Raw genomic sequence first — 254,935 nt, forward strand, 5'->3', positions numbered from 1 at the left:
GCTCCAAGAGATGAAGTGAGCTCCCCACAGCCACCCCACTCTCAGGAGGGGAGCACATTCACACCAACTCTGTCTGGCTCCACGGCTGTGCCTTTCCAGCACGCCCACGGCCTCTTCATCGCTGCGGATCTTCTCTGGTCTCCGGCAGAGGAAGAGAAGCCCTAGGCCTCATCCCAGGATCCAGAACCGGAAGAGAGCGGGAGCGCTGCTCCACCACGTTGTTCCTGTAAGCCAGGAGCCCCACTTCCTTTAAAAGTGTGTTTACGGTTGAACAATGGCTACATTTTGTCTTGGCTCTTTTTCTGGCTCTTGGAGTGGAAACTCTGCCCTTTGTGTTGAGCACAAAGAAACAACATTCATTGCAGAGCACTGTCTCAAACGCCCGTGCGCTTCTGGTCCTCAGGAAGGGCTCTCTCCTGCCAGCGTTGAAGGTTAGCGTAGGAAAACCACTGGAAGGTCACAGAATTGTTCATTTATTAAACTGGGGTTTCTTATAATACACTAGTGTTTCTTAAGTTTATAAGATATATATTATTGCTATATTACATATTATCATATATTGATATGATATAATTATATATATTATTGATTTATAATATATTGTTATATTAAACCAGTATTATTTAAATGGGTATTTCTCCCTTAGCTATCAAATGCTTATCGAGAGTGGACAAAATATTTTTTAAAATTTTTTATGCATGGAAAAAAATTTTTTTTTTTTTGTGAGGAAGATTGGCTCTGAGCTAACATCCGTGCCCATCTTCCTCCATTTTGTATGTGGGATGCTGCCAAGCACCGCTTGATGAGTGGTGGGTCGGTCCACACCCGGAACTTGAACGTGCGACCCCCAGGCTGCCGAAGCAGAGCTCAAGAACTTAACCAGTAGGCCACCGGGCCGGCCTTGGAAAAAAATTTTTTTATTGAAATGTATTTGACATACAACATTGTGCAAATTTAAGGTGCACAACATGTGAATTTGATACATTATATATTGTAATATGAGTGCCGTGGTAGCAGTAATTAGCACCTCTATCATGTTACATAATTATCACTTCTTTTTAGGGGTTGGAATAATTAAGTTCTAGTCTCTTAGCAAGTTTGGTGATTATAATAGAATACTGTTGTCTGTACGTGGACAAAATATTTTAAGGAAAGATGAGGCTAGCAGAATGACATCTATTGCATTTTCTTCTTTTATGTAACCTGAAATCCTAAACATGTGCCTTTTTAGAGATTCAAATAATAATCTTAAGGACTTTGAGAGCTATAATGGTCTTCACTGGTGGTCTGGTCCAAGCACCTTGACCAAATGAGGAAACTGAGGCCCAGAGTGGTCAGGCGGCGCGCCCAAGGTCGTGACGTGGAGTGCACCCAGCACGGCCGCCGGAGAGCAAATCAAAGAGGCACCCAGAGCCCCAGGGAAGTAAACATGCTCGGTGCAGGCCCATGCCACAACTTCTGTGGAACACACGTGCGATAAGGATCAGGCTTCCATTTCCCTTTCTATTTTTCCAACAACAGCTCATGATACAATTTGTACACCTCCTGGTAACTTTTACTGGGGAAAATTTTGGGAATTAAAAAAAGGACCATGTTTGAAAGGAAGCAGATCTGATAAGGGGGCAGAAATATTTACTCCATTATTTCAAGAGGCAGGTTCTTTGTTTCTCAGACGCTTCCTGTTTTAAAAATAGCTTTCCACAACTGTCCAGGACTCGAACGTCCTCTGCAAGGAAATAGGCTTTGAAGATGCGATTTTATTTACTTGGAGCAAGTTGTAGATAATCAGTCATCCTTTTACAAAATGTTGCCCGGATCAGGCAACCTGGGCCCATGGGTTCTGGTCCAAGTGCATCGGAAGCTGAGTCTCTCGACGTCAAGAGAGTGGGGAACCAGCTGCCACGGGTGGGAGCCAGAGGTTGTCACCTCCTAAGGGGACAAAGGCTTCCAACCATCAGGATGGTAAATCAACCATGTTGCAAAATCCTCAGCTGCTGCTCACCTGAGAGACGTGCCCGAGAGGAGGAGGTGTCACTCTCCTCGTCGTTAGGTGTGGTCGTAGCACGGCGGGGATGCGGGAAGGGGCCCACACTTCTTAGCGACGTGGGCTTGAACGTGGAAGGCTGAAACGACGGCACGACTGCACTGCTTCAAAGCACATTTGCGAAGAGAAGGGAAAGACAAGCGTCGGAGGAGTGACGGCGGCAAGAGCCGGTCGGGAGCCGCCGCTGGGCGGTGGGGTGTGTGGGAGTTTGCCGCACGGTTCTCGCTGCTGTTATGTTTGGAGATTTTCATAATAAAGTTTTTCAAACTGGATCGTCTGTTCTTCAGGAAACGGTGTGTGTGTTCTCTGCCGAGGAAGAGGGAGAAAGAGCCTGTGGGAGTGGCACAGATGGGTGGATTTGAGGCTGATTATTTACACAGCAGGGCTGTGTGTGCATGTCTGTGTGAGTGTCTCCAGGCGTGTGTGAGCCTGGAGTAGAAAGAAACAGGGTTTAAAACAGGCGCGTAATCTTTTTCTGAGGGGTCTGCGAACCTCTGAGAAACAGATGAAGAAGTCACAGACAGCCTCCACCAGACCGAACGAGGAAAACACACAAATGCACATTCACGGGTGTGTGGATTCCTACAGCGCCCACCCCACCCCCTGGGTCAGCACACCTAAGTCAACGCAGGGTCTTCCGTTTCTAAGACATGAAGAGACCTTTTCTGTACCTTTTCTAGGTACAGTGATATGTAAAGAGGCAGCAGCCAGCAAGAAATACACCTTTTTTAAGGCCAGCAAAATGCTGAGCCACCAGCACTGGCTGGCTTTGGGGCTCTGGGCAAACGAGTGCACACATGGAGCCTCAGTTTTCCCATCAGGAAAATGGGCAAACACTCCACCCTCCTCACCTACAAGGTGGCTCTGAGGTTAAAACAAAATGGTGGAAGTTGAATCATTCTGGAAACTGTGAGGGTTTCACCAAATAGAGAGTGTGGGTCTTGTGTTCCAGTGGGGGGCTGGGACCACCTCACAGGGGAGGTGACATGGCGCCTCCCCAAAGGGAGTGACGGTTGGGGCATGCAGCATGGGGCTTTTGGATTTATTCTGATGGTTCCTCCACAGGAGGAGGAAGCCTTAGGACTCACCTCCGGCCACGTTCCAGAAGCTGCTCACTCTTCCAGAGTGGAGTAGGGGTCATCTCAGGATTAAGATTTCCACAAGCCTTCCTACACCAGGCCCCAGGCTCCAGACCAACGGCGATGCTGACCACAGAAAAGCGCGGCCGTCTCTCGGGCACCAGGAAATTCCAGCCCGTCCGGGACCTCAGGGCGCCTCTTCCATCACCTGGAAAAGGGAGATTCCAAGCCCAGCTGGTCTCCACACTCCCCTCAATCTGCCATAAACCTCAACTCGTGGCTTACTCTCAGCCCGATGGATTATCACCCGGAGACGAATGTATATAACAAAATATCTGGGTCTGAAAAGCTGTCTTTCAAAAATAAATTTATCTCCAGGTGATCAGGGTCAACATCACAGTGAAGTCGCGTGGATGGCATGTGCCCTGGACACTGTGTGACGAGAAGGGCGCTTCCCCTCTGTGCTCCTCCTCCCCAAACCCGCCACCCCAGTCCAACCACGAGGAAAACACCAGACAGATTCCAACTGGGGGCATCCTATAAAACACTTGCCCAGCTCTGCTCAAAACTGTCAAGCTCATCAAAACCAAGAACGTCCAAGAAACCATCTCAGCCCAGAGGAGCCTACGGAGACGCGGTAACTAAATGTCGCGTGGGATCCTGGGACAGAAAAAGGACACTAGGGGAAACTGAGGAGATCTGAATAATGTAGGGGCTTTAGTTAATAAAATGTCTCAATACTGCTTCACTAATCATAATAAATGTACCATACTACTTTAAGATGTTAAAAAATAGGGGAAATTGTGTTGAGGGGCTTACGTATGGCAACTCTTTGTATTGTCTTTGTGATTTTTCTGCAAATCTAAAACTGGTTTAAAAAATAGTTTATTAAAATGCAAAAACAAGCAAATAAATAAATGTATGTCTCAGAACTATCCCCTGGCTGGCATAAAGTACCTGGAGTCGGGCAGCTGGGAGCCAGCGTGCAGGTTGGGGCTGGTCGACAGCCCTGCCCTCGAGGCAGGCGGGGGTAAGGCAAAGACCTTGACCAGAGACACAGAACCTGCACGTCTCGGAGGTCAGATGTCGTCTACTTCGCTTCTCTGGACAAAGGCTGTGCCCAGGCCGCTCAGGTGCTAGCCAGAAACACCTCACAAGTTTTTATCAACTGTACCTCAGGGAAGTCGGCCTGGGATGTCCCGTCTACCTGGGGACAGTGAGAAGCAAAGGGGGGGGGACATCTGCAATGTTTTCCACAACTCCTGAGGCCGTCCCACAGTTATGTCCAAGCTTCTGGAATATTCTAGGGGAATTCAGCTGTGTCCCAGTGGATAGCTCTCCCCACCGCCTGATTCCGAGTACGGATTCATGGTGTGAAGAGCGCCCCACGGCCTCGCCCCTCATGCAGACGAGGCCTCAGTGAACCGTATGCAGGGATCTCTCCAAACTGCAAAGCGGTGACAAAGGGCCGCCTCCTCTGGTTACGAGGCCACAGACAACCACTGCAGAAACTCAGCGTGTCCTGGAGGGACACGGTGACCCCTGAAAACTTCCAAAACTGGCCTTCTTTGTGGCCCGAGTCTACTCAAACACTCAGGATTGAAACAGGAATGCTCCCCCTCGTCCTCCCCTTGCTGGGGGGCTGGTCTGGCTCTGTGACACCATGTGTGAATGTCAGTGCAAGGAAAACAGTGTTTAAATGAAAGGGAAAACAAGATTCTTGTGTTTTGTATTAAAATATTTTATATTAATCATTCAAACTTAATTTTTATACAACGAATGCATACATCGCGGGGTGTCTGTCTCAGAAGGGAGGGTGTGGGGAGGTGCCGGAGTGGGTGCGCGCTGGGTGCTGGCACACGCTGGGCTATGAGCAGGGATGGAGGGCAGAGACACCGTGCTCCCTCTGCTGACCCAGGCGGGAGGAAGAGCTGCTGCTGCCCTTGCACAGGAATGTCACAGCAGAGGCGGATCCGCGGCGGCGGCGGTAGCCTGCACCTCTTGGGCCCCTCCGCCAGGTGAGCTGCGTTCACTAGCCCCAGGCGAGCCCCCCAGAGCCTGAGGCCCTGTGGGCAGCGAGTTCTTGACATAACACGGCTGTGACGTGTCACGACATGGAACAGGGACCGCGCGAGTGAGTGTGTGTGTGTACAGACTTCTGAGTTTTCTCCCATGGCACCGCCCTGCCGTCCCGCCTGCGCCTAGGCGGCGGGCATGTCGGCCTTGCTGAGCGCGATGGCCAGCTCCAGGTCCTCCTGCTCCTGCCGTCGCAGCCGCGCCAGCCTCTCCTGCTCGGCCTTCTCGCTCTCCCGCTTGGCCCACGCCAGCTGCTGCTCCTCATTGCCAAACTGCAAAGGAAAAACAGAGTTGGGGTTACACGGCCCCAGGGCCACAACCTGCCAGCTTGGGTGGGGCGCAGGGGACACGGGGAGGCCCATCACAGGTGGGTGGGGGTGTGGGGAAATGCTGTGCGAGGATGCATGGGGGGAGACGCCTGCTGTGCATGTGAAAACCAGAAAAAGCCGGAAGCCTGCGTCTTGGTTGGGGGTCGGGAGGGGACATGCACGCCATGGCCCTGACTCCTGGTCTGGAAGGGGCCACATGCACCTGAGAAGCAGGGTCTGATCTTAAACGCCACCTCGGACCTCAGAGAAACTAGCCACTCTGGCCCCTGTAGGGAACCGAAGCAAGCGACGGACACATCAGTTTGGGGGCACAGAACGAGTTCCGGCGACTCCCCAGGACTGAGTCTGTGAGGCTCCATGGGGGGTGAGGGAGAAGCGACCACTTGGCCTCCTCTTGGGGACGGTGGGGGCGTCTCTGAAAGCAGCCAGGGAGCAGAGATCAGCCGAACCCCGAGGAGCGAGGACGGCAAACCTGCAAGGCCCGGGCCTCAATGACCGGCAGATGACAGGCCAATGACGCTGGTGGATGAGAAGCGCTGGGCCTGGAAAGTTCTGGCACGAACACGGCTCTGAGTTTCAACTGTGCCGACGCCATGACCTTGAAACTCGAATCTCCACACCAGCCCTGCTCCGGGGAGCCGGGGCCCACTGCAGCCACCTTGTACTTGGACTTGGACAGGAGCCCAGGCATTCACGCTGGCCATTTGATCCAGGAGTTTTTAATTCTTGGGATTCTTTTCCGAAAGGTTAAATTTTTTAAAAAATAATTTTTTCAAATAAGGGAGATAACCATTTTGATCCCGAGAGAGGTGATTTCAAACTATTCGATGTACCTTAGCTCTATGGGAAGAAAAGAGCCAGACCTCATGTGCTTATCCCCTGGCGGGGGTCCCCGATTCCAGCGAGGTTCCCCGGCGGGCCCCAGTCACTCCGTCTCCCAGCAGACAGCCCAGGCACAGCTTTGGCCTGTTCTGACGTGGCATCCCTTAATCCGCATCTCTCCTCTCGGCACCCGCTCTAGCCGGCACTCTGCCAAACACCGGACGACACCAAAGATCAAGAGGCAGGCCGGCCCTCTGAAAGGCGCCCTTGGGAGCAGACGGACAATCTCAATCTGACACGGGCTCTCACGAGGCCCATGCCTACCCCACCGGAAGCACCGACCAGGGAAGGAAGCTCGCACAACAGGAACTCACGGCTACTTCTTCACATGTGCACTGAAGCCAGGGACAACCCTGGAGGCGGACCCCTCCAACAGCTGGGGACACCGAGGCTGGGGAGTGGGGGAGGGGGCTGCAGAGCCAGGACCCCAGAATACCGGGCTTTATCCCCAGGTCTGGTGTTGGAGGTGGCTGTCAGCTGCAGCTAGAGTTGGGGGTACAGGACGGAGACAGGCCCTGGAGGCCCGGGCACCACCCTGAGTACAGTTTCAGGTGTGGGGGGGCTGAGCACCCCACCTTGGCACTGCCAGAACAGAGCATGGGGTGGGAGGGGCCGCACTGAGGGGGCAGGTGGGCCCCAGGAAGGAGCTGAGGGCTCCCCTCAGAGGCTCCCTGGACCAGCGAGTGGGGTGATCGGATTGGCAGTTGCTGGATGTTTCAGGGCTTGACAGCCAGTGTGAGGGTGAGGTGGGGATGAGATGGGGCCAGAGGGCAGGAGGTGGGGGCAGGGGATAGAAGAGGGTTGGATGGCGGGAGCCTGGTCTAGAGCCAGATGTGGCCTGGAGGAGGAGGTGGGCTGGCCTCAGGAGTCAGGCAGGGACAGGTCGGGGTCAGCATGAAGAAGAGCCATCATGGGGGGGAAGGCTGAGTCTCAGGTTCTTAGAGAAACTGTCCAGAAAAATGCTCAGATGGGCCTCCAGGTTGGACTCCCTGAAAATCGGTCCCTGCCCCTCGTGTTTCCATCATGGGACACAGATAATTGCGTGCGTGTCCCCCTCCCCTGGACTCTTTGGGGAATTTTCCAACACCTCATCAGGAGAAAAACAAGGAAAAAACAACAAATGCTGATGGAAATGACTCCACAGTGCCACTGACAGCAGCAGGAGGGGACAGCTCAGCTGACAGGGACCTCACCCTCCGCCAGCCCAGAGGAGGGGGCAGGTGGGGGCTGGCAAGTAATGACCGGGGGACCCAGACCAAAGTCTGGAACCGAGGCCTGGAGGGGTCAAGCGATCGGCTGAGGCCACGTACCGGCAGGCTGGGCCCACACCACAGTGACTGCTCAGGCTGTGTGTCCTGGGATGTCACTGCAGAGCCTCCTGTTCAAGGGGTCACTGTTTTCAAATTAAACAGGCTGACAGGAATGTTCCAGATGCCTCTGGAGTGGGCTGGTCCAAGGCCAGCTTAGGGTCCAGGCTCAGGATGGTGCATGCCCTGGAGAAGCACGTGGGACTGTGATGTCCGAGAGGACTGGAGGATGGGGCTGTTCTCTGTGGCTCCCTATGTGTCTTGAATCAGCAGACAATCCTGTTCTGGCCCTAGTGGAGACACCTGGACTGGGCCACACTCTAATCCTCTGAGCTGGAAGCGTCCCACGCGGGCTGGCATCTGGACCACCATGGTGTGGCAGCTGTCCAGGGGAGAGCAGCTCTGACCTCTGCTTCCCTCTCGTACCATCCGGAACTGAGACCCCACAGGGCACAGGCTGCTGCCCTGCCAGGGCATCTCCCGTGCCGAGGCCGGCCTGCTCAGGGTGCACGCTAGGCAGTTTTATTTCAGCAACTCGCAGCAGAAATCCGAGCTTCATCCACCCCGCACACGAGGCCCCGGGCGCCTTTCCTCACTGTGGTGACACTGCGCCCCGAGGCGTCCAATACACCTCCACCGCGTCACTCGTGGGCAGACTCCTATCTACTGCCTGTTAACTCACTTATTCTGAGGTGGAAATCGCATCCAACTCATTCAGCAACACAAAGCTCGGCTTATCCCATCTGATTCTGCTCTGCTGTTAATGCAGACTTCCGAAAAAGAGAGCTGTTTGCTGACCTACAAACGCTACTTCCTAATAAATGCATTTGCCAAAGACAGAAAGGCTTGTTTTTAAAGAAATACCTGAGAGGTTTCATGTGAACAGCTCTAAGTACAAGTAACCAATTGATGGAAACTCAGGGCTCGTAAATTAGAAGGTTCCAGAGCGGGGGAGCCGGGGTGCCGATGGGGGGACCACATGCAGCATGCACGTGTGACCTCGATTTCCCAGAACAACACGGACCAAGCTGCTTTGCATGGCTAACAACAGGTCTTGGTGGCCCTGTCGGAACATCCGATCTGAGAGGGCCACGCTGCCATCCGCGGCAGTAAGGGACGTCTCAGCGGTTCCTGGGGACGCCAAAATCCAGAGACCCAGGAACCGACTTGGCCTGCTTTGAGTTAGCACAAATCTTCGAGGTCCAGTGAACCCAGAAACCACCGGCTGGTGGGCTGATTTTCCCGGACGCCACGAAAATGCAAAGTCATCCTGAGTCCCTGGAGGTGGGACGGCTTTGAACCTATGCTTTTTTTTTCGGACTGTGGTATGACCAAGGGGGACAAACCAAACCAGTAGGTATTCTGCCTCTCCCACACCCCATCTCATCAGAGTGGGCTGAACCTCACTGTCAGGCGATTTCCTCAGGAAAAACTGGGGCATCCGAGGTGGGAAAGGTGATCTGAAACAGAAACCAGCAGGGCTGCAAACTCGAGTGGGCAGAATCCAATTCCCCGCCTGGAAGTGGGGTGATTAAATACCAGGGGTGTTTTAAAATCAAAGTTAACAACTGTTCTGGAACAACCAAAAATGCTGGGCCAAACGATAGCTTGAAACTTTGGGTGTTTTTATAAAAAAAAAAAAAAAAAGGTTTTCCAAAACCCAGCTGTCGGAAGGAGGAGGAGCGGAGGGGGGTGTGACAGGAAATAGAACTATGCATTTCAGAAATAGAACAGTCATTTCTTCAGATTGCCGTTTAAATCCACTTACCCCTCTTCTCTACCCAAAACAGAGTCCCTGAGTCATGCGTGAATAGCTCTATTTTTTCATCAGCACTTAATATTTTTTCCCACCAAAAGATAAATGCAGTGCTTTTCAACCACTTGTAGATAAAGTGGGTATTGTTCCTGGCTTTTATTAACAATGTTGCCATTTGTACACATCCACTGGGTGCACTGGCTGTCAACGAACACACTAACTGCGGTCATAAAACATTTACAGGACGCCACAAGCCGGGTCCGCCTCAGCGTCCGGGGCGATTTCAGTAAGCCCCAGGATCGCGGTGATGGGGTGCATCTGAAATGAACCGGGCGTTCGCTGGGCACTGAGACGGCAGAGCCTGTTTCAAGAAGGATATTCTAGGCATCAAAATATCTATAAACAATGAATCTCACACCTAACCAGGAAACAAGGAACTTTGCAAATTTGAATGAAGAAAACCTTTTTCAAAACACGCATGCACCACAAACAGTGACACCAGTTCTGGGAAGACAGCATCTGAGGCTCTCTGAGAACAAGATTTTTGGGTACTGACAAGGGGACTGAAAACACCCTAAAGTGGCAGCGTTTACAATCTGGGATCTGTTTTCACACCAAGAAACAAAGCCAGACTTTCAAACAGGCACTTAACTTTGCTAACTGGCTTTTAAAGGTTGTTGTGTTTTTTTTTTTTTTTTTGCAAAAGGAAAGGGTTTCAGAGCACTTGTTCTAGGTTGGATTTCTCTTTTCATCATAGCTGGTAATTGAAATAAAAGTTTTAAAAAATCAAATTGCTCCTTCTTTGAGCACCCCTCCCGGGTCCTTCGATTTGTATTTGCTTGCACAAAATGCACTGGGGTGGCGCCATCAGAAAGAACTCTTGCACAGAGACATTTTTAGAGACAGCAAAACCCTGATGTAGCTTTTGCGATCTCGTTTTCTTACTTCAGAAGCGTTTGACATCTTGGCTTCCAAAAATCAACAAACACAACAGCCTCTGGACAACAGAGATAATACAGAGTCCACCGTGCAGGACAGAACAGCGTGCAGGGCACCTGCTGGAGGAACGCGCCCTGATCACAGAGGATCCAAACCAGAGCTCTTGGTTATGGAGAAACTGTTTTTCTTACAGAAAGCAGTAGTACAGAATAAATAACACGAGTGATGGCGTGAGGTGCGGGGGACAGAAGCCAGGAGGAGGTGTGTCGTTTGAAAGAGACAAAATAAATAACCCCAGAGGAGCTGCAAGCAGAGGGGGCGGCGCGGAGGCGGAGAACTCAACTTACAGAGGCGAAGTCTGCAAAGCCCAGGGAAGAGGCTTTAGAAGGTTTAGCTGAAGAGGAGGGAGCAAATGGATCTTTTCCACTAAACGGGTCCCCAAACCCCTTTTTATTTTGGAACGGGTCACTGCTGTCAGCCCCGAGTGGCTGGAATGGGTCGGGGGGCTCGGGGAAGTCTGCAGAACCAAGCTGGCTTATAGGTGTACTTTTTCCTAGAAAGTTTAGGAGAAAAAAAAAGGAGAAAAAAAAGAAATGCAAGTTACTGACCACGGACAGAACAGAGTCCTGAGTAAGGAGGCTGGGGCGCGCTCACGGGTAAACCCTCTCCCCTCTCGGGAAAGAGCCGGAAAGCCACTTGTGGGAGGGACCCGGGGAATTAGGATGGACCTAGGCTTCCCTCTTGCTCTACCCCAGAGGCTTCACGGTGTGTGAGCGATACCAGACAACCACTTCAGAGGGCCCTCCCCTCCGCACCCCACACGCTGGAACATCGAACTGTAAAAAGTTCACACACAGGGGTTCAAGTGAGTCCCGTTAGCATGGCAATGTTTACTGTTACACCGAGCGAAAAAATAATCATGGCTGAGCAGAAAAATACACTGCAAGCTTCCAACAATCAAAGAGGGGGGTTAGTGTCACACCGTGGGGTGCTGTTAGCCATGTTAGTCATCAGGGTCTGGAGGCAGCTCACCAGACAAGCCCCCTCGCCGTCCTGGGGATGAAATTCATTTCCAGCTCCCGCTCTGTCCCTTTGGTGCTGGCGGCTCCAAGGGGCAGGGTTTGGGCCTTTCTGGGTCTCGCTGAGGGTGGCTCTCGGATGCCCAGCGAGGCAGATCTCGACAGGGACGTGAAGAGAGGTGTTTAAAATCAGAGGGAACCGCTGCACGTGAGACTGTGCTTGGGGGTGTGGCCTGAGGGCAGATGGCTTATCCCAACAAGTCCTGCCAACGTGCCAGAATATTCCACTAAGAACCAGAGGCTCACCAAGCCTGCTTAGCAATGGCAGCCCCACTTGATGAGCCTCCAGGATCTGCCAGTTTTGCAAGCCAGGCTCCTGCCTGATGCCACTCATTTGCCCAACGCCTGGCAGGGGTGTACCCAGGGGCCAGATGTGCATTTTGGCCCAAGCAGCGCTGTGTCCTGGCCCCAGACCATAGTCTTGAGGAGACAACACGATTCCAGTTTGCTAACCGAGCTGCCCACATTTACTTGCACAATATCAAAGCTAATGTGGGAAAAGAACCCAAAAGCCGAGGGCCACCTTCCATGGATGACCTTGCACATCTAGCTGCATGTCCAGAGAATGCCCCCGCCCCCGAGCCACACTTGCCCCCCTGCAGCCCTTGAGCTCAGACACCTTCCTTCCTCCCCAACCGGCCTCTGCCATGCCACCTGCAGTGGGAGACCTGCCCACCCGCCCGTCAGTCCACCCCGATGCCCAGCTACAGAACCATCCTCTCTCATGCCACTTCCCAGGCCACACTGCTGAGGGCCCCAAGGGGTCTCTAAGGGCTCTGGGGCCACAGCCTGCCTATGCCACTTTCAGCTCTGGGACCTTGACAAGGACCAGCGCCTTGGCCCCAGCTCGCCTCGGTTTCCTATCTGTGAAGTGAGGAAGAGGAGAAGGTCAGACGAGGTGACCGATGCACGACAGTGCACCTTGGGAGGACAACACAGGTCTGCCCCACTCTGAGGCCACCCCAGTGTCCTGCACCACAGCGTCCATGCACAGTGGGTGCTCAGCGCACGTGCAGGCCGGTGGGAACCTGGCCTGCAGCCCCTCGCCTGGATGTGCAGGTTTATTTACTTGTCACTGGACCCAGCAGCCGGACGGCCATAAGGTACAAATGCTGCTGCAGCTCCGTCTCAGCATCCCCCATGGTGGGAGGCCGCAGGGCAGTGGCCTGAGGAACGCAAGTCACTGGTGACATGGTCCCGGAGTGGGAGAGTGGACAGAGAAGAGACCAGGTCGGGGCCCACCAGGAGCATGGTGAAATCCCCACGCCCATCCCCACTGAATCAGAACGTCTGGGGCGGCCAGGTGCTGCCAGTGCGCGCCCCACCCATCGCTGGAACCTAGAGGACCCAACCTGCCCCTGCCCTCATAACTACTGCCGGTTTCCTTCTGCGTGTTCAAGGAAACACAGACCCTGGCTCCCTGCGGTTTGCACAGAAGGACTCGGAGACACAAGCAGCCTGGTGCCTGGCTTTTTCATCCTCCCATGGTCAGAGGCGAGTGCCCTTGGCCTCGGCTTCACTGGACTCTCGCGCCGCCCCACGGCCATGGCAAGGGAGTCCAGGCTGTCACTGTCACAAGCAACACCCCTGTGCACGTGTGTGCGTCAATCTGTGAGACGTTTCTGGAGATGGAACTGCAGGCTGGAGGGCATGCCCACTTCGGCCTGTCTCGGTCACACTGCCCGCCCCAGGAACCGATGCGACTCACAGCGACCAAGAAGGGTGGAGGGAGGCGGGCACAAGCTGGGGCATCTGTCGGCCTCTCCTTGTGGCCTCGAACCAATGCACAGTCAGCCACGAGGCCCAGTGAGCAAGGGGCCTGTGAGATGGAAGGGGCCCCCACGGAAAACCTCTGCCAAAGCCCCAGGGTGTGCCACATCGGCTCGGGACAGAAGGGCAGCGCTGAGTCCACTGCACAGCAGGAATGAGGGCCTCTCTCCCCCACAGCAACTGACTTCTCAAAGTGAAGGACTGGGGTGGTCCCCACACCCCATCTTCTGTACTGGAAGAGCCTTACCTTTGGTCCCTCCTCTCCTATTCACGACAGAGCCCAGATCCTCAGGTTGCCCCTCTAGCACCAAATGCTCCCTGAGCTGTCCTCCCTGCCAGCAGCTCTCTCTCCTCTTCCCGGACCTCCCCTGGGCTGGGGAGAGCGGGGGTGTGGGTGCGGGCCACAGCTTCGCTGGCTTGTTCTGCTGGCCTTGAAGAACTGCCTCCCCAAGGCCCCCTCGTCCAGCTGGCCTCCTCCCTGGTCTGAGGATGAGGCAAGGGGGCAGCCAAGGCCTCCCTGGCTCCCAGAACTGTGGCCCCACCTCTGGTCTCTTCACTGAGAGGCAGGCAGTGCTGGTGGGAGGTGTGAGGCGAGGCCTGCCCAGCAGCTTGTCGAGTCCAGGCTGTCCACCTGGGAGCAGTGGGGGCCAGGCGTGCCTCAGGGACACCTCAGGGAGGAGGGGGAGGGGGTGTGGGGCCAGTGTGCTCCAGTCCATGTGCCCGCATCACCATGAGTCACTCTCTCTCTCTGCAGCCCCTGCCCCAGGCAAGTGTCCCTCATCTCTCCTGGGGCCCCGGGAACCCCTTTCCCTGCTGGCCGCTGACATGCAGCTTCCCGCCCCATGGGCTGTCCCCACCCAGCAAAGTGGCCTTCTAACACAGCTGATTCCGACATTGCTGAGATCTCCCGACAGCGCCCCACTGCCCTAGAAACACCCTCAGCCTCCATCCTGCCCCTGCCCCACTTGGGCCTTCGCGCCTCCTGGCCCTGTCTGGATTGCCCTTCCTCCTGTGGGCACCACGCACTCAGAGGCCGCCCCCCACTTCTGGCTCAGACGCCTGTCTACCATCTCTGCAGCCCTGGTCACACTCTGTCATTCTGTCACTTACTTTCTCAACAGAATGTGAGCTCCACGAGGCTGTGTCCCCCTGCCTACAGCAGGGCCCCGGCGTAAGCTCTCTGTTGAATGAAGCCTTCTAACAGGCACACTCCACCATGCCCCAGCCCTGCCTGGGGCCCACACATCTCTCCTGGTGAATCCAGAAGGCCCCTACAGCCCACGCCAAACTCTTCCCTCACCTCCAACAGCCCTCCTTCCCTGGAACCCCCAAACTCAGGGCTTCTTCCTGGCTGGTCCCTCTGCCCAGAATGCACTCCCAACTCAAACGCGGCCACCTTCTCAAGGAAAGCCCTCGTGACACTCCCGTCCCCTAGTGCCTGTGTTCAGCTCTTCCAGCCCAGCTGTGGGGCAGGATGTGGGAGGGGGGCAGGCCAGGCATACCCCTGGAAGGCGGTAAGGAACACAGCAACCACCCTGCTCAGCCTTGTTCTCTCCGCCTCGTTTCCTAATCCATAAAAAGGGGTTGTTATGGGCTGCAGTGTGTCCCCCCAAAATTTATCACATTGGGGTCCTCACCCCCAGCACCTCAGAATGTGGCTGTATTACAAAGTAAAAATGAGGTCCTATAGGTGGGCCCAAGATCCAATAGGACGGGGGATCTTATAAGAAAAGGGGAGTAGGACACAGACGTGCAGAGGGAAGACCATGTGAAGACAGCCAGCTACAAGCCACGGAGAGAGACCTCAGGAGATACCAACCCTGCCAGCACCTTGATCTGGGACTTCCAGCCTCCAGAACCATAAGGAAACAAGTTTCTGCTGTTCAAGCCACCCAGTCTGCAGTACTTTGTTATGGCAGCCCCAGCAAACCCCCACAGGGGTAGCAGGGGCCCCACCCTCCGTGGCCGCCAGGGCAGTGACCAAGAACAGGGCTGCCTGCTTTGGTAAATCAAGCTTTACTGGTACGCCAGTGCCAGTGAGCTGTGCCAACTCGTTCCTGTGTCTGCTATGGCTGCTTTCCCGCCACGACAGCAGAGAGAGCAGCTGAGCGAATGGAAGGCCTACAGGGTGGGAAATATTAACTACTACCTTTTAGGGCAAAACTGTGCATACCCCCGGTGTGGAGAGGGGCTTAGCTCAGATGCCTGGCAGGTGGTAAGAAGACCACCCGATCAAGCCCCTCTGAGAGACTGAGGGATGCTCCAGGCCTCAGGGAGAAGGAGCCAGGCCAGCACAGCTCCAGTGCCAGGAGGTCAGGCCAGCTCGCCCGCCGTTGTGGACCCTGCAAGGAAACCGAGGACTCACATCGCAGCTCTCTGCTGACAGGGTCACTCAGATGCCCCCTCCACAGCATGGTGGACATGCACAGCCCACAGGCGAGAGCACCTTCCTCTGGAACCGCTCCATAGGCACCTGCCGAGCATCTGCTGAGTTCCCTGCACCGGCTCCCATCTATCCCCCCTTTTCAAACCCTCCATGGGCCTCCTTCCCCACCAAACAACAGCGCCACATGCCCCAAGAGAAGACACCACCTCCAAGAGAAGACGCACAGCCCCAGAAGAGTCCCCCTGCAGAGAGCGCCAAGCCTTGCCTTGCTTTCCAAACCCCAGGCAGCCGGCATCATCTGAGGCTTGATGGCGGATAGACACACGTGTTCCCAGGTGAACCATGCCCTGGGGGCTCCTGGAACACCTGCAGCCTTTTCCAGGCCCAGGGAGACCGGCCCTCATGTGTGCACCCAGCTGGTGTGTGCGAGGGCCCCCAAGGGCACGGGCAGGGGCGCCCTGGGGGCCAGTGTCCTGAGGGATGGGGATGCAGGCTCAGGTTGCACAGGGAAGGAACACTGGGCTCAGCGTGCATGGTCCTCACAGCCTGGCCATCCCCTGGTCTCCTTTCCATAGCCACTTCCCTCATGCTGACCGTCCTGTGCTGACCAACCTGGCCAGTCTCTCCCTGCATTGGCACAGCCTCGCCCTCCCCTGGAAGACACTCCCCCAGGGCTTACTCCACCCTTGCTGGCTGCCCCCTGCCTCGTCCACCTCCCACGGCACCCAACTGTCCTGGTCTAGCTTGCAGCACACCTGAGGGTCAGCTGCATGTGGGCAGGGCTCAGCACCCACAGGGGTCCTCGTGGGTCAGCGCAGCCATACAGGCCCTTTAGGGGAGCCCCTCTAGTGAGGTAGGAAGAATTAAAGGCAAATGGCTTCCCTCTTTTGCAAGAAAGAGTGAATATTTTCACTGGTGCGCTCTCGGGCTGATTTTTCATCAAAAACTAAAACGACGATGGACCAAACAGCAAAATCCTAATACAGGGAAAAGAGCTGCGGGGACAGGCTGAAAAGCCCAGGGCACGGCGCAGCCCCTGGCTCTGGTGGCAAGTGCAGGGTAGTCCTGCTTGATTTCTTGGGGCATTTCTTGCAGGGTCTGGTCACAAAGGGCAGACACCTGAGCAGGGATGAAGGGGTCGGCCGACCCCAGCCAGGCCCTGAGAGCAAGCACGATGGTCCAAACGTTCAAACAGATCACCCACTTCTGGGATCTTTCTCTTATTCTCAATTAAGAACACCATCCTCTCCTGGTTTGCGGGATTTTAAAAAAATTGCTTTGTGGGGGGCAGTTAAGAATCCAGCTGGCTAGAATTTCCAGCTGAGGTTTCTGACAAGCAAAGAGATGATGGGGAAGATGGAAAGCATCGTTCACATCAAGAATTGCCAGGGCCCGGTTTTGCTCTGTTGCCGAAACCGTTGTTATTTAGAAATCATGACTGTGTTAATACGAAACCAGGGCACGTCAACTGCTCTTGTTTTCAGAGGGGAAAAAAAAAAAACGGTTATTTCTCGGTTGTCTGTTTTTGTGCTTGGGCATAGAGGCTGAATTATTGGACCTGACACGTGCAAATTCGGCGGTGTTCCCAGTCCGGCTCGACACCATGCTCACGACCAGGCGGTTCTCCGCAGAGACACACACCATGACCGCCCTCCGTCCAAACTTCCCACTCCGTGCCCTCATTTATTTTTAGCAGCTACACTTTTAAAACATTCTGGGTGTAGTTCCTGCTTTTATGTAACCACTTCTGCTAACTCCTTAATCGCTTTTTCCGATTTTCTGAGGTGTAGCTTATCTTAAACGTGACAAAGTAACTTTAACCTGCCTCCATGCCTCTGAGGAAATTCAGCGCAGTTTTATGCTTTTTCACGGCACTGTAAGGAAAGGTCCGGAGGTGTGTTTCAGAGAAGGGAACACAAACCATTAAAAAAATAAAAAGAACTGGTATAAAAGCTAACCAGGATGCTACCTGGCACACGGCTCCGTATCGTCATTCCTAGATGTCTGTGTGGGGCCCACCAGACGCCCCAGCACAGCGGAAGGTGGTGACTGAGGACAGACTATATGAAGACCCCGGGGGGCTGGCGGCCCGTGATTCCCCAGCACTCAGAGGCTCTTCATTAATGGGGGAGAGGAATGCAAGATTGAAGAAAAGGCAAAATAGGGCTGATTTCAAACCGCAGCAGTTTCAACAGTTACCCAAGCGGTGCACCGAAACCGCACACAGGGCTGCCTTTAGCAAAAACAATATGAACCCGATGGTTTACCACAGTGTGTGCTGTTAAAAAAAAGACTCGGTGGCCGGCTCCACCCTGGTAGAAATTTCTTTAATGCTCCTATTTGTGCACTTGTCGAGGCCGTGCGCCCCCCATGCCCTGCACTGGGATGGGGACGTGGCCGGGACCAGGGCCGTGTAGCACACCTGCACAAGCGGCTGGCAGCACAGCTCCACATCTGTCTCTCCCAACACACTCTTCAGGAAACTCCTCTGGGCGAGGGTCCCTGAGAGCCGAGACTGGAAGGAATAATGGAATGCAGACACACCCCCAAACCACAAAAAATGTGCACACTGAAAACTCAGCAGGGAGGTAGATTCTCTTGTTTGAAATTCTTTTCTCAGGAGGAGAGTAAGAGCTCTGGGGTGATTTAGGGTCTCAAAAATCTGATGCATAAAAATATCAGAAATACACATGAGTATGAGTGTGTGTTCACCCCAACCGGACACTGGGTGGGTTCTACTTACAAAATTCAGGGCTAGAGTTGGAAGATGCAGGGCTGGAAATGAGAGAGAAATACAAAAACAACAAAACAAAACAATAAAAAACAAAGGTTTGTGGTCAGGATAGCTGCCCCACCTCAGCCATTACCCTACACAATACAGGACGTCCACACAACTGCCATTTACCCTAACACAGGACACCCACACAGCTGTCACTCACATCACACAACACGGGACACCCACACAACTGTCACATCCCACACGACACGGGACCCTCACACAACTGTCACTCATCCCACACGACACGGGACACCCACACAACTGTCACTCATCCCACACGACACGGGACACCCACACAACTGTCACTCATCCCACACGACACGGGACGCTCACACAACTCTCACTCAACCCACACGACACGGGACTCCTACACAACTGTCACTCATCCCACACGACACGGGACACCCACACAACTGTCACTCATCCCACACGACACGGGACGCTCACACAACTCTCACTCAACCCACACGACACGGGACTCCTACACAACTGTCACTCATCCCACACGACACGGGACACCCACACAATTGTCACTCATCCCACACAACACGGGACACCCACACAACTGTCACTCATCCCACACGACACGGGACACCCACAGAACTGTCAGGCTTCTGAGAGTCACGGCACATGGCAGAGCTGTGGCTGGGGAGGGGGCATTCCTTGCTACCTTGGCTCCTCCCTTCCCACCCCACAACCCCAGCAAAAAAGGTTAATTGGAGGAGTGGGGAGAAAGGGAGAAAACAGGCTATCCAGAGCACAATCTTTCAAATTCACAATCACTTGGGAACTTTTTACCCACACACATCAATGTTTTCCTCTGGCTCCCACCTACAGTGGGACAGTGAAGACGAGTGAGGAAGGCTAATTTCCCAAACTGTGACCCACAGGACGATCTCCTCGGCTTGCAGGTGAGGAGTCCTGCAGACAGCAGCCCTGCTTGCCTCGCTGATGCACACGGGAGAAGGCAAACCCGGCAGATCAAAGCGCGCCAAGCAGCACAGCCCTGGCAGATAAAATCTGAGGTCCCACCATCACAGCGTTGAGATTTTCCACTAAAAATATTTACCGAATTTTAAGAAAATCTGCTTAATGTATTGAAGGGAACAGGATGAGGTTTGTTTCTGAATTGTTGAGAAAAGCTGAACAAATATTTACTATTATCCACCAAGCACCCCCACAACTGATGTGTTTTTCATCCCCTGAGAGGTGTCTGGGGTGGTCAAAGGTCATGGAAATCGCACTGGGTGACGAGTCTCATGGATGTGGGGTCATCCCACCGTCAGAAGAAAAAGGAGAAAAGTAGTCACACTTTTCGGGTCCTCAAAAGACAAACATCTTTTGGAGTGAGAAATACAATTTTCAAGAGGTTTCCACAAAAGTCTCCTATGACATGTATAAGAAACCTGACGGGGCTACGTTAGCTCTGGAGCAAAAAAGGGGCGCGGGTACGTGGCTCACAAATCAATCTGCAATCACGAATCAGTCTTCACAACAAAAATGAAGCAGACTGTAGGTCTCATCATTCTGCTTTTTGACAAATCACATTTGTTCTTTGATCTGCGCCTTTGACAGTTGGAGCAGCCTGTGTACTAGTCTGCCCCAGCCCCTCCGAGGGGCTCGGTGCCTTGGGGGACAGGGAGATGCTGGTTATGCAGCAGCCAGGTGGGGGGAGCCCTGTGTCTGCACCACAAAGTGGCAGTGGCCCAGCCTTTGTTCCTCCCTCCAGAGGAGCGCCAATGCTGCCACACCACCACCTCTGCGAGGGCAGAGAGGCACTGTGCCCACAGGTAACAAAGTCACCAGGATACCACACGGCGGGTGCACTGGAGCGGAAGGTGCAGAGCCCACCAGGCGCTCCCTCCTGTGGTGGGGTCAGCTGGGAAGGAGTCAGGAGAGCCTGCAGCAGCGCGGGGACCCCCCTACTCTCACTCTCCTCATGGTCAGACCCCCATCAATCACACTGTGCTGTTTTTCAGTTGACAATGGTGGAGGGAGTGGGTGACTCAGTGCTTCGAATGTGAGAAATGAGGAGATGAGGGACCGTACTCATCCTGTCGGAAAAGCAGGGACCTCCCAGGGAGCATCTGCCTGGGCCCCCTCACCCTGCTGTAGTGGGACTAAGGGGCTGAGGAAGGCCTGTCCGGCAGGGAGGGGCTGGGGTCAGGTGATGGCTCCTGTCTGTTAACACCCACGCTGAGATGCAGGAGAGGGGATTCTGGGCTCTCTGGGTCTGCATCCCACCCCAAGGCCCCATGGGCCCCCAGGACTCCAGCTGGCTGAGTGCTGACTCCTCTACTCCAGGACCCCAATCCTGGGCATTTGCACCCCACTGAACAGGTGACAACCGTGTCACTCACCTCCCACTCAATCCGCCCTTCTGGGCGCAGGAGGGTGGGTGTGTGCTGAGATAGGCAAATGCTTCTATTTTCAAACTCAGCCGACTTTGCAGAACAGAAATTCACCAAAGAACAATCCGTCTCCAGGCATTTTACATGTAAGGGGTTGAGAAGAAAATCTCATTTCTCCCTCTGCCGGGGACAGGGCCTGCTGGCTCTCAAGCACTCGTCGTTAGGGGTCACGCCCAGCCCTGGCTGGGCTGGAGGACAGGAAAGGAGGCTCCCCCAGGCTGGGCATCAGAGGCTCCCCTGGAGCACCCCGACCCTGGCTGGCCGGCAAGTGCCGCAATTTTCCAGGCTTCTCAAGCTGGCAGTGAACCACTTTTGTCCCATTCTAGAACTTCACATGTACCCACTGAATTATCTCTTTGAAATCATCGTGGGAACGGAATTAAAGTAGTTAAGTTCAAGGCTAAGGTGCTAACCACACGGCTCGACTGGAGAAGCCATTTTAAAAGTGGATCTTGTGCAATAAACAAGAGGTCAGGACCCACGCGGGCCCAGGACAACCACCCTGGTGTCACCCTTGGCCTGGCATTTCAGAGCACGCGGAGAGCCAAGAGCACGTGGGCTGACGCCGGTTAGGAAGGTGCAGCTTCCTCTCTGACCGTGCTCATGTGGCAGCACCCCAGGAGGGTCAAGGTGACCGCCGAGCAAGCGGTCTGGCCCCGGGTGGGCAGCAAGCAGAAAACCGCCCAAAAGAAAGAATCCCAGCCAGTCAGCCCACAAGGAGCCCGCACACAGGTGTGGGAGGGGACTCGTGTTCTAGGGGAGAAACATTTTTCTTTTTTTTGAGAATCATTTGAATGGAACAGGACAGGTAAAATGGTATCTCGTTGTCCTGTGTTCACTGGAAGAATCGTGGGAGGGGAAAGAGGATCAAAAAGACACAGTAAGTGTGTGCGTGGCTTTATTCTGGAGGTGAAGAGGTCGTTAGCAATAATAAAAGGGTAATTAAATTGGGGAGAGGTTAAAGGTGAGTGGCTGGTTAGCGGTGAAGGCGCGCTAGCTGGTGTCACCCGGGGCTGCAGGAACCGCAACGCAGGGCTGCACCGGCAGGAAGTGGCAAGGGCGGGGCCGGGCGCAGGATCCCGCTATCTGTCGCCGCGGGGCGCAAGGCCCAATCACTGACACCCACACAGCCATTTCCTGTACTTAAAAAAAATCTGTTTCTCTCTTTGCAAATCAACAACTTTTACCTAGAAACTCTACAGCGGTGAGCCTGACTGATCCAGATCTCCGTCCGTTGCAGAAAATACACCATTGTTTACCTGGGGGAGGTGTGCGCTAACTTTAACTGACAGGTTTCAGCGGCTGCTGGCAGGCTCTGTTTTGCATCTGCCTGGAAGAAACCAGTTCTCTCTACCCCAAACAGACACCTGCTGGTTATTGAATACCTTGACAGACCTTTCTAGAAAAGACCTCCAGGCACAAAGAACTCAGTGCCGAAGCCCTGTGCGTGCTCCAGAGGGTGACTACTGCCGGTCCCTGAGGGCACGCTTCCTGGCTTGGGGTGAGAGAGAATGGAGTTGTGGCCTTGAGAGCAGGTGGCCAGCCGTGGGCTGCTCCTGTCACACCCATGCGACACCAGAACTCTTGCAGGGGAACCTCGGCGAGGCTCTCAGGTGGAGGGGTCCCCACTGTGACCGCATAGGCTGACGCTTAAATACATGTGTTTATTGCATGTCAATTAAAACTCAGTCAAGCTTTTAAAAACAAACAGCTCCCACAGAATGTGAAAACAGTAGCCTCTCATGCACGAGAGACGGCACCCAGAAAACTACGTGTGCCTCAGACCTGAACGTGCGCTTGGTCCCACACAAGCAACAATGGCTGCATTTTGCTGAGAGGACCCTGGAGCCCTCTTTGAAGTTCCACTACCCACACTCTGACTTCTCTCAACTGCAAAGATTTCTGTAACTTGCAGTCTCGTGGGGAACAAGTCTCCCTTGGTAACTCCCTGCACGCACAGGGCTGCCCCCGGCCCAGCCTCTGTCTGTCCCCAGGAAAGGACCTACAGAAGGAGGACCTGCGTCCTGGTCCCATACTCCGGGGGCAGGCTGGGGGTTCACCACACGCACGTCACATCACAGGTAATCGCTGCGTGAGGGACTTGACCCACATGGCCATCTGCTAGGCCAGAGCTGGTCCCATGCTCAGGCGGGGAAACTGAGGCTTGGTGAGGGTAAGACACTTGCCCTGAACCCCTCAGGGAGACAGCGGCAGGGCCAGAATGTGAACTCAGGCCCTTGTCCAACGTCTAGAAACCAGCCTGATCCAGCAGCCTCCTTGGACTCTAGCAGGATGGGCGTCCCAGCAGCCAGAGGGAATCAGCATCAGATTCACCTGTCTCAGCCTCACAGGTCAGAGCCAACTCCAGGCGTGGAGGCCTGGCAGCATTCTAGAAACCTCAGGGTCCCCTTGGACAGACAAGCCCCAGCTGAGAGTGTGGTGACGTCAGACCCATTTCACACGCAGAGCAGCAAGTTTATGGAAGAGCTCATCCTTCATCTCGGTTTCTGCGAGTGCAGGTGTGAAGCTGTGTGTTTGGTCTGGGAGAAAAACCGTTATCACCGGATGGTCTGCATCGTCCACTCTGCCTATCTCCATGGGATCACAGCTGGACTGCCAGAGCCACAGGGCCCTGGAAGCAGGGTCCCCACCTCACCTCCACCCATCAGCCACGCCAGGATCGCAGCTGCCCCCACGTGTCAGGGAGGTCCTGGAGTGCGATCACACGGCATTCCCAGGAAAAGGCAGCCACCGCTGTGCACTGGCCACGTGGCATCTCCAAGCGGGAAAAGGCGGGTCAGCGAGAAGAACAGAAAAGCACATTCCATTCCCTCATTTTCAAACTGTTGGACTTTACGTTTTCTTAAAAAAAACAAAAACAAAAAAAAACACTTGGACATCCTCCCGGCTGCCTCCCATCTTAAGCAGCCAAGAAAACGAGAGGGCTGCCTTACACTCTAGTAACCAGCGTTCTGAGCAGGACTTCCTCCAGCACACATCTGCTGACCTGTCTTGCTAATAACCAGCTAACTACTGGGCTGCTCCTGGTTTAAGCGGCCTCATTCCATGCAGTGTGGACAGGCAGTGCACACAGCTGGGCTTCAATACCCTCAATCAGAGAAGCAGAGGGGGGCAGACACCTTCCCCTGCACCCCTCAGAGAGCTGAACGCCTCCCCCCAAAAGCGACTCATTCAAACGTCACCCGCTAGGTCAGACGTCGCGCGTGGGTGTGTCGGCACAGCTAGCGGTTTCAGGTTGTTAGAGGTTAGTATGAAACCACAGCAGAAACGCCGCTGGAAGCGCTCACATGGCGACCGCCACACGGTGTGTACCTACCGCCCAGCAGCGTGTACAGCGCCAGGTTTTTCTGTTCAGCCATGGCTTCTGGGTGAGAGAACCAGATGAGAGACATTTAGGCCTCCACGCGGATGTGTCGTGGCCACTTACAGATTAGATACTGCACACGTGTCCACCACATTCTAGAGCACCCCGAACCTCACGGCTTGATTCTCATTACAGCTGCCTATGGGGGGTGGGAGGCCCTCACGGAGGCAGGTCACTGGGTCACCTCGCTGATGACCTGAGGTGGCCCACATGACTTCTCTCACTTCCCTTTCCTCTTCTGCTGAAAGGGCATCACGCTGCCTGTCCGTCTACCTTGCGGATCTTACCAGGATCTGGTGAGATAACAGGCAGGCAAGTGCTTCCTAAGGGCCCTGGCCGTGAACAGGGTATTAGGAGCACCTCGCTAACCATGGCAGAGCAAGGGTGCAGCAACCCAAACCCAGCAGTAGAGGCAGCCAGAGACCTCCGAGCTACAGGCCCAAACCTCCCAAAACGTGGACAGCTCTCTAAGAAGCCTAAGCTCCGACGCCAGCTCCAAGGAGGTCCCCAAGGCCCTGGGGGCTTACGTCTGCGCTACACTAAAAGCAGAAGCCAAAATGGGGTGGGTAGCCTGGCAGAGGGAGACACAAAGGGAAGAGGCAGCAGAGAGCAAGTTCAAAAGCAGACCCAGCACTGATTCAGGTAAGGGGAATAGGCCGAGATGCGAGTTTCCAAGAAACCCTGAGAATGAAGCTGTGCACCTGCCAGCAGGCGAGTGGAGCCTCTCCTCCTCGAAGACCATGTGTGTGCACATGCACTAACATGAGAACGTGTGCACAGGTGCGTGTATCTGCAGGCATACATGTGCAGTGTGCATGCAGGCACTGTGTGAGAACGTGTGTGTGCATACATGTGAACATGTGCATGTGTGTGCACACGTGTCTGTGCATGCAACTGTGAGTGTGCATGCATGTCTGCATGTGCAAGTGTGAATGTGCAGTACGTGAACGTGTGCAAACATGTATTGTGCAAGTGTGTGCGTGCAGGCGCGTGCGTGCACACGAAGTGCATGCATGTGCGTGTACATATGTGTGCATGCATGCTTTGGCTCCCATCTTTCAGGTGGAGGAAGCCCAATGCCATTTGATCAGGAGACCATCAAGGTCCCCTAAGAGCCACTGTCTCTAGCTAAGGCCCCAGCAGCCTCCACAGATGGAAGGGAATTCCTTTGTTGGTTCTGCTTCCCTTCCTCCACCCCCATTTCATTGTAAATGCCTTTGATGTGTGGCTGACAGAAGTGATCACTTCATGCATCTGTCTCTGCTCACAGTTCACAGAAAATCTGTTAGAAATCCACTCGGCCCATTGGTCACACTTTCTTTCATGACTCATCCGCAAGGAGGCCAAACTGGGCATGGCAGGCAGGTTCCCGTCCTCCAGAGAGAAAGCGCTGGCAGGCCCAGGTGACAGGAGGGGAGAGGTGGCGTTTTTAAAATACCTTCCCCTCTGTTCATCTCTACTGACAGGTAGACCTCATGTAGGAAGACGAGTGGCCGGCCTTGGACCAACAACCACTGGTAACTAGACAGTCGAGGGCCTGCAATGACCATGGGCCTCCCGGGCAGAGAGAAGGGGAAAGGCACTTCCTACTCAGGCAGGAAGGAGAGTGCCGCCCTCTGAAAGGGAAGGCCGCGCATAGACGGCAGGACCGAGGGAGCGTGTCGTTCTCCTGTGGCCACCCACAGTCTAGGGACAGCGTAGGTGAGACTTTGCCTGTAGACTAGTGAATGAAAGAGACGTCCTGGCCAGGGCACCAAGAAAAGACGGAGGGGGATAGATAAACGGATTGGGAAATTGCAGTGAATCCCTCTGCCGCCTGAAGCAACAGCCTTCTGCTTTCGAGTCTGGTAACCTGGCCTGTTGGCCTATCACCATCACCTAAGAGAGATCCCACGCACGAGTTCCAAGTCCTCAGAATCCTCAGGGGGACATGCTAGGCCCTCGCCTGAGAGCAGGGCCCAAGACCAAGGCTGAGAGAAATCAGCAGCCTGGCCAGACTGGATCAAGAGGGCAGCCTCAGCCACCCCTGCTGCCGTCCCCACCCCTGGGCCCTCCCTGAGCCAAGCTGGGAGAGAGCTCAGGTGGGATGGGGAGGCCAGAGGGGCTGCAGGGCCCTGACTACATGCTCAGCCAGGACTGTATGGCAGCTCTGGGGGCCTTCCGGAGACCACCCTGGAGCCCCACAGAGCCCGGAGCCAAGGAACCCCACAGGACAGGGCGAGGGGCCCGCACCACACACACAGACCCAGACGACTGGGTGGAGGGCAGACCCTCTTGCTCTGAGTGTGGGCCCTGCCACATCTGCTCTATTCTGGGCTGGTGAACGGAAGGGCCCTCAGTTCCCACGCCATCCTGTGACGGTGGGCGGGTGGCTGTGAGAGAAGAAAGTGTACTGACCACTGGGTGGTTTAGGCCGTGGAGGAGCAGGTTTCTTCGGAGGCAGAGCGGGAGTGTCCTGTTTACTTTTAAAGGGGTCATCTGAGAATCCTGCCCCTCCAAAGGAGGAGGTGAAAGGGCCAGAAGTTGGGGGCTGAAAGAGAGGACACGAAAGAGAGGCAAAAATAATTGTTAACACGGAGGCAACGGACGCCCATCAAGCCAACGCTCACGTACAGAGAGCCTCAGCGAGGCTCCCAACCCTCCGGGCTGTGCAGCATGGCCCCTGCTCGGTCCCGGGGTCTCTCACAAGCCCCTTGTTTTCCTCCATCCGCAACAGCCGGAGTCCTCTGGCCTGTGAGGGGCAAGCCAGCAAACACACAGAGCAGGTGAGAGCAGCCCCATGAAGGTGACCCTTCCACACAGGCCATTCCACCCGCACAGGGATATCGTGTCTTTCTGACCCCAGGGTCCCCGGGCCTCTGGCGCATGCTTCAGAGGTGCGCCCCACCCTCACCCTGTGCACCTCTGGGCTGAGTGCTGGCTTGTGGAGCCGCTGCCTTCCATCAGTGACAGGCAGCTCCACACACCTGGTCAGAATGGCACCAGACCCTCTCGTGCTCCTGGGCTGCCTACAGGTGCCCCCCAAGTGAGTCAGGTCGGAGCCCACCCTTGACTACCCGAACCAGCCCAACCCTGTCAGCACAGCCACGGCTGCCTCTGTTGGGTGCTTATCACCTCTGGCTTGGACCCCCTACACCTGCTCCCACCCACCCCTATGTCCACTGTCTCCAATCCAAATCAAACCACATCACCCCGGCAACAGACAGGTACGTGGCTAGAGGGATGAGTGGGTGGGTGGGAGACGGGTAGAGATGACAGATAGGTGGGTAGGTAGAGAGCACTGAATGGTCCCAATGCCAACAGGTAACTTCTAAGCACTCTTCACGGCATGGAGGGCCTTCATCACAGCCCCCCAGCACCTGATTCTTCAGCCTCATCCCTGCAGTCATCCCCATCCCTTCCCGATGACTCCTGGGTCCCCAGAACCCCTTACAGCCCCATCTCCAGGCCCTTGCACACACGAGGTCCTCGGCTGGGGGCTCGTGCATGCCCCCCTCCCCTCTGTGTCTGCTGCACGTCAGCACAGATGAGGGGGCAGCACTCCTGCCGGCCAAACCTGGGTGGGCAGGGTCTTGTCTCTGTGTGCGCCCCCAGCTCTAGCGCTAGCACAGCAGAAGGGCCAGCTCCTCTCAGGTGATGGGGCCTTGGGTACCCCAAAGGGAGAAGACTGCTTTCCATGGAGTTGGGGTGGGGGTGGGGAATCGCTTTTACTAAAATGGAAAATAAGCAGGAAAAAGTACAGCATGAACCACAGAGCTACTAGAAACAAAGGGATTGGCAGAAATAGGGGTAAAAATGCTAATACGGTCCTCAAAGGGCAAAGGAAAGGAGACGCGAGACGTGTGGCGGGGCAGGAGTTGGAGGGAGCACATGTTCTCTCCCCAGCGGGGCAGCCTAAGGACAGAAACAAAGCAGGGACACAAAGGTGCACACGTGGGACTTGCTTAGACAAGCCCGACCAACCAATTGCTGGAGAAGTGAGGAGAAGGGCCAACTCACTCCAGTCATGGGATACAGCTCCCCCTCCTCCAGGATCCAGTCACGGGACACGGCTCCCCCTCCTCCAGGATCCAGTCACGGGACACGGCTCCCCCTCCTCCAGGATCCAGTCACGGGACACGGCTCCCCCTCCTCCAGGATCCAGTCACAGGGACACAGCTCCCCCTCCTCCAGGATCCAGTAACAGGGACACGGCTCCTCCTCCTCCTCCAGGATCCAGTCACAGGGACATGACTCCCCCTCCTCCAGGATCCAGTCACGGGGACATGGCTCCCCCTCCTCCAGGATCCAGTCACAGGGTCCTCCTCCTCCAGGATCCAGTCACAGGGACATGACTCCCCCTCCTCCAGGATCCAGTCACAGGGTCCTCCTCCTCCAGGATCCAGTCACAGGGACATGACTCCCCCTCCTCCAGGATCCAGTCACGGGGACATGGCTCCCCCTCCTCCAGGATCCAGTCACAGGGTCCTCCTCCTCCAGGATCCAGTCACAGGGACATGACTCCCCCTCCTCCAGGATCCAGTCACGGGGACATGGCTCCCCCTCCTCCAGGATCCAGTCACAGGGTCCTCCTCCTCCAGGATCCACTCACAGGGACATGGCTCCCCCTCCTCCAGAATCCAGTCACGGGGACATGGCTCCTCCTCCTCCTCCAGAATCCAGTCACAGGGACATGGCTCCTTCTCCTTCTCCAGGATCCAGTCACGGGGACACAGCTCCCCATCCTCCAGGATCCAGTAACAGGGACACGGCTCCTCCTCCTCCTCCAGGATCCAGTCACAGGACCCATTCCATCACCTCCAAGATATAGTCATGGGACGGGCTTCCCCTCTTCCAGGATTCAGTCACGAGACTGGCTCCTCCTCTAGGATCTAATCAGGGGGACGGCACATGGCAGCCTCCACCTCCAGTATCTGGTTACAGATACTAGTCTCGGGTGAGGAGAGGTGCCCAGCCCACAAGGAGGAGGAGGGGTCTGGAGAGGCTTCTGCACACTCAGCCGACTCCAGTGGGCACCCCGGTTCCCCCTCATCAGCCCTCTGGGGCCTCCTGGGTAGGAGATGCTGGCTCTGTGCTGATCTTTGCACCTCATCTTCCCAACAGCCTTGGGAGGGAGTCCTACTGTCACCACCTCCGTTCTACACACGGGGAAACTGAGGCACAGAGAAGGACTGCAGCCTGCCAGTCACAGCCCCTCAGTGGTGGAGTCAGGGCAGGAACCCACGTTGCCTACCTCCTGGGCCTTGCCTTTGGCTGCTGGCAGCCTGCCCCCGCAGCAGGTTTGGGGCCATGTTCTGGGCAGACTGTCCCTGTCCTTAGGCCTGTGGAAAAGACACGCACGGATGCAGGTAAGAGGCAGAGCAAGGCAGGAGAAGGCCCAGAGGAAGATGCGGGTCAAATGAGGACAACTCATTTCCCTGCCAAGACCACCGCAGCACACCAGGAAGCTCTGATGGAGAAGGCCTGCCAGGGCTGTGGCTAGAGGGCTGTGGCTGGGCAAGGAGGTGCCTCCCTCCATGCGGCTGCTCTCCTCTCCCGGGCTCTGTGACACTTGTCCTTTTCAGTACAAAAGTCCGGGAGTCTCTTTGTAAAACCTGCTGTTTGAGTTTCCGGAACATCTGCCTGGTCAGGCCGCAGAGCACGATGGTCAGGGGTGGGGTCTGGATGTCCCACCACCTACTAACAGCTCCGTGCCTTGGTTTCCTCATCTGTAAAATGACAGTAATGACAGGCCCTAGCTCACAGGGCTGTGGCAAGAATGCAAGAAGGGAATGCACAAATCGCTCCCCCAGCTCCCGGAAGACATCAGCACGAAGACAGCACCATCGTCACCACGCCAAAGGCCGTGGCTGTGATCAGCTCTTGTACAGGCCTCGAGAACCTGTGGGCGCCCCATCAGCTCCAGACGCTTTACTTCTGCTGCCTCTCGTCGTCCGCAGTGCCGTTGCTGAGGAAGGCAGCCCGAGAGCCCAGGGGAGGCATCAACCCCAGCTGAGCTTTAAAACGGTGCTTCAGGGTCTGTTGTTTGGGAAGGAAGAGCGAGGCGGGAGCAGAGGAGCCGGAGAGGGAGGGAACACTGGTTCTTCTGCTTCAGCCTCTGCCATTCACAGAGCACGCCCCAGGCCCAGGGCTCACGCGATTCCCCACAACCTGAGAGGAGCAGGCAGGAATCCGAACCACTTTCCTAGTAGAGAGGTGGTGTGACCAGCCCCCAAGGCCTCGTGTGGACCCCAGTCCTTGTCCTGAGAGCACACCAGCTCTGGGGAAGGGGGGCAGATGGGCACCCGGAGCCCTCTGGATGCACCCCCAGTCTCGGGGTACACGGTGCCCTTGTCCCCCCAGGCCACGCACTGCCTCCTGGACTGCGTCACCCAACTGGAGCGAGTGCTCGGCTGGGAGCAGAGGCAGGGTCCACCCTAATGAGCCGCTCCATCCCTGGCTTGGGCAACAAGTGGGGAGAAGGCGGGACCCTAAAGGGGCCACTCAGCTCAGAGTTCCTAACATGTAAGAGCCAGCGACACACTAAAACCACAGCTGCAATGATCCTGGCTGGCTGGGGACCCTGTGGACCAAGCAGACTCTCCACCCTGTTCTGTGTAAACCCACCAAGCCAGGCAGCTCACTGCAACATTCCAACTCAACGCCCGGTTCCCCGGCAACAGGGAATTACTTCACTTCCAAAACCAAAAAGCCTGTGTCATTTCCGAATCCCAATTTTCACGACTTCAAGTTTCCCAAGAAGCCTCCTTTGGGACCCGATTCGTTCCTTCTTGGGCTGGGTCTTCAGGGAAAGTCACTATTTTTAGAAGAGTTTCAGTAAAGCCAGTCGGGGCTCTCTGGGCTTGCCCAGAGTGAAGCGTGCTCAGAAAAAAAAAAAGAGCAGACAGAAAAGCTACTGTGAAAAGCAGCTCTAAGAGAAACACACTTGGGGTTCACAGTTTGAAGAACTGGTTTAAAGCAAACGACTCTCAACTCTTCAAAAACAGCCCCAAATACGAATGCAGGGCTTCAAATGACTGACAACCACCAAGTATTTCAGAGATGGCTTTTTTCCAGGGGGAGGGGCGACATAATCAAGTTCGAGTCTTGTTTTTATTCTCAGACACTCCCTGAGATCTATTTTGGGGGATGTGCTTTCAAAGCGAGGAAATGGAGTTTAGGATCGACACAGTCTAGAACAATCTCTGTGAGTGTGGAGGGACCTCAGCTAAGAACGAGAGCCAAACAGCCTCCCAGAGGAACCTCCTGGGATCAGAGCGCTGGCTGTCACCTTCCCTTAGCACTGCCCCACAGAGGGCGACACTTCAATTTAGGGTGAAGTTGAGAAGGGGCGCCCACAGGCCTCGCCTCACCACCCCGCTCAGAAGGGGAAAAGCTGGAGATGTGAAAAACAAAAAAAACAAAAAAAACCAAGAAGCCAAAAAAAAAAACCTTCTTGCCACTTTACTTTCATTTCCTTCAGTATTTTATTTATACTCACGATGTTGTTCTTGAAAGACAGAAAGGGAACCAAAAAGGAAAAACAGAGTGACAAGGTCAGGGCTCAGGGTTCAGCTGGGGAGGCATACAAGAGCGGGAGCTGACAGGACTGTGGACGCAGAACAACGGAGTGCTGGGGACGAACTGCCCTGGCCCCGTCCAGCTCTAGCCCGCCCAGCGCCTCGAACAGGAAGGGGCACTGGCTCAGAAGTCACAGTGCATGTGTGTGTGTGGCCTGACTGGGGACACGGGGACAAGGAGAGGGGAATTGGAATTGGAAGAGGGAAAACGCACTGTTAGGTTAGAACAGGCAGAAAGAAGGGGTCCCAGGCTCCGGGAAGTCTCTGCAGCTATGGGGAACAGAGACTGCCTGGTGTGGGGGTGCCTTCCTGCTGTGCAGGCGCCTCCAGGCTGGCCACCCTGCAGGGACCTCTGCAAGCCCACGCAGCCTCCACTCGGACACTTCTTGAGACAAGAGGCCTCACTCGTGCCCTCGTCCTTGTCCTCACTCAGGCCACTGCTAGCTCTCCCTCTGCCTGCAGGGCCAACCTCCCACAAGGAGAGAGCCCACTGGTGACAGCTTGAGAACACAAGGCAAACCGCTTCCCTGGAGATTGCTGCCACCGTGTGGCAGAAGTTTTCTGATTTCAGAAGATTGTTTCCGCTCACTAAGCAGGGACAGAAGCAGAGGACACACAGCTCCACACAAGGCACACAAATGTGTGTAACAGCCACTAAGCAACAGACAAGCGTGAGGGCAATCTCATATCCTCTGGTGCCTTCTGTCAACCCCAGTGCCCCAAGTCAGGGTCACTGTTTCTGGACAAGGGATGGAGGCTCGTTCTCCTCCAGGCACTGGAAGGAGAGGCTGCACCACCAGACCCTCTGGGCTCCCTCCTGCAGTGGCCGACAGGCAAACAGATGCTCTGCCTCTGGCCAGAGCTGGATGTGCTACCTCAACAGTTTACGCTCGCACACTTATTTGAAAACCTAAACAGAATCTCAAATGTTTCTCAGAAGCTGTGGCCACAGTCACACACTGCTAACCACAAGCACTCAGCGTCCAGACAATCGTGTGCTCCTTGGGCCGAGTGAACATGGAGCGTGCAGGCAGAGCGCCCCGAGGAGCGGGCTTGGCGGGGGAGACCAGGGTGCAGGAGGCACGGGACTTCTCGCTTCAGGTGCTTGGCTCCCATATCCGGGGGCTCCCTCCCCAGCCCCCTCACCACCATCTGGCTGTGAGCCTTCCCTAACTAAGAGGCAAGATCGGGGACGGGGACTGTTTTCTGCTTGTGGCTGATGGTACCTGGGCTGGAGCAAGCGGCTGGTCAAGATGGGCGGAATGAATGAAGAAAACAGGGCCCTGTGGCTCTGAGGCTCTCTATCTGTGAGGGATCCCACCTTCACCTGCCTGGGGGGCTACAGAGAAGGAGTGGAGCGCACGCAGGTGCAGGGGACGGGGACTTGAGGCTGAGGCGAGGCACATCTGGCACTGCTTTCCTAATTCTTATCAAAGAAACACCTGCCTAGAGTTAAAACCAGGAGACACTAAAAGTTACACTGAAGAACAGCAGACCCTCAGCCCGCTGCTCTTCCCACACGCCAACATTTTCAATTTCTTAGCTGCAGCTTCTGGAATTTACCTCAGTAATTATGGACTTCCACTGTTATTTCTTCATCTGTCCATTTTGGACACGATCTCCTGACTGACCCCTTGCTACACTGAAGATTTAGCTCTCTCACCACACCAGCCCCCATCCCCTCTCGACAGCGCTCGAACACCATCCGGGGCTATTCCACAGTCAGTTAACATAACTGCGGCCACACGGATACGGCGTCCAGCCCAACAACAGCATGAATGTTGTCCGCCGTGGAGAGCTCACTCTTCACCTGCATGTTTACTTGCTGAGGCTGCCCTCACTTTCCACACCCCTAGAGGGTTCTGTTCACAGGCGGCTCCAGACGCTCGGCCCACTTTCTCCAGATGCCTCCCTCCTGCCAGCCTGCGGCCCACAGTTCCTGCCTCAGCTGGCTGCACACCAGGCCTGCCTCCCGCAACCCTCCCGGGCCCTCTGTGGCTGCACACCAGGCCTGCCTCCCGCAACCCTCCCGGGCCCTCTGTGGCTGCACACCAGGCCTGCCTCCCGCAACCCTCCCGGGCCCTCTGTGCCTAACACCTTCCTGAGTTTGTGCAGCACAGTGATGACCTCATCACCTGAGATCTGTTGGCCAGCAGACACCAGTGGCAGCAGGAAGGAGAGCGTGGCGCTTGTGCTTCTGCGAGGGATTCAGGGCTCTGGCAGTTTTGCTCAGAGGAGGGGGGGGAAACGGGCCTGATCACAGGCACGGGTGCTTTCTAGACCCTGTCTGCTGACTCACGATCTCTTGTGAGGATGCATTTCAGTTTGACAGGTACGAAGGAAATATATACGTGGTGTTAACAATTACGCCTGGCAGGCCACAACAAGACCATAACAAGAGGAACAAGGACTGGCAGAGGCACAGGGGTTCCATGGGAGGGACTTTACCTTGGACATCTGGCTGAAGTCAGCAAAGCCCTCAGCACTGTTGAAGGACCCAGTTCCAAAGGGGTCTAGGGTTCCAAAGGGACCTGCAAGCAGCACCAACAGAGGCTGTTACGGGGCTTCCACGCACCTCCTGGTGCCCAGTGGAAGTGTCACCTCTTGGCACTCAACGGCCCCCAAAGCAGGAGATCTGGGGAGGTTGCATTTGTTTGCTGGGTCGCGCACCTGTGTGCAGGCCCTCAACAACGCCTTCTGCCCCCACCTGCTCTGCCTCGTGGTTAGTGCAGCTCAACCAGATGGTTTCTTGCCATGACAGCCAGCTTGGGGAGAACCAGAGGAACTCTGCCCCACGTCTGTGCTTCAAGCCAGCACTTCTCATGGTCAGCAAAGGAGCAACAGGTGCCCTGTGGAGGCACAGCCCGCTGCCCCAATGAGTCAGGAGGGGAGAGTGTGAGGGAGGGGACCCACTACCCACACAATTGATGTGGGGAGGTCGTCAGCAGGTAGAGATTTTTGCTGAGCTTTCTCCTTTGGTTTTTTTCCTGAAGTAACCCACATGCCCACCTGTGATATCCACCTCCGTAACCAACAAGCAGGAGTGGCTAGGCAAGGCAGCAGGACCAAGTAGGGCCTGTCTCCAAAAGCAAGGGGGAGTCTGCAAATGCTCCTCTCCCCTAATGCACAAGCCAGTACCCTCGGTCAAACTTGGGATTCTTTTAGGAAAAAAATCCAAAGGTACAAACCAAAGATTTATACAGAGGAATGGGTAAAGAATCACAAATAACATTGGTGTTATTACTGAATTAATTCCTACTGCCAAGCTTCCTTTCTGGAAACATGATAGCTCTTGCTCAGGAAGATGAGCAGCCAGGGGGCACTGGCTTTGGCCAAACTGCCTCAGGCGAGGATCTGGGTGCCAATGACTAATGACATAAACACTGAAGACACACCAGTTTTGGAAATGAAAGCATTAACTGGGTGGGCTCCTTCCTCTGCCCAAGGAAGAGTCAGAAGGAAAATAAGCCATCAGTCTCACCTGATCCTCTTGAAGAGACGCTGGAGGATGAAAAAGGATCACTGGATTCAAAGGGGTCAAGCTGAGTGAAAGGAAAGAGGAAAGAGTAAAAAGTAGTTCATTTGTTCCACCATCCATTCATTCAACCACAAACTATCTTGATATCTATGTATACCATATCTGGTGTTGGGCTGTGGGCAGGATAAAATGATTTAAACTAAACTCCAGCAGAGTAAAATCCCAACAGACCAACCCCTCCTGCAGATAACACCTATAAACTCTGGACAAAATGCAAAAATAAAATTAAAAAGCAACCGCCTGAAGGCTCAGAAAGCAGGAATACTTTGGAGGAGACTTGAAACTTGGCAGAAGAAAACAGTACAAGGTTGAGTTTTCCATTTTAACAGCTACAGTCTGAGGGTATCAGGTGGCTAAGACTCCAACAGAAAACTTGTATCTTTCTGCCGAGAGGATGGAGGCCCGGGACAATCACAGCCATGGGAAAGGGACAGGGGATCCAGAAAGGAGAAGCAGAGAATGGGATTCACAGCTCCCGTGATAAGCTCTTCCCAAGTCAAGGGCTGACTCCTGCACTGTGCATGGGTGGGCAGACTGAGAGCAGCCTACAGATAAAGCCACAAGTATAAAACCACAGGTGTGAGAGAGAGGGTTTGCAGTCTGAGTCTCACAAGTTAACTGCCTGCTGAAACAAAACCATCCACACTCTTTGGAGGAATGTAACAGAATCCAGTCTCCACAACAGAGCACTCACAATGTATAGGATACATTTCTAAATTATTCAATATACAGAGAACCAGAAAAATGTGGCCAATTCTCAAGGGAAAAGACAATCAATGGAGCCAATTTCAAGACAACCTAGATGCTGGAATTCTCAGAGGAGGATAACGTTAAAGCAGCAATAACTGCACTAAATGAGATAAAGGAAAGTACACTTAAAATGAATGAGAAGATAGGAGATCTTAGCAGAGACACAGAAATTATACAAAAGAAACATGGAAATTCTAAAACTGAAAGCACAGCTAGAAAAAAATTCACTAGGTTAGCTAAATAACAGACGACAGAGAGACAAGTAAGTGAAGTTGAAGACAGATCAGTAGAAATTACTCAATCTGAAAAAAATAAGAAAAGAGAATGAAAAGAAAACAGACCATCAGGGACCTGTGGGGACAACAGCAAAAGGTTTAACATATGTGTAACTGGAATCTCAGAAAGAGAGGAGAGAGAGAATATGGTAGAAAAAGAAAATACCTGAAATAATAGTTGAAAACTTACCAAATTTGGTGAAAGACATAATTCACAGAGTTAAGAAGCTCAGCAACCCCTAACCAGCATAAACACAAAGAAAACCACATCCAGACATTTCACAGTCAAATTATTGAAAATCTAAGATGAAGAGAGGCTCTTTAAAGCAGCCAGAGAAAATAGCACATTACATATAGGGGAACAACTATTTGAAAGACTGATGACTTCTTGTCAAGGACAATTGAGGCCAGAAGGCAGTGGAACAATATCCTACAAGTGCGGAAAGTAAAAAAGAGTACTAGGTTGGGCACAAATATCCTTCACGAATGAGGCAAAATAGACCTGCATTACAAGAAGTGCTAAAGGAAGTTCTTCAGGCTGAAGGAAAATGATAAGGAAGGGGAAATCAGATCTTGAGAAAGGAATAAAGAGCATTAGAAATGGTAAGTATGTGGGTAAAAATAAAAGTATTTTTTTCCTCTTAATTTCTTTAAAATACATACAAGGGCACGAAGCAAAAATAATAAGACTGATCTTGGAGTTTATAATATATTTAGATGCATCACATTCATAGGACAGCTATAACATAAAATACTACTGGTTGGGGGGAGGCGGATAAACGGACCTATATGGTTGCAGGTTTTCTACATTTTACATTAAGTGGTTTAATATTAGCTCCAAGTAGCCTATGAAACGTTAAGAGTGTAAATGGTAATCCCTAAAGCAACCTCTAAAATATAACGAAGAGGTATAGTTAAAAGAAGCCAACAGATACAAGTAAATGGAATTCTAGAAAACATTCAAATAACCCAAAAGAAGGCAGAAAAAGGGGAAGAGAACAAGAAAACACAAGGCATAAAAAGCAAGCAAATAATAAAATAGTAGACTTAAATCCAACCATATCAATAATTGCATTAAATGTTAATAGACTAGACATTGTGCTTATAAGGCAGAGGCTTCCAGACTAGATGGAAAAGCAAACTCTAAATGCTCGATACCAACAAATCTTCACATGTAAACCCAAAAGGCTGAAAATACATGGATGAAAAACGATATCATGCAAAGAGTAAGCATAAGGAGGATGAACTGGCTATTTTAATATGTGACAAAACAGATTTCAAGACAAAGAATAACACCAGAGGAAAACAGGAAACTTTTATAATGATAAAAAGGTCACTGTATCAGGATGATACAACAATCATAAATATGTAGGCACCTGACAGAGCTTCAAAATACATGAAGCAGAACTTGACAGAATTAAGGGGGGATAGAGATGATTCCACAATCATAGGAGAAGATTTTAACATCCCTCTCGCAGCAACTGGTAGAGCTAAAAACAAACACACACACAGTAAAGACGAAGAGAAGCTGAACAGTACCATCCAGCACCCTGACCTAATGGGCATGGACAGAACACGACACCAAGAACTGCAGACAGATACTCTCCTCAATGCACACAGTACGTGCACCACAGAGACCATAAAGTGAGTCTCAACAGATTTAAAAGGTTTGAAAACATACAAAATATGTTCTTGAGTAACAACAGATTTTTTTTTTAGAAATCTATATTATAAGGTACCTAGGTAAAAAAACAAATATCTGGAAACAAAACGATACACCTTAAAGAATCCATGGTTCAACAGATAAATCACTAGGGAAACTGGAAAATATCTCAAACTGAATGACAATGAAGATACAACATATCAAAATGTGTGGAATGCAACCAAGGCACTGCTTAGAGGGAGATGTGTAGCTTTAAACATTTATATTAGAAAAGATACTCTAGGGCCGGCCCCGTGGCTTAGTGGTTAAGTGTGCGCGCTCCGCTGCTGGCGGCCCGGGTTCGGATCCCAGGCACGCACTGATGCATCACTTCTCCGGCCACGCTGAGGCCGCGTCCCACATACAGCAACTAGAAGGATGTGCAACTATGACGTACAACGATCTACTGGTGCTTTGGGGGAAAAATAAATAAATAAATAAAATAAAACAAAAAGAAGAGATACTCTAAAATCAATGACCTAATAAGGTTGGATCTTAAGATGTTAGAAATAGAAGAGCAAAGTACTAACCAAAAATAAGTAAGAGGAAGGAAATAATAGCAGAAACCAGTGAAATAGAAAACAAATAGAAGAGAAAATTATCAGAGCCAAAAGTTGCTTCGTGGAAAAGATAACAAAACTGATCAAGACTGAGAACACAGATTGCCAATACCAAGAATGAAAGTGGAATCCTATGACAGGTCTTATAGACAGGAATGTTACAAATTAATCCTTGCCTTCAAGGAGCTCTGGGTCTAGTGTTGCAGACCAAGAGGTCCACGGAGAAGAGAAAAACCAGGGAATGTGTAAAGTGGGGACAGAGATGCAGCGTAGAACCTGAGGGGATATAAAGCACCCTCACTTACACATAAAAATTCTCTGTTCAATCACAAAATCTCTTTTTTGCTTTTTTTTTTTTTTTTTTTTTTACTTTATTTTTGTGTGAGGAAGATTAGCTGTGAGCTAACATCCGTTGCCAATCCTCCTCTTTCTGCTGAGGAAAATTTGCCCTGGGTTAACATCCATGCCCTTCTTTCCCTACTTTATACGGGATGCTGCCACAGCATGGCTTGACAAGCAGCTCGTCGGGGCATGCCCGGGATCCGAACCTGCAAACCTCGGGCCACTGAAGCAGAGCACACGCACTTAACCGCTATGCCACCGGGCCGGCCCCACTTTTTTGCTTTTTAAATCCTAGATGACACCAATTTATCCCAGTCCGTTGGGCCTAACACTGTGCAAAACACATGGTTTACTACAATGTTGGGGGGGGCTGGAGGGCACACATGGGCCTCGCACACTAAGTGCTGCCAGTTTGCGGATATGGACTTCCTCCTGCTATGACCGGGACGCACCTCGGCACTCGACTCCAACGTCACCCTCAGCACTGTGCACTAGGAAGATGGCGGGGCAGTCATGTGGAGGCCGGGGCGGTCTGCAGGAGCGTGTGGTCCTTTGTTTTGTTTTGTCTTTGTTGGGAGACAGAGCAGCAGTGGGGGCAGGCGACAGAGCAGAGAACCCAGCAGGTGGGCCCGAGCTGAAGTAATGGGCACAGAAAGAGACAGAGGAATGAGCGGTTCAGGGCACAGCCCGCCTGAGTTGGGCTCCCTGGACTGCTGGATGTGACACCCTACTTCACAGAATGAGCCTCGCAGGGACCAGCACGGATGGTCACCTGCCATCCAGTAATGTGACCTGGCCCATGACCCTGCTCCTGGGGAACTGCCCGGCCTCACATGGCACACAGTGCCTGCATTTGTCAGGCTCAGTGAACATAGTTCAAATGATAGAGCCCCTGACTCAGCCCACAGGGGAGGACAAGGAAGGGCTCCCTTCATATAGGCAGCACCTATGCCTTCCCGGGGTCACTCACCTTTGAGGGTAAGGAAGCATTTTTCGTGAATGGGTCTGAGGTAAACGGGTCGTTCTTTGTCTGTTTCTTAAAGAAGTCGTCGGGGGCAGAGCCACGGAATGGGTCACTTTCTTTGAAAGGATCCCCTCCAAATGGATCTAGATGATGTTTTGGAAAGCAAAAAAAGAAAAAAAAAAAGCCCCCTGAATAAACAACATTATGCTTAGTGAAAAAACCCAAACATTAAAAAAAAACACCTAACTGACTGATGCCATTTATATGAAATTCTAGAAAAAGTAAAAACCATCGCGACAGAAAGCAGGTCAGTGGTTGCCAGGGGCCTAGGGACCGGGGTGGGGATTTGGGGGCACAAAGAAACCTTTCGGGATGATGGAAATATTCTCCATCTCACGTGACTGTACACCTTCTCAAAACTCATCTAATTATACACTTATCATTGGTGAATTTTGTTGTGTATAAATTATACCTCTCAATAAAGCCAATTTTAAAAATAAGCAACGTGGGTAAATCCATAGAGAAAGAAAGCAGATTAGTGGGTGCCAGGGGCTGGAGGAGGGGGTGGGGAGTGACTGCTCATGGGGATGGGGTCTCCTTTTGGGGAGACGGAAATGTTCTGGAATTAGATAGAGGTGATGGTTGCACAACATTGTGGATGTGCTAAATGCCACTGAATCGTTTACTTTAAAAAGGTGAATTTTGTGTTATACGAATTTCACCTCAGTAAAAAAATTCATAGATAAATAGGCAGCATGACGCTAACGTGATGCCTACAGTGTACTCACTCCCCTCGAATGTGGGGTGTGGGCATGGTGACTGGAGGAGGGGGAGAGCCACTGTCACCAGGAGGGAACAAGACACCAGGCTTCCGTGCAACACAGACGGCCGTGCTTCTCAGTTTACCCCGCCTCCACCCCTGGTGTGTGCTGACAGAGACCCTGCTGTGTGCAGGTGCTACAGGGACCCCCGACGCCACCACAGGTGACAGAGCGGGCACAGGTGACACAGCAGGCACAGGTGACACAGCTGCCATGGGTGTGTCTGAACACTCGCCTGGCTATCAGGAGCCTCTTTTCTAGTTCTGTTCCTCATCATGCTGCGAGATTGGCAAGAAGGGGCTCCAGATTGTGAAAGGGAGGGACAAGGTCATTACCAGGTCCCTTCAGCAACTAACCTCCCCTGCTGCCACGTTGTAGGAGACCTGGCCAAGGAGGCTGGAAGGGGGTTTTTCCATTTCCCTCAACTTGAACTACAAATGGAAATATTGTGAGGACTAGTCCACGAAATAGTTCTTTTAATGAAGGCTTTTTTTTTTTTTACCTATTGAAGCTGTCTGCTGTTCTGCAAAGGGGTCATTCTGGAATGGATCACCTAGATTAGAGGAGAGAGAAAAGAATGTTTAGTTCTATGGTAGAAATGACCTTGGCATATCAAAATGGGAGAGCAGGGCAGCCACTGGCTGAGATGGTCTTTCATGGCTAGGACCTTTAAGATGACATGACATTGTTGGCTGCTCAACATGGGCCGGAGTCAGAGAAAGGTAGAATGAGCCAGAATTCACTCTTCTCTTTCTACGCCATGCTATACTCTCATTAACTCATCTCCCTCTCACCTCGCTCGGCTACGAGGACACAGGACCCTTAGGCTGCCGCAGTCCCCAACCACACGGCTGGCCCCAGAGCAATGATGAGAACAGTACGTCGGAGTCTCAGGAGCTGCCTGAGTCACCTCTCGGCCCTAAGGTGCTCCAAGCCGAAATCTGAAACTGGAAAGGCACTCCCGTTGCCCTCTCCCTGCCTGGGCATTTTTCTCAGAAATGTACAGATAGCCTTCCTGGAAATACCGTTTTGCTCTGAGAAAAAAGGAGAAACTTACGAAATCTTGTTTCTAGGAATTCTTCTTAGTTGCCCTAGACTTGTGTGTGGCTCTAGGTAAACTCACCATGTTAAGACCTTAGATTTACGTGGGGATCTGCCATTTTCTACGTGGTTTCACAATCATGCCTCCATCTGATCATCTCATCAGCCTCTCGAGGTGAGCAAGGAAGAATTTACCACCCACTGGTGGATGGGAACTGAAGCGTGCAGAGGCTAAGGGCCGTCCACAGTGCCCTTGGCCGTGGGCGTCTTGCTGTGAGCTTGGAGCTCCTCTCACCAGGCCTCAACACCTCAGCTCTTTAGCTAACCAGATGAGGGGAAAACTCAAGAGGCCCACCAGGCTCAAAGAATCCCTCTCCTCCTCCAGTTCAGAGGGTGGTATCTCCTCACCAGTCTACTCATCGGACAACCCCAAACGACAGAAAATAAAAGGCCTTTCCATGAGAAAGTAGGCGCCGAGTGAGATACCTTTGAAGGGATCAGCTCCTTTAAATGGGTCGGATTTGAAGGGGTCTTCTGTCTGGAAAGGATCCGGATGCAATTCTTGCGTGTTGTTGCTAAATAACAAGGCTTTATTTTTGAAAGGATCGTCCTATAATTTTGTGAAGAGACAGGACAGGGATTTTATTATTTCAGATTTAAAGCAAAGTACAAAATTCATACCCAACTCACATATTTCCCCTTTAAGTGGTGAGACCCTAAAGAGAATGATTAAAAGAAAAAAAAAAATCATTGAAGGAATATGGACTTTAGTTAATAATAATGTGTCGACACTGGCTCACTAGTTGTGAAAAATGTACCATACAAGATATTAATAATAGGGGAAACTGGGTGTGAGGTATATGGCAACTCTCTGAATTATCCTTGCAATTTTTCTCTAAGTTCAACACTCTCCTAAAATCAAAGTTTGAAGTCATTGAGTGGAAGCAACTCAAACGTCCATTGACCGATGAATTGATTAACAAAACGTGGTGTATACACACAATGGAATGTTATTCAATTTTAAAAAGGAAGGAAATTCTGACACATGCTACAACATGGATGAACCTTGAGGACATTATACTAAGTGAAGTAAGTCACACACCAAAGGACAAATACTGTGTGATTCCACTTATTATGAGGGCCCTAGAGGAGTCAGATTCACAGAGACAGAAAGTAGAAAGGTGGGCGCCAGGGGCTGGGGGAGGGGAGGGGAGTGAGTGTTTAATGGGGACAGAGTTTCAGTTTGGGATGATGAAAAAGTTCTGGAGATGGATGGTGGGGATGGCTGCACAACAATATGAATGTACTCAATACCACTGAAGTGTACAGTTAAAAATGGTGTAGATGGTAAATTGTATGTGTATTTTACCAGAATAAGATTTTTTTTAAAAAAATCACTAAGTCAGAAAAAAGTCCTATTTTTGGCAACGTCAGAAAGAAAACGCAATGAGCCACCCGACAACTGCAGCACGGGCCTCATCCAAAGGTGTGATCTCCCTCAACCATCTTTTTCTCAGAGCATGTACCTATGCGGGCATTTCAAAAAATGCCGTTTCCACACCAAGAAACATGCTGGCTATTTACATCCTGGGAGGAAGTGAGTGCTTATGCAGTTAGAACTACTAGAGCATATACAACGCTTTGCATTTTTTAAAAATGTGCTTATTTCTAGAAACAAACAAGCGTATTTAAATCAGGAGAAAAAAATATTTGCTTTTGAAGAGCACCTTTTTATAGTGGAAAATGTGCCTAAATGGGGAGGCCCCACAAAGTATGTGGGAACAATGTGTTTGGTTAGAAACACTGAGCATATTTTGGTTAAAAAAGACACACCATCAGTGAAAACATGAAGGTTTCACTGTGATATTAAAAAGCACAACATCCTCACTGAATCTGGTAAATGTCAGCATCCGTGGCCTGCAAACTCATCCATTATTCCAACCGACCACATAACTGAAGAGCTGGGCTTCCACAGAAATAGAGACAATGGTTACAGGGCAATGACGTCAGAGCACCCAAGGAAGATTCCTGACAAGGCTCCTCCCAGCCTGGGCTGGTTGACTTCGGGGAGCAGGACGGTTCTCAGAGGTGCTGGGTTGGGCTAACAAGAAGCCACGGGCTTCGGAAGGATGAAGCAACACCTCTGCCCTCTGATGAATACAGCGGAATGATTCTTCTTACCTGGGAAAGATTATCTGCAGCCTCCAACCACAGGGCTTCCCAAGGTGGGGAAATCAAGCCAGGTTCTCGGGCAAGTAAGTACACACAGATGTTCGCAAGCACTCCGTCTGGCGGCAGTGTGCGGTTCCGGAAGGACGTCGTGGTGCTGATGACCACAAGATGCACACACCCAACAAGCATCTGATGGGGCTGTCAGACAGATAAATATGACGGGGAAGTCCTCATCTAAGGAAGCCCGGAGGCCAGGGTGGAAAATGAACCTCTGCACTGCACCATGGGGGAAGGAATGTATCTGCTCCAGAAGAAGCACAGAGAGGGCTGACGACCCAGATAAAGTAGTGACTTAAGAATGACAGCTTGGCCTCAGAATGGAAGCTTCTATTTAGTTTTTAATTGGCATTGATTTACAAGTTGGTTGTTTCTTGTTTTATAATGTTTTCAATTGTTGCGTGGAAGACTGCCAAGTAACAGTGGACACTGGCAGAGAACAGACTGCTATTCTAGGGGCTCCGGCCACAAGCCCCCTGCACTGAAAGTCGGGTCTGCAATCACTCCCTCAGGAGCAATTGTTTGCCTAAGGCAGCAGTCGCTTTCTCCCCTTCAAAGGAGAAACTTGAGAAGATTCCAGCAGGAGTCATGTGGTTAGGGTAACCACTGGTGGTTTGGATTCCATTTCACAGATTCACAGCAGACAACGAGATTTACCCCTGGTACAGAGATGCCATAAACTCCACCATCCACTGACCACCTACCAATGAGAGCGGAGCCATCTGCCAACCTGGGAGAGGCAAGCGCGGCAGACAAGCATGAGGACGAATGACGCACTACCTCGCAGAGGTAAAACACCTTGAACGACGAGTTCAGGACCCAGTTAAGTCTGCACATCTTATGAAATGGACATGACAACCCTGAAAGGGCACCAAAGGGGTTTCTGCGACATTCCTTCCCAGTGGTGAGCTGGTGACCCAGCTCTCTGAAAAAATAGCCCTGATTGGTAGCTTCTGCCAATTCCCATGGTGTAAATACTCCCACTGTGGCTGATTTCCAGTTACCAAAGGTTGACCAACCAGCTTACAAAATTCCTATTTAATAATCAGCTCTGGAGAGTCAATAAAACTGGCTCCCGTGTGCCACTGGGGCTGGATGCGACAGACGACCCAATCTTTCATGATGAGTTCTCAGCAGGGCTTAAGTCTGGGACGATTGATTACCTTCTCTCTACTAGACAGGTTGGTTGGGTGCTGTCTTCAAGGGCAAGAGGCCAATATTCTCATCATCCGATGAGAGACAAGAAATAAATACGGCTTTAAGAATCCTGTGTCTCCTGGACAAAGTAACATGGTGTAAGCTTACCACTAAACTTAGTAACTTTAGTAGGATTGCCCAGATTTAGAAAGTTCTACATGTGCCTCTTTGGTTACACTATTCTCAGGGGATTAAACCCCTCACTTTGTACCCCCCTCGAAGAGAACTAAGAGCTCTTTCCTCTGGGGCAGTTTTAAAATGTTCAGGAGTAAACAAAAAGCCCTCTTCAAAATGTTTATTAAGAAATAGAAACAAACGAAAAAATGCTTTAAAAACTGTATTTGTACAACAAGATAAATGTAGTTTTTCTTTGAGACACGGGTTGAGAGTTTCTATGTAACATATCTGACATCAACATTCCAAGATGAATTGACTACCATGTAAACTTTGCCCCGCTTAAAAGGTGAGTAAAAGTAAAGGAAGTTAAAAAAAATCTGTGCGTGCGGGGGTATCACTGGCCACTTGCAAACCACCACTTCACTGCTAACTTTTATCCAAGGAACCAACCTCATCAAAACCTGCAAGAGGGTGTACGAGTGAGCTGTTCCATGAACTCAGATGGAACGAGGCAAGCTGAAAGCCACGCAAAGCTACCAAAGCTGCGTGGGAGCAGAGCAGGGCTGTGAAACTGAAACGCACACCCCGAGGGGGCCAGACAACCAGGTGGGAAATCCTGCCCCACGCAGTTCATGAAGAATGAATGTTCACAGTCTAAATGTAGACAACAAAGCTGACGATGGGCCCAAGAGCAATACGGAATTCACCAGTTTACAATTCCACAAGAATGGGGAATCTCTGAATGGCAGAAGGAGGCAGCAACAGCCAGAGATGGCAGACAGATGAGAACACCAACAGCATCTTCTAAGTGATGCAGGGAAGGAGGCGTAAGCCTCCCTGTAAATTCTTGGGCCTGAGTACTTGGCTACCGAGAAAAGAAAACTGTCAAGAAATGAACATAAAGAGCCAAGTCTCACACTGACAGAGAGAGAGGCTGTATTATTACAGGGACGAGAAGGAATCCATGAAGCCCACAGGGCCGGGAGCAGAAGCAGGGCTCAGAGGAGGAGCCCTGACAGAGAGAGGCAGCAGGGCAGGCTGAGCTGTTTGGGGGCAGAACACAATGGAACCATTGAGCCCAACTGCGTCCCATCAGCAACTTCATCACCACAGAGATGCTCTCATCAGCCAGACTAAACTGGACATGGCACAAGGGGGGCTCAGGGCTACAACGGCAGACTCTGGTGGGAACAGGGGGATGTGACAATCTGAGGAAAAAGTAACACCTACTGGATGTCACTGGCTTGAGAGCTCATAGAAACCCAAAAGGCCAATAGCCCCTCAGGCCTTGATCAGGGTGCCCAAGGTCACCTGAGGTTTGAACCAAAGTGCTGAGGTTTTAAATGTAACCAAAATTTCAGGAGAGAGGCCAATTCATAGATGAAATAGCAAGGCCCCAGAAGGGGACCAACTAATTTTTCTTGATCTTTATCAATATGTTTCATTTTCAAGGTGCTCCTTATAGAAACACAGACACACGCACACATTCCCATGTCCTCCCCCAATTAGTAGGATGTGGGGTTTCACAACGTGTGACAGACTGATCCAATTTTGGTTAAGTTCGGGAAGCCCTCCAAATTTCGGTGATTGGTCGAGGGACAAAGAGATCTTTAAAAACTGGTGTTACAAAGGATTCAGGCCTATCCATGGCTTTGTCCTGGATGCCAGCATGGAGCGCGGCCGTGGACGCTGGGGTGCAGGGCTGGTGGGGGCACGCAAAACAGTAGCAAAAGAAGAAACACCCTGTACGTGGATGGAATCAGCTGGGAGGGCCAGCTTCAGCAGGAGAGCATTCTCTGATCCCAATGTGGACCTAATCCCAGGACTGGAATACATTTATTCAACCTTTACCATGGCTCCAAAACCGCCCCTCTCTGTCAGGGAGGCGCTCTCGCTCAGCTCGGCTAGGCTGGTCAGGCTGGCACCACGGGCCCCATCGAGCGCCTCGTTGCCCTGCTCCAGGCTCCTGTGGGCATCCTGGTAGCTTTCGTGCAGCTGGGAAAGTTTGCTTCTTGCCTGTCCAACAAAGACATCACCAGCATCAAGTGGGGTTTGAGGAAAATGTGTCAGGCGAGACGTTTTTTCTCCTAACATCCAACTCTGAGCAATTCACGTGGGTAACTAAATTACCCATCTACAGAGCAGACGATCCCTGTTGCCACGTTTACAAGAAGTGAGACGGCTTGTAAATCAAGACAGGGCCCTTCTCACTGCCCTGTGAGGCTTCTTTGTATCCCCAGCCCCTGAGAGAGGTACACATTCAAACAAACATTTGTTGATTCTGAATAAACTGAAATCAGACAAAATCCAGATTCACAATCTTGTTCAAAGTCATATTCAACAGCCATTTTCTTCTATAGAGTTTTTATTACCCCATCTGCTTCTCCTTGTTCCTGGAGAAGGAATGTGAGGCCAGGAAAAGGAAGACAATCTGTGAAGTCAGACAGACCCAGGCATGCATCTTAACTGTCTCGTACACGCTCTGTGACCTCAGGCTGGTGAGCTAATCCTCTGGTTTCCTTGTCTTCAAAATGAAGCATTAGAAATTATGAGCAAAACACCTTCTGCAGTGTTGGCAGGGTTGGGCATTAATAAGGAGCAGCTATTACTATTATTATCCATATTATTATTACTAACATACACTACGTCTTGGCTCTTTTGTACATTTTACAAACTCTAAGGGCTGGAAGGGAAAGATTTAAGATAATCCTACAGATATTAACAACAAAGCACAATATAGAGTACAAAATCCCTGCTATGTGTCTGTGATCAACTTTTGTCTGTAAACTGGCAAAAACAGCAAAGAGAACAAATCAGTCAAGAAAGGCAGCACGACCAGCCATTTCGATATCACCCAGGGCAAACATGACCCCACTCTGTAGATGGGACATGGAGGGCCAGTGAGGAGGCCTTGAGTCATTACATAACAGGGAGCAGGAAACGAGCCCTCCCTCTGCTGGCAAGCAGTGGCTGCAGGCCTCAAGGCCTTCACATCAGGCAGGACGAGGAGGGAGCCCAGGCAGCCTGATGAACCGGAAGAGGGCCCTGCATGGGGCGATGCGCATGACAGGGCGGGGCCTCCGAGATGCGCAGGCATTCAAATTGTGTGGGGACAGAGGTGCTGGGACCTCTCTCTAACTCTGTCCCTCTTACTTGTGTGAGGACCAGGCTGGTGAGGACACTTACCAAACCCAAGGCTCTCCCCAAGTGAGCAGTTAATGCCCTCGCCCAGCTCCCGCCCACTCCCCAAAAATGACGTGCATTCAGGCAGGGAAGTGGAAAGAGGCAAAGCAAACCACTGTGGGGCCACTCAGCATGATGCTAGAACCCACACTGGGGGCTCTCAGCACCTAAGCTCCAGGCCGGTACGACAGCTTCTAAGAAGAGAACCTAACGTAAATGAGGTGGGTGCGAGCAAAGGAACGAGCGGCCACGGCAGACACTTGGGCCCACTGGTAACACACACCAACGTGACAGCTCACAACAGCTACTCCACTTGGCAGAAGACTCCAGAAGACCCTGGGCAGCAGCCAGCCACGGTGGGGCCCACCCCGGGGGGAGACAGATACCTGGTTGATTTCGTCTTGGGTGGATTTCAGGGACTTGATGATAGTTTCCAGCTGCACTTTCCCAGCCTGAATGCTCTGCTCCAGCTGGGTCTCTTCCTGCTGCAGCCGGTTCAGCTCAGATTTGGCCCGGTTCAGGTCGTCTTCCTGGGACTTAAGGTCGGATTCCTGAGACTGGATCTGGGTCTTCAATGATGAAATCTGAAATGGGATGAAATATGACTCTGATGAAGAATTGTGGTTTACATCCTTGGAACAAGCTAACCCAGGGAGGTGGACACCAGCCCAGATGCCTGGCTTCCTTACAGGGCCCTAGCTCCATGCCCAAAGCAAAGACAGAAACGACACGGCAGACATGCTCACCCCCATGTGACCAACAAGAGGGTCGCTTTTGGGATAAGGAGGAACGCAACCTGGGATAAGCACAGGTAATCTGTCTGTCCTCCAGGGGCTGAACGTCCCCATACAAGGCCTCAGAGGGGGACGTAAGGGCTTTACAATCTGCTGAGGCTGCAGCCTCCCTATAATGAGCAGTGAAGACACCAGAGGAGGGGAGAGAGGCACGTTAGCACCCCCGTCTGTGGGGAACAGGCCAGGGTGGGGCATCCATACACACATGTTCATGGGGACCGAGGCCATTCACTTACACAACTCAGTGGGTGAAACTGAGGTCAGGCCACAAATGCTTAGACACTTTTCCAAACAATACGTTCAACTACTTGATTAAACTGGCAGGACATCTCAGCCTTGTGTTTCAAGGTCACCATGAGCTCAGAGAAGCCTGCAGGAAGCCCCTTACCAATGCTGGGCAGGGATGGGACTCACCATCTGAGTCTCGTCCTGGCACTTCTGCCTGACGTCACTTAGCATGTCCCGGAGCTTGGCCTTCTGCTGGTCCATTTCATCCAGGCGATCTTGGGCATCCTGCTTCTGAGCTTCTAGCTCTTGCAAACTGCTTGTTTCCCGGTCTAAATCATTTTGTAATTCCTAGGGAAGGGTTGCATAAATTTACTTGAGACTGCTGAGACAGGGCACATCTGAGATAACATGGTCAGAGCCTGGGCTGGAGCCCCCAGGATGTCCTACTAAACCACCCCCTGATCCGGCCTCCTGCACACACCTGCTTCACACACGCATGCATCTCAGCTTGGCAGCCCCGGCTCAGTCTCTCACTAGTCCCTCAGCAAATACACACTGATGGCCTAAGAGAAGCCAGGGGCCAGGAGAGGGGCTGGCTTCCCAGCAAGAAGGGCTCCTCAGTGATGTGTGGTTGGGGATGGGGAGGAGAGAGGGGCACCCAAACACAAATGAACTGGGACAAAAGGCACAAAGAGACAGTAGGGGTGCTGTCAGCTGGAGTCACGGGGGGCACGGGGAGAGAGAGTGACACTACACGGGCAGAGAAGACCCCCACAGAAGTACCACTTAGGAAGGACCTGAAGGACAAGCAGGTGGCAGTCAGGAAACGAGTGAGGACGGAGGCCTGGTGGAAGGGGCCACAGGCGCCCTGACGAGGGGAAGGGGGTGGCCCGCTCCAGCTAGAGCAAAGGGCAGCAGAGGCCACGCCAAAGAGACTGCCTCGCTTCTGCAGCGGGAAGCCCTGCAGGACACTCCAGCATGGGAGTCAGACATGACGATTCTCCATTGCTAAGCTCCCGCCAAGCAGGCAGTCTCTATCAAGAGGGCCAGTGCAGGCAACCCGGCCCCAACCAGATTGTAGGAAAAGTATCCTAGAGGTGTGTGGGCATGTCACACACGCAGCATCTGTGAGGCAACATCTGCAAACAATGCAAATCTCTACCCGGAGGGGCTGGCCGAGAATGTGTGGTACAGCCCACCTCAAGGGACGCCGCCTCTCGTGCTCCCGAGTTACAATGTGACTGGCTGTGTACACTGTACAAACAGGAAGGGGAGCATATGTGTAGACGTCTCTCCTTAAACACGCACATGACCTTGCTGGAAAGCCTTGCAGGACCAAATCAATTGCCGTTCTCAGGGGCCGAAGGGGAGGGTGGGAGCCTTCTCGTCTTTGATTGTCAACCAAATGTCTTACCAAACGTCTCGTAACTAAATCTGAAATAACGGATGGGCATGGCAGAGGAGGGCTGACAGAGGGAGCAGGGACGGCAGGGAGGGGACCTGGGCCTGGGTGAAGTGGTGGCCACGGGACTCAAAGGAAGGGGTGCATTTCAGGGGACCCTTGGGAGTAAGGGAGGATGGGGCTGGTGAGGTCGATCCCCAGGGCTGGCCTGGGCTAGGGTGGCTGTTGCCATTTCAGGAGTAAACCCAAAGCAGGCACAGGGTCTCTCTCTCTCTGCTACAAGACAAAAATGTCATGGCTTTCTCCTCTCTCAACAGCTAAAATACAACTCTGAGTTATTTTGGGGAGCTGGATTCTCTGCTCCCCAGTGTCTTCTGCCTTTAACTCAACAAGTGGGTCTTGAGTCTGACAAGTTGGGGATGATAACACAGACTGTTTGGAAGGGGGTTGGTGGTGGAGAGTCCAGGACATCGGTTTGACTCATCTGAGGGAAGGACAAGTGATGGGGGAGGGGGACATGAAGGAGGGAGGAGGGTCAGGCCTAGTGGGGTAGCCTGGGACACCAGGTGGCCAACAGCCTGGGACATCAAGGAATCTGGGCCTCATCCTGTAACAGAGAAGAGAGCATCAAAGAGCCCCACAAGGACAAAGACCCACCAGCTCGTGGTTAGGAACATGCTGGGGTCAGAGTGGGGGAGGTACCTGAGCAAAGAGAAGACAGAAATAACCCAGACAACCTACTCATTGCAATCCCCACCGGAATCCCAGCCAGCTTCTGTGCAAAAACTGACAAGCTGATGCTAAAATCCATAAGGAAATGTAAGGGATCCAGAATAGACAAAACAATCTTGAAAAAAGAAGAGCAAAATTGGAAGACTCACACTTTTTGATTTCAAAACTCACTACAAAGCTAGTCATCAAGGCAGTGTGCTGCTGGCACAGGGAGAGCCATAAGGATCAGTGGATGGAACTGAGAGTCCAGACAGAAACCCACCCATCCAGGGCCGACTGATTTTCTACAATGTGGCCAAGACCATTCAATGGGGACAGAACAGTCTCTTCAACAGACAGTGCTGGGACAACTGGATCTCCACACGCAAAAGAGTGAAGCTGAACCCCTACCTCACAGCATATGCAAAAATTAACTCAAGAGTGAAGCTGGACCCCTACCTCACACCATATGCAAAAATTAACTCAAAACGGATCACAGACCTGAATGTAAAAGCTAAAACTATAAAACTCTTTAAAAAAAAATGTGGGGTAAATCCCTCTGACCTTAGATTTGGCAATGGGTGCTTCAAAGGACACCATTGGGCCAGCCCCGTGGCTTAGTGGTTGAGTGCGCACGCTCCGCTATTAGAGGCCTGGGTTCTGGTCCCGGGCGCGCACCGACGCACTGCTTCTCCAGCCATGCTGAGGCCGCATCCCACATACAGTGACTGGAAGGATGTGCACTTGTGACATGCGGCTATCTACTGGGGCTTTTGGGGGAAAGAAAAAGGAGGAGGACTGGCAATAGATGTTAGCTCAGAGCTGGTCTTCCTCAGCAACAAGAGGAGGATTAGCATGGATGTTAGTTTAGGGCTGATCTTCCTCACAAAAAAAAAAAAAAAAGGACACCATCAAGAAAGTGAAAAGACAACCCACAGATGGGACACAATATTTGCAAATCATATTATCTGACAAGGGACTTGTATCTAGAAAATATAAGGAACTCTTACAACTCAGCTATAAAATGACAACCCAATTAAAAATGGGCAAAGAATCTGAATTGATTTTTCTCCAAAGAAGTTACACAAATGGCCAATAAGCACATAAAAAGATGTTCAACATCATTAGGGAAAGCATGATGGGCAATGAGATACCACTTCACACTCACTAGCCAGACTATAATAAAAAATGGGAAATAACAAGTGCTGCTGAGGATGTGGAGAAACTGGAACCCTCATGCATTGCTGGTGGGAATGTAAAATGGGGAAGCCACTTTGGAAAACAGTCTGGCAGTTTCTCAAAAGGTTAAACGGAGAGTTATCATATGACCCAGCAATTTTACTCTCAAGAGAAGTGAAATCATCTGTCCACATAAAAACTTGCACATTAATGTTCATAGTGGCATTATTCACAACAGCCAAAAATTGGAAAAACCCAAATATCCGTCCACTGAGGAACAGATGAATAAAACGTGGTCCAGCCAGACAATGAAGTATTATTCAGCCATAAAAAGGACTGAAGCCCTGACACACGCTACAACATGGATGAACCTTGAAAACCTCACACTGAGTGAAATAAGCCAGACACAAAAGGCCACACAGTGTGTGATTCCATTCATACCAAACGTCCAGAACGGGCAAATCCACAGAGACAAAAAGCAGATTAGTGATTGCCAGAGGCTGGGTAGCGGGAATGGGGAGTGACTGCTGATGGGGATGGGGTTTCTTTTTGGGGTGATGGGAATGTTCTATAATTGATCATGGTGATGGTTGTACAACTCTGTGCACATACTAAAAACCACTGGATTATACACTTTAAATGGATGAATCGTATGGATTGTGAATTATATCTCAATAAAGCTGTTGTTACAAAAACAACACAAAACAAACAATCAGACACAGCGGTCGAAGGCCCTGATCAGGATGGTAGTGACAGAGAGACGAGAGATCCCCAGGCCGGGATGGAGAATGGGGACCATGTGAACAAGAGGACTGGGGGGGCTGAGGCTTCCGCTGCTTAAAACTCAACGCCAACTGACGTGAGGACCAAGGCCTCCTACTCCATGCTGGGCCCTGACTGCAGCCTCTGCTAGCGGGGATGGTGTGTGAGCTCCTGGCCTGACTCACCTGGGAAAAAACCAAAGTCACATCTGGTTTTCATAGAGGAACTTTAAAAACACAGTCTCTGTCTCTGACCAAGGAGCTGCCACCAACCCTACAGCAGAGACCTGTCCTGGCCTGCTGACAGATGAGGCCCCCAAGGAATGGGGGCTGGCCTGGCTGGTGCTGGGTCCCCTCCCAGCTCTGTAGGGCTGTCGGGGTGCACACAGACCCCACTGTCTCAAAGGCTGTAGGTGTGTGCTGTCAGAGCCCACCAGCCAGGGCTCCAAGTGGCCTCACCAAGCCTGCCACAGATGATAGGACAGCACCCCCAGACGTCAGAGCGAGTCTCTGCAAAGACCCAACGGCTTGCTCAGAATCACCCAGCGGGGCTGGCCCAGTGGTATAGTGGTTAGGTTTGGCATGCTCCGCTGCGGCAGCCCAGGGCTCGTGGGTTCGGATCCCAGGCTCGTACCTATGCACCGCTCATCAAGCCATGCTGAGGCGACATCCTACATACAAAATAGAGGAGGACTGGGATAGATGTTAGCTCAGGGCGAATCTTCCTCAAGCAAAAAGAGGAAGATTGGCAACAGATGTTAGCTCTGAGCCAATCTTCCTCACCAAAAAAAAAAAAAGAAGAAGAAGAAGAAAAAAAAATTAAATTAATAAAATTAAAAAAAAAAAAAGGAATCACCCAGGAGCAGGCGCCAGAGACCTGGTGACTGGTTTCCCTAGTAGTTAAAGGACATCACAGTACCCAGATCCTCGGGGACCAGAATGCAAATCGAAGCTCGTTCAGGATGACCCAGACACAATGGGAAGGGAGAACCGCCCAGGCATCCATATGGCCGGGCCAAGGCCGAGGCACGAGGGAAGATGAGGCTGGCTCCGCCTCACCAAAGGACTGAAAAGATGGAGGATGAGTGGTGTGGGTGATAAGGGCTCTGTGTCTGAGGGGTCAGTTCTAGGACACGAGTGGAAATCAAAGGGCTGAGGTGAGAATAAAATGACAGGATTCAGAAAAATATAGTCGCTTCACCTGCAAGGTGGTCTTATAACTGAAGCAGCTCACTCAAGCAAAAAGCACTTAATACTAGAGGCAGGCCAGTCTCTGCCTTCCAATCCAGAACATTCCAGGAGACCATCTAAGGACCAATCCTCACCTGCCAACATGCACAGAGAGTGAGACACCAGGAAAGAAGAGTGTGGACCCTGCACAGCATGAACGGATGTCAGTCCCGAAGAGGGGTGGGCACACCCACCCCACCTCACCTACAGCCCACAACTATGACAGAGGCCATTTCCCACAGGCTGGCGGACAGACATCACGTGCCATCTACTCTGTGTCTCACCGAGTCCTCTAGCCCCTTGTAGGGAGGTGCAGCGGAGCAAGGAGGGCTGCCCAGCAGCCCATGAGCCCGACTGAGTTGGGCACAGCTTCCCCTGGCCTGGCTTGGGTCCACGGCCCAAGAAGTAGCCCCAAAAGAACCAGCCACTCAGGCAGCACGCACTGCAGCCAGACGCTGCTCTTGGCTCTGGCAGAGTAGCCCAAGCACTGATCCTTGCTGCGCCTCCAGCTGGGGAGATGGAAGCTGGCCCAGCCATACAGGTCACCCAGGGGGCACTGGAGTCCTGACTGTTTGGCTGTGCTCCTCCTTCCCCCCGGCCCAAGCTTGGGAGCACTCAAAGCCCCCAAGCAGAGACCACCAGTCCCAGATCAGTCTCACTATCAGGGCCACCAGGCCAACTGGAGTCCCCTCATGGTGGCAGCGCCTTCTCTATCCATTCAGACCCGAGACATCACAGGAACCTATGTCTCTTCAAGGGCTTGGCTCCCAGGCGCTGACTGCTTTGCTCCCGGCACAGCCTCCCCTCTGCTCAGACGACCAGAAAACAGGCATGGCCGCCAAGTGAGCACTGAGCGCATGCCAGAACCTGTGCTCCAGCCCCACAACCCAGGGAAGCAGACACTCATTACCAACGTCACAGGAGGCCCAGAGATGTGAAAGAAACTTGCCCAGGGTCACACAGCTGCTAAGGAGCGCTGGGTTTGAGCCAGGCAGTCTGACCACCACAGTTTCTGCTGTCACCACCACCCACAAGGAGACACTCCAAGCAGGACTGTCCTAAGAATAGGTTAGAGGCCACTGCCTGAAACTCAAAACCTCATGCTGAGTGAGAGAAGCCAGACACAAAGGCATCATGCTGTAAGACTCCATCTATGTGAAACGTCCAGAACAGGCAAATCCAGAGAGACAGAAGCAGATCAGTGTGGCCACGGGCTGGGGAGGGGGATGGGGAGTCACTGCTCAGGGGATGAGGGTTTCCTTTCGGGGTGTTGGGAATGCTCTGGAACTAGACAGAGGTGACGATTAAGCAACATAATGAATAGGCTAAAAACCACTAAATGGTATGCTTTAAAATAGTGAATTTTACGTTATGTGAATTATATATCTTAATCAAAAAGAAAAAAGCCCCTGGCTATGGTTATAAGAAACTTAAAAACTTCACTTGGAAGCTCCCACGAGCTCGAGTTTCCAACGAGCGCAGAGCCACCTCCCCTTGCCCCGTCCACACCACTGACGGGGCTCCCTACACTGTAGTTGACACAAGGTCCACCTGACCAAACGTGCAGCGTGCTTACCTGTACCTCGTTGGTTTTCTGTCTGATGGCCTCTTCCTTTTCTCTAATGTCTTGTTCCAGTGAGTATTTCTCCCTAAGGGTTTAAAAAGATTTCACGAAACACAGATAAGAGTGAATAACTCGATTTCACGAAACACAGATAAAAATGAATAAGTCAACCGTCACCACGGTGCATACTCTCCACCCTGACTTCTCAAGCCCAATTCATCCATTCCACAAAGCCCCACCTCAGCTGACTCCTCTGACCCTTCTTGGTGGGGACGGAAGTCTAGGAACGACCCCCAGTGACCTTCGCCCTATGTAATCCCCTCCCCTCCAAGTGTGAGTGGAAACTGTGGGGACCAGGAGGCATTGCTCCCAGCATGGCCACGCAGCCCTTTAAAGCAGAACGTTTTCAAAGAGGAAGCCAGAGCGATGCTCAGGGTGAGAGGACTCGATGCACCCCCGCTGACACTGAAGACGGGGGGGCCGTGAGAGGGGGAGCACAGGTGGCCTCTCCAAGCAGAACGAGCCCCTGCCACACCCAGCATGGAAAGGAGACCCCGGACCCAGAGCTGCAAGGAACTGGGTTAGGATTCGGATTCTCGCCCTGGCTGGGTTGACACCTTGACCTTGGCCCTGTAAGACCCTGAGCAGGGAGCCCAGTGGAGCCTGCCTAGACTTCTGGTCTACAGAGCTGTGCGCTAATCATCTGCAGTGTTTTAAGCCACTACATTTGTGGCAATTTGTGACATGGCAAGAGAAAACTAAGACAGTCTCCCAATCCTCTATGCACTGGCCCACTGAATGGCAAGGGTCCCCGGCTCTGAAGCAGCAGGCACACACCACGAGAGGCACCTGCCTTCACGGCGCTCACAGGCCAGTGGGGGAGACAGGTGACAAGTCAACGCACAGATGAATGTAACGTGAGTGACACAAAGGGAAACCCAACGAGATAAGGAAAGGGGGTGGGTGCTGTCTCACAGAGCACAGCCAGGGAAGGGTTCTCTGAGGAAGCAGTCTGTGAATGGAAACCTGGTGGGAAAACGTTCTAGTCAAGAGAAAGGCAAAGCCCAGCTGGGAGAGCCACATGGAGAAGTTTGAATGCAAAGCAGGGTGGGGAGTCCAGAGGCCTAGCAGCAAGAAGTGGCAGTGAGGGTCTCTCTGCCAGCTCTGGCAGCTATCCCCTCCAAGGACGCTGTGGCTGGCGTTATGCATATCAGGTGCTGGGGGGGGGGGGGGGCGGGTCGCGGGGGGGGGGCCCTGCCTGTCTCCTCAGCTGCACACAGCTCCCCAGGCAGCAACCAGCCTTGCTTTCCTCCTTCCGGAACATTTGTGTCCCTCCACTTTTCATACACTGAAACCCTAACCTCCAATGTGATGGTATCAGAAGTGGGGCCCTTGGGAGGTGATTAGGTCATGAGGGTCCCATTAATGGGATTAGTGCCCTTATAAAAGAGACCCCAGAGAGCTCCTGGCCCCTTCTGCCATGTGAGGACACAGCAAAAGGGTGTCCGAGTAGACACCATCTGTGAACCAGAAGTGGGCCCCAGCAGACAGCAGATCTCCCCATGCCTCGATCTGGACTTCTAGCCTCCGGGGCTCTGAGAAGTAAATGTCGGTTGTGTGAGCCCCCCAGGCTGTGACAGTTTGTTACAGCAGCTGGAACACACTAAGACACTCCTCTTGTGCCTAAAGGTACTGTCTCAGTGGCAGGAACCTCAAGGCGCCAACAAACTCTGCCTCCCCTACGGGGAACTCTGCACTTGCATGACAATAGGTCTTTGAGACATTCAGCCAGACACAAACTAGCTGTGAGCATCTGAATATTCATTTCCACAAGCCTAAGAACTACCTAACAATATAACATTCCCTTCAAACCCACCGTTGTGACTGGACCTAGTAGCAAGGGGAGAGGCACGTTTCCCCATGCCCCCACAATCCACAGCCTGCTGGGGGCCGCTCCAGGCCTGGCCTCCGCAGTTGTGCACACACCTGCTTCTTTGCCTTCACCGGGAAACACTCCCAGCTCCGGAGGCCAGCTCTGGCCTGATTCAGACACCACCATCCCTTCCAAGACCCCGACCCTTGCATTATAGTGCACCCTCCCCCTTCATCTGCGGTCCTGATTAACGGGCCTGCCTGGGCTCTAGGACACTGGCCCTCGGTCCTCACAGACCCTCTTAGTCTTGCTAGGCTGCACATGCTGATCTCTGCTTTGGAAATATGGCCCTTGTGAGCTGGCAACAGAACAGGAGCCATCCTCTGGGCTGAGCACAAAGCAGGGAATCTGGCTTCAGCAGGCAGCCGAGGCTGAGGCTTTGTGAACAGCCACCCACCTAAAGGGTCCCACTCAATGTCTGACCTGCCTTTGCTTCTCAGGGCTCTGTTCTGCTAGGGGCACAAACCACGCCCGAGGGGCCTCCAGCTGTGAGCAGGATCCAGCCCGCTATTGCCATTTTCATTTTCAATCAAGCAAGCACTCCCTTTCCCATGGAGGGCAAAGCACCTTTAAGCTCTTCTGCTCGGTGCCTGCCCCCATCTCCGTCCAAGCAGGAGGAGTGTGCCCTCCCCCAGAACTAACTGGAAAGAGGACACTGCTCTGAAGAGGATCACAGGGGTGTACGGGAAGCGGATGTACTGCTTTCTGCTGGACTCCAAGAGTATAGACACTGCATCCAAAGCCCTCGTTTACAGGTGGGGAAACCGAGGCAGGGGCGCAGGGAGTGGAGCCGGAGACCTTGACATGAGGCCCCTCGCACAGTTTAGCTGTTGATCCTAAGCCACTAACTTGCCATCTGAGACTTGGTCGCTTTATGTCTCGAGGGATAACAAGGCCTTCCTGGTTGAGGAGTGGGCTGAGGCTGCCTAGCAACACTTTGCCGGAGACCCCTCAGCCCACAGTGGCTCCAACCAAGGACGTCCTTACTCGAGCTCGTTAAGTCAATTCAGGAACTTGGGAATCTTGTGTCCCTCCTTTCTGCTGAACAAACTTGTCACGGTCAACTTTCCACACGTTTCATAAGGCCCTGATATTTCCAGTAACAACCTGGGATAGGGTTTGTGTGAGGTTCGGAATCTGAGGGGTAGGAGCCGCTTTAACATACCTCTGTAACTGGGCAATCTCTTGACTGATGTCATCAAGTTCCTTCACACCAGTAAACTCCCCTGATGCAAGAGAACTTGAACTGTCCTAGAACCAAGTTCAGACACAGAATTACTAATGAGCAAGCTGACCTCACTGCACAGTAAGAACTAGTAGGTCTCAGAATGGGGGTAAAATCTTTTCTTTCCAGCCCCCAGCTTGGGAACTATCTGGGCGGCCCAGTCACACCCCCAGGGCCCCTGGTGAAGTCTGGGCCACCCAGGCGCTCCCTGCTCACATGGGCCACCAGCGCCACCTGGTGGCAAGCTGCAAGAAGCGACGCAAACACGACAGGGGTGCCGCCAGTGCTACTCACCGGGATGGGGGTGCCTCTCTCTGAGGGCGGGACCATGTCCGGTGAGAGGACTTGAGGAGGGTCGATGCCTTTACTGACCTTCTGCTGAATGAAATACATAGCTAACGCGAATTGGTCTTTGCTTAACTTCCCCGTTTGCCTCGTATCGGCCAGGGCCCTGAGAGAAACGTGGGGATGCTAATTACACATCACAGGCATTCAATTCAGCCTGCGCCACGTGTAGTACAAGTCACGGAACCCAGGCTTTTAAAAAATGGATGATGAAGACAATGACAATAAAAACAACAGGGCACAGCGGCAACTCCTTTTCTACTGAACATCCCACTCCTGGGAAGCAGTCCTGGCACCCCCACCAAGCATCCTGCCCAAAGGCTGGTCAAGGAGGGGCTGTCGGGGCAGGAGGAGGCTCCTGGCCCAGCTGGAGAACCGCCAAGCCCTACCCGGCAGGCCAAGTAGCCTGTCCCTTGGGAAGACCTCGCTGGCAGCAAGCAGAAACGCAACCGGCTCTTTACGGTGTGCACGCAGTGGACTGCGACGGTCCAGTACAGAATAGCCATTCCTACAGAAATGGAGGCTGGGGCTGAGTGTGCACGCTGGGACCCTGCCGCCCCCAGTTATCTGAACGGCGCAAGCCACTGGTTTTCCATGGGGCTGATAATAGCAGCATTTTGGGCTGTCATCATGAGGGGCCGGGACCTAGAAAGCGAGGCATGACTGTGCTACACTGTACAATCCCTCGATGCTCAAGTGTCCCTGCCCACGTGGCCTTCTGGCGTCCTGGCAGACAGGCAAGGGAGCATGCCTCACGCAGTAAGAATGAGGCCTCCACATCTGCGAAACACGCCTGCCCTTCGCTCACTCTGTCCACTCCACACGCACCCTCGCGTCCCGCTGCACACGGTCACTGCGGAAGCAGCGAGGCCACTTCCTAATGCAGAGCAGAAGAGGGCGGAGCGCTTCAGCAGACTCGGGCCCAACACTGTGGGGAACAGGGCCGAGGGGCAGGGAGATGTGCTGAGCATAGATGATAAAGGCCGGGTGAAGAACTGCCTCGTTCTTGTCATGGCTCGAGGGCAGGCTGTGACAACTTCACACTGTGACCATTTCTCCTCAGTCTGCCTTTGGGGGCCAGTCCTGCCATACGCTCAGCCCACAGCCGCTCTGGGCTGCTCCCCATCTCAGAAGGAGCGTGGGCGCTGAGGCCACATGCCGGGAGCCCTGTCTCTGTCCGTGTCCGTCCGTGGTGGCCACCACGCTGCTGAGCAAGGCGCCAGGCGCTCGTTGTCTCCCTGCGCTCCCCCTTGGCATGCTCTCTCCACCTCAGTCACGTCCCCTCCCCTGGCCACCGGCAGACCATCGAGACTTTTACTTCCCAAGAGGTTAACCTAGAGCTCGCTCGTTGGTCCTTTCCATCTGCTCCCTGCAGGCAATGCCTCTGATTACCTTCCTTCAATCCAAGCACGTTCGTGACTTCACTGTCTCATCTACGTGTCATTACACCACTTACAGGTTGAGGTGTATGTTATTAATTTCTTTCGCTGCATTGTCCCTTTACGTTATGATCGGGACAGTGTGTCGACACTTTTGAATTCCATGCACATCCATTTCAGCGTCATAAAGGTGCCACTGTGTTTTATCAGTTTCTAAAAAGGGGCACTGGATGTGAGGGGGCTGCTCCAGGCCTCCCCAGCCGTTCTGGTGACTGGCTCTGGGAGTCATGAGCTCCTTCAGAAGGAACGGCCCAATTTCTCTGGTGGCGGCCTCATCTCACAACGTGGAATTCTATGCATTATTGCTAAGGATGGTCATTTCCCCAAGTCACTCAGTAATGTGCTAAATGTCACAACTCCACTAGGAGGGATCCACCTCTTCAGAATTATGTGGAAATTCTCTCCTCATAACCCCAAGTGAAGCCCTCTAAGGCCACGGCTCTGGAGAGAAAGCTAGAAAGTGACTTCACCACTGGCCAGTTACAACAGGAGCCACCCCAGCGCTGTGAGGATTGCTCTGCCCAGCCCTGGAGGAAAGTAGGGGTGAGGCTGGCTCCTCCACTGGGCCCTGAGGTGCAGACCAGAATGTCGCCCCCAGCTCGCCCTCTCCCGGGAGCCAAGTCGCTGACCTGCGCAGGGTAGGGCCCCTAGAGGAGGCAGCCACAGCCCTGACAGCCTGGAGCAGCCCTGCTGGAGCCTTCAGGGCCCTTTCTGCACACTCCCTCAGATGGGGCAGGGCCGAGCGCCTGCACCCCAACTGGCTATGGGGAAGGCTGGTTCTCCCACTAGAACCAGTATAACCACCAGCAAGAACTGGTCCCGGCCATTCAAGTATATCGCCGGAGAGCTCTCTAGAGGGACGAAACAGGCGACCCTTTGTAGGAGGAGAGTGAACTGACATGCACAGAACACAGGGTATGGGCCTTTCCACTCGTGCCTCTCTCAGCGCCCCCTTAGCCTGGTGAGAATAAAGTAATAGGCAGACACGGAGGCCTGTACAGGGCCGGGGACACACCCTGACTGACAGGTCCCTGACCACCACCCCCTCCAGTCCATCACACAGGACAAGTCTCACTTCCACAGGGCTCCTCTGAGCCACCCACAGCCCTTACTTCCACACAGCGAGGGCCCAAATACTGCGGAGCAGATGTCCATCCATCTGTCCTTACCATATGTGTGCTAGAAGGTTCTGGGTGAGGCCCGAGTGCATGAAGATCTCCTTCACCTCCTGGCCACTCACATAGCCGTCCAGGTCCAGGTCGGTTTTCAGGAATATCTCGTCAAATCGCATCTTGTCTGCTACCGGCACCACCCAGTTCACTATTGGCTGAAAGAGTTTTTTAAAAGTTACTCCTCAAGCTTTTCGTCACTTACAAATACACACTATTAAAGTGCTTTCAGGCACATTTTAGCAGAAAACCCTCCTCACAACTCCATGAGCTGAAAGGGCAGACGGGATCCCCACTCTGTAAGTGGGGAAACTGAGGCTGAGAGAGGTTACTGCCAAGTCAGTCAATCTCGCATAGCGGCCAGTCTGTGCCTCCCTCCACCCCATCACAGCACCCCAATCTCCTTGTGCTAGGAGGGAGATAAAGACCCAGCAGGTCCGTCCACCAAAACCCTTCCATCCCCACCACCTGGGGCATGAAGGGAAGCCAGTGATCTCCTTCCAGGAGGGGCTTCAAGTGGACCGGACAAGACCCTCCTGACCGCCCATTTTGGAAGGACTGTGTCCTGAGAACCAGCCCGGCTCCCATGCCAGCCAGCCTGCCTTCCTGGTCTTTCGTCTTCTGCCTGCAAACACTTCTCTGCAGCTGCCAGCAGTGTTCTCGATGCCCACAGTTCCAGGATTCTGATTCTGTACTCCACCTTTCTTTGTCCTGGCCCCACTCTGTGACACAGCAGCCCCACTGTGAGGTCTCTGCGCACACACGACACTGACAGGCAGTGAATGAGACTGATGTGAAAACGGCATCTGCAGGATGGGCAGGCGCTCAGGGCCCCCTCATGCTGATGGGGAGCCCAGGCCTCTGATGAGCACGCCCACCACTCATGAGGGGCCCACCACCCACAAAAGTGCTGCTCTGGCAGACTGAGCTGAGATCCCAGCACAGTGCGACTCCGGCACCTGCTGCTCATGTGACCTCACACCACTTGCTCAAGTTGACTTCAGAAAGGCAGATGCCCTCAGGGGTCCACCCACCAGGACCTGCACACCTCCTAATTCAGAGGCATCGAGGCCCCTCGGGCACTTGGGGGCAGGCCCCTTTGACTGCTAATTCTGGATGCGTCACCTCTGACCTTTGGCACTTTCACTGAACCAAGTTCCACGGCATCTCTGCTCCTTATTCTAGAGACATTTTTCCTCATTTGCTTCTTCTGAACAGGTCTCCCTCATTATCCAAGTCCAGCAGGATCCTGAGGGGAGCACCAGGAAGCCAGAGAGTGAGTCTGGGAAGCAGGGACACCACATTACCCAGATCTTGCCAGGTCCAGGGTTTCAGATAGGGAGTAGAATGATTTAGTACAGCAAGGAATTTATCACAAAATTTACCAAAATCTATGGACCAAATTCAAACAGCAGGGGCTCAGGCAGCAAGAGTTCAGATAGTGAGAGAGACCTGTGTTTTACTTGTTGTGTTATGGGAACTTTGTAGGGAGACATAGAGACGCCCATAAATGAATCTAATGAAGAAGAGGCTGGCTGTCTTTACATCAAGTGACCAGAGCAGGGGCTGGCCCCATGGCTTAGCGGTTAAGTGCGCGTGCTCCACTGCTGGTGGCCTGGGTTCGGATCCTGGGCGCGCACCAACACACCGCTTCTCCAGCCATGCTGAGGCCACGTCCCACATACAGCAACTAGAAGGATGCGTAGCTATGACATACAACTATCTACTGGGGCTTTGGGGGGAAAAAAAAAACATAAAAATTAAAAAAAAAAAAAGTGACCAGAGCAAACTGAGCCTCAGATGCCAAGAATCCCACGGAAGTGGCAGCAGTGGGTCAGGCAGGCTAGGCTGACAGGGAGACGGGTTTTTGCATCCCACTGGTCCAAAAAAATCACAACTCTGGGACAAGAGTCCTAACATTCACTGCATGAACAGAATGAACTTGCTGCCTGATTTCTGAGGTCTCAGGCTATGCTGGCAGCAAGACCCCATCACCTACGTGGCTACAAATCCAATACAGGACAGCCTTCTCCTCAAAGCTGGGTCTCCCGGAAAGGGCTGGCTTTAAGGGCAGCTCAGCAACCATAGACCCCGAGTGAATGGGAACAGACCGAGGATGGTAAGGGGCTCCACCCCACAGCTGGCCGGGAGGGCAGGACCAGGGGCCCCAGGCAGGGCATCACTGGCCTGGAGATGACGAAAGTGGGGGAGGGGAAAGCATGGTGACTGTGGGTCTCGGAAATGCCTGTTCTCAGGTCTGTGATCCCACCAGCTGCCCCTACTCCTGGGGAAGGGGATGCACCCTCCACTCCCTCCCTCCGCACTTCTGACTCCCACAGCAACCAGGGTAAAGTTGGTCTAGTCAGGAGTGCTCCAGGATCTGGGGAGAGCCAGCAGATTACCAGAGAGGGGTTATCAGGCTAGTCAACCTTCAGCCGTCAGCAACTTCAGCCCCACATGCTTCCTCGTCGGTAAAGCAGACCACCACTAACCTGACCTGTGGTACTTAATAAGAACCCTTGGCAAGAAGTTTGCAGATTCAAGGTGCTGGGTTGCCTTGGACAACAACAGCTCGTGCAGGTCTAAGTGACGAGCCTCGGCCCACTCTCTGACCCCACCCCACTATCCCCTGGCTCACCCTTGCCCCCACCTTAGAACACATCGAGTGCTCCCACTTGAGAGTCTTGGCACAGACTAGTCCTCTGATGCCTTCTTGTCATTCAGGTCTCAGCTCAGAAGGCCTTCTAGCGGGCACTGTCTGCAGACGCACGGCCCCTCCTCACCCCAGCTCTTCCAGGCCAAGCCCTGCTCCTGTTCCGCTTTCCCGTGGCTATCTGACCTTCCTTGGTTTATCGATGTGCTTATCATCTGTCTCCCCAGAGCAGGCAGGGGCCTGTCTCAGGTCACTGCAGCACCCCCAGGAGGGACTGGGCATGGCTGGTGAGCTGGTGAAGATGCCCGGGCTGGGCCATCTGGACGCTGGGCTTCTTTACACACAGCCACGTAAAACTCACCAACCAGAGGTTAACTCCCGTCAGCCATGCCTCTCCACCTGGCAGGGGCAGTGACGGGAGCTGCCTATGCACCTGTGACCAAGCTGCCTCGACACTCTCTGAGCTCTTTTTCACTCTAGGGTCTGATGCCGTGTTCTACGAGCTCCTTAAAAATGAGCCCCCCAAGTCGAATGCTTAACTTTACAAATACATCAATGAGCAAGAGAAATCATCATCTGATCATGCCTTTCTCATTTTCATCATTCATATTCTGACGGTGAGTGGTGGTGCTGGCTGGCCTTCTTCTTGTCACAATTCATTGCTTTGCCTTTGAAACCACACATGAGGCAGATGGCGAAGCATGATTCCAGTTGTAACTCACGTTCATGTTCTTGCATGTTTCTAACAATCTCAGAGGTGCCCTTTTATAAAGAACCCACTGTGATGCTGCATTTGCCAGACAAGAAACGTCTTTTTCGATATATAAGATGCTGCCACGTGGAGAGTTGGAGCCCCCATGAGTCTTCCTGACATGAGATGGATGCCTCCCTCACTCACTTGATCTTTCAACACATATTTAATGAGCATCAAAGTACCAGAGATTGTTCTAGACTCTGAGATTATAACCAACAACTAACTCTGCTCTCATGAAGCTGACAGGAGGGGTGGGGGGTGGGGCAGCGAGAGACGATACATAATTAACCATGTAACAGGCCAGGCATGGGAAATCTAGAAGAATACAGGGCAGAGGGAGAACGGCTGGGTAGGCAGGGCCCGCGGTGTGCTGGGTGTTGAGTACAGTCATACCAGGCTCCCCTGATGAGGTGCCCTGCAAGCAGAGGCCTCATAAAATTAGGTGCTACGGTGCCATCTAGGGATGCGCCCTCCCAGCAGAGGGACTGTCTGAGGCAGGAGAGGCAGAGAAATGAGGAGAGAGCCCAGAGGCAGGAAGGTGCTGGGTGTGTTTGAGGAGGGGTGGTATTTACAGGCAAGTGAATGAGAAAGTTAATTCTGAATCCCTGTTGCTACAGAATGAAAATTTGTGTCCCCCCAAATTCATACGATGAAATCCTAACCCCCAACGTGACAGTATTAGGAGGTGGGACCTTTGGGAGATAATTAGGTCATGAAGGCAGAGACCTCATAAATGAGATTAGTGCCCTTATAAAAGGGACCCCAGAGAGCTTCCTTGCCCCTTCCACCCTGTGAGGACAGAGTGAGCACATGCCATCTGTGAACCAGGAGGAGAGCTCTCCCCAGACACCAAACCTGCTGGTGCCTTGATCTTAGACTTCCAGCCTCCAGAACTGTGAGAAATAAATGTCTGTTGTTTATAAGCCACCCAGTCTATGGTATTCTGTTATAGCAGCTCGAACAGACTAAGATACTTGCTATAAAATTTTTAATTTAATCACAAACTTTACCTTTTTTGGGTCACAAATTACTTTCTCCCAAGAAACATGCTGCTGGGACTCTACACGTGGAAACAGCTGCTCTGAGAGGTGGCCACACACAGATGGGCCTGTACCTGTGTTTGCTTGACACCGTGCTTGGGGGACAAGCTTCCCGTGCTGTTCAGGCTGCTGACACTGCCGTGGGACGGCGTGGAGCGGAGGCTGTCTTTCGGCGGAGGGCTGGCGGGCAGGACGGGCACGGCACCCGGGAACACTGTCTTCTTTCTCTTGGAGGGGGGGATGAGGGACGGGGGCAAGGTAGAGGGCACGGGCTCCTTCTCAAGAGCTCGGTACACCAAATGCATCGCCTGTGGGTGAAAAGAGAATCACATTCAGGCGGCAAGGCCCCGGCGGAGGGCAGGCAGAGGGCAGCCTTTTCAGGGCTCGCACTGATGTGACAAACACTGCTCTTTTTGAGGTTGCTTCCAAGTGGCTTTTCTGATGAGCCACGCTTCCAATGCATAATTTTCCCAGATATTTATTTACTCACACGAGACTGAAAGGAGTACAAAAGGAATTCTACTATGCCAGACTCCACACATGTGCCCTCCCCACACAGGAGGGCCACTAGCTCCAGGGCTGACGACTTAGAAAGCACTGGAACTTGGAAGTCTAAAGACACCACCAGAGCTGCAGGTACTTCAGGATATTCCGGAGACACAGAAAACTATGAGAACGGGCGTGCCTCTCCTAGGACGGGCAGCACTCCTCTCCAAAGCAGGCAGGGAAGAGAAACCTTGTCTAAAACAAGGATTTAAAAGTCTGTTTTAGGGCCGGCCCCGTGGCTTAGTGGTTAAGTGCGCGCGCTCCGCTCCTGGCGGCCCAGGTTCAGATCCCGGGCGCGCACCAACGCACCGCTTCTCCGGCCATGCTGAGGCTGCGTCCCACATACAGCAACTAGAAGGATGTGCAGCTATGACATACAGCTATCTACTGGGGCTTTGGGGGGGGAAATAAATAAATAAAATCTTTAAAAAATAAAATAAAAAAATAAAAGCCTGTTTTAAAATGTAACAAAAGCAAACCAAAATTACAAACCTTTCCACTTCAAAATATTCCTTAAATTGCTGTTTGCAGAGAGAACAGATGGTTAACATAGGTAAAATTTACGGGCTCTTAAAAACTCTACAAAATATTAGACACAGCTAGTGATGAAAAGAAACAGAAAATGACACAATTCTAAGAGCCATTTATAGAAGAATACAAATCTTGGCTGAAATGATGAGAAATGATAAAAACAAAACAAAAACAGAAACTTGGGGCTCGTAAGGCTGTGAGAAGGGAGGTATATTCCTGGGTTCACCCTAGGCCAATCACCCCATTCCTGGGGACCACCCCAGAGCAGTGCAATGACACAGACACCTTAAGTCAAGTGCGGTCAAAAGAAATGTAACAAATAAATAATGAGGTATTGTGGAGAGGGGGAGTTAGTGTTTAACTGGGATAGAGTTTCAGTTTTGCAAGATGAACAAGTCCTGGAGGTAGATGGTGTAGACGGCTGCACAACAATGTGATTGTACTTAATGCCACTGAACTGTCCACTTAACAGTGATGGTGGTAAATTGTATGCCATGTATATTTTACCATAATAAAAACATAAATAATATACAACCAGTAAAAACAACAGGATGATCAAGAAGCATGGAAAATGCTCAAAGTAAAAAGGCAGAACAGAGTTGACGTGTGTGGGGAAAAAATACATACAACTGGGCGGCCCTGTGGCTTAGCGGTTAAGTGCGTGCGCTCTGCTACTGGCAGCCCGGGTTCTGCGCACTGACGCACCGCTTCTCCGGCCATGCTGAGGCTGCATTCCACATACAGCAACTAGAAGGATGTGCAACTATGACATACAATTTACTGGGGCTTTGGGGGGGAAAAAATGGAGGAGGATTGGCAATAGATGTTAGCTCAGAGCCGGTCTTCCTCAGCAAAAAGAGAAGGATTAGCAGGGATGTTAGCTCAGGGCTGATCTTCCTCACACACACACAAAAATATATATATATATACACAACTGAGTACTGTTGGGTATAAAGGAGTATGAGGAAAATTGTAAGAGAAATTTATAATTTCCTTGGAAAATGGTTTAAATTTAACTTAGAAGTTTAAAACCTCAAAGGCTTTACACACATATTATAGTAAGATAAGAAGCTTCAATTCATGTGTATCTTGTGAAGTCACATTTTAAAGATGTTAAAATTCTTAGAACAGAAGATGTATCTTAGGGATACTGTTGTATTTCATCATTTTTCTATTACTTAGAATTCCCAAATAATTCACAGACTTTTTTTTGTTTTGGTTTGGTTGAACTTAATTACTATTTATTAAGGTGTTGTCTTTAACTACAAGGGACTACTTTATTCTACTTGGAGATTTAATGGAATGAGGTGGTGAAGAAATCCCATAAATGGGAGAGAAAAGTCAAAGATGTGAGTGAGGTGGAGGGAGGCAAGGAGGAACAGAATGACATGGGCCCCAGGTGAGGAGGGCAGGCACCAGGGGCGCGGGGGAGGGGGGCCCAGCCCACCGGGAGGTTGAAGAGGCAGGTGGAAAGCTGCAGGGGTATGGAGGGAGGGCAGCTGCATGGGCAGGTGGCCCATTGAACACACAGACCCATAGCTGGCAGTAAAGGCAAAGCAGGTGGGAGTGCCAGGGCTCTGGCACAGACAGCAGCAGATGTGCAAGCAGAGGCCAGTGTGCTGCAGCACCTAGTGGGCACATCCACACCTACACCTACTTCCCAGCTCTGTCTGCTGAGAGGGCCTGGATGTAGTAGCACCCCAGAGGCACTGAGCACCCCAGCACCCAGATCCTGGCTTCTAACACCATTCTCCACTACAAGGAACTGGGGCTCCCTGAACAAATGGCTGACGATGAGGCTGGGGCAGGAAAGGGACAGGGGGAGGCAGGAGCAGCTTTTTGTGCCAAAAGGAAGCAAGTGCTCAGAGAACAATGCGATGTGACAAAGGACAAAGGAGCCAGCTGGGAGGAGCTCCCACTGGGCAAAATAAATCCCACCAGTAAAGCATTAGAAACCGTGGAAGGGAGGACGCATTTATGAGTTTACTCTGAATGAACAAATTCCTGACTGTAAAAGGCCACCTAGAAAATGTGTGAGGAATGCCAGAATTAGAAGACTGCCAGCTAGCAACGACCATAATCCTAACTGATTCAGGTGAAACTCCTGGGCAGGTCCGAGAACTAGCAGGTGAGTCAGGGGGGTAACAGGGTGTTTAGTCTCCAAGTGTCTCCCATAAGACTGACGAAGCACAAGGGAAGAGAGTAACTCAGCAGGGAGAAACTCGAAGCCTCCACCCTGACCACGATCAAGGTGGACACTGTGGTAATGACACAGAGTAAGATACCACAAGTCCTCTTGATGTTTTGTGCCCCAAGAAAAGGGCCCGTCACCTTGGTGAAGACCTGCCCCATGAAAGCACACGGCCTGGGTCATCATGACGAAAGAGCAGACAACCCAGCACCAAGGGCCCTGCGCGCTTCAGGATGCCCATGTGGCCATGAGACACGAAGACAGATGGAGGAGCTGCTCCAGATCAGAGGACACGAAAGAGACAGGCTATGGAACATAACACATGAGGCTGGAACTTCTTTTGCTACAAAGGATGTTTTGGGGACAACTGGCAAAATCTGAATATCCCTAGATTAGATAATAGACAATGTAATAATAGATAGAGTAACGTGTAAGATACAAGATCTGACATATCATAATAGATACTAGAATAAATTAGGTGATGTCAATGTTCATTTCCCTGATTTTGAAACAGACAGTGGTAACGTAAGAGAATTCCCTGGTTTGGGGAAATATACACTCAAGTATTACGGGATGAAGAGGGATGGTGTCTGCAACTTACTCTGAAATGGTTCAAAGGAAAAATTCCTGTGTGTGTATACATACACACATGTGGAGGGAGAGGGAGGGAGGGAGGGAAGGAGGAGAAAGATGAGGCAAACTAGTAAAATAACAACTCTGGGGAATCTGAGCAAAAGGTATTCAAAAGAACTCTCTATACTATTGCAACTTTTTTTAAAATCCAAGCTATATCAAAATAAACACTTGAAAAATTAAAGAAAAGAAGAAAAAAAATGAATCCAGAAACTCCCACATGAGCTGCACATTTCCTTCCTCAGCAGAGTGGGAAAAGAGACTCCCGGCAGGAACCTACCACAGCAAACTCATCTCTGTCCAGGTGCCCGTCCTTGTCGATGTCACTAAGGTCCCAGACCTGTAAGGCAAACAGCAGCAAGGCTTACTGGGGGGTACCAAGGCTTCCTGGGGGCGTACCAAGGCTCACTGGGGGGGGTGGGGGGTACTGAGGCTTACTGGGGGATACCAAGGCTTCCTGGGGGGATACTGAGGCTTACTGGGGGGTATCAAGGCTTCCTGGGGGGTATTGAGGCTTCCTGGGGGGATACCGAGGCTTACTGGGGGCATACTGAGGCTTACTGGGGGGATACCAAGGCTTACTGGGGGGGTAGGGCCCATAGGCAGCAAGCGTACCAGCCAGAACTCTAGATTCTGAGGGCTCAGTGCATAGTAGGGTTAAGAACCCTGTTAAGTACTGTCAATTCCAAGATCCTTTCCGCCATATTATGTTCGTTTTCTCTAACAAATGATTGTGGTTATAATCACGTCCACCCCGATTTTTAGATGGTTTGGTTTTGGTGCAGGTGTTCCTCTGAACAGAAGCCCCAACACACACACACAGACACACACACAAAGCACAAATCTAGCCCTCGCCCCCATTCCCACTGGGCAGGGCCGTGGGCACACATTCGAACAGGTCTGTGGGGTTGTGTCTCCTCTCCCGTCAGTGGATGCTGAGGCAGGTGCCATGGAATGCGCTAGGCCCACCAGCACCCTGAAGACCAGCTAGGCGGATATGGGTTTCTAGGCCGGATCAAAGGCCATGTGCTGGATTTCCTAAAGCACAATCAGGCGCTGGCTTCCTGACCCAGGTCAGCCCTCCCAGACCGCCAGGTCTGACTTGGACAATGCTGGGCACAGTGCCAGTGCCCAGAGCTAAGCAGACGCCTGGGGTCCATCCATGAGGCTTCATGCACTGGTACCTGCCCCCTGATCAACCACTAGCAACTTCAGCCCAGGGACACTTCTCACCTGTGGGTCCTCCTTTCCACCCCTGCTGCTATGTCCTTGGCTTGGGCCTCTCCAGCACTCCACAGAGACCAGAGCCTCCAGCTGACCTCTCTGCCTCTAGTCCTGTCCCCAGGGTAACCACAGAGCTAGCTCTAGAATGCACTCTGACCCTGCCACACCAATGGCATCCAGTCTCTGCCCCTCAGCCTGGCACATGGAGTCCCCTGTGCCCATGGTTGGCCCCCGCACCCCAGCCCAGCCTCCTGGGACTCCAACTTGACTTCTGGGGACCCCAAACTGTTCACAGTCCCCCCAAGCATATGGATGCCCTTTTAAAGATGTGTGGCATTGGCCTGAGTGCTTTATGCCTGTGGTCTCAATTTTGGAAGCAGAGGCTCAGGAAGAGTAACTTTCCCAAAGATATGGCACATATGCGGGAGAGCTAGGACTGGAACAGCTTCCTGGCCCCACGGTCCTCCCCTGCCCAGGGCTTCCCCCCTCAGCACCACTGACATTTGGAGGCCGGATCATTCTCTGTGGTGGGGAGTCCTGTGCGTGGTAGGATGTTGTGCAGCACCCCTGGCCTCCAGCCACCTGATATCAATAGCACCCGACCCAGGTGGGACAGCCAAAAACGTCTCCAGGTGTTGCTCAACATCCCTTGGGGCGGAACTGCCCAGTGAGAATGCCAAGTCTATCCAGCATGCCAGGGTGCCTCTGCTCATGCTGTCATGTGCATGGCCTTCTCGACCCATCGTCTACCACCCATCTCTTTACTCAGGAGAACATAACCTGGGGCACCTGCTCCAGGAGGCTTTCCCTGACTGCCCTGTACCTCTTTGCTCAGGCAGGTCAAGCACCTCCCCTCTACCACTGTCCTCACCAGGCAGAACCGTGATGATCAAGGAGGGGTGGAGGGTGCCAGGGAAGAGTGAGGGCTCTGGGAACCACAGACCTCCTTCTCTTTCCGTGCAACCTGGGGCGACTTACTGGACACTCTGAAGGCCCCGTTTCCTCACCATCCGTAACAGGGCGGTTACAAGTACTCAATGACTTCATTCATGCCAAGTGCTGGAACACGGCCTGGCACATACTAAGCCCTCAATAGGTAAATATCAGCATCTTAACCATTATTTATTTATTTAACCTCCTGGACTGTATCTAATTTCATCCCCATCTTCCCAGCGCTTGGCACAAGACCTGGCCCAAAGCAGGCTCTGAAAAATGCTTGGTGAATGACTGAATGGATGCATGATGCTTGGGTCCATGGATGCACGAATGAATGAGTATATGCATAGACGCATGCATGCACGGTTGGACGGGTGCACAGATGCATGCATGCACAAATGGATGGGTGCAGGGATGCACACGCGCACAGATGGAAGGGTGCACGGATGCAGGGGTGCACAGATGGATGGGTGCATGGATAATGGATGCACGCATGCACAGATACACTGGGTGCACAGAGGGGTTGGTGGGTGGAGGGAGGAGGGGAGGAGAGAGGGGCAGATGAGAAGTGAGCCCTGTGCCACAAGACCTGGAGCAGGTCAGAAGATTTGCAGAACACGCCCTTCCTAGCCACAGCTCCCTTCTAATAAAGCACATTCCATCACTGTGGGTCTCTCTGTCTTGCCCGTAATTTGGCACTACAAGAGTCCGCCATTATTATATCCAACAGTCAGGTACTTGGCAAGGACGCCAAGTAAAGGCACACAACACACGGGAACGGGTCACCTCATCCTGCTGCAATTAAAACTCACACCTCATTGGGGCCAGCCCGGTGGCGCAAGCAGTTAAGTGTGCGCGCTCCGCTGCAGCAGCCCAGGGTTCGCCGGTTCGGATCCCAGGCGCACACTGACGCACTGCTTGGCAAGCCATGCTGTGGCGGCGTCCCACATAAAGTGGAGGAAGACGGACACGGATGTTAGCCCAGGGCCAGTCTTCCTCAGCAAAAAAAGAGGAGGATTGGCAAATGTTAGCACAGGGCTGATCTCCTCACAAAAATAAAAATAAAAAATAATAAAACTCACACCTCATGAAGACTGCTGGTGATCAGCGTGGGTCCCCATCACAGGGCTCTGTTTACACCACACCACAGCCAAGAGGAGGACACAGGGATTTGAGAGATCCCCTTTCTTAGCTGCCTCACTTCAAAACAAAGTTTCTAGTTGGGCTTGAACTGGGTCCAATCAAATGGGGCAGTGTCTGCAAGTGATATTTAAACAGAAACGTAACGAGGTGAACCCACAGGGGCAGGAACTTGCCCCATTCCTCAAGGTTCCCCCAAAAGTCAGGAGCTAGACAAGAGGTGGCGCCCGCAGGGGCCTAGGGCAGCAGGGCCCACATTCAGTCCACCCACTCTGGGCCCATGCCTGCTGAGTGGCAGCAATCCCGTCCAGACAGACAACACTCATCCCCTGAGTCAGAGTAGGGAACCCAGCATGGAAACGGCCGTGCAGAAGTGGGCTTTGTGCACAGAGCCAACACATGAGGCCATAATGCAAACCTCAGTAGAGGGAAAACAGTCTGGAATAGAAAGCCTTATCTAAAAACTTGTATTTAACAGGAACAAAACTGAGGTTTGTTTTTTTTTTAAAGAAAAAAAAAAAGAGAATGTGTAAAATTTTTTCTAAACTTGGAGGAGAATTTAAAGTACCCTTACCTTAAGCTCATAGGCAGAAAAAAAGTAATTAAAATAAAAAATTAATAAGGAGATATAGACACATGCTCCCATACTTCTTCCCAACAACACAGTAGAGGGGGAAATACCAGGTCTGGGTTTGAGTCCTGGCTCTGCCCGTCCTTAGGCCCCAGGCAGCGAGTTCACTTCCAAGGCTGCCTCCCAATGTGTGCAATGGGCCCACACCAGCACCTTTCCCCAGGCTGGGGAGCAGCTGCAAGCCACACCCCGGGAGGCCCTGAGCGAGCCTGACTGCAGCAAGTGCTCCATCCATGCTGGCTCTTCCAAAGACCCTGAGGGTGGGTACACGGCCATGTGTCAAGCCTCGTAAGGGTCTGTGGGGAGCCAGCCTGGGGCCAACTGAACTCAGCAGCAGTGCAGGATGTGAAGGAACCACTTACCCTGCCCAGGACATCAAGAGGCAGCTTTGAGTTCATGAGCACTGGCTTGACTTTGTCTCCGGAGAGCAGGCCATTGATGGGTAGGAGGCTTTCAAAAATCCCGTCAAATTTTGCCTTTTCTTCCACCTGGTTGGAAGGAAACAGCCTGAGTGAGTAAGAAAGCGTGCCTGTGAGAGAGTCCAAAACGAGCTCTGAGCTAAGGCTGAATGCAAACGGGCGAGGATGCCCCCACTGGCCTCGCCTCAGAGCACAGGGCAGTCTCACAGCTCCCCTAGAGTACACTTACGCCTCCGAGGAAACCGCTCTCTGACCACTGTGGATTTGGTGGCCAGGGTCAACGGGAGACAGAAGACCTGGCCTTGGGCCAGGGAGACAAAGATCACTCTACCTACCTGCTAGGAGCTGACTAGGACGAGAAAGGCAAAAGCGTGAACAGATTTTAGTTCTTTAAAATGAAGAAGTAAATCTGGATATCAATCTACAGAACTAAAAGAACTAAAAACCCAAATATAAAAGTAAAGCAAAGACTCAACTAACTATCCAAATCAACTTTAAGCCTAAGAAGTCCTCTGTGTCTCACAGTCAAAATACAAATAATAAAAGCTCCTCACGAATAGAGTAAGGTCTGGGCAGGACTTAAAATGCAGAGTAGCAGCAACTGCTGTTCTGGATTCTGAAATGCAAGCAGCGTGCAGAGGGGGCCATCAGTGAGGAGGGTCTGGGCAGGGCCCTCCTGTCTGCCCTCCTACACAAAGAAAGCCCGCAGCGACTGGAACCGGGGACAGCAGAGCTCTCACTGCCTGCCCTGACGACGGGCTGCAGCCACAGGGATGCGAAGAAAACACCCCCAACAAGTGTCTATCAGCAGAAGAACAGACAAGCACAATGCAGACATCCACACACCGGAACGTTACTCAGCCCTAAAGACAAAAGAAGCTCTGACACCCGCTACAACGTGGATGAACCGTGAGGACGTTATGCTACAATAAATAAGCCAGACACAACAGGACACATACTGTGCGACCCCACTTATACGGGGTCGCTAGAGGAATCCAATTCACAGCACCAGAAAGTAGGATAGTGGGTCCCAGGGGCTGGGGCAGGGCGAGGGGGAATGAGTGTTTAATGGGACAGAGTTTCAGTTTAGGACGATGAACAAGATCTGGAGACGGATGGTGGGGATGGCTGCACACCAGTGTGAATGTACCTAATGCCACTGAATTGGACACTTACAAATGGGTAAGATGGTGAACTTTATGTTACGTGTATTTTACCACAATTAAGAAGACAAAAAACAAGCAGACGCTGCCCACATAAGCAGCTGTGAGCACTGAGAAGACAGACGTGCTGTGTCTGCCCTGAGCGTCTGGGACCCCCCCCCCACCCCGTCCCTCAGACTCGCTTCTAGGTGCTTCCAGAAGCCCAGGAACGTTCACAACAGAAAAGAGCCTGTGGCACTTTGGGTTTGTCATTGTTTCTCTGAATGGAATGCCGAGTCTCTTGAAAACAGTCGGCCCCATCATGGCACCACTCCTGCCCCTGACTCCCCTCTGCAAAGCCTCGTGGGCTCCTCAGCCACCAGCCCTTCTCATGAGGCCTCAACACGGCCCCTGCCAGAAAGGGCTGGAACGGTTCAAGGAATAAGATCTCTCTGGCACTGTTTCTCACAACAAAGCAGCTCTTTTTCAAAGTAGGCGTTGTACAACTGGACTACAGAGAAAGAAATCCTTCGGTACTATGATCTCCACTGGCAAACTGCGTCTCCTCGGTCACATGATGCCTCCTCCTGCCCTGTCCCTGCATAGACCTTCCCCACCCAAACACTTCCAAGGAGGGAACAGCCCAACTGCATAAAAACAGGACAAAAGCACTCGAATGGGGGGGGGGCTTATTTTATAGAAAGACTGTTATTAATATTAGTATTTAAGCCAAATAAAAGTAAGGAAATGCAACAATCTCCCACAACAAGTGTGTTCCCTTTAGGAGTAATTCCGCACTTATTAGAAGACACTACTCATTCCTTAATTTCTAGAATCAGTAACACAGCTTTACAGGCACAATATCCCCTGTCTTAAAAACAACACTAAGAGCTGAGAGAAGTTTTTCAAAACGCAATGAGAGCATCAGAAAGGAAAGAAGTATAACGTGTAAACTGGCTGGAAATAAGAGAGAGAGCTACAAAGACATGCTGGAAGTCTTCAAGCCTGAAAGTTCTCACAATTTCCCCTTCTATCCTGATTAACCAACCCAAGCAGCAAAACCCACAGAACGTGACCTAGAAATGCAATAGAATTTTAAGAACCCAACTCCTGAAACTTAGCTAACTGCCTTAGCAGGCAACATCTAATTACAGTAAAAGGCCATAGCTGTTTCAAGACTTGAATTTGACCAAGTATTTCATCCAAATTCTGCAGCACTCACTCTGAAACAGAATAGATACAATCGTCCTATATCATATATGGCTAAAACAATTACTCGTGCAGGGCAGCCAAGGGGCACCATCCCCGGTCACTTACCCTCACAGCCCAATGGGCCTCTGCGGAAGGTGGCGTGACCATCAAAGGGCTGCTGGTGTCGTGCTGAGAAGAAAGAGGAACATTCCACTGTGGTGGCACAGGGTTAAATCACAGGGAGTTGTGTTTATTGGAAGGATACACATTTCAAAGTGCTTTCAAAACGGGAAGATCTCAAAAAGTTAAACACAGAATTATCATATGACCCAGCAATTCCACTCCTAGGTATGCACTCAAAAGAAGTGAAAACACGTGTGCAAACAAATCTTTGTACATGAATTATTATGCCCACCAACAGATGAATGGATACACAAAATGGGGTAGACCATATAATGCATTCTTATTCAGCACTGAAAAGGAATGAAGCACTGACACATGCCACAATTTGGATGAGCCTTGAAAACATCACGCTGAGTGAAAGAAACCAGATGTACGATTCTATGAAATGTCCAGAACAGGCAAATCCGTAGAGACAGAAAGTAGATTAGTGGCTGCAGGGGCTGACAGATGGGTAAATGGGGAGTGATTACTTAACATGTACAGGATTTCCTTTTGGGGTGATGAAAATGTTCTGGAACTAGATAGAGGTGATGGTACACGATATTGTTCATTGCACTAAATGCCACTGAATTGTTCATTTTAAAATGGTTAATTTTAGGCTATGTAAATTTCTCACCTCAATAAAAAAAAGGGGGGGAGACAGAAAACATGAAGAGATAGACTGATAGGTGGACGGTAATAGAAAAACATAAACTTGAAGGAGTTTGACACTTACAAATTTAGGTGGTGGCATGTTCAAATTCAGATTGCTCAAGGTAACTTCGTGACCACTCTGTGCACAGGCCACTAGTCTCAGTGCAACATAGAAACCCTGCAAATCCAAAACAAGGGGAAGGTGTAAACGCCACCCAGCTGTCGGCAGCAGGGGGAGAGTTGTCTGTGGCAGCGGGCTCCGGAGAACGAGGGATTTCTCTTCACTTTGACAAGGAAGACTGTATGTGCAAAAGTCACTGACAGTGTCAACTTGAGCTGGTCTCACCCTGGGAGCACTGCTTAAATGACTACACTAAAACGGACTTAGCCCATTGTGTTCTGAACACTGTAAAATTTCAAATAAATGTATTTTCAAAAATAATGAGCTCCCAACATTTAGGAAATGCTAGATTATATAAGTAGCACACTTAATATGTTTAAGACTATAAATGATGGTTCTGATACATGTTGACTTTTAAAAATGGTTTGAAATAGAGTTGTTGGGAATTGACACTCACAATTCAGTGTGATCTCCTTGGCCTCTCTGAACAGAGCAGCCTCTGCTGGCCCCCGGCCTGCCATGGACTTCACCTCCCACACAGGGACCAAAGCCCTGAGCTAGGCCAGCAGGGGCCTTGGCTCCTCCCACCCTCCTCCCAACCCAGAACCAGCCAAACCACAGGCTTAGTGGACTCTCTAGGCATCACCTAATTTTTTTTAGTTGATCAACTGGCCTAAGAACACGGACCTTTTTAAAGCTGTAAACACAATTATGGTTTTTAAAACTTCTTCAAAGGAATAAGCACAAGATCACCTTTCTCAGGCTGATGTCCACAGAACGCCCACGCACAGTGTAGAAAAAAAGGGACGTAAATAAGTTTAGGGGAACTGCATTAAGCAAAGGTAACAGGTTTCTTTTCCACAAAGATCCTCAGAACCGTCACCATGCAGACTCGCAGCATGATCTGAAGGAAGGGAGGGACAGCTGACAGTGCTTTCCCAACAGATTCGGCCACGGGTCTTGGGACACAGGAACAACATCCCTTGGAATGCAGTTTGGGGAAAGGCTGAACTAAACTAAAATATGACCATTTAAAATCATTTGTAAGGCCTATACCTTCCATTTATAGAACAGTCTCGAAATGACAAAATTAGGATGGAGAGGAGCCAGTGGTGGCCAGGGCTTAGGGTGTGACTACCAAGGGGCAGGATGAGGGAGAGTCTTTGGGGTGCTGGGGCAGTTCTGTATCCTGACTGTGGTGGTGGTTACACGAATCTATGCAGGCGATAAAATTACATAGAACTATACACACCAAAAACCCCAAAAAAGTACATGTACAATGGGTCAGCTCTGAGTAAGCCTCTGGTTGAGTGCTGCGCCTGGCTCTGAGCACATTGTTACGGTGACGTACGCTGCTCTCACTGGGGGAGCCGGGGAAGTATACACGGGCACTCTCTAAACTATTTTTGCAATTTCCATGAGAGTCTGAAGTTATTTAAAAATAAAAAGTTTTTAAAACATTTTAATTGCTTACAAGCATACAAAATATTAAAAGATACGCTAACCATGAAAGATGGCTCCAAGTGTTCAAAAGACCTGTATTTCAAAATGAAACCTTTCCATTTTAACAGTCTGATGGCTGCCTTATGTCTAGAAATACTTGTCAGCGGCGACAACGAAGAAGGAAGCGCAGAGGTGACCTGGCCTTGGGGGCTCTCGCCCAGTGCCTCCACTTGCTCTGTGTATACGTGTATATACCTGTTTGTCCAAGAACCCTTTACCTTCTGGGTCGGCCAAGTCCCATATCTGCAGAAACACAAAAATGCTTGTGAGGGTGACCGTCAATCATTACCCATTTATTCACAACACAGGAGCCGCCATTGCTGCATGTGGGCCTTACAGGTAGTCCAGAGAGGCCCCAAACTCGGAGCAGGTGAATGACCCACACCCCTCCCTCCCCCCGAGGGCAGACAGCTGGTCAGTAGCAGACCCCCAAGAACAGCCAGGTCCACTCAGCTCCACAGCCAACATAAATCCATAAGCTTCAAGACCCCAAAAGCACTCAGGCCTCTTGTCTGCTACTTAAGCAGCAGGTGGCAATTGCCATCAGAGCATTCGGATCCACCAGTTACAGCCCTGAGAGGCTCGCAGTGGCCATCCCATTCCCCAAGAGGAGTGTAGACCCCACAAAGAGGGGTCTGCACAGGCTGGCCTTCATCTGTCAGTGGAGCCCTGAGGGTGGCCGCTAAAGAGAAATCACTACCGCTCATCACATACCTTCCCAAGGATAATGTCTGAGAGCCCAGACTTCTTTAGAAACAGCGCAGCTTCACTTGCCCCAACTCGTCCTGTGTATGCTGGGTCTACCTGGAATGGGAGCAACATTTGAGATGAGGTTCAACAGATGGGGCAGCAGGTAAAGCATCACACTGACTGTTAGCCGATAATTCAGAGAACAGGAAGGGATCGAAGGCCCTGGTGGGCTTCAATTCAGGATTGCGCTTTCCAGTCACTCGCCTTCTAGTTCAATCCAGAACGACACCAGTGAAACTTACCTGCTTGTAGTAAGATTCATATAATGGATTTCCAGTGGGAATCTGTAAACAAAACCACAGACACTGGTCAAAAATGGACACATCCCTCTCTAAAACAAGTGTCGTCCTCTCAGTTTCGTCATTACCAAAGTACACAATAGTGAAAATCAAAATGTATGCACTTTAAATGTCCTCTATACACAGACTGTAGTTTATTTTCAGACACAGATGTCACACTTACTTGATTTAGAAAAAGAAATTGCTAATGCTCTTTAATAAGTCCCAATTCCAGCACAAACAACACGGTCATTCAGGAAGGAGCAGCAGCCCAGAGTCGATTTCCATTTGCTGAACGATGGGATTTCAATGTGTCCAGGAACTCAGAGTGAAAAGAAACCCTTATCCTTTGAGATAGGTCTCTGGCTCCAGAATCAGAGCAGGAGTTTCTGCTCGTCATCATGAATCACCAGACATGCAAGCTTCAGACCGGTTTCCCTGCCCCTGGTCTCATCCCCACCCATCCTGTCCTACACCAGCCCCCCAGGGACTGCGCAAAAATGCACACTGACCTGCCCCTACTGGGAGAGAGCTTGACAGAGATCACTTTCACCATGGGAGGCAGGAAGTTCAAAGGCCTCAGCCCAGCACAGAAGAAACTCCACATTCTGACCATCAGATCCCTAAGACATGGCTGTTCAAAGAAGGTAAGCACCTCATCTAGGTCACGTGGCCAGACGAGGCCACACCTGGATTCAGTCTGGTTGGCGACTGAGCGCTGACACTTCCCACAGTGTCCATGGCCTTCTTCTTGCCGTCCCCCAGTCGGGGGGCGGGGTAGCCAGGGGAGGTGGGAATTAAGCTGCTACTAAGATTTTGGCTAGAAAGAATTAAACATGTTGGTGTTTTACTGTGGGAAGGGAAAAAAGCAGTCCGCAAACCTGCTGTTGATTTAGTGAGCAAAGAAAAGTGAAGACAACACAATTAAGCTTAATCGTATAGAAGAACAGGTATGTAAACAGCTAAAGAGAAAAAAGCCAGGAAAGAGGAGTGCTGGATGAGAGGTGGGATCAGTGTTTATTTTCAAAGTCTCTGAATGCTTCATTCGATTTTTCATAATGAATAAGACCAGGGGGAGGTGAGTTTTGTCCAGTCACAATCACTGGATTTGAACCAGCCCAACACTTGCATCTTGCTGTGCTGTTAAGAGTCATTTCAGGTTAAGAATAATGCCCGATTACAGTCAGCTTCTCTGGGGGATGCCAACCCCTGCGAATGTGCAAAGAAGCAAAAGTGCCAAGAACAATACCAAGACAATAAAAATAGAAGGAAAAGGGCATCGAGACCCAAAAGGGGAGAGAGGAAAGCCAAAACATAAAGAAAAAGAAGAAAGAAAGGGGGAAATCCCGAAAAGGCAGAAAAAACTAAACAATGTGAAAAGCAAGAAAGGTTGGAGGGCAAGGAGCGCTGGCCCAAGAGAGGAAAGGGCCGGCCCCAGTGAGAAGCACAGAGAGGCAGGTGCACAGCATGGCAGCGCCCTGGCCGGCTGCCCTCCTCGCCAACAATACCGCTGGGGGAGGCTGTCACCCTCAGCTTCCCATGACCTCAGGTGGCAGTGTCCACCATCACACCCTGTGTGGCCTCCGAGGCTTAAAGCTCTGCAGGCTTTCAAAGCACATCCCCGGGAGGTGTAAGGCCCAGAGAGGAAGCAAAGTCAGGTAGGCTGTTTGTCATCTGCCAGTCAAGGTGACAGCGCCCAGGTCCAGGCAGCACATCACGTGCCACTGGCTCAGAGAAGTGGAATGCACAGACCCCAGGGTCCCCCACTATGATGATAAAAGTCCCATTCCTGCCAACAATCAGTGCATTTCCAGTAGGCTTTCTTTTAAGATCTCATGGTAAGCCAAGTGAGAGGTTTCCAAGATTTCAGTGACAAAAGAGTTATGATATTTGGGGCATACAGGGTTAACAACCATCTCTAACTTTCCAAATGCTTCTGAGCTACAAGATCCACAATCAAGAGAAACAACACCCTGAATAGTCTGGAAAAGGCTCTGAAGCACCAGACCTAAAGCTCCAACTGTCTGTGCTAAGGGCTCATCCCACAGACAGTTTAGGGCCAGGTGTTGATCCCAAATGATCTACAACTGACAGAAAATCAGAGAGTATGCCTCAACCACTCCTCTCTAACTATGGGAATCACGTTGCGTAAGCTGGGACAATGACAGCAGGTAGAGGTTTCGATTTAATTACACAGACTTCAGGTACTGCGAAAGCAGAAGAGGGAAAACACCAGCCTCTAATGGCCACATCCTCTTACCACACTGCATCCTCCCGGGGACGGTGGAGTCACATCTGCAAGCTGCCCGAGATGCCACTGCAACAGAGCTGAAGATGCACGCTGCTAACACCACGAATCCCCCAGTGACGGGCAGTCTGTGGGGCCGGCCCCCCATGCAGAGACCTCAGTCACAACCAGCACACCAGTGCAGGCAGTGGCTCCCAGAGGGCGTGTCACGGCTGCTGGGACAGAGCCCTTTGCATGCTGAGAACAGGCACCAGAGCTGCCTACCCACGTCTGACCCCAAATTGAGCCCGGGGCCAAAGCAGAAAGGGAACGGGCCAGGGGACAAAGGTTTCAGTATAACAGGGCTGCAGAAGGCTTGGCAATGGCTTCAAGAAGGGAAGCAAGGGGGCTGGCCCTGCGACATAGTGGTTAAGTCCGGCACGCTCCGCTTGGGTGGCCCAGGTTTGCGGGTTTGGATCCCGGGCATAGACCTACCACCCATCAGCCACGCTGCAGCGGCGACCCACATACGAAATAGAAGAAGACTGCCACAGACCTTAGCTCAGGCCTAATATTACTTAAGCAAAAAAAAAAAAAAGAGAGAGAAAGATTGGCAACAGATGTTAGCTCAGGGTGAATCTTTCTCACCAAAAAAAAGAGAATGGAAGCAAGACAGACCCAGCCAGGATGCACCCTCCATCACCAGCCCACAGCGCTAAGATGCCATCTTCAACTCCACAGAGTCTGATTTATGGATGAGGTTCAATATAACTTTCACTTCTATCTTTCAGTTGCTCATCGTGTCTTAAAGTACTAAGAGAGAGAACACGGAAAGTTCCTGTGGCCTCTTCACTCTGCCCTCCAGCCCAGACACAACTTCCAAGTGGGGCGACAGGGAGGGGAAGCATGTCAGAGAACAATTTCACGTCCCTCTGTGGAAAGGGCTTCAAAACATCACCGTTTGTGTGAGCGCATGCGATTTTAACACTGGAGAAAACCAGCTTGACGTGAGGAATACAGCAGAACTACTTTGGAGGGGAGACCCTCTGAGGATCGGGGTTGTAGACACTCCGAATCCTCCCAGGATTGAGTCCACCCAGCTCTGATGCCTACATTTGTCCACAGGCAGGACTCCTCCTAACACTTATGCCTGGAGGCAGCAGAATTCTCATCTGATGGACGTATGCTCTTTCACGCAAAACACAGCAAAATCGCTGGCTTTGTTTGCCTTAAAACGACATAAGCAAATTCGTTTTCATTTTAAAACTTTTAGAAGAGTATCTATAGCTCCTTGTTCTGATAAATGATGGATCACATTTAGTGAGCACTGTTTTCATCCAGCACCTCATTTAATCCTCCCAACAATGCCATGAGGCAGGTAATAGTGTTAGCCCCAACTTACAAGCAGGGAGACTGAGGTTACCTTGCCCAGGGTCACAGAGTGAGTGACAGCCAGAGGAGCATCCAGGCCGTGTGGCCCTAACCTACTTTGCATGCTGCAAAAACAGCTCAGGCTTGGCAGAGCCAGGCACTGGGCCACAGCATGGCCTCCCACGCACTCTTGCCTGGGAAGACGCACATACGTGATTACGTGATGATGCATTTTATCCAACAGAAGAGGTGAAAGTGCAAGACTCGACTTGAGCATAAAAAATGACTTGCAAACCAGCACAGCCTGCCATTTCCCCAGGAACACTGAGACCCCATAATGGCTGTTTTTTTCAACACTGGTGCCAAGTCCTGCTGGAAGTTAGTCACGTAACACCACAAGACATCCCGGTCTGAGTTCCTACTTGGAAAACCAGATGCTAATACAAAAACAGGACCTGGAGAAGTGCTGGCTGGATAATCCTTGTATTTTTGCCTTCCACTTAGAGTTAGTCCCCCTTACTGCTTGCACAATCCTATCTCAGCTGTGTGCACAGCCACATTCTGCAGCTGAGGAAACTAGGACATAACTCAGCAGCGCTCCAAGAGCGTCAGGAAACACTGGGCATCCCTCACCCCTCCCGGAACTGACAGCTCTCTCCAATTGCCCCATCAGAGGTTTCTAAACCAGAGCTACGGTAAACACTGCCGGGAGAGGGAGAACCTGGATGTGAGCAAGAGCTTCTACAAATCACAAGGAGAAGACAGATATCCCAATGAAAAAATGAGCAAACAATGAGAAAAAGGCGATTCAGAAAGAAGAGATGCAGCAAAGTTAGGGGGAATGTTCAATTTATATATTGCAAAATAGAGTGAAATGCCAGCGTTTGCTATCAGGTTGGCAAAGTCAAAGGGAGGTGCTGTGCAGGGTTGGCCAAGGTGGAAACACACGTTGTGGGCCCTGCCAGTGGAAAGATAAACTGACCGGCCTTTCTGGAGGGCAGTGCACCCACACGTGGGAAATGTGTATGCCCTGATATGCAGGTTTAATTGGATTCTTACCAAACTCCAGCTAGATTTTTTTGTAGCTAAAAATAAGATTATTCTAAAACATATATACAAAGGCAAAGGAACTGAAATAGCAAAAACCATTTTGAAAAAGAAGAATAAAGTGTGAGGAATCAGTGTCCCTGATTCCAAGGCTTGCTATACAGCTGCAGGAATCAAGACGGTGTGGCAGTGATGGAGGCATGGACATGCAGAACCATGGGACAGAACAGAGAAGCCAGGAACGGACCTAACCAGACGTGCCCAACAGCTTCTGACAACAGTGCAAAAGCCATTCAGGAAGAAAGAGGCTGCTCCACGAATGGTGCTGGACAACTGGACAACCAGAGGAAGAAAATGAGCCTTGATGTAAAGTCTCACTTTATACAAAAATTAACTCCAAATGGATCACCTACTTAAACGTAAAACTTGAAAACGTTTAGGAGAAAATATTCAGGATCGAGGGCTGGGCAAAGAGTTCTTAGACTTGACACTAAAAGCCTGATTCATAAAAGGAAAAAATCGATAAATTAGACCTCATCAAAATTAAAAATGTTTACTCTGTGAAACATCCTGATAAGAGGATGCAAAGACAAGCAACAGACTGGAAGCAAATATTTGCAAACCACATATCCAAGAGAGGACTGGTATCTGGAACCTATAGAGAACTCAACAGCAAAAAAGCAAACAATCCAACAAGAACATGGGCAAAAGACAGGATGGGATATTTCACCCAAGAGGATCTACAGATGGCAAATAAGCCCATGAAAAGATGGTCAGCATATCGTTAGCCCTTAGGTAAATGCAAATTAAAACCACAGTGAGGTGCCACTACACACCTAACAGAATAAATAGTGACGTGTGTCAGCATGCAGAAAAACGTGATCACTCTTACACTGCTGGTGGGAATGTACAAAGGTACAGCTACTCTGGAAAACAGCTTGGCAGTTTCTTCAAAAAATCTAAACTTGCAACTATCACATGACCCAGCAACTGTCCTGGACATTCATCCAGAGAAATGAAGACTTAGGTTCACATAACATGCTGTACTCAAATGTTTACAGCAGCTTCATTCATTATTGCCCCAAACTGGAAACACCTTGGAGGTCCTTCAGTGGGTGGAAGGTTACATGAACTAGTGGTCCCGCTGCCCCCATGGAATACTACTCAGCAATGAAAAGGAATGAACTACTGATACATACAACAGTTTGGAAGAATCTCCAGAGGATTATACTGAGTGAAAAAAGGCCAATCTCCAGAGGTTACATACTATATGATTCCATTATACAACATTATTAAAAGGCTGCAATGATAGAAAACAACAGAGTAGTGCCTGCCAGACAAAGGCATGGGATGAGAGGAAGTGGGAGAGGCTATAACAGGGCAGCAGGAGGGGGCCCTGTGGGGATGGAACTGTGCTGCATCTGACTGTCCGCGTTTGGGCTGTGATGGTGTGCCAGAGATTTTCAAAATGTTACCAATGGAGGAAAGAGGCTAAAGAACACACAGGATCTCTCTGCATTATTTTTTTTTTTACAACTGCATGTGAATCTACAATTATCTGAAAATTTAAAAATTAAAAAAAAAAAGACTTAGGAGGCCTCACAACCAAATGCAAGGTGACATTTTTAGACAATCAGGGAAATTTGAATATGGACTGGGTATTGGATAATACTAAGGAATTATTATAATTGTGTAAGGTGTGATATGCCATTGTGGTTATATAAAGAAAAATGGCCTTAACTGTTAGAGATGCATATTGAAATACAATTTCTCAGATTAAAAAAAAACAAAAATGCATATGGGGAGGGCAAAGGATGGTAGACAGGTGCAAAGAGATTTGGAAAACGCTGGCATCTGTTGTAAACGGGTGGTGGGTACAGAGGAGTTCATTAAACTCTTCCCTCTCCTTTCAGTGTGCTTAAAATGTTACATAATTAAAGACCAACATCTGATGTGTTTCTGCTCTGGCCAGGATCCCAAAGATCAAGTGGCTTCAGGTTTAAGTGTGACAAACAAAGAGGAGCTTTATCACGCGCAGGATCATGGTTTTGTCAAACAATAAAAACAAGCATTTCTTTAACACATGCACACATGCGCACACTCCCCCCCCCACACACACACACGTGTATGTGCCTTCCCACTACTGTAAGGGCTCCTGCTGAGAGTCTACCCTGAAGAAGTAACCAGATATGCACGAGGCGGTAAGGGCAAGAGGGTTCCATCGGTTCGCCCAGCTGGAGGGTGGGGACTGCAGGTGACAGCAAAGGGTTGAAAACCATCCAGGACTGGTTAAGCCAATAATAAACTGCTGTGTCTCCAAGGGACAGAAAACCACAGAGCAGTGAAAATGGTACAGGCAGAGCGTTTACAAGCGGGGTACGATCGTCAAGTATTTGCTGAGCGAAAAGGGAAGGCCCAAACCAGCACGCAGTTATGGCCTGGCTGGAAGCATGCGGCGATCAGATCCACATGGACCTAAACCTGGCAGAAAGGACACCACAGGCAACGGTGATTCCTACCGGTGAACTGGTTGCCTCCTCGCGGCTTTCTGAGTTCTCCAGCGTTCTACATTAGCACACACTGCTTTGTAAATAGGACAGGCAAGGAGAAGAGAGAAGTGCAAGGAGAAGAAGGATCTGAAGGAAGACACACAGTTCTCTCCGAGGACCCGAATGACCGCCATGATGAGGGGCCAGCTGAAGAGGACATGCCTGCCATTCAGGCACAGGACGCGGGGGTCTCTGTCCGACCCACACAGAACTCAAGGCCTGCAGTGGGGACATGACACAGTGGGGTAAAGCCTGCAGTCCTCACCTACAAGGAGAACCAAGGAGCAAGAGAACCACCCCTGAAAGGTTAGACACACAATGAGAGTCAAGGTGAATAATACAGCTGCAGCGTGTTCAGGGCAAGGAGCCGTGAGGTGGGGCTGGAAAGGTTGGGAAAGGGACAGGAATCAAGGTGTGACAGTTCCAACACTCCTGGGAGACCATCGCTCTGAGCCCCATCTACCAGAAACAGAAGTGAGGGAGAAACAAAGGTCACTCGAGGGTCGGCCCGGTGGCGAAGCAGTTAGGTGAGTGCGCTCCGCTTCAGAGGCCCAGGGTTCGAAGGTTCGCATCCCAGGCACGCACCGCCGCACCACTTCTCAAACCATGCTGTGGCAGCATCCCATATAAAGTAGAGCAAGATGGGTACGGAAGTTAGCCCAGGGCCAATCTTCCTCACAAAAAAAAAAGGGGGGGGGGTCACTCAAGGCAGCCTTCGCATCCGGACACACCGCCCTATGCAGGATGCAGGACCTATGCCAAGCCTGCAACTTACACAGAGGTAAACAGCACCACCAGACAGATGTGGACTCGAGCCCTATTCTACCACTGGAACGCTGTGCAACCCACCTGGGGAGGGTGAGCAGCCTCTGCGTGCCTCAGTTTCTTCATTTGGAAAACGAGGATGAACATCCCCACTACCAGAGACTGGCACAGAGTCAGTGCTCACCAAATGCTGGCCGCTTTAGAGTTCTGTTCTCTCCCTCCTCGCTCTCCTTCCACCAGCTCCACATGAAAATGTGTCCTGTCCCCAGAAATGCCCTCCATCGCAGTATCACCTCAAGCTACTGACCTCCCCCATCTTTCACAGAAAACTCCCTAAAAAGATGGTCCGCCCTTGGACTCGCCAGTTCTTACCTCCTGGACTTGTGAACTCACTCATTCACTCATTCGACACACACACGGGGAGCTCATACTACGAGGAGGCATGGAGGACACAAAAGTGTGTGGGACAGTGCTCTGGGCTCAAGAAGGGGAGAGGGGCAGGCAAAGGGAGCCGTAATTACAGCACAGGGTGCCAGGAGATATGACAGCGGAAGGCCCAGCTGGGGCCTCCAGAGCCTCAGCGAGGGGTGAGGGACAGGCAAAGCAGGCTCCTGCTCCTGGGGCAGAAAGGACGGGCGGGGGGTCGGGGTCCTCCAGCACAGCTTCAGGCAGGGCGGATGTGGGGAGATGACAGGGCCTGCGCACACCTTGCTGAGAAGCCAGGAATGTGATCTAGAAGGCGACCTGAGCAGACATGCAGGTGAGAAGGTGAACTGAATATGCACTCAGCTACGCGGAGGGGGTGACAGAAGGCAGGCTGGAAGGAAGCCATCAGGGAGAGACTGCCACAGTCCTCCAGGAGGACGAGGCCCAAGGAAGGCAGCCACTCACTGTGCAGATACATGGAGCGGGGGCCATTCACCTAGGTATGTCTCTCTGGGACATCCCTATGGGACATCGAGGTGGAAATCTCACTTCCATTCAAGCAGTAGCTACCAAGTGCCTGCCTGGTTCCAGGCACTGGCCTTGGTGGGGGTGCAGCGGTGAATAAGGGGACCCCCCCTCCAGCCTCACAGAGCTCCTGGTCTGGAGGAGAATGTCATTAGACATGACAAGACACAGAGGGCTGGCAAGTACTGTCAGGAAAAGATAGGACAGAGGGCAACTCTGCAGCCCTAAGACACACCTGTGAGGGCAGGGAGACAGACACTGCCTGGCTGAGCCTGCCCAAGGAGACAGGAGACAAGGGACCCGCGCTGAAGTGCTAGGGGGAGACAGGCTCGTAGTGGAGATGGAAGGAGGCGCCACTGTAGGGAAAACACCAAGGGAGTGGGGTACTGGAGGGATGGAGAGACAGGCATGTGGGGAGGGACCTAGGGTCAAGTGCAGCCACAGAGAGGGCAGCTGGGATGGGACTGGAAAGGGCCGGCAACCAGGAGGTCCCCAGGACCTTGCCCAGGCAGCCAGGGCAGAGCAGGGAGCAGATTCCAGCCCCTTCTCCAGAAAATGCTGCTTAAGATCCAAAATGGCCCAGCCTCCTTGCAGCACTGCCTGGACCTCACTCCTCCCTGCGTCTCAGAGAACAGCCCCCACTCCATTCTGTCTTTCCTCCCTCCGTACAAGGGACTAGGCCCTGAGCAAGGCCCTGGAGAGACTCACGGGGGCGATGACTCAGCAATAAGTGCCTCCTACAGGGCAGGGCACCTACACCTTCCTGAGGGTGCCCACTTCCTACAGCGCTCCCAACTTTCCCCAAGTGTGCCCTGAACCTTCCCGAAATTCCTTTCCTACACCAGCCACCCTGGGGTTCTAATGTCCCTGCCATCTTCTGACCTCTGGCCTAACATTTCGCCATTACTTAACCACGCACACTGTCCAGGACTCAGGGATCCCCAAGCCAGATCAGGTCAGCACCTCTGTGTGTCTCCCGTCCTCCTCCCTGTGGTGGATTGTAAGCCCCGCAGCGCTCACTGCTCTCCCACAGAGCCTGGGGGCCCTCTGGGCAGCAGACACCAAGCTAGCCTCCAGGATTCCACCATGAGCAAAAGGACAGTCCCTGCCACCACAGAGCAGAGCGTCACGGTCTGCTCAGGGAACAACACACAAGGCAGAAGAGCAAACACGCTGGCAGGGGCAGCAGAGGAATGGAGCTCTGTCCTGCCGGAGAGCAGGGAGGGATCTAGGTAGACAGTAGCAAGGGCCAGCCTTCTGACCCCTCCTCACTCCACACACACCTTGGCCCAGACCCAGGCTGAACCTCCCAGCTGGACGCCGCCTTTGCCTGCTTCCTCTCTCCATTCTACTCAGCACACGGTCACTCCCCTGCTTGGAAAGACCCTCCGCGGTTGCCAAGGAGTGTGAAGTCTCAACCTCAGGCCTAGCTCTTGACGTGCCCACAGCCATCTCCTGCCCCTGCCAAGCTAATTTCACTCCACACACACACACACACACACACACACACACACACACCCCATACACACATATACACTCACTCACAGCACTCAATCCCCACCTCCCTTCCTGGTCTGATGATGCTCTACTGAACACTGGGTACCTTTCGCCTCTTGTCTTGGCACAAATTATTTCCTATGCCTGGGGGGCTCTGCCTGCTGAAGGCCAGTTACCTTCCGGCCCCAATGCAAATCCCCTTGCTCTAAGAAGCCTCCCAAACTCCCCCCAATTGAAATGTGTCTCTGTCTCCCCACCCCCCAACACTCCCACAGCCCCGAACTTAGAGCAGGGACACTTCTGCAAGTCTCATTTACGTAGCAGCTGCTGTAATGATCAGCACCCCCTACATTTTCAATTCCTGTGGGGGGAGGTTTCACATGCATCCCACCTGGGACGATGCTGGGCCCATCAGCAGGCCTTTGTTAAACGTTTGTTCAGGGAGTGGGCAAGATTTAGATGGAGCCTCGGGAGGGAGAACGTGAGATGCATGCAAAGTGGTCAACACTCGGGTAGACACAGCCCCACCACTCAGCAGCAGAGTGAAGACAAGCTACGATGCCTCCCGGGGCCTCAGTTTCCCTATCTGTAAAGTGGGAATAATACAGTGCCTGCCCTGAGGATTACTGTAAGTATCAAATGAAAATATGCAGGCAAGGCACACTATGACGGGAAGACATCATTACATCTGTTATTATGGTTATTGTTATTATTATTATTATTACTGAGACATCAGAACAGGCTTTATTTACAAAGATCTTAGGGGGTGGGGAGGAAGTCAGGCGAGGCTATTAATCCAGACTGTGTTGCAGGCATCAATCATCGTCCCTACAGCTGGCCACACCAAATGATCCTTGCCAGTGATGTGATATCTCACTGGGCGTTGGACACATAGGAGCACATATCCTACTCACTCTCTCTCAACTAGGCAGCTGAGCTGCGCCAACAGCTTGCACAGAGCAGTCTTACTAGTTTTCGTCTCAGTGGTTATTTTTTTAAAACGTACAATTTCACACATAGTAGGTTAAGTACATACTACAAAAACCCACTTATGTGGTTGTGAATTAAAGGATACTTTCTAGCGGCTAAAAGGCAATAAAAAAAAATTAAATCCACAAAGTTGAATGCCAACACAAAGGGCTTGGCCTCAAAAGAAATGCTGATTCCCTGGCCTGGTGTGTGAGTGAGCCAAACAGCAGCACGGACTCGCACCACGGCCACCAATAGGCTCGCCTGGCCCACTCAGGACCCGTGGGGTCAGCTCAGCCCTCCAGGTGCTCTTCCCCAGGGAGAACATGTCCAAAACGGATGGAGAGACGCACCTCGGGCACAGAGGCCGTTCTAAGGGAGAGACGTTTGCAGTAGCACATCCCTAGGTCTACCAGGTTCTGGGCCCTCCAACCACAAACAGTGCCCATTCTCGGCGGGGGGGCGGGGCATTTGGAGGGCTAGCCTGCCCCCAAACTTGACAGTCCTGCTTAAACAGTCTCCATGGGAGAAGACTCGTTTGTCAACAGTTTTTTTCCTGTTTAATCTTTCCCCTTTTACAAATAATCTGAAAGAACAGCGTTTTCTCTTTCCACTGGAAATGTAAAACTGAAAAGCACATCCTGTGTGGACTAACAAAAGCCAATTTTCTATGGATGGACAGGCGCGCCTGCGACTGTCACTAGTACATCAGAGAACCCTTCCCAAGCCCTCCCAGAGCAGAAGTGAAGAGGGAGCGGACGCCCCGGGGAGGGGGGCCTGGCCATGATGGCGCTGGCCCTGGGGCGCACTGACTCCCGTCACCAGAGGAGCGGGTGCCTGTTTCCTCACCCAAGAGACAAAATGTTCCCGCCATCCAAGGAAGCTCGAGAGGCCGAGCACGCTCCTGGCTGCTATACGGAGCACGCAGCCTCAGTCCACGACGGTTACCACTTGCCTGCTTCAGGGGCTGGGGACACAGCTGCTCCCGGGAGAGTGTGGTGTCCACAAGAGAGAATGTGGCTTTGGGGCTGTGGTCCAAGGCAGGCGCCCACCTCCCCGGGGGGCCTGAAAGCAGTGGTTTTCCCTCTCTCCTTCTCAGTTTCCTTCTTCAGAAACGAGCACAGGGACGACAACAATGCTGCCTCCCTGACAGGAGTCAATGCTGAACCAGTGCGAAGTGGGTGTCCAACCACACTCCCTTACTTCCTGGCCAAACCTGCACCCCAAATCTCTCCAACACCGTTCTAGGAGACCCTGGGTTACTAGAGTCAGGGAAGGGCTGACTGGGCAGAGAACAGGAGAGGAAGCTGGTCAGAGGGTGGAGGAGGGCGTCCTGAAAGGCTACAAACGTCTGCTTCCTCCAGTCCTGCTAGAACAGAGGAGGGAAAAGAAAAAGGGAGATGCAGGGCCCCTCCTCCTCCTCTCCCTATTTCCAGCCCAGTGGAGGTGATTAATCCACTTCTGCGGGCTGAAGGCGTCTGCCAGCCTGTGTCCTAATTATCAGTGTGCCCAGCTGCAGCTGAGCCCATCGGAAGGGCAGGGACTCAGTTTTATTCACCTTGGTGCCAAGCCAGCACATGGTAGGTGCTCAGCAAACAGAACCTGGTGGCATCCCCAGGAGCTGGGCTGCTTCTCAACTGCACCTAAATGTGGGGATCTCACAGGGCCTGGAGGGCCTCTTGTAAGGTGGTGGGTCTTGTCTCAACCCATTCAGCCGCCCATACCTGGCACCACCCACACCTGGCGCCCGGGAAGGCTTTTCTCGTCCTGCTGATCAGAAACGTAAATGGTAAATCAATTCTGCTATGAAGAACACAACAATCCCACTCAGGAGGCAGAGCTGGATGGAAATCTGAGGAAATGGCTGTTTGTAGTCATCTGTAACCTCTACTTCCCTCCAACTGCTGTGGCATTAAGAACTGGGACTACCATGGCTGGCAAAGCACTCTATGCAGGAGCAGCCTTTCGGGATGCCTCTCTGTCCAGCAATCAAGGCCAGCCTAGCTCAGGGCACAGCACAGGTCTCCTTTCCTCCCCCACGTCTGCCATTGGCCACTCTCTGGGCAAGCAGACACTCTGTCAGTCCCTTTTGTCTCAGGCCTATTTGTAGGCCAGGCACAGACTCCTGTGTCCCATTTACCAAACCACCTTCTTCCCTTCATCCCTAGGTTGCCCTAACTAAAAGAGGGACATGGACCTCAAAGTCCCAGCCCCAGCCTCACATTTGGCCCTTTGAGTTGGAATTCCAGCTTCTTGGCTTCTGCTCATTCTGCTTTGCCTCTGTCAGAAAGGCCATTCCACCCTCTCTTCCCAGGGTCCCCATGGCCCAGTCCAAATGCCCCTTCTCCTCTATGTAGCCGTCTCTAACACACCCAAGTGGAAGCAAGTCAACTGCCCCTCCTCCAGCCCAGACCACACGTGGCCTGAGCCTCTCCTTGTGGCCAGACGCGGCCCACTCATTTCTGCACCAGCCTTGAAGCACAGAGCACCCACTCCAGCAGGGAAGCCTGCTGACCTCTTGTAAAGATGATGAGAGGCCTTTCCATCTCCCCTTCCAATGAGATGAGATTAAAACAATAAAATAAAAATTAAGCAAGTGATCTTCTCTCCACCAGACTCTATAGTATCTAGTGATTAAGTAGCACGACCACTATTTAAAAACAAATGAGGAGATCTCACACTGTTGTAATGCTTGGCAGCTAAAAAACAAAACAATTTCCAAGGCAGGAAACTACAGTGCAACACAGAGCCCCAGACCTGGCTCAAACAAGCTGTGTCAGTCTGAGCTTGCCAGGTGGGATCTTTCACAAGAAATATAACGCCTCTGGGCCTCAGTTTACCCCTTTATAAAGAGAGGATAAAACTGATCACAGTGATCAGTTGGGAGGATAAACTGAGCAACCCCAAATGCCTTCTCTGTTCAGTCCCGGTGCCTGCATGGTGAGGACTTCACAAACCTCACGTTTCTGACCATGACCCCCTCTGCTTTACAGTTCTCACAGCACAGAGTGCACCGCCATCAGACATATGACATACATATTTTCTCATTTCTTTACGTCTGTGCCCCCTCCTTATACTGTCAGTTCCAGGGCACAGGGTTGTCTTCAGAGTCACTGCCACATCCCACTACCCAGACAGTGCCCAGCAAAGAGAAGATGCCCAATATACACTTGCTGAATGAACGGCACGACACCCAAATGGCAGGCACTCTGAGAGCACATCCATCTCTCCGTGGGATCTTAACACTCCACAGAAAACAGGCGAGGCACAGAAAACAGGTACAGAGTACTGTTCCCAATTTGCAGCGGGGAAACTGAGGGCACTGAAAGACTATCTTAGGACCCTAACACTGAAAAACAGGCACCCTGAAGGGGCCTCAACTGATGATGGGGCTTAGAGAAATGCTGGGCACCAGTCTTTAGAAAAGAATGTGATAATAGGGCTCAGTGTTGAAGGAAGACTACTGCCCAGCTTTCCACGTGCATACTGGCTGCTTGGGTCAGGTCAAGGAGGAAAGCCAGAGAGCAGCCCCTGGACAGAGGCTGATGAGGGGACTCTCACCAGGATGAGGCGCTCGTGTCTGTCTGTTGGCACAGTAACGTGGCACAGCCTGAGGCATCAGAGAGTGGACACGCAGCTGTCCAGTACCATCTGATCCAAGAGGCACTGCACTTCCCAGACCAGCCGATGGTGGTTGAGACCCAGGCATGGGAAAGTTGTTTTAAAGTTCGAAACTGTGGTGAAGGGGGCAAAACTTACATGTTTTTGCTTGAATAGGAGCTACTTAGTCAACAAAAACCAGGAGGATGCAGGTCAATCAGACAGACAACCAGGGAATTCTGTTTCTTACAGGGTGGGGCCCAATGTTACTCTAAAACCTGGCTCTCTACCACCAACTTATACCACGTCGCCATTAGCATTCTAGTAAGACGGAGAGACTAGCAAACAAGGGGCCACAGGACAAACGAGTGTCCCAGGCACTCGGCACTCGTTCCAGACACATTCACTGGGGGCTGCTGTGGGCGGGGTGCCCAGCAGGCCGCCTGCGAGAGCAGGAGGAGCAGGGCTCTGCAGGCAGACGGACGTGGGTTCAACCCCAGCTCCGCGCCCACCAGTTATGGGACTTCGGCAAGTTACTTAATCTCCGTGGGTCTCAGTTTCCCGTTTGCAAAATGGAACTAAAAACCTCCTAGAATGATATGTGGGATGTGTCACCTATTAAAAAGAAGATATACCGGAAGCACAGGAAGCACATGAGACAGGCCTGTGGAGATGAAGGAAGAGGGAACTCTTGGGCACAGGGCCGACTCGCATCAATGAGCCCGATGCTTTCCTCCAGCTACCACATGCTTCCTAGGTCCTAGGGGCCACAGAAGGTACTGGAGGGAAAACTCCAGTTCAGACGAGACTGAGAGAAGACACCAAGAGGCCTCTGGGGCACACAGGATGCTCCTGCAGGAGGTCACAGCATGAAGTTTGAGCAACAGAGCCTTGGAGGCGAGGCGGGGCTGGAAAGCATTGGGAAGAGCAAGGGGTTTTTGTGGAGATGGTGGGAGAGCAAGCCAGGCTCGGTCAGGTGGAGTGGGAACAGGGGGTGTGAGAATGCCAGGCCAAGCGATGTCAAGCCAGATGTTCTGGGGGAAAGGGGAATGGGAGCTGCTGGAGGTTTCTGGAGCAGCAGGGTGTTTGAGGAGGCGTTTTAGAAGATGAATCCTGAAGTGGTGTAGGATGAACTAGGAGGGAGAGGCTAAGCAGGAAGAGGGACAGCCCCAGCCTGAACTTGTGGGCGCGGTAAGGAGGTGGCCAATTCCAGAGTCCATCAGGCTGGTGAGGGCAAGGGAGAAACACAAGCTGGACTCCAGAAGGGTCTGGGGAGGCGGAGGCAGGTTTAGGGTGCTCTGCAGGGAAACGCCAGAGGCAGGAGAGCACAGAGTAAGGACGCCAAAATCTGGGGGCAGAAGAGAGAGTGGAGGCCTACAGGTGGACTACAGTGACAAGCGTTTCGGGGTTCAAGGAGGACAGGCCCCAAGGACAGGCCAAAGGGGTTAAGGATGGCAAGGTCATCAGTAAGCTACGAGAGCACACGGTACAAGGCGGTTAGGGACATGGGTGTGTTTCCAGGGTGGGCTGCAATTAAGGACCTGTTTTGGCGAGGTGAAGGGCAGCTGTGCAGAGAGGCGGGGAGAAACATAAATCAGCGAGATGCTGATGGAGGGAAAACAGCGCCCCTAGAGAGAGGACTACCAGCTCTTCAAACTGACAAGATTTATATTTAGGGTCAGAAGAGCCGGTATGGGGGAGTACAGAGCAGACCAGGGAAGGCGCTGATGGAACAGCGCAGGCAGTGCTGGGCAGAGGGAGAGCACCCCGCCCTCCGCAGAGCCACAGGCTAATGGCTTCACTCACCTTCCCCTGGCCCTCCTCCTTCCAAGGGGGCCCTACAGCCCAACCAGAAATTATCCTGGGATCATAGCCATGCTTCACCTTAACTATCTGTGAACCCATGGGAGCCCCCAGCTAGCCTGGAAGCGCCTGGTAGGGCTGTGCCTCACACCTGGATCAACAGAACACCTGGTGCAGAGCTTCACTTAAGAACAGGTGTAAAGAGGGCCAGCCCCGTGGCTTAGCGGTTAAGTGCGCTCGCGCTCTGCTGCTGGCGCCCCGGGTTCGGATCCCGGGCGCGCACCGACGCACCGCTTCTCCGGCCACGCTGAGGCCACGTCCCACATACAGCAACTAGAAGGATGTGCAGCTGTGACAAACAACTATCTACTGGGGCTTTGGGGGAAAAAAATAAAATTATAAACAAAAAAGAACAGGTGTAAAGAAATGTTTACATAATTACCCAGAGGAAGAAAACCTGGCATGCCTTCATTCAACAAACGTATAGGGAAATGAACAGGAAAAAGCACAGAAGTCAGGGACCTGAACTTGTCAGAGGCCAGAAGATCCAGGCTACCAGTCTCTAACAGCTCCTCATTCAATTTGCTCCCATCCCCACCCCACACAGAGAAGAAAAGCCACCTGTGATGGCACTGGGTGGCGCAAGTCTCTGGTCCCTGCTTCACGGGTTTACCTGACGTTTCCTGGCTGCTGGGCACAGGGTCAGGAGCGCTGAGCCAGAGGCCTGTGCCTGCTCTCATTGGGCACCCTGGCTAATGTGCAGACAGACAGCGAACAGACCCACAGACATCTGTGGACCGTGACTGGTGCCGAGGGGAAGACACACTGCTATGGGGGAGGGCTACCTATGACACGTGACCAGCAAAGGCCTCTGGGAAGAATGACAGGGAAGAGTGCTTCAGGAAGAAGAAACAGCCAGTGGAGACACCCTAAGGACAGAGAGAGCCTGGACTATGGGAGGAACAGAAAAGCAGCAAGTATGGCTGCAGTGTGGGTGCCAGGGAGAACAGGAGGTGGGAAAGGCTGGCAGGCACCTGACCAGCAAGGCTTCCTAGCAAGGAATGTGGATTTTATTCCAAGAGGTTCTAAGAAGGTCAATCACATGACCTGATTCAGGTTTGCACACCTTACCTGACAGCAGCAATCACTGCCTTCCTCTAAACCTAATCCTTCATCAGTAAAATAAGAATCCTTTTTCCTTGAGCAGATAAGCACCAACATATTAGAAAGCACTTAATAAACTCTAAAGCACTCAATAAACATTATCTATTGTCATCATCAAAGTTCAAATTAGGGCTAGTGTCAAAATTTGATAAATGTAAAAAAGATTCCCCGGGGCCGGCCTGGTGGTGTAGGGGTTAAATTCGCACCATCAGGATCCTGGGCGTGGACCTACACTGCTCATCAAGCCACACTGAGGCGGCATCCCACATAGAGCAACCAGAAAGATGTACAACTAAGACATACAACTATCTACTGGGGCTTTGGGGAGAAAAAAGGAGGAAGACTGACAAGAGACATTAGCTCAGGGCCAATCTTCCTCAAAAAAAAAAAAAAAGATTCCCCAAAAAACTGGGAGCACTTTCTCATTAAATGAGCCTGAGTTTCACCCCCACACACACACCCTAAACTGTAGCAACTGGCTATTAACAATAATACCCAACATCTGTAAGGTGCTTAATGGATTACAAAGCACTTTCATATCTGTTACAAGAACTTGTTAACTAATAACTGCTGGTCTTCAATGCTTTCAATTTAGAGACAGTGTTACAAATGGGCTAGTTCCTGACAAGAGTTAGCAGGTATGCATGTCTCTTTCCTTGGGTCAGCTGACGAGTCATGTCCACCTGCCTATCAGCTCTCCTAGGGTTTGGCATTCTTACTGCTGTGGGCTCTATTCCCGAATGTCCAAATCTGTTGGACGATTGAATGATGATAATAATTATAGGATCAACGAGTGCTTCTGATGCGCCAGGCACCGTTCTAAGTGTTTTACATGCTTAATCTTCACATTACACCAACATTTTTTATATTCCCTTTTCCAAATGAGGTGACTGAGGTGTGGAGACTATAAAAGCTTCGTCCAAGACACTCAGAAGAGTAAGAGCTGGAGCCAAGATTTGAACACAGGATGATGTGACCCTGTGTCCTCACTCGTAATGTTGACGCTGTGCTACATAATTCTGGCAAAGTGCTTATCATACGGTGCTTGGTACAACACAGCTATTCAGCAATTAAAGGTAGCTGTTATTAGTAGGACACAGGTAGTTTCTAGTTCCCACGAGAGTGTCACCTCCAGGAGAGCAGCGACCTTGTTTGTCTGGGCGGTTGCTGCGCTCCCAGCACCTGGCCCAAAGCATATCTGACGGATGGATAAATGAATGGACTTCCCTCCCAGAGAGCAGGGCTGCCGGCGCACGGCTCTTCTATGCACGTCTGTGTCGCGCCACGAAAACTGCCCCTTAGGAAGAGCATCAGGCGGATCCGAGGACGCAGCAAGACGCCCGGAGACGTGCGGTCCCCTCTTTCACGGTTCAGGGGTGGCGGAAGCGGCTCCCCAGGGAAGGAAGGATGAGTCTGCGATGGCGCTGCAGGCGGGTCCGGGCTCCGGCGGGCTCTGCCCTGCACGCCGGCTGACACCGTCCGCCCCAGCGCCGGGACCGGGATCGGCGGGAGACAAAGACTCGCGGGGCCGCCGCACGGGCAGAGATGCTCGCTTCCCTCGCCCCCCTCGTCCCCCTCCCGGAGGGACCCAACGCGGCCGCGCATCGCCCGGCCTGGGAGCAGCGGTGCCGCAGGGCCCGAGCCCCAGGCCGAGCAGACAGACGCCGCAGCCCCGCCTGGTCGCCGCACGCAGAGGGTCGCTCGGGTGCGGGAGGCCGCGGGCCGCGACAGCCTGTCACCTTCAGGACCGCCCGCCCACTCGCCCGCCCGGATCCGCGGAGGCCCCTCAACGCGACACGCGCCGCCCGACTGGGCCTCCCCGCGCCTCGGCCTCCCCGCGGCGCCCGCCTCGCGCTCCCGCCCGCCCGGCCCGTACCTGTTGGGAGAGCGGCAAGAGCGGCGCCGCCATCTTCCCGCGGACTCGGGCTCTGAGCGCCAGGGGACGGGGGCGGGGCCGCGCGTGCGCGCTGGTGCGGGGGGCACGGTGCGCGCGCAGCCGGGCCTGGGAGGGGGCGGGGCCGAAGTAGGGCCGCGCACGCGCAGCCGAACCTTGTAGGGCGAGAGGCGAGGGCGGGGCCGCGCGCGCCCTTCCCGGGCAGGGAGGGGGCGGGGCGGGGCGGGGCGGGGGAGGGGCGCTGGCCCCCGGACCCTGCGGAGTGTCCGCCGTGCTTCCCAGCCCCCTGATCTCCGGCTCGCTGCCCGAATCGAACATGCTCTGTCGCCCCTCCAAGTCCTTGCCGATGCCGGGCTCTCTGCTAGGGATGCTGTTCCCGTCCCCGCGCACCTGACAGACGCACTATGGGGAGGCCGTCGTCCAACCTGCAGAGGGTCTGGACCCTCGCCTTGCCCAATGAGGCGTTTGTTCCTAGGATAGCAGTGTGTGTGTGTCTGTGTCAGAGCCATCGGGTCTGTGTCTATGTATGTTCGAATCTGGGTCTGCCCTCTTAGGGCTCTGGCTAAACTCTGTTGCGAGACTTAACCTTCTGTGCTGCAGCAGCACCCGCAACGCCTGGAATTATTTCCCAGCCGCCACCTTCTAGCTGTGTGACCTTGGCAGGTCACTTAAGTAGCTTCTCTGTGCCCCTAGTCCCCTCTTCTGAAAAGAGGGAACGGTAATACACATTTGCTACTGTTCCACCTCTGTGCCTCACACTGTGCCCTGCACAGAGCAAGCACCTGATGTTTGCTGGAGGGGCATTTATTTCTTTAGACACGTTTTGCCTTCCATTGCCTATGGACACCCATTTATCTGTGGCCAGTTTCCACAAACAAGGTGAGAAAGGAAGGTCCAGCTGGGCAGCTGACCACAGCAGCACAAGGTTTCTTCCGGGTGGGTGGGCCTCCCCTTACTTGGTCTCTTGTGATGGTGGCACAATGAGTCTGGCCATGCGCCGTTTCTCAGGCAGGCAAGCTAGACAGCCGGGCAATCTCAGGGGTGGGGCACAGCTTCCTGTCCACCTCATGCATTCTGGCATCTCAGGAGTTGCTGCTCCAGTGTCTTCAGCAACTTGGTATATACCTCATGCCATTCAGATGAGCACAGCGTGCTTTGTGGTTCATTTAACAACCATTCACCGGCCAAATGCTCCTTGAACACCCCTGGCCTCGGGACAGGTGCTCCAACGGTGGGCCAGGCAAATACATGCTCTACCCCCGTCAACAGCCTAGAGCAGGGGTCTCACCCTAGAGCCATATCAGAACTTCCCAGAAGGCTTGTTAGACACAGACTGGTTTCTGATTCTGATTTATAGATTGGGGTTGGTCCTGAGATTGCATTTCTAACAAATCCCCTGGAGACGCTGAAGCTGCTGGTTAGGCCCCCATTGTGAGAACCACTGGTCTAGAGGAAGGAAACAGACATCAAATAATCACACGGGGAGTCAGAGTGCTATCAACACTGACAGCTGATACACAGTCGTCCAAGGCTGTGACACGTGAAGGTTGAGCGTGCACGGGGTGACGGTGGGGGCTGGGGGAATCGCAGGCAGAGGGAGCTGAGGAGCAAAGAAGCATGGTGAGACTAAAGTTCTGGAGCTCAGGGAGCGAGACAGGGTCTCAAGACGAGGCCAGGTCACACATGGTCTTATGAGACACTCCTGTGTGAAAAGCAATGACCATTGACCCGGCCTTGTCTCGAGACCCTGTCCTGCTCTCTGAACTCCAAGGTCTCAGTCTCACAGTGGTCCTTCGCTTCTCAGTTCCCTGTGCGAAGAACAATGGGAAGCCACCAGAGGATTTTTTTTTTTTATAATTTTATTTATTTATTTCTTTTTCCCCAAAGCCCCAGTAGATAGTTGTATGTCGTAGTTGCACATCCTTCTCGCTGCTGTATGCGGGACACGGCCCCAGCATGGCCGGAGAAGCGGTGCATCGGTGCACGCCTGGGATCCGAACCCAGGCCGCCAGCAGCGGAGCGCGTGCACTTAACCGCTAAGCCACGGGGCCGGCCCCACCAGAGGATTTTGAACACGATCAGATCTGTGTTCTAGAACGGTGACTCTGGATGCAGTGGGCAAAGTGGACTGAGAGGGGATGGGTGGTGCAGGTGGGGATGAGGGAGGCTTTTCATAGCCTTGAGTGTTTTCCAAGTCCATGAACCATAAGGAAAAGAGAAGTCATTCTAGATATTTCAAACAGAAGACATTTGATACAGGAAATTGAGTACAAAAGTACAAAAGAAGAATGTAAGGTTACCTAAAGACTAGTAACTATAGGGAGCTATAGCCCCTCTAGGGCTAAAGGTCACAAGGGAAAAGGGTGTTACCCAAAACCTACAATCACTGGAACCTGAGTAGAAACCCGGAGGCCCGCTCTCACCAACCACCTCTATTTCTTTCTTTTTTGGTGAGGAAGATCAGCCCTGAGCTAACAACCATGCTAATCCTCCTCTTTTTTGCTGAGGAAGACCAGCTCTGAGCTAACATCTATTGCCAATCCTCCTCCTTTTTTTCCCCAAAGCCCCTCTAGATAGTTGTATGTCGTAGTTGCACATCCTTCTAGTTGCTGTATGTGGGACGCGGCTGCAGCATGGCCGGAGAAGCAGCGCACCAGCGCGTGCCCGGGATCCGAACCCAGGCCGCCAGCAGCGGAGCGCGCGCACCCAACCGCCAAGCCACGGGGCCAGCCCCACCCACTGCTATTTCTGTCATTGTGCCAAAGTCACGAAGATTGTTGTCACCACTGCCTAAGGCACTGGCAGAAGCCTGAACAAAATGGCCTCTCCTCTCCACCTGTCTTCCAACATCCTTCTGACAGAACATGACCGGAAACGTGACAGTGGGCAAGGGTGTCTGGGAAATGTCGTGTGCAGGCTTCCAGCCTTGCTGTCAGAGTCTACGGGGGCAATGACAACAGAGACTCTCCTGCATCATCTCGACTGGAAACAGAGGCTTGATGGTGACAGTCCTACTCGGCCAGCAGCATGGCCTGAGTGGCCTGGGATTCCCTCTACTACTGTGGCCACCACACTGGGCAGTGGTCAACCCTCCTGGGGCCTCTCTCACCAGAGTCCAAAGCTGTGCTGTCCAACACTGTGGCTACTTGCCACGTGTGGCTATGTAAGTTTAAATTTAATTACAATTAAATAAGATTAAAAATTCATTTCTCCATAGAAATGTACAACACCAAGAATGAACCCTAACGCAAACTGTGGACTCTACGATAATGACGTGTCAGTGTGGGTTCATCCACTGTGACAAATGGATCACTGTGGGTGCGATGTCAATAGTAGGGGAAGTTGTGCAGATGTGGGGATGGGGGGGGTATATGAGAACTCTCTCTACTTTCTGCTCAGTTTTGCTGTGACCCTAAAACCGCTCTAAAAAATAAAGTTTATTAATTTAAGAAAATTCATTCCCCAGTCCCACCAGCCACATTTCAAGGGCCCACCTGTGGCCAGTGGCTACTACATTGGCCAGTGCAGATGGGGAACATCTCCACCTTCACAGAAAGTTCTCCAGAACAGTGATGCTCCAGAAAATGAGCTGGTTTGACCTATCTTTGTACAGCTGTTTCCAGCATTTTCTCTCTAGGCCTGGCTCTGCTTCTTCCCTCATTAATTTCTCATCCTACTCGAAGATTAAAGAGGTAGGCAGTGTTTGAATCTCACTCCTGCATTGCAAAAGAGTGAGTCTGTACTATCTGAGACTGATAATCAACCCCTGATGAATGGTGAAGTCTCATGCAGCCATCAGCCAAAAAAGTCCAAGGTCAAAGGTCTGCCAACTTCAGCCAAAGCGAGAACAAAACTTGCCAGAACTTCACTTCCTGGGGTGACTTTTCACACTGATCACCTATCAATATGCCATACATAATTTCCAATTTATTCAGCTTATTTGTCACAGCACTGGATTCCTGATTCCTGGTGTCCTAAATTTGATTATTTCCAACACAAGTTGCCATGTGAAAACACATCTGTTCAAAAGTAAGGCTGCTATGTGTGACTTAAAAGAAAGCAAATTATTTGATTTAAAAGAAAAATAACTAGGGGCCGGCCCGGTGGCATAGTGGTTGAGTTCACGCACTCTGCTTCGGCGGCCCGGGGTTTGCAGGTTCAGATCCTGGGCGTGGACCTACGCACCACTTATCAAGCCACGCTGTGGTGGCGTCCCACACATAAAATAGAGGAAGACGGGCACGGATGTTAGCTCAGGGCCAATCTTCCTCAGGAAAAAAGAGGATGATTGGCAACGGAGGTTAGCTCAGGGCTAATCTTCCTCACACATAAAAAAAAGAAAAAGAAAAAAATTAAACTAAGTAATCACTATTTTCACCTGAGAAGATGAATTTCATTCCTCTCTCTTACAGAGAACTAATGGCCACAGAAGTGGGTCACAGAATGGGGGGAAAAGCATCAGCTTCTTTACATCACGTCACATGTCTGTGCACAAGGCCTGGGTTCCCCAAAATAATCAGCACGCCAGCAGAGCATACAAAACTTTTCCATGCCATCCATGTTGCGTAAAGATTTTGTAACCATGGGCCCTCCAGGACCAGTTCAACTGACCCCATCTTATCAACGGAGTAATTAAGAGTGGTTTTTCAGGAACTGAGACCCCTTGTCCAGTTCAGGCCAGTTGAGACCACCAAGCCATCAACTGGGCCTGCGCAAATGCACAATGAGTGACCTTTTGATGTCAAGGAGCTAAAAACTCCACCCTCAGATCGTGTCACACTGCCATTTTGTGAACATGCAGTCCTACGAAGAGGCATGAAGCTTGAGGACGCTTGCGCAGATCGTCACTTACCTTACTTCTCCTCACCTCCAATCATCTTCAGACCACTCTGCCCTTCATCCCATAAATTGTGCCCCAAGCCCTGGATCAGGGAGACAGATCTGAGGGCACACGTCCCGTCTCCCTGAAGATTGATGTCGCAGAATAAAGCTGATTTCTTTTCCCAAAAGCTGATGCCATAATTAATCAGCTTGTTTATGCACATAGGGTAGGAGAACCCCATTTGTATGGTAACAAATTTCATATTGGAAAAATTTCTCATATGTCATTAGTAATTTACCAGAAGAAATAAGGCATCATTTCTCCATTTTCCAAAATAGGTTTTACCAACTTTTATTTATTTATTACTATTTTTTTAATTTTATTTATTTATTTTTCCCCCAAAGCCCCAGTAGATAGTTGTATGTCATAGCTGCACATCCTTCTAGTTGCTGTATGTGGGACGCGGCCTCAGCATGCCCGGAGAAGCGGTGCGTCGGTGCGCACCCGGGATCCAAACCCGGGCTGCCAGCAGCGGAGCGCGCACACTTAACCGCTAAGCCACGGGGCCGGCCCTACCAACTTTTATTTATGAAAGGCTTTGGGAGTTCAGAAAAGAGCTTCATGTTTTTGGCCAGATTCTCTCTCCGGCTTCCAGTACCGGGGTTTGCCCAGAGGAAACATCTTGGGGGGCCTTTGGGAAAACCAAACCAACCCCACCAAGAAGCATAGGAACATTTTTCAAAGAAAATTGGACAAATTACCACGTATGTAGACATTTGAGCTTTTAAATGTAGATTAAAGTAGAAACAAGGTTTTACCAGGCATCTTTATCTGGGGTGGGATGACTAAAATTCGTCCCTCCTGTGAAATCTCCGGAAGTTACTTTCTTGCCCATTAAACTTGCCCATCAGCATCTCCTCCTCATCTTCCTCACGGGCCTTCTTCACTTCTTCTTTGGCCTGTATGGCGTCCATCTCCCTTTCTGGGCCCTGGGGAAAGAAAGAAAGACCCCAGAGGCCGGGAATTACGCAGCCTGGGGGCTGACTGGGTGTCAGCATGCGGCCTGCCCCTGCCTTCCGGAAGCTTCCATACCCGCTGGGGTCGGCTGAAGAAGGGCCCCCAAGGATATCGGGTCCTAATCCCTGGAACTGGTAAACATGACTTTATATAAGGACAGGGTCTTTGCAAATGTGATTTAAGTTAAGCGTGTTGAGATGGGGAGATTATCCTGGATTATCAGGTGGGCCCTAAATTCCATCACAAGTGTCCTCATAAAAGAGGCAGAGAGAGAGATTCGACACACACACACAGACATAAGAGAAGGCCACGTGAAGACAGAGGCAGAGATTAGAGCAATGCAGCCACAAACCAAGGAACTCCAGGAGCCACCAGAAGCTGCAAGAGACAAAGGAAGGATTCCCACCTAGAGCCTTTGGAGGGAGCATGGCCCTGCTGATGCTTCAGCCCATTGATATGAATACACTCCCTTCTTTCTCTTCTCAAAGCACCCGGGCCCCTGTCCATCAACCAGCTGACTGGTGAATGGGTGATGAATGGAGGTCTCAGATCCCAAATGAGAAAATCCAAGTGTGTGTGATTAACAGAGGGTTAGGTGTGCAGACATCAAGAAGTTCCCAGAGTCCTTGTTGAGAGAGCGTTAACAAGGCTTTAAGGCAGAAATTAGAGTCAAAAGGAAACAGCTTGTGAGAAAATCGCTTCGTGATCACGACCTTTAAACAAGGGGGAGGCGGGGATTTCCGTCTGAAATGCCTTGAAATGTTTGGGTTTTTTTTTTTCATTTTTATTTAAACTTGGTCTTAATATTCCTTTCCAAACTTTTTTCTACGTATGTAATCATAATGTGTATAATGAAATGTTTAAGTTTTAACGACCAGTTTTGCAGCTAGTCCCGGTGTGATGTACACGACGTGGAAGATGCCGGAAAAGGCTCCGTGAAGAAAAGAGAATGACGGGATTTCCATTGAAATCAGGATGATGTTCACGTATCACCCTTAATTTAAACTTGCTAGCATGCAATTCATCAATCCAGGGTTTCTGGCTAAAACAGTGCGGGGGTCCTCCGTGACTTGCTCTCTAAGTCAGGCACTCTGCAAGGACGCCTGCTGCTCTCTCTATTCACGTGAGGTGTGCCACCATTTACTTATTGACACTCAATGACACCAGAAACAAGATGTTTGTGCCTATTAAAAGTATACATTTTAGGTTTCAATACTTGGGCTCTAAAGAGTTACAAGTGAATTTATACTGATGGAAGATGTTTTATCTTCTTTATTTGAAGTCAAAGCTAAATTTTTAAATTGCCTTCTTAGTATAGGGGCCTCAAAATACACAGCAAAAAAAAGTACATGATTGCTCCACACTCCAGGGAATGAAAGGCAAAGCACAGAGGGGGAAAGGACATTTGCAGTACATTTATCTGACAGAGAACTTGCCAGAATTTATGAAGAACACCTACAACTCAATAAGAGAAGGTCAGATTACCCACCATGAAAGTGGGCAAGTGACATAAACAGGCTGTGTCAACCATGTGTTTCTGATGCTTTGACATCTGGGGCCTTGCTGACCCTGGAGGGACTGCCCCTCCCTGGGCTGGTCAATCTCTAGAGAAAAATGCCTGAAGGCACTCCTTTCATATGCAAACTAACCAATCCAGAGCCCACATCCCTATCCACCTCTTCCGCTGGCTCTCACGGCTGCACCTCCCTGCCCTTGTTACCCCAGGACCAGATCCTAGATAACTAAGGGCAGCCCTATGCCCCAGAGCCCACTGATATTCTTAAGACTAGCCAATCCTAAACCTGCGTACCCTTTCCTGAGGAAACCACAATAAAGGCTCCTGCCCACATCCTCCTCCTGCTCCCTCTGCTTCCTGACGATCCGGGTGCTTCCCCATGTGGCCCTCTATGGCACGGTGTGCCGCCTCCTCTTGGGATCTGTGAGTAGAACAAGGTATCTTTTCAAAGTTAGTTGTCTCCTGATCTGTTGGTCTCACCATACCTCAATAATAATAAAACCTACCTTTTGAAACATAGGCATTTCACAAAAGAGAATCTCCAAATGGCCACAAACACCATGAAACAGTGCTCACCTTCATTCCTCATCAGGGAAATGCAAACTGAAACCCTAGAGAGATACTACCACACAAACCTAGAGAAACCGCCAACACCCGATGCTGGTGAGGATGCGAGACGGGAGGGACTGCAAAGCAGTGTAGCCCCTCTGGAAACAGTCTGGCAGTTTCTCAGAGCTAAACATACACATACATAAGACCCAGCAACCCCCTCCTGGGTACTGACCCGAGAGAAATAAAAGCACATATCCACACCAAAAACCATATGCAAATATTTACAGTGGCTTTGTTCATACTGTCAAAAATTGGAAACAACCCAAATGTCCATCAGCTGGTGAACACATCAACTACTCAGCGATAAGAGGAAACAAACTACTGACTGATACACCACCAGCAGAGAGGCACCTCAGATGTGTCATGCTTGGTGAGAGAAGCAGGCTCAAACACCACGTACTGTATGGTTCCATTTACATGACCTTCTGGAGGAGGTGAGACTGCAGGGGTAGGTCTCGGGCCAGCAGTGGCCTGGAGAGGTGGGGGGCTTGGCTGCAAGGAGACCTTAGGGGTGAGGAAACTGCTCTACATCTTGCTGTGTGGTGGTGGCTTCACAGCTGTGTGCATTTGTCAAAATCCATAGCCCTGCACACCTAAAAAGGGTAAATCTTACAGTATGTAAATTATGCTTCAATAAATCTGACTTATCAACAACTGTCAATAATACCAAGCATGGCCAAAGATGTGGCATAAACTGAAACTCTCATCCCCCAAAGAAGGGAATGTAGACTAGGATGACACACTGAAAACTGCTGGGCTGTGTGGGACCCAGCCTGTCCACTCCTGGGCACGTGTCCACTCAAAGACATGTACAGGAATGACTGTAACAGCTTTATTCAAGAGGCTACAAGCTGGAAGCAACCCAGAGCTGCATCAACAGAGAATGGACACATACCTTCTGGAATGTTCACACAGTAGGAACTAGCTACTGCTGCATGTGGTAATATGAATGCATCTCACAACACTGCCTGAGTGGTCAACATTGGCTGGTCTCATTTATATAATTTCAAAATGAGATCAAATGCATCCACGGTGATGGAAGAGTGGTTTCTCTGGGGGTAGGTGCTAGCTGGGAGGCGGGAGAGAGCTCTGCTCAGGTTCTGCTCTTGATCTGGGTGGGGTAGTCACTACGAAAAATTCATCAAGCCCTCCCATATGTTAGTCTTAAGGAGAGAAATAAATGAATAATGAAAAAAAGTTCCTTGTGTGCATTGTACCTTGGTTTCACCCCAGGTGGCCTTGCCAAAATTCTCAGCATACTCTTCATCATCTGTGATCAGGAAGTTATCAAAGATGGTTCCGGATCTTACCTGTGGATGAAAATAAGGCCTTCCTTATTTTTTGTTCTTTTTGCTGAGGAAGACCAGCCCTGAGCTAACATCTATTGCCAATCCTCCTCCTTTTTCTCCCCAAAGTCCCAGTAGACAGCTGTATGCCATAGTTGCACATCTTTCTGGTTGTTGTATGTGGGACGCGGCCTCAGCATGGCCGGACAAGCGGTGAGGCGGTGCGCGCCCGGGATCCGAACCCGGGCCGCCAGTAGCGGAGCGCGCGCACTTAACCTCTAAGCCACGGGGCCGGCCCAAGGCCTTCCTTATTGATGTGAGAAATGTAATAACTTGCCACCAAGAAAACAGCTGTATTTTGCTCAGTGCTAAAAGAGTGATGAGCTCTCAATAGTATAACATGCTTAAACCTATTTCTAGAACGTCCACTATCTCCAAGGCACTGGTTCTCAAACTCGGCTGCATACTAGGATCACCAAGAACATTTTAAAAACTCCTGATGCCTGGTCTCCCCCTGTGGGACGCTGATTTAACTGGTCTGGGGTACTACTTGGCATCGAGACTTTGACGAGCTCTCCAGTGACTTGAGCGTTCAGCCATGCTTGAGAACCTTACTGTACAAGGTGTGGGCCGTGGACCAGCAGCAGCAGCACCTAGGAGCTCGCTGGAAATGCAGAATCTCAGGTTCCATCACGGACCCACTGCATCAGAATCTGCAATCTTTTTTTTTTTTTTTGGTGAGGGAGAGTCACTCTGAGCTAACATCTGTTGCCAATCTTCCTCTTTTTTAGCTTGAGGCAGATTAGCCCCAAGCTAACATCTGTGCCAGTGTTCCTCTATTTTGTAGGTGGGCCGCCACCACCGCATTGCTTGATGAGTACTGTAGATCTGCACCCAGGATCCAAACCGGCGCCACCGAAGTGGACCGTGCTGGACCACTATGCCACAGGGCTGGCCTCAGAATCTGCAATCTTGTCCTAAAGCTGATGGGCACCACAGGTCAGCTACAAGCAGAAGAGTGACAGGTCCAGCAATGTCATGGAAAGGGCATTCTCAGGGTGCAGGGCGGCAGCCAGGAAGTGCCCAGAGGGCGGGAAGGATGTTCGATTTGTCCATGGCTGTATGTCTCTAGTCCAGGTATGAACGCCAGACAGACAGAAGGAGCTCAAGGAATGCTAGCTATGTGAATTAAGGAGTTTAGGCTGAAATTCAGTTAACTAAAGCAAATTTAAAACGAAGTGACCTGCCACAGCTCCAGTCCAATGGCACCAATGTTCTCAAATTCTGAGAGGTCATATTCCGTCAAATAGTTGGTGTTTTTCAACTTCTGATGGAGCCAAACGTCTTTATCAATACCCTCTGGTTTCAGGCCATCCTGCAAAAACAAACTGCATATGGTGGTCCTGGACGCCATGGTGGGGGCGGGGGCAGCCCGAGGGCGTCCCAGGAAGAAGACACACGCACCTGGTACGGATGCTTCTGCAGCATCGGTGCCTGCCAGTCCCCATCCAGTTCACTGTTCCAGTCACTTGGCTTGCTGGCACTGGCATCCAGAAAATGCTTCTCCCAGTCCTTAAATATGTGTAAGGAAAAAAAATAGATCCTCAGACTTAAGAAAGGAAATTCTTAGCTCCCAAGAGGAGGGCATAGGTCTGTGACCCCTGTTGCAATTTCCCCATCTCCTTCTCAATTTGGTGGTCAAAGGGCTGAGTGCTCAGGGTTCCAGATCCCACCGAGGGCTTCAGGGCCACACACTGCCAGGTTTCCTCCCTAACCCTCTGTATAACTGCATATCTTCCCATGCTGTTGAGAGGAATGACAATGTGGAAAACTCGAAATAGTGGCTCAAATTAAAATGATGGGTAAAAAGTGGTGACGTGGGGCTGGCCTGGTGGTGTAGTGGTTAAGTTTGGTGCACTCTGCTTTGGTGGCCTGGGTTTGTGGGTATGGATCCTGGGCGTGGACCTACACCACTCATCAAGCCATGCCGGGGCAGGCATCCCACATACAAAAAAATAGAGGAAGATGGGCACAGACGTTAGCTCAGGGCCACTCTTCCTCAAGCAAAAAGAGGAGGATTGGCAACAGGTGTTAGCTCAGGGTCAATCTTCCTCACCAAAAAAAAAAAGTGAGGATGGGAGGAAGGGCTGCACATTTACTGCTGGTTAGGTTAAGTCTGTCCTTCTACATCACGGTCAGACACAGACTATTCCAGAGAGAGGCTGGACAAGTAAGAAATGTTCCAAGATTTACCTGGGGACTGCTGGGTAGCAGGATAAAAGCAGTTATATTATTGAGTCATTTTACATATATATAAAAACTCACACTATACATACATATATACACACATGTATACACACACACAATATACTCACGTATACACATATACACATATATATCCATATATACACACATCTATATATGTATAGGGCTTAGTGTGTGTGGAATAAATATTTGTTGACTAAATGAACAGATGAGAAAAAGTTGCTATGGGGGCCGGCCTGGTGGCACAGCGGTTAAGTGCACGCGCTCTGCTTTGGCCTCCTGGAGGTCACAGGTTTGGATCCCGGGCGTGCACCGACGCACCGCTTGTCAGGCCATGCTGTGGCGGCGTCCCATATAAAGTGGAGGAAGATGGGCACGGATGTTAGCCCAGGGCCAGTCTTCCCCGGCAGAAAGAGGAGGATTGGCATCGGATGTTAGCTCAGGGCTGATCTTCCTCAAAAAAAAAAAAAAAGAAAAAGTTGCTATGGATTAATATGCAGATAAACACTTACATAATAAAAGTCATGTACAATAGTGTTTCTGGTTTAGAGTAATTTGAGAAATATTAAGTGTTTTGCACATAGACTGTGGCTTTTCCATCATCCTCCATAACTTCTCAGCGATCAATACGTGGCATGTAGTTGCCTCTGCTGCTGCTTTTTGCCTTCACCACAACTGGCAGCAGAAGAGTCCCTCTCTTGCTGGGATCCAGGGAATGTTACAATTCAATCCAAGTAGCCGGCTCCTTATGACTGTGGATTATCAGGTCGTAACACCACAGTGAACTGATTTGTTTAGGAGCTCACACAGAACTGAACTGCTGGACAACACAGCAGTGTGGAAAGGGGCTTCTGAAAGGGTGATTCGGCTCCTCTGGGACCTGCCTCGCGGACACTTGGCTCTAAGGCACACCTGCACTGCTGGGCTGGCCCACGTGACCCAGAGGCAGCAGGATTTCAGGCCCAGAGCTGCATCTCCTACTGAGCAGCTGGGAGCTGCAGGGTCCGTGTCCTTGCCATTCTGTGCCTCGTTTAAAGCAAGTGCTCTTTCCAGGTGAAAACTACTTTTTTGGTTTGTTTTGAAGGTAAGAAAGGAAGGGGAAAATTTGCTTGGTTTTATCTTTTTCCTTGTGAAATGATGGAGAAGCCTTATCTGATTGGGATTTTACTGTAATCTCAAGATGTCCTCATTGATTGGACACCACAGATTCCAAATTCATGAAAGTTGATTTTGATTATCTATGAAAAAAAGGATGGCCAAATAATTAATCGTCTAAACAAGATACCATTATGAGTTAATAATTACATTCAGTTCTTTTTTTTTTTAAGGAAGATTGGCCCTGTGCTAACATCTGTTGCCAATCTTCCTCTTTTTTCTTCTTTTTTCTCCCCAAAGCCCCAGTACATAGTTGTGTATCACAGTTGTAGAGTTGTAGCTCTTCTATATGGGATGCTGCCTCAGCATGGCTTGATGAGCGGTGAGTAGGTCTGAGCCCAGGATCCGAACTGGTGAACCCCAGGCTGCTGAAGTGGAACATGTGAACTTAACCGCTGCACCACCAGGCAGTCCCCTACATTCAGTTCTATGGTAAAGTATTTTATTATTCAACAGCAATGCCACTAAGAAGTTTTAAGTTGTCAGAAATTAATTGTAAACATCAGTCCAGTACTTTTGTTTTTTGCTGAGGAAGATCAGCCCTGAGCTAACATCTGTGCCAGTCTTCCTCTATTTTGTATGTGGGTCACTGCCACAGCATGGCTGATGAGTGGTGTAGGTCTGCGCCTGGGAACTGAACCTGGGCCACCGAAGTGGAGGGCACCGAACTTAACCACTAGGCCACTTGGCCGGCCCCAGTCCAGTACCTTTAGCTATGGCAAAGACAATTGTCTTAAGGAAAATGGCCTATGTTTTGGTGCAGTGTTTGATGTTCAAAACAAAATGTTACAACAATAAACAAATGAAACTGGGGGGTAAAAAAAGGTAGCTGTCGTGGGTTGAGTGGTAGTCCCCAAAAGATGTATCCACATCCTAAACCTCAGAATCTGGGGATGTGAGCTCATTTGGGGGAAAAAAAATCTTTCTATGTAATTGAGGTAAGGATATAATCAAGGTAAGGATCTTGAGACAGATCATTCTGGATTATCCAGGTGGGCCCTCAATCCAATGACAAACATCTTTATAAGAGATAGAATAGAATAGACACCTTCTATCTCTTATAAAGAAGAGGAGGAAGCCACGTGGAGATGGAGGCAGGGATTGGAGTGATGTGGCCACAAACCAAGGACAGCCAGGAGCCCCCAGAAACTGGAAGCAGCAAGGCAGGCTCCTCCCCTAGACCCTTCAGAGGGAGTGTGGCCCTGCTGACACCTTGACTTCTGACTTCTGGCTTCAAGAAGAACTGTGAGAGAATACAGTTCTGTTGTTAATCCACCCACTGTGTGGTACGTTGTTACAGCAGCCACGGGAAATAATACATAGCTGTGATGTTAACTGACTCTTGGTTGTCAGTCAAAGTGTGAGGCCCCAAAACTACTTCATATTCAAATGGAGAATAATAAAAAAATCATTTTTATAACGGTTGCCGATGCATTATCCTTTTTTAAAAAACACCGGTTAAAAAAACACACCCTACTTGCTTTCATCTCAAATATTATAAACTCTTCCACAATACTTTCGTGTGCACAGGTGCGTGGCTGGTTGTCAGTGTCACCATGCTGTCATCATGATCACCAGCCATGCAGCAATCCTACAGCACCTGAGTACTTACAAACCTCCCTTGTACACTTCCTAGACTTGTTCAGGAAAAATCCACACCTGGGATGTGTCATCTTTAGCCTGGGCCCAATCCTTGGACTCTGCTGAAGACTTCTCCATTTTCTTAAGTGATGTGAGGTTCCAGTCATATTCTATGCTGCCGGCTTCAATTGACTGACTATCAATTTTCACTTCGTAAGTGAGATCTGGTCGTAAAATCAGAGTGTAGAGGTGTGTAAAGCCATCAACCTGCATGTTTTAGGGGGAGAGAAGGGTAACAGTGAGACCCTTGACGTTTCAAGGCAGTCCAAACATGCAGTTTAATTCGCTATGGGTCAAAGCCTTGTTATGAACAGCAAGAAGAGAGGTTGTAGGGATACGGCCTCACTCAGCTCTAGAAGGGGTCCTGCGGAAGAAGCACCCCTTTGCAGAATACTTCCTCACTACTAGCACTCTCTCTTGAGTGCCTGATTCCCTTTGTACAAAGACAATGCTCCCAACAGTAATCCCACAGGCAAGATGACGAGGTGGGCAGTATAAACCAAGGAACCACCACGCTGTCTGATTCATGAAAACTGATGTGGGAAACAACTCCCTGTTCTGTATTCTGAATGATACCAAGTGAAGCCCACTCTCAAATACATCTAGTTCTCCGTACAGGGGAGGACTTCCTGTGATTTGAGCTGTCCAAAAATTTAAGCTCTGAGAGGGCAGGCCCGGTGCCTCTCTTGGTCAAGGTCAAAGCCCCAGGCCAGACACAAGGAAAGCACTGAACAAACACTCAATAAAGGAGGGATGGAAGGTGGGTGGGCGGGTGCCTGGGGAGGCTGGGGGAGCCCAGGACGTGCCTGCCTGTCAGCAGCGGAGGGGACTCCTGCACCATACTCCAGCGGTGGTTCTCAAAGTGTGGCCCTGCAGCATCAGCATCACTGGGCATACATAGGAAATGCCCGTTCCCAGGTCAGCCCCAACCTGCTGAATTGGAACCCAGGTGGGCCCTCCAGTTGCTTTCACAGGCCCTCTGGGGACTCTGACGCTGCTCAGGTATGGGAACCACTGCCCCACCATCTTAAAGGCTCTGTCAGGGGGATTTTCTCCCTGCTAAGAGCCAAACGTAAATGCCTCTTCAGTACCCCTCTGCTCTGCCCCAAAGGACAGGCCGCTGCTGTCCACACTACGGCCGACGGCCCTGTCTGGGATCAACACTACAGTCTACTCTAGGTCCCCCTTGGCCTCTCCAGCCTGCTGTGACAGCCAAGTACAACTTCTCCCCACAGTCACCCCCTGCTCTTTGCCGGCCTTCCTCTTGCCCCGCCTTTCCGAAGCTAGACTTTGGGCTCGCTGGCCCGACTGTTGGCATCCTCTAGGATTTGGTCACCAGTGGGGAGTCTCCTGAGGGATAACATCCACTCCCCTACATATGCAAACGACTCCAAACCGGCATCTTGAAGCCCAACCATTGGCCTGAGCTTCAGACCCGAGTTTCCAACAACTTACTGGACACCTCTACCTGGATGTCTGCCAGGATTTCACAACCAACGTTTCCAAACACAACTTGATAGTCTGCCCCGGCCTCCTCATTGGCCTTTGTTTCCCCTGCTGATTAGCAGCAACGCTGGTGAGAGTCATCGTCCACATCCTCAGTACCCACATTCCAGTATAACTAAGTGATATTTGGGTCCCATCCCTGAACTGTCTGTCAAAATGCTCCCATGTTCTGCATCCCACCAAAGCCTTGGCCTAACAACCTCACCTGTCTCCTTGCCTGTCCATCACCCTGTCCCTCCACCCACCCACCTCAGAACATAACAGGTATTTTTCTAACATGCAGATCCGCCCCCTCCTTGAAAGCCCTTGAGGGCTGACCTCTGCCTACAGGGGATTTCCTCCACCTTTCCTTTACAGCGTCACAGAATGAACCGGAGCCCCCGTGAAGACAACCGTGTTCCTCACCAGGAAGAGCATGACGCCGACTAGCTGCCGGGAATCAGTGCTCCTTCAGCAGAGGTGTCCTTTATTTTTCTAACAGAAATAGCAGCACACGCCTGAGGGCGTCATCAGCCTGCAGGAGCCGCTCAGGGCTCCTGGACTCGCTGACTCCAGGTGGTCATGCTGTGGCTCCCTGGCAGGACCCCGCGGCCTCCATAGTCTCAGCCCTCCTCTCTCCCACCCCCCTGAGGCGCAACTGAACAATTGCTCCGAGTCAAGCATCGAGACCTGCCGTTTGGTCCAAACACTAAGGCGGGGGAGGGCTTCGCGCTCTCCCTCGCCCCCACAGGAGGGGTGTCCAGCCTCCCTGTGCCGGGGGGGGGGGGGGGGGGGGCGCTGACTCTCTAGAACCAAGTCAGCAGGTAGAACCCAAAGAGGGAGCGGGAGGGCCACCGAGACCCCCTGGGCTTCGTGAGGGGCTGAGGGCTGCCCGATTGGGCCAGGACTGGACAAGGGACGGTTATGGATGCTTCCCCTCCAGGCGGTCAGTGATCTCCAAACACACTCGGGCCTCCCACCTAGATTCATGGAGGCCACAGACGCTGGAGCTCTGGGTGCCGGGGACGCCCCAGGGGACAGGTCCCTGCTTCCTGTCGCTGACATTCAACGTGGGGAGGGCACTGGCGAGGTACTTCCCCTCCACAGGCCCATGTACCAGGGGCCTGACCAGGCCCCTTCTCCCACGAGCTGCCTCTCTGGAGAAGCCCCAGGCCAGGCCACTGAGTTATAAAGCAGCCCTAAGACCTAAGGTGTCATTTCCACAGGATCCCCCAGGTAAAAAGGGGAGTGCATGCTTTCATTTTAGAAATATCTCCATTTTTAAATTTTTGACATTTTGAAGATTAATATCTCCAGAATGTTTTTCTCTCATCCTGAATATTTTATTCCTTAATGATGATGGATATAGCTGAAATGTGACCATCCTGTTGTAACTTTTATGAGGAAAATTATAAATTGATGTCATAACTTACAGTAAAAAGCGTGTGCGCCCTCCTGATGGGTAAAAACTTCAGACGCCAAACAATCAAAGTGGTGGACAAGCGTCTCTAATGGGCCTGCTAAACTGGAAATCAGGCACATGGGGTCTGTTTGCTAAGACCCATCTCTGGCTCACTTAAATATTTTAAGATGAAAACTATTTTCTCTAAACTTACGTTATCATCTGGCAAGAGTTAACACAGTCACTGATTTGAGTACAAAAGCATTTACCTTACATCTGATTGATTTCTTGTTTGAGTGATACTGATTCTTGAAATGTAAGATAACATGAACTTTCTTGATATCAAATCCACAAATATCGGGTCCTACAAAAAAAATATTAGCTGCTCTCAATTTCCTTCTATAATGCATCATCACAGGACACCCCCAATCATTCTCTTGAAATAATACACGAGGCACAAGAAGCTTATGTGTCTGGGAATAATCAGATATTCATGTGGAGATATTTAAATGGACGGTGACGCCCTTCTCAGCTCAGGCCTTCTCTGGTCACTGCAGCCACTTGGGACTCAAGTGTAAACCAGCACGTGAGTAAGAGAGGGAAGGTCTCACAACAGTCTGGTAAGCGTCCCTGATGTGCTGCCCGAGTCTTGGGCCCTCGCTCTGAAGCTGGGACCAGTGCACCTGTGCCCAGGCGAGGGCTTCGGGGCTAGTCTGACTGGCTCTGATCTCAGCTCTCACTCACTGTGTTGAGACATATTTGCAACTACGAAGCCTCCCCATGCCTCAGTGTCCTGGCTATAAAACGGGGATGTTAATTTTGACTTCACAAAGCTATTTTGCCAATTAAATGGGCTAATGTATGTAAAGTGTTTAGTATGGGAAAGCTCAATACTTGTTGCTGTTAGGGGCCGGCCCGGTGGGACAAACAGTTAGGTGCGCGTGCTCTGCTGCGGCGGCCCAGGGGTCACCGGGTCGGATCCTGGGCCCGCACCGACATGCTGCTTGGTAAGCCATGCTGTGGTGGCATCCCATATAAAGTGGAGGAAGATGGGCACAGATGTTAGCCCAGGGCCAGTCTTCCTCAGCAAAAAAAAAAAAAAAAAAAGAGGATTGGCAGATGTTAGCTCAGGGCTGATCTCCTCACACACACACAAAAAATACTTGTTGCTGTTATTACTCTTATGCCCCAATAATACACACACACACACACATATATTCTTAATGATAACACCAAATCGTAAGCAAAAGAGAGATTACAATCAGTACGTAGGTTCCAATGAACTTTAAAATCTAGAAACAGTTCCATTCAATAGTTAACAATTTATTAATTGGCACAAAGTTAAGTTTTAGTCACTAAGGAAATGAAATGCTGTAGGACACTATGCCTCGATCGGAGACTGAGGAGCTCTGAATATACTAAACAAGGTTTGTAGGAGGGATCTGGAAAACTTGTCAAACATTCTGAGGATGTTTGGAATTACTCTGCTGCGGCATTGACCTTAAGCCTTAGGAATGTACCAAAGCATCTGGGTGTCTCTCGGTCTCGCTTCCACTGACCCGGGCCTGTACCCACCCCTGGGGATTCTGTGAGGCAAATCCTGTGTAAACACAAGCAGATGACTGTGATTTCTTCTAGAACGTGCAGTGAGGAACCTCCAGAATAAATAAGAGAGATTCAGGCTGCATGTAATGACTTAAATAATAGTACCAATTTGCGAGAGTAGACGTGACATTGAACTTGGAAGTAGCATCCTGAAGGACGGACAAAGAATACCATTGTCTATCTCCCGGCTGAGTTCTCAGAGGATGCGTGTTTATATAATTCCCTTTTTTTGTTATTGATGGAAAACACTCCAGTTCAATTTTTAAAACAAAAGCTATGTGAACTATTTGTATGAAAATCTACCACGGGCCGGCCCCGTGGTTTAGCGGTTAAGTGCGTGCTCCGCTACTGGCGGCCCGGGTTCGGATCCCGGGCGCGCACCGACACACCGCTTCTCTGGCTATGCTGAGGCCGCGTCCCACATACAGCAACTAGAAGGATGTGCAACCATGACATACAACTATCTACTGGGGCTTTGGGGGAAAAAAAAAATTAAAATAAAAAAGAAAATCTACTACATCGGGATTGAAAAATGACCTTTGAAATTGGTCAGAATTTCCCTCTCTACTTCTAAACACCTACATGCCTTTAATATTAAATTAAGCTTCAGAACACACCCAGACCTGACTGGAAAATCTGAGCATTTTCCACTAACAGCGATCATAAAATATTTACACATGTAATAGATTTTTGTGAGGAAATAGGGTAGACAGATGAGCTCTGAAGTTAGGCTGACCTGACTCTGAGCAAGTAGTTTAATCTGTCTGAGCCTCAGTTTCCTTATTTGCAAAATAGGGACTGTGTTACCCATTTCTTAGGGTTTTATACATAATCTAAGATGATATATGTAAAGCCCCTAGCCAGGGCCCAATAAAACAGACTTCTCTCTTCCCCTTCAACACCACAAGCCTCAGCAACCTGCTCTCATACCGAAGGCTAGAGCTGAGCTACCACAGGGAAGTACTCTAAAAATGACACAGCAAGTTTGAGTAAAATGTAAATGATTTTGAGTTATAGCAAAAATAACACAGAAAATTTATTTTAATCAGATTTTTTTTTTTACTCAAGAGTATGCTGCTTCACAATTCACATATAGCAGACACACTATATATATTTAAAAGTAGTATTTTGGCGGATACTTGTGGTTATTTTGTTTACCAACACTAACTAAATCAAATATTTGTGAAATTATCTCTAGTTCAACAGGTAATATTTTTTGCCAAATATCTCTGCCTTTCTGGTTTTTTTTTTTTTTTTTTTTTTTTTTTTGGTGAGGAAGATCAGCCCTGAGCTAACATCCATGCCAATCCTCCTCTTCTTGCTGAGGAAGACTGGCCCTGGGCTAACATCCATGCCCATCTTCCTCCACTTTACGTGGGACGCCGCCACAGCATGGCCTGACAAGGGGTGCATTGGTGCGCGCCCGGATCCCAACCTGGGCTGCCAGCAGCAGAGCAAGAGCATTGAACTGCTCTGCCATGGGGCCGGCCCCCACTGCCTTTCTGTTTTTTGTTTTTTTTTTGTGAGGAAGATCAGCCCTGAGCTAACATCCATGCTAATCCTCCTCTTTTTGCTGAGGAAGACTGGCTCTGAGCTAACATCTATTGCCAATCCTCCTCCTTTTTTTTTTCCCCCCAAAGCCCCAGTAGATAGTTGTATGTCATAGTTGCACATCCTTCTAGTTGCTGTGTGTGGGACGCGGTCTCAGCATGGCTGGAGAAGCGGTGCATCGGTTCACGCCCAGGATCCAAACCCAGGCCGCCAGCAGCGGAGCGCACGCAGTTAACCGCTAAGCCACAGGGCCAGCCCTACCTTTCTGTTTTAAGAGGATAATAACAATAATCAAAAACCAGGACATGTTAATTTCTTTTTTAATCACAATAAAAAGACTTTTCCCATCCCAGATTTTAAATTCAAGGGAAACTATGAGGCACGGCAGAGTAGAAGCACTCTGGGCAGAGGTGGGGACTGTGCATCTAAGGCTGTAGTCTTGGAGAAGTCGCCTTGCTCTCCAAATCGACAGAGCAGGATTGTACCTAAATCTAATAAATAATGTAACGTCTACTTTTTCTACTTCTACAACAACACTGTGACCAGTGGTATCTATATATATAAGAACAGCATAACCAGGTATCTGAAGCCTGATGTTGATCATGACAAATTCAGAGATAAGCATGGAAAAAATATGAGAGAGAAAAATTCTGCAAGACATCCAGTCCGATGAGAGAAAAGAGTTTTAAAGAATGATTCCCCAAATTTGGATTAAGGATGGATATTTTAAATATATGTTTTCATTCTTGAAGCTTTTCCCCCCCCTTTTTAAGTTGTGGTCAAATACACATAACGTCAAATTTACCATCTTAGCCATTATTTTTTATTTTTTTTTTTTTGTGAGGAGATCAGCCCTGAGCTAACATCCGCCAATCCTCCTCTTTTTTTGCTGAGGAAGACGGCCCTGGGCTAACATCTGTGCCTATCTTCCTCCACTTTATATGGGACGCCGCCAGAGCATGGCTTACCAAGCAGTGCGTCGGTGCGCGCCCAGGATCCGAACCAGCGAACCCCGGGCCGCCGCAGCGGAGCGCACGCACTTAACCGCTTGCGCCACCGGGCCGGCCCCTTAGCCATTTTTAAGTACACAGTTCAGTGGTATTAAATACATTCACATTGTTGTGCAGCCATCAGCACCATCCATCCCCATAACTCTTTTCTTCTTGTAAAACTGAAACTCTATCCCCATTAAGCACTAACTCCCCATCCCCCTCTCCCAGCCCCTGGCAACCACCATTCTACTTTGTCTCTATAATTTTCACTACTCTAAGTACCTCATACAAGTGGAGTCATACAGTATTTGTCCTTTTGTGACTGGCTTCTTTCATTTAGCACAATGTCCTCAAGGTTCAACCATGTTGTAGCAGGTGTCAGAATTTTCTTCCTTTTTAAGGCTGAATAATGTTCCATTGTATGGATATACCACATATTGTTTATCCATTCATCTGTCAATGGATACTTGGGTTAAGTCCTCCAGTTTTGTTTTTCTTTTCAGGTTTGTTTTGGCTATTCAGGGTCCCTTGAGATTCCACATGAATTTTAGGATGGGTTTTTCTATTTCTGAAAAAAAAATGTTATTGGAATTTTTATAGGGACTGAATTGAATCTGTAGATCTCTTTGGAATATGTAGGTTGCTTTGGGTAGTACTGACATCTTAACAATATTAAGTCTTCCAATTAATGAACATGGGATGTGTGTTTCCATATATTTATGTCTTCTTTAATTTCTTTCAGCAACAATTTGTAGTTTTCATTACATAAGTCTTTCACCTCCTTGGTTAATTCCTAACTATTTTACTCTTTTGTATGCTATTGTAAATGGAATTGTTTTTGTAATTTCCTTTTCAGATTGTTCATTGTTCATGTATAGGAACGCAACCTTTTTTGCTTGCTGACTTTGTATCCCGCTACTTTGCTGAATTCATTCATTAGTTCTAATAGTTTTTTTGTGCAATCTTTAGGGTTTTCTACATATAAGATCATATCATCTGCAAACAGAGACAATTTTACTTCTTCCTTTCCATTGTGGATGGCTTTTATTTCTTTTTCTTGCCTAAGTGCCCTGGCTAGAACTTCCAGTACTATGTTGAAGTGGTGACAGCGGCATCCTTGCCTTATTCCTTGTTGTAGTGGAAAAGCTTTCAGTCTTTCACTGTTGAATATGATGTTCACTGTGGGTTTTTCATATATGGCTTTTATTATGTTGAGGTAGTTTCCTACTACTCCTAGTTTGTTGAGTGTGTTTATCACGAAAGTATGTTGAATTTTGTCAAATGCTTTTCATGCATCAATTGTGATGATCGTGTGTTTTTTTTCCTTCATTCTGCTGATCTGACATATTACACTGGTTGATTTTCATATGTCAAATCATCCTTGCAGTCCAGGAATAAATGCCACTTGGTCATGGTGTATAATCCTTTTAATATGCTGCTGAATTCTATTTGCTAGCATTTTTTGAGGATTTTTGCATCAATATTCATAAGGGATATTGGTCTGCAGTTTTCTTGTAGCGTCTGTCTGGTTTTGCTATCAAGGTAATGCTGGCCTCATAAAGCGAGTTAGGAAGTTTTCCCTCATCAACTTTTTGGAAAAGTTTGATAAGGATTGGTATTCTTTAAATGTTTGGTAGAATTCACCAATGAAACCATCAGATTCAGGGCTTTTCTTTTCTGGGAGAATTCTGTTTACTGCTTCAATTTCCTTACTAGTTATAGGTCTATTCAGATTTTCTATTTCTTTGTGATTGAGTCTTGGTAGGTTTTGTGTTTCTAGAAATTTGCCCATTTCATCTAGGTTATCCAATTTTTTGGCATACAACTATTCATAGTACTCTCTTGTAATCTTTTTTATTTCTGTAGATTTTGTAGAATCATCACCACTTTCAATTCTGATTTTAGTAATTTGAATCTTTTTTTTTTTTCTGCTGAGGAAGATTTTCCCTGAGCTAACAACATCCTCTTTTTGTATGTGAGCTGCCGTCACAGCATGGCCGCTGACAGATGAGTGGTGTAGGTCCGCACTCGGGAACTGGACCTGGGCCGCTGAAGTGAAGCACACCAAACTTAACTGCTCGGCCACCGGGGCTGGCCCTCTCTTTTTCTCTTAGTCCATCTAGCTATGGTTTGTTAATTTTGTCAATCTTTTCAGAGAAACAAGTTTTTTTTTATTGATGTTTTAATAGTTTATAACATTGTGAAATTCTGAGTTGTACATTTTTGTTTGTCCATCACCATATACATGTCTCCCTTCACCCCTTGTGCCCACCCCCACCCCCATGACCCCTGGTAACCACAATAGAGTTTCAGAGAAACAACTTTTGATTTCATTGATTTTCTTACTGCTTTTCTATTTTTTTATTTCATTCATCTCTGCTCTGATCTTTATTATTTCCTTTGTTCTGATAGCTTTGGGTTTAGTTTGGTCTTTTTCTAGTTCCTTAAGTTGTAAAGTTAGGTTGTTGATTTGAGATCTTTATTATTTTTTAATGTAAACATTTATAGATATAAACTTCCTCAACAGCACAGCTTTTGCTGTGTCCTATAAGTTCTGGTAAGCTGTGTTTTCATTTTCATTCATCTCTATTTTCTAATTTCCCTTGTGATTTCTTCTTTGATCCATTGGTTGTTTAACAGTGTGTTAATTTCCACAGTTTTTTAAATTTTTCCATTTTCCCTTTAATGATTTCTAACTTCCTTCCATTGAGGTGAGAGAAAATATTCTGTATGATATCTATCTTTTTAAATCTATTGAGATTTAATTTGTAGCCTAATATACAGTCTATCCTGGAAACATCCCATACACCCTTGAGAACAATGTGTACTCCATTGTTGTTGGGCAGACTGTTCCGTGTGTGTCTGTTGATCCAGTTGGTTTACTGTGTTAAGTCCTCTATTTCCTTGTCTTTTGTCTGACTGTTCTAGCCGTTGTTGTGAATGAGTGAGTGAAATCTCCAACTACCAGTGTAGAACAGTCTATTTCTCTCTTCAATTCTGTCAGTTGTTGCTTCATATATTTTGATGGTCTGTCATTAGGTGTGTAAATGTTTTTGTCATATCTTCTTGCTGCTTTGAAACTTTTATTAATATATAATATCCTTCTTGTCTCTCGTAACCTTTTTTGATTTAAAGTCTATTTCATCTGATGTTAGTATAGCCACTCCTGCTTTCTTTTGGTTATTATTTGCAGAAAATATCTTTTTCCATCTTTTCACTTTCAACCTGCTTGTGTCTTTGGATCTCAAACCAGTCTCTTGTTGACAATATTTAGTTGGGTCATGTGTTTTTGTCCACTCTGCCAATCTCTGTCTTTTGACTGGAGTGTTTAATCCATTTATATCTAAAGTAATTACTGACAAGTAGGGACGTACTTCTGTCATTGAGCTATTTATTTTCTATATGTCCTATAGCTTTTTTGCCCTCATTTCCTGTATCCCTGTCTTCTTTTGTGTTAATAGTTGACTTTTTGTAGTGAAATGTTTAAATTCCTTCTTAATTTCGTTTTGTGTATATTCTACAGCTATTTTCTTTGTGGTTACCATGGGAATTACATTTAACATCCTAAAGTTCTAACACTCTAATTTGAACTTATACTGGCTTAATTTCAATAACATACAAAACTCTACTCCTTTGCTTCTCTGTCCCCATGCCTTTCAGTTACTGATGTCACAGAGTTACATCTTTATACATTGTGTGTCCCAAAACATAAACTATTAATTGTTTAAAATGCATTAGTCTCTTAAATTATGTAGAAAAACAAGATTCGGTGTTACAAACCAAAGTTATAGTAATACTAGCTTTTACACTAATAATTTTTTAAAATGTATTAGTCTCTTATCATGTTGAAAACAAAAGAGAAGTTACAAACCATTGTTACAGTAATGCTAGCTTTTATAATTGCCCATGTATTCACCTTTTTCGAGATCTTTGTTTCTCCATACAGCTTTGAGTTACCATCTAGTGTCCTTTCACTTCACCTGCAGGACTCCCATGAGCATTTCTTGCAAGGCAGGTCTAGTGGTCACAAATTCCCTCAGCTTTTGTGTATCTGGGAATGTCTTAATTTCTCCCACACTTTTTTTTTTAAATAATTTTATTTATTTATTTTTCCCCCAAAGCCCCAGTAGATAGTTGTATGTCATAGCTGCACATCCTTCTAGTTGCTGTATGTGGGACATGGCCTCAGCATGGCCGGAGAAGCAGTGTGTCGGTGCACGCCTGGGATCTGAACCCCCGCCGCCAGCAGTGGAGCGCACGCACTTAACCGCTAAGCCACAGGGCCGGCCCTTAATTTCTCTCACATTTTTGAAGGACAGTTTTTCCAGGTATGATTCTTGGTCGACAGTTTTTTTCTTTTAGCATTTTGAATATAGTGGCTCCATGTCTTCTGGCTTCCAAAGTCTCTGATGAGAAATCTGAGGATAATCTTATTGAGGATCCCTTGTATGTGATGATTTGCTTCTCTCTTGCTGCTTTCAATGTTCTCTGTCTGTCTTTTGAAAGTCTGATTATAATGTGTCTTTGTGTGAGTCTCTCTGAGTTCACCTTACTTGGAGTTTGTCAAGCTTCTTGGATATTTATATTCAAGTATTTCATCAAATTTGGGAAGTCTTCAACCATTATTTTTTCAAATATTCTCTCTCCCTGCCCACTTTTCTCTCTCTTCTCTTGGGACTTCCATAATGCTTATGTTGGTCTGTTTGACAGTATGCCTCAGGTCCGACTCTGTTTGCTTTTCTTCAACCTTTTCCTTTTTTATCTTCAGCTTTGATAATTCCCATTACCCTATTTTCAAGTTCACTGATTCTTTCTTCTGCCTGCTCAAATCTGCCTTTGAGTCCCTCTAGTGAATTTTTCATTTCACTTGTACTTTTCAGCTCCAGAATTTCTTTTTGGTTTCTTTTTAGGTTTTCTGTCTTCTTACTGATATTTCCATTTAGTTCACACATCATCTTCTTGACTTCCGCCTCATCCACCTTTAGTTCTTTTAGCATCTTTCAGATAGTTATTCATGTCTTTGTCTAATAGAGGTGCCACCAGTCCTTTTTCAGGGACAGTTTATGTTAATTTATCTTTTTCATTTGTATGGGCCACACTTTCCTGTTGTTTCATTTGCATGGGCCTTGAACACTGGACATTTGAATCTAATGATGTGATAACTCCGGAAATCAGATTCTCCTCCTTCCCCAGGGTTTGCTGTTTATGGTTATTTATTTTTGATTGATTGTCGTAGGCTGTCTCTGTGCCAAGGGCCAGCCTGAGGTGTAAACTTAAGGTCTTCTCAGGTCTTTTCTAAGTCTTACCCTGGGCATATGTGGTCACTTTCTGATTTTTCCTGAATATGCAGTTGTTTTTTAATGTCCTAGTCTTTAATGTCTGGCTTCCTAAAGGGGAAAAGGTGAAAAATGAAGGGAGGTAAAAGGGTGGTGGCCCTTTAAATTCCCTGGAAGTCACTTCAACTGGGGGTGGGGGGTGCTTACAACAATGGCTGCCTCTTTGGCTCTACCTTTGTGATATGAGTCAGTAATCAGCACTCAGATGCCCAATATTTGGTGGACAGGGTCCTTTTTGCCTACCCTGGCTCCCAGAAGCTGTGTGTAAGCTGCTCCAGGAACATGTGCACAGCTGTCGGCCATATGGCTGGGGGTGGAGGATGGGTAGGTGCTACTGTGCTAAGAGCTGAAATTGACCAAAATTAACCCTCCTAGTCTTCTCCTGGAAGCTGCGATCCTTCCACAGACTCCAGAGTTCCAAAACAGTTATATTAGGCAGATTCTGCCAGTGCAGTTGATGTCCAGGTGGGGAGACAGGTTCCTGGTGCTTCCTCCTCTGCCATCTTCCCAGAATCCTCTTCATTATTAAGCTTTTTGAACGCACACACTTCAGGTATGTGTAGTTCCTATGGCCCAGTGTGGTCCCTTCCCAATTCCAGCACAAATTTTTATCAATTACCTCTGGTGTCAGAAGACACTTAATATGTTCTCAGGGTCAGGAAGCTTTTTCTGTAAGGGGCCAGGCAGTAAATATTTTTGGCTTTGTGGGCCATGTGGTCTCTGTTACAACTACTCAACTCCGCCCTTGCTGCTTGAAAGCAGCCATGGACAAGATATAAATGAACAAAGCTAGGCTGCATTCCAATACGACTTCATTTGTGGACACTAAAATTTGAGTTTCATGTAATTTTCATGTGTCACAAAATATCGTTATTTTGATTTTTTTCAATCATTCAAAAATGTTAAAGCCCATTCTCAACTCCGGGGCCTCAACAAACACAGGCCATAGACTGATCCAGCCCACGGCTAAGGGCTGTTAACTCCTGATATAGTCAAAATACTTGGGGCTACATCAATGTTGAATAAATAGCTTTTTCAAAAGCACAACAGAATGGTATAGTTGGCTTTTTATAGTATTAATTAGGTTTAACAGTGCTAAAAACCTTTAGTCAGATATACTCAATACCAATACTTTAGCAAAGTCTTAGTCTAAGGATCTTATGAGGTGGAAGGGTTTTCAAAGTCACCAGAAATGGTTGTGTTGTACTATCTAAACTTACCAAACATAATATAGTACTGGGATTTTCCATTCAGGTTCTTCTGATCTATGTCTGCAGGGAAGACCTTTATGTAGCCTCCTCCGCAGTCCATCTTCTGCTCGTGTTTCACTGTGTACTGAATGACCAGAGTCTTCCCTTTATTGCTAAAGGGTTTGAACCGTGCAGAGATGGCGTAGAATCGGCCATTTTGAGTGGTTTGCAGACCTTTAAACAAAAAGTACTCATGAAGGATTAGGAATGACACAGCGCTCAGTGACGCAGGCAATTAAATGGTTGTCCTTCTGCCACCCCCAGTAATTACTTCCTAACCATTAAGGACCATCCAGAGCCTACAGCACATTTGTACAATAATATGCAACAGGCATGATATACCACTGTTATGTCTTAAGTTACACAAACATTTTAGCTCTAAATGACAAATACGCAATCTAATTATGGATAAAAGATTAATTTTGCTTCCATTCATCTTCCGAGGGGTGGGTATGTACAAGGAAGCCTGTGTAACACCTGAATTAAAAAAGGGAGCATTCTACTTCTTTTCCTCAATTCTCGTCTTAAAACAGCTACTTCAGAGACACAACAGCAGACGGAGCACAGAGCACTGATCTGCAAGACAGTGCTTCACGGCACTGGCTGAGCTGGCCCAGAGACTCATCTGTGTGACGGCTCTTTTTACGAAGATACCATCCTTTTATCATGCAAATCAGATTATATTTGTTTTACAAGTTTAGGCATTCACTTCAAGACCAAAACCCCCTTTCTCAGTAGCCACTAGGCTCTGTACCAAATCCTTATCTTATCCTGGAGTCTGCCAAACCTGAAAACAGAGCCATTCTTATCATAACCTACCCTTCCTTGCTCCACACTCTGGCCCCCATAGCTGCCTGTGGTGAGAGCCGTAAAAACGAACTTGGCCTTTTGTGTCAATATGTCCAAGCCTGACCTCATGGCTGACTCCCCACTACCACACCTCTCCTTCTGCTTCCTCCATCCTTCTCCCACCTTTCCCTTTCTCAGGGAATTTGTAGCCCCTCCCCTTCCCCTTCCTCCTATCCTCCAGGCAATTCCTAAAGCCACACTGCCTCCCTTTGTGTCCCGCTACCCTCCTCAGCCAACCACATCATCTCTCACCACCTCCATCTCTGCCTGACTAAACTCTATCTTCCCGTCCACGACTTCTGTGTCATGGCCCGGGAGACCATGATGCAAGGGGCCAAATTAACCAGTGTCCCCAAGGCCTTGCCTGTGTGTGCTATCAGGAGACGCATGCTGGGCTGAATGAACGCACAGAACCTCAGGATTCCAGATTGGAGGGAGGAAAAACACTGTGGTAAATACCCAAATGACTCTAAGTGGAAACCCCTGTCCATGGACAAGCTTCATGGAACAACCTGTGTATTTTCACTCCATTTTTCTCATATAGCCTGAATTTTGACCAACTTTGTGGGCCAACATGTAACTTACAAAACAACGTATATACAATAGAAAACCAGAGGCTGCCACACAGGGTAACAATGGAGTCACAGGGCCAAGATGGGGGTTGAGTGGAAGGTGGTAAAGAAGGAAATTTTTCATCCAAATCAGGGGCCAGTAAACTTCCTCTGCAAGGCCAGAGAGTAAATATTTTAGACTCTGTGGGCCATTTCGTCCGTCTCAACTACTTGATTCTGCCTTTACAGCATGAAAGCAGCCAACAGACTATATGTAATGAATGGGCATGGCTGTGCTTCACTAAACTTTATCCATGGACACAGAAACATATTTCATTGAATTTTATATAATTTTTACATGTCACAAAATACTATCTCCCTTTCGATCTTTTTCTCAACTATTAAAAATGTAATAACTATTCTCAGCTCCCTGGCTGTACAAAAACACACAGTAGACGAGCTGTAGTTTGTCCCCCTTTTATCACCAAATAGATGTTATCCTTGGGGCCAGGAGGCTACTGATTTGGGGGAGGGGGGCACCAGGTAGGCCTATACCTGGACTGAAAATGTCCCCTATCTCGACCCGGGTGTACAGTTGTAAACATTCATCCTGCTGTACCCTGAAGATCTGTGCATGTGACAGCATGTAACTTTTACCTCAATTTTTTTTTCTTTTTAACGTGAAAATAAGAATGAGAAGTATCTTCTAATCTTTTTCCCTCCGCAGGAAAAAGTTCCCTTGGGCCCTGAACTCATTTGACTAGTGCTTATAAAGCGGGTGATCTTGGGCTCATAAAGACAGGAGAGAGAAAAAAAATAACTCAAGACCCTACCTGTGCCTTTGTTTCCTTACCTGGGAAATGGGTGTAAGAGGGGTTAAGGGTGTGCCACATCTACCTTGCAAGGTTGCCATGGGGGGTTAACATTTAGCTCGATTTTCTCACGAATCCTACACTAACCTTTGTCTTTCTCTTTATGACCATAAAACTTCCCCGACGAGAGTCTAAAATGCCCAAATTGGGAGTCATTGGCGGACTGCACCCATCGGTTCCTCCAGCGCTCTGTGGGGGAAACAACACCGGTTAGGGCGGACACTGTTACTTGGGGTCATGGGGAGGGTGAGGGGCCTCGAGGCGTCGAAGATTCGCCACCACCGACCCCGCGGCGAAACGCTGGCGCCAATGGCGACTTAGGCCGTCCGCCGGACAGCTCGGTATGGGCTACCACGGGCGTTTCACCTCCGTCTAGAAACTCCTCCTGGAAGTAGACGGTGGCCACCGTCATTCGTAGTACGCAGACTGCCCAGAGCGGAACGCGAGCCGCGACCATGGCGACTGCACGGCGCTTCTTCTTATACCCGCCCCTTTGCTCCCGGTCTCAGTGGCGCTCCAGGCCTGTCCCGGAACTACAACTCCCGTCACGCCTCCCGATTATGACCTGAGGCACCATTGGTCCCCGGCGCGCAGTGCGCGCCGGGGCCGCCCCGGAACTACCACTCCCATGATGCCCCGCCCATGTGACTCGGGGCACTATTGGTCCTCGGGGCGCGGGGCGCGCCGGGAAATGTAGTCTTTTCCGCCTTAGCGCGGTTGCTGGAGGCAATGGTCCTCTCCTGGCCGGGTGCCGGACCGAGAGCGGCGGCAGCCTCCGCGGATGGACAGAGTGGGAGGAGGTTGGCGGGGTTGGCTGGGTGGCGGTCAGGTTTCGCGCTCGGGCTTGGGAGAGGAGTTGTGGGGAAACGGGGCGCGCTCGGCAGCTGGGCTGGGAGGGCGACGGGAGGGCGGCCACGCGCCTCACGCCTCAGTTTCCCCCTCTGGAGCCCACTCGGGAGCGTGGTCCGATGTGGGTCGCTCCAGGCCTGAGGGAAGAGCCCAACGGTCTGAGGGGCGCCAGTGCTTTCAAAGTTTGGTTATTTATTTTTAACAACTTTATTGAGTATTCATTTACATATCATACGATTCACCACTCGTTTTAAGTGTACAACTACGTTATTTTTAGTAAATTTATCAAGTGGTGCAACCATCACTACGATCCAGCTTTAAGATTTTTCCGTCAACCGAAGGAGATCCCTCTTGCCCCTTTGCAGTCCATCCCCCTCCCACCTCCAGCCCCAGGCAACCACGGATGTGCTTTCTGAGTCTAGATTTGCCTTTTCTGGACAATTATTATGAGTGGAATCGTCCGGTGTGTGTTTTTTGCATCTGGTTATTTTCGCTTAGTAGGATGTGTTTGAGATGGATGCATGTTGTGTGTGTGTGTGTCGGTGTTGTTCTCATCCATTCATTAGTTAATAAACATTTGGGTGGTTTCTACTTTTTGTCTTTTATGAATAATGACTTATGAACATTTGCATACATTTCAGTTATCTTGGGCTATGTGGGAGTGGAATTTCTGGATCACATGGTAACTATGTTTAACCTTTTGAGGAACTGCCAGACTGTTTTCCAAATCAGCAGCTGCACCATTTTACAACCCCCCAACAGTGTGTAAGCGTTCCAGTTTCTTCACGTGTTTGCCAGTGCTTGTTCTTATCTGTCTTTTTGATTATCGCCATCCTAGTGGTGTGAAGTGGGATCTCATGGTGGTTTTGGTTTGCATTTTCCTGATGGCTAGTGATGTTGAACATCTTTTCATGTGCTTATTGGCCATTTGTGTGTGTGTGTATATATATATATATATATTTTTTATTATTATTATTTTTTCCCCCCAAAGCCCCAGTAGATAGTTGTATGTCATAGTTGCACATCCTTCTAGTTGCTGTATGTGGGACGCGGCCTCAGCATGGCCGGAGAAGCGGTGCGTCGGTGCGCGCCCGGGATCCGAACCTGGGCCGCCTGCAGCGGAGCACGCGCACTTAACCACCAAGCCACGGGGCCGGCCCATGTATATATTTTTTTTGAGTGTGAAATACCTGTTCAGGTTTTTTGCCTATTGGTTTAGTTTTAGTTGTGTGTTTCTTAAACATATCTCTTTTTGTTGTGGTAAAATGTACATAGCATGAAATTTGCCATTTTAACCATTTTTCCATTAGTTTATTTTTAAACCTAGGGAAACTTTCAGAAGAACTAGATGCCAGAAAACCTGGTCTGCTGGTCAGGCCTCCCCTCTGACCCCCAGAATGGCCGAGGCTGAGTCGTCCCCTGAACTTTGGCTATAAAAATATTAGCAAAGATACCTGTTGACCTGGTTCTGGCCATCTCTGCTTCCCCTTCACTGCGTCATTCCAGGTGAAAGTTAGCCTCTTATGCAGGTAGTCCAAATACTACCGTTACTACTGTCTAAATTTTGCTGAGCCATACTGAACATAGGAATCCTATGAGGGAAATAGTTATTATTCCCTTTTTACAGATCAGCAAGCTGAGGCCTAGAAGGGTTAAGTAACTTGCCCAGGGTCACACGGACTAGGAATTCTGCACTGCTGCTGTTGGGTGTGGTTCTCCATTCACTGAGCCCTGTGGTCAGGCCTGTGCTGGGCACTCTTAGTACACAGGGTGGTTCAGGTGGGGACGAGTGAGCAAGCACAGTAGTCAGAGAAACAGACAGGAAAATAATAAAAATCATTCATTCTTGTACAGAGTCTTAGGGGCTGGGTTAAATGCATTTCCTTGCACAAAACATTTGAGTTCAGCTTTGAAGGGTGTATTTAAGATATAGAGGGCCAGCCCTGGTGGCCTAGTGGTTAAGTTCGGTAAGTTCGGTGTGCCCCACTTCGGCGTGCTCTGTTCGCTTCCAGGTGCAGACCTACACCACTCGTCTGTTAGTGGCTGTGCTGTGGTCACAGCTCACATAAAAGGAAAAAAAAAGAGTAAGATTGGCAACGGATGTTAGCTCAGGGTGAATCTTCCTCAGCAAAAATAAAAACATATAGGGTTGCCAGATTTAATGAATAAAAATATGGGACACCCAGTTGAATTTTGGATAAAGAACAAATAATTTTTTAGTATAAAAATATTTGGAACATATTATTTTTTAGTATAAAAATATTTGGGTCATCCTTATATTTTTAAAATTATTTGCTGTTTATCTGAAATTCAAATAACTGGGTGTCCTGTATTTAATCTGGCAATCCCAATAAGATTGTTTTCCAAGTGGGCAGGGATGGGAAAAAAGGCTTTTTCAGGTCTCACAGTGAATTTTTTTTTTTTTTTTGTGAGGAAGATCAGCCCTGAGCTAACATCCGTGCCAATCCTCTTTTTTTTGCTGAGGAAGACCGGCTCTGAGCTAACATCTATTGCCAATCCTCCTCCTTTTTTTTCCCCAAAGCCCCAGTAGATAGTTGTATGTCATAGCTGCACATCCTTCTAGTTGCTGTATGTGGGGTGTGGCCTCAGCATGGCCGGAGAAGCGGTGCGTCGGTGCGCGCCCGGGATCCGAACCCTGGCCGCCAGCAGCGGAGCGTGCACACTTAACCGCTAAGCCACTGGGCTGCCCCGTTTTTTTTTTTTTTTTTTAATAAAAGTAACACACGGCGGTGCTAAAACATTCCAACAGTGTGGAGAGGGGGCGTGGTCTGCATCTTGTCCTTTCTTCCTCTTCTGTTGTTCAGCTGGCAACATTGTTATGCACGCACATCTCCCTGGCTCCTTTCAGATGGCCGCATGGTGTTCCATTGCCTGCACGTGCTCTCCTTGGCTGCCCCAGGTCTCTGGATGGGTTCAGGCTTTTGATGAGCACAAACAAAGCTGCCGTGATGTTCCTTGAACACGTGTCCGTGCACGTTTGCCAGCTGAATCGTAGGTGAATTTCCACACGTGGACTTGCTGGCTCACAGGCTCTACGCGGTTCGCGTCTCAGCGCTGTTGCCGGTTCCTTGCTGAAGCAGACGCACATCCCACGCTGTATTTTCTAACTTTTAAGTCTTTAAAATCTTTTGAAACCTTTGTAAATCTTGCAGTGGGTCCTTCATATTCTTTCAGGGGCACGTGGGGACTTTGAGAACGTGACGAAAGCTCTGGCCCTCCTCTCCAGACAGCTGTACGCCAGCAGACACGTGGCCGCCGTGGCGGGGGTGCTGCATCTGGCCAGAGCGCCCCACTTCTGGGGCAGTGGTTCTCACACTTTAAGTGAAGTAAGGTTTTCTGGGAGCTCATTAAACATACAGGTTGTGTTTCAACAGCTCTTTGTGTGAGAACTGAGGACACTTGGGTAAAGGAGGAGGCCTGACGTGGGCGTGGGGGGAAAGCAGGACTCCCTCGGCGTGGCAGCAGAGCACATGGCGAGGCGGTGACCACCCTGGGGGAGAGTGGGCTCTTAGGAACTGGGCCTGAGCTTTGAATTTGGCTCTGCTGCTCACTGGCCAGGTGACCTTGACCGGTGAGCTAACCTGTGGGACTTTCATTTCCTCCACCTCCTCTGAAAGGGGAATGACAGTAACCGACTTACGGGGTTGCATGAGGATTAAGTGAAGTGATACAGCTCCAAGCAGAGTGTCGGGCACACTGCTGGAGCCTGAGAACAGTGAGAGAACAAGCCTACACACACTGCTGGCTCTTGTGTTTAATATGGAACATGTCTCATTTAAGACTTGGTGTTGAATGGTATTCAGTCAGTGGTACCACGTGTCTGATCATTTTCACTGTCATCATTGGGCTTGAAGGGAAGGCTCCGGCCAGGCTGCAAAGGGGGATTTGATCTCTCCCAAGGTGGTGGGAGCCATTGAGAGATTTGAATACACAATAAAATCATCAGGTTCTTACTCTAAGTTTTCTTTCTTTACTCCCTAGAATGGCTTCAACAAGAAAAACCAGCCGTCCTGCATGCGATATCTTTGGTGATTTTAGTAATGTTTCCTTAGAAGATTCAAAGATGGAAGAAATCAGAAACTTGAAACTCAGTAGAGGTCTTACCAAAATAGCACCTGGTCATAGCAGATTTCTAAAAAGAGACCAACCTACGCGTGAAAAACACTTATTCCCAAAAGAGAATGCTGTCCTAGGGAGGGGGCCCTGGCTGTCCTCAGGGAGACCCCCGACCACTGCCTCGAAGCTCAGGGCCCACGCAGCGCTCACAAAGCTGGCCCAGATCGAAACCAGGATCATGAATCGGAAGGTGCAGAGGGATCTGTCTGACATAGACTCTGCCCCGAAGACCTCCGAGGACTGTCTTCCAAGGAGAGCAGACGAAGCTTCCCCCGGGGGTGTAGCTGAACTTTCTTTACAGAACACAGACAAAACCCCTCAGAAACAGGCCCGAGAAATTCCTGTCACCAAGAGTGGTGTGCCGAGTGGGAAAGTCAGTAGGTTTCTAAAGAAGAAAGGACCACCCCTTGAAAACATATCCCCTGAAGCATGTTTTGGGAAAGACAGGAATCTTCAAACATCCAAAGAGAAAGAACCTATTAGAAAATTGGATTCTCTAGATAGTGATGAAGAGGAGGTGGGAAGCTTGATGGAATCTTCTAGAGAAAAAGAAACATACACAAATCAGGGTTTTACGAGCACCAAAGTCAGTGATACAGAACCAATAAAACTGTTCTCGGTAAGGTTTGCATGTATTTATTTATTTTTAACAGAGCTTTTGCAGTTGTACCTTTATGTCATAGCCCTAGAGACTTGATAGCAGCTGTCACCCTTAAGCTCCTCGAGGAGAGGTTTTGATGAGGAAAGGTTGGGTGTCAGCTGGTCACAGCTACCTATTGTGGACCTGCTCTGTAGAGGATGGCATTTGGGACACATTAGGCAGTTTGGCAATATCTAACTTGTAATGTGTACACCATAGGACGGCACTTCATATGACTGATCCAAGGCCAGCAATATCAGTGCCATCTGTGACCCACGCCCACTTGTCACTAGTACCACACAGGAACTTGGGAAGGCTCCATTGCCATTTTTTTATTGAGATGGAATTCACATAACCTAAAATTAACCATTTTTAAATGAACAATTCAGTGGCATTTAGTACATTCATGATGATGTATAAGCACCACCTCTATCTAGTTCCAGAACATTTCCATCACCCCAAAGGAGACCCTGTAACCATTAAATAATCACTCCTCATTCCCCCTCCCCCAGCCCTTGGCCACCACTAATCTGCTTTTTTTCTCTATGGATTTGCCTATCTGGACATTTCATATAAATGGATCATGGCATATGTGACCTTTTGTGTCTGGCTTCTTTCACTCAGCATGATGTTTTTGAGGTTCATCCGCATTGTAGCGTGTGTCAGAGCTTCGTTCCTGTTTATGGCTGAGTAATATTGCATTGTATAGATATACCATGTCTTATTTATCCATTCATCCACTGATGGGCATTTGAGTTGTCGCCACCTTTTGGCTGTTGTGACTCGTGCTCTATGAACATTGTGTGCAAGTATCTGAGCCTGTGTTTTCAGTTATTTGGGGTATGTACCTAGGAGTGGAATTCCCGGGCCCTACAGTATTCCATGTGTGACTTATTGAGGACCCCCACACTGTTTCCCACAACAGCTGCCCCAGTTTGCATCCGCGCCCACAGTGTACGAGGGTTCCAGTTTCCCTGCATCCTCGCCAGCACTTGGTATTTTCGGCTGGTTTGATTATAACCACCCTGGTGGTTGTGAGGTGGTGGGAAGGCTGCATCTTAAGGGGGAAGAAATCTGCCTATTCATTTGGATTCTGTTAAGGGTCCAGGCTGTTAACAGACCATGTACTCAGGGGCCTTAATTTAGCAATTTGTAATTAACAATATGTATTTGAAAGCAAAGTGATATTTCTCATTATCTGTGGGGTATTTCTAATCCCAGTATCATCTTATCTAAATGCTATACCTTGACTTCTGGCAGTGAGGGGAGAGGAGAGACGGGCCGAGGGGGGACCGTTAGTTATCGTGCTCCTCTCTAGCCGTGATGTTGAATGATAAGGACTTATCCATGTTTGGTAATTCTGTTTCTTTTGTTTTCACCAAAGTAGGATCAGATCCCAACTCGACTGAGAGTCCTTTCTCTGCCCAGTGAGGAACTTTCCAGCCCAAACTCGCTTCAGACGTTGCCTTTGCCAACCTCACAGTCAGCAGACGGGACCCTTTGCAGTGTGCGCTCAAGAACTCACTCCCCACAGACTCATGTTTCCGGTGACGCGGACTCCCGTGTGGCGTCGCTTTCCATCACCGGCACCTGTTCTAGGAATGTACCCTCAGCGATGGGGCACAGTGGGCGCTTGTCCTTGCCCAGAAGGAGTGAGGCTGGGTCTCTGGATGAGCTGCCCTCAGAAGCCACCGATGACAGCCTAGACGGTAACCCACGTCCCTGTGCAGAGTTGCCACCCCAGGCAGGGAGGGCAGGACTGCCCTGATGTCCCCGCCGTGGTGGTCACAGGGTTTCGTGACAGGGAGTACGGGGTGGGACACATGACACCTTCAGCTGCCTGACCTGGTTTCCTAGTTGAGGGCCTTTCTTTCTTTATTATTTTTTTTCATGAGGAAGATCAGCCCTGAGCTAATATCCATGCTAATTCTCCTCTTTTTGCTGAGGAAGACCGGCTCTGAGCTAACATCTATTGCCAATCCTTCTCCTTTTTTTTTAGCCCCCTAAAGCCCCAGTAGATAGTTGTATGTCATAGTTGCACATCCTTCTAGTTGCTGTATGTGGGACGCGGCCTCAGCACGGCCGGAGAAGCGGTGCGTCGGTGCGCGCCCGGGATCTGAACCCGGGCTGCCAGCAGCGGAGCGCGCGCACTTAACCGCTAAGCCACGGGGCTGGCCCCGAGGGGCTTTCTTTAAAATCTTCGTCCAGTAACTCTGACCAGTTACAGAGCAATAATCTGAGAAAGAAATCCTTCTAGAGCCATGTATAACAGAAAGGCAGCTCAGTTTTCTTTTTTGTAAAAGAGAAATCTACCTCCTTTCCTTTTTGAATTCAGAAAGGAAACAAATCTCTAACCAGTCACAATTAAACATTTCTATTATTTCAACATGGTTTTTATTTTAATATTATATGTATTTAAGAAAGAAAGAGGCCAGCCTCTCAGCCTCCAGCTCTCACTGCTGGCCTGGAGGGGCCTCTGCTGGTGGCCAGCTCCTGCCCTCCTTCGTCCAGAGGCAGCCTCCAGGGAGGGAGGGAGGCAGCAAGGAGTGGTAAGTACAAGTCTGAGTCTGGGGTCCGATGTGAGGCCCCACCTCTTACTGGCTGTGCAGTCTTGGGCTCTCTGTGCCTCAGTTTGCTCATCTGTGAAGTGGAGGCAGAGCCATGTCAGTGACATCATGTGTACGAAGCGCCTCAGCTGGTCCAATTCCCAGTGTGCGTGTGTCAGAATTGGCTGACGTGATGATATCAGCCAGCGCCAACACTGTCCCAAAGCGCTCGAGTCCAGTCTCCTGCTGTGCCTTGGCCCTGGGCCAGCTGGGACAGCTCAGTTCACAGGCTTTGTCTGTGAATGCATGTTTGGACCTGTCTGCCACGTGAATTGAGGTGACAGTCAGTGTGAGAGGAGCCCGGAGGAGGGGGGAACCCTTGGGACTGGAGTGACGAGGCGGGATTTGATCTGGGTATTACGGTGTGGGTGGGTGGGGGAGGGCAGATGCTGCAGCCTCTCCCGGGCACTTGGGGCCGTGCTCAGCTGACTTTCCAGACAGCCTGGGCAGCTTGCTCCTCCTCTCTCTGCCTCACTCCGGCTGTCCTGCCCAGATGGCCCTGCCCCCGTCTATTCTCGATAGGGGCTCACTCCTGCGGCCTCTGGGAGGCTCATCCCCTCTGACCCCGCGGAACCCCCTAAGCTCCTTGGGGCCCCTTGAGGTGTCTGCCGAACTTGGCCGTGATTGGATTAGGTACGCACTTAGGTTGTGAGACCCTGCAGGGTGGAGGCACCCCCCAACACACACACGCACACGCACACACACACTCCTGCACTTCGGGGCCTGAGGTGAACCACATAAGAGAGTTCCTGCCCATGTTCGCTGCCTGTCGGCCTTCCACTCCTGGAAGGAGCGGGCTCATTCATTGAGTGGCCAGAAACCTGTTGGAGCACCAGAACTCCACAGAGGGTCCTGGACTCCCAAGTCTCTGGCACCCCTGTATTCAGGCAGTGGCAGTCGGCCAGAGGGCACGCCACAATGCTTATGCCCCTTAGGAGCCTGTACACTTAACTTGCTTTATATGAGAATTTAGGATGCTTCGGGTCCAGCCTTGTGCCTGCCTGAGGTACCACCCCCGCAGGCCCTGCAGCCTTCTCCCCATCTCTCCCAGCACTGGGTGCCCTGCCACCCACCCCTCATACCTCGGGCACGCTTGTCACCACGCAGCCTTCGTTGCATTCATCTGTTCATCTGGGAGGCCCAGTGTCTGTTCTTATAAAGTTTTATCGGTACGCAGCCATGCCCAATTGTTTACGTGTGGTCTGCAGCGGCTTTCACACCATACAGACAGAGCTGAGTCATTTCAACAGAGCCCGTCTAGCTCACAGAGCGGGACGATATTTACTGTCTAGTCCTTTAGTGAAAAGTGCTTGGACCCCTGGCCTGGCTTGTTGAGGATGAGGACTGCGCGTCTTCCTCTCTCTCCCCCTAGCCATTAGCCTCGTGCCTACAGCATGATGGTAAACATTTGTGGAGTAAATAAATGAGAAAATATTGTCATGTTACCTTTCTAATTACAGATTTTAGAATAAATATTTTATCCCTTGATGACCTGGCTCCAGCTGCCAGTGAGAAATCAGACTTGGAACAGAAAGTAAGTACAACCAACTTATTTTTCATTGTAGGTTGTTACGTAGAGAGGCTTGCAATGGTTTGGCTTCATTCAGCTCAGCGGTTCTTAACCGGGGCGATTCCGCCCCCTGGGGACACTTGGTGAAGTCTGGAGACATTTTTGGTTGTCATGACTGGGGTGGGGCTGCTACTGGCTTCTGGGTGGCAGCCAGGGATGCTGCTCAGTGTCCTGCAATGCACAGGACGGCCCCCACAGCAAAGAATGTTCCGGCTCCAAATGTCAGAGTGCCACAGGTGAGAGACCCTGACTTAGGTGAGAACAGGAAAAAGCTCCCTAATGTAGCAGGTGGTGGAAGCAGGTCCCGTTTAGACTGCCCATGGCAACAGCTGCTCTGACCTGCACTCGGTCCAGTGCCCCGGCGGGACTCTGGCCATGTTAGTAACCACCGCACCATCAAACGCACATTTCAATAATGCGTAATAAGGACACTGTCCCAGATCTCACCCTCGCCTCGCCCACACGTGCTCACGCCGTCAGTGCTAAGTGCAGCAGCCCGTGCTGAAGTCAGGCCCTCTGCCCGCGGTGCTCGGCCTGCCCGGTCCACTGAAGGACCCGTGTGGGCCTGCACCTCATTCTAACGCAGTGGTATTTTTAGCATGTTGGTCGTTCAGAAACATTTTCTAGTTACCTCAGCCTTCCTTCATTTTAGAAAGAAGGTCAGAGGGAAAAGGCATCCAGCAAAAGCCCCCAGGCAAGGGATGCACCCACGGCAGGAGAGGTCTCCGAACATCTAAGCCTGCCATCGGCTTTCTCTGCCCGGCCCGAGGGTGTGTCCAGCCTGCAGCCCACGTTTCAGGAACCTACAGCCGGCCCAGTGAGCTCCACTTATTCGGAAGATTTTGAAAAATCCCCAAGTCCAACAGCATCTGAGCCGCTGGCCCATTCTGAGGAGTCCCCCGGCAGAATGCTGGAAGCCTTGTCAGAATTCTCTGGAAGCCTGAAAACAGACCTTCTCCCTGCAACGCCCAAGTCTCGGAAGAAGCGGCTCAGGGACATCACAGGAGTCATGGCGAAGGAGGCTGCCGTGCAGACCCTCGACCCCGCCTTCACTGACCAGTGGACGGAGGGTGAGTGTGTCGGCCTGAGGGCCCGAGGAGGGACATGCAGGCCGGGGTGGCAGGACAGGCACCCGGGGTGTGCCCTCCGGGCATCCTCGGAAGCATGACAAGGAGCCCCAGGGTCCGGAGGCCTGGGCTGTGGTCATTACTGGCTGGGGGGACCTCAGCTCCCTGTTTCCTCTTCCACGGATGAAGGGCAGCTGCCCTGAGTGTTTCCCACTGTCTTCTGAGCTCTGAGACATCTGCCGAGTTTCAGACCCGAAGACTAAGGCAGAGGTTCTCACCTGGGGAGATTCTGCCCCCAGGAGACATCAGCAAGGTCTGGAGCTGGCTTTGGCTCTGACAGCTGGGCGACAGTCTGGTGGGTGGAAACCAGGCATGCTGCTCAACACCCTGCAGTGCACAGGTGGGCCCCACCAGAGATGACCCAGCCCCAGACCTCGGTGGTGCCTGGGGTGAGCCTGGGGACGCTTTGCGACAGGAACCACCTTCTGGGAGAGTGGCGCCTGTCCTCAGGTGCCTGTGGGGCCCCAGCTCGGGGCTCTGCTTTAGTGGTCTGAATTCGGCATGTTTTGGTGGATTCCCTTGTGTGCTGCAGCGGGCACTTCTCATCACTCCCCTTGCAACTTTCCAGACGTTTCTCTTGTCCCCAGCTCAGTCTTGGCCCTGTGGACGGAATGGTCCCTGTCTCTTGCTCCCTTTCTCATCTAGATGACACCCGCAGTGTGACAGACCTTATTCCTGGACTGTGTGGGGGGTGTAATTCTCACCTGATGTCTTCATTCTGATTTGGGGGCTTAGCCACACATCAGCCTGGCCCTCACACTGGGGCTGGTGGGGCTGTTCTCTGTTTCTCAGGGAGGAAAGTCAATCTGACACGCCAAGTCAGGTCCTGTGGCTCAGAAACCTCCATGTCCCTCCCCACGACCTCCTGCTGCCTTTCTGACAACAGAGCCAGCGGTCAGCAAATGTGCGCGATTTTGTTCATGTTTTTTGCAATTTAAAGAGATGCTTTCGTAAAACGTGGGTGATGCCATGTTCCTAGACTAGGCCTGACGTTGAAAGGAGAGAGACAAAAGGCAGCCTAAATGAACCAGCTCATTTGAGTCCAGGGAATATTCCGAAGCCCACAGATGGCCCCATAGAAAGAAGGCACAGGGAGGGGAGGGCACGATGCCATGGTCACCAGCCACTATGCTGCAGTGACTGCTTCAGCCAGCTCAACCGACTTATATATTGAACGAGGAGAACCCACCAGAAAGGCAGAGGTAAGTTTGGGGAGATTTTAAAAGGGAAGGAGGTTAAAAGAGCAACAAAGGTGGCCATCACATTGAGAAAGAAAAAGAACAGGTTCACATAGCTTATTCCAATGTCATATCTGTTGATGAGAAAGTCGTTGCTCTGAATCCTGCCCACTCACCGCCCCCATCCCCTTGTCCTTGGGACAGCGGCTGGCGTGGCGGCCATCAGGCCAGCCCTGGGAGGCAGCTACGTGGACCCTGCACCCATCGCCAGTCACGTCGTCAGCGCGGACGCGATAGAAGGTAACAGGCCAGCTCAGTGGGTCCTTGTGGTGAAGTGGACACATTTTACCTGTGACTTCCTGCCCGCCCTTGGAGGTGTGGCACCCCCATTCGTGCTGGGTTCTAGGAATCTGTTGGTGGGGTTCTCACAGCTGTGGGCAACCGCCACAGTTCCTAGGATCCTGCATGACACCCTGAGTGTCCAAGAACCTCTGGTCTGTCTTGCAAAAGGACAGCAGTACTGGACAAAATGAGAAGGCTATGAGCAACATGCCTACAAGCCCTCCACCCCAACAGGTCTGTTTTATTTTGTGTGTTTGCCTTTGAGCTTTTTTGTGTAGAACCCATGGTGGTTTTCCCCTGAAGACACGCAGCCAGTCCTGAGCAGCAGCCAGCTGGGTGGACACGGCCCTTTCTTCCTTGCGAGTCGGGGGGAGTCTTGGGGCCCTGGAGAGGCCCAGCCTGGCCTGGGGCAGGAGGAAGGTGCCTGACAGCCACTTAGACTGCCAGGTCCCTGTGGGGCTGCTGATGGCTCGTGGGACACAAGCGAGGGTCCATCTTGTACCTGCTATTATTTTTCTTTTTCAGTTTTTATTTATTTTTTGAGGGAGAGTGGCCCTGAGCTAACATCTGTTGCCAATCTCCTTCTTTTTGCTTGAGGAAGATCGTTGCTGGGCTAACATCTGTGCCCAATCTTCCTCCATTTTGTATATGGGACACCACCACAGCATGGCTTGATGAGTGGTGTGTGTAGGTCCGCACCTGGGATCTGGACTCACGAACCCTGGGCCGCAGACGTGGACGCACACAAACTTAACCACTATGCCACCAGGCCAGCCCTCCTACCCGTTTTCAAGTGTACAGTTCAGTGGTGTTCACTCGCTTCACGTTGTGTGGTTACAGTTTGGGGTGCCACTTTACTAGGCTTCTTTCTTGGTGTGGGACGTTGAAGTTGACTTCCATTTCTGCCTGGGAGCTGAGCATCCTACATGGGCAGCTCTTGAGCTGCACAGGCAAGTCAGTAGAAAGTAGTTCATTTCCTACAGAGAAGAGACAGACGCGTAATAGCTAGGCCTTCACTACTTCGAAAGGTGGCCGCACTTCCAGAAAGTATCCTGACATAGCCGAGGGGGTGGGCGCTACAGAGCACGTGGGGCCAAAGTGGCTGATGCTGATGGGGTAAGGGCACTGGCGGGAGGGACAGGCCTGGGGGCCGCCGAGTGACACTGTGCCGGGTGCAGTCCTGACAGCTTACAGCCCGGCCGTGTTTGCGCTCCACGACCTGCTCAAGCAGCAGCTGAGCCTGACGCAGCAGTTTGTGGAGGCCAGCCAGCACCTGCACGCGTCCCTCCTGCAGTCCCTGGACCGAGACTCATTCCACTACCACACCCTGGAGGAGACCAAAGAGGTGATGACTCTTCCTGGGAGATGGGGGGTGGGGCTCGGGGGCTGGCGCTCAGCCAGGACAGCAGGGACACGGCAGAGCCTGGTCACCTTCGTCCTAGCGGACGGAACCTTGTTTTCTCCTTGTCCACGACAAGAGCTGGTCCGGGGGAGGGCACTGAGCGCCAACCCTGCCGGGCTGAAGCTGGCTCAGCTCTGTGTGACCTCAGACCAACCGTGACCTCCCTGGGGAGCAGTCCTGCCCCTCCACAGACCCTTCCCAAGTGCTGCCCAGCCAGGGCTTCTCTCCTCAGTCCCGAGGGCTGGAACTCACGGGATGTCACACTCATCTTTTTCCTTCCAAAAATTTAATTTTTGTCTGATTACAAAAGATATTTTATAAAAATCTTGTTACAGAAATATGTAACTTATAAAGTCCTCCATAATTTCAGAGATAACTGTTACCAACTTGGTATATATTCTTTAGATTTTCCTTATGTAAAATATGAACTGTGTTATGTATATGTACAATATTACATATTGTATATAGTGTTACATATAATATATAAAATATATATTACAATGTAATAGGTGTAATATGTATAACGGTATTATGTATATTTCTTTATAGAAATGGCATCATGCTATATGAACTGTTCTGCTTGGTGATTTTTATCATTTTATCTACAAATATTTCAGTGTCTATTTATAAAAAATAAGGACTTTTAAAAAAATACACTCACAATACCATTATACCACTAAGGCCGGACTCACTTTTCTTCATGTCGTTGGCCAGCCGGTGTGCAGGTTTCCCCTTGTCTCATCCATGTTGTACGTTTTCTTCTGTCTTCATCAGGATCCAGACAAAGTCCATTCCTGGATCGCTGGGTGCCTCTTGAGCCTCCTGTTCTAGAGCAGTGGCTCTCAGCCCCGAGCAGCATCAGACCCCCAGCGCCTGTGGCCCGGGGGTTCTGTTGGCAGCAGGGCGGGCCTGGGGGTGGGTGTTTCTCCCGCAGGCCCACTGGGGACCCACTTTGAGAACCACTGCTCTGTAGGTCTCCCCATTCCCATCTCTTTCTTGTTTCCTTGCAGTGTGTTGAAGAAAACAGGTTGTCTGTCTGACAGTTTCCCACATTCCGGGCTTTGCTGACCGCACCCCCGTGGGCTCCTTGTCCCTTTGACCGATGGACATTAGTTGATGGCATGCAGGCTGAGGGGATCTGAACACGCCACCTGCCTACAGCCCACCGTGGTTCCCCGCTGTCTGTTCCAGGCTCATGTCCCGAGTGTGGCTTCTGTGCCCTTCTCCTGGACCTTGCGCTCTGAGGGCACCCCTGGCAGCCCCGCCCACCAGCCCCCACCCCTGACCGAGGTCGCTGTTCCCTTTCAGGCTCAGTCAGGGCTTGCACCTTGCAGGGTGCCCTGCTGGGCCTGCCGAGTTCATTTCTCCTCTGCTGTTTCCACAGCATTGTCACCAGGCATCCCCTCATTTTACTTTTCTGTAGCCCAACTGGGAGCTGCTGGGGAGAGGCACTGTCTCCAGCACCCAAAGCCTCAGGAGACAGAGGCAGTGGTGGTGATGCGTCCCTGTCTGTCCTCTGCCCCGCAGTACATCAGGCACCACAGGCCCGCCCCGCTGACCATGGAGGACGCTCTGGAGGAGGTGGAGGAGGAGCTGTGAGTGCCAGCAGGTGAGGCTACCCTCGCGGGTCTGATCTGGCCAGTATACTGGCCGTGACACTCAGTGGTGGGGCAGGTGGCACCCAGGAGTACCCCAAGCAGAATCTCAGTTCCAGCCTTTTCTAGCTGAGTAACTGAAACTCCCAGTCCCTGCCTCCTTGGAGTGCCCTGCACCTGAGAGGACATGCCACAGGCCAGTGGAAATGGAACCCCGGGTAGAGCTGTCACCATGCAGGGCAAGACAGAGGACGCCAGCTTGTCTAGAGCCCCGCAGAGCAGCTCCACCTGCCCAGGTGCTGGCTTCCCTACAAGCCAAGGTAGATGGGGCATGAGGAGGAAACAGTGCCGGGCACTCTGCACGAGACGCCAGGCAGAGCTTCTACACCCAGGACACCTCCTCCCTGCGTGGCCCAAGCACACCTCTGACTTAAAGACACAGAGAAAAAGGTCTTTAAAAAAGTCTTTATTTGAAGGCAAAACAGTAAAATCCACAAGAAATTGTTAACAGCATGTGTTTACATTTATCCTGAATCAGACACGTTTGAACAATTCACAGCTACAGGAAATCTAGAACAAAATCAAATATTTTATCACATCAGGTTGAAAAGTTGGAGAGGATTCTGCATCTTATGGAAAAGAATTTTTCAAAAATGTTTCTGTACAAACGGCACCACACAAGCTGCGCATGGCTGCCCAATGAGTGCGGCCGGAGCCCGCGCCTCCTGTAGGCCTCACTGCCCCGGGGGCAGGTGGGGGTGGCAAAGGAAAGGACAGAGCCGTTCGCACAGCGGGCCGCTCGCCGCACTCGGGAGCTGACCGGGCCGCTGCACACAAGTGCTGGTGTTGGAGCTCCTCTGAGTGAAAAACACAAGTGGAGATGCACGGGGACAGATTCTCCAAGGGTGGCGGTCCGTGACCTGAAGATGCCTCAGATCATATTCCTCAGAACCTTTTGTTTCTGCAGATACTAGTAAATGGCTATCATTCAGAAAAAAAAATACTCAAACAACTAAAATAACTGAACTAAGGGCCAGTATGTCTTAGAGGAATCAGGTTTCAAATGATCTCACCGAGGATCATCTTAGATCAATATTCTTTTCTCTAAAACTAAACCATTTGGAGTAAAAATGAAAAAACCCTGTTTAACTTCACAAATCAAAAAGGTTTTGTTTCTCCGTTTTTAAACAGTGAGCTGTGCGAGCGCCTGGCCTGAGCTTTTTCAGGACGCACCTGAGGAGAAGGCAGGTAGAGCCGGCCCCTCTGCACGCAGTCCCAGGCCACCAGCCTGCTCACTCCGGGCCTTGCCTCCACACACTCCTACTGGTCTGAGAGGCTCAGATCTGACTCGAGATGCAACACATCTGCTCCTTCCGATGTCGAGAATTCCTATCCAGGGGGTGGAGGGTCTTGTGTTTCTCACTTCGCTGTCAAGGGCAATGAGCTTGTGGCCACGCTGGCTGGGGCTTCTCCTGCTCTGCATCTTGCTTCTACGTTAGAGCTGCCTGCAGGTGGGGCCTGGGGCCTTCCCCGCTGTGGAGCATGACACTGTCACTAGGCATGCTGTAGTTGTCTTCTCTTCTGGTGCTCCCCAAAGACGGAGGCTGTGTGAGGACCGAGCTGTCTCTACCACCTTCTGCTGCCGATAAGCCAGGAAGGGCCCTCGGCTGCCGGCACAGCTCCTGGCCCTTGGCACGCCTACTTGCACTCGTCTCTGGCCTTCATGCGGGCAATGAACGAGTAGCTCTTGTTCCTGCGGTAGTTCTCGTAAGGGTCGTCCAGGGCCACGCCCACGCCCTTGTACTGGTCCCACTTATCCCGGACATCCCCGCCCTTGATGGGGTCCTGGATCCCTTGCTCTTTCACGCCGAGGCCACCAGATCCACTCCAGCCTTAAGAAGAAAGAGGGACATGTGGTTACAAGCCACAAAGGAGGCCAAAATTGTGCACTTACCCTGATGTAAAGTCACATGGGAATGCATTTGGGGAGCTGAACGACAGACGTGCAGTTTACAAATGTGAAACTGACTTGGTGAGAAAGCACACCCAGGAAACCCTGCAGGCTCGCCCTCTGTAGAGCTTCTGACAGTGAGCTGGAACTTCTCTGACTCCGCTCCCCAGTCCTGAGAGCCCAGGGCGGGTGCTGGTCTTCCCAGGAACCTTACCCATTTTCACCAGCATCTGATGTCCTTTGTTCTCTTCCCCGAGCCTGGAGTCAGGTATAGGAGGTGCTGAATTAGAACCCAGACCAGCCGAGGAACTAAAATTAAGACAGGTTACGTCTTTTAAAAAAGAGCTGATACATTTATTGGAATGAATATTAGAATATTACAGGGTGTAGTGTGTGTGATGGATCACCAGTGGAAGATGGACACACACACACAGCGGGTCTCTACCATTCTTCTTCATCCTCTTCGCCAGCCAGATAAGAGGGCTCCCTAAGAGGACGCTCCTGCCCCACACTGAGCAAGGGCAGCTCACACTGAGAGCCCTTAAAAGGGTTAGAAACACAGAGCCCAGCCACCGCCTCAGGCTTTACAGCGTGACTGTAAAAAGATAAGACTGCGGTGTGAGATGAGGAGGTGCCACTGTCACTGCACTAGTGCTCAGGGCCCCTGAGGCGCCGCCTCAGCACGGGCCACCGTGAGCACATCTTCTAAAGACACGTTTCAACATTCACAGCAAAGCATCAGAGGGTTCCAGCGCTACCAGTGGGTCCCTCGACAGTTAAGACAGAAATCTTACGGCGGGGTAGGGCTCCTGGACCTCGACCGGCGTCTCCTTCCTGGGGAGTAGGACTTGGAGCGGGAGCGGGAGTGGGAGCGGGAGTGGCTTCTCGAGGAGCGTGATCGGCTGCGGCTCCTGCAGGGAAGGGGAGAGCGGGCAGAGTATGGGGGGTCGGCGGGGCAGCCTCAGGCCTCGAATCCCCAAGGGGCATTGCCCTGCCTACCTGGAGCGCGAGCGGGAGTAGGAGCGGGAGCAGGAGCGTGACCTTGACCGTGAGTAGGAGCCAGATGACTTGGAGGACCGTGAGTTGGAGCGGGAGGAAGAGCGCCCTCGGCTCTTGGATCTGCTCCGAGACCTTGAGGGTCCGCTGCAGGGAGAGTCCTGGTGAGCTGAGTCCAGCCTGCCCCCGCCCGGGTTTCGGCGAGACCCCAGGTGTGCATGGCCTGGTGCAGACTCGCCCTTTCACATCAGGGTATGCGTTCCTAAATAGCTGGTTGAATACAGACTACAGCAAACTGCTCTCTTGTGCTGGTGTTTTACGTTTTAACTCAGGCCTTGGGGGAAGCAGCTCTGAGCGGCTCACCCGCCTTGATCAGACTGTGCCAGACCCCTGCAGGATCCAGGCAGGGGCCAGAACCGACCTCCCTGTGCTTGAAGGGGCGTGACATGACAGGGTATGCTCTGAAAGGCAGGGATTCCCTATTAGCCAATTCATGACTAGACGCAGCCGGGGAGGGACGCTGAGCACCACACGACAGTGGGGAGGGCAGAGACAGCAGACACTGGGCCCTCACCTGTTCCTCTTCTCCTGGCCTTTCCTCCGCCGGGCCCGCATCTTTGCTCGAAAGAACTCATAGAGGCCGTTCTGCTCCCAGCCTTCGCTGTAAGACACGGTGTTCCCCAAGTGACTGCACGCCTCCCTCCCGCAGGGACCTTGTAAAAAGGTCAGGAATAGACCCCACCCGACAAGACTTCTTGAGCGCAGCCTCCCTTCCCTTGTTCACTCACGACCTGAGCACGGGCCCCTAGAGAAGCACCGGGTGGTCACTTCCACGGTGCTGCCCTTTCTCAGATGAGGAAGCAGGCCGAGGCCAGGCCGCCTGCTGGGAAGTGGAGGCTGGGACGGGAGCCCTGCTCCACGGCTTGCAGGCCTTCTCCATGCTGCCGTTTTAGGAAACAGCTGAGGGTCTTGGGACCTGTGGGCATGGTGACTGGGGACAAAGAGCTCTGACTCACAGATGGGCAGGCCTACAGCTCACCTCAGGACAGAAGACAATTTTAGCTACACTGATGGTGAGGCCACTGGGAGAGGGTATCCTGAGAGGGACCCATGACAAAGCCTGGTGTGTGCAGCAGCCAGCTGCTTCTGAAACATGCCCTGTCTGAGGTAAGTTCTTGTACTAACGTGTCCTGACTAGGAAAGCCCTTCATCGAGGGCACCCGAAGCCAGGGGAGAATGGGACTGGTGTCTTCTCCTGGAGACGGGTGTGTTTCCTCACCTGAGCTGCACACCACCCTGGGCATAAGGGTTAGTCTTTCTCGTGAAGCAAACTTGGGAAGACAGGCCAGGAGAGGGAACAGAGGCCTTCCCTCCCATCAGCAGCCCCGCTGCCCAGTCCCCTCAAGCCCCGTACCTGTTCCTGGGCCTGTCATGGGAGGGAGGGCTGTAGAAGGCCTCCACGGCCGCCAGCAGCCTCTCACTGGGCGGCATGGGGGGCGGGAGACGGATGTCTTTAGGGTCCAAAGGCTTGTACTCGTGGTCTTCCAGCTGCAGCGGAGAGAACAGCTGTCACCCTCGCCTTGCGGAACCCCCTAAGGCCCACCCAGGGTGCGGCAGGCCTAGGGGAGGTGGGGGGACACAGGGCGTGGGTTGGGGGTTGGGTGTTAGAGCTCCTCACCCTGCCCTTCCTGGGAAATCCCACCCTCTTGTAGGGCTGCAGCCACTATGATTTGATTACTACATGGGGTGGTTGAGGGCTCCTTTGAGGAGGATAAAAGGCACAGAGTTTCCTCTCCAGAAAATGCACGGAAGACATGGCCTCAAGTTTAGGTGACAGCAAGACCCCTTGGTTTATTCACACACGGGATCCCAGATGCCCCACCTGCAGACCACTGCCCTGTGCTCCCGACTCCACCTCGGAACCCGTTATCTCCCCTGCTCGGCCCCCTCCCTTGGTCCGAGTAGCCTCAGCCCAACCCAGGAAGCCCCTTCTCCAGGAACCAGCTCACCCTGCTGTCCCCTTGCTCCGCTCCATCTCCCAACCCGGGAGTAGCCCCGCCGGCCCCTCTGCCTCCATGCTGCCCTGGCGTGACCCTTGTCAACTTTCAGTCTGGTGTCTCAGAGAGAACGGGAAGTGGCAGCGACCAGCAGGGCTGGCATGGCCCTCAGAGCCCTGGAACCTGACCTGGCTCCTTTCTCAGCTCACCTCCTCTGGAGCAGCTCCCACCCAACCCAGCCCTGCTCACCTAGCTCCTGAGATGCTGCCCCTCCCTGTGCCTGCAGATCCTTGCCTTCCCTGCAGGCGCGGCTCAGGCTGCCCTCTTCTGAGAAATCCCTCCACTGTCAGCCCCTGGACAAAGTGGTTTCCGAGGGCCAGGACCCAGAGGACCCACGCCTCATGCAGAGCCCAGCAGCTCGTGGCTATAAAACTCGCAGTGCTGGGAGGGAGGAGTGGAGGGAGCGGAGGGGACGTGGCCCTTGTTCACTGCCATCTCAGGGACAGCGTCTGTGGGGCAGTGATGTTGGCTCAGGTTCCTCCTCGCTGACTAGCTGGTCAAGTTCACTGGACGGTTGGAAATGAGAGGGGAAGGGGCCCTGGGAAGCAGCGCTTTGTAGCTGTTGGGGAACCGGTTCCACCTGTGAACCCCTCCTCAGGAGGGAGATGCCAGCACAGTGTGCAGCTGAGCTCGGCGCTCGCCATGGCAACATTACCTTCACAAGGGGGGCCATCAGCCCAGCAGGGAGGTCAAAGTAGGGCACATTGGGGACCAGGCTGGGGTCGTCGTGGTTGATGTGGGGAGGGCCCTGTCGCCGCATGTGGGGGGGCTGCCCATTGAAGCCATGGGGAGGAGGGCCGAAGTCAGGGTGCTGGGGCCCACCCCAGGGCGGGTGCTCGTTGATCCCAGGATGAGGCATGCGGTGGCCAGGGTGGTGGTGAGGGGGTCCCATCTCTGCAAAACAGAAACCTGTCTCAGGCCTGCTGCGACAGGGTGAGTGGGGCAGTGCCAATGGCTCAGTCAAGATCTCCAAGGTGACAAGTGTCAATGGAAAGGGGCGCCTTTGCACTCACCAGTAGGGAAGTCCCCCTGGGGGTAGTCGAAGCGGTGAGGATAGGGAGGCCGTTCAAAAGGGTGCCGCGGGGGGAAGTCGTCTTGCATGAAGCGAGGTGGGAAGCGGTTGAAGTTGTGGGGGTGCGGGGGCTGGTTGAACTGTGGGTGCTGCTGGTGGGGTGGGAAGGGCCCGCGGAAGTGTGGCGGCCGCTGCATGCGGAAGGGCGGCTCTCGCTGGCCCCCACCCCAGGGCGGCTGCTCGTGCTGGCTGTTCCAGGGGCCCTCGAACTGGCTGTTCCAGTTGGGGTCGGGCTGGCTGTTCCAGGGTGCATCGCGCTGGCCATTCCAGCCAGGGTCTCCGCGCTGCTCACCCCACATGCCCTCGTGGCTGTTGTTCCAGGGTGGGCAGTGGGGCGGCCCGCCCTGGTGGTGTGGATAAGGGGGCTGCTCGGGAGGCTGCAAGGCAAAGAGCAGAGGTGAGCCCCTCCTGAGGTCGGCCCAGCATCCTGGCAGCCATCTGGTGTCTGACTGTGAAGGCGGCCTCGCATCAGCACGGCCTGGTTCTGCCGGCTGACAGTCCTGCTGGGTGGCGCCCTGGGCACGTTACAGGGCGTCGTTTACTCTGACATGTGCAGTGGATGCTGTAATGGCTGCCCACACCACTGGCTCCTCGCGTCCCTGCAAATAACCAGACTCCCAACTGTTGTACCCACATCTCGGCTGAGGGATTCCTCTGTACCAGCATGCAGGCTGGGCAGGCCCAAAGTGCCGGGGACCTGAACACCCCCTGCCCCAGTGTCTCTCTGTGGACAGTGCAGAAGTGCACCCTTATGGCTTCCAGAACGCACAGAGCTGCTGAGTCCCGGGGGCCACGGTGGAGACCCACGCTGATGACACCCCCTTTCCTGGACGCTCTCCCTTCCCCTCAACCCTGCACTGTCTCCTGGGGTCACCTCCCACGTAAACCACGTGCCCTCAAGTCCTCGTCTCAGGGGCTGCTCCTGGGCCCACACCAGGAAAAGTCTTTCTGTGGGTTGAACACACCTAAGTTCTGGATCTCACCCAGCCGCTGCTTTGAAGACTTAAAGCCAGGACTGCAACCCCAACTCGGGGCCGGGGTGAGGCCGACCAGAGAGCCCACCTCTAGGCCATGGCTGGTTAGCTCTGCTAACGGCTACTATGGGAGGCCAGCCCAGGCCACCACACCCTTAGGTCTTTCGAGAGAAGCAAGAAAGCCACATTTTAAATACGGCAACTATTTCAAACTGTGTAAGACACCACGTGAGCAGGCCAGGCCAAGCACACTGCCAGCCCGTGGTTCCCGACTGTGGACTGCCAGCCCAGGGCGGATCCTCGGTGAAGGGGCCCCAGTGTCACAAGCGTGACCTTCCAATCCCAAAGACTGAGCCAGGAGACACTAGGGACCTGTCTCCACACGTGCAGAATGGCAATGAAAACCACTCCCACGCCAGAAGGTGCCCACAAAACCCCCCACACTGCACGGGCTCATTGCCAGCACTCCGAGCAGGAGCTAGCTGTCTTTATGGGGACGTCCAGTCTTTCATGAAGTTAAATCTCTTGCCTTGAAGCTGAGGGTGCGGTGGAGGGACTCAAAGCCATGACCCCCACTTGTCAGCCCAGAGCTGTCTCACTTCCATCCTTAAGCCCCTCCCCACACAATCACCTGGGAAGGCCTCGCCCACCCTGCCCAGTCGAGGGGAATGTGGACGCCCGGGAAAGGCCAGGGACTGTACCACAAGGCTCCGTCTAACTGGATCCCGTGGCTGGAGAGCAAGCTGCAGGTGTCTCCCAGCCCTACTACGCTGGATGAGGTGAGCCCTGCCCTGGCCTATAAGCTTCCAACCCCAAGGAACCAGGGAGTGACCAGCAATGCAGCCCCAGAAAATGCCACCAGCCTGACATTTCTGACCTTCTCCTTCCTTAGGAAAGCACCACGTTCCTTCCAGGGTGACAAGATGCTGCCACTTTGCTAGTCAGACCAATCCAAAAAAGGAAGGAAACGGAACACCTTGCTGAACTGAACCGTGTGAAATTCCCCGGCACTCACAGGAGAAGGGGACCTGTGTTTCTCACTGAGAAGGTCGGGTAATCAGACAGCCGGGACGGATGCAGAGAGCTTTCTTGCTCCGCCCTGTTCCCACACCTCAGGAAGGCGAGGCTGTCACACTCTCACCCAGCCTGGACCCCACTAAAGAATCTCAAGTTTCCCAGTGAGCCACTAAAAGCCCACCAACTTGCACAGGACACCGCCCACCCGCCTGCTGCCCCTGAGGCCCAAGCATGCCCCACCTGCCCTGCCACAAGTTGAAGAAATACCTGCTGTTGGCCCCAAGGAGCAACGGGGTGAGGCTGGTCAAACCACGGGGGCTTGTTAGGTGGGATCTGGTCATGGGGCGCAGGGCCCCGGGGCCCAGCGGCGGCAGGGTCCTGGACCCCTCCTGAGGTGTCGTACTCAGAGGACCCTGGCATCTGGATGGGGGGCTTGTCATCTAGAGCCAGGAAGGAAGGCAGTGAGAGAAGGCCCCTGGCAGCAGGGGTGCTGCCTGACACTATCTTCAGCAACCACCCAGGGCCAGCCCGGGCTGGGCTTTACTTCCCAGCAAATCCTTGCTTCACGACCCCACTGAAAACTGGGATGGCCTCCAGGAAGGCAGCAGGAGAGGCCTGACCTTGCACAGGACTCACATCCTTCTCTGAAAGCTTTATAGTATCTTATTCTGCCATGCTGACGACTCTTTATCACTGAATTTTATTAAATGCCTTTCTGTATCTAGTTGAAAAATCACTCCTGCCCATCTGATCTGTATTTTATTAGATTTCCTAGTGTTAAAGCATCCTTATATATTCCTGGGATATATCCTTTTTGGTCATGTTTTTAAAATACCTGCGTGGATTTCACTTGTTAAGATTTTGTTCAGTATTTCTGCACGCTTGTTCGGAAGTGACACTAGATTATGTTTTTACTTCTTTTCCTGTCCTCGTCCATCCAGTGTGAAAGTCACCCTACTCTTGAAGAGCGATTTGGGCAGCTTTCCTCTCTACCTGTCCTCTGTGATGGTTTGTACAGAAGGAGAACGGTCTGAGTTGTGAAGATTCATTACACTGACCTATGACACCACCTGCCCTGGTGCTTGTAAACAGCTTAGGATCTGGCCCTAGGACTGGGCCTGGGACTGCAGAACCAGAACCCTTGTCTGGGGAGAAGGATGTTTTCTTAGGGCTGCCTTTGAGGAGGTTGCTGGGGGAACCACGTACCGGGCTGGGTGGTTGGCTGGATGGCCGGGGTGGGCGTGGGGGCTGGGGGCGGGGCAGGTGGCGGTGGCGTGGCCTTGACTTCGGCTTCCATTTGTGGCATCTGGATTTGCTGCTGCTGCTGCTGCTGCTGCTGGGCTAGGCTGTTGACGAACTCCTCGTGCTGTGTCTTGAGGGTCTGGATCTGCTGCTGGAAGGCCAGCTGCACCGGCTGGACCACCGAGGAGTACTCGTTGATGAGTGTCGCCTGGTAGAGACAGAGAAGAGCAGCCGACACTCAGGATGCAAGCCTCAGGTCCCACACCTTCTGGAGCAGCATGGGGACAAATGCTGGAGAGTATCCAGCAAGTTGGGGTGCTGCCACAGGCAGCAAGGCCCGGGGCCTGGAACAGGCAGGCGACTGTCATGTAAAACAATCAACACGGTCCTGACGATCACAGAGTGTCTGAATCTAGCCAAAGACTTCAGAGCAGTTTAGAATTTCCTAGTAAAGGGAACAAGTGATGACCTGGAAGGCCACACAGATGTTAAAAACACGTCGCTGACGAACATTCTAGAACATGGTCACGGCTCTCCTTCTGCCTCTCCGTGCCTTTGAGCAAGTCACAACCTCCCTGAGCCTCAATTTCCTCATCTGTATAACAGGACAATAATGGCACCTACTTCTGAGGATGGCGGGGAGAATTCAGTGACGTAACACACGACAGGGACTAATGTGGGGGAGCTCAGTAAATATGAGCGGCCACGACCAACTCAGAAGAAAAACGCAGTTCACGTCACTGTGGTGCGGTGGTACCCACTTTTATTTAACAACACAAAAAACTGGGTGAAATTCAGAAAAAGCACAAGATGCACTTTCCCTGTTTGCCTTTCTGAACAGGAAAGCTTCTCGCCTATGGGGAGGGTGCCAGTTAGGACCATCACAGAGGAACCGGTCAACACAGAGGTCCCAGCATTCAACCAGACCTTTGCAGGGAAACAGCCTCTGGCCAGACCAAGCACAGGGGTGCGAGCTGTGCCTGTTATTCTAGCAGCGGCGGATGGGACAGCAGTGCCGGTGCCACCACAGAGGTGACCAAGGGGACCCGGCCCTCCCCTCTCTGCCCTATGCCCTGTCCTCTGAGCAGACGCCCTCAAGAAGGTAGACGTGCACACAGGGACCACTGACAGTGCACGACAGGACAGCCGAGGCAGCCTGGACTACGTGAGGTTTCCTCGTGCTTCCACCGTGGGGAAGCATGCCTGGAGGACCAGAGCCAACAGGCCAAAGACTCCACCGAGAGCAGCACCTCAATTGGGCAACCTGGTCACAAGCATGCCAGGAAAGAAGTCCGGCGGGCTTATCTGGGAGGGGCTCACCAGCTACTGCGGATTCAGACCCTGGCCCCTACTCACCACCATCCCAGAGGCACACCTGGGGCCCAGTTCGGAAAATGCCACCCGGTCTTGGACGATGCCACCCATCCAGCGGTTCCCAGCCCCGGCGGGGGAGGTAGGCCCCTGACTTCTGGGAACGCGCTGTGGTGGCAGCTGCCACAGCCTGGGGAGCTGGCGGCCGGGCCCCAGGGAGCAGCGAGGGTGGCGGCGGCACTCACCTGGTACTGGCCGAGCCCCAGGGCCGGGCTCTGTAACTGCTGGATGATGGAGTCGTCAAAATAGCCGTTTTTCTCCCAGAGCTGCAGGAGCTGGACATGGGGGAGGAGGAGGCCGGGTCAGGGGGAACAAGTGGCCCCAGCCCTGTCCCCTCCTGCCCCCCTGGCTGCCCCACATACCCGGGCAATCTTCTGCTGCTTGTCCTCCTCCACGGCCAAGAAGCTGGTGCAGTAGATGGGCACCACGACCTTCTGCAGGGCGGCCAGCAGCTCCCTGGCCTGCTTGCGCTGGCTGTGAGGGAGAGACCTTCCGCGCGTCAGGGCCCTGGGGCGGGACCCGGCCACGCGCCCGTTACCATCGCGGCACCAGCCACAGCACCCTCTGCCTTCTTGGGAAATGGGCCCCCAACCCGGCCAGGACAAGGGCTGGGCTCCCCATAAGACCTGTGCTGGCGCCTGGGCCCGAGTGACAGATGGACAGCAGTGGGAGCAAGGAAAGAACACAGCCTGGGGACCTTCAGAACAAAGCCTGTCACCCTGGTCTCCTTGTCAGTAAGATACCCCGTCCCCCCCAAGGGTGGCGTGGATGGACAGATATGGCGCCTGTAAGAGCCCCGGCTGTCCACAAAGGGTGGGCCAGGGCTGCTGTGGGCTCAGGACCTTGTCCATACAGCCTTGCTCAGCACCGTCAACCCCGACACACAAGGAAACCTGGGCTAGGGCACCGCCTTTCAGGAGGCAGAGGGAGCACGCCGGGTAACCCAGGAAACTAGGGACCCAATGCTTGGCAGGTTAGACAGCCTGCCCCCACAGACCCTCTGGGGAACTCTGCATAAATGGGTGTGGAGGCCCCTGTGGCTGTGCGATGAGGTGGCACGGGACCCCAGTGTAGTGGTGGGAGAGCCCAGATGGCACATCTGCTGCCTCCCAGGGGAAGCCGTGGGGCAGAAGTGGCTTGAACTCCTCCAAGTGCCGAGCTCACCAGAGAGAGCTCAGAGAGAGAAGCAAGGCCCGGGGGCCGGGAAGCCAGCCAGGGAAGGGAAGGCAGTCCAGGCGGGTGGACAGGGCGAGCGGCATGGGGCTTCTGGGCAGAGCAAAGCTCAAGAGCATGGCTGAAGAACTGCCAGAAACAGGGCTGTCTCTGCAGACCTGCCCTGGAGTCAGCCAAGTGGCTGGCGTAAGCACGAGGGCAGAGAAGGTTCCGAGCGGGTGCTTATTTCCAATGGCAGAGAAATGAGGGAATGATACAAGGAGTGGCTGCGTGGAAATGGAGCTGCCTGCGTGGCAGAGGAAACAGGGAGGGGTGGGGACCCAAGCTGCACATGTGGCAGAGATGGGACAAGAGAGGGTCCAAAGTCAGGGTTGGGCTTAGGCCAAGCTCAAAGCCAAACGTGGCAGCCATTCCTGCTGCCCACACATTAGTTTCACTACAACGTGTGCTTCTGCCCGTCTCCTCCCCTGCTGTGGCCCACGTGTCTGGTTTCCTAAGTTAGCCTTTGTCATAAGGCACCAAAGAGGCTGTGCAGAAGTAAACACCGGCCTGGCCTTGGGGAGGGCTGTGTGTGGGGGCTGGTGGTCTCTGCAGGAAGGGACAGAGGGTCAGCAAAGTGGACCTCATGGGAGGGACCCTGAAGCAGAACAGTCAGGTGACAGGCATGTTTGTGTGTGTGCGCGTAGATCAGCAAAGTGGAGCTGGCAGCCCATACAGAGAGATGCTGCAAGATACCCAGAAACTGCCCAGAGGGGAGCAAGGAGTGAAGGGACAGTGCCCCAGGTGAGGTGAGGGGTCTGGGATACGGGGCAAGGTGTGGCGGATGGAGTGTCCTCCCGAAGGAGGGCTCGTGGCTCAGATGGACCCTCCCCCAGGGTCTTTGGACAAGTGACCCCCAGTACCAGGCCAGGCCAGGCCAAGCTGCAGAGTGCAGAGCAGTGGCCCGGGAGAGGGCCAGAGGAGCAGGAGGGAAGGCGGAGCCTGGCAGGCCCTCACCAGTGGTGCAGGACATCGTTGATCAGATAGATGAGGTGCAGCCGCAGCTCGAAGTGCGCCCCGTCGGCCGTGATGCGGTTCCGGAGGTGGCCTGCCATCAGCTCGCAGTGCGGCGGGGACTTGGCGTTGCTGAACATCCAGTTCTTCCCGGCCTGCAACAACCAGGCGGACGGTGAGTGGGGCTCGGTTCCCCCAGGCCAGAGCACATGTAGGCACCCTGGAAGGTCAGGGCACCCCCGAGGATGTGGGGCCCAAGGGCTTGGCTGCTCGCTGTGGCCTCCGCCTGCCTTCCTTCTCACTCTCAGATGTGCTCGAGAGGGAAGGGAAGGGGTAGACGAGGCGCCCCGAGGGCAGCACCAGCCTAGACAGGCTGTGGTGGGCTCCCACCTCATCAAGAGCCACATCCCCACCCGGCCCCACCTGCCCTCACCGAGATGGCATCTTTGGTGCACGTGTCGATGATGGGCTGCAGCAGGCTGTCAAACTCGTTCATGTCCAGCTGGGTCTCCTCCAAGAGCTTCTGCATCTGCTGCTCCACGGCGTGGGCCACGGCTGCAGTCACCTGTTCCTGGGAGGCCAGGGGGACCCGAGACTGCATGACGAGGGGCCTGGGCCTGGGCTCCCAGCCTGGCCCATCAGTGCCCCAACCCCAGCACCAGGAGGCCCCGTCCCACACACCCACAGCCCCAGACACGCTTCTGGGACAGTCGTGGCCATGGCAGGCAGAGCGGGCAGACAATAAAGCAAGACAAGATATTGTGGGATCTGATGTCCGCCCCCGAAGGGAGAGACAGAAAGACTAAGACCCACAGAAATAAGGAACTTTTTAAATCAATTCAGTGAAAAAAGAAAGAAAAACAAGCAACAGGTATGAACAGACATACAAACGGTCACTAGTCAAGTGACAAGAGAGCCACCTCACTAACAATTAGGGATTGCTAAAACACCGGGTTTTCGCCCATTAGATTTGCCAACTGAGAAATGGCCGAGATCCAGCACTGCTGTGGGGCAGGCAGTCAGCTCAGGGCTGCCAGAGGCTGGACGGCTCAGTCTGTGATGAGCTCCGTAAGGAAACTGGGGTGAGCGTTCTGAAATGTTTGGTTTTCAGCAATACGACAGTAATTTTACATCTGGAATATAATAATAAAACTGGGGCTGAGGTTTTGGATGCCTTGTTTTCCCCATCACATTTTCCTGGCAATTCATTTGTATTTAGCCAAAGTACCAGACTGTGAAGGACTGGGACAAAAGGGTCCTTCCCCACAACAGCTTGGGGCAACCTAGCTAGCAGGAGCCGGTGCCGGCACCAGAGGCCACCTGGCAGCCTCTGCTACACAGTTTCCATGAGCAACCCCACTTGCAGGCGTCTACCCCAGCACGACAGGTCAAGAGCTCGTGCAATGATTTCACTGGAATGAGAAGCAACCTCAGTGTCGGACGTCAGGGGTCAGGCTAAACACACCATGGGTGGTAGCAGCACTGGGTGACAGCGGCTGACGTGCAACGAGCCCTGGGCAATGGGGCAGCCCTGTCCTCAGCAGTGACACGTGGTAACGAGTCCTCCTGACAGCTGTTACTAGACCCAATGTACAGACGCAAACACCCAGGCCCCGGGGTGAGCCCTGGGTACCTATCTCAGACCAAGGGGCAGGTGGGAGGGCCCCAGCCTACTCAGGTACCTGTCTCAGGCAGGCTGGAGCGGGAGGGAAGAGGAGCAGGCCCCGTACCTGTCTGAGGGCCAGCAGGTGCTGCTCCTGCTGCTGCAGGTTCCACTGGCTCTGCTGGATGAGCTCGTCCATGGACGGGGCTCCCTGGGCTGCTGGGATGGGCGCAGCAGGGGCCAACGGGGGCTGTGGCAGGGGTGGCAGGGCTGAGGCCGTCTCCAGCTCTGGGGCCTGCTGCTTGCAGATGACTGGTGGGAGAGGAGGAAAGGTGGTCCCCATGAGGAGGTGGCTGGGGTCCAGGTGTCCCCACCGGCTGCCTCTTAGGCAGCTCTAAGCCACAGGGGCTCCCTCTTCCTACACTTACCACCCACAAGAGGACCTGTGCACTGTGCTATGGCCACCCCTGGCCCTTCCCCATCACTCTCTGAGCCCGGCCCCTCCTTGCCCGCCCCATGCCCACCCTGCCCTCAATTTCAGAGGGCCCAGCCCCAGACCCCTTTCTGTGTTCCCATCTACTGCTTTCTACTTTCGTGCCCATGCACTCCTTGGAGATCCTCAGGACCATCACCTTGCCACTCTCTAGCCCACTATCTGACCTTGCCCACTGTCCTTCCGGCTCAGACCAGGCCCAGACCCTCCACACCTCGCCAGGTCTAGACTGATGCTGAACCCAGACCATGGCTGTTGCCGGACAAACAGCCCCTCTGCCCGGGTGTCTCTTGTCCCTCAGCCTCCTCAGCAGCTATCTGTAATAGCTTTGCCACTGTCCCCTAATCTACTCTTCACTTTCAAGACATCAAAGCCACTGGACCTCTGGCTGGCCAGCCAGTGAGCCCACGAACCTGTAACCCCATGGCAGGAGCACACCAGCTCTCAATTTCACAGCCAAGATTCATCTTCAGTTCTTCATCTTTCCTTATTCTCAACCCATGGCAGTCTGGCTCCGTCCGCCTACCCACCCCTACTCCCAAGGCCGCTGCGGACACCCTTACTCAGCCCGGTGGCCCCATGTCAGGTTCTTGTCTCACTTGGCCTGTGTGGCCGCTCCCCTGGCCCCTTCTTCCTTCTGTGTCTACAAAGGACCCAGTATTAAATGCTGGCGTACCGGGTCTGGGTACTAACAGCTCTTCTTTGTACAAGGCCCCAGAGGAATGTGATACACTCCCATGGCTGCAGCTACGATCTGCACTCTACAATTCTGAAATCTACCATCTCCATTCTGGATTCCTCGAGCTGTGGATCTGATTACAGACCAAACAGCCCACAAGCTTTCCACAGGCACCTCAGAAAGGCATGCGTCTCCTCTCTCCCCAGGCTCTACCCCTCAGCGCAGCCCCCTCCCCATCTCCGTGGCTGGCACAGCTAGGCCCACGGACCCAAGCCAGAAGCCAAGAAAGTACATGTATTTTTCTTTCTCCCTTGCACCTCATGCTAGTAAGTCACCCCATGCTGTCAAGTCAGCTCCTGGCTCACACTCCAATTGTCACCGCCATAACTCTGCTGTCACCTGCATCACCCTTGGAACTGGTCTCCCTGCATCCAGTCCCACCCCCTCCAGCTCTTCTCTACACCACAACTGTAGTGCGTTGTTAGTGCCATCGAATCACTTCTGACTCCTAGTGCCTCTGTGGACAGCAGAGCAGAACCCTGCCCGGTCTTTTTACACCATCCTCTCACCTTCCAGTGCTCTACCAGACAATGCTCTACTGCTATTCATAGGGTTTTTGTGGCCAATTCTTTGGAAGTGGCTGGCCAGGTCCTTCTTCCTGGTCTTAGTCTGGAAGCTCCGCTGAAACCCGTCCACCATGGGTGACCCTGTTGGTATTCTGAACTACCGGTGGCAGAGCTTTCAGCATCCCAGCAACACGCAGCCGCCACAGCGTGACAACCAACAGATGAGTGGTATGGTTCCCTGACAGAGAAACGGACCCAGGCCGTGGTGGTGAGAACACCGAATCTTAACCACTAGACCTCCAGGGCTGGCCGTAGTGCTGCTGCTCAAAGCGTGGTCCGAGGACCAGCTCCAGGTGATATCAAGACTAGATGAGTACAGAAATGGTGGAGCATTCTGGCACTTTTGTAGCAATTTGATGTTTCACGCTTTACATTTTCACTGTACCTCGCAAAAGTGTACTTTCCACAAGATTGGAAATTTTAAAGAACAAAAGCCAAAAACTAGTACCTCACCAGTGTTTGTGAAGTGCCATTCTAGAACAGTCCTGGAAGTCAGTCTTCTCCAACTACCTGGGTGAAGGGGAGTCCACACAGTGTCTAACCCTGCTCCAGAACAGAGTACAGAAACCCTTCAAGAGTTCCCCCAAAACTTCAGGGAGAATTCCTAAGTTCTTGGCAAGCCAGCCCCCTCTACTCTGCACTTGCACTTCTAGCCACTCCGAGAATCCCTCCTTCTCTGGGTTTCAGCCACCACAAGCTTTGTCCCCTCCACTCCCCAGCACCTCCTAAGGCTCCTTCCTCTGCCTGAACACTTTTCTCTCCTTAGTTTCCAGCTAGCAAACTCTGACATTCTTTAATACCACCCGAGACATTGTTACCTGCAGAAAGCACTTCCTGAGCCCCAATCTTCCCCTGCTAGAAGCACCCCATCCTTCCTCCGTTACGACACCAAGTCCCAAGCAGCCTCTGATTTCTGACCCTCCAGGGTGGGAGTGGGGTCCCCTCGCGGGGGAGCAGCTCTGGCCTCACAGTCACTTGAGTCAAAGCACTGTTTTCCCCAACCCGGTTATGTCACCCTTATCAACATCCAACTGGTGCCAGTTCACGGATTCTACTCCTTAACCTCACCTGCCCCATGCCCACTCCTCTGACTCAACCCGCTGACCTAATTCAGACCTCACCGTCAACTGCCCCCTTCATTCACCTGCTGCCCTCCACTCATGCTCCCTCCAGCCTGTCCTCCACCCTGGCCACACAAACTGGACGCATCTCTCCCTTGTTTCGAACTCTCTCGTGGCTTCCCACTGCCATCAGCAGGGGTTTTAAAGTTGACATGCTATGGCTAAAGAACAGTTGTTTCGGAAACACATAAGTGCATATAATGTATGGCCTACAACTTCAGGCAGCATGTCTCCTCACCCCCATCTCAAACCTAAATAGGCACCAGAACAACCCCTAGACTGAAGGAGAAAACCCAAACTTTCCCTTAGCATTCAGCACTTCAGATCAAACCCTTCCCTTCCCTACACGCGTTCTATGCCCCAGCCACGCTGGGCCTCTCACGGTTATCTGAACACACTATGCTCATTCAACTCACTGCATCTTTGCTGTGTTTTACAAACCCCTTATTGAACACCTACTGTGTGCCACGTATTAGGGCACAACAATGACCCAAACAAGGTCTGGTTGGCCTCAGAGAGCTTGTAGTCCAGGGAGCACTGACCTTTCAATGCCCATTTGTTTCGCAATCCCCTACTCATTCATTCAAACAACGTATCTAAAAGTGAAGGATTTGCTACTGAACAAGACAGATGTGGCCTCTGCTCTCGGGGACCTTACTAACCGGTGACTATTATTCAAAGTCTATTATTGAAAGACCAGTTGTGATTCCTTATTTCATCTTAAACTCTTTGAAAACAAGGTCAGAATTCTGATGCCCAACTCAGATAACTCAGATGGATAAACATCTGCCAAGAACTAAAACCCAGAGGAACAATTCTTTTTTTTTTTTTTTTTTGTGAGGAGATCAGCCCTGTGCTAACATCTGCCAATCCTCCTTTTTTTTTTTGCTGAGGAAGACCAACCCTGGGCTAACATGTGGGCCGGTCTTCTTCCACTTTATATGGGACGCCGCCACAGCATGGCTTGCCAAGCAGTGCGTCAGCGCGCGCCTGGGATCCCAACGGGAGAAACCCAGGCCGCCGCAGCAGAGCGCGCGCACTTAACCGCTTGCGCCACTGGGCCAGCCCCGGAACAATTCTTTTTAATCTGGACTGCAGGTATTTGAAATGCACAAAAACTCTGCTCAACCCACAGAGACCCCACAAACAGGGCTGGACAGCGCCTGCCAGGAGGGTCCCAGGTCGGCTTCTATCACTTCCTCCCTAGAAAACACTGAAGCACTCACTCTACTTCTGCTGACCTCAGCCATCATGTCCCCAAAACAAAAGAGGAATTTCTGATCTGGAGCCTAGAAGGAAAATCAACAACCTCATTCTTCATTACACTACGACCAGCAGCCGCTCGCTGCAGGGCCTTGGGGACAGTGGAAGGGATCATGCAGGCCGAGCTGCCCCGTCTGAAAAGAGAGAGCACGCGACCCAAAAGAAGACGGTTTGTGGCAGAACCCGGACTGGAACCAGAGAAAGGAATCGCTCGAGGGGGCGGCCTGGAAGCTGCAGAGGACTCACGCTGCTGCTGCTCCAGCGCCAGCTTGCACTTGTAGTAGCTGTAGAACTCTCCTCCGAACAGAAACGAGAATTTCGGGTTGTCCTTCTGCTTCTCCATCGTCATCTTCTCAAACTCGGGCCCGTTGCGAGCCACGAACTGCGCCAGCTTGTCGATGACATTTCGAAGCTCCTGGTCTGGAGAACGGAGAAAAAGCCACGCGCGGCGTCAGGGAGGACCGCCCCAATGCGGGGGCCCTGGCGCCCCAAGCCCCGTCCGCCGGGCCGAGGTCCCTAGAGGTGGGCCCCGAAGAGGCCGCCCTAGTACGGGTCCTGATAGGAGCCACACGCGCGCCGGGGATGCGGGGACCCGCGGGAGAGGCCGCAGACGAATCCAGGAGGCCGAGCTCCGCCCCCGCCTAGACCCCGGGACCCCAGGAGGCGGGACTGGCCAACAGAGGATTCGGGGAGAGAGAAACGGTTTCTGAGCCAAGGCTGGGCCTCACCGTCGGGCGGCAGCGGCATCTCCATGGCTCCTGCGGCGAGGAACGTCCTCCGGCGCCTCACGATCGCCCACCAGCGCCGTCTGCGGAAGCCGGCCGGAAATGGCGCGAGAGAGCCGTTTACGGCTGGTCTCGCGGGCTGCTTCCGCCCGCCACTTACGGCCGTCTCCGGGAAACCCCGGAAGTGGAGGCAAGAGGAGGGCGGGAAGAAGCCGCGCGAAGCCGGGCGCGCGGGAGGGAGTAGGGACGCGCACGCGGGGGCCTTTATCGCGCATGCGCGGGGTGGGCCTCTGTCGCGCGACGCCCGGGACCGGCCGTTAGTCGCGGCAGGGGCGGCTTCATTGGCTTGTGGCGCGCAGCCTGAGGGCTCGGCCGGCTGCTTTCTCCGCGGGACCAGGGGCCTGCGGGGTTCCTGCCCGGGTCAGGGCCTGTGTTTCCTCTTCGCGGGGCCGCGGTGAGGAGACTACGAGGTGAGGTGTGTCCGGGAGGCTCCTGGGCGGCCCGGAGGTGGAAGCAGAGCCGGGAGGCGACGGGCTGGGCGGGGATGGAAGTGGGCTTACTGAGCTTCGGAAGATCCTCCCGCTCGTTTCTTTACTCGACTGGCGCTTCGGGAAGGAAGACTTTGGGGTAGGGGACCCCTACTCGGCCGGCCTCGGACCTCGCCCCTGTGGGGCTCGCGCGGCCTCGGTGCCCCGCGGAGTGAGCGCGCACTACCTGCAGGCACTGCGCCTTCCTGAAGGATGCAATTACATGGCTTCCAAAGTGGTGGAGTTAGCGCGTGCTAACTGTGGGGAACGAACAAGAGGCGACAGACGTTAGAGAAGCGTCGGCTGTGGACGTCTCCTGCAATCTGACCCTTTTGAGATGCCCTTTGTTAACACTGGCTCTGCCTCGCCATTTTTTATGTGCAAACAGATGCCCGTGTATTTCAGATACATTTCTTTTTTATTGTTAGAAAGTTTCTCTAACGCTTATGGATTGTCTCCTGTATGCCAGGTATTGTTCTAGGCCAGAGGTTGGCAAACGTCTTCTGTAAAGGACCCGATAGCAAATATTTTAGACTGTGGGCCAAGAGGCAAAATCGAGGATATTATGTAGGTACTTATATAACCAAAGAGAAAATGTCCATAATGTTCTTTATTGGTGGAATTCAAAATGTAATAATTGAGTAAAGTTTTTAAAATACAGGTCTACTAATGAGAAGAATGGAATGATTTTGGGGGGTCCAAGTTAAGTCTTTCCTGTCAATTGATGCGAATGTTCGCCTGTAAAGACCATTCTTGGTTCACGAAAAGGCCGGCTGGATGTGGCATGTGGATCCATGATGAACAAGTCAGACCTAAGCTCTGCTCTCCTGAGCCCAGGGTCTATGGGGGGCAGAGACCCATAAATTGGTAAACAAGTCTATCATCACAAAGGTGTTAGTAAGGAAAACAGCAGAGTGCTGAGACCTTGAAAAGGGAGGAGGGCGGGGTCTACACTGCTAGGGTTGTCAGGGATGGCCCTGGGAGGTGAGGTTTGCCCTGAGATCCCAGTCAGGAGCTAGCCGTGAACACTCCAGGCAGAGGGAACATCCTGGGATTGTTCCATTTTGTGTAATGCTCAGTAATCTGGATAGTGGGCATTTTTCCATGCCAGTAAAGATCTACATCAAGAAGTTTTAACTTGTGATCCACCATGAATGGACTTCAGAAATAGTACAATATTGTACATATATGCATTTTCGTGACTTGGAGACACACAGCCATTTTATCAGATTCTTAACAGGATCTGTGAACCAGAACAGGTTAATGAATCTGTATGGTCATTTTTAATGACTACATAGGACATTGTGGTGTGGATTCCTGTAATTTATGGAAGCCAGCCTCAATGGAGTCTCCTGTGTTGGTTTCATTTTTAGACCGCTATTGAAAGTGTCTTAGGTGTATATATAGATTTTGTGCTGAGTTGAAGGGTGTGCACATTTAATACTGACATTGCTCAGCTGCCCCCCCTAGAAAGATGGTACACCCATGACCACTACATTCATACATTTCTTTCATAGTGTTTAAAATGTCATTTATCTGAGACTGAAAATATAAGCATCTCAAGGCCTCATTCAGGCTCATTTCACTGGGCTAAACCAGAATCTACTGGTCAGAAAAAAGCAGTAGAGAGAGTTGCTAGACGTAGAGGCTGCTGCAGAGATGGTCTCCAAGAACCTGGAAACAAGACTCTAAAGGAAACAAGTGAAATGCACCCCCTCGGTGAGATGACCTTGCTGAAGGGGCCCACCTAACAAGCACAAATACCTGTTTGGATCTTGCAGACGTGCTGTGAGGAATGTAGCCCAGATGAGAAGTGTGTGCTACATTCTGCACTGCAAAGTTACCCCATAAAATGAAATGTAAGCATGCAGTGATAGGGGCTGGTTAATTATAGCACATCCCCGTAACAGGACACTGCAACACCACGGACACAAACAGAAAATCAAGGGAGAAGTGATTAATGTGGGGATAACATGGGGAAATGTTTCAGGAATATTTTTTTTGTTTTGATTTTTAATTTATCTATTGTTCCCCCAAAGCCCCAGTAGATAGTTGTATGTCATAGCTGCACATGCTTCTAGTTGCTGTATGTGGGACGCGGCCTCAGCATGTCTGGAGAAGCGGTGCGTCGGTGCGTGCCCGGCATCCGAACCCGGGCTGCCAGTAGTGGAGCGCGCACACTTAACGGCTAAGCCACGGGGCCGGCCCACAGGAATATTTTTTTAAGCATATACAAAATAATATGCACAATATGCCAGTTTTGAAAAAATGTATATGTATCTTCCCCAGAGGCAACTGCTGTGTCCATTTTCTTGTGTATCTTTTCAGAGAAAAACTATTCACAAGCACACTTATATATCTTAATATATTTTGGAAATTGTTCCCTCTATACATAGATCTATCTTTTTAGCATCTGCATAGTGCAGGTAATTTTTCAGCTTTAACAATTTTTTTCAAACTTAAAAAATATATAGATGATACAAGTTGTTACTTAAAACACAGTGGGTGGGGCCGGCCCCGTGGTGTAATGGTTAAGTGCGCGCAGCTCCGCTACTGGCGGCCCAGGTTCGGATCCCGGGTGCGCAGCGACGCACCACTCGTCCGGCCATGCTGAGGCGGCGTCCCCCATACAGCAACTAGAAGGATGTGCAGCTATGACATACAACTATCTACTGGGGCTTTGGGGGAAAAAAAAGGAGGAGGATTGGCAATAGATGTTAGCTCAGGGCTGGTCTTCCTCAGCAAAAAGAGGAGGATTGGCATGGATGTTAGCTCAGGGCTGATCTTCCTCACACACAAAAAATAAAAACAAAAAAACAACGCAGTGGGTGACTGAGGAAATCTAGGCCCATCCAGACCTATAGTCTCAATAAGGCCAAAGCCTGGTGTGACTGTCAACTCATTTCCCACAGTAACTGAACCCCTGTGGTCAACTAGCTGAAGCCACAGCAAGAGGAAGGATGTGGGAACAGAGACGGTCCTGTCCATCCCAGAGCAAGGAACATTCCTTGCGCCCGATCATGTGTCACCAGGCAAACCTCTGGTCACAAAGGAGTTGACGGGGGGAGACAAACAGGAATATACCAGTCTCTGGGAGAGGACACTTCTCGGTACTTCAGACTCTGGTATCTAAACAGTGGGGCCATCCCTAAACCTGGCCCTGCAGAACAAGCCTTGATTGTTAGGCGGTGACCCCATCCCACAGCAGAGCCTCCTGAGTGAAATGAAAGGCTACACCTTTGTTCGCACCAGCTCCTCTTAGGAGTATGTGACAAAGGTGAGGAAAAACAAAACAGCTCACTTGATGGTGGCTGCTCTGCAGGGCAGAGGGCCCTGGGCTTGGAGTCACACTCCTGGGTTCCAGGCCTGCTCCGTGGGCTAAGCTTGCCTTTTCTGTTTCTGTTTTCTTCTGTAAAATGGGGCTAATACCTCCCTCTTGGATTCTGGTAGTTAAACGAGGCATATATAATACAAAATGTGCAAATAAAATACCCTGTGAATTGTAAATGCAAGTCAAAACATTCCCATATGCCCCTCAAATCACCCTGTACTTTCCTTCGCCTTTTTTCACGTCCCTTCGACGTAGTGCCTGTGTGCTCCTTAATTACACATCTGTACATGAAGCTGAGTGCTCTGAGGGGAGGAGGCTGACGGATCTGAGTTCCTTGTACTTGGCACAGATTAAGTGCTCAGTAAATCACTGAACAAAAGGATTATGAATTAAAGGATGTAAGCAATTGTTTTAGCAGAAACTCATACCCTTCCACTGTGATTCAAAGAAATTCTCTGTTGGGAATGGTTTCTGAGGGGAAAGGGGCTCTGGAGGCAGACTGAAGTGGCTGTGTGATCCCAGACAAGTGACTTAACCTCCTGGGGCCTCGTTTTCCTCTGTGAAATAAGGCTGATAAAACAACACAGACAGACGATAAGGACTGTGTGTGAAAACCCACCACTGTCAGGCATGTGTAGGTACTCCATATTAGCTATGAGTCCTCAAAAATATGCTTCATAAGCAGAGCTGCCACAACGTTCTTGGATTTTCCATGTTAATTCTGTTCAATAAAGGCATGTCATTAACTGTTAAGCTGTGGTTCTGGTTTTATTCTACCATCTCATAAATTCACAAATCACATGTCCTAGATTTTGGCTCAGGAAAAAAAATAAAAGGTTGCAATACACCTTGATACAAGAACCAAGTTGGTCTGCTCTTTCTACCTCTTGTATGTTTTGTTGCTGGGCACACTGAAGACAGGGTCACTCAGAAAGAGACCCTCACTGACAAACTGGGACCAATCTTGATTCCCTGGAGACCATCATTTATTTTTGGTAAATGCCGTCAATGAATATACACATGGTATCATTCCCACAGAACAGTCTTTAGCATTTAAATCTTGAAAAGAGGTGACAGTTGAAAAAAAGAATTCACAACTTTCAGATCCTTTAATAATTTAACATTCTATGCCCTTAAGGCCGGTAGAACTTAAGGTATCAGGGTCTGGCTACATCCCAGTGACGATAAAGGGCTTGTGGCATGATGTGTGCCAGATACGCAGCAAAATTCAGAAATTCCAAGTGCTTTTCCACTTGAACATATCTGGTTTCTCTCCTTTGTAATAGGGGTTTTTGATTTTCCCTAGAATGAATGACTTAAAATAAGGTGCTTAAAAATTCCACAGCGAGTCTCCAAATAGTGAACAAACACTATTCAGAAATGCCCTCTGAGCCTCGGGTTCCCCTTCTATAAAATGAAGGAGTGGGGTTGGAGTTAGTGTCGCAGGCCAGACCCTACCATGGTTGGGTATGTGAAATTGGCTCCCACAAACCCAAGCAGTGAGGGGACTGAGGGTAACAGAGCTACAGATATGAATGAGGGGTGTAGGGTGCAGGCTGGGGGCCAGGGCAGGAAGTGGCTGGAAAACTGGCCTCCAGGATGTCAATGTCAGCTCTGAACCTTCAAGACTCAAAAGTGTGTCTTTGTCTTCTGATCTGATGATTTGGTCTAATATGATTGTCTCATTCATTCCAGTGTATGTACCTGCTGTAAATTTATGTACAGAATTAAATATCCCATTTATTAATTTATAAACTGTAATAAAACCAGTCATTTCCCCTCACCAGCAGATCTTGCATTGGAAAAGGAAAATGAACTAATATACAAATTTCAGCAACAACATAAATTTCATTAAACCTGAATAGAGGCATAATTCATTTTGGAGTTCAATTATCTATTCAAGGAATCAGTTACTATTATCATAAAGACAACCACTGTAATATCTTTGCTGTGCAAAATTATCCTCATTTGTTGTTACTCACCCGTGAGAAAAACTCAGCTGCAGACTCCTGCCTCTGGTGAAGGCACTCAGCAAGTTCTTGTCACAAATAACACCCTTCAGGATTGCCTCTTCTGGTTTTACACAGCAATTGTCTCAAAACCTGGGGCCAAAGTAATTATAAAGCAAGCAATAGACAAACAGGGACTCCTGAGGCTGGTGGTGTGTAAACTCATAGGCCAGGAGGTGACCCTGCGACCTCTCCAGGAGCAGCTCATTCATAAGCTGACAAAATGTAGCCTCTTAAATACAGAATTCCAATTATGAAACCAGGAGTCAAGCAGAAGCTACGGTGCTTCCTCCCTCAACAGGGAAATGTCTCACTCCCCAGGAGGTAAAGGGTGACTCGCCGTCCCATCTGCTCACTCCAAGTGCCTGTTCAAGAGGCTGGGGACGGTGCTGAAGGAAGAGGACAGCCATCACAGAAGACCCCACCAGCTGAGCCAGTGGTCCCCTCCGTGAGGGCATAGTCCTGTCATGATGCAGGAAAGACGGAGACCCCGCCCTGGACCTGGATGCACAGGCGTTACCTAGTGAGGTGACATAATCTTCCTGATGACGTGACTCTGCCAAAACCCGAACTTTTCTTGATCAAGGCATCCAATTTGGCACACCAAATCATAGCTTGGTGCTCACCCCCTCTCTCCTTCACTGGACATGATTCAGATCCTAACATAAACACCACAAGAACAGATCATGGAATCAGAGTGCTGCAGCCTCATCTGTTACAGACTGTTGAGATTCTTGATTCATCCCACCTTCAGCCATGGGGGTCATTAGAGAGGGGCTTCAGAACTCTTCACGGCCTCCTACTAAACGCCGAAACGTGTCAGGCAGGCAGCACCAGTAGGAACTTTTCTTGTTTTTAAACATTTAAAAACAAGACTTTCCAATCCATAAGCCACTCCTCATGTGTCCCCTACTGGGGACCAAGGCATAAACACACACACACAGGTAGAAAATATTCCCTAGAAAAATGCAAGATCCTCATAAAATCAACATCTCCCCACCAGACATCCCAAGTCAGCACAGAAGTGGTGAAGACTCATCAGAAAAGACGAACGAGTCTTGCAAAGCTAGAGCTTGAAACACTGACATGGCCTCCCAGTGACCCTCCTCACGGCCCAAGGGTAGAAAGGGACAGAGGAGAGCACCTGCCCTTCCCCTGGATCTGGGCACACACACCCCCTCTGACTCGCAGGTCGAAGAAAGAGGCTCCAAGGAGTCAATGCTAATTGCAATAGCCTTTCACTTTGGAACGTTGGCCAGTAATTGTGAACAGCCATGGAGCTGAGTGGGAAACAGGGTCCATCTCGGTTGCTGGAGATGTTCTACGTAGCTCTCACGCTCCTCCTCTGCTCCATGCGTATCTGAGCAGTGGAGTTACAGCGGCTAGTTTGTCACTCTCAGGCACCACCCTACGGTCCTCTCCTTGGCCCTAGGAAACCACCTCTTGCCTGCACCGAGGTCTGTATCCACAGCGATCCCACCTTTCCAGAGATGGTCCTGAAAGTTAGCTAGAAAGCAGACAAGAACTCTGAAAAACACGACTGGGGAGTAAGTCCACACAGAAAGGTAAAACCCAGCCAAGATCTCCAGAGACACAGCCCTCAGATGTTAGACTCCAGGAAGAAAGGGCGTGAAACACCAAGCTCAAGGGGGGTGCTGATCCTCACTGCAGGGATGGCATCCTGCTGCCCCCCAGGGTCTTCGGATGGTTATGCACCGGCCCCTCGGCTGGATTATACATTCACTGGTTGTCAGAAGTTTCTGGAGCTGCTGGGGGTTGGGGAAGAAGTCGCAGAACAGTCTGTCCTGCCCTCTAGACTCTATACATCGTAACGGTTCAAACTGTATGAGTTTGGGTAGCTCTGCCGGCTGTACTGGAAGTGATCTGTTAGGATGTTATTTTGGCTGTACTGATAGTCCTCTTGCTGGGGGAAGAGGATGCCATTGTGGGGTTTCTCCAGGGGGCTCCAGTGATGCTCCTTACTGCCCAGGTCCCCCGTCGTGACAGGGAGGAGGTGCTTCCGGGCCTGCTGATTGGCATCATACTTGGTCTGCAAGGTCAAGAGAGAAATGAGAGAATCTGCTCCTTCCCTAGGACATGCCCACAGGACAGGGAGCTCATGACTCACAGCCAAGCAGCTCTTCAAGGCTGATGCAGGCGTCGACCCCAGCAGGGTCAGGCGTGGCCAGGAACAGTTAACAGACCAGCCCTCCCTGTTAGCCATCCCAGGTCTTAATACCTGACTAAACAGAGTCCTTGCAAGGAGGGAGCAAAATCCCCAACAAAGCCCCAGTAGACCTGAGAGCCAGGGCTGGAGCGAGGCATGGCCTGCGGTCATCTATGCACGAAAAGGAAGGCCGGGCCGGTGGGGCCACACCAAGACCATACACCAACCAGTGGCAAAGCTGGTGGCTGGAACCCTGGCCTCTTAGCAACTGGGGAGGCCCCTTTCCCCCTCCCACCAACTCCTGGTGCCTCCTTGGGAAGACTCACCTTGTTGTACAGAAAGACCCCCAGGATGGCTGTCATCATGCCCAGGACGTTGGTGCTGGTGACTGGGTTTCGCAGCATGATCAGGGACACCGTGATGACCATGATTCTCTTGGTGGCATTGGCGACCGAGTAGCTCAGAGGGCTGATGAGGTTGAGTATGCTGAAGGCGATGACGTTCTGGGCAAAGTTACAGAAGCCACTGACAGCCAGCAGCAAGAGCGTCCAGGGCCACTGGGACACAGAGGTCTACCGAGACAGGGAGCAAGAAGAGCGCTGTGGCCACACGGCTTCCCTGGCAGAGGTTGGGGAGGGGCACGGTGGCTTACAGTTGCACCGTCCGTGGGGAGCAGACCCAGGTGGGTCGTCGTGTGATACCAGGTGCTTTATATCACAACCTCTGACCCTCACGACACTACACGACACAACAACAATCACAGTAATCACCCCCCGTTCCTGCCGAGGAAGCGGAGGTGCCCAGAGGGTGCAGAGCATGGCGTGAACCAAAGCCTTCCCTTATCCCTGGACAGTGAGCGGCCGGGGCTCTGGGGTCAGTAGAGCAAAATCTGCTTACTAGACATCACCTCAGTCCCTTCAGGCTGCTGTAACCAAACGCTACGGACCCGGGGTCTCACAAACAACAGACATTTATTTCTCTCAGTTCTGGAAGCTGGAAGCCTAAGATCAAGGTGCTGGCAGATTCCACATCTGGTGGGAGCCCTCTTCCTTGTTCATAGATGGCATCTTCTCAGTGTCCTCGCATGGTGGGCGTGGTGAGGGAGCTCTCAGGGGTCCCTCTTGTGAGGACACTAACACCATTCCTGACAGCTCCACCCTCATAACCTAAGCACCTCCCACAGGCCCCACCTTCTATACCATCACATTGGGGGTTAGGTTTTAACATATGAATTTTGGGGAGACACAAACATTCAGATCATAGCAGACAGGATGCATTCTATAGGGTGGGGAGGTCCTCGGAGGGCAGCCCCTGTGTGTATGAAGAACTCTCCAGGCTGGGAGCACAGGCCTTGGGTCTGCCCCGTCACTGGGAGCTCCCAGGGAAGCTGCTTGACCTCTCTGGTTGCGGGTTCTTTATCTATGCAATGGGGGAGAATGATCCTTGCTGAGCCTGCACAGCGCTGCTGCTATGAGAGGATCAAATGCGATCATGGCTCTGAAAATGCTTTAAAACAGTTCCAAGCCAAACAAGCACAAGCAGAAGGTGATGTTATTGTCAGAACTTTAGTTACCATCTGACCCTCACCGGAATGAGGCCACTCTCATCAACGGGGCCTAGAAGTCAAGAAACCACAATGAGCAGACATCTGCACCACAGAACCCCTCTGGCTTCTCCCAGGTCAGGCAGATGGGTGAGAACCATGGAGGCCCTGCCCTGGCCAGGTGGCTGGGGATGCTCAGTGCTGAATACTTATGGATTTGTATCTATTTAGGACTGGACTCCAGAAGGCACATGGCCTGGCTCCTAGGCCTGCCCGCCCTCTGCGGTCCCACCTCAGTACCAGTCCACTAGGCCAGGGAACCAAGAGGCTGCTACAGGCAGGGCTACCAGGCCAATGGAAGGACGTCAGGAGATGGCACACCTGCCATAGAGGGCCCCAGGCTGGCTGTCTATCCAGTGTCTGTGACCCAGACAGGGGTGTGGGGAGAGCACCGTGTCCTTGTGCTTTAAGGGCAGAGCAGTCTCAGACCCAGCGTGGCTTGGTCGAGGCAGCAAAGGCACAGCTGCTTAGCAGCGCCTGCTCTCTGCGGGCCAATTCCTGGGCCACACTAGCCTTGGCCACGGGGGGACACAGCTGGTTCCCCACAGGACGGTGGTGTTTAGCAGCCCTGCCAGGATAGGAGCTGGAGCAATCTTATGATGGCTGCCTGATTCCATCTCCACCACCCTCTGAGAGGGAAGGATCACGGGGTCCTCTTAAATGGAAGATGTGCTTAGGTGACCTGCTCAAAGTCACCCAGATTTGTGCTCTAATTGGGGTAAGAGCCCCTTGTAAGGCACACGAGTACACAGTATGCCCTCATGGGGAGCTGGCCTCTTCTCCCAGGAATCCTTCCCTGAGTGACCAACACAGACTTCTAGCTAAGCTATTTTTATAAGGCAGGCAGCTTGCATAGATATCTATCTTCCAGGAAAGGAACTGAGCCAATCCAGCTTTTTAAAAACAGTGACATACAATAAAGTTGAGAATGTTCCTTGAGTGTTCCTTGTGGTGCATAGTTCCATAGGTTTTAACACGTGTATTGATTCTTGTAGCCAACACCACAGTCACAATTCAGAACAGCTCTATCACCCCAAAACACTCCCCCAGGGTTCTACTTTGTATCAACCCCGTCTCCTAACCCAAGCAACCACCAGTGTGTTCTCCAACACGACAGGTTTGCGTTCTGGAGACTGTCGTGTAAGTGGAATGATACAGCATGGAACCTTCACAGACATGCTTCTTTCACTAGCATAATGCCTTTGATATCCATCCAAGTTGTTCTAAGGGACAATAGTTGGTACCTTTATTTTTATTGCTGAGTAACGTTCCATTGTATGAACGTACCAGTTTATTTATCCATTCACCTGCTGAAGGACATCTGTGTTGTTTCCAGTTTTTGATGATCATGAATAGAGTTGCTGTAAACATCTGTGTACAGGCTTTTGTGTGAACCTGAGTTTCATTTCTCTAGGGTAAATATCCAGGAGTGAGACTGCTGGGTCCATACAGGCAGTGTAAATTTAACTTCATAAGAAACTCTCAGATGTTTTCCAGAGTGGCTGCACTACTTTGCATTCGCTCCAACGAGGTATGACATAGTTCCAGTTAGCCCCATCCTTGACAAACTTCGTACTGTCAGTATTTTTTATTGTAGCCACTCTAACAGGTATGAAGTGGTATCTCATCATGGTTTTAACTTGCATCTCCCTAATGACTAACAATGTTGAACAGATTTCATGTGCCTATTGCCTATTATACCATCTGTACAATCCCAATAGTGAAATGTCTGTTCAAATCTTTTGCCCATTTTTAATTGGGTTGTTTTCTTACTATTGAGTTTTGAGAGTTCTTTATATGTTTGGAACACAAGTTCTCTGTTGGTATGTCACTTGCAAATATTTTCTCCTGTCTGTAGCTTGTCCTTTCTTTCACTTAACAGTGTCTTCACAGAGGAAAAGTTTGAAATTTTGATGAAGCCCCATTTACCAATTTTTTCTTTTATGGACTTTGCTTTTGGTGTAATACTAAGAACTAATCTCAAGTCATGAAGATTTTTCTATGTTTTCTTCTAAAGGGTTTTTAAAAAAATTGTTTTAGGTCTAGAATGCATTCTGAGTTAAATTTTGTATAACGTGTGAGGTCTAAGTCAAGGCTCAGTTTTTCGCATATGGATGCCCAATTGTCCAATACCATCTCTTAAAGAGACCGCCCCTTCTCCACTGAATTGCCTTTGCACCTCTGTCAAAAGTCAATCACCCCTAGTTGTTGTGAGTCGTTTCAGAATCTCTCTTCTGTTCCACTCATCTATGTATCTCCCTTCATCAATATCTGTATTTTTTATACTAAGTCTTAAAATTAAGTAATGTGATTTCTCCAACTTTATTCTTTTTCAAATTTATTTTGGCTATTCCAGTTCTTTTGACTGTCCTTGTAAATTTTCCAATCAGCTTTTCTATATTAAAAAAATTATTTAATATGTATGTACATATCTATCTCTCTCCATACCTGCAGCACAGAGAGATATATAGATTAGTGTATCTCAACTTTTTTTTCATTGTCACCTTTCCCAAGGAGAAAAATTAAAGTTAAAATTAATTAAATTAATGCAAAGGAAAAAATTTTATTGGGTAGAGAGAATTTTATTTCTTCCTTTCAAACCTGTTTCTTTCTTTTTCTTGTCTTATTGCACTGGCTAGGAGGTCAAGTATGATGTGGAATAGGCAGGTTGAGAGTGAACCTCCTTACCTCATTCCTGAATTTAAGGGGAAAAACATTCAATCTTTCATCATTATGATGTTAGCTATAAATGCCCTTGATCAACTTGAGGTAGTTTCCTTCTACTTCTAGTTTGTTGACTTGAAAGTGTTCTCTCTTATTCTGTTTTCTGAAGGAGACTGTGTAGAATTGGTGTTTATTTTTCTTTAAATGTTTGGTGGAATTTGCCAGTAAAATCTGGGCCTGATGATTTCTTTTCAGAAAGTTTTAAACTATGAGTTCAGTCTCTTTAATAGCTATAAGACTATTCAGGTTATCTATTTCATCTTGGGTAGGTGAGTTCTGACAGTTTGTGGTTTATGAGGACTAGGTCTCATCTATATTGTTGAATTTATGTGCATAGAGTTGTTGGTAGTATTCTTATGCTTTTAAGGTCTGTAGTGCCATTCCCTCTTTCATTCCTGACATTTGTAGTGTCTTCTCTATTTTTATCAGTTTTGCTTCTGTTGAAAGTATTTTATGTTTCCTTTAAGACTTCTTTGGCCCATGGATTATTTAGAAATGTGCTGTTTAATTTCCAAGTGTTTGGAAATTTTCCTGTTACCTTTCTGTTACTGTTATTCCATTATGGTCAGAGAATATACTTTGTTTTCAATCCTTTTGTTAAGGTTTGTTTTATGACACAGAATATAGTCTATCTTGGAATGTTCCAAGTGTACTACTTGAGAAGAATGTTTATTCTGCTATTGTTGGGTAGAGTGTTCTATAAATGTCAATGAGATATCCAGTTGGTTGATGGTGTTGTTCAGTTCTTTATTCTTGCTGATTTTCTATAGTTCTATTGATTCTGGAGATTCTATAATTGCTGGATATAGAATCATGTGTTCACAGTTCTTTAGTTTCAGTACTTAAAAACGTTATTCCACTTCTTTCTGGTTTTCATGGTTTCTGATGAGAAACATGCAGTCATTCAAATTGCTGTTCTTCTATAAATAATGCATCATTTTTCTCTGGCTGCTTTCAAGATTTTTTGTCTTTTAATCTTTTTCCTGTTTGTGGTTCAAACTGGATAATTTCTATTGATCTATCTTCAAGTTATTGTCTTTCCTCTGTCATTTCCATTCTGCCATTGAGTCCATCTAATGAGTTTTTAAGTTATTGTTCCTTCCATTCTAAAATTTCCATTTGGTTCGTCTTTCTATCTTCTATTTCCCCATTTGTTTCAAGAGTATTTGCCCTTACTTCTTGGAGCATGATTATAATCATTGCTTTAAAGTCTTTGTCCGATAATTCCAACATCTCAGTCATCTCAGTGTTGGCAATTGTTAATTGTCTTTTCCCACAAGACATGATATTTTCTTGGTTCTTCATATGCCAAGTAATTTTGGATTGTATCCTGCACGTTTAGAATATTACATTATCAGACTGTGGGTCTTATTTAAATCCTGTGGGGAATGTTGATATTTTGTTTTAGCACACTCAGCTGGGTTCAGGCTACAAGCCTGACCAGCCTTCTGTGGATTGTGGTTCCAATGTCAGTTCTGTTTTCAAAGGCTTTTCAGTGGTAGGTGGCTCTGTCCTGAGTGCGCACTACCGTGTGGTCAGTCTCAGACCAGGGCAGCAGTCCATCCTGTAGTTCAGTTTTCAAAGTTTTTGGTATGCTGTGAGGATCAGATCCTCACATGTGCAGCTCAGGGGTGAGCCGAGGATTTCATGGTGTTTTATGAGGTCATGTTCCCTGAGTTCCTCCTCTCCATGATCTCCTTGGTACCTTCTGGTTTCCTAGGGCTCCAGTCAGAAAGCTGGTGCTTAATTACCCTACTCTGCTGTGCCCTTCCCACGACTGCACCTCCATTCAGGGGCCAAGCGGTGGGAGGATAAAGAAAGAAAAACCTGTAGCAGGGACTAATCCCATTCTGTGACTGCAGAGAGAGGTTGCCCTCCCTCGGCATCTCAGGTGCCAGTGGGACCCTGCTGCCACCACCACCACGGGATTGCTGGGGGCCTGGGATGCAAGAGAACAAAGGAAACAAAAATAAGAGAAAAAGCCCAACAGGGGATTTTCCCCACTCTCTTTGAGCATCAGGAATCCCCTTTCCCACTCCCTGAGCTGGAAGTAGAGGGCTTCTTGCTCTGTTCTCACCCAGTGCCCACTGCTGCATTTCGGGCTGCCTTGAGTCCTGGCTGGAGATACAAGAAACAAAAGAAAGGTGAACTCACTGCTGGCTCAGTGGTGCTCTGAAGTCTGGTCTTCATCCCCAGCCTGTCTGCTCCCATTTCCTTTTCAGTTTTCAAATAGCTGCTTCACGCATCCTGTCCAAGCTTTAAAACTGGGCCACCTAATCCAGACTCTGGCAATCCCTGCCTGGCTTCAGCTGAGCTGTCCGGCCGTGGGGTGGGCGTGTCCAGGAACTGCCCACTGTAGCCTTTGATTCTAGGTAACATGGCGAGTGGCAGATCCCAGCTGTTCTCCTATCTGACTCTCCTCCCTCCCACTCCTGAGCATAGCACTGGGACAGAGCTAACTCACCTGGTGTCTGTGTGGGAGACACAGGGCAGAGAGGAGGAGCCCAGGTAGGTGGGGACCCTGCCTTCAGGCTGCAGCACAGTGGAATACTCCTAGGGCTGTGGTTAAAATGCGCAAGGGCCCCATCAAGGTAAAAAAAAAAAAAAACATGCCCTCAACAAGGAAAAGAGGTTACTAACGGTAGTACAGGGGGCAGGCCTGGTGGCGTGGCAGTTACGTCCCTGCACTCTGCTTCAATGGCCCTGGGTTCACCAGTTTGGATCCTGGGTGCTGACCTACACACTGATCATCAAGCCACACTGAGGCGGCATCCCCCATAGAGCAACTAGAAGGATGTACAACTATGACATACAACTATCTACTGGGGCTTCGGGGGTAAAAAAGGAAAAAAGGAGGAAGATTGGCAACACATGTTAGCTTAAGACAAATCTTCCTCAAAAAAATAAATAAATAAATAAAAATAATACAAAAAAGGTAATCACTAGAAGAAAACTAAAAAATGTCCTAAATAGAAGAAAAAGCAAAGAAACGAGACCAGAGCAAAGCCTACATATACAGCCACATGTCACTTAATGACGGGGATATGTTCTAGGAAATGCGTCATTAGGCGATTTCGTCATCATGTGAACATCATAGAGTGGACTGAAGGGTAACAAAATCTGCCATGCCAAAATGTGTCTCTTTAACATGAGGATTATTTTAGGCTGATTATTTTTAAGAAACAAAAGACTCAGAAAGTTTTTCCTGTTACCTCCCCCTTAACTGCCTAAAAGAATTCAGAAAAAAAAAAATCTGTCTTGGTAAGCGAGCTATCACCTTAGCATCACATGATCTAGGTGGTAGACAGGGAGGAACCTAGAAAAGCCTGTTGATTGGGCTCCTCTCTGTGTTCTTCTGTTTCTGTGTGGCCCAACACTTGTTTTCCAAACGTTTGCTCCTTTTCACCTACCTGTGAATTGCCTTCCTTCCCTCCCCTTGAACTCCCCAACTCTCCCCACCTCCAACTTCTTTCGTCTTTAGCTGAGGATGGTATTTAAGGTAAGGGCTTCAGCCATTTTGGCGAGTTACTTGGTTTTCCTGGGTTTCTCCCATGTACACGTTATTAAACTTGTGTTTGTTTTTCTCCTGTTCATCTTTGTCCACCTCACACCTGTCAGAATGGCTATAATCACCAAGACAAAAAATAACAAATGTTGGAGAGGATGTGGAGAAAAGGGAGCCCTCATACACTGCTGGTGGCAGTGCAAACTGGTACAGCCACTATGGAAGACAGTATGGAGATTTCTCAAAAAATTAAAAATAGAGGGGCTGGCCCGGTGACGTAGGGGTTAAGTTTTCACGCTCCACTCCAGTGGCCTGTGGTTCGCAGGTTTGGATCCTGGGCGTAGACTGATGCACCGCTTGTCAAGCCATGCTATGGCGGCATCCCATATAAAGTAGAGGGAGGGCCGGCCCCGTGGCTTAGCGGTTAAGTGCACGTGCTCCACTACCGGCGGCCCGGGTTCGGATCCCGGGCGCGCACCGACGCACCGCTTCTCCGGCCATGCTGAGGCCGCGTCCCACATACAGCGACTAGCAGGATGTGTAACTATGATATACAACTATCTACTGGGGCTTTGGGGAAAAAAAAAGGAGGAGGATTGACAATAGATATTAGCTCAGAGCCAGTCTTCCTCAGCAAAAAAAAGAGGAGGATTAGCAGGGATGATAGCTCAGGGCTGATCTTGCTGACAAAAAAAAAAAAAAAAAGTAGAGGGAGATGGGCATGGATGTTAGCCCAGGGCCAATCTTCCTCAGCAGAAAAGAGGAGGGTTGGCAATGGATGTTAGCTCAGGGCTAATCTTCCTCACAAAAAATAAAATAAAAAAAAATTAAAAATAGGGCCGGCCCCGTAGCTTAGCGGTTAAGTGCGCGCGCTCCGCTACTGGCGGCCCGGGTTCGGATCCCGGACGCGCACCAACGCACTGCTTCTCTGGCCATGCTGAGGCCGTGTCCCACATACAGCTACTAGAAGGATGTGCAACTATGACATACAACTATCTACTGGGGCTTTGGGGGAAAAAAAGGAGGAGGATTGGCAATAGATGTTAGCTCAGAGCTGGTCTTCCTCAGCAAAAAGAGGAGGATTAGCATGGATGTTAGCTCAGGGCTGATCTTCCTCACAAAAAATAAATAAATAAATAAAATAAAATAAAACACACCACTTTTGAAAAAAAATTAAAAATAGAAATACCATACAACCCAGCTATCCCACTACTGGGATTTATCCAAAGAACTTGAAATCAACAATTCAAAGAGATGTATGCACCGCTATGTTCACTGCAGCATTGTTCACAACAGCCAAGACATGGAAGCAACCCAAGTGCCCATCGACTGATGAATGGATAAAGAAGTGGTATATATATACACAATGGACTACTACTCAGCCATAAAAAAAGACAAAATCGTCCCATTTGCAACAACATGCATGGATGGACCTGGAGGGTATTATGTTAAGCGAAATAAGGCGGACAGAGAAAGACAAACACCGTATGATCTCACTCATATCTGGAAGTTAAACAAACACATGGATAAATGGAACAGATTGGTGGTTACCAGAGGGGACAGGGGTGGGGAGGGTGAAAGGGGTAAAGGGGCACATGTGTATGATGATGCATACATACTAGACTTTTAGGGGTGAGCATGATGCAGTCTATACAGAAACTGATAAATAATGTACATTTGAAATTACACGATGTTATAAATCATTATGACCTCTATAAAATAATTGAAAAAAAAAAAAACCTGTCTCAGTGTCAATTCTTAGACCAGACAGAAGAACCTAGAAGGTATAGGAAAATTTCTTCGTCCCCTACAATACTTACACAAACCTAGATGGTCTAGCTCACTACACACCTGGGGTATAAGGTACTAATCTATTTGGTCCGTCGCTGACCAAAATGTTGTGCTGAGCATGACTGTACATGTTTGTACATTGCGTGTACATGTAGATGCCAGTGAGTTGTAACACAGCAGTACAAGTGGACTGACGCCAAACCTATTGAATATTATGCAGCCAATAAAAGGAACAAGACAGACCTAATATGTCAATATGGAATCATATCTAGGACATAATATTGAGTGAAAAGAGCAAGGCACTCTTTTCTAAATATCTAAAAAGTCACTTTGTGTAAGGAGGGAAGGTATGAATACACACAAATTTGCTTATATTTGCAAAAAGACATACTGACAGGGTAAACCAAGAACATAAAAATGGCCACCTATGGGGGAGGGTAGGCAGAGGGTGGAGGCGACAGGGATTGAAGCCAGACTTCTTTGAATAAACCTTGTCCTATCATTTGGCTTTGGAAATATAAAGGTTTGACATATTCAGTGGAGAAAAAAAAGAAAGCAATGCCTAAAAATTGAAAACAATCGGAAGTAAAGGAACGCAATTGCACAACAAGTTGGTGACACAGGCACATTGTGAAAACCATGATTTCAAGTGCCCTTAGAACACAGTATTGCAATTATACATCTTTAATAAACATGTCCTAACGACAAACAGAACTGCAAAGAAATCTTAAACTTCTCTCAGTCCTCTCCCTGCAGCTGTCCTGTGGGGAGTCTCACTCTGAAGCAATTATGTGTGTGTAGTAGAATCACGTATACGGATTAACTAGGATAGGATAAGCCAATAAGAAATGTTGTGAGGCACCAAGTGTACCAGAAAAGATATAAGAAAACAAATAAAAGCAGTAATAAATCCTGTAACGTTAAATTGAAATTGGAACGAATCAGTATGAATTCTCCATTCTGCCCCCAAATATGTCTCTCCTAGTTTTTCATGGCAAAGGCATAAAAGCAATGACAACCTAATAGCAGTGAGCACACAGGGCACTCAGGCTGTGTCTCTAAACACTGCTCTCCACTAAAAGCAACGTGGGTTTCCAAAGGAGTGGCTGCCTGCAGGTCTGGGACAGAGGTGCACAGGGTGAGGAGGACACCTTCTGGACCAGAAGCTGCCAGAGGCTGATGTGTGCTGTGAGAAGGGCAGGGAGCCAAGAGGAAAGACTCCATCCCCCAAGACAGGGCATTGTGACTGTGCAAAGAATACGTGCAACTGACAAACATGGATTCACAATGATGCTGGAAAAAAAAATAAAAGAACCCTCCTTCACCCAAAAAACGCTCAATTCACTGGTTAACATTTGAAGTAAGCTTTAACTCTTTACTCTGGAAATTGGTAATTAAAAGGAAGAGAGGCATTAAATTGCTTTTCATTCACTGTACTTTAAGGTAACGAACTAGTCCTGGTTGACGATGGAAAGTTCTTCACAGAAATTTTACAGCTCATCAGTGTGGAAGGGAAGTTAGAACACAGGGCCACAGTTTCCTCATCTGGAAAACAAAGAGGCTCCACTACGTCCACAGGTGTGCTAAGGATGAAAGACCAGCGTGAAGAACCCAGTCAGACCCATGAAGACCTCATGAAGCCCTAATAAACATGTACTCCTCTCTAACCCAGGCCTGGAAGACCACACTGGTCTCCTTCTCATCGCTGTCACCTGCATTAGTTTCTAGCACATTCTCTTCCCTGCAGCTGGTGGGAAGATGCTCGTTCTTGTGCTCAGAGAGCTATCAATACATGTGGAGTAAATGGAAACATGGACAGAGATGACACCAAGAAAGGAAGTGAGCAGTGCAAGCACAGTTTGAAAAACTCAAAGTGAGACCCGAACCAGGTTGCCAGGACAGGGAAGTCCCCTGTGTTGGCACTTTTTTTTTCTTCTTTAATGCCATTGGTGCAAATGCAGCAGCTATCAGCAGCTGGGATCTAGCATGCTAGAAAAGGAAATGCAGAGGAAGCCGACTTCCTCGATTGCACACACCATGAGTCACAACAAAGAGCTGAGTGTTAAAAGGGCTGGCTGTCAGAGGTCCCAACCTCCCCAAGTCAACAGAGATGCGGAACTCCCTGACAGAGCACCGAGTCTGGAGCCAGCCAAGAAAAGGGCGTGTTCTCAGCGATGGCCAACTCACCAGGTTGCTACTGATCAGGAAAGTCGAGAGGTCCACCAGGACCCACGTGGGGACCATAAAGAAGACAGCGTGGCAGCCCAAGATGTTCAACAGCCGGAGATGGTGGATCCGAGAATCTCTCAGCACCTGAAGAGAAAAACCTCTTTAAAGGCCGACGGAAACCCTAAGTGGCAAGAAGGGCTCCAGTTACCCAGGCCCCACACTGTGACTGGACGTGGACCCTGATGTCCGACCTGACAAACCTGCAAGTGCACCTGTGATGAGACAGGCAACCTGTGCCTGAGACAAGCATGATGTTTCAGGCATCAAGGACCGAGAAAAGAAAAAACAGCAACACTCAATGCTGGTGAAGCTGCAGTGAAAGGGAGCCTCTGAGATCCCGCTGGTTTATGTCTACACTGGTGTTTAGCCACTCTGGAATACAACCAGGCAAAGTATATCAAGAGCCATAAACGTCTCATACCCTCTGACCTGAGAACCAACTGTAAGCCCATCATAAGGCAATAACCTGAGAGAAAGAAAAACGTCACGCGAAGATGTTCACTACTGTGTTACTTATAATGAATAGTTGTCAATAACCTGCATTTGCAATAGGGCAACTGACTGCATTGATTGTGGTACCTACAAACCATGATCATTACAGGAGGTAAGAGTGATAATTGTTAATGATGGGGGAGAATGCAATGTTGCAATAGTAAATGAAAAAACCAAAAATTTTAAATGTGTCTATAATATTACAACTCTAAAAACTGTGTAGAAAACCCCCTAGCATTAATAGTAGTTCCCTGTAGGGGACAGTCCTGTGACTTTACTTAACAGCATGGACACTCTGGGCAAGGCGCAGGGCTCTTGGTCCTTCATCCCCAGCACCCACCACAGTGCCTGGCACACTGAAGGTGCTCAGGAAGTTTTCTGATTGTTTTTTCATTGGGCTTTTCTTGATTTTTTCACACTGAGCATATGCTAATTTTATAATAGAAAACATAAACTATTAAAAAAATAAAACAACAAATAGAAAACCAGCAGAAGGGCAACAGGATTTTTTTCACTCCAACACCACAGAAATCCCTACTTGGCTACTTTTTCTTGGCTCCTTGCCCCCCCGTGCCCCCCTGAAACATCATGCACATCCTGGACAGTGCCCAAATACCTTTTTGGAGAAAATATTCTGAAGCGAGAAGCACAGTGTGGCAGCAAGGGCGCTGATGAGCCCCCACATGTCAAACGACAACTCGGTGACGGTGGCCAGCAGGACGCCGCTGATGATAGGGATGAGTGACAAGTACACCTGCGGGAGGAGGGCGGGGGGGCTGACGGGCTGGAGTGAGCTGGGCTGCCCACCACAGACAACAGGAGGGAAACCCTAGCTGCTCTCCCCTCCTTCATCAGAGGGACACCACCTACCCTTTGGACAACAGTGTTAGCTGTGCGGGAGAGGCGGATGGTTATCAGAGCCCCTGGGGGCAGGTCCTAACAGATCTATCCAGCTGCAGGGTCTGAAACCCTGCTCCTCCGAGAGGCTGGCCGGATCCCTCTCATTTTGGGCTCTTCCAACATGCAGTTCCCCCTGGCCGGGACACTCCCGCCACGCCTTCTCCAGCTGGAGACCTCCTTCCTCCTCAGGTCTCAGTTCACACACCAGGAGAACTTATCCAACCCACCTCCCCCCAGATCCTGTCAGGTTCCTCTGCTGCGTGCTCCCGCTCTTGACCCTTACACGTCTGCATCCCCGCACCGCTTTAGGGTGGCTCCTTGTTCATTGCTCTGTCCTGGTGCCCGGCACACAGCAGGCCCCAGGAACTGCTGGCTGAAAGGGCGAGTAGCGAGTGCCTGACAGGAGGCCTTCCGCAGGGTGCAAGCTCCCCAGGGCCTTGTGCCGGAGCAGCTCTTAGCTGCCGGAGATAGGAGTCCACTGCCCGCATCTGGCTCTTCTGACTCCCGCTCATCCCTCTCCTACAAAGGACACTCTTAAAGCACTGCAAGATTTTAGGAGGGGGTGGTGAGGCCCTCCCCCTGCCCCCCACTAGAGGGCAGAGCAGAATTCCAGCTCTCCCACTATTGGCTGTGGCCCTCAGGCAAGTGACTCTCCTCTGTGAAGTCTGGCTTGTTCCCCTGAGATCAGGAATGACGATTACCTGCCTTATTTGCCTCACTGGGTGGGTCCATACCTTTTTTTCATTATCGTTAGTCTCCCTGCCTAGACGATTCCCGTCTTTCCTCACTGGGTGAAGTTTCTAGCTCCTTGCCCAAGCTGGGTACAATGTCCCTCACAACGGGGAAACCTGATAACCACGCTGTGACATCCAGAGATGCAGCTGCATACCTCCCGGGCAACTCCCACCCGGAGAGACAGGTCACACCTGCCATCACCCTGGGGGCCAGGATAAAGATAGGCTGCAATAAAAAATCAGCCAGAGATGGCCCAATTTCTATAAGCTGATCCAGGGCACTGCCGCTCTGAGTTACATAAAATACAGGATACCAGAAATGAACCATGTAGAAAAGAGACGCTCTGTCCAGCATGAAACAGATTCCAGCTGGGACAACAGAGTCCCACTTCCACTTAAGGACATGGGGCAAGGCTGTCTCTGGCTAAAGCCACAGCTTCTCTCGCCCCAAGCCAGAAAATATTCTGGCTTGGCATCTTGAACAGACCCTGGATTGTTCCAAAAGCATCTTCCTTATGCAGCCCTGGGTTCTGCGTGCTGCCTTCACTTCCATGCCCAGGCAATCACAATCCCTGGCTGTCTGAATTTCTAAGACTTTGCTGGATTTTGCCAAAATCAGACTCCTTTGACAAGCTTCTCACTTCTGACCACAGAAGTCCCCAACCTAACCACTCTTTCGCAAGGAAGTGAAAATTGGTCAGTTCCATTCCTGCAAGGAGCCAGGTATTTCATCCCTGGTCCCACCGGAGGGGCACCGGGTGCCTGGCTGAGATGGCACCAAGCCATCGTCCACCAGCAACCCCAAGGAGGGAATCAAAAAAGGGAGGAAAGTTGGACCTGAGAGGGAAGAAAGCGTCTCCAAGATCACACAGCAGAGACAGCTCAGGGACACACATGCTACACACCACTGTCCCTAAAGCGATTCCAGAACATTAGCAGCAAAAAGGCCACGGAGGCCTCTAAGCTGACTTCCTTATTTGACAGGAAGCCAAGTAGCCTGCAGGCCAGGAGCCTGGACCACGTCAGCAGCTGGGCACTAGTCGGGAAGCCCTTGGGATCCCCACCTGCCCAGAGCCCTCCTGGGTTACCTTGGTGCTCTGCTTCTCCTTCATGATGATCCGGGACAGGAGGACCACCCAGATGGGCATGGTGGCCTTGACTGGAAAGAGAGGCAAGAGGCGCTCAAGGAGCTGCCCTAATCCCGGGGCCCACCCTAGCAGGCTGTCCCAACTCCACGGCGGAGTGGGAAAGGCTTGGCAGCCCCTCAAACCAACCAACAGTTGTGATCAGCCCTGCTCAGCTCCCAGCCCCCTTCTCAGCCTCTCTCTCCCTTCCTAAAAGCCTGGGCGGCCCCCGGCACCTTCTGGGCAGAAGCTGACTTCTCAGCCCGGCATCCCAGGCCATCGAGACGGGCCCAGGCCGACGCACTCCTACCCAAGCGCCGAAGCCCCGTGCGGCGCGCCCCGGCCGCCGCCTCCCAGGCCGGCCGCGGAACCCACCGGTGTGCGCGTAGGACACTGGCACCTTCCAGATGCTGACGTGTGCAGACACGGACGCGAAGTACTTGCCGAAGGCGAGCGGCAGCACATAGCGCGGGTAGAAGCGCGGCGGCAGCAGCGGGCCGGGCGAGGAATGCGGGCCGGGCCCGGGGCCCGAGACGGGCGGCGCGGGGGGCACGCGCCAGGCGCGCAGCAGCGGGGGGAGCCCCGCGCACAGCGCCAGGATGTGGCACAGCGACACGGTCACGGGGAACGGGAAGGCGCTCAGAATCACCTTATTGACCACGTTGCCGCCCGCGCTCAGCGCGTACCACAGCAGACACAGCACCGCCACCCGCGCGCCCTCGCGCGCCCCGCCGCCGCCGCCGCCGCCGCCTGCCGCTCCCGAGCCCCCCGCGGCCGCGCCCACCGCCGCCGCCGCCGCCGCCATCCTGCTTCAGCGGCCGCCCCTTCCCACCCATCTGACGGCCGGACGCCGGGCGGGGGCGGGGCCGGGCGCGCCGGCCAACGCCGCTCCCCATTGGCCGCCGCCGCCACGCGTATACGCTACGCGCCGGCAGACGCGCCCGCCACCACGTAGCGAGCGCAGGCCCCGCCCACCCCCGGGTGGCCTTCCGGAGGGGGCGGGGCCTGTCCCGGAAGCGGAAGGAGGGCACGCGGAGTGGGAGCTGAGTGGCGCTGGGGGAGCCAGAGCCAGAGCCCGAGCCCGAGCCGAATGAGCAGGAAGCGTGGACCCTGTTGCGCCGGCGTCTGTGAGCGGGCCATCGAGCTCGCGGGTTAGACCTCGATGTCCACGCCACATTGGCGCCCTCCAAACCAGATTCCTGATGGGCGGGCGGCGGCCGACACCGAGGCTGAGAGACCAGACCTTTCGGGAAAAGGAACGAAATGTCACCAAAAGGAAAGCTCTCCGTGGGCTAAATTCTTCCTGCAAACCGGGAGCGGACTCGCGCGGCCGGACTCCGTCCGAGGGGCCCGCTGAGAGCGCGCGGTCTCGGGAAGCACATTCTGGGAACACCGCGCCGTGTGACGTGCGGTAGGTGTTACCATGTCCCTCTCACAGACGGACTGACCGAAGCCCAGACAAGGGAAGCGACTCGGCTTAGGCCGCTTGGCCAATTCGGGAGCCGTGGCCGCGGCAGGCTCCTCGGGGACCTGTCTCCAGGGCTCTGCAGGAGGGGGACTGCCGGCCCTGACTGCTGATGCCCCAGGACCGGCGGGAGAAATAAGCCCCGGGCCCCAGCGGAGGAAAACGAGACGGTGTTTTCAGCAAGATGATTTTATACTACCTGAAGGACTTTAATTTGTTCTAAAAATCATGTTCCAACAAGTTTTTGGGGGGAAGGGGTTAAAAGTTCCGTTTTACAGTGTCCTTACTTGGCAGATTAGAAAGTGACAACCCATTGATTCCCAACTTAACCTTGTGTTCTCAAAGGCAGGCAGTATCTTTACCCTGGGGCTTGGGGGCTTACTGGGTACTCAGACACAGGCCAGGTGGTCCCTGCAGTAGGCGGGGGAGCAGCGACCTGTGCCAAAACCCTGGTCTGAGACAAGGAGATGCTCATAGGGTGCCAGCCTGCACACACCCCGATACCTTCCAGCTGTGCCTATGACCCTTTGTCACAGAGTAATGGCACTTCCTTGGGACAACCCAGAGCCATGGGGCTGGCCACATTACGAGAAACAGGCACTGTGAAATTAGGAAAGTAACTCCACAGCACAAACAGCTCCTCTGACATGATTTTTTTTTTCTAAACTTTGGTCATTTAACTTAGTCTTCACAACTCTTGGCATAAGCACTTGCATCTCCCAAATGGGGACATGTACACAGGAGTGAAGTGATTAGCCCAGAGCCACACAGCTGGTAGGTGGCCGGTCTGGAGTTCCACCAGACTGCCCTCAAAGCCACTGCAGCCCCTGCCCTTTTCTGGGCTGCATGTGTCTTGCACCAAGGCTGAGTCAGAAATCCCTGCTGGATCTGAAACTGTGGTTCTGGGCTGACTGTTCCTGGACCCCTTGGTTTGCCCTGTGGGGCCACCTTTCTTAAGGGGCAGCTACTTCCCCAACTGTGAAATTAAGTAGATATGTCCAAGATGATCTATTCTGGAGTGAAAAAACTACAAAACTCAAGTCTTAGCTTATGGTTTCAGGGACGGGAGGCAGAATTAAAAGACTGTTACTTCACAGTCAAGGGAGAAAAGTTTTTTTCTTTAAATATCAGCACCAGCCAGATACTAAGATAGCCCCAGGGCTGCATGGGGAGCTGGCAGCCTGGGGCCGTGGCCAAGGGGTGCACTGCCAGACATGGCTTTGAGCTATGCCCTGTAAGAACTACAAATATTTTGGGGGGCAAAACAAAGTCACTGAGACCTGGGCCACAGAGCCTTCTTGGGAGGGCTTCTTTCTCTGGGGCAGGTGAGGTCTGGATGGAGCCAGGATAACATTCCTTGGTGTGGATCCTTGGTTTCTGTCACCCAAAGCTAGCAGGTGACCCTGGAGGGGGGAGAGGCAACACGTGGCCCTGAATGAATGAAAGGCAGGTGGAGGTCAGTTTCCACGCAGAAGGCCAACAGGCTGGCTTGGCCTCTTTGCCCTGCCCACCTCTCTGCAGTCTAGCTGTGGGGCCTGAACCTCAGACAGGGGTCCAGGTCTTCTCCACTAGTCCAGAATCCAGAAAGGGCTGATTTGGCCATAAAGGACCAAATGAGAAACGATTCTCAGACTGGTTTGTGCAAATGTTTTTTTTTTTTTTTTTATTTCCACATTTATATCACAAGGTGTCCACTTACTGGACCAAATAGCAAAGTTGCTCCCTTCTGCGTCCTGAGAACACAGAAGTCTAGGTACTGTACATTCACTAAGGCTCCTTGTTTTTGCAAATCGCATTTATGACAATAACCATAAGGCAAACGAATCTAAAGGAATGGTTATGAGTGTTTCCAGCGTACAGACAGGTCTCCACGCCCAACAGGACAGCTTACACACCAGTAGCACCCGCAGTTACTTTTGTGTCTTTTGGGAGGGGACTCTAGAAAGGTGAAATTTTCTAGATATGTGCAGGAAGGGGAAAATGAACAGGGAGAAAGAAAGGAAAATTATTTGGCTGGTGGTCAGATGGAAGAGGGGGATGAAATAAACACTAGAAAACTTAAATTTTTGCAGCATTTCTTTAAAAACTAGGTTTTAACTGGAATCAGATACGAATGTGTGGATGCCCATGGAGTGTGGGTCAAACTGGCTGGCCAGGTGGCCTACCCGGTGCCAGCAGCTCACTACAGCTGAGAAGCTTCTGGCACCATGACGGAAACGCTGGCCAGGTAAGGTACACACAGAGGCTACGGGTTTGCCCACTGCCTCAGACACTCAGGGTAAAATTAAAAAACAGAAAATGCAAATCGATGAGATGCGTGCTTCGGTTGCTGTGTTAAAGGTAACCTCTCCCACAGGTTTTCTGTGCCTGCCTGCAACTGAGGGCCCAGCTTCCGGTGCTGGGAAGCATCCACACCTCTTCCGGGGTGGGGACTAACGCTTTTTATAGCTGGTTTGCTATTGAGTTCTGAACTCACTTTGCCGGCCTTTCTTCCACGCGGTCCTTCCTTTGCAATTTTGTTAGTAAACTGGTAGCAGCATTTCACAAAAGAAGGAGAATTTTGAGGGCAGAGCAGAGACTCCTGCCCCCTCCCGCCAGCCTGCCCTGGGCCAGAGTCTCAGGTTCCCAACCCCTGGAGGTGGCTGGGCCCCGGCCCCCGCCCGCCCCGGCTAACTGCAAGGTGGGAATGCACTTCGAGGCCGCCGGGCGGTCAGTCCAAGCAGACATAAGGCAGAATGTTCAACCGCCCGTCATCGCCATGCGGGTCGAGCGATATGCACTGCGTCCAGTCATACCAGTTACCCTGTGTGTCCTGACACCCGTTCACCCCCGGCCACTGGTGGGCCTGGATTCTGTCCAGATCGTCCTGCGTGACCTCCCGGGTCAGCCCCGGGAGGTCTGTGGGCGGGCCATGAGGCACCAGCACGTGTGGCTTCCTGGCCCCACGCCGGCTGCTCTCCTCCTGCTTCAGGTACTCGGACATGAAGTGGTGAGCCCCCGGGGTCTGCGCGCCTGACGACGAGAGCAGGCTGCTCTGCCGGCTCAGGTAGGACTGGATGATCTCATTGCGTGACAGCTCCTTCCAGTTCGTCTGTTCAAAAGGGCTCTGGAGGCTGGCCTTGGCCTCAGGCTTGTCCAGCTCTGTCCTGGGCTGCTCCATGTGCACAGGGCTGTCGGCCCGCACCGGCTCTTTCTGGGTCAGAGGTTTGATCTGTCTTGTCATGGGGTCAAAGGTGAGCTTCCGCTCTTTTAACCGGACCGGCTTGATGCCCGCCTCGGCCACCTGCCCGTCCAAGTTAACCGTGTAGTCGCGAGGCCGGTACCTCTTCTTCTTTTTGCTGTCCGAGCCACCAGAGGAGGCAGCATCGCTGTCTGCCTTGGAGGAGTCCGGAGAGAAGCCTGCCCGGGGCAGGAGGGGCTCGGCCGGGGGCAGCCCCGCCTTACAGCCGGGCCCTGCCAGCCGCTGGTGGCTGTCGGGCTGCTCCAGCCAGCGCACTGGGCTCTCCACGCTGGGCAACAGCTCAAGCCGCCGCACAGGGGGCGTGGACGGCTGGGCCAGCAGAAGCGGTGACGGCACCTGCGTGGCATCGAGCGCCTGGGGCTGTGGCGGGGGGCTGGGCACGGAGCCCCCGGGTGTGTACGGGCTCCGCTGCCGGGCAAAGGAGCCCTCGTGCCGTGAGTTCCGGGGACTGAAGGAACAGCGAGGAGGCCCCTTGGGTGGGGGGGCCCCCGAAGTCTCGTCCACCCTGTCCAGCCGCTGCAGCACTGCAGCCTTGGTCTGCAAGCACAGCCCGGGGGGCTTGCCCAGGCCCGGGGAACTGGTGTGCGGCCTCACAGTGTTGACGGGGATCTTGCCGCTGTGCTTATCCATCTCGCCAGGATCCAGGCGGCCGCCCTCGGGGCCCACCTGCCCACTGCCGTCCAGGGGCCCAGGGAAGCTCTCGGGGCTGCCGCTGATCCCATTGGTGGGGAGGGGGCATGAGTTGGGTACCAGGGAGTCATGGCTTGCTTTGGAGACCTTGGGAGGCGGCCCAGGGTGGCCAAGGTCGCGCTGGTCCCCCCGGCGCTTGCGGCTGCCCAGCCTGTCCAGCCGCTGCCCGGGCAGCCTCTGGATGTCATTGCGGTTCTTCAGGTCGTGGATGCTCTTGGGTGTGCCGGCCGCCCCCGCCTCCGGCCGGCAGTTGTGTGCACCCCCGTTGGCAGAGCCGGGGCCGCCCGCCAGCCCCCGCAGCGCCGCCTCATTCTGGTGCACAGGCTCGATGAGCTTCTGCCAGCTCCGCAGCAGCTTCTTGGCCCGCTTGGCGAGCTCCTCGTTCTTCGTCTTCTTGCGGACGTCGTTGATGAGCTTCCCAAGTCGCGTTTCCTACAACCAGAGAGAGACGATCAGACACTTGGGACAGGGAGTCCCCCGTGAAAAGGAAGCTGAGCCAGAAAAGGTGGGAAGGGCCCCTGCTCTTTGGAATGACCTCACTGACCCTAAACCACCGACTTACCGTACACAAAACCTATGGGGATTTTGGGTCCTTTGTGACATCTAAATTCTCAAATCTTGTCCTCAGACCTTAGGGTCCTCGGGCAGCATTCTCAGAAGCACTGACCCATGGGCTCCTGGCGCTGTCAAGGCCACTGCAAGGACACTCCACCAGGGACACTTGGTGGGTGAGAGTACACTGTGGCAAAGACCACAGCAGACAGAGGGAGGGCCTGAGCCAGCGCCACTCAGTGGAGCCTCCCCCGAGTGTGCAGGGCGTCCCATGGAGGAAGCAGCCCCAGCTCTGGGACTGAGGCCACCCAGTCCCTGCAGTGCCCCCGGAAGACGACCCTCTCGGAGCACATGCTGTGAGCTGGGGACACTCACCTCGAGTGCCTCTTTGGTGATGGGGTATTTCTCCAAGCTGGAGATGACTTCCTGCACCGCTACCATGTTCCGGATCTGCAAAACAGGAGCCACTTGTCATGCTCCCGCCCTTTTCCCTATCGCAGCTTGCCAGGCTCTCCCTCACCAAGAGCCAGTGGAGCCAGCCTCACCAAAGCCCCCACCTCACTCAGGCTCCTGCCTGCATGGCACCCAGTGCTCACACTTCCGTCCACCTGGGGTACAGGTTACCACCAGCTCGTCCATGTACACACCCACCCAGCCGCCTGCATGGCTGTCACACAACCCAAACTCATGATGCTAATGAAACAAGATCTGCTCTTGGTCCAGGGGATGCGCTCTACTCTGCCATCTGATGGAGCAGGAGGCTGAAGAATTTATCCAATAAAATGCACCAAGCTTAAAAGAAAAGATCAATACAAACAATCCAATCCATTTGGCTACATTAACAAGACCTTCAGATTTCATCCAAAGACACCATAAAGGGAGCAAAGTCATAGGTGGGAGAAGACAGATGCCACAGGTCCCTGAGGATCCGTGTCTAGATCCTGGGCCAGGAGAGACGAACAGGCCCCGCGCAAAACGGGAGCCTGCCGCACCTCTGCTCAACCTTGTTAGTAATCAGGAAATGCTGACTGACCCCACAAGTGGACACGCTGTATACACAACCAACTGGCAAGAATGGCATCTGACAATACCAGGTGGTTCTGGGGCACAGCCAATCTCTGGAGAGCGATGGGCTTTGTCTGGAAAAGTCGAACATGTGCATATCTCATGAGCAAGCCATTCCACCCGTTCTGTGATACCTGCTCGGGGCCAGGCCCTGCTCTCCATACAGCACCACCTTGTTCATCGTCACAATAGTCTGGAGCGGGGGGGTGGGGGGTGGGTGGGGGGAGCGCCACTGTCATCACATTTTACAGATAGGAGACGCACAGAAAGAAGTGGGTCATGTGGTCCAATGTTGTAATGACACCCATATCCTCAAAGAGTCGAAGGAACGGACTGAGAAATTCAAGAGCAATAGAAATGAGCCAACTGCAGCTTCAGCGCATCAAGACGAAGCTTACAGCACAGGGAGTGAGAAGTCACAGAAGTACTTACTGTATGATTCCACTGACAGCAAATATCAGAGCAACTCAGAAACTAATTTAAAATCAATCAAAGCCCTAAGTGTCAGAGTGAAAATCCTAAGGCTTCTAGAAGAAACAGGAGACTATCTTTGCAACCTTGCAGTAGACAAAGATTTCTTAGGAGCTTCAAAGCACTAACCGTCCAAGAAAAAATACTGACAAACTGAGCTTCATTAAAATTAAGAATTTTTGCTTATTAAAATAAGACATGGTTAATGAAGAGGCCAGCCTCAGCCTGGGAGGACGTGTTGACGAAGCAACCCCGGGAAAGGATTTGGATCCAGACTAGATAAGGAAGTCCTGCAGCTCAACAACCCCCAGCAGCTGCAGGTTCCTGGTGGGCCAGCCAGTGGGGAACCCTCTGCCCTCCGAGATCCCACAGTGAGTATATCACACCCCCCGCCACATGAGAACCGAGTTACATAGGCACAATACAAGCAGGAAGGTACACCTCCCACCCCGCCACCACAGAGTTTCCTTATATCTTTTCCAAAACTGTGCCCTACATAATATCCAAGCCTGTGTATATACACTTACACATTTAGAACGGAACAGAACAAAACATGGCTGCCTTGCTTTTTCTCACTTCACATCAGAAAGGCCCAGCATCACAGACCTCTTCCCTTTGCTCAGCCCTACAGTGTGTGTATGTGTGTGTGCGGTGGAAGAGGGGGCACTTAGGCGTGTCCACTCGCCGTTACAAACAAGGCCGTAATCACCCCCTTTACTGGAGGTGACTCTGGGCTAAGATAACACACAAGCAACCAGAGGGGCTATCAGCTCAAAGGCCACGAATGATTGTCATCAGCCCCCTGGAAGGCTGCTCCCATCCCATGCCCACCGCGGGCGAGGAAGGTGGGGAAGCCTGTGTCCCACACCCATGCCAGCTGTAGTGTGTCTGCTTCCTGTTGCTGTCAAAACGATCACACAATGAGCAGCTTAAACGACACGCACGTATCATCTTGGTCCGGAGGTCTGGCGTGTGGTTCAGGTCTCCCTGGGCTGAGATCTGGGTGTCAGCAGGCTGCCCTCCTTTCGGGAGGCTCTCGAGGGCCCATCTCTTGCTCCTTCAGGTGTCGGCAGAGTTCAGTTCCTCAATGCTGTAGGACTGAGGTCCCCGTTTTCTCACTGGCTGTCATCTGAAGGACACTGCATTACCCGGCTTGTGGACCCTCCCTCCATCTTCCAAGTCAGCAACAGAGTTGAGTCCGCACATCACACCTCTCTGACCCGGCCAGGAAAGGGTCTCTGCTTCTACAGATCCAATTAGGCTGGGCCCACCCAGATAATCCAGGTCTGCAACCTTAGTCACATCTGCAAAGTCCCTTCTGCCATGTGAAGTACCACATGCCCGGGTTCTGGGATTAGGATGGGGACATCCTTGGAGGCCATTATTCTGCTGGCCACATGTATTCCTGGCTTTCGTTATCTGCCCCATTTCTAGGTGAAGGCAGCTGTCACCCCCACCCCCACCCCACCCTGAGTTCTGTGTGTCTCCTCTGGGCGTAAAATGCAGTGATCACAGAGCAATGACAGTGGCCCTCACTCTGCTCAGCAGCACTCTCGCAAAGCTGCCCCTCTGTCAGGGGCCCAAGCTTCACGGTGGCAACAAAGGCCTCACCTTGAGATGTGCTTGTTTGGGGCTATGTTCCTGAACACATCCAGGTAGCCGCAGAAACCTGCTCCAAGCTGCATCGAGGGAGGGGTCTGAGAGGAGACACAGTCAATCCTCTACGTACCTCTAATGTGCCACGGGCAGGATTTGGCACGAGAGGAGCCTGGGCAGTAAGGAGGCCAGTCCCACGGGGCAGATGCTGCCTGCCCCCTGGTCCCAATCCCAGGATTCTGGCCCCGCCACACGGCCTGTCTCCACCCAATGACCTCACCCTGGTATATTTAGAGCCCTGGTCACACACTCCTGAACCAGCAGTCCACGCAGGACAAGCCCGGCAGCACAAGAGTGTCCTTGTCCTTGGGCAGACGCTGTCCTGCTGCCAGACAGGAGAGGGGAGGCAGAACACCTGGCAACCCCGGGAGCTGGCAGCAAGTTGGCGCCGCAGACACTGCACAGCCAGAGACCGTCCTAGAAGCTGCACAGGGCTGGGGATGGGTTAAGGCCTGCGGCCCCACCACCACAGCCAAGCACCTCTCGCACTCGGGTGGGCGTGCAGAGAGGCCTTCAGCCTTGAGGAGGCACTCAGGCTCTCAGCCCTGTGAAAAATGCTACTACCTCTGCCTTCCTCTTTCTGCCGCCGCTGCATGGAAGTTCAGGACCGCACTGGGGGCTCATCCCTCTGGCTCTGCCCTCCTCTTGGGCCATGATGGTGAGGGCACTGAGCACTGGGTGGGAAGCACCACCTGAGCATTCCAGATGCAGTCAGTCAGGCCCCAAAGGACCAGGAAGCAGACCCCAAGAAACGCTGCAAGGAGCCTGGCCCTCACCACATCCGACAGGCAGGAGTCCTGGGGTCTGTGCAGCACCAGGCCGGGCTCCTGCCTCACACCGACAGGCAGTGTCATCCCAACGAGCCCTGCCTTACCAACGAACCCACTCACCCACATAAGAGCAGCAGGCCTCCCACCCTCGATGAGAGGGCCCTTTGGGTAGCAGAGATGCCAGGGCTCAGATGGGGCTGAGGGGAGGCTCCTGGTCTGCACAGCCCCGCACGGGGCCCTCGAGGCAGGGAGGTGCATGTCAGGTGGAAGGCAGGCCAGGCCTGCCTGTGGCGAGGGCAGCACCTGAGCGGCACCTCCCAGGGTGGACAGCAAGAGGTCCCAGGGCCTCGGAGATGGTGAGATGGCACCAAAGCCCTGGACAGGGGAGAGAGGACGCCAGGAGAAGAATAGCCCCGGGGTCGTGAGCCAGCTCCTACAGACCTGCCTTCTATCAGCTTCAGCCACTGTGGGAGCTGAACTGCTGCCACCACCCACAAAGACCACCTGTCTCTGCCCTGGTTCTGGGTCCCTCATGGCACCTGTCTGTATGAAAAGACACTCGCTGGGAATTCATAATCACAGCTGCTGCTGCTCTATGTCTGCATGCGGAGGAAGCCTCTGAGCTGCTCCCAGGCAGCGCCCTCAAGGGGGGCTTTGGGGCAGTTCTGCAGGCCAGATCCTGAGGGCCACATGCAGCTTCGTGCTGTCAGGAAGAGCCTGGCGCTCCTGTGGCCCTTTCTTCCTGTGGATATCTCCCTCGAGATTCCTTCCCAGTAAACAAAAACATCTCCCAAAACCACCTGCCAAATGGCTTTCCCAAAAGGGGCAGAATTCACACACCAGGGACATCTGAGCACCTGCAGCCTTTCATCTTCTCTTGGGCTCCTTCAACAGATGCAGATTAGTTTGTATTTCCTTAACAATTAGTGAAGCCAAGTGTCACTTCCCCTTTCTACCAGTGATGACTTCCTGTGTGAACTGCTCACCATCCCAGCCCATTTACGTTCCTCAGTTGACTGGCCTCTTCATTGGAAGTCAGTACTCGCCCAGCCGTGGAGCTCGCAGGGGGGTGGCGTCTACCCCTGCAATTGGATGTCTGCATGTCCTCAGGGGAGGCGCAGGGCTCTTGTGGAAGGGCAAGGGGCAGGCAGGGTGGGCCAGGCAGCGGGGGAGCACTCAGAGAGGACCCCCGAGGTGTTCACTCCAAAGGCAGGGCAGGAAGTTGGCGGGCAGCCCCGGGTGTGACTCAGGTGTCTGCACAGGTGTCCACGCAGTCACCCATGCCTACTGGTGGAAGTGACTCCTCAGCTGTCTGGCTGAGTGCTTTCGGGCCCTAGACTGGAGATTCATGAGGCACAATCACGTACACATGGTCGGACAGGAACCGAACACCAATCCCAGGCAGAATGGGAACCAGCTGGTGTCTCCAGCATCAACACTCAGACACCTCCTGGCCTCGGCGAGGGGAGAGAGAGAACCCTCACTGAGCACATCCTCACTCACGGGGGATGCCCCAGGGACACATGCTTGGGGGCCGGGGAGGGGACACTCCTCACTGCCGACCCAGTTCCTAGGGCTCTGATAGTGTCTTCCCACCACAGGAGAACCACGAGCAGACACAAAGCAAGTGGAAAGGCCTTCGTTCTCCAAGAGCCCCTCAGCCCATGCTAAAGTCACTACTCCAGCCAGCCTGCCTGGCGACATGTGCTGCTCGTATCACACTGAACGGGAGGAAGGGAGGGGGCCAGGACACGCACAGGCGACAGCCCAAGGAGAGGATGGGACCCCTCAGAAGCAGCTTGGGGAAGGGTCTGGACCACGTAGTGCAGGACGCCACCACTCCTGCTCACACCTGAGGCTGGCAACATCCCTGTCTTCCCACTGGGTCACGTGGGAGCAAGGAGGCACCAGTGCAGAGCTCCATTAAAGGTATACCACTCATCCTACCCTTTTAATGACATGTTTTAGAGTATTTACTGAAGAAGGGATACGATCTGAAACTTGCTACAAAATAGTCCCCTTGGGTGGGTGGTGGGAGGGCACAGATGAAACTGCTGATCGGCTGTCAGCTGGTATCTCCTGGAGGGGTTTCATTATTCTCTCACGTTTATGTTTGAAATTTCCCACAAATCTGAAAGGTTACGAAAGACCCCTGTGCCCTAACTCTGGGGTGGGAGAGGTCACTGGACCTGAACTGCACTGGCAGCCTGTGGAGGTGGAGGGAGCAAATACTGTTTGCCTGTGTCTCCCCCTCCGCAGTGAGCCTGTCTCGAGCCCCCTCAACCTCAGATCCAAACCATAGGGCACCACCCAACTGGTGTGACCCTTGGAGCTCCTCACCAAGCTCCCCGCAGGCTGCTGAGCTGCCACTCAACAGAGCTAGTGCAAAACCAGCCCGCACTCCTGGGGCAGAGAGGGTTCCCTGCCTCCCTGCTAAAGAGCCCAGAGAGAGCCGGCGCCAGGCTGTGCGCAGACTCCACAGCTCCTGCTCGCCAGACAAGCCAGACCTGCTTTCTGCCCTCAGACAGGGAGGGCGCCCACGCGGACACAGCCCAAACACCTCCCGAGGGGCGCTCCAGAGGGCTGCAGCCACGGAGAGGGCCGGCTCAGGGGTTGGGTTCCCAAGGCGCTGAGGCCTTGGAGGGAGGACTCGGTAAGAGGGGTCCCAAGCTAGTAACCTGACGAGAGGCCACAAGCCACACAAAGCCGTCGCCTGTCCGCAGACGCCATCATGTGTGTGCTCACATATGCATGAAGTTAGGAACTGGGTGGAGGGCGGTCAGGGTCTGGGGGCATCTCACAGAGGGGCCGTGGGCCAGGCAACCTTGCCTGGGGAGGGTGGGAACATGGTAAAGAGCCAACAGTAACCCAGGGAAGGGACAGTCAGTGCTCTGTGGCCTGCTCACCTCTGGTGAGCACGTGTCCCAGCTCCTGCCAGACACTCGCACATCCATGATCTGCGATCCTGTGGCCACAGCTGGGATGCAGGACCTGGCTGCTCAGGACCTTTCTTCTCAGGCTGCTCCCAAAGGCCAGCCAGCCACACTGCCCTGTGGCCCACCCTCTGACACAGAGTCATACCACTGGCTTCTCCAGAGTCTAGGAGACCAGACTGTCTTCAGAAAACCTGCCTACACCAGGGCATGTGGAATCATCTTTAAAACCAAACCCTGTTGGAAAAAATATTGTAATTGGCCCTCATCACATGTCCGAAAGTTGCTCTGTGAATCGGATTGTCGGTCCAGCCCTGGATCCCTGTGCAGAGGTGGGGCCGGCCTGCGCAGTGGGGCAGACCTGCCACTGACCAGCCTCCTGCTGGCCCTATTTCAGGGGATATGTAGATAAACCCCAGGCCCTGAGTAATTACTGCCCCGTGGGGGATTTCCAGCCCTACTGTGAAACAAGGAACTGAGACATCAGCTTCAGAGTCTGCGAGGCCCCTCGCTCCCTGCTCCCTTTTCTTCATGCATCAAGGGTTCCCACTGCACCCAAAATCCCCAATCTCTCCGAAATTAAGCTGGCCATGTGCAGCCGTGGTGCCAAAGAAGAAACCCTTCGCTTCCTAAGGTCCGAGCACTGGTGGGACCCAAGGGCATTGAGGCAGGGCAGGCCCACCCCAGCCTGACTCTCACAGGACCACCTCTTGTTGGATTCCTCCAGGGGCCAAGCTCTCTACCTTTTCATCCTCACAACTCCATTTTACAGATAAGTAAAATGAGGATTCGAGAAGGGAATGGAAGTCCAGGGCTCACCATGCAGCTAGAAGGTGGCAGAGCATGGCCGTATGCTAGCCTGGCACCAGCTCTACTAGGTGAATGAAGGTGAGGGAGGGCACCCAGACACCACCCGACTCTGATGCTGGCATCCTGCCCACATACTCTCCCCGACCTGCCACAGCAGGGAAACGCACAGGTTACAAAGAGTTCCCTGAAGCCAAACAAGGGCAGTGGCTTCGTCCCCAGCAGCACCTTCAATGGTCTCAGCGCTGCCTCTGCCTTCCCCCTGGGGTGCCCCAGAGCCAGGGAGACCCACACACCCACAACCAATGCCGGCCCTGAGCTCCCGGCTACTTGGTAAACGACAATGGCACCGGAGCCCACTTCCCGCCAGGCGCACATCGAGGGCAGGCTCACTCCGCCTCCCTGTCTGGCCAGCCCCCCGACGACCTTGAGGCCCTGCATCCGTGCGGCACAGCCCACACCAACTCACTCAGTGGGCTCAAAGCAGGCCAGGTCAGCAGCAAAGCACCCATAAGAACTAGTTCACTTTAAAAACCAAGGATGTGCAAGTCGTCTTTTTTTTTTTTTAATGCAGAATGGCCTAGACCAGAATTTACAAAAACCACTTAGCTCAAAAGACTTTGCAAGTGTTCATCAGCAAGCAAGCTATCCTTTCAAACCAAAACACACCACAGATGGCACCCAAAAGCAAACAGATTACGAACCTTTCAATGTGCTGAGCATTCTAATGCCAACCCCGGCTGAGTTACTGCGCCCTGCCAGCCACACAGGAGGCGTCAGCTGGGTCCACTGACGGCGTGCATGTGGGTATATGAAACGGGGCTTTGCCGGGCGCGAGCATGTCTGTGATTTCGTCCCAGCCCCACCATCTTGAGCCACAGCAAGTCTTTCTGCTTCTGACAAACTCCACACATGTTCCCAGGCGGGTGTCATTCTGTGACTCAAACTGTCTTTGCCACAAGTCAGTGCAAGAGGTGGTGCCTGCATTCCACGCAGAGCCTGGAAGAGCCCAGCCCGTGTCCCACCCTGTCTGCCTGAGCAAGAAAAAGAAGTCAGTGCGGCTCCATCCTCCTTCTCCTCCTGGCCCTATGGTGCCTCGCCTGGTCCCACAGCCGGGTGTGAGCAAGGGGAACCTCCCGTGAGCGCATGCCACACCACGTTCTGTGCTCTGCCTGGTGAAGGAGCCTTCCTCCACCAGGACCCCATGGGAGCCTTGTCTCTCATTCACGGCATCTCGGAGGAAGAACGACACAGGGGCGGGGAAAGCTGTATCCCAAGCTGCCACTACCAAGCCCAACACTTGGCAAAAGCACAAAAGCACTTCCTCACCAGTGGGGCCCATCTGCTCCCAGGACTGTTCACAGCTGGAGCGTGGCCACCATCTGTGTGGCCCTGACTGTCGTGCACTCACAGCCCGCAGAGCGCCCACGGCCAGAGCATGCAATGAACGGAAACTCTAGCCTGGCCCAGACAGCAGGCAGAGCACGGCCTGCACCCCACGAGCACCCCCGGAAGAGGAAGCCCAGGGCGGCAGCTGGAGCTCGCCATCAGCGCACAAGCCCGAGTGGCTGCCATCAGGGGACCTCTGTGCGAGAGGCTCGCAGGTAAGAAGTGGGGAGGGGAGGCAGCACCCTCTTCAGAGCCACCGCCCCCAAACTCTCCCTCTCTCACTCCCGCTTTAGTCTCAGCAGCTCTTCCCAACTAAACTACGAACTTAAACTCTCCTGACCTCTGGATCAGGTCCACAGGACTTACAATTCTTGTTGTAATTCAGCCCTTTCTGAGAGCACAAGAACTCTCAACATGTCATCTGTGAACTGGATGACTCCAACTGATACAAGTGGAAAACTGGAAAGCCAAGCAGAGCTCTTTACTTCTGCCATAGATGTTCACAGAAGGGTCCCGTTGGCAGTGCATCTGATGACAGACAGCACGCCGGGTGGCGGTTTCTCCCTCCCAGCCTCGCTCTCACAGAAGCTGTGCAAGATGGACTGACCTGACTCCCACGGGAGGGGCACACACAGCACTCCTCCCAGGTGCATGTGGAATATGCGCGGTCCAAAATGAACGAGGGCTGGCCCCGTGGCATAGCGGTTAAGTGCGCGTGCTCTGCTGCTGGCGGCCCGGGTTAGGATCCCGGGCGCGCACTGACGCACCACTTGTCAGGCCATGCTGTGGCGGCATCCCATATCAAGTGGAAGAAGATGGGCATGGATGTCAGCTCAGGGCCAATCTTCCTTGGCAAAAAGAGGAGGATTGACATGGATGTTAGCTCAGGGCTGATCTTCCTCACAAAAAAAAAAAAAAAAGGGAACCGATAGGGGCCAACCTCCGGGAGACTGCTAAGTAACCAGAGAGGTGACAAGAGTACACTCCTGCGCTGCCAAATGAAAAGGCCCGGAGGTGGTGCAGGGCAGACGAGGGCCAGATGGAGGAGCTGCTCAAAGACGCGGCGGGCCGGACCTGGCCTCCAATGCTGGCCCAACTCGGACATCAGCAAGACCAGCCACCAGCTCCTCCTCTGTCAGCCTAGGAGCCCAGGCAGAATGTTGGGAAAACCAACTATCCCAGATAGTGCACTGACCGCAATCCTGGGAGCCTCTGCGTCCACAGGAGCCAGGCCCGGTGGGCCTTGCTGCTCTGTGGTCCTTAAGATCAGGCAGCACAGCGCCCAGCGTGGCACCTGGAGGCTGCCAGGTGGCCCACCTGGGCTGCTGTAGGATCCTGAGAACCACAGACACTCTAGAATTCCCCTCAACAAGTCACCGAATGGTTTCTGAGCACCTGGGCGGATGCAGAAGGGCCTGTTATGGCCCAGTCCTGAGGCATGAGTGGAGATGGCCAGAGGCAAGAACAGCAGCAAGAGTGAAACACCACCACTGAGGCTCAGCCAAGCTACCACAAGCCCCAGGGCAAGGAGCCTTCAGGATGAGAGGACTACAGGGAAGAGAACCGAGGACACGCCCCTTCTTAGAAAGGCTCAAGCCCAGAACTGGCCCCAGAACCTGAGACTGCCGAGCAATGACGATGACAGTAAAAGTGACCACACCCACAAACGATGACCAGGACGCCCCAGTGGCCCTCACTTTCCTGGGCACTCCCCACGGGGTCACAACATCTGTTCTGACAGGAAAAGACTAACCAGAACTACCCGAACCTTGGTAGGGGCCACTCTGGTGAAGTCATTTGGCAAGTCTCAGAGCTCTCATTCACTTTTACAGACCAGGAATCTGAGAGATCTTCAAACTCACCAGGCCCTAAAGGTAATTAAGGGTGAGGTGTGCCTGTCCTACACACACAGTGACCAACAGCCAGGACACCGCCGCAGCCCACCTGGCTGCGTGAACTCCATAACAAGTGCTCCAGGGCAAAAGCACCAGAGAAGAGGGTGCAGCTGGAGGTCAGCAGGCAGCTCTGAGCCCACTCAGCTGTTCCCTCAGCCACTAAGTGGGAGGACGACAGAAGCTTCCTACAAGGCCCTAGGAGGGAGACAAGAGACAGACACAGGGACACCCAGGACAGTGCCTGGCCCACAGTAAGCACTCAGGCCGGAGGGTCACCAATGAGCCTGTCACCAAACTATACTTGGGAGGGGTCAGGTCCAAGGCTGCCCCTCCCTCCACATGCTCGCGGCAGCTCCTGGGCTGTGTGTGGAGCTGGAAGAACAACAGGGGCACAGGGACCTTCTCAGCAGGCATTCCTGCAACAGGGGCCACCATGGAGAGAACCAAGGACACAGGGAGGTGAGTCTGCATCAAACGTCACATAAGGATGGACACTCATACCCCTCGAGCCAGCGAGTCCACTCCAGGGCACGCAGAGAACAGAACAGAAGCGTGAGCATGTGTGCATGGAGAACAGTCAGGGCAGCTGTACTCAGAACAGCCTCCACTGAAAACTAGCTGCATATCCATCAACAGTCTAAGGGATGACTAAACCATGGTCTACCCAGTCAAGGTCAGCGAACGAACGAACTGGTACACACAACAGCAAAAATACATCTCCAAACAGCGTCCAGTGAAAAGCCAGATACAAAAGGATACACTCTGTAATGGGCTGAGAACACAAAAGCAAGCAGGACTTCTCACTGGTGACAGAAGTCACAGAAGCTGGGGGTGGGAAGTGACTAGGAGGGAGCAAGAGTGGCTTCTGGGGAAACGCTCTATTCCTTGACCTGGGTGGGGGTGACTCAAGGATGTTCCCTTTATAAACATTCACTGAAATGTAACACTTACGACTGTGCACCCTTCTGGATATATGCTCTAATTTAATAAACAGTTAATTTTAGAGGCCATCCCATCCTGGAAACAGATGCCAGAGCTGCTGGGGTTGAGGAGGATGGGGAGGAGTGGTGTTGGTGAGTCAGCCCCTCACTCCCCCACGGCGGCAGACTCTGAGGTTCCCACAGAACCAAGTCTAAGAACCACCGTAAATGAGCCCCAGCGACCTCTGAGAGCCACGGTGTGCACTATGCTTCACAGCTCACAGAGAAACATGTCCACACACTCTCGTCCTGGGCAGGGGTTAGTCTGGGGAGGACAAGGAGTTCTGAAGGTTTCAGGAAAGGAGCACTCAGCAGTTCAGTGTCACCAGGAAGGAGCAAGCTCTAAAGTTACCGGAGAGAGGCAGGCAGGCAGCAGCCACTGCCTGGGCATCTGTGTCCTACCACACTGTGGTCTCTTCTGAGACCACAGACCTCCAAAGTAGGTATTATGCCGCTCTCCCAACCAGGAAGCCAGGGTGCCCGTTAAACACCTGACCACAGGTTCATTACTAACCTAACTTGCTAATCCTGTGCAGTCAGTCCATACCTGTCTCCATGCAACAGGCCATTAGCCAGTCATACTGGTGACAAAGGCAGAAAGGGACAGCTGGTTTGAGGGCAGGCAATGGAACAATTAGGAAGAGAAAAGTCTGCATGCCTACACCAGGAAAGAAGATAGCAAAGAAATGGAGATCAGAAATTAAAGTGGGGGGTGGTGTGTTGGGGGGCAGATAACATTCAAAAATTAATTTTCCATATTAAAAGGCCAAAAATGAAAAGTCTTATGATCATGCCAATAGACGCAGAAAAAACATCTGATAAAATTGGACATCTATTCCTGATAAAAACTCTCAGCAAACTAGGAATAGAAGAGAACTTCCTCAGTTTGATAAAGTGCTTCTACAATACCCACATCTAACATCATACTTGATGGTGAACAGCTGAATCTTTTCCCCCTAAGAACAGGTACAAGGATGTGTGCTCACCACTTCTATTCAGCTTTGTACAAGAGGTTCCAGCCGGTGCAACAAGGCAAGAAAAAGAAAAAAAAAAAAAAAAAAAAAAAAAAGACAATCACATTGGAAAGGAGGGAAGTAAAACTGTCTTTATTCACAAATAAGAGAATAATCTATATGGAAAATCTTACAGAATCTACAAGAAAGCTACTAGAATAAGTGAATTTAGCAAGGTTGCAGGATCCAAGTTCGGTATAAAATTCTACTGCATTTCTAAATGCAAGCAACAAACATTCAGAAACTGAAATTTAAAAAACCAATTCCAGGGGCCGGCCTGGCGGCCGGGTTAGGTTCCCACACTCCGCTTCAGCAGCCTGGGGTTCGCTGGTTCGGACCCTGGGCGCAGACCTATGCACCACTCATCAAGCCATGGTGAGGAGGTGTCCCACATAGAGGAACTAGAAGGATGTACAACTATGACGTACAATTATCTACTGGGGCTTTGGGGAGAAAAAAGGAAAAAAAGGAGGAAGATTGGCAATAGATGTCAGCTCAGGGCCAATCTTCCTCAAAAAAAAAAAAAAACCAAAAAGCCAATTCCGTTTATAATAGCAATTAAAAACTACAAAGTACTCAGGGATAAATTTGATGAAAGATATGTAAGAGCTCAACACTGAGAAGTACAAAACATAGCTGAGAAAAATTAAAAGAGGCATCAATTAATGGAAAGATACACCAAGTTAATGGATTGGAAGAGGCAATATTGTTAAGATGTCAATTCTCCCCCAAGTTGACCTACAGATTCAATGTAATCCTAATCAAAATTCCAGCAGAATCTTTGAGAGAAACTGGTAAGTTGATTTTAAAATTTATATGGAAACACAAAGGTCCTAGAATAGCCAACAAACTTTGAAAAAAAGAAAATTGGAAGACTCACATTTCTGAGTTTAAGACATTATATAATCAAGACATTGTGGTACTGGGACAAAGACAGATCAATGGAACAGAACAGAGTCCCTTAACAGACTCACACATACATGGTTAGCTGATTCTTAAGAAAGGTGTTAAGGCAATTTAACAGGGAACAAATAATCTTTCAACAAATAATGCTGGAATAATTGGATAGCCATATGCAAAAAACAACAAAATAAAACAAAAATCCCTCGACCTCTACCTCACAAAATATACAAACATTAACATAAACTGGATCATAAACCTAAATATAAGAGTTAAAACTATAAAACATCTAGAAGAAAACATAGAAGGAAAATCTTAGTGACCTTGGGTTTGGCAAAGACTTTAAAAATATGACACAGGGGGCCGGCTCCATGGCGTAGTGGTTAAGTGCACGCACTCCGCTGCTGGCAGCCCGGGTTGGGATCCTGGGCACGCACCGACACACCGCTTGTCATGCCATGCTGTGGCGGCATCCCACATAAAGTAGAGGAAGATGGGTATGGATGTTAGCCCAGGGCCAGTCTTCCTCAGCAAAAAGCGGAGGATTGGCATGGATGATAGCTCAGGGCTGATCTTCCTCACACAAAAAAATAATAATTAAAAAAAAAATGACACAAAAAGCACAAACTATAGAGAAAACATTAATTGGATTTCATGAAAATTGAAAATCTTTGCTCTTCAAAAGATGACACTGCTACGAAAATGAAATGGCAAGCCAGAGAATGGGAGAAAATATATGCAAATCCTATATCTAAGAAAGGACTTGTATCTAGAATAAACTCTTTCAACTCAACAGTCAGGCAAGGAACCCAAGGGAAAAAAATGGGCAAATGATTCGAACAGATTTTCAAATCTTTCAACAAAGAAGAGATATGCATAGCAAACAAAAACTTGAAGAGATGCTCAACATTATTAGGAAAATGCAAATTAAAACCACCATGAGATACCAGTACATACCTATTAGGATGGCTAAAATGAAAAAGACTGACCATACCAAGTGCTGGCCAGGATGTGGAGCAACTGGAACTCTCATACACTGCTGGTGGGAGTATAAAACGGTATAATCACCTTGGAAGACATTTTGGCAGATTCTTAACCCAAAAGTCCATGAACACATGAAGGGATAAATGAATTGTAGTATATCCATAAAATGAAATACTATTCAGCAACAAAAAGCATTAACTACCGATATACACAACATGCATGAATCTCAAAATAAATATGCTGAATGAAAAAAGAGCCAGACCAAAACAAAAGTACATATTGCATGATTCCAGAAAATTCTGGAAAAGGCAAACTAATCTACAGTGACAGAAAGCAGATCAGCAGATGCTTGGGGATGGGGGGTAGGGGTGTGTCCTAGCAGGAAGATTACAAAGGGGCAAGAGGAAACTTCTGGAAATATGTTTATTACTATGATTGTGGTGACGGTTCCTCAGATATATTTATAGGTCAAAATATATCAAATTGTACACTTTCAGTGTGCACAGTTTACTGTATGTCAATTACACCTCAATAAAGCTGTAAACCAACTATGGAGGCAGAGGATAGATGCAACAAGGTCTTGCAAATAGTAGGAGAGGTGGTAGACAAAGACAAGGCAGGTTTCTCTGTTGGAAGGGAGGCATCAGACTCCACCTGGGCTCAGCCTTCCCAGGGGTGGACTGAAAGTTCCTTCTGCCCTCAGTAAAATGAAGAAGACTGTCATGCCTAGGCATCCCAGGGGTATGGTAAGGACTGAATAGCAAACGGAAGACCATGTGTAACACATCCCTCATAACAGCCTGGGCTGCAGCAGGCATCAATACACATCAGCTCTTCTTTCTGGGACATTCGGCATGCCCTCACAAACACCTGTGCATCCAACAGACTGCGCGTTCTAACTGCAGGTTTGGAAAAGGTGACTCCTGCCTCAGAGCTGGGCCCAGCCTTCAGGAGATGTGCTGTGGCTGGAGCTGGGGTAACAGTGTCTTATAGGTTGTGAAACAAAAGGCTCACCAGCCACCGAGGGCTGAACTTAAGGACACACGCCCTCAGCAGCCTGCCTGCGGAGTTTTTCATACTTCAACTGGAGACCCAGGAGAGGGAGCCAACTTCCTATGCTCACACGAAAGGCCAGCGGCCACAAACATCTGCATAAAGTCTTAGGCAATCAACAATCTATTCTCCCCCAAACAGTCCGTGTGAGCAATACCCTGCATCCATCCTCCTGACATGAATCCAGCCTCGGTGCGTGCATCTGACAGCTTATTTTCCCTCCTAGCCCTGCATGATTTTCTCCAATGGGAATTAAGCTACCTGTGACTGAATCTGTCTGGAATCCTGACTTTTCCCCCCAGACAGCTGAGCTAGACCCTTACTGCTCTCGTGTGACCCAGGGCTCAGCAGCACCAGTGTCAGTGCAGACCTCCTGGATCAGAAGCTGCATTGGAACAAGCACACAAAGAGATGGTGGACAGAACCACTCTTCCCAAGGCAGTGGGTTCTGCCAGGCACCTCGTGTGCAGCCAACTCAGATACTCCCCAGCAGTAACGTTACCAGCACCACATGCACCCTGCTTTCCAGAGCACAGAGTGCCTCCCAGGTTGGTCTCATCCAATCCTGATGACAAGCCTAAATCTAGACAGGGGTGTGACGTGCCCAAGCTCACAAATCTGCAGGCCAGACAGGTCACTGTGCTGCCCTGCCAGCAGCAGGCTGCAGAGCCAGCCAGGCCCGGCTGTGAGACCCTGCCTATCCTTTGCCAACCCCAGAGGAGGCCCCGGCCAGAGGTGGTATGATGAGGTCCAGACGAACCACAACAGGATGGAAGGACAGTTAATGGCCAGGCTGATGGAGGACATGCTGCCACCAGCAGTGCTCCTAGTCAAGGACAATGGTACCTGCCAAAGGCACGTTGCGGGGCTCTCAGTCCTGTACACTGGGCAGCCCCGCCCAATGGGTATTAGCAAATTGTACAAACACATCCCTTACAAACCCGAGTCTAACAGCAGCAAGCCTCACTTGCTCCCCCCACCCCTGCATGACTCCCCTCTTCCAAACCCCAAAGCCAGGGTTTCTGAGATAATTCTGCGGCAGCTCCAACAAGGACCGAGCGGCCTCTGTGGGCTGGATTGATGATCAGTTACAATGTTGGTGACGTTTTCTAAGGGGAGATGACCTTTTCCAGGTTCCAACTGACCGCCTTACAAACCATTGCCTTGATAATAAAAACTCACACAAACACCCCACACTCACAGCTGAACCCCCTCAGGACTTGACCAAACTTGGCCTGTGCCTGGCTGGTGCTGCCACTGCCACAGATTCCCACCCATCCAAACTCTACCTCCAGGCTCCTGGAGGGCCACTAGCCCATGGCCTGCAAGGAGAAAAGCACAAGTCCCAAACAGGGTAGGACTTCAATAGCCCTCAGCAACCCCTCGCAGAGCTAAGAACTTGGCACCAAAGAACCTATCTGGAAGTCACAGCAAATCTCATCGGCAGGCACCCCTCCTCCTCCTGTGCAGAAAGGAAGGCCAAGCTGCAGCCTTCACATTAGCCAGGAGCTCTGGACAGCAGCCCTTTCTAGCGAGGGAGGGTGGGAAGGGGTGAGGGAGTAGCCCCTGCGCGTGCTCTGCCATTCCCCATCCTCACCACTTGGGACACTCCACTCCAGCTCTCTTACTCATCCCTCTCCCCCTGCAGTATACTCCACAAGAGCAGGGGCCTTGCTCTTGTTCACTGTCACCTCCTCAGTGCCTGGCACATAGCAGGGACTCGGTAAGTGCTAACTGATGAATGAATGAATGAATGAATGGACGAACAGATGAATGAGGTCCCATCCTCCTGTCCTCGGTTGCTGGGCACCATGTTTACTCCAATATTATAAACATCTTGGAGGTCTCCCTCTGTGGCAAATGAGAACCTGCAGCCACCAAGTTGGTGTCTGGAAGGCAAACAAGCCTCGTCCTGTTTCCAGCTGTCACCTGCACTGGCCACCCCTCCAAGGTAACAGGAACAGGGAGGTGACACTCAGTGGTTCTCACACATCCCCGTGAAGGAAAAGGCAAAGGGCGCATGTCTGGGCCACTGGGGCAGAGGGACAGCCGCAGCAAGGGCAGGCAGAGGCCGTGGCCGGGTAGCACAGGCTCTATTACTCCTCCAGGCAAACATGTTTACTCAGTAGAGCCCAATAGCTTTGGGGAGAGTCTTCCATTTTCAATGCAGTGGTCCTGGAAGTTACCACAACCACAAATGTTTTCTCCAACTTACCTTCTGGGCTACCCTGAAATTATTCCAAAAGGGTTACATAAGGAGGGAGAAGGGAAGCCATGTGAGACTTTTGCAAAGCCAGACATTAAAGCAACGTGGAAACCGGGTGGCGGCGGCGGCGGGGGGGGGGGGGGGGGGGGGGGCTCTAGCAGCCTCTGCTGGGCTAGAGCGGACCCAGCAGCACTTCCTGCCTCGCCCTGAACCACCTGCATCCCACATGAGGGGAAGAGGCAGCAAAATCGACCTGAGGCCGGGAGCCTGCCCATGGCTAAATGTCACAGGCCAGACCCATGCAGCGAGACTTGAGGTCCCAGTCATCAAACGTCCAAGGCGGGCAGGGTCCCAGGGGAACCAGTGCAGCAGCTGCTCCTTGTTGTAAATGCATGTGGGCAAAGCACACCAATAACTGGGAACAGAGAGGATGTCGTTTTCCACTGTATTTCCATCTATGTATCATTTGCTAACATTACTTCCTCAATAATTTAAACTTGTTTTTTTTAACATTTTTTTTTTTTAAGTGTGTTTTTGCAAACACATAAATGGTACCAAACATAATCGACCAGGGCAACGGAAAATGCAACAGTGCAACTCGGGGAGGAAGCAGATGTACGTTTTTACTAAAACCTACTTTAACATTGAAAAAGGAAATTAGAAAGGATCTCTACTGGATCCCTACCTGTCACCATGCCAGAACAGCTCTGCCTGGGCAACCTGTCACCAAAGCCAAGCCTTGCCATGTCTCATCTCTCAGAGCAGCTCCTCAGACCCAGGGCTGTTCCTTCCTCCTGGAGGCCCCTCTGCAGCCTCATCTTCCTCCCCTTGGAGCTCCTCCAGCCCCAACCCCAGACCCTTGCCTTCGCTCACTCCACTTCCCTCACTCCACTTCCGCTCTTCCTGGGCAGTCCTGCCTCAGGCAGCTCCAAATCTGCAATGCATCCTGTCGCCTCAGGACCCCAACGCCCACCTGGCAGCTCTTCTTTCACATCTCAAAGGCACTGGGGGTGTCTACAGATGACTGGCTGTCTCCACCCCCCACCCCGCCCCCCGCTCCTACAAGGTTCTGGCTCCAGGAGCAGCAGCAGCACCCTTAGAGCAGGCAAGCCCAAAGCCTGAGTTGGCCCCCTTTCTCTCACCTCCCGCAGGCCCCACACCTCCATATAAACCTACCTACCCTAACCCTGTAGACATGTCTTCGTTGGACCCTGATTTCAAGCCCCTGATATGGTGGGCCTGAGCCCACCTCTTAGCCAACTTGTGACAGGCGTTTCGTCTGAGCATGTCTGCATATGGCTCCACATCTTACACAGTCTGTCTACGCCTGATCACACGCAGTGCTGACCAGGGACAGTGAGCGGGACCCAGGGTTTGATGGTGCCCACGTTCCTTGCCCGCAATACTGGAGTCTCCTCCAACCACCTTTGGTCTTCCTCTCCTCTGAGAGCATCTTCTGAGCCACATGTGTGTCTTCTTGAAGCCCACCATTCCCAGGAGGCAGATACAAACATCATGGCTCAGGTCTGACCCCAAAGGCCAAGGTCTGCAGCACCATTTCCTTTGAGCTCCCTTGCCAGACCCCCCCTCCGCCCATGTTTCTCTGGGTGGCTTTCCCACTCTTGTCCAGAGCCTGCGACAATTATGTACTTGAAACTGCAGCACAGACACTATCTTCTTTTTTCATCGAACACTTCCTTTTTCATGTTGCTACATAATCCTCATAATGACCATCTTTAACAGCTAAAGGTCCATCAATGCATCATTATTTCCTTGACCTTCTCTAAATGCTGGACATTTCCATTTCCTTTCAGGTTCTCCTACTGCAACCACTGTTGCAATGAACATCTTCAAACATACAACTGCTTTCTCTCATTTCTTCCTTAGGAATAAATTCCCAGGTGTTAAACTCTTTCCAAGGGTTCAAATGCTTTCATGGCAACTGGGTACTGCCTCAACTGTTTTTAACTCCTTGCGTGCACAATGCAATGATCCAGTTGCCAAGAGGAGGAAGAAAGCAAACGGTCAAGGAGAGGTGGGCCCGCCTATTTGGCAAAACTGCACACAGGTGTCAGGGTTGTTACCCTGCCCTTGTCATCCATCCATCGACTCTGCATGGATATGGCAGGGTGTCTCCAGATGTGACGGCCAGCAGGGGAAGGAAAGAGGACCCAGAGCAGACAACCCTCCAGGTCTGGCACTGAGGCCACCTCCTTGAACAGACACATAGAGAGAAGAACTGGGACCCTCCCACCTGGCTCTAACTCGGAGACTGCTGGGGAGACAGGTGCATACCAATGCAACTGCCACTTTACCTGGGGAGGGCTATGACATCCTTGCAGGGGCACAACAGCACATGACTAGGGAGGTTCCTGGGCAGCTGGGCAGGCCAGCAGGCTCGAAGTGGAAGTGGTAGGAGCAGATCTACTCCTTTCCCACATCACTCTCTTGCACCTCTCCAAAATCAAATGGGGCAAAAGAACCCGGCGTGGGGTTTCTGGAGACTTCTCTGGGTGTCCTGGGCAAAGTGAGGCCCTGGACGGGGCACCACGGCTTGCTGTTCCCTCCTGTCTGCCCCGCCTCTCAGCCCGTGGCCCTTGCGTGCTGCACCGCGACACAACCCCAAACCTGGAAACAACTCACCAGGAGCTGGACCAGCCCTAGGCATTTCAGATTCAAACATTACAAGAGGATGGCAACCCCACCATGCAGTCTGCATCCTGTACACCAGGCACCAAGAGGCTGGCCCTTTTGTGCCCACTCGGTGGAGGACGTCAGAGGGTAACAAGCACCCCCCAGGACCATGAGGACAGCAAGTGTGAGCCCCTGAGTGCGTCCAGTAGACATGGCCCAGACAGTGGCAGCACCCAGGTCTTTCTTCAGGAGCTCCAGGTACTTTTAGAACCTTCATACAGTATGTGAGCCACAGCCTGGGATGACAACACCAGCCGTCGTTCCTCTCTCTGTGCCCAGCACTGCTGGCTGGCAACCACAATCTCAATTCAGAACAGCCCAGAAGGCCAGTCTAATTCTCCCCATTTCACAGATGAGGAGAGGGAGGATCTGAACCCACACCTGTCTGACTCCAAATCTAAGGGTTCCAGTGCTGCTACATTATATACTGGCTAACAAATTTTCCAACATTTCCACTTTTTGCAGCCTATTTTGGCAGTCTATTTCTTTGGAGGCAAGAAGTCAGCTTCCCACTGTTGTTTAATGCTGTCGTAATACTTAAAATCAAAAATCGGAAACAACCAACTAAGACAACTACTAGTGGGCAAGCATTAGGACAAGCTCATTTTCAAAAATCAACATTGGAAAACACCCGAGAAAGCACACTCAAATGCCTGCCCTGGGCTTGCCCTCACCTGTCCTGGCTCCCACTGGCACACAGTGGTGCCCCCGACTCTGTGGGCTGCCTGGTGCCTCTCAGCCATTGTTGGCCCCGTGTTTCTGCCGTGTCACTGCATGGCCACTTTCTAAGGCTGTTTTCAAGCTGCCTCCTTGGAGCTCCCAGAGCCCAGGCCTGTTCCAGGCCCAGGCTGGTCCAAACACAGACTGCCCCTCGGGCTCAGGTCCCATGTGGGTTCTGGGGACACGATGATGATGCCTCAGCCTGCCTCCTGCACATCCCTCATCACCCTCATGAATTGAGCAGTACCTGCTGATAGTACACCCCGCTTGGGGGTCCAGAACGTTTTTCTCGTTCCCAACACGGCAAATAAAATCCACGAAACCTGTTGCCATTGAGAAGTCACATCAACAATTAACACTCCCTGCACACCCTCCAACGGCTGCTGAACCATGTAAGTTGCATGGCGTTGGCCAACAGCCCTGGGGCTGCTTCAGAGCTGGACATCTAGCCTGCCACTCTGCCACCCAACGGGTCCACAGCCCCCAGGCCATCTACAACACAAAAGAAGCAGACCTCACTTCGAACACCAGTGTGCCAGGCCCACAGAGCTGTGCTCCTCATCTGTACTAAGCATTAGGACTAACTGTAAGGGAGAAAATGTGCTATGACAAACACGTCAAATCTAATGAGTTCAGCAGTAGCTGAAAACTAGGGTAATGTTCCTGAATACAAATCTAACGGCTACAACATATAACACAAAAGTCATAAAAAATACAGTACACTTACTTGGAAAACAACTGATTCCAAATCCCGGGTCCCACTCCAACTTCGCAAGCCCCCCACAAGGGAGACACATCCCCAGACAGGTCCTGGAGGCCCCAAGCTCCCCTGGGCCCTGCAGTGGGAAGAAGCCTGGGAAGAGATCGCCAGGCAGGCCAAGGTTCCAAACGCCACCTGAACTTTTCCTTTTACACTTTGTCCCACTTTACTCTTGTCCTAAGCAATAGTATCTGGGCTTGGGGGAGCGGGTTATATTTTTTCTAGTACCGTTAAAATAAATGCATAGCTATCAAAAGAAAACATGTTCGCCTCCAAACCCGTAAAGCCCTTTTCCACGGCAAGCAATACGGATCCCGCGGCCCGCAGCCTTTGCTCTATTTACTGGTGGCCTCTTCAATCCACAGATGAGCTTGAGTCTCTGTCCCTCCAAAACAGATGAGACGCATCTCACAAAATGAAATCTCGTCAATATGACGCGAGGTGTCTCCGGGCCCTGCAGGAAGCAGATGTGTAGGACTGCAGCAGCAGCTGGAGGTAAGAGCAGGACCATGCTTCCCTAAATGCTATTTTTTCTGACTCCAAACCCCACATTAAGGTGGGGGGGGGGCCAGGGAAAACCCCTGAGACACTGCTGCGTTTCTACCTCTGCCGAGCTCCTGACCAGGGGACCTTCTCACTCCTCCATTACTCTAGGACTTTCAGTGAGGCCTCCTCCGGCATTCCTCCGATCCCCATTCAGCACCTGCTATGTGCCAGATCCTGCACAGGGTGTGTGTGTGTGTTGGGTGGAGGGATAGTCCTCAAGCCCTGGCTCACAGAGTCCCACCCTGGTGGTGGAGACAGGCAAATGCACCAGAACTCTGGGGAAGGCACTGCAGAGAGGCAACAGGTCAAGCCAGTGTGGGGCTCATGAGGGAAGAATGGGGGTCAGAACCGCAGGCCCACACAGACAAGGGATGAGAGGAGGCCCCTAGCTCGCTCACTCCGCAAGGTTCTGAGCACGGACTTCCTGTGGATCACCATGTTTCACCCACTCTAAGATGCACCCGTATACCATTGACCACTAAGACAGACAAATGGTGCCAAGTAGGAGACACAGCCTGACCCCAGAGACATTGAAGTTTGACTGAAAAGGACATCTCGCTCTTTCTCACAGCCACTCTGAGTGCTCAAAGGTGGGCAGAGGCACATGGTCTCCCTCCCTCACACCCAGCACATCGTCTGAAACCGGATGCTGTCCCCAACTGTCCCCTCCCGTCCCCCCGGGGCAAGGGCAGCAGCTGCCACACCTGAATGCCACATCTCCCTGCCCAGCCTGCCCCCAGCCCCACTAGCAGCAATCTTTTCTGGGGTTGAAAAACAGCCCTGCGGCCCTCGCAGAAGTAGCCTCAGCACGCCTGAGCTCCTAGGCAGTCCTTCTGCCTGGACTGCCCTCCCTCGAGTGGCCCTGAAAGCCTCCCTCTTGCCTGCCCCATCCACCTCATCCACCGGCATTCCTTTGCTCCTCTCCTGGCAAGAACCACTACACACTGGCACCCTGTCACCATGCTCCTGCCCACACAGCACTATGGCTGACAGGCACTGCATGTGCAGATGAACAGGGCAGCCTAAGGAGGGAGGGGCTGGACCTGGAACCAGAATCTCCTGCTGTAAGGTCATGAGCAAGTCACCTCCCTGAGTCACTTCTATGTCTCTAAAGTATGGATGGCAATCACTCCCCCATGGGACTGTGTGAGACTCTGCCTGGCACATGGTCAAGTGCTGGCCAGCTGGAGGTCCCGATCTGTGCAATGTGAGTCATCACCATCATCGCCTCTCAGGACTACCACTACACCAGACATGATCCTGAGTGCTCCAGGGCACCAGACTTCAGAAATTTGCCCACTGGTGAAGAGCAGGGCCCTAACACTGGCTGCACAGACACGCTCATGACATCCCTGAGGCTCTCTCCCCAGGCTCAGCCCAGGAGGCCTCCTGGACCCAATGCCAGTTCCACCTGCACTTGCCCTCACACACCTAACCTCAGCTTTCGAGAAAGGCGGGCAGGGGGGCTGCAGCTTCAGGGAAGCTCTCTGGCCCAGTGAGGCTCCAGCCAGTGCGGCTCCAGCCAGTGCTGACAGGGCGCCATGCTTAGAGTGTGACGCTGCCTCTGGTCTCCATCTTTCGAGCACCAGCCCTGAGCAGAGCTGTGGAGGCTGCCTGCTCTGCCCGCCTGCAGGGGGTGCCCATGCAAGTTGCTCCTCCATATCTGCCACTGTGAAAACCAGCACTCCACACTTCCACTGTCTGACAGACCCTCCCGAGCAGACACTCAGTGAAGAACGGCACACAAATCTTCAAAAAGCATTGTTTTATCAGCAAAACTCAGGAAGCCAGCTCCCTGATAATGAAACCGCTACTCTCGTGGAATACTATGTTGAATACTATGTTGCAGTTAAAGGAATGAATGAGACTCATATGTAACAAGAACAGAGAGCCAAGACAAGCTGAGGGAAATGAGCTGGCTGCAAAATGACAGACTTGCGTGTCAGAATTCATTGAAAAACCACGCACAGTGTTTTGGCATGTATCTCTACATGCACAGAGACGTCCTCCAGACTGAACTCATGACAGTGGTTCTCACCAGAGGGACAGAAGAAACTCTATCAATGACAGAGGCCAAAAGGTCCTTAGCTGTAACTCAAACATTTAAATTTTTAAAGGAGGATGATGCATTTATTGCTTGTGTACTGACAGCTCAGTGAGACATATAAGGAAAGAAAACATTTTAGGCAGAGGACACGGCAAAGGAAGGCCCAAGGGTGCAGCCACACGTGGATGTGTAGGCGGGAGCGGGCCCCCAGGCTCTGGGGAGACCGTGGGTTGCCGGAGTTGGTTCTGCAGAAGGGACTGCATCCAGGGCCATCAGCTTTCAAACAAAGACACTGGGTGTGGAAGGTGACCCTAGGCCTGGTTTGCTGGATCACATGTTTACACCTGGTGCCCAGGGTAATTTTTAACAGTGCCTCGTTCACTCTAAAAGTGGCCTGGTCTGGATGATATGACATATAGTCGTCCTGGCTATAGGGACAGGGAGGGAATCACAGCTAGGCCTCCTGACACACCCCACACCACCATCTGCCACATTTACTGTGACCACATGCTGTGCCACTGCTGTAAGCACACTGTCCCACAGAGTCCTAGAGCTGCAATGGGGTGGGGCATTTTACAGATTTGGAAACTGAGACTCAGAAATTAGATTCATGCTCAAGGTGACACAGCTCACACACACAGATGCAGGCTAAAGGCCACGATGACCATGTGAATAAAAAGAAGAAATGGATGTAAAACAGACAGAGAGACTCAGGAGCCTGCCTCCACGGGGAGGCACAGGAAACTCCACTAGCCTTTGCCGGCACCCGTCTGCAGCCCACAGCAGCTGAGATTCTGTAGGGCAGGTAGGGCTGGCCAGGCTGTCCCCACACAGTGAGAGCAGCAGAAGGGACTGGCATAAGGGCACCATGCCAGGAGGTGGCACCTCCAAATTGCCAAGGCCGGGAGTGGACTCCCCATGCTGGTGCTAGTTGGCACTAATGGAAAGGAGGTGAACAGTGGGCGGGAGACACGGTGTGATCAAAGCAGAGGGGAGGAAGAGGGCAGGTGGAAGGTGCCCAGGGAGAAGGGTACCAGCGCCAGATCTCACAGCGCTGGGAAGGAAGGAGCAAAAGGGCTCGTCCTGCCAAGGGAAGCCCCCGGAAAGAAAGAGGTGAAGGCACCCTTAGTAACAAAGCACCTTTGCACATTTGTTTTACTGAACTCCCTGCAAATCTGTCATTCAGCTAGGCCAACTCTCCTCCTTCCTTCCTCACCTCCCTCAAACACACACTATTTCACTTCCGCCTCCCTGCAAAGGGATGGGCATCGGATCACCAGCCTACCAGGCAGCTCTGAGAGAGTGGACCTGCAGCTCCACCTCGCTTTTAACGGATCCCTCGGACTCCACACGCTTGGACCTGCCTGGGCGCGGTGTGTCAGGAGACTGCAATGGGTTAGCCTTTCTAGGACTATTATTTCCCTACTCCCTACAAGATCAGCTATGTGACGGCTTTTGGTCTGGGTCCCCAAAAGTACAAACGCCTTCACCTAATTAGGAATGAAACAAGTCTGCATGCGAGGTCAGTCCTTCCACCTCATGGGCCGAGCAGTGCGACTCTCAGTGAAGCAGCGATGCTGGCCCCACGGCCAGCAGGGGAGAGAACATTGAGACTCTGGACTCCCGGAAGACTGTCTGACCCGGTACACAAGGCCCACACGGTCAGCGCAAAGCAGCCTCAAGATGCAGTGGGTGTGGATTTCATTCTTTCCTTTTCGTGGGGAGTAGAAACAAATATGGTATTAGCCATGCTGAAACCCAGAGCAACTTTTACAGCCCAGTGATGAAGTCAGCAACAGTGACTCCATGATCTGGGAGGAGAAAGCAGCCAGAAGATAGAGCTGCTTGTTTCCAACGGGGGAGGAAGCCCTGCACACACCAAGAGGGAAGGCTTGTCTCTATTATCAGGAAAACTTTGGACATGGGAGCCCAAACCCATCCAGACTGCACACTGCAACTGCTGCAGCCAGCAGAGAACAGACACAAGAGTTCATTCGGCGGCTGTTTACCAGGAAAACAAAAACGTGCATGTGCTGAAGAGGAAGTCAGGGAGCAAAGGGAGCTGGCGGGACGTATATTCGTGTGAGGGAAGGTGGGCAACAGACAAGTGAACAGAACAAGGTGACCACACTGAAAGCTATGAGAAAATGAATACTGTGGCACGGTAGAGGAAGCCTTCCTCCCAACTACTGGACCAGGAGAGGTGGTTACCGGAGCCCCAGAGAGAACTAGGGCGGTGAAGGATCTGGAACAGAGTGCTGCCCACCCCCCCACTCCCCACCTTCAGGGCTGCTGGCTCATCGTGAATGAGGGGGCTCCGAGGGGCTCTGAGCATGGCCTCCAAGACACTCGAACCAAGAGAATTGTCCCAGTAGCCAGCTGCAAAGGCACTGATGCCATCTTGGACTAGGAGACTGTGGCCTGCAGCCCAGATCTCCAACTGCACACATACCAATACTTTGCTCTTCTGAGGCTGCTGTGCCCTGCAGCCAGGGTCTAAGGGGTAGGGACTCAACCCAGGAGGGTGCTGGAACAAGCTCACACCAGCCCATGAGAGCCCATGGTGAAACTTTCAAGAATCCTGGGAGCCACCCATTAAACACAGCCACTGTTAAAAATGCAGTGATAGAAACTTACACTAAGTTACATTGAAAACAAAGGTGATGACATACTCAAAATTCTTCACTTCCTACTTACTTTCCCACATTTACTATTATCTTGGTTTTGGGGTTTATTCACGATTATTGTATCCCCGTGGTGAGAACAGTGTGCTGTGGAGGCATCTCTCCTCAACTCCATTTTCAGCGATATCATGTTAGGGGCTTGAAATCAGCCACGGTGAAAGTATTTATACCATAGAAATTGGCAAACACTATGAATCAAGGCTTTGATTTATCGTCAGGCTGGTGGGCTCTCGACCAGGAGTCTGCAGACTTCTGGGTCGTATCCAGCCCAATGCCTGTTTTTGTAAATAAAGGGTTTTTTAATTTCAATTTTATCTATCTTTTGTTGAGGTCAAATTCACATAACATAAAATTAACCATGTAAATAAAGTTTTATTGGAATATAGGCACATTTATTCATTTAATATCGTCTATGGCTGCTTTTGTGCTATAAATAAAGGCAGAGTTGCGACACACTGTATGGCCCACAAAGCCAAAAATATTTACTATCTGGCCCTTTACAGAAATAGTGAGCCATCCCCTGGGGTTTAAGACTTAAGAAGTGATGGAGAAAATGCTAATAATGCAGATTAAACTTAAAAGTGTGTCATGCCCACAGCCATTAGGAATAGCACAAACAACTGAGAAAATATTCTTTCAATATTTGAAAACTATTTCCGCTGCAGTAAACACATCACTTGACTCATTAACGTAAACAAAATTATCAATCAATATCCATGTAAGAACTACACTCGTAAGTCGACTACAGATACAAAAGTTCAGCAAAAATCAATGAGAGCAGTCTGTGAGAAACAACTGGCTACATGGAACTGACACAGAGGGTTGTGTATTTCATTATTTGTAAATTGTATACTACCTATTCTTTGTATCAGTAAAATTTATAAACTTCTGTATGTATGTATATGCACACTTTCTTTCCTGGAGAGCCAGTTGTCAAACATTTACTGGCATACCACGTAGAGTAAATTAGAGTTCTTTGCTATGTCAAAGTAGTTGAGATAAGGTTTGAATGAAACTAAAATTCATTGGCATTACTGTATTTCAACATTACATATAATGAAAAGAGGGAAGAATCTGGATTCTTTATATATGCCAACTCTTGTCAATTACTATTAGATGTTTACTAAATAATGGTTCTAAACTTGAACATCTCCACATGCAAACAATTTCTCCACAGTGACTATCCAAGTCAAGCAAAAAAATCCAACCTAACCAGTTATGTTCATGGACACAGTGCTCCCTTTTATAAAAATCAATAATGTTATTTGGAAAGTCAATACAAGTTCAATATTTAATACGTTCCCTAACACTTTATACTTCATTTTTCTTATAATTTTACTGAAGAAATGTAACGCTTGTGTTTTTCCCTCCAGTCCCACTTCCAGTTTCCCATGGCACTGTCTGGATGCCGCTATTTCTTAAGTGTGCCGTGACATGAAAGAGTCTGGAGGCAGTGTGACAGCAGGGAGGGGATAGGGCTCTTTATAATGGGCGGCCAGGAGAGGCCTGAAGGAGTCTGATGGTCACAGATCTGGGGAGGGGGCCTGGCCAGTCATGAATAAGAGGAGTATAAATTGATGTAAGAAAGGTCCAAGTCATATAGCACCTGTAGATTATGACAATAAGGACTGGTGACATCTATTCTAAGCACAAAGGATCTTAAGCAACAGAGTGGTGTGACCTGATATGAGTTTGGCAGGTGTAAGAGGGAAGTGTTCCAAGAGGGAGATGGCCAGGCTTAGACTCAGAGATGGTGGAAAGAGGATGAATGGAGAATATATACTTTGGCCATAGAGCCACTAGGTCTTACAGATGGACTGGACACGGTAAGGTGGGAGGAAAGTAGGACAGGCGAATGACTCCAGGAGTTGAACACAGCCATGGGATGGCTTCACTGAGTTCACACAGGGCCTCTCTATTCAGGTGGCTGGACCCCAGTCCTCCATGAGCATGAAGAACAGGACTGGCGGACCTGACTGCAGCAAAGCGTGGCACACCCCTGCTCTGAACCTCCCGGAGACGCGTGAGAGAGGAAATCACCCTCTCCTCTCCGCTGGTTGCAGTACATGGAGGCCCCGCAATCCATTCCACATCTGACTGCTCTCCACAGTTCTTGAGTGCTCTTCAGGCTAATGCAGTCTACTTTTATTTTCATCTTTTTACTGCTTAATTGAAAAGACAATGGGGTATAGGAAAAACGAAAACTGCTCCTACTGCCCCAAAACAAGTGCTTCCCATTTTACCCAAAGTTCTAGTTTTTGTGCCTTTCCTGGTTGTGCTCAGCTGACAAAAATGCTCCCTTTCTTCATCATGGCTAGGCTTGTCCATTTTCCTACAGAGCCTTCAGGCGCGTTCTTCACGGCTCTATGCTATTTGACTCTGTGGATGCACGTGTTTCCTAATCTTCTCCCATAACGTTTAACTAATAACATTAACAATGATTACTGCGTATTTCCATTAACATGGTTGTTAAAAATCATCATGTATCAGGCTGGCCCCGTGGCTTAGCGGTTAGGTGCACACGCTACGCTCCTGGCGGCCTGGGTTCGGATCCCGGGTGCGCACCGATGCACCGCTTCTCGGGCCACGCTGAGGCCGCGTCCCACATACAGCAACTAGAAGGATGTGCAGCTATGACATACAACTATCTACTGGGGCTTTGGGGGAAAATAAATAAATAATTAAATAAAATTATAAAAAATCATCATGTATCTGTAAATATATTAATTTCCAAGAGTAAAATGACTAGATTAAAGGACGTGAACAGAGCTATGCCTCTTGCTACATAAATACTTTCCATAAGGGTGAAGTATGAAGTAGCTCCTGGATCCCGCCAGCAGGGTGGTGAGGGAGATAGGCTAGGAGGTATAAAATAGCAACAGGCCAGCTTAACGCCCAGTTCTGACTACCTACCAATGCCATTCTTCCCACATGTTTGAGGACATGGTGTTATTTTCTTATTATTAATTACATCAACCTTTCTCTTTCTGGTGATGTCTCTGAGATCTCACCATTGTTAGTTCTGAGTCTGTTCTCCATTCGGAAAGGACACTGCTTCCTAAAGGCAGTTGCCCCCAAATGGATTTTGACCACCTCCATCTGCCACCGCAGTGCAGAGGGGTCCAGAATAGTTCAGGCAGGTTTTAAGCCTGATTGGGAGTTCCCACCCAGCACCTCTTCCAAAGAACTGTGCCTTTCCTTCTAAAAGGCTGAGATTTTGTTCTACAACCAATTTCTTCCTGCTTTCCCCCCAGGGAGCTTTTAGAAATGTGTAAAATTATGCAATGTTGTCTGGTAACTGCTCACTGCTCACACTAAAGAGAAGACTATCTTTGAGAAACAACAGCATCTGTGAAAACCAAAGTTAAATACCTACAAACTCATCCAGGGGGATAACTGCCCTGCCTTTACCCCCGGAAAAGTGGGGAGGGGGCTATATGTGTTCAGTGCCTACCATGTACCCAGCAGTTTCCCTTGGGGCAATATCTACCCTTCAGCAGGGTAGGGCTTGTCCTTACTTTATAGACAACAGTAAATTTGACAGATTGACAGCAAACACTTGATGTGATTTGTCCAAGAACCAAAATCTCAGAGACAGAGCTGTAGAGATTTGAACCCAGGTCTAACTCCAAAACCCTTGCATATGAAATACTTTTTTTTCTTTCCTTCTTTCTGTCTGTCCATCTGTCCATCTTTCTTTTTATTTGGGGGGGGGGAGGCTCAGAGGATTTCTAGTCGGTTGTTAATCGCATTCATCAACCTACACTTAAGATATGAGAAGAAGGCTTTCTTCACAAGACCAGACCTCACGAATGGAGCTGAAATGGCTCCGAGGCTCCAGAAACATCGGAGAAACCAGAGCTGTCTGGCTGGGGAAGGGCTGGGAGCCCCTTCATGCATCCCCATGCCAGCCCTTGCACAACCTCCTCCCCCACGTCCCATGTGGAACAAGACAGCACCAGCTGAGCTCTCACCCAAAGCACAACTAATCCCAGGCCCTGGAAGTGCGCTGTCCGATTCAGGTGGGCATTAGAAGTAAATCGAAATTTATAACTCAGTCCCAGCCATACATTTAGGTGCTCATTATCTACACGTGACTCACAGCCACCATTCTGACCAGTGCAGATAGAGACCATCTCCATCAGCACGCAGCACTCTGGAAGGAAGAGCTCCGCAGGGATTCTTGCACCCCTCTCCTCTCTGCAGTGGGCGCACTGCTGCCTCATGATGAGAGCAAAAGCCCTGAGGTCAGCTGTGTGGTGACCAGCTACTTACCCTCACTAAACCTCAGCCTCATCTATAAAATGGGGCAATACCTGGCACATACTGAGCACACATTAGGAGTTGATGCTGTGGTCCTCCTAATCATTATGGCCCAAGGATAAAGGCCCTGAGGGGAGATAACCCTTATGAAGATGATACCAAAAGACACTGAGCAGTTGATCTGTTAAGTACAGTCGGTCACTAGATTGAATGAGATCCAGCCCCTCCAGGCTGAACTCCACCTACAGGTCTATTGCCCACTGATAGGATTACAATCCCCTTTCAGCTCCGTCCAGTTGCACGGCCTTGGGCAAGGACAACCTCTCTCACTCTTCTTCACCTGTAACAGAGATAGTACCAGCTCCCCCATGGTCATCTTGGTGACTAAACAGAAGCCAGGCACTGTACCAGGCACCTGACATGCTCAGCCCCTCAGGACAACAGCACCAGGTGATGGCACCAATAGCCCCATGTCACAGATGAAGAGACTGAGGCTCAGGGACATTAAGTGATTTGCCCCGAGGCCACCCAAGTACAAGCAACGGAACAGGACCTGAAGCTGCTGCTCTCATAGCACAGCTGGGGTTCAGGGTTCAGAATCCCTTGCTAGGGGGAGTCCTGGCCCAGGCCTGGCCTGTGGGAGGGAGGAGGCCTGTGCACTCCTGTGGGGCTGGGCCAGAGGGGTTTGCCACGCCACTGAGGGGGGCTAAGCAAGTGCTGCAACACCTAGAGTTGCCCACCCCGCCCCTTTCCTGTGTCCCGTTGCCAGCCTCTAGAAGCCCTGGACTCCCTAGAACTGAGCGACACACATGGGGCAGGCTCAGTGCCCAAGGGCTGACCATACCACAGTGGCTCCAAGAGAACCCAAGCACCACAGGAGGACCCTAAAGGGCTGAGGTCCAGAGAGGGCCAAGCAGCCATTGCAGGAGCTAAGGCATCCTCCAGGGAACCAGCTACCCAACCCCACTACTCGTGAGTGAGCAGCTGCCCTGCCCAGGCCCCACCAAACCTGAGCTCTTACCCCAAACCCAACTCAGTCCTCCCAGGGGTAGGCACTACTTGTGCTCATCCACAGCTTGACATCAGAGATGGACCTGCATTCATTCATAAACTAGTTACCAGCCCTAACAGAATGAACGGGCTCACTATGCACAGGCAAGAAAAGAACCAAGGGGGTGGGGGGGCGGGCACCACAGGCATGTCAGACAGGTTAAAGGTGCTGTGGAAAAGATCAGACCAGGATGCCAGGAACAGGCAGGAGACAGTGCTCCTGGGACAGCTGGCACTGGCCTTTCTGGAGGAGACCCCCTCGGCCCAGAGCCCAGAGAGGCAGATAGAAAGGGAAGGAAAGAGGGAGGGAGGGCCATCTAGGTTGGGGTGCACAAGCAGGTCAGGAGCAGGCAGGGAGAGGACACCTGAGCTGGAGGCTGAGGCACAAGGTGCTTGGCTGATTCTGTCTACACTCTCTTGACTGCAAGAGACAGAAAAGCCATCTCAAATGGGCTTCATCAAGAAAAGAAGCCACTGGCTCACCTAGCTGAAAAGTTCAGGGCAGGGCTCACCTTGGGCCAGCCAGGCCATGGTAACTTAGTCCTCCCCACACTTCTGGGCTGGTCTCACTCCTGGGCAGGCCGTCCGAAGGCAGCAGACCCCAGCGGCAACCTGCTCATACCCTCTCCCATTCAAGTCTCCCCCAATTACCCCAGCAAAGGGCTAAAACTTGCACAGGCTTTGATTGGGTCACAGGCCCACCCTTGAACCAATCACTGGCCAGGAAGATGCAGCCCCATGATTGGCTAGTCCCTAGTCACTAACCATCCAATGGGCATGGACCAGAGAGAGGGAAGGGCAGGAAGGGAATGGGAGCTGGATGGGCTACCCACCACCAAGCCTGTGAACTGTTAGCTACCACGCATGTCAGCACCCAGGACGCTTCAGGCCCAGGGCCACGTCCCATTCGTCCCATTCTCAACAGCCTTCCTAAGCAGTGTATGTACATTCTCCTGAGAAAACTAATGCTGCAAACCTAAGCTCATCCAAGGCTGCATGGTGAAGAGCAGAGTCAAGATTCCAACTCAGTTCTGCCCAACGACAAAGCCCATTTTCCACCCACAGAAAGACTGTCTTCTCCAGTATATGTCACCTAAAAAACTCAGCCTTTTTCCAGTCAGCCATTCGGCCCCAACAGATGAGATGCAACATTCCAGTCCGTGTTTTCAGGCACTTACTCTGTGGCCAGTAGGGAGGAAAGAGCAGGAGGCAGGAGACTGGCTGGTAAGCAACTGTGCTAGATGTCCGTGGAGATCCCATTGGCAGGAAGGGGGTTACCATGGGTGTGGGACCCCAGGGCTACTCTGAGTAGCCCACGGCAACACCAGATACAAGTGATACAAAGCAGCACGTCAAAGGCAGGAGGAAAGAAGGGGCATCCGCTTTGGACTGGGCTGCTCGCACATCTAAGACAGCAGTCAGCTGGAAAGCTAGGGTCCAGGCGCTGCTGAAGCCATGGTTCTGAGACCCCTGGGGAAAGCCTTGAAGGCAGACAGGCTGAACAGTGCAGGGCAGAGCCAAATGCTCAGGGGAAAGAGGCACTGCGTGCAGGGGGTCTAGAGAGAATGGACAGGCTGATACAGCAAGGTGCAAAGGCCCTGGAGGATGATGGGCACTGCTCAGTGTTGGGCCTCAGGCCTCGTTCATTCCTGCGGGGGTGCATTTCAGTGCTGACCCTGTGGTGGGCACCGAGGAGAGCATGGTGACCCAGGAAGAGAGCCTGGAGTGACAAACACAAGTGCATCCTTGTGCCCAAGGTCAGCTCATCTTACAAAGCAGATGATGCCCCTTCCTACTTCCCAATTTGGGGGAGCCCACCACCGGACAGGATAGAAAACCATGTCCACTGTACTCCTAACAGAGGAGCGTCAATCCCAGGGCAATGAGCAGGTGTCCACTCCCCTAACTCCGAGTGGAGCTGAAAAGCAGGTTCACCAGAAACCCTAAGACAGCTCCGATCCCCACCCCAGATGAGGGCCCTCACCATTTTCATCCTGCCACATAGGAAGGCTACAGCAGTCCGGAGCACCTGTAGCTTGTGTCTGCACAGCAGACCCTGCTTCTGCAAGCTCCTCCCCGACTTCCTGCGGGCACTGCCATTTTCTTACGAGGCCCCTTCACCCCACCGCCGGGCTGAGTGGAGTGCTTCTCCAGGAGCTTCCGCACTGGAAGCAAGTGAGAGAATTCCTTCGTCTTCAGTGGCCTAGCCTTCAAGAAGTCACAATCCAGAGCTGCTGTGTTTCCCATCACGTGGAAGAAGTCTATACACAAGACAGACAGGCAGGCAGACACACAAACACACACACACACAGTGCCGAGGATAAAAAACAGAACATACAGTTTCCCTCTCAGTTCTCCCATCCCAATTTCAATCCCAAACAGCACGCTGACTCAGTGATGGGAGGAGGGGGAAAGGTTGCAAGCAAAAGCAGCAGAGCTCACAAAACACCTGGAGGGTGATGCTTCTGCCCTTTGGTGAAAGCTGGGCTCTTGCACTCAGAAGCAGCACTGGCTTGTCGACCAGCCTTCAAAGTGAGAACTTTAAATGCTCGAGAAGCTCCTTTAAAATAGAAGTGAAAGTGAAATACCCATTCACAAACCTTTTCTGCTCCGATTGCGCCTAAAATTGAACGTAGTCCACTTCTGTCACTGCCAGGCTGCCAGCATCCAGCAAAGAGGGAACAGACCTCACCAACTTCAGGTCTTGCTGAGAGACCCTTATAAACACAGGGAGGGAAAAATGGAGGAGGCCACAAAGATCACCTGACCCATCCCTCTCAGTTAATCAAAGGGGAAGAAGCCAGGCCCGGAAATGCAGGTACCAGTTTCCGGTTACCCAGCTTAACCAGAGGGAGGGGACAGACAAGAGGAAATGGGCAGGACAATCAGATGCGACTAGACCTCCCAGTCCCCATCCAGGGCCTGTCAGTGCCTCTGAGCCGAGAGGACAGACATCTGGGGAACTCGGCTCTTGCCCGGGTCATGGGCGCTGCCTCCTCATGACTACAGGGGGCCTGGGTGGGTCTGGGCCTCCTGGACTGTGCCACTTCCCCCTGCCTGGGTGGGGTCCAGGAGGTACTGCTGCACAGGAGAGATGATGGGGACTGGAGAAGCAGCAGTGCTGTGACAGGCTCTCCTGAAGTCCTCCTCAGCCCAGGATGGGCTCAGAAGCTGCAACCTGACACCCTGTAACAGTAAGGTACCCAAGTGTGACTCCAGGCAAATCAGAGTCTGTGGGGTCAACCAGGAGGAGTGGGTACTCAGAACCCCATGTTGCAACCTCACACTATCCAAACCAGCATTGCTTACTCCGGACCTTACATTTCAGTTACGCCCATTCTGTCATCTGGAGCCAAGTCTCCCAGGCCCAGCACTAAGGCCAACTACATGATGGCACTTTCACATTAAAGAGGTGATGAAACCAGCACGCACCAGGGGACACTGTCAGCTTGCTCCCTGTCCCACTACCCCCTTCTCCCATCAACAGGACTCTGATGTTTCCTGGAGGCATCCCCTTTATTCTGGGTCTGGCTGGGTGGAACTAACACCATGCCCAGATTTAGGGGTCAACCAACCAACATAGCCTGCCAATTCCATCAAAGAGAAGGCAAAGGAAATGTCTGCTGGGGCCTCTGGTAAAGAGTCACCGTCTCTTTCTCCCCTTGGATGATGGTCAATGAGGGTAAATCCTGAAGGTCCAGGGGCTGGGGGGAAGACACCCCACTGTGTGAAGGTAACACCACAAAAGGCAGAACAGAGAGATGGAGCAAAGCCAGGTCCTCACCTGAGAACAGACCCACCTCTGAGTCTTTGAGTGACACGAGCCAATCAGCACCCTTGTTTAAGCGCCTGTCAGGAGCACAGTGCTCCCCTCCCTCTGGGGGAGATCAGCCAACAGAATTAGTAAAGGAAGTAGAAGATAGGTGCTCTGCTGGCAACTACCTAACCGAACACTTGAAGGAAACAACGTGAAACAATCAGCGGAAAGAGTACATGGCTCCTATTTTACACACCTACACGTCAGTGTCACGCGACCCCCTCAGACAGCACTAAAAAGCCAGCCTGACAACTGCTTGCCAGCACAGATGCAAGATGCACTGAGGGGGTAAATAAAGTTGGGAAGTGTCTACCGGAAGTGACTTCTGGGAGGGCTGGCCTTAAGAAACTACCTCAAGTTAGCTACCTTGGGGATCACCTGGGGGAAAGAGGATGTGGCCACCGTCCCACACTCCAACCAGAGCTGGGCCAGGGATCGGATGGCAAGAGGGGTCAAGAGAGCTAAGCTGGAATGGCAGGGAGGGGATATCAAAATAAGCCATCTAGGGTACAAGAACCACACAGCCCCCAGTGTGTGCAGGCAGACTCACCAGCTTGGTGGGTCAGAAGGCTGCCCTGAGCCAAGTATGACCAGAGGTGTGGGTGAGGGATGGAGATGAAGGCAGGAGCAGGGCAGTGGGGCCACCAGCACCTGGAGGATGGCTGCTAGGCCACCTTCTGGGCTCTCAATGTGAGCCATGGTCCTGCATATCTACTCCTCCATCAGTAACTCACCTGACTGCTGACATCTGCACCCCAGAACCTCCTGCCACAGAATCAAGGCCAGCCATCTATGAAATTCCTCTAGGCACACAGCAGACGAGTGACTGGGATCTCCAGAGCAGCCATAAGGCTGCCCCACCACAGGGTGTAGCCTGGAGAAAGCATCACCCACTTTCTGGCCCTGACGAATGAAACCCAGGGGAAAGGGGTGTCCAGGAAGGGTCTGGTTTGTCACATGACCAAAAGAGGCCAAAGGGTCCCAAAGCATCATTTGAACAGTATCTCCAGGGTCCATGAACAGGCAGGGATCTAAGACAAGAGCCATCCTTTCTCTGTCGGGGTGAAAAATGCCTGAAACAAAAAGGAACAAATGCCTCTTGCCTTCTCCTCAGCCAGTTCAAGAGAAAGCATAAAGCATTTCAGGTACAACTCTCCTCCCGCCTTGCATAAAAAGAGCCCACAGATGAATCTGGTGAAAAGATCCAGACCCAGGCAGGAGAGTGAAGTGCCTGCCTTGTACCCATGTTGCTCTCTCAGGTGACATGGAAGGCAGTGGCAGGTGGGTGAAGACTAGGGGGTGGGTTCCAATCCCAGCACAATCCCTTCCAGCAGCGTGCCCCCTAAGCCTCAGTTTCCACATGAGCACCTGCCTCCCTGGGTTGCTGTACAGATTAAGGGAGTTTTGAACGCATGCTAAGTGCTGAAAAGTGCCAGCATCCAGTACCTGCTCAGTAAGTGCTGACAGCCAGTTCCTAAGATCAGCCCTCTTCACAGGAAGATCAACAAGCATCTGAGCACCCACCTGTTGTGGAAGTTTTAGATACATGGGGAGCAACGCATGCTCCGCTACTAAGGAGCTTGCAATCCCATTGAAAACTCCATCCACAAGACCTGTTATCAACCGGAATGCAGGGTTTTTAAGTTATGTACGGTGCCAGAGGGAGACTGTCTTGGATTAAAACAGGAAAGGTTTCTAGAAAAGGGAGAGCAGTAGGGCTGACAGGGGGCCCCAAACAGCGGTGATGCAGAGGGTCCAATCCTAGGTGTCACACACATACAACTAAGATCAGCTTGCAGATTTCAGTAGATGCTGTTTTGATGACATGACATAACTTCATTTCAAAGCATCACTAGATTAGGAGTAGCTTCTGTCCTTGAACTTTCTCAAAAAACAGCTACTCAAAGTACATTTGTCATTATGTGGAAGTTCCTGAATGTTTCTGATCATAAAAATGGATCCTGACACGCAAAAAGGTTAGCAGCCACTAGGCTAGAAGATTTTAAGGAAGGAAAGGTTGTAGAAACTGGGAGGAAATAGAAATTAAAAACACTTTGTGTTTGTGAGGTTGCATCTCAGATGTACTGGGGCCCACCTTTCACGCTGGGCACTGCTTATGTGGGAGGCAGGCGATTGGTGTCATTAAGTCCACTGGCTTCTGAGCCAACCAGCACTGGGTTTGGGGCCAGAGCTTCCAATAGCCTCCTCTGCGAGACTGGACAGATCACTTAACCTCTGCCCTCCTCTCAAACGAAGATGGAGCATCCACCCCTAGGAATAGTTCAGGGAACCAACTGGGATCCAAAGTGCTCCACACCATACCTCACACCTGCTAAGTGCTCAGGAAACGGCAGCTGTTCCTGTTACAGCCTCCAGTGGATGAATACAGGAAACTTCGTGGCAGCCGCAGGAACATTTGAAGGCTTTTAACCATCACCTGACATGACCCTTCTTTTTAATGGGCTCCACACAATCACAGAACCTCCAGGAACTCAAAGGTCAGGAGTCTACGGGTCCAGAAGGAGGGCCTGGACGTCTCTGCACACCCACCTGGCATGGGGGCCCTGGACTGTCTCTAGCCAGCTCTGCCAATAATCAAGAGCTCCCCTGAGCGCAGCAGAGCCCACCTCCCAGGAACTCCTTGCCTTCCCCCTCCTAAGTTTGCCTCCGAAGGCCACACAGAGCAAATGGAACCCCAGGGATACAACAGCACTTCGAATACTTAAAACCAGCCCCCAGGCCCTCAAAGAGCCTGACACCTGCCCCCTTCCCATCCCATTGCTGAGAGGGCAAACCATCCAAGGATTTGCCAGCTATTCCGCCAAACTCTCCATTCCCTCAGGTCAGAGACAACCAAGAACTGACTTCCCGCACCTGACTGTAAAACTTTTCATTCTGCAAACTCAAATGATGAAGTATTCTAGAAAGCCACTTCACGTTCTTAAGAATTCTGAACTATCTTTGAGTAAGACATGTAGAACTGTTCCACCTGGCCCTAACAGCTGTCACCCCGACCACTGTTCCCCCACCCCACCCGAGATCACCCATGTGCACACTCCACACTTGCCCAGGCCCCTCAAGGCAGCGGCTGGGCATCACCAGGTCTGCACCCGCCGCACCCAACACCATAAGCACTTGCTAGAAATGTTTAGTGAACTGCTGAGCCACTTTTTTCAGTTTCATCATATTTCTCCATAAACGAGTGTCAGTTGGTGACTGAGATGTAAGCGCACTGCCTCCCAAGACCTGGAATTCATTCAGAGAGGACTTTTAAACACAGCATGCAGAACAAGGGTAGGTCTTCCTTACTCAGGAAATGCTCCCCAGTTCATGGAATCCCTATGTCAACACTTGCTCAGCTCTACACGTGTGCTCTGCGAGTGCAAAGCAGCAGTTTCAGAAGGGGGGCTCTGAGTGTGGGCACTCGCAAGGCCCGACTGAAAACGCACTGCCTCTGCAACCACCCGCTGAGCCACAAACTCAGTCACCCATTCTGACAACCAGCTAGGGGGCTGCAAAGGGACCAAGTGGACTCAGGACAGCCTACCACCACGAACAAAAAGAAAAAGCACAACTTCAGCTGACAAGAGAAAAAGCCCCCCCAGCTTCCAGAAGGTTGTTTACAGTGAGGGGTTGGGTGGGAGACCCATCCACTGGACTGTAGTCACCTAGAGACCAGGCTGGGACTCGGTTCTGGTTAAACTGGGGCTCCGTCTGAGAAGACGCTCACATGAACACTAAAACTGAGGCACAGGTGAGGCGAGCTCCCTTCCTTCACCTAACCCTGAGCTTGGCACCCTTGAGGTGCGTGTGCTGCCACACGCAGCTGTGTCTTGAGCCCAGGTGTCCACAGTGCCTTTTTACATCTGTATCAGGACAAAAGCCCCTTCCCACAGGCTGATCCTGGACAGTCCTCCAGGCCTCTGTGACCTCCAACACACTCTGATTAAAGCCACCTCTGAGGACCACTTGGAGAACTGCGTGAAGACAGAATGTAAAGGCCACCTTCTTTGGAGGGAGAGAGTAAATCACAACAAGGACTTACACCTGCTTCACACCTGATAATTGTGACCTATCTGTTTCCCAAAGTCATAAGACACCACACTGCTCTCCTCACATATCCTGGCCACATATAAAGGAGTGTCACGGAATTTAGGCAGCCAGCATGATCAGGCAGAGTCCACATGTTTAGATTTCGTATCCTCTAATACACTGGAGAGAATCAGAACCAACAGTCTTCCATTTTACCGTGTATGAGAGTCCTCTTTTCTGCAGGATCAATGGTGTTTTAAGTTAACATCAATAGTGCTGTAATCTTGAAGCAGAAACGAAGCCAGAACACAAGACTCACGAAAAATTCCACGTCAGTTGGCAGTTGCCACACCATGGTGTGGTCTGGCCTAGGATTCTGTCCCCAACAGAAACCTTAGGATGTTTCCAGGACAGGCTGTCTAATATGGTCAGCCTGTTAGATCTATCACAAGTAAATCGAACCCGAGGTGTAACTGCATATAAACTTGTGTGGGAGAGAGGCAGCTCCCCACATCTTTTCTTACCAGCTAAAGAACGCTGCCCTCTTGGGCCTCTTCTGAAGCCGTCTCTCCACCTTAGAGAGCAGTGTGGTGGCATTTAGAGTTGGAAACACCATCACTTAATAACTTTGGGGCAGCCACCTCATATTAAGTCAAGAAGAAAAAAAACCATCTTGCTCTCTCCTGGCCACAGGAGACACTCACTGAACAGCACTCACTGTCATGCTGTTGGCTTCTGCACCTGCAGAAGGGGAGACCAGCTGCTCACCCCACCTCCCTCACAGGGCTGTTGGGGAGAAGCAGGAGACACCGTCAAAGTGCTGCACAAAGTCACGTAAAGCGTGTATCTCTGTGTGGAATTCTGTCAGAACTGTGTTACTCTAGAATGTTCACACAATGCACCTTACATTATAAGAGAAAACTTCTAGAACAATTAATGTTAGCCTCTGCTGCCCCTTCCAGAATCTGAATCCTGAATCTAGAAGGAGCTTTATGGGGCGCACACACCAGTTCCCAATCCCAGTTTGCAGATGAGGAATCCGCAGCCCTGCAAAGCTAAGCAGTGTCTTAACCTTCAAGTTCCTAGGTGGGAAAATTATCCTTCTAGTGTGTGTCTCTCTGCAGAGGCCCTGTGGTCGCCTCCCCTTGGCATCTGATGTCTCCAGAACTGTGAGGACGAAAGTAGTTCCTGAGATTTCCTGCTGGACAGCCTGACCACTACCAGGCATTGACACAGACGTCTAGGGGAAGTTCAAGTCCCTCTTCCCCACAGTGCCTTCTCTGGCCTCTCCCTGCTCTGAAAACAGGGACACTCACCTGCCTTGAGCAGGGCCTGCCTTGTGCTGTTATTCAACTCGTCATGGGGATGCAGTACCTGCTCCACCGCTCCCAGTCAGACCTTTTCTCAGATGCCAGAAGAACATCCATGTCCCTCACGGTTCTACAGAGTTCTGCATTAGAATATTCCATGACTGAACTTCAGGGCATATAGCAGTCACGAGGGCTTTTTGGTAAAAGAGGGCTCAACTGTAGCTCCTCAGTCCTTGGTCCAAGTAGGATTCCAGGGTTCAGTCAGTTGAATCAGCACTTAGAGAATGCGCTGAATGCTTCTGCTCGAGAGAGAAGACAAGAAGCGAACCGTGCTCACGAAGCCTGCATTCTGGTCAGGAAGACAAAGGCCAAACTTTGGTGAAACAATGAGTGTCTGATACAAATGGGAACCTACTCACTTGCAGAGGACACTGGGCTTGGGTGGACTGACTTATTTCTGGGCAGGAGAAGACACAGCCCTTCATTCATAATGAAGCAAGATTAAGCGGGAACAAACCTGCACATTGCTCTTCAGAGAGATTTTCAACACCCTGGGCTGACATACAGAGTGCTGAGAAGAATAAGGCTTAGACCGTTCCAAAAAACTGTTAGCTGCTTTTTTAAAAGGAGTGTAGACGATTTACTTTATTACTGAGCTGGCAGAAATTATAATTTATAGCCTGCTGCTGTAGAAATTCAAATACTCCACAGGCTAGAATTTAGAGCACAGAAACAACTTTCCTCTTAACAACTCCTTTGTCAAGGAGACGGTCAGTAAACGTTACTTTGTTACCTCTCAACTTTCTAGATACTTCTGGATATTAGGTCAGCTGCCTGACCAAGCAAAAGCGAAGTTTGTTAACCATAATTGCATGCCCATAAAGGTAAGCATTACACGACACAATTCTGTCGCTTCTCTCAGAAGAGGTTTAATTTTAGTGTTGGCTCTTCAACACTGTCCCCATTTTTTTTTCCACGAGCATCTTAAATATGTGTCAACTAACTATCCGGAAGTCGAGTTCATAACTGGGCAAGGCAGAGGAGAGCAGCTGTGTGGCAGCAACACCTTGTTGGAGCCACCTCACTCTCACCTGAGCCCAGGTCATTAGTGAGAAACTGCAGACATAACGGTTGTACCATCTCCACCAGCAACCTGTTCTGCCACAGCTGAGTTTCTATAATGGGGTTTGCTCCAAGCCAGGCTCCTGTCAAATGGCTAGTAACAATGCTCACCGGTGGTTGCTTACAATGGCAGCATTTAGAAGAGGTACTTTCCTTGCTGCACATATTCAAAGAGACAATTTCCCAATTCCATCCATCACACTTATGTTAGTAGGTAGGACTCAACGTACACCTATCACTAGAAACCCCAAAAGAAGCCAAATGAAACATGAATTCCATCCCATGCAACACAACCACGGGCTTAAATAAATGTAAAGTTTCTGCACACACCAGGCGCCAAGATACACGAAACTGGATTTCTTCCCTCCTCCTGCTTCTGGCCAGCCCGTCATCCTCCTCTCCCTCCTCTACTCCTAGGAAGCCTTTAGATTACAGCCTTATAGAACACCGGAACCTCGGAGGTCACTGCCCCACCTAATCTACAACATTGTGACCGCCTGTCAAAGTGCCTCCTGATCCCAAAGCTCTCCTAGGTGGCATTAAGGATCAGTGCTAATATCTCAGGCACCTCTCAGATTCTCTGGAAGGCAAGCAAGCACATGGAATTCAAGAAATTATACTCTGACTGGACAAAAGATACAAAAGTCGCCAATGCTATATTTTTCATATCACTTGTTTTATCCTCTAATATTTCAGTTTTGGCCACTGCAGCAGCACCACTTGCTGCAAAAATTCTGGAAGGTTTTATATAGCTTGTGCCTACTCCACCCCCAAAATCATAACAAAAATGTATACAACATTTGTTAAAGACAATTACTACCAAATCAACCTTAATGGGGACTAAAGACCAGGGATGAGAGAATTACCTATGATACAGAAATCAGAGGCTTATAAAGATCATAACTTCTCAATTTCTACCAAAACTGTACAATCCAACATGAATTATTCCAAAAATACCAAGCCAAAGCATAATGCTAAGAGGAATTAGCCAAACTCACATAAAGGAAAAGCAAAAGCCCCTACAGTGAGAGAAACCTGGGTTACCTGGCCAAGTCCAAGACAGTTTTTCCTTCCGTCCCCAGCATGTTAAAAAGAGATTCCAACTGCCACTTCCTGATCTCTCAGCAAATGCAGGGGCTCACTTCATACCTGGATGCCACTGCATCTTCCTATTGCTCAACCTGCTCCTGCCATAGGGGAAAATGACCCCTACTGCCAACAACCCTTTGGAGAAAATATGAAAACAGGATGAGTCTTCCCCTACACACACGGAGGGGGGCAGGGGACATACCTCTGCAAACAGCAGCCTCGGTGGAGAGCCATCTGAGAAAGCGACACCCTGGGGTTAACCCTGACCGTCTAGCTCACAAAGCACCAGCCTGGGACCTCCAGGTGGGGGAAGAGACAGCCGAAGGAGGGCTCATGGGGGAACAGAAGAGAAAACAATCATTTCTAATTCACTACTAAACAGGGGGGCTCTGGCTTGGTCAGAGACGCAATGGACACTTAGGCTCAGAAAGGCAACAGGAAGAATCCTACCCTCCCCAAGATTATCTTTCGTCGGCAGCGACCCCAAGAGGGATCCGGAAAAGACATGTCGACTCGCAGAACCAAGGGGGACTCTCCACACGCCGCGGGCACCCGGCTAGGGGCAAAGCACGCCGGGGGGTTTCCTTCCGAAGCCAAGAAGGTGCTTCCAGCCGGGAGAAGAGGGAAGGAGAGCTTCCCTGATCACCCAGAAGACCGAGACACGGGAGGCACCGGCTCCCCGAGTCATATCCCAGACACCAGTTGCTTCACAGCATTTCTCCCACCCCTCCCCCGCGCCGGGAGGGCTTCCCGGGGGTCGCGAGCCCCCGGGGGAGGGCGAGGCGGGGGGGCTCCGTCAGGAGCAGCGAGGGTCGTACAACCGAAGTGGGAGGAGAGGAAAAGCTCTGGCCTCACCTCCCGTCTGCTCCCTCCACCCAGGCCGCACGGAAGCCTCAGCCTCACGTACAGAGCGCCGCCGGGCTGCCCGACCTTCCCCCGGCCCGGGCCCGGGGGGCGAGAGGCCGGGATGGCAGTGGCCCTCAAGGTGAGGTGGGCGTCGGGCGGGTCTCTCGGAGCCCGAAGGACGAGGGGCACCGGGGAAAAGCAGGGTCCCGGGCCCACGCGGCCTCCGTCCCGGCACAAGCGGCGGGTACTTACGTTGCTCTGGGGGTCGATGGCCTGCAGCAGCCGGTCCCTGATCTGCTGCGGAGACGCCGGAGCCGCTGTCATTGCCTGGGCGAGGCGGGGGGTAGAGGCCGGGCCAGCGGGCGGGCGGGCTGAGGCAGGGGACGGGGGTCACTCACTCGCCGGCCTCCGGGACCGGAGCCTCATGTTCCCCGCGGCGCCGGGGGAGGAAGGGGCGCGCGGGGTGGCGGAGAAGGGAGCCGGGGCCGGGGCTCGGGCCCGGGGCGCCGCCGCCACCAGAGGAGGAGGAGGAGGAGCCGCCGGAGCCGCCGCCGCTACTGCCGCCGCCTCGAGAACCAAACTCCAGTGAGCTGCCCCTGCGCGGAGCACTCTGGGTAACCCGCGCCGCACGCAGCGTCGGCGCCACGCTGAGGAGGCTGGGAGATGGGGCGGGCAGAGACGCCGGGCCGGGGCGGGGCCCCGCGCGGGCCCTGCCCCGCCCCTCCACGCATGCGCGCACAGGGGCACTCAACCCGGCCCGGCCGAGGGAGCCGTTGGGAGGCGGTTGGGCGGGGCAACGGCCGGCGCCTGGAGGCCCCGCCCCCTCCGGGCCGGGGGGCGGAGGTTTCCGACGGAAACGCGCGGTGCGCACCGAGTTCTTGAACCCGGGCACTTCGGGCGGCTGCTTTTGGGCCGCGGGGCGGGCAGGGCGACGGAAGGACCACTCCTCGGGGAGGAAAGCCGTCCCCGCAGTGACGGGAGTCGCGGGCGGGAGAAGCTGCCAAGTTTTCCGAGCCCGGGAGTCCTTCCCAGCCCCTAGATCGGCGCTCCTGGGGGCGAGGCAGACAGACGTCCACGTTGTGCTTCTGCTCGGAAGGGTCATCTGAGGGGCGCCAAGGCCCGCCGCCCCGCCCGTCCCCTCCCCTCCTCCGTTCGCTCCTCCCCTCCCCAGGGCGCAGGGGGCTGCAGTGCCTCCCGCGCCCGGATCACGAAAACGGGAGACAGTAAAGCGCCTGTTGGAGGAGCCGCCAACCCGGCTGCAAAAGCTCCAAAGCCAGCGCCATGAGCTGAGCCCGAGGTTGCAAACCTGTGTCCACGCCAGGGTTTCTTAACCTGGGCACCAGGGACATTTGGGGCCGGATCACTCTGTTGTAGGGGCCGTCCTGTGCATTGCAGGACGTTCAGCAGCATCCCTGGTCTCTACCCACTAGATGCCAGTAGCACCCTCTCCTTCAGTACGGACAAACAAAAATGTCTTCAGTTATTGCTCGGTGTCCCCTGGCGGGCAGAATCGCCCTCTGTTGAGAACCACTGGTTTAAAGGACCCTTCCACCCTGCTTTGCATGGAGGAGGAAAGTGAGACCCAAGGTCACCCAGAGTTATAGGTCAAACCCAGAATTGTTAATGTCAAGTCTAAGGGCTGCCCCCCGCCGCTCCCCACCCCACCTTGCTGCCTTCTTTCACTGCTGTCTCTACTCTCTCTCTCTGGAAGCTCTATTAGAATGACTGTTATGAGAAGGGGTGGAAAAGCAGGCTGAGTGGATTATCGGCCTGCAGCCTTGGGAGAAATAATTTTCGTTGTTAGAGGAAGACCTAGATTTAAAACAGGAGAGAGGCAGCTGATGAGAACCACATGTGCGCCTTGGATCTGTGCTACACCTGTTAGTCTTGCATTTGTCATGCTTCTGGGAAGCATTTTTATTTGCAAAAATGGCTGTTTCCACACGTGGTTGTGGTTGCTTGCTTCTGCACATGTTAAAAGTTTTATATCACACTTGTAGGAGAAAATAAACATGGGCAAAATACTTCTCTTTAATTTACTCTCTCCTTCCTAGAATGAAGTGCTTTGTGTATGTGGTGCAAGTTGGAAACCAGCCCACCTGGAGATATTCTTTCTTACTTCAGATAAGCGAAATAAACAAGCTCTCCCCAAGTATATTCCCACCCTACTTCTCTTTTTAATATCTAACTCTGATGTACACTATCTTATATATATATATATTTTTGTGTGTGTGTGTGTGTGTGAGGAAGATCGGCCCGGAGCTAATATCTGCCAATCCCCCTCTTTTTGCTGAGGAAGACTGGCCCTGGGCAACATCCACACCCATCTTCCTCCACTTTGTATGGGACGCTGCCAGAGCATGGCTTGACAAGCAGTGCATCAGTGCATGCCCGGGATCCAAACCGGCGAACCCCGGGCTGCTGCAGCGAAGCACACGCACTTAACCGCCTGCGCCACTGGGCCGGTCCCAGTATCTTATTTTTTAATCAAGGATTACATAGAAATAAGCAATTTGTTTTGCATGAGTCAGGTTGTTTAAGTAAAATTTGGAAAGCACTCAACTTACCTGTTTTTTTTTTTTAAAAGATTTTATTTATTTATTTATTTTTCCCCCAAAGCCCCAGTAGATAGTTGTATGTCATAGCTGCACATCCTTCTAGTTGCTGTATGTGGCACATGGCCTCAGCATGGCCAGAGAAGTGGTGCGTCGGTGCGCGCCTGGGATCCGAACCCAGGCCACCAGCAGCAGAGCGCACGCACTTAACCACTAAGCCACGGGGGCGGCCCATTACCTGCTCTTTTTAAACTAAGAAGAAATATGAACATTGTGAGGTCTGCAAGGGCACTGACTCCACTCAGTGTCCCAAGTAGACAGAAAAGAGCTTATTAAATATTTGTGAAATAAGTGAATGAACATCTCATCAGATACACGGCAACTGTATACACACACTCAGACATAGGTATGCAGTTCAGTTCCACAGATCCGGCACCCAGTGGGGCTCAGTAAATATTTAATGAATGAATTAAATATTAAATATAATACTATATACACATGAGGATGCACATAGATATATACAGTTTTATTTCACATTTAACTTATATAAAAGGGTACTTGTAAAGATTAAATCAGATGGCCACTGAATGGGAATCTTGAAAAGGTTAGCATCTTCTTTTAGGTCCAGAATAGACACTGCAGTTCACCTAGCAGACTTTCTGCTTCGAAAAAGAGACTCTTGAATGGCTCCTATCAGTTATGCAAAGGTGAGGCTCAGGTAAATCCTCTTGCTGTAATGTAATGGTTCTTCTCCAGCAATATGTCCCTTATATTAGGTACAGAGAGCACTGGCCCCACTGTCCTGAGAGGCCAAGATCTTTTGTACTTGGAATGCCCTTGAAAAGGCTGCCTCACTTCTTAGCAAGGTGGCCTCCACAGAGAAGAAACGGCTCTGACCCCATGACTTGCTCTTGCCATGGGAAGTGGCAGAAAGGCAGTTTCAGGAGCCCCAGTGCAGAGCATCCTCAGCCTGGCCTGGAGTGAGGGAGTGGGCTTGTTCTCCTTTGACAGACTGCGGTGGCCCAAGCCGGACACGCAAGGGTGTCACAGAAGGAAGCCGTGAGCAGGCCAGCTCCTACAACTGCACAGGACCAGTCTTCAACAGCAACCCCACCTGGCGGCAAGGAGCAACAGCAGGAACGCACCGGGCAGATGCATTCCTGAAGGGAAAAGCAACTGTGTGCCCCTTTAGACACATAAACCCCTGGGAGTTACTGGACTTAACCCAATAAGGTATGTGAGGGCTCCGGTGATTAATAGGAAAAAAAAAATGTTTGCTCTGAGTTTAACAGTCTGATGGGAATTTTTAAAAAAACACTCTCTTGTGTATTAACTCATTTAACCACGTCAACAATCTCAGAAGTACCTAGAGATGGGTTTCAGAGTTCTCCTCGGCTATGTAGCAAGTCTTGTTTACTCTCAAAGTGAAACCAATTTCAATTGGTTTTGAATAGCCCTGAAACGTCACTGCTTTTAGGAAGGGCTTCAGAGATAGACAAGAGAACTCAAACAATTTTTATTGTGTCTCCAGGTAGGGGGATGCAAAGATGCACAAAGCTTGCTCCTGAGGATCTAGTTTTGAAGCCAAGCACTGGAAACAGGTTGGGGGCCCATGAATACAATACCATAATTGTACTGTCTGAGCAAAGTGCAGCAGAAACACCAAGGAGGGGCAAGGCCATTCTGGACAAGCGTAATGGGAAAGATGTTTGACAAGGAGGCAGCATTTTAACTGAGAGCGTTCCCGTATGTTCATGCCCCCTGACCCAGTGTTTTACAACTTCTAGAAATGTATCTGAAGGAAGCAATCAGATGCAAACAAACGTGTATGTACATGGAAGTTCACGGCAGCACTGTTTATAAGGATAAAAGACTAGAAGCAACCTATGTGTCCAGTAATAGGGGAGTAGGTAAATAAACTGGGGGTCAATTTGTGAAAATGGGAAGGTTATGGACTGAGAGGGACCACAGGATTCTATAATTCCATCTGGGTGGTGGTCTTGTCTCATGAGTGTATGCAACATAGAAATTCATCAACCTGTACATTACTGTAGATTAAATTTCAAAAATAAATATATAAAAGGATATAGACATATACGGATAGACAGATAATCTAGCCATTAAAAACCAGTATTGAATAACATGGAAAAATGCTCCCAATTTAATATTAAATGATAAAATGCAGCATATAAACTATATACATTACGATCTTGATTTTAGTTTTATTAAAATATATTTACTTATGCACATTACACATGGAGAAGATACTGGAAGGACAGAAATCAAAATATTTACAGTATTTATCTCTGACAGGTAGAAAGGTGATTTTTCTTCTGACACTTTTGCCTATAGTTCCACATTTTCTAGAAGGAACATATGGGGCCTCCTGGTCATCTCGTTTAGTGCTGGAGTTGTTCTGACCTCCAGTAGCCTCTAGATCCCACCTTCTGACTTGGGTACTGCTAATCTGAAGTGTGTCCATAATCTCCAAAACCCTGAAGAGGGATTTGCTATCAGGCCAACTGATGGATGTCAATCTAAGTTCTAACAGTTTACGTTTTCCCTACTGCCCCAGTTTTGCATGATTATTCTTAGTAATTAAGAGAATAACAGGGAGTAACATTTTTTGAGTAGCTACTACGTGTCAGGTTCCACGCTGAGGGCTTCACATGAAGATCCTGATGAACCCCTCTAGACAGCCAGGCCCTCATGTCAGCCCCTCCTCATGACTCTGGGTGGGTCCTGCAACTCACTTTAGCCTAGAGGATGCAGTGGAGGCCACGCTCTGCCAGGTCCAGGCTAAAGGACTGGCAGGACCAGGTCTTGAAGAAGGACTGGCAGCTACCACACAACCCAGCAACTCCACTCCTATGCATCTCACAAGACAACTGAAAACATACACCCACACAGACTTGTACAGGTAAATGTCCATAGCAGCACTATTCTTAATAGGTGCAAACACGAAATGCCCATCAACTGGTGAATGGATAAATGAAATGCACATCTACACAATGGAATATCACTCAGCCAAAAAAAGGAATGAAGCACTGACACGTTACATCATGGATGAACCTCAAAAACATCACACAGAGTGAAAGAAGGCAGACACAAAAGGCCACATAGTGTGTGATTCCATTTGTATGAAATGTCCAGAATAGACAAATCCATAGAGACAGAAAGTAGACTGGTGGTTGCTGAGGGTGAGAGTGGGAGAGGAGAATTTGGAGTGGCTGCTAACAGGTGTGGGTTTCTTTTGGGGTCATAAAAGTGTCCTGGAATTAGACTGTGGTGATGGGTGCACAACTCTGTAAATATACCAAAAACCATTCAATCATACACTTTAAAATAGGTGAACTGTATGTGAATTGTATCTCAATAAAGCTGTTAAAAAAACAAAAGAGGGGACGGCAGTCTGGCAGCGTCGGGCCTTGCAGTCCTGGGAGCACTGAGCTGCCATGTCAGAATCTGATGACTGTGCTGGAGGGCCATGTGGCAAGAGAGAGTGGCCTGGCGCCTCCATGGAAGAGATCGAGGAACCTGGCCCCGGAGAATGCTGAGCCCCACGTGGCTCAAGATGGGTGGGCCATCCTGGCCAAGGTGCCAGACATGTGGGTCAGAAGCACCCTCAGGGCTCAGAGACAGCCCCACTGTGCCCCATACAATTTCCTGCCCACAAAACTGTGGCTAAATAGCAGACGTTTTAAGCCACTTTGTACTGGGGTCATTTGTTAAGCAACACTAGCTAACTGAGACATAGTTGCTATTGTAAATCCTCAACGACACACGAGGAAGAGCCTGCGGCTGAACAGTGAGGAGACCTGCCCATGGCCACTTAGCCCCCAACGGTACAGCTGGGATTCCAGGCCGGATCTTGCTGATTCCGAACTGCGCTCTCCAGCCTTCACAGCTACTCAACTCCTGTGCCCTTCCTGCTCGGGTCTCCTCTGTTCCCGTCCTCTGCGGAACCTGCCCCTTGCCCCAGGCCTCTCGCCTGCTGACTGTTCTCTCCTCCAATCTGCTGCACACATTCATCCAGGCAGCTCTTTTTTATTTTTGGCCTCAAATTATCTTCTTGATTACGCTGACCTTCATTAAGTTAAGTGCAGGGTAAAGAATAATCACACATAAAATCACACAGTACGCACAATCTTAACACACAGACAGACACACAAACATGAAGGAAATAAAGGGTCACTCTCTCTCTTCAGATTCCGCTTTTCCACTGCTGTCCATGCATTTTCCTAAGAGCTACAGGAATGCTTGTATCAATCTCTTCAATTTATATTTAATTCTTCAGAAGACAAACCAGGTAATATACTTTGCAAAATTGTAAAATCGATTTTGTGTTTTTAGTTTGTAGTCATTTTGTTTCTTTTTTTAAAAAAAGACCTCAAATAGAACTTGCTCAAATAATGTGTAATCCATTTGAAATGTTCAAATAATCTAATCACTTGATCAGAATGATCTAATCATTTGTTAGATTAGATTAGAGGCTATTACTTTGCCTAATGTAGTTTTATATTCTCTCAATTACTCTCATGAAGCAAAGAAACAAAATGAATAGCTGTTTTAATTCTCTAGTGAATAGAGAATTTTGATCAACATTTTATTTCATTATCTACAGAAATAAAATAATCATTTTTTTCTCAGTAAAGGAATTGCAGGATAAACTATAAATGTATTGCAGCTTTTAGCCACGAGGGGCCTTTTCTGCTCCAGGCAGCTCCTTCTGACATAGGGTTTGAATCTTCTTCTCCCCTGCTCTAAAAACTCAGTGGTCTCCCACTTCATCTCGCCTAACCACTTGGCCTAGTGAGGTCCGCTTGTCACACACCACGTCACAAACTGATACATGCCATACACATGAGCTGCTCACGTTCCTAGCCAGCTTTATTTCTCACCATCCCTAAGTGGGTTTTCTCCACTCCTGTCACACTCATCACCTAACTATCCAACCAAGTGACTTGGTCCTTGCTCTGCAGAGGAGTGACCTGGCAAAGTCCTGTGGCCGGACTTTGGGTAGGACAATCGCTCCGGCCCGGAGCTCAGGGTTCCCGGACTCGCAGGGAAACACATGAACCAAGTCAGGTCCACGCCCCTTCCCCAAGGAGCAGAGGAGGGCAAAGGGGCTAGTGTCGAAAACCAACCAGGAGACAGTCACGAGGGTGGAGCAGATGGAAGCCACGATAAGACTGCAAACCGGCCAATGGAACTTCTCAGACACAAAGGGGCAGTGTGGCGCCCCAACACAGAGAGCAGCCCCATGACGGGGAACGTGCTCCACAAAGTATTTCCTATGAACACGGCAGGCTACACAGAGAGACGAGGGAGAACCAAGTCTTGGTGAGGTACCTGGTCCCGAGCAGTCCCTGTCACAGACAGACAAAGTGATGCCCAAAGAGGAGGGATGACCTCCCCAAAGAGAGGGAAGACAAGGATTCACAGCGAAGGCCCACGGTTCCTTCCCCACCATTCCAAAACCCCAAAGCTCTAAAAGCTGTCTTTCCCTAAGTGTGCAGAGGTTCCAGTATTTGAAAAGGGTCTGACTGATGCAAGCCCACTGATTCAGAAGCTGCTTGCCCTGAGAACGTCCTGAGCTCTAACTCCTGGGCTTGTGGAAGATGAGTGCAGAAAAAGAGCGATGCTCTACAAGCTCACTTTGTGTCTTTTTCCTTTTTAACCTCAAAACATAGTGTTGGTTTTCCTCACTTTTGCTGAACGCTCTGACATTTACTTCTCTGTGTTTTTTTTCCTTTCCTGATTATAAGAGTAATAGATGTTTGGTGTACATAATTAGTCAAGTACAGCAAAATATAAAAAAAGACTTTTAGAAAACCACCCCTAACGGGTATGTGGGAAATCACCACGCTAGTCTACCTTCGTGTGTGTTTGAAATTTTCCATAAGAAAGTTAGAGACGAAAAAAGGAAAAGAAATCACACAGGGGCCGGCCCGGTGACACAGTGGTTAAGTTTGCACACTTTGCTTCAGTGGCCCAGGGTTCACAGGTTTGGATCCCAGGCATGGACTGACGCACTGCTTGTCAGGCCATGCTGTGGTGGCGTCCCATATAAAGTAGAGGAAGATGGGCACAGATGTTAGACCAGGGCCAATCTTCCTCAGTAAAAAGAGGAGGATTGGCGGGGCTGGCCCCGTGGCGGAGCAGTTAAGCGCGCGCGCTCCGCTGCTGGCGGCCTGGGTTTAGATCCTAGGCACACACCGACGCACTGCTTGTCAGGCCATGCTGTGGCAGCATCCCATATAAAGTGGAGGAAGATGGGCATGGATGTTAGCCCAGGGCCAGTCTTCCTCAGCAAAAAGAGGAGAATTGGCATGGACGTCAGCTCAGGGCTGATCTTCCTCACAAAAAAAAAAAGAAATCACACAGCCAGGCCCATTCATCTCTGGCTGTCTTCACACTACAGGGCAGAGTTGCGTAGCTGAGAAAGAGACTGTGTGGTCCACACAGTCAAAATATTTACTGTCTGGCCCTGTGGTAGCAGAATACTGTTCCCTCCACCCCCAAAGACGTCCCCTTCCTAATCCCTGGAATTACGATACACGGCAGGAGAGAATGAAGGTTGCAGATGGAAGTAAGGTTGCTAATCAGCTGACCTCAAGATAGAGAGATTATCCTGGATTATCCTGGTGGGCTTGACATAACCACCATGGACCTTAAACGAGGAAAAGGAAAGCAGAGGAGTCAGAATTAAAGAGATAGCATCATGAGAAAGATTCAATCAGCCATTGCTGGCTTGGACGACGGAGGAAGGGGCCATGAACCAAGGACACAGGCAGCCTCTAGAAGCTGGAAGAGGCAAAGAAACAGATTCTCCCCTAGAGCCTCCGAAGGAACCACCCTGCCAACACCTGATTTAAGCCCAGCAAGACCCATTTTGGACTTTTGACTTCCAGAACTGTAAGATAATATATCTATGTTGTTTTAAGCAATGAAGTGTATGGGCATTTGTTACAGCTGCGATAGGGACACTCATGCAGACCTTTTATTTAAAAAGCTGACCAGCCGCTCTCTTAGATGCAACAATGCCCAATTAGAGCTTTCTGCAGTGGAAGGCACTTGAAGTGTAGCTACTGTGACTGAGGGATTGGGTTTTTAGTTTTAGTGATTGAGATGGAAAATGATATAGCCACATGTGGCTAGTGGCTACTGAATTGACAGCAGAGGCCCTTGCTACTCAAAGTGTGGTCCAGGGACCAGCAGCATGGGCAGCCCCTGGGAGCTCATCTCAGGCTCCACCCTCAGCCTGCTTAGTCAAATCCACACTTTGCCAAGACCCCCAGGGCATTCATGGGGACATTAAAGTCTGAGACACGTGTAGTCAAAGCCCCCATCCACTTCCACACAAATACTTTACTATGGAACATCAGAAGGCAAAGACCCTTTGCAGCAGTTCTCAGAGTGTCTGCCTAGACCTCACGGAGTGTTTTTAATGTCTTGAAGTATATTATTAGCCAAGGAGATGAACTAACAGCTATTGAATATCTACCACAGGCCTGACTCTGGAGCATCTGTTATGGACTGAATTATGTCACCCCCAAATTCATATATTCAAGCCCTAATCCCCAGTGTGACTGTATGTGGAGGTGGGGCCTTTAAGGAGGTAACTAAGGTTAAATGAGGTCATAAAGGTGGGGCCCTGATCCAATATAGTTGGTGTCCTTAGAAGAAGAGACACACCAGGGATGCGCATGTACAGAGGAAAGGTCACATGAGGACACAGCAAGAAGGTGGCTGTCTGCAAAAAGAGAGCCCTCACCAGGCACCAACCCCGTCAGTACTCTGATCTTGGGCTTCCAGCCTCCAGAACTGCGAGAAAATAAATGACTGCTGTTTGTGCCAGCCGGCCTGTGACATGTTGTTATGGCAGCCCAAACAGACTGAGACACCATTTGACTTAAGCCTCACAAAACCGTCAAGGAGGTCTTTGCATCAACATAATGACACTGACGGAAACACTACCACTTACTGAGGGCCTGCCCCAGGTCAGGCAGTAACAGGCACATGTCAAGGTTCTCTCCCACACTGTCCCTGTGTCACAGATGAGGACATGGAGGCACAGAGAGACCAAGAAGCTGTTCCACGCCACACTCTGTAAGTGACAGAGCCTGGGTCTGGGCCAGATCTCCATCTTGTTTTCTGCCAAGACAGTCTTTTCTACTTTTTTCCCTGATTCACACAACAAACTCTAATCAGATCCACTGAAGCTTTAGTCCCCCTAAACTAACTTCTACTACTCTCCCTACACAGTCTACACTCTGGGGGCCCACACTTACCCCCAATGGCCACAACAATAATGGGGACTAAACAGAGACGAACAGGATCCTCCCAGAAGATGTGTGGGTTTTTGTTTAATTGTCCAGTCCAGGGGTGAGCAAACCTTTCCATAAAGGGTCATAGAGTAAATATATTCAGTTTTGCAGGCCAGATGGTCTCAAAGAAACTTTAATTTCCTCTCATTTTCTTCTTGATTTTTTTCCAAACATTTCAAAACGTAAAAGCCATTCTATCTCACAGGCCATGAAAAGACAGGCAGTGGGCCAGAAGTAGGCAGCAGTTTGCCAACCCCTGGTCCAATTCAAAACAAAAAGAAAGCCACTGAGCCATATGCTGAACTAATTCTTGCAGTTTTCTTATTGAAAAACGTAGACTTTGAATTTCCAATTTGCTACAGACCCTTTTGCCCGATTTCTCATCCAGGAACGCTTGCTCTTACCGAACTCTCATTTCTAGGAACTCTCAAGTGCCAGAGAGGGGCTTGAAGCGGATCAAGTGCCTTTCTCTGCATAATAATGAATATCAAGTGAGTGGTGAAAACAAACCCCCAAGTAGAATTTATATCTTTTAAAAAAATCGCATACCTTTTGCTTTATACACAAACAGCATACGTCTTTCATCAATACAGGAAAACATCAGGAGATTTGTCAAATAGTTCATAAACTCCAATTTGGTTAAGAAGATAATGAAATGGTTGAAATGAAAAGAAAATGCCTGGCTAATGACAGCCTCGCTGGCTTTTCAAGTGTAACCACTTCAGAGAAGTGCCAATCTCATTATCACATCACTGCTCAGGGGACTGCAGGAGGCCAGGAGGGATCGCTCCCTGAACTATCAAGAGAAATCAAATTGGTCTATTAACCACGTCACTTGAAAATGGCTGGATTGATTTTCAGCAAATTTGAAAAACGTGTTTGCAAATGTGTTTATTAAAATCCAGACCACCAGGTATGCAGACGATTCCACTTGAGTGGCTTTGGGGGGAAGGGACACCTTGAGATTCTCCACCATCCCCTAGCTGAGGGCTCGGCAAATCTGTCCCATAAATGAGCCACACAGGCAATATTTTCAGCTCCGTGGGCCAGCTGGTCTCTGTCACAATGCTGCCCTCACAGCAGGAAAGCAGCCAATGCAGCTGTAGAGGATACAGACTCAAAGGGGCGTGGCTGGCTGCCAATAAAACTTTATTTACAAAAACAGGTGTCGGGCTGGACTTGGCCTGGAGGCCAGTTTCCGACTTCTGCTCTAGAGCAGCTAGAACTGAAGTGCAATATGAAACCCATGCAAAGGAGGGATGTGTTCCACTTCTTGAGATGGCCAGGGTGGAGGAAGCAAATGGGGGGGTTTCCAATATGAACCCCAAAATTTGCGGCCAGGGCAGGTGCTGCAAACTGCAGCCCTCTTTTCATTCTCCATGTGTGGCTTCTCACCTCAGCAGCGACTCCAGGTACCATGTTCCAGAGCAAGCAATAGTGAGCATTTATTACTTAGATGGTGGTTGAAATCCTTAACCACCAAGGCCAAGGTGGAAAGCCAGCTGGTGTGATGTCAACTGCTGTCATTTGCACAAAGAAACAGCTATCTGGGTGGAGCTGGAAAGCTTGTCCTTATTTAGAGGTTAAGCAAACTGAAGAAGCCTAACACCGCTCCTGGTCAAAGCTGATAAGGATCTAGCACCAAGTTCTTTGCTGTGAACATACATACATATGTATGAACGAACAAACAAACAAATAAAGACTCATGTAAGATGTAGGACATAAGATGTCCAAGATGCATTTTTTCTTTGGGGTTCTTAGTCCAAAGCTGTCAAGGTGGATATCTTTTCAAAAGTGATCCCCAAAAGCCATTAGAGATGATACACTGGGATGTTCATCACAGTGTTATTTTTTGTGTGTGTGTGAGGAAGATCAGCCCTGAGCTAACATCCATGCTAATCCTCCTCTTTTTTTCGCTGAGGAAGACCGGCTCTGAGCTAACATCTATTGCCAATCCTCCTTTCTTCTCCCAAAGCCCCAGTAGATAGTTGTATGTCATAGTTGCACATCCTTCTAGTTGCTGTATGTGGGACGCGGCCTCAGCATGGCCGGAGAAGCGGTGCGTCGGTGCGCGCCCGGGATCCGAACCCAGGCCGCCAGTAGTGGAGTGCGCGCACTTAACCACTAAGCCACGGGGGCAGCCCAACACAGTGTTATTTATAACAGACAAAAACTGGAAACAAGCCAAGTCTCCACCAGCAGGGCACTAGTTAGATTAACCATGGCATGTCCTTACAGTGGCTTACTTGCAGTTATTAAGAATGGTATTGTAGGAAAATATATAGAAATGCGGTCATATTATCAGACGAGAAAAGCAGTCTAGAAGGATACAAAGATACCATTAGTGTAAAGAAAACATACGCGCCATACCCAATGCATGTGCACAGAGAAAGAGCGGGAAGGCTGTATACCTTGGGTGACACTCTCTGGGGGAATGTGATTATGGGTGGTTTTCCTTAAAGCAAAGCTGTATTTTATAATTTTTCTACAATGAACGTGCATTGGTAGTACAAAACTTTAAAACAAAATAAAACAAACGAAAGCCACTAAAGCCATAATGGTGGTCCGTAATGACGTAGCCTCCCTGGGGATTCACCTCCAGGAAATAACTCCGTGAGAGAAGCCAGCACAGGTCACAACACTGGTGACAGCAGTGGCATTTGTAACAGTGGACAAAGTACAAACTCAAGTCCAGTGAGAGGGCCAAGGTTAAAGAGAGATGTATTGATGCCACACAGCAATTAAAATAAGAACCATGAAGCCTCTCTGGCGGTCCAGAAAATATAAAGGAAACGATGCCAAAATGAAAACAGCAGAACCTAAACTGCCTTATGCACTATCGGAACTATGTCATGTATACCGATATGTATAAGGAAAATGGTGGAAAGAGAACAACAAGACAGGAAAAGGTTTTCCATGCTGGAAATTGTTTCCAATTTTTAAAAATGTGATTGCTGTTTAACAGTGCATGTGCAGACTGCACGAATGACTGTAGGTAAGAAGAGAAAAAATGTGGGCAGTGAGGACACACAGAGATACTGAGTGCTTACTGGGCACCAGGCGGTCTGTCAAGTACCCGGCCCACATTTGAGTTTTCTGAACCTTACAACAACCCTGGGCAAGTGTGACTTTCAGGCCCATTTTAGAGATGTGGAAACCGAGGCTTGGAGAAGGGAAGCAATCAGCCAAGGTCTCACCGGAAGGAGCGGAGATGGGATTTGAACCCACGTCTAACCGACCCAAAACACGAGCACTCAAACGCTGTGGGATGCTATGCAGCCAAAATCCAGACTTCGATAACCTTTGGTACCAACGTGGGTTCTTGAAAAGCTTCCTAAACATACGCATCCATGAGCAGCAGCTTTAAAAACATACAGCAGCCTCCAGTATGCAGCCCCAAACCTACGCTGCTTATAATCGTGCTCTGGAGAAAAATGCAACATTAAAACTAAATCTCAATGACAGCATTCTCTTCTCCAAGCACAATTCATTCCCACAATGCACAAATGTCTGGCCTCACTGAAACCTCACCACGAGTCTGAATACGGCAGAGAGGTTTCCTCACACTATTCATACAGCACGAGGACTGACCGACCAGGATCTTGGCACGTCTGTCCCTGCTGACAAGAACACAGGCCTGGGCAAGGCTCAATTCAGCAGCTACATACATTCCCTGCTACTTACAAACCGTGGGGTGATGCACGGCCGGAGAGGACAAGGGAATAAAGTATAGACGCAACGAAGAAGAAGGATGTTAGCCGAGCAGCAGTAAAAGCGGACTTGACCCTGGTCTAGCAAAACCCCACCGTTATCCCTGGCTCTCTCAATACTGCCAAGACCAGCCAGGTCACAATCACATCTGCCCAATTCTTGCCTGACATTTACTGGGGAAAATCTGAAAAGGAACAGCTAACATTGCCTTTTTTCTGACTTTCTGACAGCCTCCAAAATGAATCCTAGGTGTTACCCACAGCATAATTGGAAACGACTCAAGTTTTGGAAGTCAACTTCTTGGTTAAAAAACGTGTAAACAAAAGGT

General features: G+C 51.1%; 6 protein-coding genes across 27 annotated transcripts; 1 reads left to right on the forward strand and 5 right to left on the reverse strand.

Annotated features, from left to right (window-relative positions):
* Positions 1 to 4,828: 4,828 nt before the first annotated feature.
* On the reverse strand, positions 4,829 to 100,860 carry EPS15L1 (epidermal growth factor receptor pathway substrate 15 like 1). Of its 11 annotated transcripts, none has more exons than XM_058563611.1 (25): positions 100,799 to 100,860; positions 80,944 to 80,985; positions 80,666 to 80,755; positions 80,147 to 80,194; positions 78,410 to 78,505; positions 77,638 to 77,700; positions 75,122 to 75,247; positions 71,109 to 71,168; positions 67,002 to 67,235; positions 62,481 to 62,638; positions 59,822 to 59,978; positions 59,468 to 59,553; positions 56,382 to 56,454; positions 49,709 to 49,870; positions 48,887 to 49,084; positions 47,169 to 47,333; positions 42,261 to 42,384; positions 41,236 to 41,286; positions 39,919 to 40,055; positions 35,263 to 35,323; positions 34,230 to 34,312; positions 26,620 to 26,752; positions 24,175 to 24,222; positions 10,760 to 10,965; positions 4,829 to 5,471 (listed from the first exon to the last, which is right to left on the reverse strand). In XM_058563611.1, exons 1-25 carry the CDS (start codon positions 100,829 to 100,831, stop codon positions 5,325 to 5,327), a joined length of 2,781 nt encoding a protein of 926 aa, XP_058419594.1. In that variant the 5' UTR covers positions 100,832 to 100,860; the 3' UTR covers positions 4,829 to 5,324. The 11 variants fall into 11 exon arrangements, 10 of the variants coding, with proteins under 10 accessions (XP_058419594.1, XP_058419593.1, XP_058419596.1 ...); XM_058563610.1 differs by having other exon boundaries at positions 77,638 to 77,724; XM_058563613.1 differs by lacking the exon at positions 24,175 to 24,222.
* Positions 100,861 to 106,469: 5,609 nt separating this feature from the next.
* CALR3 (calreticulin 3) lies at positions 106,470 to 131,480 on the reverse strand. The gene is made up of 9 exons (XM_058563621.1): positions 131,390 to 131,480; positions 131,111 to 131,212; positions 128,722 to 128,925; positions 118,287 to 118,381; positions 115,149 to 115,337; positions 111,534 to 111,641; positions 111,313 to 111,444; positions 110,001 to 110,093; positions 106,470 to 106,627 (listed from the first exon to the last, which is right to left on the reverse strand). The coding sequence occupies exons 1-9, from the start codon at positions 131,478 to 131,480 to the stop codon at positions 106,484 to 106,486; spliced, it is 1,158 nt and encodes a 385-aa protein (XP_058419604.1). The 3' UTR covers positions 106,470 to 106,483.
* A 261-nt stretch (positions 131,481 to 131,741) lies between these two features.
* On the forward strand, positions 131,742 to 147,131 carry C20H19orf44 (chromosome 20 C19orf44 homolog). Of its 4 annotated transcripts, none has more exons than XM_058563626.1 (9): positions 131,742 to 131,823; positions 135,875 to 136,628; positions 138,037 to 138,358; positions 140,716 to 140,789; positions 141,478 to 141,895; positions 143,335 to 143,430; positions 144,651 to 144,817; positions 146,402 to 146,483; positions 146,599 to 147,131. In XM_058563626.1, exons 1-8 carry the CDS (start codon positions 131,753 to 131,755, stop codon positions 146,471 to 146,473), a joined length of 1,974 nt encoding a protein of 657 aa, XP_058419609.1. In that variant the 5' UTR covers positions 131,742 to 131,752; the 3' UTR covers positions 146,474 to 146,483; positions 146,599 to 147,131. The 4 variants fall into 4 exon arrangements, with proteins under 4 accessions (XP_058419609.1, XP_058419608.1, XP_058419611.1 ...); XM_058563628.1 differs by adding an exon at positions 135,068 to 135,219 and having other exon boundaries at positions 131,792 to 131,823; positions 146,402 to 147,131; XM_058563627.1 differs by lacking the exon at positions 131,742 to 131,823 and adding exons at positions 131,874 to 132,637; positions 135,068 to 135,219 and having other exon boundaries at positions 146,402 to 147,131.
* On the reverse strand, positions 146,921 to 165,936 carry CHERP (calcium homeostasis endoplasmic reticulum protein). 3 transcript variants are annotated; one of them, XM_058563624.1, is made up of 17 exons: positions 165,829 to 165,936; positions 165,347 to 165,520; positions 161,046 to 161,230; positions 159,749 to 159,886; positions 159,319 to 159,470; positions 157,512 to 157,656; positions 157,335 to 157,424; positions 155,743 to 155,986; positions 154,804 to 154,976; positions 152,487 to 152,922; positions 152,129 to 152,367; positions 150,831 to 150,964; positions 149,991 to 150,077; positions 149,420 to 149,563; positions 149,215 to 149,331; positions 148,635 to 148,678; positions 146,921 to 148,361 (listed from the first exon to the last, which is right to left on the reverse strand). In XM_058563624.1, exons 1-17 carry the CDS (start codon positions 165,851 to 165,853, stop codon positions 148,168 to 148,170), a joined length of 2,721 nt encoding a protein of 906 aa, XP_058419607.1. In that variant the 5' UTR covers positions 165,854 to 165,936; the 3' UTR covers positions 146,921 to 148,167. The 3 variants fall into 3 exon arrangements, with proteins under 3 accessions (XP_058419607.1, XP_058419605.1, XP_058419606.1); XM_058563622.1 differs by having other exon boundaries at positions 148,635 to 148,729; XM_058563623.1 differs by having other exon boundaries at positions 148,635 to 148,729; positions 157,512 to 157,623; positions 165,829 to 165,935.
* Positions 165,937 to 170,651: 4,715 nt separating this feature from the next.
* Positions 170,652 to 189,766, reverse strand: SLC35E1 (solute carrier family 35 member E1). Its single transcript, XM_058563636.1, has 6 exons — positions 189,337 to 189,766; positions 188,926 to 188,996; positions 186,820 to 186,957; positions 185,670 to 185,795; positions 174,186 to 174,431; positions 170,652 to 173,742 (listed from the first exon to the last, which is right to left on the reverse strand). The coding sequence occupies exons 1-6, from the start codon at positions 189,764 to 189,766 to the stop codon at positions 173,512 to 173,514; spliced, it is 1,242 nt and encodes a 413-aa protein (XP_058419619.1). The 3' UTR covers positions 170,652 to 173,511.
* A 620-nt stretch (positions 189,767 to 190,386) lies between these two features.
* Positions 190,387 to 240,580, reverse strand: MED26 (mediator complex subunit 26). Of its 7 annotated transcripts, none has more exons than XM_058563631.1 (4): positions 240,264 to 240,348; positions 236,961 to 237,303; positions 195,285 to 195,359; positions 190,387 to 194,789 (listed from the first exon to the last, which is right to left on the reverse strand). In XM_058563631.1, the coding sequence occupies exons 3-4, from the start codon at positions 195,348 to 195,350 to the stop codon at positions 193,137 to 193,139; spliced, it is 1,719 nt and encodes a 572-aa protein (XP_058419614.1). In that variant the 5' UTR covers positions 195,351 to 195,359; positions 236,961 to 237,303; positions 240,264 to 240,348; the 3' UTR covers positions 190,387 to 193,136. The 7 variants fall into 7 exon arrangements, with proteins under 7 accessions (XP_058419614.1, XP_058419618.1, XP_058419612.1 ...); XM_058563635.1 differs by lacking the exons at positions 236,961 to 237,303; positions 240,264 to 240,348 and adding exons at positions 228,308 to 230,056; positions 230,396 to 234,573; XM_058563629.1 differs by lacking the exon at positions 236,961 to 237,303 and having other exon boundaries at positions 240,264 to 240,580.
* Between the last annotated feature and the right edge of the window lie 14,355 nt (positions 240,581 to 254,935).

The sequence above is a fragment of the Diceros bicornis genome, chromosome 20 (assembly GCF_020826845.1).
Source record: "Diceros bicornis minor isolate mBicDic1 chromosome 20, mDicBic1.mat.cur, whole genome shotgun sequence".
In the NCBI taxonomy this organism is placed as follows: Eukaryota; Metazoa; Chordata; class Mammalia; order Perissodactyla; family Rhinocerotidae; genus Diceros; species Diceros bicornis.

Excerpts from the sequence above, each read along its gene's own strand:
- EPS15L1 (XM_058563610.1), bottom strand. The coding sequence starts at position 100,831 with ATGGCGGCGCCGCTCTTGCCGCTCTCCCAACAG. Across the intron at positions 40,056-41,235 it reads ACAGCAGACAGCTTCAATAG|ATCCATTTGGAGGGGATCCT; the intron begins GTAAAAAAAAAA and ends AACATCATCTAG. Across the intron at positions 35,324-39,918 it reads ATGCTTCCTTACCCTCAAAG|CTTGACCCCTTTGAATCCAG; the intron begins GTGAGTGACCCC and ends CCTTTCACTCAG.
- CALR3 (XM_058563621.1), bottom strand. The coding sequence starts at position 131,480 with ATGGTCGCGGCTCGCGTTCCGCTCTGGGCAGTCTGCGTACTACGAATG. Across the intron at positions 115,338-118,286 it reads AGAAATCAATCAGATGTAAG|GTTGATGGCTTTACACACCT; the intron begins GTAAATGCTTTT and ends TAAAACATGCAG. Across the intron at positions 106,628-110,000 it reads CCACCTGGGGTGAAACCAAG|GGCCCAGAAAGGGAGATGGA; the intron begins GTACAATGCACA and ends TTCTTTCCCCAG.
- C20H19orf44 (XM_058563625.1), top strand. The coding sequence starts at position 131,753 with ATGGTCCTCTCCTGGCCGGGTGCCGGACCGAGAGCGGCGGCAGCCTCC. Across the intron at positions 131,824-135,874 it reads GATGGACAGAGTGGGAGGAG|AATGGCTTCAACAAGAAAAA; the intron begins GTTGGCGGGGTT and ends TTTACTCCCTAG. Across the intron at positions 136,629-138,036 it reads AACCAATAAAACTGTTCTCG|GATCAGATCCCAACTCGACT; the intron begins GTAAGGTTTGCA and ends TCACCAAAGTAG.
- CHERP (XM_058563622.1), bottom strand. The coding sequence starts at position 165,853 with ATGGAGATGCCGCTGCCGCCCGACG. Across the intron at positions 155,987-157,334 it reads TGGGGCTCGGCCAGTACCAG|GCGACACTCATCAACGAGTA; the intron begins GTGAGTGCCGCC and ends TGTCTCTACCAG. Across the intron at positions 149,564-149,990 it reads GGCCAGGAGAAGAGGAACAG|CGGACCCTCAAGGTCTCGGA; the intron begins GTGAGGGCCCAG and ends CTCTCCCTGCAG.
- SLC35E1 (XM_058563636.1), bottom strand. The coding sequence starts at position 189,766 with ATGGCGGCGGCGGCGGCGGCGGTGGGCGCGGCCGCGGGGGGCTCGGGA. Across the intron at positions 185,796-186,819 it reads AGAATATTTTCTCCAAAAAG|GTGCTGAGAGATTCTCGGAT; the intron begins GTATTTGGGCAC and ends TTTTCTCTTCAG. Across the intron at positions 173,743-174,185 it reads GGGTCTTTCTGTACAACAAG|ACCAAGTATGATGCCAATCA; the intron begins GTGAGTCTTCCC and ends TTGACCTTGCAG.
- MED26 (XM_058563629.1), bottom strand. The coding sequence starts at position 240,335 with ATGACAGCGGCTCCGGCGTCTCCGCAGCAGATCAGGGACCGGCTGCTG. Across the intron at positions 195,360-240,263 it reads CCATCGACCCCCAGAGCAAC|ATCCGGAACATGGTAGCGGT; the intron begins GTAAGTACCCGC and ends CCTGTTTTGCAG. Across the intron at positions 194,790-195,284 it reads TCACCAAAGAGGCACTCGAG|GAAACGCGACTTGGGAAGCT; the intron begins GTGAGTGTCCCC and ends CTCTGGTTGTAG.